The sequence below is a fragment of the Rhinolophus ferrumequinum genome, chromosome 13 (assembly GCF_004115265.2).
Source record: "Rhinolophus ferrumequinum isolate MPI-CBG mRhiFer1 chromosome 13, mRhiFer1_v1.p, whole genome shotgun sequence".
Classification (NCBI taxonomy): domain Eukaryota; kingdom Metazoa; phylum Chordata; class Mammalia; order Chiroptera; family Rhinolophidae; genus Rhinolophus; species Rhinolophus ferrumequinum.
The window spans coordinates 54,555,979-54,788,208 of record NC_046296.1 but is presented as its reverse complement, the minus strand read 5'-3'; the positions used below and the strand labels follow the sequence as shown (position 1 = coordinate 54,788,208).

Here is a 232,230-nt window from a genome sequence, read left to right as displayed (position 1 = left end):
GTGTGAGTTTTTATACCTTTATAAGACGCCTCATAAATTTACACACCGGGAAAAATCCTTGGTTGGGCCTATTTATAATAAATACATCGTTTATTTGTAAGAGAGCTAAATAAGGTTTACGTCTACCACTCAGCCATACCTTCCTTGTTCATGTTTCCTTAGTCTTTGACTGTGGTATGTGTATTACCAATATAATTGTATCTGTGGGTGTATTTTCCTTGCACATTTGACAGCTGTTGAAGCTTCCACTTTCTGCCAGGCATTGGGCGGGGTTTGGCGGAGTCAATGGTGAGCCAAACAAACCTAGCTCTGCCCTCGAGGAGCTTACAGATGCGACTCAGCAATCACACACATCGAATTAAAAATTCCCTTGTGACAATAAATGAGAAGTGGCTTGCGCCTTGTGAGAAGAGCGGGGATTTGAGGAACTGCAGCACTGCGTACCGGGCAGCACAGCCACTTCCCCAAAGCGCACCATCCTGGTAAAATCCATCTCATTTCAGAAGACCTGTTGCGCTCCCCTGTGAAAGTTTGGAAGCTGTGGAGGCGTAATAGAAAATTTGAGGCGTTCTGGGGGAATACCCTGGGGCAACCCACATCGTCCTGTCTGGTCAGTGTGAAGGTAAGCACTGGAAAGCATATAATTTCCAGAATATTCTTCCTCCAGATAGAAAGCCATCTTCTGGGATTAGAAGATGGACTATCAGTTGTGTTAGAGGGACTGTACATTTTGTCACTGGAGAATATGGCCAAAGAAGGACTGGCAAAACAAACAAACAAAAACACAAATCTGTGAAACAAAGGCCTGGAGTCCAGAACACAGTGTGGACTATAGAGGAAAGGAGAAAAAAAAAGGGTGCCAGTCGGAGGCTGGACTAGCTGCTGGGAGAGTCTGGCCCAGGTGGCTGGCAGCTGTGGGACATGACCCAGAAGGTCGTAAACTGCTAGGGCAAAAAAGTTAGTCCTCGATTGGAGACTTACCAAGGGGAATTCCTGCTGCCTGGAATTTTTTCTTTGTTCACCTAAAAAGTTACTGAGCTAGTTACTGCTCAGTAGGGGCAGACACTGAAGAGCTCCCACGGCGCCCTCCCCTCCATGACTCACTCTCCAAACCTTCACAGGCTGTTTTTCCCCTGAGCATTTACCACACCCCCTGACACTGCACAATCTTGTCTGTCTCCTATGGTAAAATGCAAGCTTTCTGAGGGCGGGCACCTTGTCCTTTGCTGTATCTCCAGGACCTAGACTATGTCTGGTACCTAGTAGGTGCTCTATAAACATCTGATGAATGAATGGAGCAGATTCTTCTTGGTCTGTAGAGAAACCTCCTCAAGTCTAAACGCAGAGTGCACATAGCCGGGTATCTCTGGTGAAAGGTAAATTGTTCTGAGAGGGCTCTCTAGTCTAAGGTGAACCAGCCTCTTGGCCCTGAGAGAAGGTGGGGGCAAGGCCCTGGTGTTTCAGAGGCTTGAAAAATCTGCCTTACCCACCGAGGGGGCAGTTAATCCCCGAGGAGGGGTGTGCGTGTACTTGGTGGTCAGGGATGAGGTCTGTGAGGTGTCCCTCCCAATCCTGTCCTGGTCCTTACCTCGCACTCCTGGATCAGCCCCCACCCCAAGTAGTAGTTTTTCCTGTGATTTGAAGGCTACAGCAGGGGAAGAAGTTTGGCTCCAAATGCTGGACCCCACCCTCCAACCGCTGCAGGTGGCCCTTCACATGTCTGTGCAGGGGCGATGAATCAGTGTCCCAAGCCTGAGCAGCCCTTGCTGGCCCTGGGGAGACTCCAATGGGGTGACTGAGCCACCTGGCATCAGGTGTGGAGCTCACCCTGGCAGCATCAGATTCCTCTATTCCAGTCTCACTCGTGAGTCCAGGAAGGGCCTGGCCAGTTGGGCTCGGGAGCCCTTCCCCAAGTTAGTGGGGCCTAAATGGGCAGCACGTGTAGTGTCCAGTGGGTCGTGTACTTAGTGTCAGAGGAAGGAAAGTAATGGCTATCGATCATGTATTATGTGCTGAGTACTGTTTCAGGTATCTCACGGGTTTGAATATAATCCTTGTAACAACCATGAAGGTTAGAATTCTTTTCATTTTACAGGTGCAGAGAATAAGGCGTGACCTGTCTGAGGTCACACTCAGACAGAAGCAGCATCAGGATCCAAGTGTAGGTGAATCTGACTCCCCCTCCACTGCCCAGCCTGTGCTCAGTCCACTGTACCCATGGCTCCAAGAAGACAGGGTCAGGGGTGGGGAGCCCAGGGAAGCCCTCCCCAAGGAATAGGACCCCAGCCAAGCCTCTGGGAGAGGATGGAGCAATTTCAGAGAAGAGGGCAGGGCAAAGACAGAGGCAGAAGGAGGAGTCTTAGCAAGGGACTCGGAAGGTGCAGGCTCACAGGGAAAGGGATTCAAAAGAATAAACTGAGGCTTGAGGTGGTAGGTTTAGGCCAGGTTTGGGGAGGTCGTAGAAGCTTGGGGCAGCCTGAGGTGCCCCAGCAGGACTGGATGACTTGGGACCAACTTGGGGCAGAGGGCGAGTCACACATGCGAGTACCTTTCAGGAGGTAGGCCAATCACATCCATGGTAGGGTAAGCTGGAAGGCAGTGAACAGAGAGCAGAAGTGGAGGCATATAGGATGCTAGAACTGAGAGTTAGAGCAAGGGTCCGGGACCCCCAGACACCCAGCACGAGGCCCAGGACTTCAGGCCGCCCATCTTTTCTAGGCAGCCAAGAGAACGCCATTTGGGCAGCAGGGCCTGGGGTCAAGTGTTGACGCCTTTCTCACTTGAGACGTTATCCTTACCACCCCATTTAGCTTCTCTGCGTTTTTTCTGAAGACGGATAGCCCTCTGCATCATGTTAAACTACAAGTCCATTAGCAGTCTCTCACCCACATTTGTTAGGAACCGTCTACACAATGATTCGCTTCTAATCCAAGTTTCATCGTCTGGTCAGTGCACCTTCTGAGTCACCACATCTCAGCTGTTTGCTCACTCAGAATCAGTACCCACTATGCACCCGGCACTCTTTCTGTCTTCTAGCTCCTCCCGTTTCAAATTTGTGGGTATGTCTGGGAAGGTTTATGCCCCGTCTGAGCATTCCCAACTGGGGGTATGTTCAGTGGTCACTGCCACAGAGTAGAAAATTGCTTCATGTGGGCTGGAGTGATTGGACTGTCTGCCCCTTACTCGTAAGTGCCTGCAGGTGAAGAGGTGACAAGGATCCTTTGGATGAGAGCATCTGGCTGCGAAGCTTTAGTTTTGGGGCAGGGGTGGGGTGGGTGGGGTTATTTAGATCGGCAGGTTATGGTAAGTGAATATTTGTAAACTTTGTTCAGACACCATTCTAGAATTCCGTGAGTGTTGACTGATGGACAGAAATTGTATTATCTATGAGATCTATTTATATTTAATAAATCATTGCACTTTAGGCATTTGTCCATAAGCACTCATTTTAGTCATCAGGAATGTTGGAGAATACTATATGTTGTAAGGAGAACTAAAGAAATGTGTCACCATCCCTGCCCTCAGGGAGCTTACAGTCCATTCAGGAAGATGGGAAGAACGTGTGCTAAAAAGCTCCAAGGTGGGGGAGGGGGTTATCACTTTGTGAGGGGTGAAACGTCTAACTAGTACATTCTTTTGTACATCTGAAACTAATAATAAAAAACGAACTCCAAGGTTCAGAGTCCCGTGTGTTAACTGAAAGGAGACACAAAACATAAATGTTTCAGGGAAGGTGAGTGTCCCAACTGGGTTGACTTCATGACTGTGACCACATTGAAGGCTCTCTCCTCATACTCTTTCTCAGCTGCTTGTTTCTCTAACACTACCTTTCCTTTCCTGCTTATAGCTCAGGCCCATCCTGGGCAGTCACCACCACCCTACAACTGCCGTCACTATGAGGTGGCTGGCCCAAGGTCATGTCTGCCAGGAACATCACTATTTGGCATTTGCCTAGGCAAATTTTACATTGACCGCTGCTGAGCAAAACAGCAATCCACATATAGATTGGGGGTGTGGGGCTTTTGCCACTGGAGTTTCCCCCTATATTGTGATGGTGGTAGAAGTCACAGTGACAGCAGGCGCTAGGAGCAGCCGACTGTCCCATTCAGCATTGAGGCCCCTCTCTGGGCCTTCTGTCCCAGAACCTTCTGGCTCCACACAGAAGCAGCAAAGGGGGTGGAATACTGTGGGTGTGTGGATACTTTCCTACAAGTCTGTGCTCCCCAGAAATTCAGTTGTCTCAGCTCTTAGTAAAAGGGTTGGTTCTCCTCAGTCAGAGGGAGGCTGTGGGCTGCTGCTTGAGAACAGTCAGGGGAGGCATTCTCTAGCCGAGGCTTCCGAGAAGGCAAGGACACCCTTATGGAGCAGGAGAGCCTGACAGTTAGTTCCAGGCCCACAGTGGCCCCCAGAGCAGCTGCCCCAGGACACCCAGACCTGGTAGATGAGAGAGGAGGATGTCTGAGGGTCTTTAGCCGACTTGTTGCCATAGGGAAATGTGGGACCACTATAGCCAGATACTCGTAACTTTTCCAGAGAAGCTGTAAATCTGGATCTTTTCTGTGAAATTTTCTGATACTTTACCATTTGCAACCCATTAAATTGTTTTAACAACACCTCTGGGGCCACGGAAAATGATTGGGCCATTCTCTGCTATTCCCTCCAATTTAGACCCAAACCGCAAGCGGAGTGTCTGTCTCTTTAGTCCAAACAGTAAGGACCCGGCGGCTGTGGGGATGTGCTCCTCAAAGCACTCGTTCTCCAGAGAGCAAAGTTGGCAAATGAGACTGGGGCAAGGGCAAGGGCCCATGTCAGTGTGAGGTCACCAGCTAAACCCCACCCCGTGACGATGCAGCCTGGTGTGAGGCTGAGGAGTGAGTGTCGCCCTTCCAAGCCTCTGGTGCACACGACCTTTGGGGCTAGACACCCTTCCCAGCCTGGCGTCTGCAGGGGCAAGAAGGCAGGTGACAGAAGGTGAAGTGGAAGCTTTCTCATTATCCCGCCCCCATCCTGGGCTGGAGGAGGCAGGGAATCCCAGGCCTGAGCCATCTTAACCACCCTGAGGCCACAACACTGGTTTGTGCGGGGACCCTTGGTGGGCCCTTGTAATTTTTAAGGTAAATCTACAAATAGATGTCCTTATTTGCTTTGTATGGGTTTTAGGTTGAGTTGATTTTGTTTTGACCTGTTAGTCCAAAACAAGATTGATCCTTGGGAAAATCAGCTTGGTAGAGCCATTTGCTCAGCCTCAGTTTGAGGGGTGTAATTGAAAACAGCCCAGGCATACGGACACCCCATAGCCACCAGATGGAAAGACCTCAGAGGAGGCGTTGGCCTGGAGAAGGGGATGTGTGGCTTCCAAAGCAAGAGCCAGTGAAGGGAAGTTTTATCCCAGGAGGAAGGTTTTGCTTCAAAAATAGTTTTTAAAAAATGAAGACGCTAAAGAAGCTGACCAGGCATATTTAAGACCTTACAAGTATAGAAAACAGTAACAGAACTCACTGGAACTCTAAAAGCAGCCCGGGGCAGGCTGTGTGAGCAAATGAAGGAATGACCCATGTAATAAGACACAGTATGTTTCCTGTTATTTCATATTTTGACATCATTTTATTTACCGATGGTTGAACTCTTCTTCCTTCCCTGATTCCCAGCACTTTTCTGTACCATGTGTTTGGTAATTAACATGCATTATTTTGTATTAATTGTCTGTGGGCACTCCCCCACCCTGGGCTGTAGCCTCTTGAGGACAGTGACATTTTATACAGAGGACCAAGTGTGGATGGCAAATGAAGCATACTATTTCATTTTAATGCAATATATAGGTATTTGCTCCTCTAATTTTGCAAGGGACTTAAAAGAAGCCAAGAAGAGGGGGATCCCCTCTCTGGCCAGCGTAGTCCAGGTCAGTCACTTCCAGGCAGACCTCCTTCTGGCAGGGGGAATATTGTGAGCCGAGGGGACCCTCCATTCCCTGGGAGTAAAGTCTGGTGATTAGGTGTCAGTTACTGAGGGGGGTGGGGCAAATGCTCACATAGCCTTAGACCCGGATACAAAGGGAGGCATCGAGGAATCTGGTATGTTCTCCTGGAGGAATGTCCTAAAGTTCAGGAGGATACAAGGCAGCGGGACCCATTCCCTTGACGCACATTCACAGAAGGAAGTGTGGCAGGACCAGACAGGTCTCTCCAGCAGGAGTTCCTCTACCACCTCCCTGTGTGGCCCGGGACCACTGGATTTCCAGGGTGTCAGTTTCCTGGCTCATTCACACTCTAAAACTCTCTGATGTGCCCTAACCCTCCCCAGGGCTGAATTCTTGTTGGTGCCCTCTCTCCACCACATATCTAGAGGGGGATTCTGCCACCCCGGGCTGCTGGTGTAGCCCCTTGCAAATCCCTTTGGTGTGAGGCCTGGTCAGGGCTGAAAGTGACAGGTGGGATGGGGATCCTTCCAAACCTGCCCTGCAAAGTCAGGGTGGAGGCTGAGGAGCCCCAGATGTCAGTATTGGTCCGTGTGAATGAGGCGTCCAAAATGCAGAGTAGGCCTAGGGAAAGACCACCCGGCTTAACCTGAGGCTGAACCTCCACCTTTCCTTTCCTGTGTCAGGTAACACATGGGAAGAACACCACAGCACCAGGCCCAGAAATCTTGCTCAATGTTAGCTGCAGAGGCAGAATACGTCAGAGGTCAGGTGACGCCTCTGGAGACGGTTTGCCGGGTTTCAAGTCACTGCCACTGGCTGCCCCTCTGTCCCCGGGCAAAATACTTCTCTCCTCCTGTTGCCTTATCTGTCCACCAGACGACTGTGCTGGTAGTACCTTTTAGGGAAAGTTGTGGGGACTAAGTCAATGTGCTACAAGGGCTCACACTATTCCTACCTCCTCTTCTTGCTCGGCTTGGAGGGTAATCAATCTCTGGCAGGAACAGGTTGGTTTTGCATTGACTGGGGAGCATAGGAGAAAGGTATGCCCAGAGGCAGAGGTGGCATTAGGAATCAGAGACACTATCTTGGTTGTCTTTAAGATTAAAAAAAAAAAAAAAAATCAGGAAGTCAATTATTTTCCCGTGGTAGTTTCTGAAGTAGGCAAACCAGGTTCTAGTTGAGACGACTGACTCAACATTCTACTTCCCTCCCTGAGCTATCTCCCTCCCTCCCTCCCCCAAACTTGAAATAGTCTTCCTCTCCCTTGACATTTTGCTGAAGTTCTGCCACATCAGCCGTGTCACCTAGTGGGAAGGAGAGTTGCGTTCCAGTGAAGCCGATGGGCTTGTCACTTCCTAATTGGGCAAATACCTGACCTCTCTCAGAGCCTTGTTCCTGTGAACTGGTAACACCTACACTCCCACTTTGGCGAGCAGATGGCACTAAATAAGATCACTTATGTGAACACACCTGGCACACAGTAGGCACTTAACATATGCTTGTTCCCCTCCCTTTAGAACAAAGCCGTCTTGAAGAAGCCCACCTGTTCTCATCACCCAGCGATGTCAGCAACCCTGAGGTTCATGCATCTTACACAACAACTACAATTGATTGTGTGTAATCATCTTGCCGTTTTCTTCTGTTCTAGTATTTTTCCTTTATTTACTCCTAGATGTCTTTAGGCAGCTCTGTTGGCTGGTTTCTCAAGGTACACTGCCACTTCCTCCCTTTGTACCTCTCCAGTGTCTGCTCAATGCTCTCCAGACATGGGGGCTGGGGGCTGACTGTGGCTTCTGAGTTCCTCCAGGGCCCCGCTGGAAGTGAGTTCCTGTCTTGGGTGTGCCTGGGTGTGCTGAGTCGGAAGGCCTTTTGAGGGTAGCTGTGTGCACAATACAGTTAGACAGTGACCTTGTCCAAGGAGCCGTCTCCCTTGAAAGAATATGCAGGGGAAGAAAGACCCAATCTCCATCATAAAATGGGGGCAGGAATAGCCCGGTTACGAACCAGGTGAGGTGGGCTGTGGGCAGGTCAGGGTGGGGGCCTCAGTAAACAGAAATGTTAAACAAGGGCCTCTCCCAGCTCCACCCTAGCTTTACACCCCCCACTTTGTGAAGTTTGGCTACAGAGGCCTTCCATTGACCCCTATCTAATTCCCTTCCACTCTCCAGTAATGGCTAAAGGCAAGAAGATAAGCGACTCCGTGAACCAGACAACCTCAGGGGAAATTCCATCTACACTGTGTGAGGCTGCAGCTGAGCTCTAGAAACTGGGCTGGGGTCAGGGTGGGATGTGGAGGACAGGCGGGCGGGGTGGGGAAGATAAGGCCTCTGCCTTCTGGGGCCAAGGCCTGTGCCTGGGGCAGGGGCCACCACAGGAGTTAGGGGATCCCAGGGGAAGGCAAGGGCAGCCGGTGTCCACCCCAGTTAGGGATGGAAAGCCAGAGGGGATGAAATTAGGGTGAACCTGGGGCTTGTGAGCTGTGGCCACAACAGCACAAATAATGACATACCCTAAGCCTAGTACTGAGGAATGAGGCGAAGCCACCCAACCCTGCTTCCCGCCTTCCTCACCTTTCCTGTCTCCACCTGTACTCGTTTACTGGGTCCGTCTCAAACGTCCCTTCTTCAGCTTGCACTCTGCCTCTTCCTGTCCCTTTCTTCCTCTTCTATTCTATTCTCTCCCTGGTCTGTCAGCCCACACATCCTTTACTCACCCTACTGCTGCATATTCCTCGGTCCTTTGTTCCCCTCCTTTGAGTGGGCTCCCACAGTAGGTTGGGCGGCAAAAGGTGAACCTGGGATGTTTGCGTAGGCAATGAGGAAAGCAGGACAAACACCAACCAGAAGCCAAGGGAAGAGGCTTCCAGCCTGGAGGTCTCCTTCCTCCCACTCACCCGTTGTCCAGCCTGACTCCCATCTGGAGGAGCTGGCGCAGGACATGCAGGCTGACTTCCTCCCAGGCAACATCTGCAGGCTGCTGCCCACTCCCAGAGCTGCTCCTCTGCACCCAGCCTCCCCAGCTCTACTTCCTCTATGCATGGCTTCCTTCTCAGCAGCCCCAGGGGCATAGTCCTTCCAAAAGACCAACCCCATTAGGGGAGCCTCAAGAGGTAGTACCTCAAAGGTCAAGGGGCCACGGCAGTCCGGGCCAGTCACCCAGGCACATTTCCTTAGGCTATTTATGAGCTGGTGAACAAAAGACACACCACTCATCGCCACCCAGTGGCCACTTGGCCTTGTGGAGAAGGGAGGAGCCATAGGGCCTGCTTTCTCAGGATGTGTGGAGAAGGGGACCCTGGGATTTTAAGGAACTGTGAGGATGACTTCTAGAGACAATGGACCCAGGACCCAGGCTGAATTCTTGTTTGGAGATGGAGGCCTGGTGTACAAGGACACCATCTCTGATAGCGAGGCTAAGAGACTAAGTGAGAAAGGTCTTGGGACCCAGCTATGGTGGGTCCTGGGTGTGACCCAGGAACCGGGACCTGAATGAAAAGCCCACTGTACACAGGGGAGTTTGAGAACCACTGTTATTGTCTCTTCCCTGAGAGCCCCACGTATGAAGCCTCATGTAGTTTTCTGATCCACCCACAGATAATCTGTCCAGGTGCATGTGGCTTGCAGCTATGGTGTATCTTCCCCAGGGAATACAGGCTCCCTACCTCCCACACTTCCAGTCTGTAAGAATCATCGAATCCCTGGCAGAGGAGAGGCCAGGAAAGGCTAGATTTGGAATCCACCGAACGGCTTTTCACAAGCCCTTTTCTTCCAGAAGGTGCAGCAGGAATTCAGATGGCTCTAGGCATTGCCATAGCAACTGTACCTTTCCGAAGCTGCCATGGACTACAGGAGCAGGGTGTAAGCAATGCAGGAGAGGGCAGTGAATCTGCCAGTGTAGAAGGCACACCCAGCAGATGAGGCTGTGAAAATAAATGGCACCTCAGCATGGCTGGGATTTACCGACCTGAGCTTGGTGGGGTCACAACTTCCTCAAGACCCAGGATGCATCTGGGACCACTCTAGGGGTCTTCACAGCTACAAAATATCAGCAGCCCGGGGGGCCCCACGAGGCTAACAGTATATATCAATCCTCTCAAAAGAGCATCTACTTAGGTTAAATTAGGCTCCTAAATGGTCACAGCAATCAGGAAGGAAGTGCCCCATTATCGGATGACTACTTGTGTTCCCAGTCAGGATTGAGGAAAGGGACCCAACTAACTTGAAGCTTCTGATATAAATCAGATGCCAAGAAGTCAGGAGGCAGGTACCTCAGGGGCCTTAGGTAATAGTGGCTATCCCAGCTCTCCATGTAATCAACTGTCAAAAAGGATTTACGTAAAAACAGAACACCCTCTGCACCGCCATGCTGGCCTCTGAGCCACCCCTGTGACTCTCTCCAGTGACCCTTGTCTTTCAGGGCCTGGTATCGTGGGAGGCTCGCAGCTTGCAGCCTCTCCCGCGGTTGAAGACGTGCATGCTTCTCCTTTGCAAAGGCAAGCAGAGAGCAAGGAACCTGCTGCGTGCTGATCAGCCTGGGGGGCTCGGCAGAGTGGCGCAGACCTGGCCCAGGAGACACCGCCAGCCGCCACGTGCACCTCCGCTGACCTGAGCACCTGGCTGCTTTGGTGCTTTTAATCTGACTGTTCCTCTGGCTCTTTCTGCTCCAGAAGAAGCAAGCAGTTTATGTGAGGGACCAGGAGGTGGGATTCTGCCCTGTCCTCGGGGTACCAAGTGTGAGATGGCAGGGTTGTGGGGAAGCAGCCACCCACTAGTGTCACCTCCAAGACCTCACTGTAGCCCCGCCATACCTAAAATCACCATCCTTTGGCACTGAGTGTCCCTCAGAACTTCCCATACGTTACTCTCTCTTGCCCCTTCTGGCCCTCCAGACAGGCCTGGATGGATTCCCACGTCCTGATGTGTGGGAGCACCTTTACACCAATGTTTTTTGTTTTGTTTTCCCCCCCAGAGCCTCTGCTGGCTCTCCAGGGCCTCAGCTCACTACTGGCTGGTGGTCAGTGTGGGCTTAGGCAGCACTCAGAGCTGCTGTGGGGGGCAAGCCCTCCGTCAGGCCTGGGGTCTCCTCCTGAGGATGGGGGTGGGTGGAGAATGGGGCTACTTCTTTACACCGGAGGGGAAGCCAGCTCCCGGCTCCCATTTTCCTTCTTGCTCTCACTCAGCTGGAGCAATCCCGCTGCACCTGCCGCTCACGCCTCGTGCTTCCAAGTGAGAAGCCAGGCCGCACCAGGGCGCACTCCCACACGAGGCTTGCCGTCCTTTAGGAATGAGAGCCATCAAGGGAGAAGACACGCATGCGAGGGAAGGATGGGGCGTTTCCCCCGCCCCTGTCTTACCCTGGCTGCTCCCTCGGGTTTCCGTGTGACTCCGTGTGTGGCTGGGCTGAGCACACTGGCTCTGCACAGATCTCCTCACGCAGCGGGCAGGGGTCTGCAGAGGCGTGTGTATTGGGGAGGGGGAACGCCAGCTGTGGGGCCTCTCACTTCATTCCAGCCACTGCCCTTTATAAATATTTATAGCAGTTCTTCTACTAAAAATAACATCCTGGAGCCCAGGGAGGAGAAAAAAATAAATGCAAAGCACCGGGAATTGGGATCCACGATCATGTGTGCCCGAGCAGAATGGACCCCTGAGCAGGGGAGAGGCTGCGTGAGCGCCGCTCCTCAACAGTGCTCCCTCTGGCGGCCACTGGGCAGGGCTCGCTGGCGGCTGGCCCCCGGCGTTGCCGCGCGAACCCTCTCGCTGCTGGAGACGGAACCGTGCAGGGCAGCAACGCGGAGCTCTATTGCTCCCCCTTCTCGCCTAGGCTGCAGAGCAGCGAGCAGCGAGCGGCACCAACTGGTCTGGCCTGGCGGAAGCCTAACCAATGTGAGAAAGGAAGGAGGCTATTTTTAGCACTGTGGCCAGGGCGTGAATGTCTGTAAGAACTGAGCAAGGCCTGAAGCTCTCTTTGCACGCCAGAGGGAAGAAAACCTGTTTGTTTTAAAAGGTCAAAGGTAGGGAGGAAACTTGTACCCCCACCCTGGGGAGCACCCACGTGCTGGCAAGACGCCAGCAAGAACTCCATCAGGTCAGAGCAGAGTGGTGTTTCTTTTCTCTTTTCAGCTTCCCCATAGATTCCTGTGGCAGAGATGAGACCATGCCCCCAGGGGAGTGGTGAAGATGCTAGTTCATGCAGGACTATGCCGGGGGCTGCCCACCAGTGGGGCATCGGGTGGTCCCTCCCACTTCCCACCGGCTCAGGGCTCCCCTCTCCCTGGCAGGTGGTGATGTCTGGCAGCCTGCAAGCCTGATCCAGGTGTGCAGGGAAAGATGGACAGGAATGCGCCTCTGGGGGAGGACCTCGCCTTCCTCTGGTCGATGCCAGCTCGCTCCGCGTCCCCTGTGCCTGTGCAGGGCAGACACACTGTTACTGGAGGGTCTCTGAGCAAAGTCGCTAACATCTGCTGGGGAGGAGACAATGTGCAGGGATGGGCTGTTGAGATATTTCCTTTCTCCTTGGGAGATGAAAAGGGTTGACAACACACACCCCCTTGAGCAAAAGGCACACTAGTCTTTGGAGTCGTTGCCTAGGTCACGGGGTCAGGAAATGTTTCCAGAGAATAAAGAAAAAACTGGGTTCGAAGTGCAAGGTTTGGAATGCGGTGGTTTCTTGGGAAGAATTGCGACTGAGGAGAAGAGCAGAGAGGTTGGAGACATGTCTGTAAACACTGAGCTGGAGGGAGGAAAGCCTTTGCCTCATGCCAAAGAGAGCAGACTGTAAGGGTCCCTGAAACAGCCACCTGAGGTTTTCTGCTTTTCTTCTGACTCTCTACCACTGGTGAGTTTCTCCTAACTTCAGATAGGATTAGGGACAACGTTAGGAGAAGAAGACCCAGTGCCAATTCTAGTTCTGGCACCACGCTCCTGGGTCGTGTGCCTTAGTGTCCTCAGCTGCAGGAAGAGGTGGTAGGCCACATGGCTCCGACTTGCCTTTCCTTGTCCCCTGGTTCCTGTGCCCTGGGGAAAGGGGCTCTGGCAGGCTCCTGAAGGACAAGTCAGCTCCTGACTCCCTAGTGGATGAGGCAGCCTGGGGCTGCTGTCGGGAAGGGCCATGCATGAATGTGCAGTGAGTTTAGGTAAAAGCCTGTCCAAGCCCTGGAGGCTCCGTGATTTCCAGGGCAGCGGGAGAATTTGTGCAGCTTGGGTGCTGCCTACAGGATCCCTGACTCAGTGCAAGCTCAGAGACGGCAGGTCCCAGGGTGCCAGCAGAACAGAGCCCTTCAAGGACCTGGTGCAGATGGGGGCCGGGGGTGCCAGGAAAAGGCCCGGAAGCTGCTCCAGGATGAGATTACTTGGAAGGATCTGGTAAAGTTTCTTTTCTGGATCACGGACTGCAGCCCTGGCTTTTCTGCCTGGAAGATTTGTAACTAAGGAAGATGGCCAAACTTTTAAACACAAGAAGTGGGGAAGAGGAGGGAAGAAAAGATGGAAAACTAAAGAGAAATCTCAAGGCTGCACTATAGGCATCTTATCCTCGACAAAACTCTTCTCTGGAACAGATTGGTTGTCCAAATACTTTTGTCCCTTCCTTTAAGCGAGCATGCTCAGAAACTGCAATATCTTGGAAATGGAACTAGGTAAGAGTTAAGGTCCTGGGATAGAAGAATGTGCAAGACTAATTCCTAAAGGCAATGGGCAGTTGCCTGTGGGGAAACCTGTACTTTTTAAAATAGTTTTGGAAGAGAGAGGTGCAGCCTGGCTATGTGCCATGGCAAACGGCTTGGTTGGCATTATAGAGTCAGGGTGATCCTGCACGACAGAAATAGGTGTGTGGTGAAGAACTGCAGCAGGTTACAGCTCTGGGTGACGGAACCTCAGGGCCATACTGGCTGTGGTTTGGCTCCCCAGAGAGAAATGACCTGACCTTGGGAGAACAGCAGCCAGGAGGCAGAGGCAGCCCCAGGGTGCGGGCAGCTCTCAGCCCACCTCTGAGGGCTGATCCCAAGGCCTGTCCAGCCAGCAGGTTCTGGTCTGTCAACGGCGTCCCAGCACAGCTGACACCAAGCCCTGCCTGAGGCCCAGACCCAGGCTCAGCACAGGGCCCCAAGCCGGGTGGCTATGCTGGCGGGGCTGGGCAAAGGGAAGGGGTGCATTTGGGCTCTTTAAAGAAAACCCTAACTTGGGTCTCCACCTGTTAGGACGGCTCTGGCTTGGGAAGTATGACTGAAGAAAGGAGGGAAACAAAGGGAAGGGAACACGAAGGGAAAGGGCTGTGGGAAAGCAGAGAACGCTCTGTACTCACCGCTCTTCCTCTCTCTCCGGGCTCCTCCGCTAACCTGTGCAGCACAGACAAACAACACACTGAGTTCACACCCAGGGTCCTCTCACCACCCTGGATCTTCTCCCAGGGGCTTCCCTGACCACTACACCCGGGGGCTTCTGGACTTGCCTCTCCCCTTGTTCCTTGGAGGCCGACTTTCCTGACCAGGGATGAAAATGGGGGAGGGTCATACTACCTAGAACTGGCACCTGCATCCGACCTAAAACAGTCACGGAGACACGTGCCTCTCAGGAGAAGGCAATACTAACACTAAAAGGCACCAAAGCCACCTTAAAACGATTTACGTCAGGGGGCACAGGCCAGCTGGTCTTGAAAGTGAACAAGGTGAAAATGAATTAACCTTAGATAAGGGCAGTATTTCCTTCCTGCACACATATCTACTTGGGAATGCAAAATCATACTCTCGCTCACCCCGGAACCATGGACACTGCCTGGCCCCTCAAACACGTGTGTCTATTCTCACAGAGGGCCACTGCCACCGGTCTACTAGACATGCAGCAGTGTTAAGTGTGCAAACTCATGCACAGCTCCCACACTGTGAATGGCAGGTTCTGGGAGAAGCGATTCTGAAGAACACAAGAGCAAACAATGAGGCTTGGAGCAGCTGAGACACATTCAGGGCTCTGAGGTGATAGGAGTGAGGGAAAGTCTGTTCATCTGTTTCATCTGTGTAGTCTTGGGTACAAGTGCTCAGCACCCAAGGTACGGGGTGAGGGGATGCCAAATAGGAACGGTACCCCAGCAGAGCAAAAGCATTCCCCAGGATGCAGCCAGACAGACAGCCAAGGTGGGCAGGTAGAGGCCGGGGGGCGAATGTGGTTGGGAAGTCTGGCTCCGTCATGAATTCTTCAGAAGTGTCCATTTGGTTCTCAAGGTTTCTGCATTGAGCTCTGTTTGCCTGACAGGGTGCTGACCAAGTTGTGTTTATATGATGTCAGCATGATTTCAACCCCAAAGAAGCAAATCTTTTCTCTCTCTGGTTGATAGTCACTGCTCTCGAATGCCTATGTGACAGGAGCTACTGCAGTTGGTAGTAAAATCTCATGCCCAGATCATGGCAGAGATTCCAGTCAGTCCATTAAAAACTTGGTTTTAGAACTACACCCACATAACAGCTACATTTTAGCTATAGAGACATATCCTAGAACCTTTATAATGTTGAAAGTCAAACGTTTTTTAAAACACCCTATCCATCTCTCACCCCAACTCTTAACACTCTTCCCCTCGGGGATGACACCTAAAAGCCACAGAAATAGAAATTCAGGCATTCTCACAAAAAGATTTCACACAGACATACAGCAACTCTGGTTTATGCACTGAAAGAGACATGAGGAGATACTAAGAGCAAGAGGGACAGAAAGAAGAGATGCTGATAGGGCAACACAGGTGGAAAGAGAGGGGACACCAGGCAAAGGAAACCATCCCAGGCTGTATGTGGGAGGCAGCCTGCGTCCAGACGGGACCCAGGACTAAGGGCTGGCGTCTATGGTCAGGAAAAGGCTCCAGTGGTCAGGACAGAGCCCTCTGTGTGCTTTGGGGGAGAGGAGGGAGGCTGAGGAGAGGCCATGGGAAAAGCTATTGGGGAAGGGAGGGTATATGGGAAGACAGGCCAAAGCAGCAGCTGTTATGTCTTCAGCCAAGAACATTCCACACAGATGCCAGGATCTGGTTGGATTGTGTGTGTGCATGAGTGCTTGTGTTTGGAGCATGTGTTTACATAAGTGTAAATTTATCTCTGTGTATCTCCACTTCTCTTCACCTCTTGCACTACCACCCTCCTGCCTTCTTCCAGTCTCCTATGGGCACAGGGAAGTAGGCTTCCCTGTTTCTTTGTGGCATTTCTAGATGTTTCCCACACCACTGCCCTTGACTTCTGACCTTTTGACATCCATGCCAAATGTGTCCTCATCAACTCATCACAGCTCGGGTCCACTGTCTCCCAGGCCTTGGTCTGGCTCGCTAGATGATTTCAGACCTGAGGGATATTCTTCCTTCCCTCCCAGTTTCTTCCTTGGCAATTTCAGTGCCGTTGCTGACACTCCAAAGCCCTCCTGTTCTCCACACTAGCCCCGATGGGTGCAAACAATACTGTAGACCTCCCCGGCCCCCATTCCATGGTGCTTCCTCTTTCCCATCACAGATTCCCTGCCTGTACTGATATCTTTCCATCCTTCCTTTCTTCACCTCACTTAGTATTATAGTCTGCTCAGACTAAAGCATGGGCATTGGAGTTAGAGAAACCTGGGTTGAATCCAGGCTCTGCCACTTACTACCTGTGCAAGTTCTTTAACCGCCCTGAGCCTTGCTCGAATCTTTCCCTCACGGGGCTATGAAATCAAACAGGAGGGTGTGTGTTAAGTGCAGAGCAGCCAACAGGGAGCTTCCATGCCTTCAGTGCCTTGGGACAGCACTCCATTTCTCTCCCTGACAACGTGCTCTCTATAGAGCACATCACTCTGTTTATTTCTTTAGATTTGTTAATTTATTGACATCCCATTACGCGCCAGGCACGGTTTTAACATGAAATTTGGACTCAGAAAGACCCAGTTCAAACCCAATATCTGCTACTTAATAGCAACATGATCTAAATTTCTCTGAGCCTATTTCCTCATCGGTAAAATGGGAATATTATATATCTCACAGGGTTGTTAAGGGTTAAATGAGATTATACATGGAAATCATCTAGCACAGCTCTTCACATACAGCAAGTATTAAGTAGGTTTTATATACGGTAAGACTAGGAAGGCATTAGAGGCAGACCTCGTTTTATTGCACTTTGCTTTATTGTGCTTCACAGGTATGTGTTTTTTACAAATTGAAGTCAAGACCCTCCACCAGCAAAAGATTATGGTTTGCTTTATTGCAATACTTGCTTTATTGTGGTGGTCTGGAACCAAACCTGCAATATTTCCAAGGTCTGCCTGCACTCTCCTTTGCTGCCACCTCTCTGCATTGCTTTTCATTCTTCTTTGAAGCCACCAAACCATTCGGCTCTTCTGCCTACAATAATCTCTTCCTTTTCAGACTCCCTCCGTTCTTATATTTATAATCATATACTCAAAGTTTGATGACTAACTTTTCCTGCCATTCTATCTCCTGTTTATTTTGCGTATCTTAGTCTTGCTCTCCAAACTATATATTATAAACTCCTTGAGGCAACAGGTCATGTTTTGTTTTACTTGCATCTACTTCCTGTATCCCAACCATCTATCAGAGTATCAGAAATCAGGAAGCTTTGTTGATCCATTGACACTACCACCTCTATGGAAAAACTTGACTGTCCGTTGGGAAAAGTAGGTAGAAGGAACTGTGGGGATTTGAAAGCTTTGGGGAAGGTAGCAGCAGGAAGGAAAGCAGAAACAAAAGGGGGAAGGGGATTTCATCCAAAGGCTAGATGGCTCTGGCTCCCATTCAAACTAGGGGTCCTCTTGAGCTGCCTTTACCTCTGTCTTTCCCATTCTGCATCTTCTCTTCTTCTTCCTGTGCACCTTCCTCTGCTGTGAAAACAAGTCCAAGGAGGCCCGTGACCCTTCAGCACAGGACAAGCACAGAAGGGGGTGAAGGGAGGAACTCGGGAGGCGTGGGATGAACCCTAGCTAACGGCTCATGGCTACAGCCTCCAAGGCTGCCTCCATTCATCTGGTCTGCACCCTGGGAGGGCCACGCCCCGGCACTACCCAGAAGTCCTGAGCCCATAGAAGCAGAGCAGTCTGATGTCCCTGCTGCTGGCTTCCCTGGTGACTAGGGTGGGGTGGCTGCTGCTTCTCTATGCCTGTTTTCCCTAAAGTGATTACATTCACCTGGGATACATGTAATATCTTACATTCAGGTTAAAGGAGGCAACCATAAAGGTGCCTGGTGAGGAACACCTAGATTAACTGTCGTCTGTGAAAACCAACCAACCAACCAACCAACCAACCAACCAACCAACCAACCAACCAACCAAAAGGTTTTAGCTGATAACAACCTTAAAATGACTCAACAGTGCAATGTGGCTATGTCGGGGAACAAACAAATGCCATCTAAGGTTGCTTTCAAGGGGCCTGCTCAGGGAGGTCACAGTTCACTGTGCTCTGCAGGGAGAAGACCCCCCCCATGATAAGGAGAAGTGTATTCAGCCCTGGGAACTCACTTTGACTTGGGGCTTTGAAATACTCGGCTGCATCCCGGTGTGGGCAAGCAGGACGGTAAAGTGAAAACCCCGTCACATTAGGAATGGCTGAAGAAACTGCGAAGAGTTGCCTAAAGAGGAGAAGGCTTAGGGAGAGCCATGTTGTCTGCCATCAAATACTTGAAAGGCAACATAAAGAGGAGGATTGAACTTTGCGTAGCTTTAGAGGGTTGAATGACAATAAGTTGGTTACAAAAAGGCAGATTTCGGCTCCCCGATGAGGGAGACCTACCCAGTGAATGAGCTCACCAGACGCATTCAACCAGAGTACTTTTATCTTGGGAGGCAAGCTGGAGAAATGACTTTTAAGATCCTACCCAACTCTATGGCTCTATTATTTGTGAAAATATTTCAAAAAAGAGGAGGGCAAGCTAGAGTTATAAATGGCATGCCCTTACTGTATAGAATATATGTAAAGATAATCTGAATATCTAATCTCATCCTAGCAGAAACCTCCAGAGAGTAGAAATGTGTTGGTGTTGGGTGAGGCTCTTCCCTTCACTGAGAAACTGGCGGGCTCACGTGTATAGGGCGTTTATTTCTGCATTTTATAGCGATACTGTGCCCCGTGTGGGCTCAGTCCACATCGACGTGTGGACTTCAGCGCTTGAGAGAGTAGAGCCTGAGTGAAAGGGGCCCTCACGGGACTGCAGATTTGACATCTTGTCCTATGTGTGGATAAGTGGAAGAGCGTTGGCTTCACGTTCCTAAGACCTAAATCCTACGGCCAGCTTTGCCCCTTCGAGCTACACAGCTTTAGGCACATCCCTTTTCTGGGAATCACTCACTGCATTTCTAAAGTAAGGGGACTGGACACCGTGATCTCTAAGGTACCTTCCCGGTACATCACGTTGAGTTTTTAAAAGCCAGCCTTTCCCACTATGAGAGATGGCCAAGGATCTCCCTAAACTTTGGGTTTTTGTGAAGACGTTTGGTCTGCACTCTGTTAATGATGTCTAGTTACCTCTCATCCCAGTGCGATGAATTCATGAGCCACTTATTTTGCATAAACCCTAAGAAGTCGCCACGAGGCACAAGTGTGGTTAATTCTATGACCTGAAATCCCCTAAGAAATTCCCTCTAAATGTGGGGTTTCTGGCATCTGAAATGTGAGGAGCTATATTGGGGAAGGCACTTTCTAATCAGTTCAAAGGCAGTCAACTGTTCTATTTACATGCGTGTATGGAGTGGGCAGTGCTTCTGAAGGGGACTAAGAAATGGTACCAAAACGGGGACAGTGTCACCATAACGCTCCCTGCACAGGAGAATTGGCATCTTATCTTAAATATATTGGAAAAAACAATCTAGGCCCTCACACTTTTTCTCTTCTAAATGAAAATAGGCAGATTTGACAGCAAAGCCATGGGCCAGACCCTGGTCTGGTCCCGTAACACGAAAGCTGTGTGCTTTGTCCTATGGCGGTCCAAAGAACGACCCAGGCTTGCCTTCCCTAGGAACATGGACTGATGATTTGAATGTATGTGTTTGAATGGTTCATGGGAAACTTGTTTTATATGTTTATTTAATAATCTTGTTAAACTACTTCAAGGCATTTAAAAGCACTATATTAAGTGAAAAGAAACAAGGGGCCATCTGTATGAATGTAGGAAAAGAACCTATATCATGTAGGAAAGGAACCCACTTGTTTAATACATAACATGAGAATCAGACCACTGCAAAAAAAAAAAAAAATCAGTATATATCTGGCAGCTACAAAACTGATGGATTCATAGGGATTCTTCAAGATAGGATGCTATGGGAATGGCCTTTTTCCCCCCTCTCTTTCCTGGGTTTTATAGAAGGGGAAAAATGCCACGAGGTAAGGGTCTCTGGAAAAAATCACTGAAAGAACTACATGGAGGAGAGACTGAGAAAGAAGTCCTAGATGAGGCTGAACATGAGGAGGGAAGGAAGCAACAGACGCAGGTCATGAACTTCAAGTGAAATCAGAGCCTAGTCATGGACAAAAGGAGAGAATAGGGTTTCAAGACCAAATCAAATAGGAGGGAGCAGAAAGGCAGCTGGGAGAAAGTCCAGAAGCTTTTGTGGCTGATTCGGTTGCAGTCATGCAGGAAAGCTTCGGTCAGGCCTGGGGAAAGAGCAGCCTGGATGGGGCACAGGTGGAAGACACATTAAGTGAGGATGGGGCCTCGCTGTACTTAGAGATCTGAATCTCTTTAAATTCTGAGTGGTGTTTGCTCCACAAAGTGTACTCTTAAGAGAAACTGAAATGTGTAAGGATCTCTATGTGATCATGCGTGGGAGAGGACTCTCTGGGTGAAGACATCCCTTGTGTTCCTAGAAGGCAAAAAGACTGAGTGGTGAAATGAGGTGGTGTGTGTGCTCTGTGAGGACGTTTTACCACGTGGTGAGGAAGTGAGCAGGGCGTGGGTGGGAGCTCTGGGCTTCACCTGAGTGGAGCTCCTTCACCAGGGATGACATGGTGTTGGTGATGGAGTCAGCAGCCACCAGCAGGTCATTGCGGAGGTTTCTCCTCGTACCTGAGAAGAGTGAGAGCAGAGGGTGATGCCGGGTGGATGCGCGGGCGTGCGAAAGAGAGAGCGGAGCAAACGGCTCAGTCTGCCAGGCCTGGACACGGGGCGGAACACCGAAGGGGAGAAGGGGCTGCGGCAGCCCCACAGCTCCAGGCACATCAGGAGCACCAGGTACCCAATTCTATAGCTCTCCCCCCTCTTCTTCTCTCCCTGCAGAGCAGGACCCTGTCAACTCCACGCTTCTTAGCCACAATCCAAAGAAATGGGTTCCAGAGCAAGGATTGATCCAAGGGGCTCCTCGGCCTATGGCCGCCCTTCACTCTCCAGCATGACTGCCTCCCTGGCTTTTGTCTCCACCCCAACAACATATCCTTAACCGCGTTATCTTCCCCCAACTACGTATCACTGCTGGTCGCTCGCTCCCCAGACGGCTGTGGCAAGCCCATGCTGATGTGTCTTCAGCAAGGTCCTACTCAGAGAGCTACTCTTCCTGCTCGGGCTTCCTTTAAAGTGTTTCCAGGGCAAGCACATGATTCTGGGAATTATTCCATCCAATTCCTCTGGAGGAAGCAAAGCCCAAAGGACAAGGCACTTCTCACAACCTGGAAGAAAGAGCCCAGGAGCCCAGGAGGCCTGTTCTTTGCACACATACCAAGCCTGCAGACCTCCTGCTGGAGACCAGCCCACCTAATGAGAATGGGTCAGCACTTGACTTATTTATATCACATAAAAAAATCTGATCATTTAAAACGAAGCGCGCAGAATACCAGAAAGTAAGAATCTTGACTCTGTCTGCAAAGCCCTTCAGTTCTCCCAACTCTGCTCCCAAACTCACCTTGTGCGAAGGCCTCCTGCATGTCTCCTCCGACGCCGCTCAGCGCATCTTGTGGACAATGAGTAGGCGTGGAGCCAGCGGAAGTGGAGCGGACGGGCATGGGCATTGGGTGGCCGCCTCCATGAGTGGGTGATGTCTGTGGAGATCCTGTGGCCTGAGCCTGGGAGAATCAAAGAGACAAAATACGTTATCTCAGGTATCTTATATCTTTAAAGAAGGGGAGAGTCCTTTTTCTTGGTCAATCTGAGACAGCGACAGGGCTTCAGCTCCGTGGTGCAATGCACTGCACGATCACATTTGAAAGAAAGGAGTCAGGCTGCCTCCAGGACTGGAGAGAGGAAGAAAAAGAAAAAAGAACGGGAGAGGGGGAGAGGATAACAGGGGAGGAGGGAGAAGAGGGAGAGAGAATCCCGAAAGAACATACTCAAAGTGGGAGGGCAAGCAGAGGACATTCAGGTGGACAGACTGAGCAGAGCCGGGCCAAGGAGGTGAGGGGGTGGGGTGACACTGGGAAATAAGACACAAACATCTTCCATGTTTGTTTGCAAACACATTCACAGACATCATCTCATTTGATCCTCACAATACCTTGGGAGTATAAAGGGCATATATTTTTGTATACACTTTATAGGAGAAAAACAAGGATGCAAGAGTAAGAGCTTCGTGTCAGGCTACATAGCTCGTCAGTGGGAGATGCTGGAATAACCCCTTTCCCCTCAAGGGCGAAGTTGTGCTCTCTGCACCTCTGCAGCTCCAGACCGCCTGGCACATGCGCCTGCGTTTGTGTGTCAGGAGCTCAGCGGCAGGCTGTTTCTCAGGAGCTGGGACATCCGGACTGTCACACTGCACATGTCAAACACCCACAGCAAGGTCTTTTGTGGGCCATCCTGCAGGGACTAGGTGAGAATGGACACGTGTTTACTGGAAACTGATCTTTACTTGTGAAAGCTCTGGTGTAGTTTTGGAGAAAGCATGGAGCAATGAGATAACATTGAAAAACTAGTTAGAGGGAGCTCAGTGAGATTTGGGCTCTACTGCCTTTCAGAGCAAGAGCAGCTGAGCATGGCCGATACACTGGGTTTTCTGTGGCAGCAAAACTGGGAAAATAGAAGCCAAAGTGTGCAAATGAGTTCAAATGAAGATCATGATCTTTTTGGGATCTAGCTCAGAAACCCCACATACAAACAGAATCAGCCCGAACAGGCTGACAAGCTGCACGCACAAAGCCTCACCTCAACGCTGTGACCAGTGTGGGCGCTGGACTACACAGAAACGGTTTGTTCTCCATACGCAGTTCCTACTTTGATGTGTGTGTGAGTGTGTGTGTGTGTGTGTGTGTGTGTGAGTGTGTGTGTTTTAGTTTGAGAAATGAAAAAAATACAGAAAGTTAAAAAGTGTAACATAGCACCCGAATTGGTAATTGTTGATACTGTGTCCAATTTACTGCAGATAAACCTGAAGATCCCTTTCACCACCAATTCTTTCCAATCCCAGTCCCCTCACCGTATCCTTTCAGAGGCAACCATTATCAAAGACTTTGGTGTGGGACTCTTTACCTACGTATCATATGTAACTCTGAACAATATGGGATATTTCGTGCTTCTAAATTTTGCATGAATGGCATCATACTGCGCATATCACTTTGCAATTTGCTTTTATTACTTAGCATATTTTTTGACGTCTTCCCATGATACAAATAAATATGAACTTAGACCTTTATCTTACACATTATGTGTAAAAACTAACTCAAAATGGATCATACTAAATATAAGAACTAAAACTATAACACCGTTAGAAGAAAAGATTAGGCAAAAAGCATAGCTACAAAAGAAAAAAAATGGGTAATTGGACTTCATCAAAATTAAAAACTTTTCTTCAAAGGACATCTTTAAGAAAGTAATTGGGGCGGCCAGATGGCTCAGTTGGTTAGAGCGCAGTGCAAGCTCTCAACAACAAGGTCGCCGGTTCAATTCCCGCATGGGATGGTGGGCTGCGCCCCCTGCAACTAAGATTGAAAATGGCAACTGGACTTGGAGCTGAGCTGCGCCCTCCACAACTAGATTGAAGGACAACGACTTGGAGCTGATGGGCCCTGGAGAAGCACACTGTTCCCCAATATTCCCCAATAAATAAATAAAAAAAAAAGAAAGTAAAAGGACAACTCACAGAATGGAAGAAAGTTTTTACAAATCCTATATCTGATAAGGGATTTGTATCTAGACTATATAAAGAACTCTTACACTCAATAATAAAAGGACAAGTCACCTAATTTAAAGGTGGGCAAAGAACCTGAACAGACATCCTCCGAAGATAACACAAGTGCCCAATAAGCACAGGAAAACATGTTCAACATCATTAGCCGTCAGGGAGATGCAAGTCAAAACCACAATGAGATACCATTCCACACCCATTAGGAGGGCTATAATAAAAAAGACAGATGATAACAAGTGGTGACAAGGAAGTGGAACTCTCATAAGCTGCTGATAGGAATATAAAGTGGTGCAGCTGCTTTAGAAAATAATCTGGCAGTTCCTCAAAAGGTTAAATGTTGAGTACAATGTGACCCAGAAATTCTGCTCCTATGTGTATATACCCAAGAGAAATGAAAACATATGTCTACCCAAAAACTTGTACACAAGTGTTCATAGCATTATACGTAACAGCCAGAAAAGTGGAAACAATCCAAATATTCATCAACTGATGAATGATTTAAATGAAATGTGGTAGAGTCTTACAATGAAATGGGGTTCAGCAATAAAAACGAAGTAAGTACTGGTGCTACAACATAGATAAATCTTGAAAATACGCTAAGTAAGAGAAGCCAGTTACAAAAGACAACATATTGTTTGATTCCATTTATATGGAATGTCCAGAATAGAGACAAAAGGTAGATCAGTGGTTGTCTGGGGCTGGAGAACTTGTGAGGAATGAAGAGTGAGTGCTGACGGGTATGGGGTTCTTTTTGGGGTGCTAAAATGTTCTAAAATTGATTATGGTGATGGTTGCACAACACTGAATAAATTAATAATCACTGAATTGTACAATGTAAAAGGGTAAATTGTATAGTATGTAAATTATATCTCAATAAAACTATTATAAAAAGACACCACTGAGAAAAATAACAAGATAAGCCAGAGACTGGGAAAATTATTTGCAAATTATATCTGATAAAGAACTTGTGCAAAGATTTTTTTGGATTTGGCACCAGAAGCAAGGGTAACAAAAGCAAAAATAAACAAGTGGGACTCCATCAAACTAAAAAGTTTTCCACAGCAAAGGAAACCATCAACAAAATGAAAAGGCAACCTACCAAATGAGAGAAAATATTTGTAAATCACATATGTGATAAGGAGTTAATATCCAAAACATATAAAGAACACATAACAACTCAATAGCAAAATAACAAACAATCCAATTAAAAAATGGGCAGATGAACTGAGTAGACATTTCTCTAAAGAAGACATACAAATGGCCACCAGGTACATGAAAAAGGCTCAACATCACTAATCATCAGGAAAATGCAAATCAAAACCACAGTGAGATATCACCTCACACCTGTTAGGATGGTTATCATAAAAAAGACAAGAGATAGCAAGTGTTGGTAAGGACATAGAGGAAAGGAACCCTTGTGCACTATTGGTGGGAATGGAAATTAGTGCGGCCACGATGGAAAACATTATGGGGGTTCCTTTAAAAATTAAAAATAGAACTACCATATGAACCAGCAACCCCACTTCTGGGTAGATAGGCAAAGAAAATGAAAACAGGATCTTGAAGAGATACCTATACTCCCATGTTTACTGCACCATTACTCACAATAGCTAAGATAGGAAAACAACCTTGTAAACGTATATCAGTGGATGAATGAATAAAGATGTGGTGTGTATGTACAATATTGTTTTGCGAAATAATTTTAGAGAAAGGAAATCCTGTTGTGTATGATAATATAGATGGACGCTGAGTGCATTATTCTAAGTGAAATAAGGCAGACATAAAAAGACAAATACTGTATGGTGTCACTTACACGTGGAATCTAAAAAAAGTCAAACTCATAGAAACAGAAGGTAGAAATGTAATTGCGGGGGGGCTAGGAGGCGTGGAAATAGGAAGATGCTGGTTAAAGGACATAAACTATCAGCTATAAGATGCATAAGGTCTGAGGATCTAATGTATAACATGGTGAGTATAGTTGACAACACTGCATTATATAATTGAAATTTGTTGACAGTAAAACTTACATGTTCTTACACAAAAAAGATACACATGTGAGGAGACGGATTTGTTAACTAACCGGATGGGGGAATGCTTCCACCATATGTGTGTGTATCAAATCAACACAATGTACACGTTAAGTATATTACAGTTTTATATGGCAATTATAGTTACATAACGCAGAACTAAAACACAAACTAAAGAAAAAAAACTTGTGTCCAGAACATATAAAGAACAACTGAATAATAAGATAAACAACCCAATCACAAAACAAAGACTTGAACAGACATTTCACCAGAGAAGATGTACAAATGGGCTAATAATCCACATGAAAAAATACTCAACATGAGTAGTTACTAGGGAAACGAAAACTGAAATCACAATGAGCTACCACTTACTCACTGAAAAGCTACAATCAAGAAGAATACCAAGGATGTGGGAAAATGGAAACCTTTGTGCACCGCTGATGGACTGTAAGATGGTACAACCACTTTGGAAAACAGTTAGGCAGTTTCCTGAAATGTTAAATATAAACTTACCATATGATCCAGCAAATTTACTCCCGAGTATATACCCAAGGGAAATGAAAATGTGTGTCCTCTCAAAACTAGTACACAAATGTTCATTAGCAATAGTTTAATAGCCCCAAAGTGCACATAACCCAGAAGTCCACTGACTGGTGAATGGATGAACAAAATGTAGCGTATCCAAATAACAGAATACTACAAAATCTCTTTTTGCTTGTTGTTTTATTACTGCTTAACTTTTATAATAATTTTCCATTGACAATTAAACATGTTCTATCTTGTGAAATACTTTCTTCTATTTTTGTCAGTGGTTATAAAACATTTATTATTATTTACTTTTTCAGGGTATCTATCTTTTCTCCCCAACTAATTTATCAACACTTTAGGAATCCTGCTTTGGCTAGATAACATTAGCACATATTAATATTGCATTTTGGGGAACCACCTCTACCGTTTATCCTCTACTTACCATCACCCCTGCTTGTTGGCCTTTTTTATGGGAGAGTGAGGAAATAATAAAGCATACAATTCATTCTAGTTTGGAGAGTGCTCACGAACAGCCAGATCTAGCAGTTTAAGTCCAAATCCAAACTAGATATGGATGCTGGGAGAAAGGTGTGAGAAGCCACAAAAAAGGCAAGACAGTCTGATGCGGAGGCCTGGCTTTGCAGGGGGTCCTATGAGCCAGCACAGTTTGGGACGCAGGAAAGCACGGAACTGGTGGACATCGCCTCTCCTGGGCCTCTGAGGGCTGAGGGGACCAGAATAAAGGTCGTTGTCTGGGTTGCCTGCGCAGCCTCAAAGACAGATCATGCACCCCAACAGCTGATGGGTTTCCCACAGGCTGATACTGGGAGAGACAAAGAGCCTGACGCTGTCTCTCAATTATGTAAGAGTTAGAACCCCAGTGAGATCCACTGAGGATCCTGGATGCTGGGGGAACCTATGAATTCAGAAGCCTCAGCCACAGAACAGGGCTGCTGCCTGTGAGAACCAAGCCTGTCCACAAGCAAAGGACTGATCAAGCTAGAGCTGTGGACAATCCTCCCCTGACACCACAGACCCCGTGTAAGTCCCCAAGGCGTGGTACCAATCTCAGGCACAGGAAGGGACATGAGACCCTCTGAAGGGCCTGGCTTCAGAGTTTGCCTGGAAATGTCCAGCTCAGACAATGAGCATTCGAGAGAGAAATTAAGCCCAGTTAAGAAAAAAAAATTCTTTTGGTCTGAGTGTGTGGCCTGTGAAATTCACACTCCCGTCACTGTGGGACAGCCATCGGTCGTCCCAGGGGGCACACCCCACATTAAGCACATGGCAAATACTCAATACATGGCCCTCCGTGACATCTGGGCTGAGCACCACTGCTGACGGACTGGGCGTCAGAGCTGCAAGAACCGAGACGGCACACAGTTGCTTTTTAAGAACATGAAAGTGAACCTTTGCAAATATTTTAAAGGAAGATGATGATGGGGGATGAGGCCAGGGGGACGGGCAGGGCTGAAGAGCCACATGTGACTACACTCTAAGGTCAGGAAATGAAACTTACTGCCTACCACTGGCTTGAGAATAATCAGGCCCCCTTCCTAGGACTGTGGCCCAGGACATGCCTTCTGATGAAGACAGAAACCAGACTCCAGAAGTTGTCTTTGTTCAGAGCAGAAAGAGAAAAGCTAGGAGCACTGTGAAGGCACAATTTCCCCCATGGATCTCAAACTCCAGCCCTTGACTTTAGGGTCATGTTGGATTAAAACAATGCTAAGGGGAGCTGTCAGGAGCCCACTGAAGGCTGGTTCCAGCAGAGCACTAACATGCTGGCATCAGTAGGCCAGTAAATGCCAAAGGTCCTGGGACAGACACGAGTCACAGCCAATCGATGTGCACATGCTTTAGCCAGGCCTGAGGCTGAGGGTTCACGAAGGCCTGGAGACCGGGGCTGACCTTGGATGACGCATACAGTGGTGCAAGGGATGTCAACGGACCGCTCCCGGGTGGTGTAGACAGCAAAAGCAAAAGGACTGGCAACAGTTCTTTCAATCTATCGAAAGAACTGCACTGTCTGGCCTTCAGGCCCCTACTTGCTGTTCTCTCTAGCAGGAGCACTGCTCCCCCTGTGACATCTGACCAGCTCCTCCTGGTGGGTCCCCTAGGTGTCCGCTTCATTGTCACCTCCTCTAGGGTCAGAGATCAGGTCTTCCTGAGAGGCTCCCGCAGGAGCCTGACCAGCATTCATCTCACCTCTTCCTCACCTTTGCGCTTACCACATGGAAATGCTTAATAAATATTTGTTAAATGACAATGAGGTGTATCACGTTTCTAACCCTTTCTCCTCTGTAATGGAAAGTGGGAAACACAGCCAGAACAGGCAATAATCTCTAGGGAGTATTTATCAGTCATTGATAAAGCTGTGTATGAACTACTTTAACTAGATAACTAAAGTGTGGAGGGCAGACCTCTGAGATGGCATCCAATGACACACACCCCCGCCCTCCCGCCCCCCCTCCATAGTCACACTCTTGTGTCACCTCCTCCCCTTGAATGTGGGCTGGGAGCACTAACTGCTTCTAAGGAATCAGGTGGCTGGGATGTCACTTTTGAGATAAGGTCATGAGACAAACTTTGTCTTTTGCTTGCGCACTGATACAGCCAGCTGCCATCTCGTGAGCTGCCCTGTGGAAGGGCCCATGTGGCCAGGAACTGAGGGCGGCTTGCAGCCATGAGCCAGCATTAAACAGAGGCCTCAGTCCAACAGTCCATGAGGCATCTGCCAACAACCATGCACGCGGTTGAGCCTTAAGGTGACTTCAGCCTTGCGAAAGACCCTACCACCCCACGTGTAAGTAGCCGGCTAAACGGCGCCTGAATGCCAGGCCCATGCGAGCTGTGAAGTACTCTAAATCGATTTCCTTCTCAGCCAATCGCAGAGATGCTGCTCCTCTGGCCCGCATGCATGTGGAGGCTGTGAGGAGACACACCGGATGGCGCTATCTTACGACAGAGTTTGAAATGAGGTCCTTCTAATGACCCAGGCTCCCGGACCCAGTGCCCCTCCCACTGGACCGCACTGCCTCCTTGCAGGTACAAACTGAAGTGCAGGAGCACATACAGTTCGAGACAGTGTTTGCAGCCCTGAGCTGCACCCTCGGCATGTTGACAACCACATACGAACCTGGTGAGGTTTGTTCATTCTCTGCCCTCTTGACAGGTCTAGGCCAGACGCACACTCTAAGAATCAGGCTGGAGCACTGAGTTGTGCAATTGTACCTTGTTTCAAAAGCACAGGCGGGCTTTATGTTCAAAGAGGCAGGCCCTCCCCATGGAGACTGCCAAGCACTCCACACAACACAGATCTATCTAGAATGAGGGGCATGGAAGGAGGCTGCAGGGGGAGCATCACAGTGGGGACCTTAAGATTATGGGGAACCTGAGAATCACACAGAAGTCGGTAAAGGTGGAGGAACTAGTCAGGCGGCTCCGGGGGGGGGGTAAGCTGAATAATGAAGGAATAAAACAATCGTGAGTTTCAGCTGCCAGGAGAGGGGCAGTTAGCCTGGGAAGCAGGGACGCTTTGCAACATGCTCCTTGGTGTTGTAAGGTTTCCTCATGTAAGGACAGTTGGATCTTGTTGTAATACAACCGACAACAAAGGCCTGAAGACAGTACAGGCCAATCACGTGTCTAACCAATAACTAAACACAATAAATGCCCTGTAACTCAGGTTCTCTGAACACAGAGGGCCTTTGTAGTTGGGAACAATTCTGCTGGAAATAGAAAGCTAGAGAAATGTTATAATTTGAGAAGCTCTCTAGTCTGCTGGCTCTTCACTTCTTCTAAATCAGCAAAAACCCTGAGAACCTGAGAAAGCTATGTGTCACGTCCCAAGAAAATAGTTCGGAAATTATGCTTAAAATTTCAGAGGGATCGTGACTCTAGGCAAATAGCTTCTGTTTTAGTCCAACGTCCATTTTATATTTGAGGAGACTGAGGCCAACAGAGGTCACAAGGTCACAAATCAATGAGCAGAACGGCTGAGACTGGCACCTGGGTCTCCTAACTGCCTCAAACCGCTAGGAGAAACCAAGGCATACTGGGATCATAGCACCATGTGTCTGAGCCAGAAGGAATGGGGATCAGTCAAGACTTCTCACTACTGAAGTTCACCATGATTTTCCATAGGACAGTCAATTGTCAATCATTTTGATAAGGCGGCCAGTTTCCAATAAGAGTGAGACATGTGAGAAACAGGATTATGACTTGGTCTCTTGTCTAGAACACAAATCTAATACGGGAGCCCCAACAGGTACAGATAATGCCAGAGGTGACCCGAGGACACTGTGACCCCCACACCTGGCATCTGAGCAGAGATAGAGACTCACCTACTGCGGCACAGAGAGCCAGCACACAAGGGAAAGGCGCTGTCGCTAGCAGGAAGATGACATGACTCTTCTGGGCCGTGTGTAGGTATCCCCATCACCGAGCCCGACACACAGTAGGGACTCCATGAAACTACCGCCTTCTTTCTTCCCCTCATGGAACAGGTATACATTTTAAAAATCTCCTTACATGCACATTATAGTCAGTTAATCAAGTCCACAGAGGTTTGTGGCGGAAAGCCTGATTTTGCGAGTTCGTACCCTCTATGGATCATTGATAACTGCACACTCCCCTCCACCCCCCGCCACCAGCAAAAACTCTGAGCTAAGCTGTTATCATGGTAACAGAAGGAGACACTTTAGTCTCCATTTCTATCGTTCTGACTCATGGATACCTGCCAGGTAGCAGATGGCCTGTGTGGACAATTACCTTCATTTTGCTGCAGTGTATTTAAATTAAACAAACTGGCCTCTTTGCTGCTGATTTTCCGAGGCCCTCTCAGAAAAACCAAAAACGAAAAAACAACATTGGGAGAAAGGAGCTACAGGTCTGAAATTTAGGCAAGGCAACCATGAATGTATAGAGAACTGGAATGTATAAGGAATGGACCTTGTATTTTTTTCTTCTTCAAGAAAAGGTGAAAAACAAACAAACAGAAAATAACCAAAACCAAAACCTCACATACTATTTTGAGCTGGCGCTGGTAGTGGCCCTGCTCAGAAAAGCAGCTGTCTCATCAAGCATGGAAGTAAAAGGAGAGAGGATTACCTGACGCTGCAGTGTCTGTCCTGCTGCAAGATGAGAAAATAACTGCCTAACATGATAGCAGCTAAGATGGCTGGGAGGTAGGACCAGGGATGGAAACGAGCAGATGATGGAGAATAGGGGTGGAGGAGACGAGAAAGACAACCACATGGCAGTGAGCAAAGAAGCAGGTTGTGCTTCCCTCTGGGGTGAATTAGAAACAGGTAAAGAACAAGCCTAGAGACTTTCCTATCTTAGCAAAGGTGCCTACCTGCAAGCTTAGGTATGGTGTAGCTTTCAAAGATAAACCTGGCTTCTAAACACCAGTGAGAAGGGCTGAAGAGTTTTATGATGTCTCTCTTCTCTCATCACTGTTCATACACATTTATCTATCGTGTGTCTGTTGGAAGGGAAGGCCACCAAGAAGTCTGCCATGAGGTCTTTCCACAGACGGCTAACACTGGCTTGTTCCCACATCACTTCCGGAATCTCAGTGCTTACACATAACCTGTCACTCACTGTGGTGGCTTGGGGGGGTGTTGGGGGGAGGTAAGTGGCTCTAGACAGGAAACAACTATTATAAGACTGATGGATGTTTTGTGATCACAGCATTGGCTATAGGTAGAAAGTTACGGTTCTCAATCTTCTCAATCCCCTCAGAAGTGATTCTGTCTCTATTTAAGTCAAACTAAATTATATAGAAGACAAAGCTTACCCCAAGGCTTAAATGGGGTGGGCGCAAGGTGTCTAGTTATCTTTCTTAGTGGAAGAGGAAAGCATATTAAGTTCTCGAGACAAAGAACAACCTACTAAAACTCACCATAAATCCAAAGATCAAAGGGAAGTTGAAATTTAAACTTTGAGATAGGGACGCTCATAAATTCCAAGGCCAGAATTACCTTCTTTCTGTTTGTTTCTCCTAGTTTGCTCAGCTCTATTTGAAAATGGTATCCCATTTGTTCTCACTGCAGGATTTCAAAGCCAGTTCTCAGGAAAATGATCAGGGACCTCATTGAGGGAAAAATCCCTATAAAACCAATACCAAACACTCTGATTGCACATTAGAAACAAAAAAAGAGGACAGGCTCCCAGGATAGCGGGTCCTGACTCAGACAGCTGAATCAATGATCGGGCAGGCAGCCAGAACCTCCCAAGGATATTTTAAAATTCAATGAGACACATGTAAATGCTACCTACGGGGTGGCCAAACTTGCATATTAAGGTATGGCACCCGTCTTCAACACCTCCACTCTTTTTGCTGAGTCCCTATTACATATTATACAGTGGTTAGAGTCCAGGCTCTGCAGCTCAGTGATCTAGTTTGGGTTCCAGCTCTGCCATTGACTAGCTGTGTGATGTTGGGCAACTGACTTAACCTCTCTGCGCCTCAGGTTCTTTATACATAAAATGGAGATGAGAATCTCTTCACAGGTTGGAGAGGATGAACATACAATGCTTCATACACCAGCTCAATAGAATACTCCCTGCCTTACTGTACTTTGCAAGGTGCTGAGGTACTAGGAAGGGGCAATGTCTCCACTCCCCGGGCTCACAGACTCCTGGGGCAGTTGGGCGCATATGCTACTAGCATACAAAGGAGGATGAAACCAGCCCTAGGTACAGGTACAAAGGAAAAGAAGCAGAGCAGGGAAAGGGTTGAACTCTGACCCTTTGGAACAGAGTAAGGTTTCATAGAAGAGGTGGCATCTGAGAGTATCTTGAGGGGTACAATTTCAATAGACAGAAAAGGCTCCGGAAGGGCAATCCAGGTGAGGAAAGTGCGTGAACAAAGGCACTGGGCCTGCGTGAGGCTGTGTATGGAGGATAAGGAGCAGCGTGGGGAGCACGGAAGCTATGTCGTGGGAAAAAGCAGTGTGGGCCCTCATCCTTCAGAGCCATAAATAAATAGTCACCAAGTTCACTTACTAGGCCATAGATGGGCAAACTATAGCCCATGGCCAAATCCAGTTCACCACCTGTGTGTTTTGTGTTTTTTTTACAGTCCATGAGCTAAGAATGGTTTTTACATTTTGAAATGGTTATATTTTAAGTGGTTATATAAGTACTTACATAATACCTTCGGTTTGGCTTACAAAGCCTAAAATATTTACTATCTAACCCTTTAAGCAAAAGCCTGCTGACCTGCTATAGTCAGTGGCAGAGGGAGCTACTGACGGTTCCAAGGAGGGAACGATGTGGTCATGTGATCTGTCTTTAGGAATCTGGGACAATGTGAAGGAGGGACTAGAAAAGAAAGAGACAAGAGACAAGGAGACCTGTTAGGAGGCTTTTCCAGTAGCCCAGGTGACAGATGATGGAGGCCAGAATGAAGAACGGTAATAGGAATGGAAAGGAGGAGAGAGATATAAGTCAGCTTTTGGAGGTAAAAATGGACTGGACTGGACAACTAAGTAGGAAGAGCAGCAACTGGAAGAGAGCACGTGTGTAGGGAGTGCTTGGTATGACACTAACATAGCAGGAGAAATGCACAGAGGAGTGATTTGTGGGGGAAAGTGACTGGAAATTTCTTACCATCCATTCCATAGCTAAACCTCAGAGTAAGGGATTCGGAGAATTCCTGGGGACCCAGACTGGCATCACAGAGAAAGGTTCTCTGGGCTCAGGGCAGTGCTTCTTAATTGAGGGCAATTTTACTTGCTACGGACCTGGGATGGGAGGAACTACTACTGGAATTTAGTAGGTAGAGGTCAAGAATGCTGCTAAACATCTTGAAAAGCATAGAACAGTCCCGACCTCCCCACCCCCCCATCCCCCGCAAAAAAAGAGTTATCTGGCCCCATATGTCCACAGTATGAGGATAAGAAACCTGGCTGAGGGTGACTCGAAGTCACGAGGTTCTACACAGGCTGGCCTGCCCAGGGCTTCTTTTCCCAGGTGGTGAGCTGCTGTGGAGGGAAGGGCACATTAGAACCTTCAAGGGGCCCAAGAATAAACCCTGATAATCTTCTGCACAGTTGGGAGATGTCCCAGGGCCAACTATAGGCCCGAGAGTCTCCTAGATTCTCCCTTGGTTTCCTCAGGTCTGAGCTCATTACATATAGGAGCTGCAATTTGAACTGTGAAAGCAATGAATAAATAATGAATGTTATATGTTTTTAAGTTAATAAGAACACACAATAATAAAAGCACTGAAGGATTTACGGTTAGCTAGCTTGGTAAAACAGTGGTGAGTTGGTATGGATGCTTATTAAAGGTGAAACACTTCAGCTGCTGTAAACCGTCTCTGTGCATTGCCTCTAATTTTATAAAACATGCCCCTTCCTCCTGCCCTCCCTCCTTCTCTCTTTCTCTTTTTTAAGCATTGGGACATCTATACTACAGCTCCAAATGAGAGTAATTCTACTTGCCAAATTATGATTAGCAGCAAATGGAGACGAGTGTAAAAGAGTCTATCGCACCCTTTATAACACGCTTCTTTTAGCTGAAACTAAGCACAAGTTCATTTCAGCTCAGGACTCGAGGCCAGGCAGCTCCAGCTCCCTATGTTAGCCTTGTTGTTCGTCCGGGACATCAGAACCAGACTGAGGTCAGCCATAAAACACTGGTACAGCACCAGGATGTGAGGAAATGCCTATAGATGCTCTCAAAATGAAGAGTCACAGATTCAGTCTCACACCAAGAGGGGATGCCGGGGCGAGGCCCCCCAGAAAGAGGGCACTAGGAATCCCTGTTCTCCTGTGGGAGGCGTGGCCAAGAACCCCAGAGATACTAAAGGAGAGGGCTTCAGGAAGCAGGTGACACTCTTTTCTTAGAAAGGATGCTTTCTTTTGTCTGGAAAAGTGGGAGGTAGATGATTGTTATGAAGAAACCCTGGGGAAGGAGTTGGTTACTGAAAGAAAGCTCAAAGAAGTGAGGGCCAGAGGGTTTCAAGGTCACAAAAGGACACATCAGTCAAATGAACCCAACTGGATTTCTGTAGACCCTTCTTAGTTTATAGTCTTTCCCCAATATAATGACTGGTATCAGTAACAAAAGGACCAAAGAATTGTGACCTTGGAAGTTTATAGATGAGGAAACTGAGGTTTGTAAAGGTTAGATACATGTTCAGATAGAAATGACATTTTGACAGTAAGATGTTATGAGTCAGATAATCTAATAGGCAGATATTGAACGTTTAACTCCTTTCTTCATTGAAGTGAATTTATTAAATGTGGTGGAGGTGAAGGGGTTGGACAAGACAAAGCCTGTTTTTCAGACCTGTCTGCACTCTACTAGTCTCCTGGAAATTTCCTTTCCATGGTTGCTGATAACTGACTTATTGTCAAATCCAAAGGCTTCACTGTCTTATTGTCATTAACTTTCTCCTTCTTGAAACTTTCTGAGCTTTCATGAGAACCCACAATTCAACCCCTTCTACCTATTACTCCTACTCTTTCTTCTTTTTGTCTATCATGGGTTTTCCTAGGGCTCATGTTTATGGTTTCAACCCTAATTTTATGTTGAAGACTTCCAAATCTACAATGCTAGCCCCGTTTTCCCACTGAAATTCCAGTTGTATATCTCCAAGTATCTAGTAGACCAGACATAGGCTTTACTGTCCACCCTTCTTTGTAACTTAGTAGGTTCAAAATCAGATCCAAGTTCCCTTCTAACCCAGACAGTCTCCCCATTTTCACTTTTCCCGTCAATACACCCATTGCTTCCCCAGGTTCTCAGGCTCAAAACCTAGAAGTCATCTTTCCCTCGTTCTTTTCTGTTGACGCTCTGCTGAGTCTCTAACTATAGTACTCTAGGGGCAGATACTGTGGTCCTAGGAACTCCATATTCCTCCAATGGAAGAGGAATCTCTCCAGCTTGGTGTGTACACTTTTCCTAGAGGCCCTGGCAGATAGTCTTCCTATGTTGTATGCATTCTGGTCAGGAGATGAAAAGACAGAAATATAGTACAGGAGGGAAATTTAAAAAACAGGTAGACAAATCTCTCATCTTGTCATAGATGAGAGGGCTATGTATTGGGGGTGCTGCAAACACCCAAAGCTACCTTCCCCCCATATCCTCAGACTGTAAACTCCTGTTCAGTGAGTTTTAGGGGAGTTAAAGATAAATGACTATTTTTAATATTGTAATGATATTTCTTCTTTTTTGGGGAAAAAAATAAAATGAAAACTAAACCCGACAAGCTGCCAGGTCCCCATAGTGAGTACAGGAGCCGAGACTGATGAGTGAGCACAGACTTTCACGAGGCCATCCATGTGCAACGAGACTGGCAGAGAGTCCGTGCACGCGGCCAGGACTGGGACCAGGCTGAAGGATTGTGGCACAGTCACATAGTGCAGCACATTGAGCCTTGTTTACCAGAAGACATCTGTGGAGTTTGCAAACTTAGGAGGGCGGCAATGGTGCCTACGGCTCAGGATATCGCTGACCTGGCTTGTGTTTCTGTATTTAGGGCATCATGCCAACCATGAAATAACTTTCGCACTATTTGAGGGTGGAATGTGGGTAGGATTTCTCTTTTTATCTTCCAAAAGGCTACGCTCACTGCCTTGAACATGGGTAGTAAGACACAGCTGAATAAATAAATAAATGGCAATCCTTTGCCTTTCAGGAAGTAGACACAGGCTTCTATTTCAGAGTATGGGGGTGGGGGCAGAGAGTCCAGAAGATTTCAGAAGCATGTGAATCACTTCCCAATGTGACTGTGTCCAAAGGTTAAGTGAATCAAGAGGGGAAGTGACCCATGAGGCCATCAAGGGGTTCACCAATAATCTCTTTAATGGACAAAGTGGAGGACACTTTTTTTGTTGTTATGTAGGGTTTTTTTTTTTTTTTTTTTTTTTTATTAAGTACTTTCTCCTAAACCTGCAAAGTTAATACTCATGAAGTTTGTTGGAGCCCTCATGTGTCCACCATGGCTGACTAAATACTGGGTGCCCTTCGTTTAGGCATATTTGGTGGGAGTGTGGGCAGAGATGGGGGCTTCAAGGGCCAGCCCACATCATGCTTTCTTTGGTGTAGATGCAGTGGGTTATTTGGTTCTGGAAATCAGAAAGGTCAAGAGCCCATTTGATATCCCAAATGACTGAAGTAATGAAAGTGTGGCAATGTACTCTTAGTGGAATCCCCAAGATTCCTCTAACTCCGTAATTTTCAGAGTCCCACCCATAGAACTACCTGAACCACCACCCTGCTATGCGCTCACCTGGGTCAAGGCCTCCCCTGGGGGAGACCCCATCTTTGTACTTCACTGTCTAAAGTTAGTCTTTAAGCCTGATGTTGATCTGTATATAAAAGGTTCTATCTTCTAACAGGAGGGAATCAGAGACATGTTCAAGGAAACATATCCTTTATGAATAAATTGAACCCTTCGACTTGGATAACCCTTTTTGTGTGTGTGTGTGTGTATGTGTGTGTTAGTGATCCAGCAGTGGAATTTTTTTTTATGGTATACTGAGTCACTGGGGAGAATGAAACCCTGAGATGTCCCTAGAATGAACTGATACATCTGAAATCCCTCCAGATTAGGACTGGGGTATTGTTTGCCTTAGAATGAAGTAGCCCACAGCTCAAGGGCACCAATAGTAAGGAAATCCACTGCCAGCAGGGTCCTCGCCATTCTGCTGTTACCCCAGTGTGTGCCCCTTTGTAACATGTGAATAAATCCCACAATCACATTTCTGGCTGTGGGCATTGGGTTTTTACTGAGCAATGCTCAAAATATTTTCAAATGATACAAGTAACCACAGATATCCTGCATTTTATAGATTATCTGTGTTAAAAAAAAGAGAATGACTTTATTCCCCATCATCAGTGTCTGTTCTTTAGACATGGAAATAATAAGAGTTAATAATAATACTAATATATTACCTTAGTGTGCCTATTCATTTGGTAACACTGAAATACGTTTTTCTGATTCCTTTTTATAAAGGACATTTCTGAACCATCACGTAGTCTCCTGAATGAATCTACCTATTATCTGGGAGTACCTTGAGCAAAATTACTGCTGTAGGTATCTGAACCAGTTATGTCGCTTACAATGAACAAACTTATGAATTCACACTGTTTGATATCACAGTGTTGTAGATCTGGTTAATACCAGTTTTCATGCAGCAACTATGTATTGAGTACAGTACCTGCTGTGTGGCGGACACTGGGCCAGTGGCTGGGGATGCAGTAGGGAAAGGCAGACAAAGTCCTTTAATTACAGTCTGAGGACCATCGTGAGCCTGATTAACCCTGACTCAACTGACACAATCTAATTCCTGAGCCTGTTAAACTTAGGGTATGTCATGGGTTGAACAGTCACTCAGCGAAGTCTTATCTGGAATAGTCAGATAGTTGTTCCCTTAATTATAACCCTTGGATCTGAAAAAAGAGAAGGGAAGGAGAGAGGGAGGGAGAAAGGAACGAGAATTATCAGTTAAGGTACTAATGCCACTCAAAGCACTTGAAAAGTGGCTGAGGCCTAAGGTAGAACCACAGCACCAAAGCTTTTTTTTACTACCCATTTTCCTCAAATCCCCCCCAATCCAAAATAATTCCTAATCGGGAAAGAAGCAAGAAGGCAGACTACATGAAAAGTTCTCCATAACAGATTTATGAAGCCAGTTATGGGATCCATGTCCAGTAAATTCTTCATTCTGAAAGTCTTTTACCATTATTTTATTACCCACATCGGGTATTATATTTTGATAGGGAAGAAATTAAACTGTATCAGCGGGAATCCAGGAGGAAGAGAGGATTACAACTTAGCTCTGTGATAAACGCCTTTTGGTGTCTCCCTCAGTAATGGTACAGATTAAAACAGAAATGCTAGTTCTAAAGCTTTATAGTCTTTTCAGCTATATATGATAAAAATGTTGTTGAACTATATAAAGCCATTCAGTTCAAATTTGAGCCTCACAAGTGAGCCTCAGGTAGGTCCAGTTTAAACTTGTGATGTGCACAGAGGATGTTTCTCCCTCTTCACAGAGCAGAATGTGTTCCCTCATACTATAGGGGAGAAAGATGAGGAAGAAGAACAATTTGTACCCCTCATGCTATGGACCATCCTATGAGACTCAGGACCAGATCATGAACTTGGGACCTTGACTATGGAGAACTCCCAAGACATACACACGAGTGGCTTGTTAGTGGCAGGCTTCAGTGGTCTGGGTCTAGCTTCAAAGGGGTGATGATCTCACAAAGAATCAAAGGTCATTGAAATGAACATGTTATTTAATCCCTTGTCTATTCAAGCTCAGCTTTAAACTGACCTGAGAAATAATACATCACCAGTGGGAATTTCTTGGTCTTGGGTTCCATAATAATCCATAAAATTTTTTAAAAATGAAATGTCTGTTGGAGGTTCTACTGCTACCGCTAAAAAAGACATCCATAATGTCTTCCCCTGTCTGAAAAAGAGTTCTCAGGTAAGGTGTAGGGTGTTCCCGATTACGTGCTGCCTTCTGAGCTGGCACATTCAGAGAGGGATCAGGAGATGCTGGTTTGGGAAGATAATTGAAGTAAGTTCCCAGCAAGTGGTTTGAGCTACAAAGTGAATCTTTGGGGTGTAGACGGGTGAAGAGGAGGAGGGGAACACTGGTGGTCAGCAACTACAGGTGAAGGGTGCCCTGGATCAGCAGGTAGGGTACATACAGTCAATAGCAAGGGGATGAGACTGTCAGGGATGGAGTGGGAGAAGGGAGCGGGAAGCACAGATCCTCCTACTTGTCTGCCTAGCTTTACCAGCATCCTCTCCCCTGCTTCTAAGCAACTGGAGGCTAAGTGTGGTCATGTGACTCACTTTGGCCAATGGAATGGAGAAGTGATGTGTGTCACTTCCTGGTATAAGCATTTAAAGGCTGGGTTTGACTTTCCATCCTGGTCTTCTCCTGCTATGCCAATGTCAGTGTATCTAGTGATATGGAATTGCCATAAGATCAAAGCAATAAACTATGCATGAATGAGAAAAAAATAACAACAGACTTTTGTCACATTAAAGCCATTGAGATTTCTGGGTTGTTTGCCTCTCCTAACATCATATCTTCTAGACCCTTTCTGACAGTCTGTCTTTCACTCTTTCTTTCTTGCCTCCTCCCTTCACTACCTGTCCCTTCCTTTTCTCTCCCCTTTTCTGCTCCCCTAACTGGAAACAATAATAAACACAATGTTTTATATTCTTATTCTTAATCTAAAACATGGATAAATTTGTTTTTTGAAAAAGAAATGAGGAAATGTTTTGAATTAAACATTTCATATTTCTCTCTTAAAAAAAAAAGCCCTGAGGTAAATGAAAAATCATCTATGCTTTGAAAACCTTACTATGTTATATAAACATATGGTGTAACTATTGTGGAGAGGCCTTCAATTGATTTTCTTGTGTGGGTTAGTGGCTATCAGCATAAATAAAAACAAACATAAACCTTCCCTAAACACATGCAACAGCCATGCAGCTCAGAAAAACCAGAGCTCCCTCTGGAGTAGGCTCTGAATAGGAAATCACTTACAGCATAACTAATCACTTAGTTTTCACTGGTAACTTTGGTAAGAAGGCTACCAGAGCTGCAGCACCCAGAAGCCTGTTCAAGACGAAAAGACATCTGAAGCCATCCAGAGAACTACTCATTTTCATGCACCATCACTCATGACATATTTAGACCCAGGTCACCCTCACCACCCTGAAAGTTGTTTCAGGCAGTTCTAGTCCCTCTCGACGCGAAGCAGCAGAGAATGCAAGAGCCAGAAAATGCAATTGTGGCCTGGCTAAGCATGCATATTCAAATAAACACAACAGATGTGTACGTTGAAAACAAAATTTAACAGGTCCTGGTTTCAAATGAGAACATGCTCTACTAGGGGAACATGACGAGGACGTTAAGGCCATTTTACAGCACCAGGGCTTTACACAAACTCAATTCTGAGAGATGAACTTGTGCAGGGAGGCGAGGAGAAAGTATATACCAGTTTTACGAGGAAAAGAACATGCAAAAGGAGGAAGAATCAGATGGAGAATTCTGAAATTCACTTACTGCCTGCTTTTGCTCTTCCTCCTAGAGGTGGTAAGAACGGAAAAAAGGGCAGAGGGAAAAAGGAGAGAGATTAATGTCCGTCACCACAACTGTTTGGTAGCAATGACAGAAGAATAGGGCACACCAGGCCCGGCCCGTGGCTTCAGAGATCGAAGCCCAGCATCAGAGCATCATCCGCTGGACAGGGCAAACGGCAGGCCTCTGCCCCAGCCCGTCATTTAATGCTAACTTCTAGAGTTGCAAGGAAAGAACCTTAGAAACCATCTAGTTCAACTTCCTCATTTATGCACCAAAAAGGCATAGAGGGCTTGCCCAAAAACTATTTAGGGTAAGCGGAAAAGCAGCAGCTCAACCATGACTACAAAGCCCATTTCACCATTCATAATATTCGTAGGGGTTTAGGTCCATTTGTCCAGATAGTGACCCTCCAGGTGTGGAATACAGACCAGCAGCAGCGGCAGCATCATGGGAAAGCCTGTCAGAGATACGAATTTTGGGCCCCACCCCAGACCAACTGGATTGAAACTCTTGGCATAGGGCACAGCAGTGTGTTTACTGGGCCTTTCAGCTGACTCTGATGCTTGCTATTTGAGAGCTGCTGCTCTAAGAACTTCCCCAATTAGCAGTCCGCATGACCACAGATTCATCTCTTTAGTCCCCTCCCCTCCACTGTTTTGGGCTGCTTTGGTTTTTTTCAAACATGCACACACATCCCCATTCCCCCAGTAAGCTGGAAACTGCTTCAGGGCCCAGAGAGGCCTTTCAAAAAGAATTCGCGACCTCACTTTTTCATTAATTCAACACAGGTTCACTGAGTTGTACTTCTTATGCATAAAGCCCCGGGAACATAAGATGGTCTCTGTGTTTGAGACCTTCCAGTGTCAGGCCCACAGTAGGCACTTGCTAACTCTCAGCTATCAGAAGGCACCCCAAGGTGCTGCAGAAAGAAGCACAATGACGAGGAGATAAACACTCCCGAGTGTCTCTCTCCTCAGTCCGTTGCTCCTGTTACGCTGTGTTTTAACGGGTGTCTTTACTTTCCTTCTGTGCCTCATCACAGGTAACGATGGTCAGGGAGCTTCCGCTCATTGCCCCAGTATGTACATCCAAGAGCTGTTGCAATGGCTCTACTGAAATTGGGTCCATCCGACCGGGCAGTCTTTACTGAATATATGCGGAGGAAGCCTTAGGAGAGGATGACTGCTTCTCGGTCTGCAGATCTGGGTGCAGTGGCAAGAATGATTTCAGTAAAGCCAAGGAATTTCAAGAGGGAGGGAGAAAGGAAAAATTTGGAGAAAATAATTTTCTTCTTGCAAGGGAGAGACATGGACTAGAAATTAAATGGGTATCGAAAAATCTCTTGAGGAATTGACCTGGCAACCTTGTGGTTGAGAGCACACTGGCCCATGTGGGAATCGAACCGGCAGCCTTCGGAGTTAGGAGCACGGAGCTCCAACCACCTGAGCCACCGGGCTGGCCCTCTCAACCACAAGGTTGCCAGTTCGACTCCTGCAAGAGATGGTGGGCTGTGCCCCCTGCAACTAGCAACGGCAACTGGACCTGAAGCTGAGCTGCACCCTCCACAACTAAGACTGAAAGGACAACTTGAAGCTGAACGGCACCCTCCACAACTAAGATTTAAAGGACAACAATTTGACTTGGAAAAAAGTCCTGGAAGTACACACTGTTCCCCAATAAAATCCTGTTCCCCTTCCCCAATAAAATCTTAAAAAAAAAAAAATCTCTTGAGAAGACTCCAGTTCAGCACAGGAGATGTTCTCAGACTCAGTCAGCTGCCAGAGGCCTGGCCAAACCGAAACTCACAGGAGCCCAGGCAGTGAAGGCCCTGAGCATGAGCTGACGTAGCCCGAGGGTCTTCTAGCGTTTACATCTGACGTGCGTGCGTGGCTCCAGGCAGAAGGCGCTAGAGTTCTGCATTTGGGAAGCCATCTCCCTTCCTAGCCAGGCTTCCCTGTGGGGCAGAACACTTTTCTCCCACACACTAGGTTAAGGAGAACAGCCCAGGCAGAGTTATTGAACAATTAAAAAACGTGTTTTTACTGCTGACACTAGGCGTTGAAATGAAAATTGAGATGGTGGGGGACGGAGGGGGCCATCCTGACAGGCTGAAATTGCATCTGAGGTCAAAAGACCAGTATGTAATTCCCTAGAACTCTTCTTAAGACACCTCCCTATTCTCACTGTTTTCTCCAGGTTTGGTATTAGAGATAACATTGCTTTGGTTCAACAGAAGAGGGAAATTTCAGAAAGCAATGTTTCATGTTTGCACATTTGGTAGCTGGTACATACAGCTTGGCCAAAGACACGAAATCATTATACTCTGCAGCAGACATGTGTGTCAGGTCAGGACGGGGAGGTGGACAGGGCAGCATGGGCAGGACTTGGAGGGCACTCCTGAGCACTGGGATCGGCTTAGGGTGGACTTTGGCAAAGTGTGACTTTGGATGGTATTGTATAATTTCAACTCACAAAAGTCATTCAGATAAAGCCCTGAAGGCTCGGTCAACACAGAAAACAACACAGATATAAGCTCTTAGAACTTTTTGTTATCAATTAGTCAGTTAGGATCAGTAAACATTGACTGATGACAAGGCATAGGAGCCAACTGGATTTAAAGGGGTAATAATGCCTTAGTTCTGAAGTGCAAATCCAAAACTGCTTATTTCACCTAAAAACACCTGAGACTCTTCCACGTAGGTGATCTCTGGCTAGCTGACCAAAGTAATGCCATAGCCGCTGTAGTCATCTGAATACAATTTGTATTCAAACCTCATTTGCAAATGAGGTTGAAACTCAAAACTGCAGAATTCATCTGGCAAATGCGTTTTAAAGGCAATATTGGAAAAAATGGAAAATGAGACCAAAAAAATACTGGGAACATGATCCAGAAACTGAAACACCAACACGTAACCACTTCTAGATCAAATAAGAAGTTTGAGGCAGACGTTATCCATATACTCATTAATTAGGGAATAAAATGTAAGGAAAAGTTACATTCTGAAACACGGCACCTAAGTGTCAATCTACATTATGTCATTAAAAAAAAGAACCCCGGGGCGGCCAGTTAGCTCAGTTGGTTAGAACGCGTGCTCTTAACAAGGTTGCCGGTTCAATCCCCACATGGGCCACTGTGAGCTGCACCCTTCACAACTAGATTGAAACAACTACTTAACTTAGAGCTGATGGGTCCTGGAAAAACACACTTAAAATAAATAAAAAGTTAAAAAACAAACAAACAAAAAAAACACCCAAACAATAAGAATGTCCCCGATATTCCTGGGTGACAGGAATTGAGTCTTCACCAAATATCTAAAAACAACACTTAAGAGCTCAATACTTTTTATTAAATAAATGGATGACCCATTTTTACCTAGTCTTGTTCCAAAACAAAGGATTTGAGATTTTTGTTGAATAAATTCATAAATAATGGTGACACTTTGTATGTATGCGTCTTTAAATGCTCATTTTTCAGATAAATAGACAAAGTACACACTATTTCACTGATGGAGTGAAATGAAAGAACTCCCTGTGAAATGGGAACTTACTGTGTGGTGTATTTTAATTTATGAGTATGCCAGACCATGTGGCTTGATTGTCCATTTGACTAACTGCTTACAGCTGTTTTAGGAGAGAATTAAATGCTAGCAGACTGAACATCAATGAAAGCAAGGCAGCCCTTTGAAATTAAAATTAGGATTCTAAAGGGTACTTTTTAATAGTAGGAAAACATCTTTGAAATTTTAATGGAAGTCAGTGATTCCTATGTATGACCTTTTAGGCGTGTATATAATACACCAATTAAGACTGTAATCCTTTTAGGAAGCTGGACACTAAAGGCATGAGATTTCCACTGTGAATTCTAACCAAGGGATAAAAAGACAACATTCCAGGGATGTGTCTATAAATTCTTCCTCCCAGTCTGAATGGCCACAGCCTGTCAGGTGGGTAAATGAGAACGTGTTTAAGAACCTGGCAGGAGATCCTACAATATGGGGCAGCAGGGTCCTGCTTATTTTACTGAAATTGTAACTGTAAGACAACAGCTGGAAATACAAAGAAACCCAGGGTTTGGGATTAGAGTTCCAGGCCTCAGCTCATTCTGCTTGGCCCTTGAATACAAGCTTCGGAAGTGAACTACAAGGTCTTACATAGTAATGCCTGTGGGCTCTGAGCCAGGACCTCGAAGGACACTGAGGACAGCCAGCCGACGGGAAAGTGTACGGTGGCACTTAGAGGAAATGCATCCTGACTTCCCTCCAGTTTGCATAAACCTTGTGCCCTTTACAAAAATCCACCTGGGGTACCTTCCCACCTATGAATGGGGTAATCTTTGAGAGCATCTTTCTGAAAGGGAGGCTTGACCCAGAGAAGGGGTGCGTGGGTCCCCTGTTATCTCCTGTCCTCCTGGTGGACTAACCCCACAGTGGTGGGGCTTCCAAGGCCCCACCAGGCTGCAGGTGTTCCACAGTCCAGGTGAGTCTAAGGACATCTCTACCGTCTTGAGTGGGTGGTGGGCTGCCGACCTGGACACTCGCAGCTACTGGGGGGTCTGGGCTGGGAGTCATGCTGAGGTTTTCTTTGAAACAAAACCCATTTAACATAAAATATTTCTCAGGAGACTTCCTGTTAACAGGATTAATGTAGAAACACGTCCAGGCAAAACAACCCAAACATCCAGGACCAAAGCTAGAAACAAACTCAGCTCAAGACTAAAAGAAGTGATTGTCTTGAGCAAGTCGAAAGTCAGCTCAAACCATATTTATCCAAGTTGCTAATAGTACCACTAGCTTCACTGGTAAGGGACTGGTTTGGAGCGGAGACGCTGAAGAGGAGTTGATGTTTGCGTGGGCCAGCAGTCCTACTCGAGACCCTGTCACGCTGGGCCTGGACGGTTTCATCAGTCTCCCATCACCCTTTACTTTCTCCTCTTCCTGATCTGCTCAATATATTTTCCTAAACTATTTTTTTTACAACCTTCAGAGACTCCCCTTTATTACAGGATTAAATCCACCACCCTCAGCCTGGCTTTTGAGACACTCCACACCCTACTTCCACTCTGGCTAACTCTGTCACACCACGGAATGCGGTGGTTTCGGAGCACAGACCTGAAGAATTAACAGCACGGACAAATGTGCTGTGGTTCTGCTGCTACACAGCTGGGGGAATACTTCTGTTCTCGGCCAGAATTGTCCAGGGGAGGACATTTAAACGCTAGGCGTGCCTTTCTCTGCTCTGGGGTGTGGGGACTGTAATATATTTTTCAACAAAAATAGATGGTGAGACCTGAATTATTCCAGATTAATTCAAGTCCCAATACACCAAACCTAGAGCGAATAAGCTATTTTTTTTTTCCCCTCCTAATATAGTAAAGTCATTGATTAGAGTTGGTTTGGTAAGACTGGTATGCCTCTGTAACACATTAAAATAGGACACGATATTTGTAAGTGGAGTATTTGAATACTTGTCTTAAAAGAAACTTTGAATCGTTGGGAAACATTCATTTATACATAGCTAATAACCTATTTACAAACATTCATAAAAACAACCATTCAAGGTCATTACTCTAGCTCTGGCTACTAATTTTTTTTTATAACTAGGTTTTATACTAATTTAGATTACTGTCACACTGAAGTAGGCCACCTTTATGGAGGTTTACCTGAAAACAGGGTCTAGGCAGCGATACTTAAGCTTTTAGCCTCATCCTGTTCTGACGTCACAGGGGAAGCGGACGCTGAACTGGTGGTAGGAGATGGACAAGAAGAGCTGAGCGGAGGGGGGACACCTGAGAGCAGGCTCTTACCTTCAGCAGCTTCATTAGCCCTTCCAGCTGAACCATTAGCTCCCGTCTGCTCTCCTGCAGTGCCGACATTCTCTGCTCCAGTTCATCTTTCCTTTGCCTGCCCGAGAGGAAAAGCCCAGAAATGAAACTTGGAAGAGAAAGGGTCTAAGGCCAGGTGAAATGGGGTTTCGACCTGATTCTGTTACTCACCAGTGTATGAGGAGCTGAGCGAGTCATTTTACCTCTGAGACCTTATGAATCAAGTGGTCATGTATCTATTTTGCCCACTTGCCTTTACCGTTGTAAGAACAGCATGTAAGAATGCTTTGGAAAGTATACATGGCCACATAGAGAAAAAGTAATATTATTATTATTATTATTAAAGTGATTTTGAAAAATTTCATCAGGAAGTCAAATACCTCATTTAGAAAAATACATAAAGCCAGCCCAAATTTGAAATAATAGTGGAGAAAATGTATGAAAACTAGTCAGGGAAAACAGGCTTCAGTAGTCAGTACTCCCAGCCCTAGACATCGGGTTCTAGAAGTGTGACAAACATCAGGATGACTCTCTGTGTCCAAAGAATTCTCTTTGCTCTGAGAACAGATTTCATGCCAATTCTAGCTCAATATGTCCAAAATCAAACTTAACGACTTTCCTCCCCAAATGATTCTCTTTCCTAATTTCCTTGTCTCGGTCCCTTTTTATTCCAGTTGTCCTGGCTGAAAAACTCAGTCCTCTTTGATACTTTCCTGTTTATAGACTATACTCAGTAGGTCACCCCACTCAGATAATTCTTTCCTGGAAATTTATGTATCTATCTGTTCCCGCTTCTCTCACTTCATCCAAGTCTTCCTTACCTCACACATGCAAGGGTCTCCTAGCTTAATTAATCCAGATTTCATCTGTTATGGTGAGGAAAAAGGAGTGGAATATACATCAAGAGACCTGAGGCCCATCCCTGATTAAATATGCAACCTTGGGCGAGTCACTTACCCTGAGCCTCAATTTTGTATTCTGTAAAAATGGGACTAATAATAACAACTGCAATATTTTGAGGCTCAAATAAGAGAATGAATATAAAAGTGGTTTGTGACGTTTGTAATGCTGCTCAAAGGAAAGCTGTATTCATGTCATCGTCCTATGTAACAATCTCAATAGAATTTCTAGCATCGCTCATCCTCGCCCTGCAAATCTAAGCCTCTGCTGTCTGATATGGTCGCCAAGAGCCACATGTGCCTACTAAGCACGTGGCTAATCTGAATCGTGATGCACCGTAAGTGTAACATACACACTGGGTTTCAAAAATTTAGTGTGAACAAAAGAGAATAAAATTTCTCATTAGTCATTTTTTTTTAATGTTGATTAAATGTGGAAATGATAGTTTGGATACATCAGATTAAGTAAAAGATAGTATTAAAATTAATGACACCTATTTCCTTTTAGTTTTTCAACGTGGTTGTTAGAAAAGTTTTCATTACATACTCACATGTGGCTTGCCTTCTATTTCTATTGGAGAGCACAGCTCCAGATCTCACCTACACCCCTGTCCTCAGCTCCTCACCTCCCATTCCCTTCCCTGTCTGGACTCTAGATGCTTCACTTGTCCCTAAACAGACCCCATCAGCTCATAGCAATTCCCCCCCTTTTCCAAATGTTACTCACTCCTTCATGTCCATCCCAAACGGGCTGAGCCTTACTCACCTTTGCATGTATTGAATAATTAAGAGAATATCATGCATCCAGTATGTACTCCGTTAACATCTAGTGAACTTAATGAATTCATTATTTGAAACCTTCCAAGGATTTCCAGTGACCTATTACTTACAGCTTTCCAGAATCTGGTCTCAATTATCTAACTAATTTTATCTCCTACCACTGGCATTTTAAAGATTAATTCAACAGATGATTGAAAACAAATTCTTAGCTCCAAGAGTCTTTCCCCTCTCTGAAATGTGTCAGACTTATTTGGGGGACCATGCTCCACACTCCATCTAAATCATACCCACCTTTTCATGGTCTGGTTCTTTTTCACCACTTCCATAGCTCTAATTGCTTCTAGCCTACATAGATTTAGATTTCTTATAACATACTACTCAGATTTCCCCATTCAGATTTCTTATAATATCAATACTATTTACTAACATTGTATCATTTTAACTGACTAGCAACTTATTTTATATTTTGTATCCAAAACAAGATTATGGATTTTTAGGATGGAACCATTGTCTTCTACTCTTCATACTCCCTAAATTTCCAGCACAGGTATAAACTCAGAAAGGAGTAGCTGACTCCATTTTTCAGGAGGCCTTTCTTCCATGAACTCTTTGTGCTGTGCATGACCAAATAATTATAATACTGTGTGAAGACAAATGAACTACAATTACGTGCAACAACATGGAAGAATCCTAAAGAGTAATACTTTGAGGGGAAAAAATGTACCAGAAGACTGCATACAATAACATTTCTATAAAGTCCAGAAAACAAAAAGCAAAACTAACCACTTTATTACGTGGGAATACACATATATGTGATAATACTATTTAAAAAGCAAGGGAGTAAGAAACCAAATTCTGAATAGAGGTTCGCTCTATGGGGGAAGGTGGAAACAAGGCCGTGGGTTAGGGGGCGGGGGCGGCACTTACACAGATGACATGGTTTTGCAATATATGAGTTCTCTAGTAGAATGTGGGTTCATGGCTGTTCATTTTTACATTACACTTTATGTCTTAAACATTTGTCACATACATTATTGTAACAAATATACCATTAAAAATAATAAAGGGGGAAAAGACAACTCCAATGGTCAGGATTCATAACCACTAATCCGAAGGATGAAATGTTTTATCTTGGTTTATTATACCTGCTGGGTGTTGGCAGTTCCTGGATTCATAAATATTGACAGAAGCCAGAAGGATGTCAGATGCCTACAAATGAATCTTGTCCTTTATGTGTCTTTTAATGAACAGAAGTTCTTAATACAGATGAATTTACCAACTTCTTTCATACTTAGTAATTCTGAGAAATTATTTTCTATTCCAAAATCCTAAAGAAATTCTCCTACGTTTTCTTCTAGAAGTTTTAAAGTTTTGTCTCCATGTTTAATCCATCTAGTGGTGTTTTTGTATTTAGTGTGTGGTAGAGAGCCATTACTTTCACGTATGCATAACCAATTGATCCAGCGGCATACTTAGTAAACAGTCCCTCTTTTTTCAGTTATATAGAAGCTGATTTGGGGATTAAACTTTCTGATTTCTCAGGATTTAGACCCTCCTTAGACTTAGATAAAATTCCTGCTTCTTATTGTTTTATGTGACATTCCTGGATTCAGCCCTTTGCCTACTAACTCTGAAATTTTTAGATCCCTCCAGCTTCACTAAGCATTGTTAGTAATCCCAGATCCAGCAATAATTAGACTAAAGCATGACAGCTTCTTGCTTTTCTAGATACAGAATAGTCCCTTGGGCCTGAACTGTGGTGGGGGAAGAAACAGTTGTATATCATGCTGATAGCTTGGAGTCACACTCTGCCTGAGTCAGCTACATTTGTTTTCCCCTCCTTCCAACTGTGCTGATGGCCCACATGTGGGACAGAGGACTGCACAGTGACCAAAACCTCAGCCCAACTAAAGTTAGAGACTAAAATAAAATTTGAGGAGAATGGGAATCTCTACTCCTCTAATGATTTGCTCCTGCACTTTAAATTCTTTACGACTTATTCATTCACAATGCAAATCTAAATAGGAGCATAGTTGTAGAAAAATTCTCTCTGTTCCTTAGGAAAAGAAATCATTGTTGAGAAGCTAAATGACCGAAGCCAAAGGAAATATTCAAAAAGAATATTCAGCTATGCAGAATCCCAGAGGACGACATGTTAAAAATCAGCTGTGGACTGTCAGTTACAACCTCAACAGAAAATACCCCCTATTTGGAAATCCGGAGGTCTGGCGAGAATCAAGTCACTCACTGAGTTTCTACAATGTCTTTACTTGCACAAGAGTACACATACGTCTTTCTATGATTGATAGGAAATAAGAGCCTTTGGTCAGGTCGCTATCAGGGTTACTGTCCTGGAAGTCTTCCCTGTTCCCTCCACTCAGCATCGCGGTGGGAGCTGAGGTTGCCCTCTGCTCTTCTGATCCTGCATCCTTAGCCTCTCCATCCTAGAGACAGTTTAGACTTATGTTGCAGTGGGGAGGTGCCATAGCCATGGGACCAGGGGTTCGCACTTGGTTTCCTGCCTCAGCGTGTGCGAAGGAAGCATCCTTTTTCTCTACCAGAGTCCTGCTCTGGCAATGAAGTGCCAGGAGAATAGACCCATAGGTCAGGGAGCACGTTACTCTGGCCAAGAGTCTCTGAAGTCAGACTAATTAGTGAGCTAGGAAGACTGAGTGTAGCACCATGGTCTTCTTATAGCAATCACAAACGTATAAACACCGCTCGGCTTGTCATGGAGCTGGAGCCCACTGTGCACCTCGTTCTGCAGTGAAGGCAGAAGTTTTCAGAGTGATCCACAGAGGCGGTAACAACGAACGGGACACTTCAGTGTCTCTTCTAACTCTAGGTACACTGACAAACAGACTATCCCACTATCTGGTTTCCTGAGATATCAATTCCTACCGTAGCAGACTATTTTGGGGACAGGATGCAGTATCCCCACTTACCTGAGCAGCCGCAGCTCTGCCAGCAACGTGGGGTTCTGCTGGGCCTTCTCAGGGGTGGGCTGGGAGGCCTGCTCGTGCTCCAGGCGGAGACGCTGTATCTCCTGCAGGATCTCTCTAGAGAGGATGGAAGACAGATGGCATGGAGTGATTCACAGCCATCTCCTTTCCTGTTAGAAGGGCCGCCGTCACCAGTCTTGTTCTGATTGCTTGCAAATGACCAAGATGTGGAAACAGACACCTTCTTAATACTGCTGCACTTGACTTACTTAATGAAACAATCCTCTGTGGTAGAAGCAGCCATAAAAAGACTCTTCTGAAGAACTTGAAAAAAATCTACACAGAAGGAAAACGACTAGAATGCTGAGGGGAAGAAGATGAGAACTGCTTGTAAGCTCCTAATGCAGGTCCTGTGCTAACAGCCCCCAGGTCTCCTCTGTCTCTTCTTCCCCTGAGCCCCGAAGGACAGACAGCTGCTTCTGCCGATGCCTCCTGTTTTAGGTCCCATCTCCTGTCCTGGTTTCTACCTTTCAGTGCGCAAGGGTGTGCTGTCTGGGCTCCAAGCCTTTAAACGGCCTTTGAGTGAGAGACCAGACAGTCACATGCAGCATAAAGGGCCAAGACAAGATGACTGGGGGGAGCAAAAGGCTGCTGGGAATAGAGTGGAGAAAAGGATCGTGAGAGGGGAACAGTCTGATGGGGGGAAGAAGGCACTGGGAAAAAGAGTCTACCTGAAGGCAGGCGAGCAGGGTTTGGGACTAGCACAATGAACGGCATTGCAGATACATAATTTAGTGTCCAGGGCATTCACTGGACTGGGGCTGGTCTATATTCACACTGTGGCGGGATCTTCCTTTGTGGTCAAAAGCCACCTAGTCTGCAAGGAGAATGAGGGTCAGGTACTCAGGTGACAGTCTTGGACGTTAGAACCTGGCTCAACCTCCGCATTCTCACCTGTTTTTGTTTTCCAGTTCTGCAATAAGCTGCCTTTGTTGTTTGTTGGCGTCAAAGGTAAAGCTCAGGTCAGTGGGAGGACGGGCCTACAGTGAGGAGAAAGAAAGGTTTTCCGATTCAAATATATCCAGAGTCCTGGACAGACTGTTGATTTTTTAAAATAGAGTTTTTTGAAGTAAAAATTACCACCGTTAAATCCTCCATTTTTCGCTTTAAAATCCACCCATATTTACGTGGACAATTCAATGAGTCTCAGTAACTTTAAAGTCGTGCAACCAATCACCACAGTCCAGGTGGAGAGCATTTTCCATCCTCACAAACATCCTCTGCAAACATGCCAGTTTGCAGTCACTTACCACTCACTGCCATCCCCAAATGGAGGCAACCACTGATCCTGCTTTCTGTCTGCAGTTCTGCCTTTTTTAGAAACTTCATACAAATGGAATCACACATGTAGTCTTTGGTTTCTGGCTTCCACTTAGCATGATGTTTCTGAGGTCCGTCCGTGCTGCTCCATGAATCAGGAGCTCCCTTTTTACTGCTGCATAGTATTTCACTATTTCAGCTTTTGGCTATTACAGAGTAGCTATGAACTTTCGTTTACAAGTCTTTGTGTTGATATCTGTTCTCATTTCTCTTTGGTAAATACCTAGAAGTGGAATTCCTGAGTTATATGGTAACTCTGTTTATAAACATTTGGAGGAACTGTCACATTGTTTTCTAAAGTGACTGTACCATTTTACAATCCCCCGCAACAATGAACAAAGTTCCAATTTCTCCACAACCTGTTAACACTTGTCTTTTTGGTTTTAATCATCTTAGTGGGTGTGAAGTATCTACCTGTGGGTGTTTCTAAATGAGATATCATTTACATAAAACGCACCCTTTCGAAGTATACAGGTCAGTGGTTTTCACTATATTTATGAGATTCTGAAACCATCACTAATTCCAGAATATTTTTATCACCCTAAAAAGAACCCCACACCCATTAGCAGTCACCCTCCATTGTCCCCTCTCTTACCCCCTGACAACTGCTAATCTACTTTCTGTCTCTACGGATTTGCCTATTCTGAATATTTCATATAAATGGAATTATACAATATGTGATGTTTTATGTCTGGCTTCTTTCACTTAGCAAAATGTTTTCAAGGTTTATCGATGTGGTAGCACATATCAGTACTTCATTCTTTTTATGGCTGAATAATACTCCGTTATATGGAGAGATCACATTTTATTTGTTCACTCAATAGTTCGACATTTGGGTTGTTCCCAGTTTTTAGCTATTTTGAATAATGCTGCTATGGACAAGTTTTTGTGTAGAGATATGTTTTCATTTCTTTTGGGTATATATCTAGGAATGGAACTGCTGGGCATATGGTAACTAACTGTCTTGTGAGGAATGGCGAACTATTTTCCTAAGTGGCTGTACTATTTCACATTCTCACTATCAAGGTATTGATACCCACTATCAAGGTATCCACTTGTTATTGTCCATCTATTTGACCACAGTCATCCTCATTTTGGATTCAATGTATGTACATTTCTCTAATGACTAATATGTTGAGCATACTTTCATGTTTTTATTGGCCACGTGTGTATTTTCTTTGGAGACATCATTGGGGTGGTTTTGATTTGCAAGTCCACTGATGTTTCTGATCCTTGTTACTCCCTTTAAGTACATGGAAGCCAATCAACACAAACTAGAAAAATGGATGAATAAGTGACATTTCCCCTTTATTGATTAACCAGAACGTGAGCTCTCAATGAAGGCACTTTGTTGGCTACGCTGCACTGCACACATTCTTGGTTCTGCCCAGAACATGACCTACGATGAAGCAGAAACCTTGTTTCCTAGCTAGAGCTTGGAGACGCAATAAGTCATTCTTTTCATGTGGCATTTCCTAAATAAACAGGGGCAAAACAGCATAGCAAATCTGGGTGGGAGGCTTTTGACCAAATATTTTTCTTTCTAAGGTGATTTTTCTTCCTCCAGAAAAGAGTGGATGAGCAGCCAATTCAGCAATTTTTCTATATTCTATTAAGAGTCTTGTGACAGCCTGAGTTGAACCTCAGAAAAACAGCCTGCCTGAGACTGAACCTGCTATGAGTAACAGACTTACAGTTTCTGAAAACTGGATTTAAAACTGATGGCTCCTTATTAGAATGGGACCAGGGAAAATTATGGATGATGAAATGAACTCTGAAAGGAATTTGCTTCATAGGATAGAAAACAAACAAACAAAAAGCCCCTAGTATTTCAGTGGAAATTTCTAAAGAATCTTGTCAGTTAGTTCTGAGCATCTGACTGCACTACTGAGGCATCTTTCAAAGAGGAGGTTAACACAGCACTCAAATGTCATTGTCAGCAGTGATTCCTCACCAGGCAGAGTCTTTGGCACCAAGCAGCATTGTGAAATACAAAGACGTGGGGGATGGAGGAAGGTTCAACTCCTGAGGCAGCAGTACCCCCTGCAGTAACATGCACGAAGACATAGCCACAGGGAGAGTCCTAATGCTCAGTGTCCCATGTGGGCTTCTCAGCCAGTCAAATTTTAAACACAGTTAAATGTACATTACGTAGTAGAGAAACTTAGGATTTGATTTATTTACTATCTTAAATACCATGGTGCTCCTGATAAAAGAAAAGCCAGGTATCCTTTCCTAAAATGCCTACAGGACACTGAAGGGAATAAAGACGGGAAGGGAAATACTAGTTCATAAAGACATAGAATACTTCAACTAGAAGAGACCTAAGGATGATTTCTTTCAAAAATTCACTAGTTCATTCATTTATCCAACAAATATTTCCTGAGCGCCTACTATGTGCCTGAGCCTGTTCTAAGAACTAGGGATGCATTAGTGGCTAAGATATAGTCCCCACCCTCATGTAGCTTATATCCATTACACCAGGAGAGAAATAAGAAACTAGAAGTGTGTGTATATACACACATTGTCAGTTGTGATAAACGTGATGAAGTAATGAAACAGAGTGAACTGAGAAGGGACTCTTTAAATGAGGTGTTATGAAAGGGCTCTCCAAGACTCAGTGAAGTGAGGAAACGAACGAGGGCAAGTTATGAGGGACCAGAGAGCTGGGCAGAAAGAGGGGGGCAGCCAAAGGGCCTGTTGTGTGCTCAGGGTAGTACTGATGGAGTGAGTGAGCGGTGCTGAGAGGGGTAGGAATGAACGGGGAGATGACGCCAGGGCGCGGATCGTGCGGGGCCCTGAACACCAGTTTCCGTTCTGTTCTGGATATGTGTGCAGCCACCGTAGGATTCTGAACAGGGACACGTAATATCAAGTCCAAATAATGTGTGTACATACTCCACCCACACGAAGGGGCCTAACTCCCCATTCCTTTAGTAGAGTTTGTCCACAGTGACTTCCTTCCAAGGAGGACAGGTGGAAAGCGGGGAGGGGAAGAGTGACTACGTTGGAACAACCTGACAGACACTTCCTCAGCCAGGTGAGCAAGGTCAGCGTCGACAGGGAAAAGTGACGGTAATACTCTGACGTGAGAAAAATGGCACTTGGATCTTCCTCCTCAAAAACCCAGGACCCCGGTCTAATCATGAGAAAAACATCAAGACTAATCCCAATTAAGGGACATTCTACAATATTTGGCAAGTATTCCTCAAAACCGTCAGGGACATCAAGAAGAAGGCAAGTCAGAGAAACCATCACAGCCAAGAAGAGTGTAAGGAGACAGGATGATGAAATGTAGTGTGGGATCCTAGATGGGATCCTGGAACAGAAAAAGGGTACTAGGTAAAAAATCTAAGGAAATCTGTGTAAAGTATAGATTTTAATTAATAATGATGTATCAATATTGGCTCATTAATTGCAACAAATATGCCATGTTGATATAAGACGTTAATAACAGGGGAACCTGAGTATGGGTTATAGGGAAACTCTGTACTAGCTTCACAATCTTTCTGTAAATCTAAAACTGTTCTATGATATAAAGTTTATTACAAACAACACTGCTTTGGCTACTAAGTGGAACATTTATGTAGTGGGATAAGAATGGAAGTAGGTGGGCTAGTTAGGAAGCCGAGGTTTTGCTAGAACTCACTATGTAAACCTGGAGCTATTTTATTTTACTATACATTTATTTTCTTGTCTGTAAAATGGGAATATTTACAAAAAGAGATGTGAAGAGGATCACTTCCTCTGTTACATTCGCATTCTCTTAGGTTTAGGTAATCTCACAGAGCTCTATCAGCATTAATGAGATGGAGCTACATAGGAAAAATACGGGATAAGGAACAAGACCCCCTTTGAGTAAACACAGGCAAATGTTATAAAACCAAAGCTGAGAGAGCCAGCAAACTGGAATCTGGCAGTATGGATTTTTGTAGCTTCCTGAAAATAGACTGGAGGCTTCCCATCTGTATGAACTGGCAAGGATGAGTTCCAAAGAGATGAGCCTGGTATCAGCTAGACTTCCTTTGATTCCTGGGGGTAGTCCTCCCACCGCCCCAATCTCAGACGAACCGGAGGGCGGTGGAGCAATCTCTCTCTTGTCTCTCAAAAACCCAATAATGTTTTTTAGGGTAGTAGTTCCAAAGCTAGCTATAAATCAGAAGACTGGACATTTTCTTTTTTTACCTAAAAATCAATAGACCTGATATCCAGAGATTCTGATTCAGCAGGACGGAGGCCAAGCCACGGATCTACGTATTTTTTAAATGCTTCACACATGATTATACTAGGTAGCTAAGTCTGACAATTACTATTTTATGGGCGTTTTGAGTTATTAAATGAGTCAAAACCCCACGTGGGGCCTGTTGATCTATAATTCTAAGAAGCCATAAGGTCATTTCTGGAATGGTGCGTGCCTGGAGCATGAGGCTGTGAAGGTTAAGACTGGTCTGAAAAAAAAAAAAAAGCTTTTCAAAACTGTGTAAATGTTAAATGGGATGACAATATGATGGTGGTTTCCCCTTCCCTTCATCTTCCTTTTTCCATATGAGTTGTTAATTTTTCATGAAGAAAAAAACTTTAAAAATAAACCCCAAACATCTGATTATATCTAAGGCTGGGGATGTTTGTGATGAAACTGAGAAGTTGCTGTTATTACTATGATTTACCTCACACTGTATTTTCGTTTTCTTTTTTCTTTTTTTTTAAAGAGGTTTAGGTACTCAGAAAAACAAATCAGCTCTCCTGGTTCATCTAAGCAACCTAGAATTTCCTTCATCAAGGGTCAGCTGGAAGAGGTGTCAGTGCCCACGTGAGCCACCTAGGGAGACGTGATGGCTCTGACGCCGGCTGCTAAAATGATTTCATGGTCTTTGTGGAATAAGAAGGTTTTGGGGAAAACAAAAAAGATCAATACAAAGCCTATCTGGCAGGCTATAAATAAATTCTTTTGAGCACTACACCCACTTTATACAAAGCACTTGTATCAGTGAGAGATTAGCGGATTAGAAGCTTTCTGGACAGAAATCTAGTGAAGAATCATCCTTCCTGACAGGTCCAATATTTATAAGATAACTACACTTCGGAATATAAACCGGAAGATGAAAGGGACCATATCAGTATTTAGTCTCAGGACCATTCTAACAATTATCATTTTCACACGAATAAGAGAATTGGCATCAAAAACTAGCAGGTGTAAACAGACTTATCTCGTTTGCAGTAAAGGAGTACTATGACCTCCTTTTCAGGGTCAAATGGCTTTGGAGCTTTTATTTACAGCGTCTTAAAAGTACTATGTAAAGTCAACAAGACTATATAACGACATTAAATATACTTAATTAAAAAAAATTCAACTACAATGCTGTCCATCTCAACAAATTTATTTATAAATTTTAATTTACAAAATAACTTAACAGTTGTGACTGATTGAGAGCATGTGCGAAGTTTAACAAATTAAATGGAACTTTTATTTTCCCCAGACTTTTTCCCCCTATTCTGTTCTATTTCACTAACCTTTAGAGTTACAATGTTAGAGTCAGATGTATGACCTACCATTAGATTTTTTCAAAGAAAAGATTCTTAAGTCTAAACAAATCTAAAGGAAGAAATTACTTTTGGGGGGGAAGAAACAAAGCAAGATTCCACTGTCAGCTTTCATAACTCCATTTCCCTATGAAAAAGTAAACATAAATCGGTACACATTTCTGTAATATACTGTGTTTGTAGAATATGGTCCTGAGATCTGGCCTGTCTGTCTAGCCTAATTTCACTCCAGCACTGTTCTCTGTACGCCAGCCACAGGAATGGTCTTTTAGGTCCTGAAACCTCCAACACCTCAGGGCCTTTACATATGTTGAAACTCCCCAGTGGGCACTCATTTCATTTTCTTTACCTGGTCAATGCTTACATGGTCTATTGTTTTGAGTTGAGATCATTCCTCCTTTCATGTTACTCTTTGCTTGCATTTGATGCTTTTTAATGTTCTAGGAAAATCATATTTTTCCTAAACTTAATTTTTTGATTGTTCACTGCTAGTATATAGAAATACAATCAATTATTGACTCTGTGTTCTATCTTGCAATACTGCTATAAAGTCATGAATCTGTTCTAGTGGTGTTTTTGTAGCTTCCATAGGTCTTTCTCTACACAATCATGTCATCTGCAAATAATGACAGATTTACGTCTTCCTTTCCAATATGTACACCCTTGTCTTCTTGCTATGTTGCACTGGTTCAGACCTCCAGTACAATTTTGAATAGGGGTGGTAAAAATGGACATCTTCATTTTGTTCTCAATATTAGGTTGGGAAAATATTCCAAAATTTAATCTTTAAGTGTAATATTAGCTGTAGGTTTTTTGTAGATGTTCTTTATCAGGTGAAGAAAGTTTCTTCTACTCCTAGCATATTGAGAAGTTTTATCATAAATGGGTATAGTATTTTGTCAAATGCTTTTTCTACATCTATTGAAATAATCTTATAATTTTCTTCTTTAAACTGCTAACATGGTGAATTATATCGGCTGATTTTTGTACATTAAAAACATTTGCATTCCTATAATAAATCTCACTTGATCTTGGAATATTCTTACATTTTGCCGGATTCAATTTGCTAATATATTGTTAAGGAGTTTTTCATCCATTTTCAGCAGAGAATTTGGCCATCAATTTTCTTTTCTTGTAACTTCCTTGTATTGTTTTGGTTATCAGGTTATAGTGGCCTGATAAAATGACTTGGAAAGTGTTCCTTCTTCCTCTCTTTTCTGATAGTTTATGTCAGATTGTTATAATTCCTTCCGTAAGCATATTACAGTGTTTAACAGTTAAGCCATCTGAGCTTAGAGTTTTCTTTGTGGAAAGTTAATTATGAATTCAATTTCTTTAACAGATATAGGACTATTTAGATTTTCTATTTATTCCTATGTCAGTTTTGTTAATTTGTGTCTTTTAAGGCATTTGTCTATTTCATCTAGGTTGTCAAATTCATTGGCAAAAAGTTGCTCATAATATTTCCTTATCATCCTTATAATATCTATAGGATCTGTAGCAATGTCCCTTCTTTCATTTGTGATATTGGTAATTTGTGTTTTCTTTATCTGTTCCTTGATCAGGATTTCTAGAGATTTATTAATTTTATTGATCTTTTTAAAGAACCTAATTGACTCTGATTTTCTTTTCTTGATTCATTTTTTTAAAGAAAGATGACATTATAGATAAAATTGACGGCCACTGTAATCCTTTCCCTAAACCTACTCCTCTCCAGTCCCTGAGGTACTTATTTTCCTAAGTTTCATGTTTACCGTTACCTTATCACTTGTATATTAAAGTAATGCTAATTTCTGCTACTCTCCTGGAATCGTCTATTTACTCACCATGTTTCCTGCCTCTGCAGCCAGGCGGGCAGCATAGCGAGCTATAAGCCGGTGTTCTTCATCCAGTCGGCTAGGACTGTCCAGGACGCTGCCAAGGAGATAAAAATTCAACAAGTGTCTATTAACACATCTCCTACTCTTGCTTCTCTCTTAGAAAGATGGGAGAAAAGCTTGTTAAAAAAAAAAAAAAGATGATGAAGAATGGTAACAAAGGAAATGGAGGGCTGGGTCATAAATACTAATGCTCTTCTGAGACAAAGAGGATTTGGAGAAATGATGAGGCCACATGTGTCATTTCTCTTCAGTAGTATATCCCCACTGCTCTTACACCATCAGAAGGGGGCACTTATTTTTGAATGCAAGGGCCGAGAAAAGACAGGGTATTTCCAAAATCTGAGAGAGGGATTTCTAATCAAATGTTTTTACAAACTCATGACTTTTAGACATAGGTCTTGAATTCAAAAAGATCAAGAGAAAACTAAAGCATCACGAAATACAGAGGGCTGAGAAAAAGTACAATTAACACTGGCTGGGCAAAACTGTGGAATCCAGGCTTAGACAGGTCCAATACATAGTAGAACTGGAGAAGATGACCTGGTATCAAACATCCCCTTTCAATGCCTATTTCTTTTCTTTTACCAGGCTTGTTCTACAACTATAGCCCATCCTGGAGTGAAGTAACGGAGTCCATTACTTTTTAACAAGAGTACCAGCGCTCTAAAAATTTAAAGACTCACCTAGGTGGATATCAAATAATACCACACCTAGATGAAAGAAGTGTTCTTGAGTAGCAGGCCAGTTCTGCGTCGATGTGATGCAATGAACTTTTTACTGATTACGAAATAATTGGCTCCTTTAATGTAGCATGTTACATCAACTGTCATTTATTCATATTAGGGCACTCCTTGATTAATAAGGACCACAGCTATATAATTCTCTTTTTTTAAGCCTGGCAGATGCTTTAAAATAACAGTGATGATAACGACTGACCAGAGATGGCTGCTTTGGCTTGCTTCTACTTTGGCCATAGGTTCTTGGAGTTCTAAAAGCCCTTGATTACAATTTACCAACATCATAAGTAATATGAAAAAATTTCAAAACATGAGTTCAATATTCATCAAATCTTGTTATAATTATTTAAGGGAATCTGGGAATGGTAAAGTTACATCAATAGAGATCCATTTGATGTTCTCATGTATAGAATCAACTGCATTTTTCCTAGATTATTTTCACCTTCTGTATTTCTATCTCTGGCTAATTCTTTACTCTTAGTCTTTCCTCTCGGATGGATTTTTTTAAAAATGTGCTTTAAGTTTTCTGCCTATGACACCTGTGAATATTATAATTTTAGATGTGCAAACATCAGTCCCCAGCATGTATGATTACCCTCTCAAAAGATAATGTTGTAGTAAGAACATGCTACCATCAGTTGCCTTTTAATACCTTCAGGTTAAGATCCCAAAGGTCAGGGCCAAACTATATTTGTGCCTTAAAGGTGTTTGTCTGATATACGAGAACTATCTTTACCTTTTAATAAACAACAATAAAAATGAACATTTAACAATACAAGTACATGCTATTATAGGAGGACTGGCAGCCTAAGAAGTGGGCCACAAGTGGTTGATCTTTGTTTTTGACAAGGGATACAGTCGGTTACTCTGTGCAAGAGTTCCTCCTTCTCCATCATATTCCATCTCCCTTCGAAGGTTAATAGTGTTTTTCATTTATACCTGAGTGTAGACGACATGGTTGTTTCAATTGGCTATGCTTTCCAGCCAGAAACTGGAACTTTATGTTGAAGAGAGGTTTTAAGGTCAATGAAAATTAGGAGCAAAATGAGAAAGGTTTCTTATTGTTCTGCTTGAGCTGACTTTCATTTTCAGAATTAGCCAGGAAATTTCTGACTTCTTGGAGGAAGTATGAAGCTATGTTCTGTAGCCTATAAATCCAGAAGAGATGCAGTACTCACCCAATCCTCATGTTCTCCCAGGGTTTCCGGCCACCAATTCTTGCTCAGGGAGCCTAATCCCTAAGCTAAAGACCTGAGAACTTGGGCTAAACCTGCCATAAATCTCCTTGGGCTGAAATATTAGGTAGCAGTCTCTGTTCAACATTCTGCTGCTCCTTTCACCATGGAAACTTTTAATCACCCAGACAATTGCCCTTTCTGATAATAAGTAAGCTGTCCTGCCAAGGATGGGACAATGCTATTCCTAGAGACTAAGGGGCAAGGACAGCATGCATAGAACTCATCTGTTGGAGGAGACACTCACTCCTTGTGATACAATGCATGATGACCAGGCCCTTTCTTCCCTCCCACAGGATAAGCTACCAAACAAATTTGGGAAGGAAGAGAACCCCACTGTCTCTCTAAGGCTTTCGAGACAGGTAAATGCCTAAAAATTATCATGCTATTTAGTCATACTGGGAATACTATGGGAAACGGTATGAAGTATAATATTAAAGAGTCCTCAAATATATATTTTTTCTCATTGATTATTCATTTATTCTTCTGTTATGAGAAATAAGAATGACCTTCCCATGAAAGCATGACATGTTATGGGCAAAACTAAGACCAAAATTTAAGGCTGCAGCCTCTCTTATGCGCTTAGTTTATAAATTATGGTGTGTTTTTTCGCTGAGAATAAGAATCTCAGGTTGTTTGGCATAGTGGCTCTTCTTTGCTGCCATGTAGATCGGTTGGGAGGGCTTTAGATTATTTAAACTCTACCTGCCATTCTCCTTGCAGAATGGTGGTGGGTGCTGGCAGGGAGTGGGCAGGTGGCTTTGGATCTTCCCGACTACAAGGGCACTTTGTTTGGTATTAACTCTTTTAAAAGGTTAATGTTGTAGTTAGTGGTTATCAAATGTTTTTCCATCTGAACCCACTGACGGATCAGTCATATTCCCATATTAACAGTGGTTTTCAGGGAAAGGGGTACGTGGGGCTATCACAATACATGTGATTGTTATAATGTGATGAGGTATACAGTACTTGGCAAAAGTCCCTTAGGGGATCCAATACCACTGCTGAAAACCACTGGTTTAAATAATCAACAATGATAGATTTGTGGGAAGAGATGAAGATAAAACACAGAAAGGTGTAACAGGGTGATGGTATCAAAGATTAGACAAAGTGAGCTATCTGTGGTTTGATAGACCCTAAGCTTTGAATGTCAATCGAAACATTTCATTATTTAGGCAAAAATGAACAGTAAGAGGTTGCATCGAACACCTCTGCGAATGTACATCTTTGGGGCTGCATCTCTGTCTGTGGTTTACACACTCTAAGTAGAACTTGAAGGAAGTGAGCTCCACTTTAAAGGACCATTTCTGACTATACGTTTAGCTAAGTGCCTGGGCTTGTCGAGGCTCCTTCTCCTTTAGAAGCGAATGTTCTAGCCATTATCTAAACTCTGCCAAACATAGCTGGTAGCTTCTCAAGAAAATCCCCCATGTGCAGAGCTTTTTCCAGCTGGCAACACCAGGGAGCACAGTCTCCCTCCCTCTGCTCAGCCCTTGGCGGGCCGCCCGCTGCTGCGGCTCCTCCTCCACTGACCGTGCACAGTGCTGCAGACGGGCCACATAGGAGGCAATCAGTGCATGCTCATCGGCCAAGGGACTGCGCATGTCCTGGCTATACTGCAACCTAGGAACAGCGGAGGCAAAGACAGCAAGCACGACACACACATGCAGAGCGAGAAATGAACACGAATTAAAAGGGGCCAATTCCAAAGACATACAGGAAAATAATAATAAATCATAATAAGGAAAACAAAAGACCACAATGCATAATGGAACAGTGTTAGGCTATCGGGGGAATACATCTCAAATCCTTTGCACAAAAGCAGTCCCTCAAGAGACAACTTTAGCCGCCTCACACTACAGCCCTTGAGAAGAGAAACCAAGGTAGGTGGCCAGGGAGCCTTGCCCACCAGTCTTGTCCGGGTTCCGGGGCTCTGGGATGGATATATCTTTTAAGGAATGCCCTCTGGCATGAAAACAGGCAGAGAGGGCCTACTTAGGCCCCCTAATGCTTTTATAGCTTTTGTCTACACATAAGAATTTTCAGTGTTACCTCATGATACCAGTTAAACCTTTTTATTTCTATAAGGATATCGCCTTTAGCATCATTCTATTGTCTCGTATACAATTGGTACTTAAACCAAACTTGTTAGAATTGCATCTCATTGAAAGACAACACTGTACATTGAGTGAGGTGCTCTCACAGATATATGGAATGTCCTGGAGCACTCGATCTGTTTTTTTAAACTTTTTATCACAGAAGTGTTAAAATATGCACAAAATAGAGACTGATCTAATGATTACTCTTCATGTACCATCACCAAACTTCAACAAAAATCAACATTTTTCTACTTTATTCTTTCTTTCCCCAGCATTTTGTTCAGTAAGGGGTGGTTAGAGCAAATCCCAGACAATTTATTATTTCACTAGGGGAATACTTAATTTACATATAATCTCAATGCCATTATCACACCTAAAAAAATTAATTAAAAATTTAATAACTCAGTCAATCTGAAAATCTCCTCAGTCTTTAAAAAAAAAAAGAAAATCCTTTTACAGTTAAATATCAAGATCCAAACGAGGTCCACAAACCTGTATTTGGTTGATGTTTCTGTTTTTAATCTATAATAATTCTTCCTTTTCCCTGTTTCTTTCATGTCATTTATTTGTGAAGAAAACAGGTTATTTTGTAGGATACTCTACACTCTGGATTTAACTGTTTATTGTGGTGTCATTTAATTTGTTTCTTTATTTCTCATGGTTAGATCTAGGTGCTTGATTAAAGTCTTTGCTTTCGTTTTGTTTTTGAGAAGGGGCAAGAACCAATCATAGGTAACATTACGTACTTATAAATCAAAAAGGAGGCAAACAATAGAATATAAATATTGATCGGTGGATTCAGATGTTATCGGTTACACCTCTCCATTATAAAGTCCCCCATCAACTTTTCACTTTATGTTTTAGCATTTACTGATGATTTTTGACTAGATTCATTATTTCATTAGGGGCTGCACAATGTTGATTTTTCCAATTTTATCATCTTTCCTGTATTTATCACTTTCCTCTATTTATCTTGAAATATTGCTCATTCAGAAAAGGTAAAACAAATGGTTGATATTTCTCATGATTTAACAAAATTCAGAACAGTGAATTAGTACCCTAACAAACTCCAACGGTTACCAAGGATTTTTCTTTTATGAACTCATAGATTTTTATGCACCTGATGTGCCTCAATCCATTACAATCACCTTTTTGGTGCTCAGACTGTCCTATCTTTGGCCAACGGGAGCCCCTGCAAGTAGGCTCCAATGTTCTTCTGACATAGCCATTAGACCTTATTGGCTTCCTTGCTTGGCACAATAAGATGCCCAGTCTCATCTTGTGTAAATCCTGCCTCATACTTGAAATCCACTATTCTTCCAGGATTTCAGGTTCCTTTTACTGGGAAAGAGTGTTTACAGACCAGTCAGGATTCGATGGTGCTCATTGTACCCGGGTTGTCAATGCCTCTAGACATTTTCAGTGGATAAAGCTAGTAAATTTATATATTTTAGAAAGAAGAAAAGTAAATTCTCTCAGCACTTTCAGATGGTATCCCATTTTCTTCCAGTTTGCCTTGTTTTTAATGAGAAGTCATTGAAAAATCTTATCTTTGTTCCCCTGTAAGTAACGTCTTTTTTTTCTCTAGCTGCTTTTAATATGTTCTCTTTATCGCTGGTTTTCAGCAATTTGATTGTAATGTGCCTTGGCATAGTGTTTTCTGTTTATCCTGCCTACAGTTTGTTGAACTTCTTTTATCTGTGGGCTTACGGTTTTTGCCAAATTTGTAAAAATTTATTTGAAAATATTAATTTTTTGATTAAAAAAATATTTTTTTTCTCCCTCTCTGTTAAGACTGTTTGACATTGTCCCACAGGTCACTGAGGTTCTGTTCATTTTTCAGCCTTTTTTCTCTCTGTGATTCATTTTGGATAGTTTGTATGGCTCTGTCTTTAAGTTCAGTGGACTTTCCTTCTGCAATTTCTGATCTGTTAAGTCTATCCATTGAATTTTTCATATCAGGCAGTATCTCTTTCTACTCTAAAAATTTTGTTTATTTAAATTCTTTTATTAAAGTAAAATATATATGAGAAAGTTACAATTATATTTACACTTTTTTATTTCTTCCATTTTTCTCTTCATTGTGTTCATATTTTCCTTTATATTTTTTATATTTATCAATGTTGTTTTAAAGTCCATATTTGCTAATTGCATGTCTGTTATTTCCAGCTCTGTTTATATCGACTAATTTTCTCCTTATTATAGGTCATACTTCCCTGCTTCTTCCAATGCCTTTTAATTTTTTTACTGGATGATGGAAATTTTGAATATGATGTTGTTGAATGTCTGGATTTTGATGTTTTCCTCCAAAGAATCTGGTAGTCAGTTAATTTACTTGAGGGCAGCTTGATCGTTTTGAGGCTTATTTTCAAGCTTCATTAGTGCAAATCTAAAGTAGCCTTTATCTAGGGCTATTTTTGTCCTGCTCCTAAGGCATGGCCTTTCTGGGGTCTTGACTGCATGCCCCAAGCATTCAACAATGTCTCTCTACTCTGGTTGGTTGAAACTCAAGCAACTATGTGAGCTCAGGTAGCTGTTCCACTTTCAAATTCCCCCAGAGCTGTTCTTCCCCAAGTAGTTCTTTGCTGGTCTTGTGAAAACTCATTCTATGCAAAGACAACTGAGTTTTCAGCCTCAAGGGTCCTCTATGCAGATTTATGGAGCTCTTTCTCAGCACACTTCCTCCTTTCTGGTAATCTGCTCAGGAAACTCCAGCTTCCCTGAACTCCAATCTCTGTGTTCTTATTCTCAGCAATATTGCCTTGCTCTGCTGGTATCCTGCCTGGAGTTGGCAAATGCCTCTCGGCAGAAAGCCTGGACAATCATAGCACTTTGCTCATTTGTTTCTCATCCCTCAGAGATCAATCTTGCCCTACTTACTGTCTAATTTCTGAAAGTAGTTGTTATATTCAGACCAGTTTTCTAGTAGTTTAGAGGTAACATGATGCCAGTTACTTCTTCATAACCAGAGTGGAAGTTCTCTTTGTAGTAACTCATTTTTGTCCTATTTCTGTAAAATATCTGTCTACTTCAAACTAGAAATTAGAACAAAACTGCTTCTTTGTGACAGACAGAGAAGTACTGCTATGTAACCTTGTAGCCCATTGTAAGGGCTTTAGCTTTTACTCTAATATGAGAAGTTATTGGAGGGTTTTGAGCAGAGGTGAGGTATGATATAACTTATATTTTAATAGGATCATTTGCTCTATGGAAGATAAAGTACCAGAGAGCAGGGGAAGAAGCATCTACTTAGAAGGCATTCCAGAGGAGAGATAAGAGATGCTAGGAAAATAGTAGTAACAGTAGAAGTGGTAAGAAATAGCAAGACCTCAGACAGACTTTGATGGTGTTTTTGGATAAAGCTGATCTAATAATCTGACAGTTTAGATGGGAGAAGAATCATGGATTCTGACTGAGCAACTAGGAGAATGGGATTGCCCTTAACCGAGATGGTGAAAACTATGGGAGAAGAAGGCTTGGTGGGGAAAGATATAGAACTTGGTTTGGAACACGCTAATTGTGTGTATTAAATATCCAGGTGAAGGTACTGATTATGAAGAGGATATGAGGTTAGAGCTCAGGGAAAAAGGCTGGGCCAGAAAAGTAAGTTTGGAAGTCATCAGTATGTAGATAGTATTAAAAGCGATGAGTTTTGATGGGATCACCTACAGTGAGTGAGTACAGATAGAACAGGGAAGTGGTCCCTCTGGTATACTAACATTTAGAGTTCAAAGAAGTATGGAACAATTAGAAGGAATAGGAGGAAAACCAGAAGAGCACAATACCTGGAGGCAAGTGCAGAAGTGCTTCACGTAGAAGACAGTGATCCTCTATGTCAAATGCCCCTGACAGATCAGGCAAGGTAAGTCCTGAGAATTCCACATTGGATTAGCCCTGAGGAAGCATGGTCTCCTGGACAGAAATTGTTTTGGCAGAGTAACAGGAAGTGAAAGTCTGACCAGGGTGTGTTCCAAAGCGAATGGCAGAACAGAAATTGGAGACATTTACTACAGAAGCATCAGTTCATTAAACACCATTTTAGCCTTATATGAAGACTGCTATTCAGAACTAGTGTTGCTTGCCAGATAATCAGGGATCTAAACCAAAATGAAGAGCATTACCATAGCAGCCTAGAGTAGATAAGCAACTTAGGTGTCCAACAATTTTCTCACAATTTTGTTTGGAGTGAGGGTGTTATGTCGTTCTACTCACTTCAAAGTTGAACCTGTTTTTCTAGATTCCCTTTTTGATTTAAACTCTTTTTGTGATACAATAAAACATATATATTACTGTATATGTAAAATATAAATATATATGTATAATGTTTTTGTTTATACTAACTGAGTGAGCATTGCTGAAGGGTTTACCTTAAATGCTTGAATGGAAATGGAATTGAATCCCAACCCAGAAGCAGTTAAAAATTGGAGGCCTGCCCAGGCTATCAGATGGACTTTGGAAATCTGCCAGCCCTGAGGACCCTGCAGTCCTGTAAGATTATGTGTTAATTTTCAATTACTCTGCTTTTTTGTCTTTCAAAAAAAGATTGGGGAAAAAAGATAATTCTGGTGTTGCCTTGGAGAGATTCTCATGAATTCATACAAGCTAGCTGTTTCATGACCATGCTGAACTCCTCATTAATTTGGGCTTTTCAACCAAGCTCTGTTTTTCTCATTTCACAGGAAGGGAGGGAATTATGGCCTGAGTCCACAAATGGATCGTTTCTGGCTTGACCAATTTCACTTTGCCTCCTTTCTCAACATCTCTGTTGTTCTCAGTGTAAAAACAGCAGATAGGGGCTTCTGTTATTCTACTATCTTCTGTAGATAACAAGATAACTCTTTACCTTGGCACTATTAAAAAGCCACTTTAATACTATTATAGTGCAACTAATCTCTTTACTTGGCCATGTTTTTTCAGCTCAGAAATAATATTTTTACTGTGAGATCGTCTGGCCTTTAAAAACTGCTTTTCCGTCTTGTGAAGTACGTGTTAAAGTGAAAAAGTTCTAACTGATAATATTTTGCCTTTTCTTAGTATTCCTAGCAACTAGTAAGTATTCAGAAGTAGTGGCTTTTGGGTGTTACCACCCAAAGATGGTGTTATGATCTCACACAATACATCTTCATAAACTGAACAGAACAGAAAGCATTATTTAACCCTTGAGAGAAATGAAAATGAGGTGGCAGGGAGAAAAAGGGTCTCCTGAAACAAAGCTAGGTAAATGGAGACACAATGTAATGTATTTACACACACAATTTTTTTTTTAGAAACCACCCCAAAAAATAAGCCTATAGCTATGTATCTCCTTAGTACTCTACCTCTCCAGAGACTGAAGACCCAATTTTGTTGAATTGACCCTCACCCATTCTAGCTGGGGCCACCAAACAGAAAATACCCTTGGGTGGATAACAGGATCCAAGATGGACCAAACAGAACTTTCATTGGGAGTTTCAAATTGGAACTAAGAGAAGGGCAATCCTTGTAGGGTAGTGAGGTTATGAAATATGAACACGTGGGTCTTGGGGCTATATTCTCTGCTGTGTGAAAAAGGTAGAGAAGAAGCTGACATGTAATTGAGAGGATCAAGCATGTAGGGGAGCTCAGGGAAGGAGAAGGGAGGGAAAGTGGCAGGAAAACACCTAAATGAGTTAGAGTTCCCCTTGCTCTGGTCATCCCTGAGGCCCAGCCACGTACAACCTTGCTCTTCCCAGTTTGGTGACAAAAACAAAAGTCTTGTTTTCTCTAAGCTAATTCAAACTGAGTTTCTGTCATTTACTGCCAAGAGTTCTGACTAAAATATAAACTGGTACCAGAAGTTGGGTATACCATGAACAGAACTGAGTCAAGTTGAGGTGTGGGTGGTAAGAAAACTCTCCATCCCAGGGAGGGGGAAATACATCAGTCTTCTATATGGCTAAGGAGCACAGCAACTGGTAAAACTCTTAATTTCTGGGATCCTGGGACTTAGGTCTTGTGCCCCTTATGACTAGAGTTCCGGACACATTGAAGAATAACAGGATGTACCGTAAGAGTGATCTCTAAGTCGTAAGTATAATGTTGCAAGGGCAAGAGATGGGTTGTCTGAAAGCGAGTTGCCTCAGCCCACCCAGGGTGAGACAATGAAGGCAACTAGGGTTTTATGGGGGTTACACCATTCCAGAAACTCCAAACATAACCCTCAACTCTTTGGCAGAGTGAGGTAGGAGCAGCTGCCCAGTTATGTTGACAATCTGAGGCTCTAAGTGCTTCTCATACAGAAGATCAGCCAGCTATTCTGTACCCCACTTTTAGGAGCCTTCTGATTCCTGGGTTGGGCTTTCTTCTGGGCTTCTCACACTGTCAGCTTAGGTTTTTGCTTTCGCCAGTTTGTAAAATCAGTTACCTCTCATCCATCTGCTTTGTTGGTTCCAAATTGTTGTTGCTGGTGTCTCCTGTTCCATTTTTCTTTGTTCTTGTGGGTTTTTACTTTACAAAAAAGTCTTTAGTGTTATTTTAGTGGCGTTCCAGGAGGAAACATAGGCAAATCTGGCTTAACATGCTATGTTTTCTGTTACTTTCCTTTCTCCCTTCTCTAAATTATAATTATCCTATTTTTAGATCTCTACTTTTGTATACTGGGTGTTTGAGTGCTTAAAATATATCATTCGGTCCATGGTAGAATGGGTTAATGAACCACAGAAAACCATACCTAGACCTGATCTGGACAAATGGATATAACCTAGATATCTTGGACCCCATGCTGTCTCTAGGAGGTGGACAGGACTGGGAAAGATGTGTGTGCATTTGCAGTTGTATATGGAGAGCTGAATGATATACACAAGGAAAACTCTGGAAATGGAACTGTGTCTGGAAGTGTGTGGGCACGTGCACACTTATGCACACATCTGTGCTGGGTAGCAAAACAGCGTCTGCCAACGACCTCTGTTGTTATCCTGTCCCAGGATCTTTCTCTTCTGTTCCTGGCGGTATAACCTATTACATACACACAAGGATGAGCAGTAATAGAATCCTGGGAGTTTTCTCATCCAGAGGAGGAGGAGTACAGTCTCTTGAGTGGCGAGGCTGTGGGCGTGTGCCTGAAGCCAATGGCAGTATGGAGAAGTAGCTGTTCTGCAATAGGAGGGAAGGAAGACGGCACACTGAGAGAAGCCAAGAGATGGAACGCATCCTGGCGGCATTTCAGATGCTTTTGTGATCCAAGGACACTTCTGCTCTTCCCTTTCTGCTTTTGCCTTTGCAGATTTATGCCATTTTTTTCTTTTCATTAATTTTTTTCCTGGAGTAAGTACACATAATGTAAGCTCTATCCTCTTAAATTTTTAAGGGCACAATATAGTATTGTTATCTACAAGCACGATGACAGATAGATCATTGGAAATTTTTCATCTTGCTTAACTGGGTTTGTGCTTTTTAAAGTTAAATGTTAATACCTGAAATTAAGAGTTGATCTTCATATGCCAACGACATGCACAAAGCAAAAAGTTTCATACTACAGGTTTTTCATACTGCCACAATGATATGAAATGCCCACAGAATTATAGAAGTTTAAATATTCATAAAGATAAAGCTTGAGAAGACTTTCAAAAAATATTAGCTTCAGTTTCCCCAGTGGTCTGAATAGATGGTATGACTTAAAACAGTGCAACAGAAGAGTATCATATCCCAGTTCACTCTGAGCCTGGGGGAAGAAGAGGGACAGAAGCAAACCTCAGGGGAAATCAGACAGGGGACGGGGAACTTGAGCCTCTGCTGTCAAGTTGTAGAAAGGTTTTTGTTGTTCGTTTTCAGGTGTATTATTCTGATTCCTTTAAAAGAAAGCAATTTAATATTTTTCCAAATTTTAGTTTCAGTAACATTTCTAGAAACTATTTAGCCTAAGGTAAAGACAAAATTCCTTTTTAATTATAGAAATATCAATATGGGAATATTAGAAGAATATTACGCAGGGCAAATCCCTAGAGTGGAACTTCTCAGGAACATAATTCATAGTATCTCACACGACAACCAGCATCGTTGCCATTAGAAGGTTTTCTTCTGTAAGAAGGAACCCTTACATTTGAGACCATCTTCTATTTGGACTCATAGGTAATACAGTATTATTCTTGACAACTGTGGCTATCACTGTTGTTTTCTATGCACTCCCTACTGAAAAGGTAACCTGGGGCTCTTAAATTTTTCCTGCATCTTTATTACTCTGCATGTTCTTGTCTAATTCAGTGATTTATATCTTACATTGAGTGCTAAACGAATCCTCCTATTTCTGGAGAGCAGCTTTATCCCCCGTGAGGATTCTCTGCCCCAGCAGAGGAAGGCTCTGGGCCTGGGATGACATGCTGGCTTTCCTGAGACTCCAGAGACACAGGTCTGACGACATTCAGAGGAGGAGAGAAAAACTGGTGAGTCCTTGAGGAAGTAAATAGATTACTAGCTGGAAATTTATACCCTTTGGTAACTGGGGCCATGAAGAGCCAAATCTATGAATTATGCTATTAATGTCCATACGTCCTGTCATAATGTCTTCCAGAATATAAATGAATTCTCCTAAAATTCCAAGGCCTATATTTTTAGGCCGGGCATCTTGTTCCTGGGTAGCCTCTCCTCCCACAGTTCTTCTTGGTAAGTTAGTGTTGTTTTCCCCTATGGTCTGCTGAGAGCTTTGGCCGCCTTCGGTCTGCTGCTCAGCCTCCTGACAGCCTGTGATAACCACCTCCAGGAGTGACTGAGTCTGCCTACAAAGAGGTGCTGGCTGAAATGCTAACTTGAAAAGTTAGCATTTCATCCAGGCTGCGCTATATTTCCTGAAACCAGTTTCAAAGAATGATAGCGATTTCGTGACTGATAATTGCAGCTGGCCACTTACTATTAAACCTGGGGCTTAATAGTAAGGAGGCGGCTGTGGTCATTATTGCTCCCGAGTCCCTTCTTTCGGTCTTCTCAAGCAATAAACCACTGTTCAGAAAGATGCACTCCCTCCAACAGCTTCTAGCAGCTACATTCAGCTGTGCTCACTGAAGGTCTGCTGCCCTTGGTCACCAGGCACTTAGGGCCCTTGGGGACGCAGGTGACTCAAGTGACAAATCAATGAAGTAACTTAGATGAAATGAAACCCTAGTAGGTCACATTGCTAAAACTAACATACAACCTACAAGTTGACTTCTTTCAATGATCTACCTTGTCTTCCTAGTTTTGAAATGGAAACATTCCTGAGTTGATATTTAGATTCTGGGTCTGGATCTGAATGCTACGGGTGTTTACCATAAAAAAACTAAGAACTAAGGCCAGCAAGGGTCGTTGTCATATCTAGGTGGATGGGAGAGGTTTAATTATTCTGTATTGTTCTGGAAGCTTTCTGTTCCTCCTTGAGAAGTATTATTTGTAAATTATTCTATTTCTTCCCCTCCTGTTCTCTCACTACAGTTTACTTCTTAAATAATGAAAACAGTATCTTAAGTTCTCACATAAACCCCACAAAGTAGACACTATTATTGTTCCCATTTTATAGGAAAAAAATGGAGGATACAAATCTTGTTCAAGGTCAGGCAAGAGCTGGGATTCAAATGCAGACAGTCTGGGTCAAAAGTCTATGCATGCTCTGGCACATGGTACCACTCAACTCTGCCCCAAAGTGGTGGCTTGGCTCTTCCTCTGCTCGTAATGTTTGAACAAGGTGGTGGGCAAGGACTCTTACCTGGTCAGGGTCTGGAGTTTCCATGGGGATAACACTGTATTATCAGGTCACTCTGACAATATCAAGGGACTTGCAGTATCAAGTCCCTAACTACTCTACTCCATGGTAGCCCTACAGTTTACTGCTTAGCTTCCTTCTAAGGCTACTTTTCCAAACTTGCTTAATAAGAAGAATCATCTGGAATACTTGTTAAATGTGTAGCTTCTCAGTATCTCAAGATCCAGTGGGTCTAGTGTGGTCCCAGGTAGTTGTATTTTTAATAAGTGACCCAAGTGATTCTTCTCATCAGTCAAATTTGGGAAACACTGCTCCAGGAGTTTTAGCCAATGGGAACAAACACAGTTGATTTTAAGTATTATACCGTAAGTCCTCACTTAACGTCGTAGATAGGTTGTTGGACCTGTGGAGAAACCCCTATAACGAAACCAATTTTACCATAGGTTAATCGATGTTAATAAACAAGAGTCAAGTTCCTATGGCATCTCATACATGTTATAATGAAACGACACTGAATTAAATGATGTTATTTGAGGACCTGCTGTATATTATATATTAAGTTAAAGTATTATTAAGCAAATGACATTTCTATAGCTGAATTAATTCAAAGCAATTCAAAGCAATACACAGGACACAAAGTGGTTTACTTCAGGAAGGACTTGGGGAGTGGGTTGGAATTTCTTTGTGGTTTTTTTTTTTTTTTTTCCTTTTTGAGCAATGACTGTTAGAATTCTTTAATAGTTATGCCCCTGAGGGAGTTTCTGCATTGCTCTGTTCAGGGAACAGCTTAAATCAAATAGAAAGGAAGCCATTTTATATAGTTTTCTTAAGTCCTGCCTAAGGGAATTTTGGAGAAAAGTAAATTAAATAAAGGGGAGAAAGGAGGACACAGTTCTAGTTCGTTGAAGGACCCTAAAGGAAACTCCTTGTATAACTAAGAGAGAGACTCAGGCTTTTCAACTTAAATGTTGAATCCCACACAGAATGATTTAGGAGAATATAAGGGATTAACTCAATTTACATGGTCTAATCAGGACACAGAATCCATCTTTGACACAGAAAGAGCTCAAATGCAAAACTGGTGAATTTCATGATCATCAAAATGTAAATGTTAAAAAAACACACACACAAAAAGATCTCAAACATGCCCAATCTGCTTTGACACTATGTTTACTGCTTGTCACAAATGCAGAGTTTCCACCTCAGGCACCACTCAAAAGCAGAGTCCTTTAGTTGCTACACGTATGAGTGAGGAAGTAAAAGAAAAGACTAAGAGTAGAAAATAATATTAAAATACAGTTCAAGGAGGAGAAAGAAAGCCAGTCCTTTCTGCCAGAGGTCTGTCCCCAACTCTGAGTGGCGACTGTGGCACAAGCCACACGTACCTCTTGGTGGGAGTGGGCACTCCGGAGCACATGTGGCTCACCATGCTGTCATTCATGTTAGTCAGAGGGCGAGGAGGGCTGGAAGAAAAGACATTTACATTATATTAATAATTACCAATGTGATAGGGGAAACCAATGAAAGAGTGATAAGGGCAAAAGAACCAACTATCACTCCTGATAAGCACAGTGGGACCCACGAAGAGTGGGGCAGAAATCGATACTTCCAGACTAAGCAAATTCAACAAGAAGGGAGGGGCCTCTGGAGCAAAGCCGAAGGACCAGAGCTGTGCTGTACTAGGAGGAACAACGAGTCACACACTCGCTGCTACAGGGATGTACCTTTGGTGCCTTTTGTTTTGTAGTTTTCATACACAAGAATCGGAGTTCTGCCACTTGGTTAATTTCTCTGTATTTTAGGTGTTTACAGGCTCACTGGGTGTGTGGCGTTTGTGGCGTTATCACAAAGTTCACAGCAGCAAAGTGCACACTTTTCCTGACACTCAGATTTAGCTTGCATACTTTTTATCAAAACAAATTGTTAAGCACTAAATTCTTTTATTCATCCTTTACTAGAATCTGAACAATGAACCACATTTTATACTTATACTCTAGCTAGAATGCTTTCCTTTGTAACCTAATCCAGATTGAAATTTGAAGGTAAGCTTTTTTGATAATTTGTCTTTAGCTGCCGGTTTTCTGGACTCAAGGTCTATTTCTCCCTCTTGTGAGTATCTTGAACGAATGAACCCAAACTCATCAGAAGGAATCTATCATTTTTAGCCTTTCAGCCATTCTTCAACCTATCTCCCTCCCCACCAGGTTCAGCTACAAAGGGTTTTTGTCTTGCATTTGAAGCCACATGACTATTGCTAAGTATTCCTCCTGGGAAATCTCTTACTTCCTCTCCTAAATTAAAAGAAGTACTTTTCAGAGAAATATGTCCATCAAAATCAGAAAAGTAAAACAGAAAAATCCTTCTCTCATATATGTTTTGGGAACCACTTCCTGGTCTCTCCTCATCTTTAAGAGCTGAGTTAATTATGCAAAATGTTTTGTAGAGGTTATATTTAGCAAGTCTTAGTAAATATTAAGGGACGAGAGCCTTAATTATTTTGCAGGTTTCATAGTACATTCAAATAAAGGTTCAAGGGAAATCTTTCAGGTAGAGCCAAAGAACCTAGAGAAAAGATTAAGAGGGATGGATGGAGGATCTATGTATCTCTACATCTGTTTGTCTATACAATTTTTTTCTAAAGCCAATTTCATTTCTGGATGGGGAAATCTTTAATGGTTTCCCATTTAATGGGGAGGATCTAAGATGGAAAGTAATTTGCAGGGAACACATTTAAGTCTCTTGATTTTTAAGCCATGCACTACGCTTACTGTTACACATTCCTCCCTATGTGTGACAAGTGTCCCTCTCTAAGTAAGACATTCAGAACTGAATAACGCCTTTCTAGGCTAGAATTCAATTCCACATTATTTATCTTACCACCTATCTTCCAGACAGATATCCAATTTTGCCCCAAACTTTCAAGCCTGCTAACACTAGTGGCTGCGGCTGAGTTATATAATCAGTTAACGAATGGGTTAGGTTGATTAATAATGGAAGTGAACACAGAGATTAGCTTAATTTTAGTCTTAAATTTACATTTTTGACACCGGTTCTTTTAAATCAATTGTCCAAATGCAACAAGGAGACAATTCCTATGAAAGAAACAAAGTCAGCATCATAGCTTTTCATGCTTGAGGGCACCAGAAACATTCTGGTCCCAGAAATGGAATGGACTTTGCTTCTTTAATATATTATTATTAGCAACCCACTTTCAAAACAAGATAAGGACATGTTCATGTTGCTTTCAAAACTAATGCAGTTACCTAGTATACTTCAATATTGAAGCTACTACTGTATTCAATTTCCTTCCTGACATTATCAGAGGGAAAATGACAACAGAAAAGTATCTCTTTAATTCCTTAAACATGGATCCATGTGATAAAATTTCATGATTTGTAGCATTGTGTTTGACCTGATGTCACAAAAGTCTTTAATACTCATCTTTATCTCTTGACAAATATCACGCTCAATTATTATCTTATAGCACACATATGAAAGCCTCTTTTCTAATATTCAAAGCCAGACAGTAATGATTATATTGTAAACTATAAACTAATTATAACTGTGCCAAATTTCACACCCCTTCTGAACTTCTAACATGTTTTAATAGGGAAATAGGTATGTGTTTGCTGTCGAAGACATACGAGTAAAAGGCATTTAAAAACATAAAGGGCGTCTTTACTACAGAATTTACCACTAGACTCATAATTCACTGTTAAAGTTAACAGCTCAGATGTCGTTTTAGGAGATGTAAATACAGCAAAAATGACTTCTGGCTTGGAAAAAAAAAAGCTTCATAGTTCCTGTAAGAATAGCTGGAAAGAATGCATCCAGGTATGAAGTTAAACAGAAACTTACAAAGCAGTAGAATAGACACAACTCATCAAATCAGTTTTGTTGATCTTGTTGAAGATTCAAACCCTGTTGTACACCTTGAACACATTACCAGATGTTCTGTATCTCCCTTTGGTGAAGATCTCAGCAAGGTATCTTTAGACACTAGTGAGTTTCGTGACACCCTCATGACCCCCAACCATCATTTGGTACAGAGATTTCGTGGGGTTCCTTCTGTGTTAATAAGACATGTCAATTGTTTTGATGAAGAAACAGAAGCAGGTGGATGATATGGATACATCACTTAAATCGTAACTGTTCGTTTGAGTATTCTTATCTCTAAAAAGGTACATTTCTAGGTGGAGCAGGATAGGTTTGGGGAAATATCTAGTAAGAAGGTGGCTTAGATAATAGGTACAGAACTTCTGGTTACTGGTTACATACAATTCCTACTATAAACTGAAAATTTAACTTACTGGCACAAGTCATTTTCATATTACTTCTCTTACGACTAGACCACTCCAGTTCATTATGGTGGACGCTCTGGAATGTAAACTAACTTGAAATTAAAATAACTATAGAATCTCTCTTAAGGTATTGAAAGCTAGGAATAGATGATGAATAACACCATGTCTCAAAAATCTTCCAGCCACAGTCGGTTGGAGTGCATCCTCTCAACCACAAGGTTGCCAGTTCGATTCCTCAACTCCCACAAGGGATGGTGGGCTCCGTCCCCTGCAACTAAAATTGAACACGGCACCTTGAGCTGAGCTGCCTCTGAGCTGCCAGATGGCTCAGTTGGTTGGAGCGCGTCCTCTCAACCATGAGGTTGCCGGTTCGACTCCTGCAAGGGATGGTGGGCTGCACCCCCTGCAACTAGCAACGGCAACTGGACCTGGAGCTGAGCTGCGCCCTCCACAACTAAGACTGAAAGGACAACAACTTGAAGCTGAACGGCACCCTCCACAACTAAGATTGAAAGGACAACAACCTGACTTGGAAAAAAGTCCTGGAAATACACACTGTTCCCCAATAAAGTCCTGTTCACCTTCCCCAATAAAAAAATCTTAAAAAAAAAAAAAAAATCTTCCAGCCAAATTATATACACACACACACACACACACACACACACACACACACACACATATAACTGTGTATTTCTTTCTTTCATTTAGCAAATATTTGTTGAGTCTCTGCAAAGTGGTAGGTACCATGCTAGCTGCTGGGAATAAAAATTAAAAAGATGAAAATTTAAGTCTTATGAAGAAGACAAATTCAGAAAATTTTACAATATAATGTAATAAATATTTAATAGAAGTAAGAAAAACCACTATGTGCTATGGGAAAATACTGAGATCACTTCACCCCATGAAGAAAAATATATTTCCAGGGTATTAAAGGGCTAACAGTAAATGTTTAATTATATAAACTAGGGAAGAAAATATGTGTCTACGGATAGAGAGGATGTTCTACACTCAAAAGCAATAGACAAATTAGGAGAAAAAGACCAATTAATTTGAATTATTAAAAAATCAGAAAAAGGAAAAGAAATACAAATTTGGGGAACTATTCCAACAAACATGACAAAGCAAGAATGAATAGCCTTCGGGTGGCCGGTTAGCTCAGTTGGTTAGAGCGTGGTGCTTATAACACCAAGACTGCCAGTTCGATCCTGGCATGGGCCACTGAGCTACGCCATCCATAAAAAAAAAAAAAAAAAAAAAGAGAAAGAGAAAGAAAAAAAAAGAATGAATAGTCTTAATATATATGGGATTCACACAAATTCATAAGAAAGTTACTAAGATTTCAATTAGATAAATGAGCAAAGTGAAAATATACCTTTAAAAAGAATATAAATAACATGTTTTAAATATGAAAAAACCACAGAAATTTGTTAAAATTGTTAACCATTTTCCCTTAAAAAGTAATAATAATTCTTTTAAAGGTAATCCTTAAGGCTAAAGAGGATTTTCTGACATAGGCACTTAATTTACTATTGGGCAAGAGTGAAAGTATAAAGTTAAGCAAAATTTCTAGAAAGCATTTTGGCAATGTGTCCATCAAAGATCTTTAAAAATGTTCAAACATTTGGACTCACTAATTCCCTTTCTATTCCAAGGAAGTAATCAGAAATGCAAAGATAGTGATCAGAAATGCAAAGGTTTATATTTTAAAATAATTAAGGAAACATTATTTATAGTAGGGTAATTTTAGAAGAAACATAAATGTTCAAGTATAAAGGGAAGGAAAAGTAAACTATGGTATATCCATAATTATAGAATACTTTGTTGTCATTAAAAAACAATGCTTATGAGGACTTTCTAATATGGGAAAATGCTTAGCATGTGAGAGGTAAAGAAGGGCAAGATAACTCTAACAGCTACCAATTACTGAATGGTTATATAAGTCTACCAGACACTGTGTTTTGAGCTTAAATACATTATTTTATCTTCACAATAACCCTATAAAATAAGATGAAATTATTTACACACATCACACAGCATGGTCTCAGCTAAATAATACAGTAAGCACAAAACAAATATCTGAAGAAAATATACCAAAATGTTAAGAAAAGTGTAATTAGGGGTAACTTTTTATACTTTTCTGTACTTCTCCAATTTTTGCATTTTAATTTTTTTGTTTGTTTGTTTCAGGTATATTCTTTCTTTAAAAAAATTAGTTGCACTTGTACAAAACAATGTAATAGTTAGACAGTTATCATTTATATCCCTCACAAAGTGATAACCCCCATCCCCCAATCTACTACCCCTCTGACATCGCACAAAGCCATTACATTTCCACTGTCTCTATTCCCAATGCTGTACTCCGCTTCTTATAAATATATATATACATATATATGTATATAAACTTGTAGTTGACATTCATTATTCTTCATCTTCAGCTTCAGGTGTACAGTGCAGTGTTCAGGCATCTACATCATCCCTGAGGTGGTCTCCTTAATAAGACAAGTGTCCATCGGATACCCTACAAAATCTTTACTACATTATCGATTACATCCCCCAAATTGACTTTCGTATCCCCATGGCAGTATTGTGGTTACCGACTGTGCTTTCTAATCCCCTCACCTTCCCCCTTATCCCCACCCTCCTCCCATCTAGCAGCCGTCAGTTTTTCCTCTCTGTCTCTGACAGTTTCTGGTTAGTTCATTCATTTATTCTTTCCTTTAGATTCCACATATAAGTGAGATCATGTGGTATTTGTCTTTATCATTTTAATTTTTCTTGATTTTCAAAGATAAAGATGCTTAATGAAATATATATATATAAAGTAGAAAAAAATTAAAACAGAAAAATTTGGCTTATGATACCACGGAGTCAAATTTTCTAAAGTGAGTCTGTAGTATTTTCACTATCATTAAGAAAAGGAAAATGTTTTACAAACCTAGAGAGAACTCTGAGACTGTTAGAAGAAAGACCTGTTAAATGGTTTGAGATTTGAAGTTCCACAATCCCTCAACACTCCTGCCACCACCTTTCCAAAAAAGAAAGAAAACATTTTAAGTCGCTCTGTTACCTCCTCTACTAGACTATAAGAAATTTGCGTGATTTTTATCATTGTATTTCGAGTACCTGGCATAGGTAAGACATGGAGTAGGCTTTCAGGAACTACATGGTGACTGTGAGTCAGCACCATGCCGTTTAAAACACACAAGTGCAGACTGTGTAAGAAGTAATCTTTTGTTATATTTAGCTTTGGTTGAGACTATTCTCCAAGAATGGAATATGGACATACTTAGTTGTTATATTTGGTAGGTATGTTTGTAGTGTTTGCAGCCATAGCAAGTTTTCATCTGTGACTTAGTAATGGAATCAGCAGAGTAGAGAGTGTCTCTAGTTAGAATAGCAATCCTCATTGAGTGCTTAATACATGTTAGACTCAGTTTGAACATTTCCCATGGATTCACTCCATGAGGCAGACACTGTTATCTTTATTTTCCAGGTGCAGACACTAAGGCATAGAGAGAACAACCAAATCATGGCGGCAGCAGGATTGGAACCAAAGATGGCTCTTGATCATTATGCTGTGATGTCTCTGCTACCTTTGATTGCTGTACTATTTTAGAAAAACTGACTTAAGACTGTTCAGTCTATAAACTAAAACCAATAGCATGCTGTCAGATTACAGTTCTTGTAAAGTTGTTTCTATAGGAAGGTAAAACAATAATTACCCCAGACTATAGTTTTTGGGTGATTTCTTCTTTCCCCTATCACATCATCAGAACTGTATGGTAAATGCCTATCTGAACCCAAAACTTTTGGTTGCAGAACTCCCATCCTTAACAACCTCTAGACTGCCTCAAGGAAAACTAGATAACTTAGTATGAATTGTTTCCTTCAAAAACATCTCCCTAATTTATTAGAATGGCTTTACAATCTAATCTTAATTTCAAAGATCTTTTGTATTCCTCATCTCAGCCTAACAAAATTCATACTTTTAATGAGCAAATTATCTGTTATAACAGCCAGAAGTTTGACACTAGGCTCAGAACCAACACTGAGTGTCATTCCTTGTTGTGTTTCTAAGTTGACTTAGATCCAGGAATAAACACTTTCCGGACAGGTCTCTCTGGGTAATCAAGGATGTGAACGTATAATACTGTCGTTGTGTAAGCAAAATTTCTACTTAAAAGTTGTGAGTGAATAAAGGGGTACATGAACGAAGCCAACCTAACGCCTGAGAGGACGAGTGAGACCTTGGACACCTGTAAGGACCGGCACTTCTGAGCCCTCTGACAGAACCTCTTCTGTAGGAAGTCATCCAGAATGGCAGATAGTCACCCCCACCCTGTACTTTTAAGAGTTTTTGCTCATTATCTTGCTCTTCTTCCCAGATTGTTTTTCAGTTGTAGAGGTGAAGGTTACAGTCCTGCAGCTCTGTCTTACCTGGACAGCTACCTGCCAATCACGCACTTAGGGACTCTACCAGATGTTTTCGGTCTGTTTATTACCATTAGTGTGAAACGGGAAAAGACTGTATTGTGCCCTAGGCTTTCATTTACTTGGTTAGTTTTTTTGGATTCGCCACAACAATGCTTTACATATGAGGTACGTAAGCATTTTAGCTAAATACATTTTAATCACTTAAGATTTTTGCAGCCAGCTATTTTGCTTTCGAGATATCTGTATTGCTTCTGAAATCATCTTCCCTACTCACTTTGATGATACTTTTCTCATCTTTAAGGTTACGCAGCAGATTTCACCATGCTTTAAGACAAATTCAAAACCCACACTGTAAATTATTACATTCTTTTATCTATCAAACTACTAAGGCTTTTCACATCTTTCAAGCAAGTTGTTCTTTTGCTTCTTCTAAGCCCCTGCTTTCAAATCTTCTCCTAGGTATGTATCCTGGAATGTTTTTCTTCATAGGTTTGCCAAGGTGACACTCTTTCTCCCATCTTTCATCAGAGAAATGGCTCCTGAAATTTCAGTGTCTCCATAAAGCCCTTCTGAGTACTACACATTTCACTTAAATAAACAAGGGCCTTAGCAGTATATAAACAAACAAATACCCATGGCTTCTTCATACCTAGCACTGTTAAAGGCTTTGAGGAAAAAAATGACAAAAACAAGGTGAAGATTACCCTTTCCCATAAGAAGTTTATAATCCAATTAGTCCTTAAAATCGTCAGTCATCTCAACAGTAGGCATTTAAGCTGTAGTTTAACATATTAAAATTTCTTAGGTCAATCTGATTTGACAATTACCATTTACAACCAAAACTGTGTATAATCATTTATAACAAAGACCATATACAATTTAACTATTTCAAATAATTGACCAAAACCAGTACAACAAAATATGAAAAACCCTATGAAGTTAACACCTACAAGCAGACCTCATTTTATTGTGCTTCACAGATGCTCATTTTTTTACATATCATAGGCAAGACCATCCACCAGCAAAAAGACTACGACTTGTTTCGTTGCTATACTTGCTTTATTGTGATGATCTGGAACCAAACCCATGATATCTGCAAGGTTCTGCCTATACAAGATTTGCTGTGTATTGTGCATGTATTTCTTTACTTTGAAAACCCCAGAAAGGGTTGGGAGAGAAGAGGTAATGCATTAACATTTTTTGAGTACGAGCACTGCATCAGCATGGAGCTAGGTACTCAGATACGTTATCTGAATTCTTGCTACTACCCATGAGGGTATTCCTATTTTATAAATAAAGAAATAAAGGTCAAAGAGGATAATTAACATGTTCAAGGTCACAAAACTAGTAAATGGCAGAGCCAGTATCGGAACCCACTTTTATCTGGTTCTAAAGCTACTGAATAGATCACGTCCACAGACTCATCAGCCTAACCCAGGGATCTCTGTATTATTCAAATGAATTTTTCAGATTAGAGTTCTCAGGGGAGAATACATTCTCAGGTTTGAGAAACACTGCCCTAGTTTAAGACCATTGGCTTCGAGTCTAACTGGAGCTGAGAAAAAAAGAGGAATTTATTCAGTATCATAACTAAATTCCTAACCAAGCTGCATGACAGGTGAGGGTAGAGCTGGCTTCCAGGACCCTGAAATGTCATTAGGACACTGGTTGTTATCTTTGCTGAGATCTCATTTTGGGTCAGAGTCTATACAGATCTCACAGCTTCGTACATTCAACAAGAAACCAGCTCCTGTCTAACACACTGTAGCTTCACCACTGGAGAACTAAACCTCTTCCTCATTCCCATCTTAAATTCCCAGAAAACACTCAAGATGATCCTTGTTGAGGCATCTGCCCACTCTGGCAGACAGAGGATCCGCTACTTTGATTGGCAGTCCTCTTAGAACCACATGGTTAGGGTGGAGGGAGAACCAAGTCTCCAAAGAAGAGGATATTGGTCCCAATTGCAGAGCAAATCAATGAAAAATATTCACTTACTTAAAGATTAACTTTCTTCAAAAAAAAAAAAAAAAAGTGGCAAATGGCAGTGTCCAGGATCCAGGCACTTCTGGAGCTCCGCAGGGGTGGACACTGCTTTAGGACAAAGGTGCTTCTCCCTTCAACACCGTTTCCCTCTTCTTAGTCATTACCCTCCAAAATTTATTAGCCTATTCACAGATCCTTACATTGAAACAATACATCATCCAATAAGAAAGCCAGCTTATCTAATTTATTCCATTATGACAAAGAGGATATATGGGATTTACACTGACCTATAATAATGACACCCTGTAGTTCTGGGGAAATATTAAGGAGGGCAGATTCTAAGATCCCTTTCATTGCTATGATTCATTATATTAGTCTCTCAAAAAGCACCCTGCCTCTAGGCAACAGTTGACAACTGTAGATCATTTTTATCCTCCTTGAGTGGTGTGATGTTTTGCTCTTTATTTATTTCTACGTACCAGACCAACCATCTCTTGTTATTTCACTAGGTTCTGTGGTTATCTGCCCAAGCAAAGAAGTTAAACAAAGAAACAAAACTGCCTTTTGGAAAACCATAATGCTAAAAATTAACCATATGGTACCGTAAATGTAGTATAAATATCACATTTTGACAATGAGGTTTTTCTGACTTCTAAGTAAAATACTGAACTTTATTATATACAATCAATTAACCAACAGAAAAGATTAAAAATTTCCAAAAACTACGAATCTGAATATGTTGCAACTAATTCATTAATGTAAAAACGCCTATCAACAGCCAGACATCCCTCAATTTCTATTTCTTGCAGTTCAACAGAGCCATTTGTAGTATAAGACTTATGATGAAATACTTCTCAGGAAGTATTTCACATCCTTATACAGAACTTTCACCAACTAGAGAACATCTAGAGACACTCAGAGGAACCCAGGTATCTTGCTCTAGCTCTGGAAAAGAAGAGAATTATAAAATAAGGCAATAATTAGCAAATTATGTAATAATATTGCTGTTTAATATTATATTGAAAAAGCAGGCAAAGGGTCTTACAAAACAGGTAACAAAATCAACAGAAATGTACTATTTTAAAAACCTTTCCGTGATGAATCCCTCCTTTGTTCTTCTTGTTCATTAAACTTAGAAAGGAAGCTGTCAATAGTTTACAGGCTGTTGACTCCTGTATTTCTAGAAAGATGAGAAAAGATGATAACTTAAATACTTCAACAGGTTACTGCTCAGAGAGGTCCATAAAATGCATGATGCGATGTCATTTCCTGACCTGTTCATATGGTCATTACTGAAATCAGCTTCCAGAAATGGAAACAGATACATTATTACAGAAGATAGGCTGTCGTGTTTTTTTACAATTAGCCAGACAAAAAAAGATACGGTCCCTTTTTCAAAATAACTGCCTGGGAAGTTCCAGAGGCTCTAGCACCCTGCCCAAAATAAACCCAATTATCAACAGCCCAGCAGCTCAAGAAGCAAAAACATAACGACAAGGGAAAAAACTATCAAACCTTCACATTCTGTAGCAAATGCTTCTTCTTTCTCTATGGATCTGGCATCTAATGCATTACACTGCTGCTGTCTCTAAGGAAACAGAACAATCACATGACGAAGAATCTTCTCTACAAGGTAGTTTATCCCACAGAGCATTGTGGGAAAGAGCAGGTACAAGAGAACAATTCATCAGAAGGCAAACACACACCTGCCCTCCGTCAGCAAGTCCATCAAGCAGCCGAATGCAGCCAATGGCAGGAAGGCAGGTGCAGTCCGCAGAGCAGGTACCACACCTCACAAGTTTTAACATGAAACATACCCTCTTGCAACAGAATACAGTGGCCCAATTAACCTAGTCAGCCATTCCATTCTGATGGGGACATGAAAAAGCATTCCTCCACCTCTTCTCCCAGTGCCTCTCTAACTGCCAACTGCTTCATAAGAAAGCAGCCTGCAATACAGTGTCTGCCAATCTAGGCAGGTAGCGACTGGGAGGTAGGGGGAACTACTAAAGCCTGATTCTTGTTTTGTGGAAGAAGAGTTAACAGAAACGCAAGTAGAGCGAAAAAACTAGGGCAGCGGTGTCTGTCTACCCCTTTATTGCAAAGAGCTCCTGAAGGCAGATCATAGAGGGCAGCTGAAACAGACGGGCTGTACTGGGCAAGCTGCTGAATGGGCTTCCAGTGACTTCGCTAGCAGGACATTCACATGATGAGAATGTCCCTGACACTCAGTCATCCTATGGCCTCTTATCTATTTCACCTACTCAGCAGCTCTTAAATCTGTGTGCTTCTGGTCCCCATCTCCACTGCCATCATCACATGTCAGCCCACACTGGGCTGGTGTAAGTTAAATATTGGAATGGTTCCTGTTAGTCCGCGGGGGTCCAGAGAACCTTTCCATTGTTACTCCTCTGATTTCTCATGGCTACAATTACTTCCCCAAGCACAACTCTCACATCACCAGTCTCCCTAGATGGTCAATTCTCTACCAGTCTCCCAAATTAGGACAAACATCTTCCTCTCTATGGTCACTGCCTAGACACTACAGACTCAGTCTCTATGGTCACTGCCTAGACACTACAGACTCAATCTTCCAGTCTGTCTTAATCTTCACCAGTGCCTTACACTTCCTAAATGTTCTGAGCAGATATGGTACAAATGTTCTGGGCCCTGGACTTTTCTGCTGCTACAGTAAAACAAAAGCAAAACAAAGGTGGCAAAAGATATAAATATTTACACTAAAAATAGGGGAAGTCAAAATGAAACCCAGACTAACAACCTAAGTGCCTGCAAAAGAATTCTACCATTTGTTTAGATAACTGAAGAGGTGAAAAAAAGACAACCCAACAAATCAGACAGCTAACTAGTTAATATAAACACTTTGACATCAATAATAAAATCCCAAAGAATAAAATGGATGCAGGTGTTAGAATGCTTGGCAGAAAATGAAAGAGCTGATTTATTAATATATGACATATCAGAAATACAATAAAACAAAACGGGTGGGAAAACATCTTTCAAGGCTAGAAACTCTAGGGATATAAGAGGAAGTAGAGCACAGAATGTGAAGGGCAATGTGAACAATAATGGGTAAAATTAATATCAGGGGAGAAAACCTACAAAACACTTGAGATTGCAATACCTTAGTTTTGTAACAAAAGCATATCAAAGGGGAAGAAGAAGCAGTGAAGTGTGGAAAGAACACCAGTTTGGGAGAATCGGGTTCTTGTTCCAATTTGGGTACTGAGTAGTTTACGTGACCTGGACAATGAAGCTCTTTGTGCCTCAGTTAAACTGATCTGTGACATGAAGGGGGCTGGTTCTAGAACAGTGATTTTCACATGTTGTTTCTGGGGCATCAAAGGATTCCACGAGTTGCTTCAATAACCACAGACGAAAGCAAGGGGATCAGGCCTCAACCTCATTTCAATAAGAGCAGCTCTACTTCTCCTGCACATAAGACTTCAGAAAGCAATATGTTCCACTGCTGTTTTAAAAAGTTTGAAAACCCCTTTCCTTACTACAAAATTTAAATTAGAAGCCTCTGCTATACTCACTCATTGTATCCCGTTCTTTTCTTTTATGATCCCGATCCCAGTTTGTAATTACATATAATTAGCATTTACTTTTTGATTGGTCTCACTCAAGAGGCTGTAAGCTTCATGAGAGCAGAACCCACAGGATTTATTTATTCTACCAGTGTGTTCACACTGCCTACCTAACATCATAACTGGCACACAGTGGGTAATCAACAAGTATTTATTCAATAATGAAATTTTATGGTTTTATTGTCCATTCCAACGTACTTAAAAGTGCAAACTGGTGAAGGACTCACCTGAAGTGAATTTTAAGTGGAAAAGATGTCCTGACAAGGAATTCAAAGAAGGATAGCTAACAGGCGTTTGGGATGGCCAAAATGCTCATATGGGAGGAGGAATGATGGCTGAATACTAGTCTCTGGAATATACCTGAACACAAGGAAGGAGCAGCACTTCTTGTATGTACTAAATGCATCAGACCAACTATGACTTTTGAATCAGTCTTGATATTTAATCTCTGGGCCAAAAGAATCTAAAAGTAATTTTAAATGCCCTAATACATTAGGACGTTTGCCAAGGGAATAAAGAACCACACACCACTTCATTGAATGTGTATCAGTCTCTGCTAAAAAAGGCCACAGAGAGACATTGGGACAATGCTATGACAGTAAATTCCAAATCAGATGAAAAAAAGTAGTCGAGGGACTTCTGGTTCATGGTGGTGGGTTGAGTACATGCTGAGATCTCACCCTCCTATACCAAAGAGAAATGATTTAAAGATATAAAAATAAACTGATGCACGCATAGCTAGAATTAAAAAAAGAAAGAATAAAACTCTCTTTAAGGCTAAAACAAAATAAAGAAGTACCCCACCCCCAAGGAAGAAAACAAACAAGAAGCCCTGTACTGAGCTGCCATGAGCCAAACACAAGGACTCCAGGCCATTTTTGGGGAAGTTAGAAGAACTTAAATACCCCTACCCCCCGCCAAAAAAAAAAAAAAAAAAAAAAACAGAGAAAAGAGAAAATCTAAAACAGTCTCTAAAATGAGTATACTTAATATCCTCAGACCTAAAGAACAGTATAGCATCCATAAAATGTTATAAAAAATAACTAATCCGGGATTTAAAAAATTAAAATCATAATTGTTGAGATAAAAAATAATCTCCACAGATAGGCAGAATATAATACTGAATATAGCTAAAGACCAATGGTATATATTTTTTAAAAAGTTAAGAAACACGAGAGTTAAATCCTGTTTTAAAGTTCGTATCGCAAGGTTCCAGAGAGACCAAAGGGAATGGAGCAAAAGCAATAGTATGTGAAACAGATAATGGCTGAGAATTTTTCACAACTGATAAAATAAAAGACATAAGCCTATAGAGAATAAGAATCCTGAGTATTAAAACAAATAAACTAACAACAACAAAAACGCTCATATCTGGACAGATTATAGCAAAACTTCAGATTGCCAACATTATAAAAAAAACCCTAAGAGTTACTAGTGAAATATGAAAAATTCAACAGAATCCAATTATTATCAGCAAAATTGGTTACAAGGTAATAGAGGAATAATATCTTCGAAGAATAAAAGGAAAACAACTTTTGCTAGATTCTAAATCCAGCCAAATTATCATTCAGTAGTGAGGGCTTACAACAATGAAGCAAGAAAGAGAAATAAAAGATATCCAAATTGTAAAGCAAGAAGTAAAACTGTGTTTATTTGCAGGTGACACGCTCTCATATATAGAAAACCCTGGAGTTAATAAACAAGTTGAACAAAGCTGCAGGATACAAGGTTAATATAAAAAAATCAGTTGGGTATCTACATACTAGCAATGAATAATCTGAAAATGAAATTAAGAAAAGAATTTCATTTACAACAGCATCAAAAAGAATAAAATACTGAGAAATAAATTCAATAAAGGAAATGCAAGACCTGTACACTGGAAACTACAAAACACCACGGAGAGAAAATAAAGAAGGTGTAAATTGGAAAGACATTCCATGTTCATGGACTGGAAGCCTTAATATTGTTGAGATAGTGATAATTCCCCAAATTGATCTACAGATTCCATGCAATCCCTATAAAATCACAGCTGCCTTATTGTGCAGAACTTAACAGGTGGATCCTAAATTCATATGGAAATGCAAGAAACAAAAAATAGCCAAAACAATCTTCCAAAGTTGGAGGATATATGAGTACACTTCCTGATTTCAAACTCACTACAAACCTTTCAAAGTAGGTGAGTTTGCTTAGTGTTCCAAGGTTCAGAGATATTCATCAATTATCCGTTATTATTCCTAGTTACACAGAAGTCTCTAATTAATATCTGAAATTAGTGGCTTTAAAAAGGTTTCTAAGTCCAAACACTATGTAAGAATTGAGCAGCAGGCATTTTAAGCAGCTATCTAACTGATGTTTCCGTCACTGCCATGCGCTCCAATCACAGCTCACGCAGCTTTCATTGTATCTGGGATGCCCACAGCGGAAGTACAGCTGACCATGGTACTCTCCCAGCTTCTCCACCCTAGGTCTTCACTATTTCTCCTCTGTCTCCATGTAAAGGTTGGAGAAAATGACAGCTGGACAGTCACAGAAAGCTAAACAACGCTGCTGTGAGTTGAGAGTGACTTCGATGATGTGTTGGAAAGGGTCTAGGGGATTTTTTATTACAAAGATGTTAAATTGTTGGATGCACCAGTCCTTTTTCATTTGTAACTGACTCCACATCAACAAGACATTGGACTTGCTTCAGTTAAAGGTGTGCATGTTCAAGTTAGTTTTTGGAGATCCTTTCTTGGGAAAAGTCACTTTATATTTGGGGTTTCTCCCCCTATTTTTAAAAGAAAAAATATATTAAAAGCATACTGCCAGTTGTACTTCTACATATCCTATTTCTCTCCTTCCGTCCACTGCTACTTATGACATAAATTAGAAATATAAGTTTTATTCACTTTCATGACTCAATTTCATCCAAACTCTTTAACTGCATCTTTGACATGAGAGTCTTTGTCATTACTGAAGGTTCTCTGCGTCATCCTCACCCAGTTCTCCAGCGTCCGTACTGTGGTCATTCTGTCCAAATTGCTTAGGAACAATTCCTCTGAATCTAATGCTCTCCATGCAAAACTTACCACAAGCTTCTCCCATGATATTAAGCCAGCTGGCATTTTCATCTATAATCACTTAATGCATTTTTATTTTTAAAATTAAATGTAATCGTTTTCACACACATAATTATAAGCTTGACCTAATGGGAATACAGGGAACACTGCTCTCGGTGATCTGAGAATCTTTTTAAGCATACAGAGGATGTTTAGGAAAACTGTTCAGATACTTGGCCCTAAAATAAATCTCAACTCTATCAAAGAATCAGTATTTTTAAGACTACCACCTCTGACCAAAATTCAAGAATATCAGAAAACATCAAAGAAAACCCCCCAAAAATGTTTCATGTGTTTGGAAATTTAAAAAATCACCTTAACTGTGAACATTAGGAAAAATTTTTAATAAAATAACTCAATAATCATCTAAAGAAGTAAGAAACTAAATAACAGGGTTTAATCCTTACATGTTTTCTCTATCTAAACATCATCTCTAAATTGCCAATTCTCAAATTTATGTTTTCAAGCCACACATGTCCCGTGAATGCCCTCCACACTTGTATAATGCCTATCAGACATTTCTTTTTCAGTATCAAACAAAACAAAACAAAAAACTCAACAGGTCCAAAATGGAGCTCTCATGCTACCCAAACTTGCTTCACCTGTAGGTATCCCCATCTCTAGCCTTCCAACTGTTTAGGCCAAACTAACTTTTTCTCTCATATTTCACATCCTATCTGCCAGCAAGATTTTTTATCCTTCCGTATTATACCAGTTTTATATTTTTAAGCTTTTAAAAGGGTTGAGCTCACACAAATAACATCAATGGCAGTTTAATCAAATTCTTAAAATGAAGACATTAAATATTCATCTCAATAAACTTTATGGAGAAGCTCTAAAATAATGTTTTTCTTGTGATAAACTGGATGCTGGAAATGAGTGAACGATAATAGTTGGTCTTTCACAGAATCAAACATGAGGTGGTGACAGCTTGGAAGAAATGACTAGAGACAATAAAGAAGTCACTTAAATTCCAAAAAGAATTCTACAAGAAAAAGTGAAAAACCAAGATGGAAGATTAGTCAATACAATTTAACAGACTATTTCCTTCGTTTCATGCTTGGAGGCAAGTATCCAGTTTTACTCTTAAGATGACCCCATTAATATGATCGAAAAGGGAAAAACTAAGTAAGACAAAAGAGAAAGGTCACTTTACCAAAGGAAAAGATGCCTTATTTAGACCTCATCTTGTCCTCTAGGATTATTTCGAGTAGTAAAAATAAGAATTTCGCCCCTAAAACTCATAAAAAAATACAGATTTTCACCATGTGAGTAACCTCTCTTTGAGTGCCATCCAAAGCTTCAGTGAAATCAGCAAAGTCAAGTCAAATAAACAAGCAAGGTCCTATAATGTGACCTTGAAGAGAGGGACTACAAGAAAATTGCGACATTTAACCTATTTCAATTATTAGGGTGGTACAAAAATAATTGAGGTTTTTGCAAATTTTTTAACCTTTTAAACCGCAATTACTTTTGCACCAACCTAAGAGAATTTACAACTGAGCTACATACTCTGGAAGCAGGACAAGTCAGTCGAGTTTCGTCCCACAAACACCTGGAATGTGCCAGGCACTAGACCTTAAGAAGTTGACAGTGCAAATGAGGTGTTTACATCTTCAAGACGTCCAGGTCCAATACATACTCAAGAAGTCCTTAAAGAGGGAGACAGCCTTTTATTGGGTGTCCAAATGACTGATAAACCAACCAGAGCTAAAGCAATTTAGGGAAGGAAAGAAGAGATCCATATGAGGTACCTGCTTCTAGGCTTCAAAGGTTTTATGGCTGGAGCAGAATTTAAGCTTGGCGCATGCATATACAAAACGTGAAAAGTCTGAAAGGGCCAAGAAGGGCATTCAGGAAAGGGGATGGTTGAGCTAGGACATCATGAGCCAGCTCAGAGGCGCAGAAAGGGGTATAAAGTTTTAAAGGGAGAAAGGAGGCAGTTCTAACCAAAGCAGAGGCTTTGTACTGCATAAATTTAGCAGCAGAAGATAAGATTCAAAAAGTAAGGTGGGTCCCGATTACACAGGACTTTGAATTCCAGCACGAGGAGTGCCTCCTTAATTCTATAGCAATGGAGTTTTTTAAACAGGGAAGTAATATGACAAAGGCAGTGATTCAAGAAGATTAATTTCGTTGAAATATGTCAACAGATTTGAGGTTTAAGAAGAATGAAAAGGGCTAATTTATTAGGTGCTAAACTTAGGCATTAGTCAAAACTGGGCAATATAAAGACCTGTAAAGGTGCTAAGAAATATTCAGATTATTCTGAATTGCAACCAAATCACAGGATATACATCCTATTAAGAAATGTCACTCAATGAATATAATTCTGAGGCTCAATGTCTGCATGAAATTACGTTATAGGTATACCCTAGGTTTGGCTAGGTAAGAAATAAAGCTCAAAGAAAATCAGATTTCTCCAATATTAAGAATAAATACTTTTCAAGGACTTTTTAAAAAAAGTAATCATAATGAAGTACATGATCATGGCTTCCAACCTAATTTTTCACCCTTTTTAAAAATTATTGAGGTAAAATTGATATATAATATATAAGTTTCAGGTATACAACATTATAATTTAACATCTGTATACACTACAAAGGGATCACCCCAAAAGTCTACTTTCTATCCTTTATCATACAATTGACCCCCTTTACCCATTTTTGCCCCACCTCCCAACTCTCTTCCCTCTGGTAACCACCAATCTGTTCTCTGTATCTATGCATTTATTTTTGCTTTGTTTTGTTGTTCATTTGTTTTGGTTTTCTTCAGATTCCACGTATAAGAAAAATTATACAGTATTTGTCTTTCTCCATCTGACTTATTTCACTTAGCATAATACTAATAATACCGCAATAAAGTATGGAGCTCAGTTAGTAATAATATCAAAATCAGTTAATTTGTAAAATGTTAACAACAGAGGAAACAGTTCAGGGCACATGGGAACTCTCTGTCCTATCTTTGTAACATTTCTATAAATCCAATAAAACTATTCTAAAATAAAAAGATTATTTAAGTGTTTTCTTAAATGAACAAAAGATCTAAATAGACAATTATACCAAAGAAGATACATGAATGGCTTATAAGTACATGAAAAGAACACCATTTGTCATTGGAGAAATGAAAATTAAAACCACAGTAAGATACCATTACTCACTAAGATGGTTATAATTAAAAAGAATAACAATATACCAAATGCTGGCGAGAATGTGAATAAACCGGAGCTCTCATGCATTGCTGGTGGGAATGTAACATGGTACAGTCACTTCCAAAAACACTTTGGCAGTTTCTGAAAAAGTTAAACATACACTTACCGTGCATGACCCAGCAATTCTACTCCTAGGTATCCACCCAAGAGAAATGAAAACATATATCCACACAAAGACACAAATGTTCACAGCAGTGTTTTTCATCATAGTTAAAAACTGGATATGAGCCAAATGTCCATTAACTGGTGAGGGGATAAATAAAATGTGGTTTAATCATACAATGGCGTATTTTCGGCACTGAAAATAAATGAACGATTAATACTTGCTACAACATTGATAAGCCTCAAAAATATTGTTAAATCAAAGAGCTAGAAACAAAAGACTACATATTATATTATTCTGTTTATATGAAATTTCTAGAAAAGGCCAAACTATAGACACAGGAAATACATCAGTCGTTGCGTTGGGGCTACAGGTGAGAGCTGGGGTTGACTACAAATGGGTATGGGGGAACTTTTTTGGTTGACAGAAATGTTATAAACTGAATGATGGTGATGGCTGCAAAACTACATAAATTTACTAAAAATCATTTAACTGTCAGAGTGGGTGAATCTTATGGTACGTAAATTACATCTCAAGGACACTGTTTAAAAAAAGAAAAGACAAATCAAAACCACAATGAGATATTGTGTCACATCCATTGGGGTGACTTCTATAAAATAAAAACAAAAATGCAGTGTCTCAAAGAGATATCTACATACCTATCTTCATAGCAGTATTACTCAGAACAGTGAAAAGGTGGAAGTGACCCAAATGTCCACTGACAAAAGAATGGACAAACAAAATGTGGTGTATATATACAGTGTAATATTATTCAGCCTTAAAACAGGAAGTAAATCGTGACACACGTTATAACACGGATGAACCTTACGGACATTACGCTAAGTGAAATAACACAGTCAAGAAAAGACAAAAAAATATAATTCTACTTGTATGAGGTATCTAAAGTATTCAAATTCATAAAAACAGAGAGTAGAAAGGTAGTGACCAGGGACTTGTGGTGAAAAGGGAGCTGATGTTTAATGGATATGTTGTTTGAGATTTGCAAGTTGGAAAAGTTCTGGAGATCTATTTCACAACAATGTAAATATACTTAACATTACTAAGCTGTATACCTGAAAATGGTTAAAATGATAAATTTTACCACAATAAAGAAAGAAAAGAAAACTAGGGGATGGCATTTGGGCCATGTTAAATTTGGAGTTTAAAAGCAGTGCTTTATGGTAGTAGGGTGGTAAATAGAATGAGAAAAATCCCAAGGGGTGGGTGAAACTCAGCAGAACAAAGTCACCTTCCTGAGTTTTCTTGATTAAACAATGCTGTTTCTCCTTACTCCATCATAATCAATCACTACATTTGCTGGTCACTTGGCTATCCCTCTCTTTCACACGTAGACACACACAGGTACCACGTATATACGAGTATACACACGTGTCGGTTCATGCGTGTATGCAAGCCCTCCCCTCCCCAACACACACGTACATATGAAGTTCTGGCGAAAACCATATCCTATTTCTACGACTATCTTACATGTCACATAACCCTTGGTATCAGTTCTCTCTGTGCTCCATCTTTCTCTTTATTTATTTAATTTTGGGGGAGAGATATACTTCCAAGTAACCTTAAGTCCAGAAGAGAATGATTATCTGCAACCTTCAGTCTGAAATGGAGCTAACCAGACAACACCCAAACTGGGACGGGGTAAAGCTCACGGTTCTCAGAGAATCTTGTATTCCTCAGCTGCTGGGCTCTCAATATCATCCAGCAAAATACAAGGCAGAATTAGTATCAGATGAGTTGTGACCTAGGAGCTGTAAGAGCCTTCACATCCCAGGCTAGAGGAATAGGAGAATAAAACACAGCTTTTCTTTTCTCAAAAGGTCAAATTAGATAAACCGGAGAGTTTAGGGTTCTGATGGCTCACAGGTGAGCAAATTATGTCACCATGTCTAGGTATTTCAAAAATTTTACAGCAAAATGCCAGACAGAATTAACAGCAGATGAGCCATGAAGTAAGAATCAAAGCATAATACCTGCCTGTTGGACATAGCCCAAATTATAACCTTCCAAAATAGTTATAACCTTCTAGTCTCTGGAGACCAAGACACCCAGAATGAATCTGATATTCCTTTCAGGTGACTAGAACATCAGATTCACCTCGTGATTTAGAGAAAAGTGTCATCTTGTCAGCTTCCTCCAACGAGACGACCTCAGCACCAAGCAGCACAGGCACAACACACATTCAGTAAAATACTTGTGGAAGACGGTAATTTCAATCCAAACCAATTTATCAATATTATAAATTCTGTAACATCCCACAATTTATTTGGAAATACAGTAAAGCCAGTTAATAACTCTCTTGGAAAAAAACCCCACAAATTTGGCTTATTACAAAAAAGTTGCAAACAATGAGGCAGTCAGTTTGGCACAGACAATTAGCCAGAACCACCCTTGTCACAAAAGACATTTCCAATTCCAGAATCATCCATCATTTTAAAAGAAGTGTCATAAAAATGTGCTGTATTAAACTAAACCATGTAAGTTGCCAGGCTAGCTCAGTCAGGCATGAGACTCTTAAACTAAACCATATAAACAATAAGTTACAGCTTTTGATAGGGTTTTTTGATAGGGTTAAAATGGTCTTACATTATTACTGGTCTGGTGAATTTCTATTGATCTACCTAATGTCATTATGAATAAGAACGAAACAGGCAGAATTTTCATGTTATATGACTAAAAAAAAGTTCGCAAACATTGAAAGCATCAGATGTTTCAAGTATAGCTGTTTAAGGTTCAAACAAAAAGCTATGAAGTTGGAATAGGAGTAATACAAGAGGACAAATATGTTTTGATCAAATCAAATGCATATAATGCATATAAAGAGTGTAAGTAAGCATCAAACAGAAGAGCAGTTACAATAGACAAGAGCCATATGAAAGTATTATTTTAATTATAATTTTATAATTATAGTATAATTTAAATAACAGTATTCATTTATTATCTAGCTTAATTCTGTTCTGATGCAATGTGTGAAAGAAACTGGTTGGGTTAGCTGTTCAAACATGCTACATACTCATATTTTCATATGTGGAGATGGTGAGAAACAAGAAAAAGACAGTCTAGTTTCTAAGTAACAAACTTTATCCAAATGCTTTAACAGAAGTTTCCCATTGACCTTCACCCTTGGGTGAAAAAAGCAAACTGGACCATCAAAGAAGATGAACATTCAGAAAAAGGAATATCAGGAAGCACAAAGTGCCCTAAACATGCAGTTTTTAATCAATCCTTCCCTAAGAATGGGGGTTGGCAAACGTTTTCTATAAAGAACGAGATAGTAAATACATGTTACCATGTTTCCCAGAAAATAGGACCTAGCCGGACCATCAGCTATAATGCGTCTTTTGAAACAAAAATTAATATAAGACCTGGTCTTATTTTACTATAAGACCGGGTATAATATAATATAATATAATATAATATAATATAATATAATACCGGGTCTTATATTCATTTTTGCTCCAAAAGACGCATTAGAGCTGATGGTCCAGCAAGGTCTTATTTTCAGGGAAACATGGTAGGTTTCGAGGGTCATATAATATCAGTCACAAAGACTCAATTTTGCCATTGTAGCCTGAAAGCAGACACAGACAGTATGTAAATGAAGCAGTGTGGCTGTGTCCCAATAAAATTTTATTTATGGACATTAAAATTTGAATTTCATACAATTTTCACAAAATATTATTCTTTTTGACTTCACGACATACTCTTTCTCTCTTCAACCATTTAAAATATAAAAATCATTCCTAGATCCTGGGCTATACAAAAACAGGAGACAGGCTATCGTATGCCGAGCCCTGTCTAAGGGACTAGATCAATCACAGGCGTGTCCAGTGGGACTCTGGTCATTCCCTTCCTTGCTGGAATTCATACAAATAAATACACTAAGCTGACGTCAGGAAGTTTTGCTTTCTAGCAAAAATAATAACACAAATTGAAATGTAATGGTGATTAACCACTAAAGAAATTAGGGATAAGGACTATGTGGTTAGATAATTAGATCCTAAGTAACAAAAAATTGCTTGAAATCAGGCTAGCAGAAAGGCTATTGGAGACATCAAGAGCTGGAAGTTTTATAAAAATGTTTTGACGAAAAGAAACAACTAATTTGTCTCAGAGACTTAGAAGTAAGAAAAGTTGCTAGCGTGCTGATGATAAATGAACTGGTTTTGTCTGAGATTTATTTGAAAACCTTGTTTACTCAATATTCTCAACTCACCAGTAAAGGAACACCATGAACCAATCAAGGAAATGTGCCTGACATCTAGTGGACACTTTAGGTACTGTACCTATTATTTTCTGAAGCAAAAAACAAACACACAAATGAGTGGGCTACATACGTCTGTTTACATAAATCATGTTTAGCGTCATTCATTCATGCAACGTATTTTAAGTGCCTACCATGCATGAGGCACGATTTCAGGCACTGGGAACTTGGTGAAGAACAAGACAGAGAGCCCCAGCCTTTGTGGAGCTGACATTTTTGGGATATGATTTACTTTACTCTGAGGGAAAGACTTTAAAAGTTTACAATACAGTACTTATGGCATCCTAACCTCTTAGAAGCACTTTCAGATGCATTATCCTTAAACAAGATCCTGAGATAATTATGATAAGTTTTATTATCACCATTTTTGCAGAAAAGCAAACTGATATGTCTTGATTTTTAATCTAGTTTTTATCATTTCACATCGTCCCCCTTCTATTTTTTAACTACCCAAGTTACTGCCATTCATTGTTTTCTCTTGATTCTAAAACTAACCACAGGATTCAAACAATGGTTCCATTATTGTGTGTTTCTATAACAACAATTTTTACTGAGTCAGCATGTTAGGCAACCGAGGTGCAATGGAAAGAAGGCTGGGCATGGAGTCAGGAGCCCGTGACTCTCGTCCCAACTGCACCATACTACAGCTCTGTGACCTTGGGCAGGTCATCCAACCTCACCAATACTGTTTCCTCATCTGCTACAGGTTAATGATATTTATACTGCAAAGGGTGCTGGGAGGGTTAAGGAGAATGTGAGTAAAAGGCTTGAACACTATGAGTGCTCAATACCGTGTTTCCCCGAAAATAAGACCGAGCTGGACAATCAGCTCTAATGCATCTTTTGGAGCAAAAATTAATATAAGACCTGGTCTTATTTTACTATAAGACTGGCTATATAATATAATATAATATAATACAATACAATACAATACAAGACTCGGTCCTATATATGACCGGGTCTTATATAATAGAATATAAGACCAGGTCTTACATTAATTTTTGCTCCAAATGACGCACTAGAGCTGATTGTCCAGCTAGGTCTTATTTTGGGGGAAACACAGTAGATATCAACAATTGAATCTCAAATTTGTGAAGATCTGAATAATTTCTATGTCAATAATGAAATGCAAGCAATCAACATTACAATATACTTTATCTCAAACTTAGTTTCAATTCCTGTTCCAAATTTCCACTGGAGTTTTCATTTCATTTCTGGGTATGCGACAATGGTGAAACCTAAGATTTTTTATATTTACAAACTCTTTTCCATCTCCATTACCACCATGATAAGTTCAAAGCACCATCATCTCTCCCCTGGGCAATGGGAAAAAAACTCGAGCTGGCCCCTTTGGTTTCATCCTTGTACCACTCCCTATTTCCACACAGTGGCAGTGATTTTGTTGTTGTTTAAATTCAAAATTCAACATGTCCCTCTCCTATCTAAAACCCTCCAGGTTTGGGATAACGTCCAAAACCCGAGGCGGCCTTTGCCTACGTCTGCCGGCTTCCCCGGGCCCTCTGGGAATGCTCCTCCCACCGTTCTCTGCCGGCCTAAACCCTAATCATCCGTTAGGCTTCACTGTACATGTTATTCTTCGCAGAAGCCTTGCTTAACCTTCCAAGAAGATCAAGACAGAGGTAAAGATATTTTGTTAGAGAATTACTTTACATATAGAGGACAAGTAGGTGATTTATATTATTTCTCAGAGCTTCAAAGTGAGTATCAATTGCTAAAAGGAAGGCAAAAGTAAACCAGGGATAACATCAGCAGGAAAATTATGGAGTTGGGACAAATGGCTACCAATTGGAAAAATAAACTTAAATTCTTATTGCATACCACACACGCACACACACACGCACACACACTACATAAATAACAGATTGTTTTATAGACAATGGTATTTTTATAATATTGGGGTGAGAACAGTATTTTTAAATATGAAAGGAAAGCCAGAAACCATGAAGAAAAAAATTTAACAAATATAACCTTTAACCTAAAACCTTTAGTAAAAAAAAAAAATAAAGTTGAGACATTTACAAATTCAGAAAAATTTTGCAGCATGTTTGACAAAAGGTACTTATTCCAATAAGGAAAAGAAAACTCAGATTAATTTAGTAAGAAGACAACTGACCAAAAAAGGTGGAAAGAACAAATGTAAATGGCTAAGAAATACATGAAAAAATAAGTAGCTTTATTTGTAATGAAAGAAACGCAAATAAAAATAACAATGAGAAGCTATTCTCACCTATCAGGTTACAAAAGACTAAAAAGTTTGAAAATACCCCCAATAGGTGAAGGTATAAAAAAGCTGCTGCTCTAATCTGGTAATCTTTCTGCAGGTCAATTTGGTTACATGAATTAAAACCCTTAGAAAGCACAACTCTTTGACTAAGCAAATTCAGCTTCTGGGAATTTATACCAACTAGCTAGACACAAGTGTAGGTCAGAACAGGAAGTGCAAAAATGTTTTCTGCAGCACTGTTTAATAGCAAAAAAACTGGAAACCGCCTAAATGCTATATAAGAGATATTACATATATGAATAACACATGCATGCAATAGAAAAATAAGCACTATTTAAAATGATAATTTACATCTATGTTAACTGACACAGAAAGATATGAAAATACGCTGCTTAGTTAAAAGAATGATTTACAAACAGCAATATCCCACATAAAAATACACAAGCGTGGGAAAAGACTGGAGGTAAGTGTACATGCTAAAAAGTTAATGTAGTGGTTTCTGGATAGTAGGGTTATACACTTGTATTTTTCTGAATGCTTTTACAATGGATATGTATTATTTTTAACATACAAAAATACTGAAAAACTACTCAACACAAAATATGTGCTTATAAGAAGTGTTACTAGGCACAAAGAGATAGAAATCAGCTTTTTTCTTTACTCTTCTTCACTATGATGTTTCCATGTGAAACAGCAACATTTCTGCTAAAAGGGAGAATCTCTCAGAATACAAGTGTGCTTTGGTGACAGACTTTTTATTATGTAAAGGGGGAATGTCCACTTTATTCTATACTCAGAGAAAGATCCAGGTTCTAATTCTTAGCTGTTAGTCCTAGATTGAACTCTCACATAAATTTCTAACAGAAACTAGATATGGGGAGGGTTTTTTTAATAAATAGGGGAGAAGAGACCTGAGGTTGAATTTGTCCTGAGACAAGGGAAGTAGAGCCACAGAAGGAATGCTCAGAAATTAGAGATGTCTGGTACCTCTTAAAGAGAGGGAGGGGCTACATTAAAAATTAGAAAATTGGAGGAAAAGTCTGCCTAAGAAGCAGAGAACCTCTCACCTCTTCCACCCCACGGCCCAACACCACACAGCCATTAGACTGCTCTTTTCTAGGCCCAGGAGGAAACTAGAGGTTACTCTGTAGTGAAACTGACCAGACAGTCCTTGAACTCAGGCACACCAGGCAGAGGTGGGGGAATGAGGCCTGATGTAAAATGGAGAGACTAACTGAAAGTCTACACTAAACCACTGGATTCCCCAACACACTTCTCTGAACAGGACAGACATAACCTTTGATCCAACAGCTGCATCCTAGGTATAAAGAAATTCTTAACCAGTTCCATTCGAGAAACATCTGAGGTATTTACTGCATGCAGCATTACATGTGGAGGCAGAGATCGAATGCACCCTAGGTTTCCATTATAGGGAGAATGGATACGTCAAATGTTGTTCATAATACCACCTAGGTAAATTTTCAAAAAGGACAATACCTAATTTTCAAGAACATATATTAGTAAAAAGGTACACAAGAAGCACATGAGAATGGTTACCAATGGGTGGAAAGGTAACTAGAGTGGGATACATGAATAAAGGTGAATTTCAAAACATACGGCAAAGAGCACAAAATAAAATGGTTGAAAAAGTCCAAATATCGCAGTAATCATAATTTTTAAACTATCATAATATAAATCAATTTGAATTGTAAGTGACTAATTATAATAATGACAATAGTATGATAATACATTTAAATGGACCAAACTTGCCAGCTAAGGGAGGTTGTCAGGTCAGATTTTAAAAATCCAGCATACAATTTCCAAGAAACATAATGAAAACCTAAAGACACAGTTCGAAAGTAAAAGGACGGGAAAAGTAATACCTGGCACATATATTAAAAGATAGCAAAAGATATTAAAAGATGTTACTAGCAGATAAAATAGACTTGAGAACAAACAGAATTATTAGGAATAGTCGTTACATAAGAATATATTTCCAATTTCCTAGTGAAATGTATACACGTAATTCTGAACAAGTAAGGCTCACTACAGAAGATTTGAGCAACATAATTAACAAACTTGACCTAATGGACATACAGTCATTCACTATAAACTCTGCACCCAACAAGCATAGAATAAGTTATGTTTCCAAGTTTATTTGGACCAAATTGATCACATGCTAGATAATAAGTATATCTCAACAAATTTGAAAGAACAGAATAATTCAGACCACTTTCAGACCAAAGTGAAATTACACCAGAAATAACAAAAAAGCAACTAGAAAATTGGAAATTAAGGAAGTACACTTCTCAAAGAAATCAGAACAGAAAATATTTAGGACTCAACAATAAAAAAAAAAATTGCATTACAAAACTTAGACCCTACTCAGGTAGTGCTCAGAGAAATTAACAGCCTTAGATGCTCATAATAAGAGGGGAAAAATGAGCAAGCTCATCATATCTTTAAAGAAGTTAGAAAAAGAGTAGCAAAATAAACCCAAAGAAACTATAACAAAAGAAATAATAAAGGTAACGGTGGAAATAAGTGAAATTGAAAAATACAATACATACAATAAGAGAATCATCAAAACCAAAAGTTGGTCCTCTGAAAGTCCAACAGATTAGACAAAACTATGGCAAGATTTTTCAAATAAAAAAAACAGAAAAACATAAATACTTGAAAGTAGGAATGAAAAAAGTACATTAGTACACATACTGTAGATAAAACATTACAGCTTTGTGCCAATAACAATTTCCTACAAATATAAAATGTTCCAAAGTGACTCAAAAAATAATAATAATAAATGAAAATAGTCTTACAATTGTTTTTAAAAATGGAATTAAATATTAAAGATTGTTCAACAAAGAAGGCTTTAGGCACATATAGCTTCATTGGTGAGTTTTCTAAAAATTTAAGGAGCAAATAATTCCTATCTTAGACAAGTTCTTCTCAAAAATATGAAAGGAGAGAATGCTCCTCAACTTTTTGAAGACAGAAAAATTGGACATACTTTGTCCTAAAAATAAGACCAAAAAAACAAAAACAAAAAGAAACAAGGGAAATTACAGAACAATTTAACTTATAAACATAGGCAAAACCTAAACAAAATATTAGCAAATGAAATCTAGCAGTGTATTAAAAGGAGAGTCAATTTATGTTTATTCCAGGAATGTAGGGTTGTTTTAAAAAACACAATGTAATTCACTAGATTAATAAAATAAACTCATACGATCATCTCAATTAAAGCAGAAAATGTTTGATGAAATTTGACATCCACTCATGACAAAAAGAAAGCACTCTTAGCAAACTAGTAATAAAAGAAAGCCTCTTTTAGCTGATTAACAGTTCTACCAAGACTACGTCAAACACCATACATTGTCTTTGGGATTGGTGATAACACAAGAATGCCTACTAAACCATTTCTATTCAATATTGCACTGGAGGTTCTAGCCAGCATAATAAGACCAAAAGAAAAAATAAAGTATGATTAATGCTTAAAAGTGTAAGGAGCGGGAAGGAGGAAACAAAGCTATCACTATTTGCAGGTGATATAATTATTTAGAGACAATCCAAAAGACTCTGAGTACAATTACTAGAATTAATGAGCAAGTTAAGCAAGATGACTAGATAGTGGATTAAAATACAAAACTGATTTGCATTTCCATATACCAGCAACAAACTGTTCAGACACATAATTCAAAAAAGATACCATTTGCACGACTATATACATTTGCCAAAACTCATAGAATTGTACACTTAAAGTGGGTGTATTTTATTGCATGTAAATTATACCTCAAAAAGAACTGTAGGAAAAAAGGCACCATTTGAAACAGCAACAACAAATGTTAAGTACACAGGAATTAATCTAACATACATAAGACCTTTCTGGGGAAAACTATAAAGCTTTATTGAAAGGCGTAAAAGGATATTTAAATAAATGGGAAGACATAATACATTCACAGAATGAAAGACTTAATATTGTAAAGACGTCAACTGTCCCAATTTGAGCTTTAGATTAAATGAATCACCAATCAAAATCCAACAAAATTTTATGAGGAACTCAGAAAGCTGATTCTAAAATTTATATGAAAGATCAAAGAATAGACCACATACCTTTAAAACAGATTATTTAATCCCTTAATCAAGCCAGTGTGATATTGGCATAGAGATAGACAATTTAACCAAAGGAACAGAATAAAGAGCCCTGAAATCAGACCATGTATAGTTGGAAACTTATTTATGACAATGGTGGCATTGTAGATCAGTGGGGAAATGATGGATTATCTAATAAATGGCTCCGAGACAAGTTATTAGTCAAATGCAAAGGGAGAGAGAAAGAGAATTACATATTCTATATCATACCACACACAGAAATCCGTTCCAGATTAATTAAAGACATATGTGACAGGGACATCTTTAAAATTTAAAAAGAAAGAGAGAGAGAGAACCATTATAATGTTGGAGCAGAGAAGGACAGTTTTTAAAAATAAAAAATGCAACATAAGAAACACTAACCAAAAAGGGAAAAGGTTAACAAATTTAACCAAAAAAATGGATTTACAAGCAATAGGTAAAATTCATTATGGAACATAGCAGGGAAAAAAGCGTATTTTTTTCCCCCAGCAAGAAGGAAGCAATGGGAAACAAGGAAAAACAACAATCAGAAGTCAATCCAGTTATAAAGTTAAAGGCATGATTTTGAGCAATTGTGGTGTGTGAGAGAGAAGTTCCCAGGGAGCTCTGACGAGAGAAGTACACAGGGGTCACGACACTGGAACTACACAAAGTAATACTCAGCGTGCTGCTTGACTTAGCAATGAGTCGTACTAACCGTAAACGCTGTTATTTGGTTTTCAACTTTTAGATTCAATCCGTAAGAAATCTCAGAAGACTCAGTTATGATCATAGAAAGAACAGAAATATTATCAACTTTTGACAATATAAAGTAATGGCACAGATGACAAAAGTCAGGAGGCAAAAGGAGAAGGGAGAAGTAGACAGAACGTACTAATTTTTTCTTTTAACATAGTGGAAGTTGAAAGAAATCACAAGAAATAGAGGTTTAAGAATAATTATTTAAAATTACAAAGTTAACTTAAAAAATGGTGATATAATTATGAAAAACTGGGATGGGTTGAAATATACAGTTAAAAATAAGGTTGGTTCCTTAAACCACAAAAGGAATTTAATAATGTCCCAAACTGATAGGTCAAAAAATGGTGTTCTAAATACCAGGGGTGCCAAAAATATATATACAAGGGGACACTTTGGTCAACGTTGCTCAAGCAGCAGTTCGCCATAATCAGAAGTGTCTGGACACTGATGGAAACCACTTTGAGCATCTCTTGTAATTGCAGAAGTCAAACGTGACTTGTAGTCATCTTTTGTTATTGGTTCATGTTGAGCATTACAATTTTAATACAGTTTTCTTTTCTTAAAATGTGTATACATTTTTTTGGCACCCTTTTCTTAGCACCCTCTGTATATTATTCAGAGATATTCGGAGGTAACCACTACTAGATCTAAAACCCAGACAAAACACAATGAAGTGCGAAAGGATATGTTTGTTGTGTTTCCTTTTAAGCTCTTCTGTATCACTGCATTTTTAATCCACATGCTTGTAGAATTTTAATAAATATGAAAGTTTGAAAAATTATGGAATATAAAAAAAGACCAAGAACCCTAAGAGATCATTTAGTCAAACTACCTACCACCAGGTAGATAAAAGAAAAGGAATGTCTACTCCAACAGAAAAACTTCTAAACACCTGATAAAACCTTATGATCCAAAAATCTACCAACTTCACCCAGCAGAGTAAACTTATTGTCATCATTTAAGTCAGTGAACAGATCAGAACAGAGGCCGAATCCCACCTTCCCTGTCCCTCCTCCTCACTTTTCCTCTTTCTGTGACTTTTTTGGTCCCTCTAGCTTTCTAGCATGAATATTCAACATATATATGTTTTGTTTATAAAACATAACTTTATGTTTCCTAATTTCCTCTCAATACAAAGAGCAAATCAGGTTGATTTTCATTTTCGTGTTGTTTGAACTGATTTTTAAAATCTCTACGGGCATGACTATAGAGAAGAAATCATCACTACCATAGATTTAAGGGAAGAACACACAAACAACAAAAGGCAACCTTGCTGAAACCCAGCAATGTGTTACTGTTTCTGTTGGAGACTGCTATGTATTAAGTTAGACTTCAGGGCTCACAAGCTAGGTTTCCATGTAGACATTTACGGCGATTTAAAGAGATGAAAGCCTGTAGTCCCGAAAAGTAAAATAAAAACCAGAAGGTTAAATGTTCCTGTTAGGTGATACTTGGTTTTGACCCAAGACAATTTAGCAAGGTGTCCATCTCAGCCTAATCCACATCCACATGCAGGTGTATACTTACACTATATTTGCAAGGTCAAGTGGTTTCTCTGGTTGCTCAGGGAAAACAGGATGCGGGGGTTCTCTGGTGGGTACACACCCCAAAGATTTACTAATTGCATGGCTCAGCTTCTTTGCAGGGGATTTCTGTGTCAAAGTAGAAAATAAGGAAATAAAGAATTAAATCTTCAAAGGAATGAAAAAGAATTGCAACAGAACTTGGTAACAAGAGCTGCAGAAACATATTTTCAAACACAAGTTTCGTTATAATCAACATGAATGGGTCCTGCAGAAAGGAATCTACAGTAGTTCCAACGTCATTGTGGTCCCCTTCTTTTCTGTGCTTCCTCTCTCACCTCTCTATGCAGTCGCATTATCAAGTTAATGTTAAGTGCTTTTGAACATCTCTATGCTCCCTTTGCATAAACTCCCTCTTTTGATACTTCTGGATCATTTTTGGTAAGATGTTATAGTGAATCAGGAGTCGGAAATTTTTGTTGGGCTAAAATACTATAAAGTTAAGATAATGTTGAGAGTTCATGGCTTTGAATGCAAATTAGCTAAGGCACATGACAAAATGTGCATATTAAAAGAATATTCCCAAAATAAACATGCGGCAGAACATTGGGTGTTAAGGGTCTGGCTATGTACACAGATCTAGATGAATGCAGTCAAGTACACAGGCAGTCTGTATCAGACCTGAGACTCTAAATTACAATATGCTGAAGGTACGAAAATAAGTTGGCATACTAGCACATTTCTCTGGAAGGTAGAATAATTACACATCAAACCGATCAAGTCTAAAATTCAATAGTAAATATGCACCGAGGTAAACACTATAACACAACTAAGTTATGTAGAACATTCACAATTTAAAGGAGGCTGTTTATAGGATGCTGATTTTGTTGTCCATCCAATTCCCTTTAAATAACACGGCTGTCTGAGATTTCCTTGGCAGGATATTAATGGCAGAAAAGATTAAGTATTTTATTGTACTGCTGCTGCAGTGTAGCACTTTAATTGGAAAACAGAACTTGTTTGCAGCGGTGTATCTCATCAGTACCCTGTCTCCACTTACTTTTATATGCTGCTGCCATATTATTTTAACACAAAATAAGCGCAAACCTGTCTGCCTTTAAGACTCTATAGGCAACTTAGTTAATACCTTGTTATAATACCTTGTTATAATAAAGACTGAATAAAACCAGTTTCTTCAGAAATGTTATATATTGGTTCCAAATCACCTACCACTATCCCCTACAACACATTAAATTCTGGGAAAAGTCTAAATGTAATTGAATTTCCTGAAAGTCATATGAAGCTGGGGCGGCCAGTTGGCTCAGTTGGTCAAAGTGTGAGCTGTTAGCAATGGGGTTGCCAGTTCGATCCCCACATGGGCCAGTGAGCTCAGCCCTCCACAACTAGATTGAAACGACTACTTGATTTGGAGTTGATGGGTCCTGAAAAAAAATGAAAGGAATGAAGGAAAGAAGGAAGGGAGGGAGGGAGGGAGGGAGGGATAGAGGGAGGGAGGGAGGGAGGGAGGGAGGGAGGGAGGGAGGGAGGGAGGGAGGGAGGAAGGAAGAAAGCTCAGTGGGAGTCTGAGCTTTAAAAAGAAAAGAAAAAAAATTCAGATGAAGCTAAGCAAAGCAGAAATTCTGAACTTCCCCCAACTTCTCCCCAGTGTCCCATTGCCCAACTGTAATATGACTCTGCTTCTTCCCCTGCTAATCCATCGCCTACACTGCCCCCAGACATGTGAGTCTTCTGCTTAAAAATTTTCAAAGGCTGACAGTCATTTACAGAGTAAGATCTAAATGAAGGCCGTCATATTCCATAGGTGCCATATCTGGCTCCCTCCTGGGCCACCTTTCACCTCACTAGCATAAATGACAAGCTGCTCAGGTAACACACCATGTTCTCGTAGCTCTGTATCTTGGCACATGCCGTTATGAGGTCTCCCTTTCCCAGACTATTTCTTTGTACGTTTTATGCTCATCTCTCAAGACTGCTTACAAGTTTCCCTTCCTCTGTGAAGACTTTCCTCACTACTACACACACCAGTGCCCGCCTTTGCAAGCTACCCATTTACCACGTACATATTTCCACTGGTACACTTTCCATGCTGTATTGCACTTTTTAATTTACATGCCTATCTGTTAGACTGGTGTTCTTGAAGGGGAGCATCTATATTTTATTCATCTGTATTTTTCCAGAACCTGTCCTACAACAGAATATATTATTTGAACAAATTATTTGCCTAGATGAATCTTCTAGATTGCTTTCTCCTGGGCCAAACCACATACTTTATATTTTGAGTTATGATACAAACAGAAGACAATTGGAGGACATCAGAGAATACCTTAATTCACCTTTACAACTAAACGTGATATCTGTAATCAGTGTATTAACTTCATAGTTTTTTTTGCTATATCTGATAACCACGAGGACCATTAATTCATGAATCTATGTGAGATGGATTATCATATAGACTACTGTAGCTGCATCCTCAGTGATACCAGCCATGAAATCACAGGTCCCATATGTATATTTTATAATAAACATTAAAATAACTACATAACTATTAAAATAAAAAATGTTTCCCTTTGCACCACCTAATATTCTCTAGCAGCATGCCTGCTGTGCCTTTGAAAACAACTGCTTTAAGTCAAGGTGTAAGATTAGATCCAATTTCAGGTCTCAAAATTATAGCTAGAAAGGTAAAATCAATACATCAGTCAATTCCGAATTAATAATTAGAGTACATCAAAAGAAGCTTCATATGTATGGGAAGGAAAAAATTAAAAATAAATTAAAAAAATATATATTTTAATCTAATCCATATATATATGGATTAGAATATTAACTAAGGGCCTGGACCAAACCAAAAAGGATATTATCCTGAAAACTTTAGAGTCATATTCAATTAGGTTGCTTAAATAAGTAAATAAATGATTTCCGTAAAGAGATCTCAAAGAGTGGATTATGATACAGACCTGAAGTGAACCTTACTGTGGAGTCAGTTTAGGAGGTTACAAAGCCTGTAAACAAGAGTTTGAAAACTGCTGTAAATGCCAAGATGGGGACACATTGCCTCTTCTGGCTCCTTGGCCCCTGGGACAATGCCAGGGACGTGGTAATCAGTCCCTAAATATTTATGGACGTGAAGGGAGTGAGGGCAAAAAGCAGTCACGTCAAGGTACTGGTGTCTCCCACACTTCATTTAGGCTACTATGCCAGAGAGATTGCTCAGGTCTCTGCACCTCTTCTCTCACTCAAACTCTAAAACTGATATCTGGAGGGGCCTTACCCTAGAGAAGTAAATCTCCTCCAAACACGCTTAAGCGATGCTTTTCAATCTTTGTGCATTTTCAATATGCTCATCTACTTCACCCAATTTCAAAACATTTCCTACCATCTCTTAAAAATATTACAAGTTACAATTTTTAAAAAATGTATCAGAGTGTATGAAACGTTATGTGTACAGTTTAAAAAATTATAAAACATATACCCATCTACCCATGATTCTGCCTGAGAACCAGAACATCGTAGTCACCGAAACCTCGGTGTGGGCCCTTACCTAACAGAACCTACTCCCATCACACCTGCTCCTCTCCTGGTAATCAGTGTCCTGGATTTTGTAAGGATCATTTCCTGGATTTTATTATTTTAGCAATTATGCATAAATACAATTCACTTAATACATGTTTAAAACCTATACAGACTTACATATTTTTTCCTGCAACTTGCTTCTTTCACTCAAAATCATATTACAATTGATCCATGTTGATGCACATAACTGTAATTACTTAATTTTTCACTGCTTGATTGTATGTCATTACTTAATTACATCGTAATTTATATATCCGCTGCACTGCCGATGAACCTCTGGGTTGTTCCCATTTTTCCCCTCATTCACAAAGCTGCTGTAAACTTTCTTGTGCATGTCTCCTGGTGGCCATGTGTAAGAATTTCCTATGAGTGGAATTACTGGGTCCTAAGTAAGTTATGCACAATTTTACTCAGCACAGTCAATTTTACTCGGCACTGCCAACTTGCTTCCACTCAGCTGTGTGAGACTTCCTGACGATCCAAATTCTGGCCAACCCTTCTTGTCAGACATTTTAACATTTGCCAATCTGGTGGGTGACAAATAATACTCTGGTTTTAATTTACAATTCCCTGATTACTAAAAAGATTGAGCATCTTTTCCTAGGTTTATGGGCCATTTGTGTTTTTTCGTCTGTGAAATACCTTTTCCTATCTTTGGAGTAGTGTTTCGCTGGGTTGTCTTTCTCTTATTTATTTGTAAGAGTTCTTTATATATTTTTTTGTATTTTAACCCTATGGAAGTTATGACTTGCAAACAACTCCTACTTTAAGGTTTGTTTTTCACTCTGTCGTTTCTGAGGAAAAGTCATCTTTAAATATAATATCAGTCCCAATTTATCAATCTTTTTTTTTTTATATTTTGTGGGGTTTTTTTGTACCTTAAGAAATATTTTCCTCTCTGAGCTATTCTCCCACGTTGCTTCTACAGTTTTATAGTTTTTAAAATTCAATATACTGGGCCGGCCCGGTGGCTCAGGCAGTTAGAGCTCCATGCTTCTAACTCCAAAGGCTGCCGGTTTGATTCCCACATGGGCCAGTGGGCTCTCAACCACAAGGTTGCCGGTTCAACTCCTGGAGTCCCACAAGGGATGGTGGCCTCTGCCCCCTGCAACTAAGATTGAACACGGCACCTTGAGCTGAGCTGCCTCCCGGATGGCTCAGTTGGTTGGAGGGCGTCCTCTCAACCACAAGGTTGCTGGTTCGACTCCCGCAAGGGATGGTGGGCTGCACCCCCTGCAACTAGCAACGGCAACTGGACCTGGAGCTGAGCTGCGCCCTCCACAACTAAGACTGAAAGGACAACTTGAAGCTGAACGGCATCCTCCACAACTAAGATTGAAAGGACAACAGCTTGACTTGAAAAAAAGTCCTGGAAGTACACACTGTTCCCCAATAAAGTCTTGTTCCCCTTCCCCAATAAAATCTATAAAAAAAAAACAACCACCACTACCACCACCACCAAAATTTCGATCTACTTAGCACTGATTTGTTTGGTAGGTATGAGGAAAGAATCCAATTTTATTCCATATGGATAACCAATTGCCTCAGGATCACTTAATAAATAGTCTATTCTTCTCCTATTAGATATTCTATTACTACCCTTGTGCCAGTGTCACATGATTTAATTGCTGTAGCTTCCTCTTATCTTTGAAGGAAGTACTAGTGCCCCAAACTTACCTTCTTCTTCAGGAGAGTTCTCATTATTCTTGACTCTTTGCACTTCCACTTAAATTTTAAAAGCAGTTTGTTGTTTACCACAAACAATCCTGCTGGGATTTTGATGGGAACTGATCAAATCTATAAGTAGTTTTGGAGAGAAACGACATCTTTATAAACTGAATATTCCTTTCACACGTGTTCCTCTTTTCATGTATTTAAGCCTTCTTTAATGTCTTTCAATAAAGTTATAAATTCTTGTCCATAAAGAATCCATGCATCTCTCTTATTTATTTCTAGTTATTTTATGGATTTTGTAATCAGCAACGCTGCTTTCCTTTTACTTTCTTTTTTTTCTTTCAGTTGTGGTAAAATATACATAACATGACATTTACCATCTTAACCATTTTAACGTGTACAGTGCAATAGTGTTAAGTATATTCATATTGTTGTGTGACTAATATCCAGAACGCGGCATCTTGTAAATCTGAAACTCTCTACCCATTAAACAACTCATTTCTTTCCCGAGTCCCTGTCCACTTTTTGTTTCTATAAAATTTACTACTCTAGATACCTCATATAAGCAGAATCATACAGTATTTGCCTTTTTGTGACTGGCTTCTCTTACTCAGCATCATGTCCTCAAAATTCATCCATGTTGTAGCATATGTCAGAACTTTTCCTTTTCAAGGCTGAATAATATTCCATTGTAAATATAAAACACGATTTGTTTATCCATTCATCTATCAATGGACACTTGGGTTGCTTCCAAGTTTTAGCTATTGTGAATAATGGTGCTATGAACATGGGTGTACAAATATCTCGAGACTCTGCTTTCAATTCTTTTGGAAAAACCCCAGAAGTGGAATTGTTGGATCATATGATAATTCTATTTCTAATGTTTTGAGGAACCTCCATACTGCTGTCCTAACGGTGGCACCATTTTACATTCCACCAACAGTGCGTCCCAATTTCTCCACATCCTTGTCAACACTTGTTACTTTCTATTTTCTTCCATAGTCATCATCTTAACAGGTATGAAGTGGTATCTCATTGTGGTTTGGACTTTCATTTTCTTAATGATTAGTGATGTCAAGTATGTTTTCATATGCTTATTAGCCATTTGTATATCATCTTTAGAGAAATATCTATTCAAGTGCTTTGCCCATTTTTTCAGTGTTTTGTTTTTTGTTGTTGTTGTAGTGCTTTATACATTCTAGATATGCACCCTTAATCAGATGTATGGTATGCAAATATTTTCTCCAATTCCATACTTTGCCTTTTCACTATGTTGATTGCGCCCTTTGATGCAAAGAAGTTTTTAATTTTGATGTAATCCGATTTATCTATTTTTTACTTTTATGGTCCCTGGCCTGTTTTAATTCTAATGATTTATGTGGAGAGTCTTTCAGATATCCTAAATTTACAGTCATTGTCATACAATGACAATTTTGTTTCTTTTCAATAAAAACACCTTTTATTTTTTTTCCCTTGTTTACTATGCTGATTAGGACTGACAATAAAATATGAAATAGATGTGGTGATAGCAAGCATCAATATTAAAACATACTTTTCAGTATATGTTATATATAAGACATTTCACCATTAAATATAATGCTTTAACAAATATCCTATATTATGTTAAGGAAGTTCCTTCAACTCCCAGAATTCCAAGGTTTGGTGGGGTTTTTTTTGTTTGTTTTGCGTGTGTGTATGTTTAAATGATCAATAATGATCACTGGATATTGGGTTATATTAAATGTTTATATGAGTCTCTTGAGATGATATGGATTTAATCCATCCATCTATGAATATGGTTAAGTTATAATAATCTTGAATTGCTGGAATAAAACCAGTGTGGTCATGATGTATTATCTTTTGTTTACATAGCTGGATTCAGTTTCATAATATTCTGTTTAGGTTTTCATTTATATTCATGAGAATGGCTTGTAATTTTCCTTTCTTACTGTCCTCGTAAGGTTTTGGTATCAAGGTTATTCTAGCCTCAAAAGTGAAATTGAAATGCTTATTTTTTCTAAAAGCTGGGAAATTTTACATAGTATTGGAATTTGACTTTTCTTTGAATGTTTGATGAAACTCATGTAAAGTCATTCAGGTATGATTACTTCCTTTGTGTAAAGATTATAAGTTACTAATTCAAATTCTTTAATGATAATACTAATTGGATTTTTTATTCCATCTTGAACCAGTTTTGGTAAGCAAGGTTGTTTTAAGAATCTGTTTGTTTCAATTAAGCTTTCAATAACCAATGTATTGGCTGTTTTCTTATCTTTTTGTTATTAATTCCTAACTCAAATGCACTATAGTCAGAGAATATGGTCTATATGATACTAATTCTCTTTGGAGGTTTTCTTTATGTGGTCAATTTTTGTACGTTTGAAAAGAATGCAATCATTAATTGTTGGGTACAAATCTTTTACAGTCTTTGTTTTTTTGTCTAATAATTCTAACAATTGTTGAGAGAAGTGTGATAAAATTACCCATTTTAATAATGTATTTTCAATTTATTATTGTGCCCTTAATTTTTATTTATATATTTTACAGCAACATTATTAAAGGTGTATCTGTGTATAATTGTTAATATCACCTTTTTGTCTTTGGTAAACTTTACTTTTGGTTAAAAATTTTTTTTGTGATAAAATATACATAACATAAAATATATCATTTTACCCTCTCTGGTAAAGATTTTTGTCCTGAAATCTATTTTCTGAGATTAATATAGTTTCACCAAATTTCTTTTGGTTAGTACTTTGCAAGGTATGTCTTTTTTTATCCCCAACTTTCAACTCTTCTGTTTGTTTGTTTGTTTGTTTTTTAACTCTTCTGTTTTGTTTGTTTGTTTTGGTTTTTTGCTGTCTCTTATAAATAGCATAGAACCCAATTTTTAAAAAAATACCCATGTGATAACTGTTGTTTTTTCCCCTGGAAAATGTAATTTACTGATTAGTAATATATTATTTCTTTTTATAGCTTATTATATCATTATTTGTTTTAGTCTTTCCTTTTTTCTTTTATGTTTGCCTTTTCTTATCTGCTTTTTAGGTTTTGTTTTTTCTCATTTTATGTTGTTTTCCCTTTTTGGCAATTATACTCTTTGAGTCGACTCTTCTAGTGGTTTCTTTTTTTTCCCCTGAAATGGATGTAATATTTATTAAGAAATTAGTGTCAGGCACGTGATAGGTGCTTTGCACACATACATAGGCTCATTTAACCCTCCAAAGTCTTATGAATTAGATGTTAACAGACTCAGTTTTATAAGATGTGAAAACTAAAGCTCATATATTATTAACTAGGCTTGTCTTACTCTGTTCCTGGTACAACATAGCCCTTCAACAGGTAAAATTACTCAGAGAAAGAACATACATACTGGGGCAGTGAGACATTTTTGCAAGGAGTCAGTGAAAAACAGACTGGGGATGTCAAGTACCATATGAAGGTCATGAAGGGGAAGCCTGGTGGGGACACAGTTTCCAGTGGAGGGCAGACTCCAAGGCAGGGAGCACGAGGTGACTTGCGCTGCAACCACTGCACTGTGTGTCCCTGTGCTGGAGCCAAAACTGTTTTCCTCAGGTCACTGTGGACCAGGAACTAAGACACGCTGAAAAATACCTTTTTTTTGGACTCAGATGACTGTATTTTCAATCGCCTTGAGCTAATTCCTTGAACAGCACAGCCTTCAGCTCAGGGTACCTGCTGACAGGCCCTGACATTGGGAGCACAACAGCCTAATGGAAAAAGCTCAGGACTGGTGCCTCGCAGGCCATTCCTGTCATATTCACTTCAAATTATTCTGAGTACATCATCCTGAGCATCAAGCTACCAACTGAGCGGATCCAAGCAGAAACATAAGCCTATTAAATCCCTGGACAAGTCAGGAATCTCCTCTATTTTAACATGAACACTCACCACACTCTTAGTCAGCATCTCTGCTCTCATCGTGCAACTTAAAATCCTATAGTTCTAATCATGTCTCAACTATCTCCATGTCAAAGTTGATCCGTACTTTAGCCGCGTCTTATTTTAAGCCTACCACAATTAGTCATTATTATTTTACACGATGCTTATTTACATTTACCCACATTTACCAATTGCACCGTGTACCATTTCTTCTTATATCCCATTTCTTCCTCACTTCTTCAATTATTTTTCCCCCACAGTATATTCTTTATTAGTTCCTTCAACAATGGTCTATTGGTGACAAACCCACTGAGACCTTTTCTGAAAATATATCTTCATTTCTTCTTTGCTCTTGAATAGATCAGCGAGGTACAGAATTCTAGGTTGATCTTTTAGTTCTACAAATCCTTTCATTGCTTTTCACATGTTCCATTTCCCTATATCTGTGTTTTAATATTCGGTATCCTGGTTAATTTCTTCAGCTCTATTTTCCATTCCCTAATTTTTGCTGTGGCTGTCTCTAATTTGCTGTTTAACCCCTCCATTGAGCTTAACCTTAGTATTTTTTTTTATTTCTAAAAGTTCAATTTGGTCCTTTCTCCACATTGGATTGTTCCTTTTTAAAATGTCACTCTTCCTAAATTTATTTCTAGTCAATATTGCACTAGAGGTTCTAGCCAGCATAATAAGACCAAAAGAAAAAATAAAGTATGATTAATGCTTAAAAGCTTAAGGAGTGGGAGGGCGAAAACAAAGTTATCACTATTTGCAGGTGACATAATTTACAGAAATTAAGCAAGATGACTAGATAGTGGATTAAAATACAAAACCACTTTGTGTTTCCATATACCAGCAAAAAACTGTTCAGACGCATAATTCAAAAGAGATACCATTTGTACAATTGTACACATTTGCCAAAACTCATGGAATTGTACACTTAAAGTTGGATGCATTTTATTGCATGTAAATTATTATATCTCACAAAAAAATGTAGGAAAAAAGGCACCATTTGCAGCAGCAACAACAAATGTAAAGGACACAAGAATTAATCTAACATATATAAGACCTTTCTGGGGAAAAAAACATATAGCTTTCCTGAAAGACTTAGGGGAATCAGGAAAAGAGGCAATAGCTGAGCTGAACCTTCGAGGCTATAGAGAAATTGGCAGGGGAAAGTTGGGAGGGTGGGGAGAAGAGGAGATAAAGGCAGCTAGAACAACAGATTCAAAAACATATAGATAAGAAAATAGGGTGGAAGAAGCAACTACAAATAGTTCACTTCTGTCACAGTGCTGCCTGTGAGCAAAAGATATAAATAAAAGTCCCAGACCAAAGGCATAACTGTAAAAGCTTTCAAAACATTATCCATCAGATTAAACTTCAGTGTGCTATACATCATCTCTGGTTTAGAAACTGCTTCTAGCATACACTGAGCAGATAGTTCTCTGGGTCAAATGAAGGAACAGACTGCATGGCAGGACAGCATGAGGAAGGAAAAGTGTGACCAATACTTCAGGTACTGGCAAACAAAGGGGCTAATTAGCTACAAAAAAAAGCAGAGCCTAGGAGCACTAGGAAGTAGATTCCCAGGCAGCCAGAGTCTCTGGAAAGGCTGGAGGTTAGAGAGGGCATGAGGGCTGGGAGCCACGAAGACTGGCCATGTGCTTCTTTGTACAGCAGCACTCGGCGGGGCCTGGAACATAACAGGCACTAGACATGTTTACCGAAGGAATACCAGGGCAGAAAGCTCTCTGCTTGGTGTAGAAGGACCACTGTATGACTCCCCCCTGGGCATACGGGAACTCCAAAGCCTGTTACAAATACTGCCATGGTCAAGGCAGGAACAGAGCCAGCAGTCAATCAACTTCATACACGACTCGGGTACACCAGTCAGGAACCAGAGACGGCCATCACTATTCTTCTAGCACTGCTCCGCAACAGCGTTTTCTAAACTTGTCCGCAGATTAAAAAAAATTCCTGCAGTACTTGTTTAAAAAACAAAACAAAGCAGATTCCTCTGCCTCAACCCAAACCTACTAAATTAAAATTCCCAGGAGAAGAGGCCTGGTACTTTATATATTTAAGAAGCAACCCATATGATTCTTCTCCATAATGTTTAGAAGCACGGCTCTAGAAGTTGTTGCCAATACAGAGGTTAAAAAAAAAGAGGTATAACAACTAGAAAATGACCAAGTTGTGTCCTATAGACAATACAGCTATCTACTTAGAAGTCCAGGAAATTTGACTGAAAAATTATTAGAACAGTGTATTGACAGAAAAGCCAGTGAGACTTTCAGAAGGAAACGTCCATTAAGACCACTGAATGTAAGAGTCTTATCCTAGACAAAAAGCCTGGGCTGGAATTAAAATTTGTAGAAATTTATCATTGTCCAGGGGGTCAACTAACTGTGTGAAAACATTCAGAGAGAGGGCATTGCAAGAGAAGAGCTCAGGAGGGCCGGGGAACATAACATCTGGTTTATCGTAAGTAAGCAAAAAGTTTAGTGAATAAAACGACATATGAATGTATCATAAGTGGGCATTGTGTGGTCACTAAATGGAGATAAAATGCAATGAATATACAATATACATGTATTAAACTTATTTAGAGAAACAATTCTACCCTCAACATGTTCTATAGATGTCAGAAAGTACTAGATAAAAAGTCAATAATCACTGATGTATTTACGTTAATGTAGGAATGGACAAGCAATTCACACTGCTGGGTCACAGAAAACCCAAGTCCTCCCACACATGGAGGAGGACACACATTCTCCAGTTCAGTTCTGGTGGCCACCTGTAAGAATCGGAAAAGATCTAAAGCTGGAGAGAGGGCTGTGGCTAAGTGACGACTGCTAGAGGAAATTGCTCATTTGAAGAACTGCTCGGTTTGGGTGAAGTCATACATTTCTCTGCAATGGAAAACCCTCCTGTCATCTCTCTGCTCTAAGAATAATCAGGCTAGAGTGGAAAAAGATGCCTTATTGTTTCATAAACTGTACACCACTACTGTTGTTGGTAAGCGCCCATCTTTTTAAACAGCTGGTCCATTTCAAATGGTCTGCCTTCAAACTCAGCACTTTTGCAGCTGTAAATGGGTGTAGGAACCATTAATGCACGCAAATACCACAGTCAAACGGGGGCAACATTCAGATGCTAAAAAGAGCAATATTGAAAACATCCCAGGCAACCACTGAAAATGCTGATGCATGCTGTCAGGACACCCCTAGCCTGGCCCGTCTAGCTCTCGGATGGCCCTGGAAAGTCCGTAACTTCAGAGGGAAGGCTTTGGTCAGTGAAGCAGTCAGATTAGCTGGGGGTCGGGAGAACTTCAGGGCACTTCTCCCCAGGCCTTCATACCACCACCAATAGGAGTAAAGAGAAGAACCCAGAGCTTTGCGTGCTCCTGGCAAGACCCTCTCCCAACTAATCCTCACGGCGGCGGCACCGGGATCTGCCTTGGAGACGATCTGGGGCCAATTCCAGCACAACTTTTATCAGAAGTTTTGCTTGTTTCGTAGGAAATCCCAGACTCCCACTGGTGGATTCTCATTCCCAAAAGGCTCTGTACATCCCCTCACATGACTCCATCTCTCACTAGTCCTCAACTCTCAAAACCCTTCTACTTCTTCATGGTACACCTTCCGCAAAATCCCTTCTCTACCTGAGACCGTTTTCTCTGAATGTTGCTTTCACCTTGCACTGGCTTTCCCTGAAGGCTGGGCTTCCCCTGAAGCCATTCAAGTGGCAGCTGCTTTCTCTCTCACACCCCTCAAACCTCTGGGTCTCCAGGTGGGGGAGAGGTCCTCCTAGAACCTCACTGCCATTTTCAGATCCTTTTCCCTTTCCCTTAAAACCCCAGTTTTGAGTGACGTGTCATCAGACCCAAACCTTAAATATCCCTTCACAGCAGAGTCCAGCATGACTACTGCCACAATCCTTACTGATTTCAACATCCACATAGTTGACCTTTCCAATACACAAGCTGCAGTGGGTTGAACGGTGCCCCCTTCCAAATATGTCCACATCCTAATCTCTGGAACCTAAGACTATTACCCTTTATGGCAAGAGAGTGAATATTACTTTTAATGGCAAAATATGTAAGTTAAGGATCTTGAGAGGAAAAATTCATCCTGGATTTTCTAAGTGGACCCAAAACTCAATCACATATATCCTTAGAGGACAGACACACAGAGAAGAAGAGAGAGAGGAGGAAGAGGCAGTGTGACCAAGCAGGCAGAGATTGGAGTTACACAACAAGTCAAAGAATGCCAACAGCCACTAGAAGCTGGGAAAGGCCAAGAATGGTGTGATGGTTAATTTGATGTGTCAATTCTCCTGGGCTACAGGGTACCCAGATATTTGGTTAAACATTATTTTGAGTGTCCCTATGAGGATGTTTTTGGATGAGATTAATATAAATTGGTAGACTGAGTAATACAGATTTCCTTCCTTAACATGGCTGGACCTCATCCCATCAGTTCAAAGTCTGAATAGAACAAAAAAGGCTGACCCTCCCCTGCGTAACGGGGAATTCCTCCTGCCTGACTGCCTTTGAACTGGGGCTTTGGCTTTTTCCTGCCTCAGCCTTGAATTGATACAGTGTCTTCCTGGGTCTCAAGCCTGCTGGTCCTGAGACCAAAACTACTGGTCTAAAGGCCGCAGACTTGGCCTAGTACGATCCATCAGCTCCCCTGGGTCTCCAGCTTGCCCGCTCCAGCTGCAGCTCTTGAGATCTGACAGCCTCCATAATCACGTGAGCCAACTCCTTATAATAAATGTCTTCATAGTTATGTATCTCCTCTGGGTTCTATTTCTCTGGAGAAACTGATGAATACAAACAGATACGACCCTAAAGCCTCCAAAGGGAGTATGGCCCTGCTGACATTTTGATTTCAAACTTGTGGTATCCAGAACGATGAGAAAATAGATTTGTTTTAAGCCATCCAGTTTGTGGTAATTTCTTATGGGCCACCTAGGAACTTACACACCGGTCACTCTGACCTCCCTCCTTCAACAATCCATCCCCCATTCTATACTGGCCACCAGTTTCGCAGTCACATCCTAGAACATTTTATTGTCAATCAATGTACATCATCTAAAGCAGGGGTGACCAAACTTTTTTCAACGTTTTTCACCAAGCGCCATATGTGGTAAAATATACAAACAGCCGGGCCACTTACTCGAGGTGAAGTACGTATTGCCTCACCTAGTTTATTTAGGTAAACTAAATATATTTTTGAAATTTGCTGCGAGCCAATTAAAAATGGATTGCGGGCCGCAGTTGGCCCACAGGCCGCAGTTTGGACACCCATGATCTAAAGGCTCAATTTCGAGCACCCCACTCTCCTACCAACTTCTTTCTTTCTAGCTCACTCATTCTAGTACCTGCCTTAACAGTACTTCAACCCCAGCGGGACCTACACTCCACTGAGCCTACCACCTTCAGTTATCCCTTATCTCCTTCATGGCCTCATCTCTCTCTTTAAACAACCTACATTCCATGGTCCATTATCATGAGGTGTGATCATAAAATACAGTGAATGTTTAAATAAAAAAAATTATTACAGTAAAAGACACGTTGCCATTTATCCCTCTCAAAATATCCCCCTCGCTTTGAACACACTTATCCCATCACTCCTGCCACTTTCTGAAGCCGTTCTGGAAGTCCTCTTTCGTGAGTGTCTTTAGTTGTGCTGTGGTCGCTGCCTTGATGTCCTGAATCGATTCAAAACGTTTTCCTTTCATGGTCATTCTGACTTTTGGGAAGAGCCAGCATTCGCAAGGTGCCAGATCCATTGAATAAGGTGGATGAGGCCACACCATAATGTTTGTATTTGACAGAAATTGCTGCACCAGAAGCGATGTGTGACATGCAGCCTTTCCATTGTGATCACAAAATACAGTGAATGCTGCTGCCAAGTGCCATCCAACGGAAAGGCAGGGATCTTCAATACAGGAAGCGGCAGATCGAACCTTAGTAACAGTGTACGACAAGTTTCTACTTGTTTGGTACAGTCAGTCGGGTGTGAGCTACGGTTGAGAGAAGGTGTGTTTTAAAGTGGGCGGCAAATCATCCTCCATTATGACAACGCTCCGTGTCACACATAACTTCTGGTATATGGCAATTTCTGTCAAAAACATTATGGTGTGTCCTCATCCACCCTAGTCACCGGGTCTGGCACCGTGCGACTGCTGGCTCTTCTCCAAAGTCAAAATAACTCAGCATATTGAGGCAGCCACGACAATGCAACTAAAGACACTCCCGAAATAGGACTTCCAGAACTGCTTCAGAAAGTGGCAAGAACGACAGATAAGTATGTTCGAAGTGAGGCGGAGTATTTGAGGGAGATGAATGGCAATGCCTCTTTCACTGTAATAAATTTTTTTACTTAAACATTCTCTGTATTGTTTGATCACACATCATATATTCATTTCTTTGCATTTTACATTCCCACCAGCAGTGTATTCGGATTCCTGTTTCTTTACATGCTCACCAGCACTTGTCATTATCAGTCTTTTTTCATTTTAGTTACCCTTGTGGGTGTGAAGTAGCATCTCATTGTGGTTTTGATTAGACATTTCCTGAATGACTATGTCGAGTATCCTCACGTGCTTATTGGCCATTTGTATACCTTCTTTGGAGAAATGTCTGTTCAAATCCTTTGCCCATTTTCTCCCAAAGCTAATTTATCTTTCTCTTTTTATTGTAGTAAAAAATATGTGACATAAAATTTACCATCTTAACCATTTTTAAATGTACAATTCAGTAGTGTGACGTATATTCACAGTTGTAAGACACATATCCTGAACTTTTTCATCTTGCAAATCTGAAACTCTATACCAATTAAACTACACCCTTTCTTTTCTCCCTTATACAAGCTCCTAGTAACCACCATTCTACTTTCCCTTTACCCATATTTAAATTAAGTTATTTGGTGGGGTTTTTTTGTTGTTTTTTGGGGGGGTTTTTGTTGTTGTTTGTTTGTTTTTTTGCTAAATTGTAAGAGTTGTTTATAATTCTGGATATACGACCCTTATCAGACATATCATTTGCAAATATTTTCTCCTTTTCAGTTGATTGTCTTTTTTACTTTCTTGATGGTATCTTTTGAAGCACCCGAGTTTTTAATTTTGATGAAGTCCAATTTATCTGTTTTTCTTTTGTTGCTTGCACTTTTAGTATCATATCTAAGAAGGTGCTGTACACCCCAAGGTCACAAAGATGTATACATGTGTTTTGTTCTAAGAGTTTTCTGACAAAAAAGTAAGTCAACAATCTTAATTGGTCCAGGTCCATAATGTAATTTACTCTGACTCCTTAAAGGAAATGGTTTCATATCACTAATGCCCAAACAACTACACTGGACATATATAAGATGCCCATTAACATTTATGAAGAGGAAGAAGATGAAGGAGAAGAAAAAGGAGAAGGACAAGAAGAAGAAGAAAAGAAATAATATTAACAGAGATTGTTAAACAAATTCTAATACTTTCTCATTTATAAAGTAACTGTTCAGAGGTGGAGCCTGCCATCTGCTGGGAAGAAAGGTGAAATTTTCACAGCATCAACTGCGTTATATAACTACCTCTAATGAGACACTCGACCAACAAACTGCATCTGTGTGTTTCATATAAATAAACACATACCCACACACACTTCCTGCCAGAGAGTAACCAAGTGGGAATTGGTCAAAGTTCTCTTGGTAAAGTGAAGACCAAGATAAGCAGAGATCTGAATGTAAGACACTGGTGTCAGAAAGTGCGGGTAGGCTTATTTATTCCAGCCTCTTTGTAGTCTATGAAGAAAGGGCTAAGAGTTATATATTTTACCATAATTAACAGAAAGGAAGGAAGGAAGCGGGATTAATTGGGCCACCAGGACGCTCTCTGCCCTCACTCACTCCCCTCCCTCCCAGACTGGTTTGGTTTAGAGAAGGAATGCACATGCCTGGCTCGGCTTCTTCCCTTTCCTGATTTCCTGGGATCTGCAAACTCCACAGAGCACCTATGCCCCCTGCTCCGAGAGCCACAAGCTTCAAGGCTCTACTCCCCGCTGGAAAGGCCCACACTGGGTGGGGGTATATTCAATTCAGGGGTTACTAGCAAGTCCATTTTTTCCTCACAGTCAAAACCACTGTCTCAAACAGACTGCCATCTTCCTAACTCCTGGCTGCAATCATGGGTGGGGAAAAGTGAAGTAGGATCAATTGGGTTTCCTAAAATCTCAGCAAGAACTACTATTAGAAAAAGCTGTTAGCAATAGATATTCATTGACAGAGTTGTCTATACTTGCTGTCTCCATCTCTCTGTTCTTTCCCTCTTGAACCGACTATATCAGGTTTTTGTCCCCACCACTGTTTTCATCACGATGATCCTCACATTGTCAAAGGGTCAGTTCTTGGTCTTCTTCCGTGAGCATCAGCAGCACTGGACACAGTCAATCGCTTCCTCCTCCTCAAAATACTCTCTTCACTGTTTTCCACACACCACACTCTCTTGGTTTTCACCCCCCTCACAGATTGCAGGCTCTTCTTCTCCCAGGTAACTCAGTGTTGGAAAACTCCAGGGGTCAGTTCTTTTCTGCTTTCTTCTCTGTTTTCACTCACTCACTTAGTGGTATTGTCCAGTCTCGTGGCTTTAAATATCACCTATATGCCAATAACTCCTGAGTTGATATTTCTATCTCAGACATCTCTCTTGAAGTCTAGACTCATATACAATGGCCTACTCAACAGCTCCATGTAGACATTTAATAAGCAACTTAATTTTAACATCTCAAAAAATGAGCCTTTGATCCTAACATCTAAATATGCTCCATTCATAACCTTCCCCATCTCAGCTGACGACATTTCCATCCTTCTCATTGCTTAGGACAAAATCTTAGAGCTTCTCTTGACTCCTTGCCTCTCACAAGCCACATTCACCCCATTAGGCTGATTTATAAATATATCTTAATTCAACCCTTTTTACTACCTCTACTGCTACCATCCTATCTTGTTTTAATTTATTGAATCATTTCCCCTAAATGGTCTCTTGGCTTCTATTTTTTCCTTCCAGTTTACTCTTTACATGGCATCCAGACTGATCATTTTAAAATATACATCAAGTCATGTTATTCTTCTACTGAAAATCCTATAAAGACTCCTCATTTCATTCCGAGGAAAAGCCAGAGTCCTCACAATGGCCAACAGGCTGTCATTTAACTCTGCGACTTCCTCTCCTACACTGCTCCCCTGCTCATTCCGCTCTGGCTTCTCTGCTGTTCCCTGAATTCACGGGCATACTCCTGCCCTCGGGCCTTCACACCAAACATTCCTGCTCTTGTCCAGACATCTGCCCTGCCAGAAGACACCTAAAACTTGACTCAAATTTCACTTTCTCAACAAGACCTATGTGACTCTCCCTACTCCTGACTCCTCTTTCTGAATTCTTCCTCACATGAGAGTCCAGTGTAAATTGACAGGGAGGCTCTGATCCATCCATTCAGTTACCCAGCCTCCTGTCATCTAAGAGCTTCCTCCTTTACTAGTTGCTTTGGAGACATTTCCATTTGGCCAATGTATACTGGGAATGGGAAGGGTTAAGAGAGAGAAGATGGAGAAGGCACACCTGTTTTCAACTACCTTGACCCAGAAGTAACATAGATCACTTCCAAACAAATGCCATCAGTGACAATTAATCATTTGGTTCCATCTGGCTGCAAGGAGGATGGGCTATATAATCTAGTTCCACATCCAGGAAGAAAAGGAAAAATTGAATATTGGTGAGTACCTCTAATCATTAAACATCTTTTTGCTCCCTTTTGGGTTTAAAACATAAACCCACTCAAACCCCTCCTTGCCCACCCAAGGAAAACCTGAAGTCCCATTCAGTCAGTGCCTCTAACTGCAAGTGCAAGATCTCTGGGTATGGCACTGTCTTCTTCATCAAGACCACGTGCAGCTCCTTATGATGCAATCTATGAACTAAAAAGGCAAATCACCTGCACCCTCCCTCCCCAGCCCCAACATACAACGGTGGAACAGGATCAGGAGGGTCTTCCTTATCCAATAGGTTGGCCAACCAGGTACTGGCATGCCCTCCTCAGGGCCCATGCAAGCTTCACAACCCATCTCCTGCCAGAGCAAGTTCTGGGTCTTTAAAAAGGGGCTATTCAGCTCAAATAGTCAATGGCTTATTCACTTCAGGCTCATGGTTCTTGCCTACATAATTCCCCCCACAACTTAGTAGACCTCTGATATACCAGGGGTGCCAAAAAATGTATACACATTTTAAGAGATGTTATCTATGCTCAAGCAGTAGTTTGCTGTAATCAGAAGTGTCTGGACACTGACGGTAACCACTTTGAGCACCTCTTGTAACTGCAGAAGTCAAATGTCGCTTGTATTCATCTTTTGTTATTGGTATATATTGAGTATTACAATTAATAGTTTTTTCCTTTCTTAGAATGTGTACACATTTTTTGGCACCCTCTGTATTTGTTCCCAGTCAGCTCCATGTGCCAGTAATGACACAGAAAGTTCTTCCCTAGACATAATTCTCAAGCCTGATTTATGTCTTTGCCTCCATGCTGCTTGCTTTTAACTTTAGCTGCAATAGAATCACCAGGGGGAACTTTTAAAAACTGAGAAATTGTAGTCTAGATGTGTGTCCAGCAAGCACAGGAAACAGTGACCCTGGTGAGCCCCAGCAGTCTCTCAGACCCCTTAAAATTTAAGCTCCACAGGGCAGGACGCTTTGTATGGTTTGCTCATAGATGTATCCCTCACGCCCGTTAACAGTGTCTGACACAAAGCAGTTGCTCAAAAAAAAATGTCTTCTGAATGAATAATGAATGAACAGAATAAATTACGCATATGATACCATATGGCCTTTTTTTTGTAATAAAGGCAAATGGATGAATTGATGACTGAAAGAATAATGAATTAGACTGCACAGATACTTGGATTAAACATTAAACAGCACCTTTTGGAAAAATCAAAATAAACTTCTAAATACCAACACTCCATATAAAGCTACAACGCAAATTCATATATGAGCTGGTTAAATACACACTAAATTCACCTACTGTGAACACAAAGAAACATTTATTCAAAACATTAGTACAGACCCAGTGGACAATCTTCAAAGGACTTACTATTAAACTGATCACACACCTTTTTGCTAGGTGGAAACTACCCACATCAGTCTCAAAAGTCACCCACATCTTGCTTTTTCTGCCATCTTGGGGCCAGTGGAGGCCTGCTGGGAACAGGCTTTCTAAAACGACAAACTTGTCTGGAAGGCTGTGGTCCACAGCCATTTTTGCTGGCTACAAGCGGGGTCTCTGGAACCAGAGAGAGCACGCAGCTCTTCTTAAAATTGAAGATGCTTATGCTCGAGATGAAACTGAATTCTGTCTGGGCAGGAGCTATGCTGATGTGTGCAAGGCCAAGAACAACACAGCGACTCCTCGTGGCAAACCGAACAAAACCAGAGTTATCTGGGGAAAGGGAACTCGTGCGCATGGAAACAGTGGCGTGGCTTGTGCCAAATTCTGAAGCAGCCTTCCTGCTATGGCCACAGGACACAGAATCCGTGTAATGCTGTACCACTCAAGGATTTAAACTAACTGAAGAGTAAATAAAGTGGATTTGTTCTCTTGTAAAAAAAAAACAAACAAAAAAAACCCCAACTCACCCACATCTTTCTCAAACAGCAAGGAGACTGCACATACAAAGTCCGAATCTTGAAAACAAGTCTCACACACACACACACACACACACACACACACACACACTCTCTCTCTCTCTCTCTCTCTCTCTCTCTCTCTCTCTACTAAAAGACCTTACCAGTATGCATCTACCATATAATGCACACAATCATCAAAGTTCAGAATTGATACATTTGTGACACCCACTTCAAAATTATGCATGCTGATCACACTTGAATTTTCTTCAAATCTTAGGTCATTATAACAAAAATGAATGAAATAGAAAAAGCTGCAATAAAAATAACTACAAATGGGGCCAACACTCACGTCACAAGAGTGTTGTCAGGATGAAATTGAAATAAAAGAATTCACTTGTGATTTCCGTACTTTCTGTTACGTATGTTATAGCTCAACGAAAAAATTCAAGAGAGGGTATGAAAAACTGCTTTGTAAGTCATAAAGCAATATTCAAACAGTCACTTATCTTTAAATAAATGTAAAATTCCCATTTCTAAAATGGTTATAAATTAGTTAAATGAGCAAATCCAAACTAAGGTGAATAAGTTCCTCTTTCTCCTAGTCCCAACATCTACAATGAGAATTTTCAGTAGAAACATCCCAGCGCAAAGAGCTATCTCAGTGTAAACACAGACTCTAAACAAAAAAAAAAAAATGGAAGAAACATTAACAAATCAATGAACACAGTGGTATACTTGTACTTTAGGAAAGAGAAAAGTAACAATTTCAAAATCTGCAAACTCTTTCTATTCAATGAAAAAGAGAAGAAACTACTAGGTTTCATTTCTTTCCTTTGCTTGTTTAAAAAAAATATTGGACTTTACAACACAACAGACCCAGGATAAGATATCTAATAAAGTTTCATTGTTAACTGTAACTGAAAATCTATCTAATTAAAAAAAAAATATCTTTAACACATTGTCAGAGGTATAGTAAGCAAAGGGTTGAAGTTTGTTGTTGTTTTTAAAAGAACTAATCCCTGATATGAACTTATTTGCTTTTTTTCTTGGTTGAATTTTAAGTGGGCTAACTAGAAAAAAAATCCGCAAAACCAAAAACCTGGTTATTGAAGTTTTCTAATACTAAAGTCCAGTAGAATGACCAGGCTTACGAACCCAGATCCTGAATTACACTTATAACCCTATATATTTTCTACCCTTTAGCAAACCAACCAACCAACCAACCAATGAAAACTAGAGGAAAGGTTTTAAATAAGGATATAACAACTTATTGGAAATAAAAGTATGGCATTTTTAAAAACTATGGAAATAAATTGCAAGAAGGGAAGAAAAATGATTTCTGCTAAGCTTGCTGCATGATTTATAAACACCACACAAAAAGCAGACATGGATCCACCTAAATATTGTTATTTAAAAGACTTTGAAAGTAAAGACACCAATGTGGCAATTATAAAATACAGTATTTTCCCCAACCTTAGAGAGGCAAAAATTTAACTCTTTTATTTCATATGGCTTTCTTTGCAACATTTAAACCTTATAAACATGAGGAAAATTTACTTGAAAAAAAGAACTTTAAATCTTACTTAACATCCTTATTTAGGATTTGGAGGGATACCTTGTACAATTGTAAAATAAAAAGAAATTTAGGTTTCACTTTGGAAAGGGAGCATTGGAACATTCCATTTTACTAAATAAAGAAGGACCATGACAAATGGAGTAATAGCTCCATCTCCCGGAACTTTAAAAATTCTGCTTTTAAAATCAAGTGATGAAGCACAACATATGTGCAACCCGAAATGTTAGTATTAAGATTTTATTATACCACATCCTTATTTGTAGGCCTCTACCCGGAAACAGGCCCAAGCGCTGTTAACAGTTGGGGACACAGACTGAAACACAAAGCAGTTACCCAAGACGAATGCTCCTTCATCTGATGTTGGTTGCTGTGAGGGCCACTGGCATGGCCGCGCCAAAAGCAATTTTGGCAGAGCTGGTAGTTGTGGCACTGCTGGCATCGGTACCGGAAACCCATCATGCTCTCACACCGGCAATAGGAACACTCCACAGGATGGAAGACTTGGAGAAGGAACAGAAAACAGGGCAGAGTGAAGGGCAGGGAAGAAGAGGAAGGACAACAAGGAGGAAAAAAATCATTTTCATTTGCTAATATATCCATACAGTGGAAAACCAAATCTAATATTAAAAAGCCATGGTAAAAGCAAAATTAGAACTAGGTTCTAAATTGTCTCCTACTTAGTTAATTTAACCAGCCACTTACTACAATAAAAGGGAAAGAAAATAAATTAGAATAACATATTGTCAACTTAGAATACTACACTCCAAGCCACCTTAGAAAACAGTTAATTTCTTTTCTTTAAAATGAAACTCATGTTTATCAATATTTAGGTAAAGACACAAGTAAGGAGGCGAGAAAAGACTTCCCTCCAAAATTTCTTTTCGAAACTTACTGCTTACTGCTTTTTAAAGAGCTGTATCAGTGTTAGTTGTACGTATATTTGTTTACTTGACTAACATAAAATCTGTGAGAGCCAGGACGATGAACTCTGCATCTCTGTTACCTACAAATGGTATTTTACACAGTACCTTGGCCTGCATACGTTTGCTGAATTAAATACTACCACATACCTGAACATAACGGTAACTGGTAAAATATAAGTTAGATATATTAAAATAGCAGTTTTAGGTAAGAGCTCTAAGTAACAGCATAAAATAAAGTACTTCAGACCAATGAAGGGACAATGATTTGGAGGAAGGGAAACTCAGAGACCTGCCTCTCCAAAGCTATGTGCGACCTCACACAGCTTCTTACCTTATAAAAAACTGCCAGCTGACAATCAGGATTCATAGAGATTACTGGAATTCTCTAATAGCCTGAAAGTCTAGTTCACCGAGTAAGAAGAGGGCAATGCACACCTGAGTATTGTAGATTGTTATTTATACTTTTAAGTGTTGGTAGCGCAGTTGTTCCCTCTGGCAATTCAATTATGAACACAAGAAATGGAAGTCAACAGGAACAGTATTCAAATCTTCATCTAAAGGACTCTTTCTAGCACTGTGTATACAAAGCTAGTCTTACTTCAATTAAGAAGATTTTTAGTCCTGCTTCCAAAAATGTATATTAACTAGAGAATCAAGACTCAAAAAAACAAACAAATAAAATTGAGCACTAGGTGAGGAAAATAATATTATAACAAGATCACTACAGACTAAAAGAAAAGTAAAATAGAAATGGGAAATCAAAAGGACATACTTCCTCTATGAAATTCAAGCTTTTGTCATCAAAAAATTCCTAAGGACTCATGAAAGTGCTAATAAGAGTCTGTGCTCCAAATTAAAACTACACAACCTCACAGACTTCCATCACAGAACATACTCCCAAATCACTCTGGAACTAACAATGCAGCCAACCATTATAATTTTTCATAATAAGTTGGCATTAATATTTAATACATGTACATTAATATAATTAAATAATTCTGATAATTCTAGTTGAACATGTGTGTTATGTGATTTTTCTTCTCTTCTAAATCAGCAACGAGCCAGGGCTTACATTAGTCAGTGGAACGTGTGACCAGGTGGAAAATGCGGAGAAACAAAGAGGAAAGGATCAACAAGTGTGCTGGCTCAATTATAAACAAGATCAGGTTTTGGTAAAAGTTATTTTCTTTTTTTTGGAAGAGTACATAATGTGGTAGTTATCTTCTTATATACCATACACTTCAATTAATAACCAGTATAAAAAGTACAACTTTTGCTTAAGCAAATGAATATTTGCCCTTATAAATAGTAACATCAATACAATTCAAGTAATGAATTTCATAGAAAGGGTCCAAAAAATAACAAAAGAAACCTAGAAATACCATACAGAATTTGTTTCCTGCCATAAAAATTAAGATATATAGATAAATGTTAGTATGACAGGTAACATATTTTATTTCTAGATGTTTCAACGATTTCATAATATTTCTCTGCCTCTGAGAAAAATGATATCACTAACCACATAAGAATGTAATCAGTAACTAACACACCACATACAAGGTCACGAAAATGTTCATCTGAACAATACATCCTGACAAACAAGATTTTCTCTACTTGGTAGAGCAGATTCAAAATGATTTTATGAAAATGAATTAGATATGAAACTACTAAAACATTTAAGACTATAAAAGTTGCCCTCATTAGAACTAACAGTACTATAATAATTTAACAATATATATCTCTGTCCAAAACTCCTGTTAAAAGATTTAGCTGTTTTGGTCTAGGCAAGAGATTCTGAACCTTTAAGAAAATAATCTTGATTTTAAGGTACTTGTGAACTAAAGCCAGAGTTGGGCAAAAGACTGAGAAGTTTGAAAAGTATGGATAGGAGGAGGAAAAAATAAAAAGAGTACGGGAGTGTATTTTGCTCTTACAAAGGAAAGAGGGAAGAGGACTGCTCTTCAATGCCTCTCAGCCACTGCTGGTTCTCTTGTGTGCAGTGAGGAGCGACAGACAAGAGCCTTGAGAGACGGGAGATTACATAGAAAAACCACAGCCTTTCCTTTCATAAACTCAAACAACCTGAACAAGGAGATAAACCGATAGTAACAGCAGAAAAAATTAAGAAGATACTAAGAGGTAAGTACCATTTCAATTCCAAGTGAAACAAAGATTTAAGTGAAATTACTGAAAAGGATAGTCAAATACTGAGAGTAATTCAAGGTTAAATAGTCAAGGAAAAAACTGAAGAAATGTGAAAAACAGGACTAAATTCTATCTTAGCTATTTTCCTTTAAACGATTCCAAAATACAGTTTTAGTGATGGACATTGCATATAGCCAAGTGTTTAGATCTATGATTTCTATAAATTAAAGGAAAAAAGGAAGCTATGGCTAAGTCAGGTGGGCTTGAGCTGGAAACAACCACCGGGAACCTCAGGGCACGGGGTGGGGCGGGGAGCCAAGAGTATGAACCACAAAGTTTTATGACCCTACATTATTACTTCTTGGTAAAAAGCACCCCCCCACACACACCCCTTTTTTTTTTTTTGAGAAATATTCTTTTGAAGGCTAAAATCACAAATTCAAATGACCGAGTGTCAACAAATGTCAATTATAACTGTCAATGACAATAGCTAAGGGCGTTACAAATACCATTAGTTCTATACTTCCTATGGCATAAGTTCTGCTTACCATTCTCAACATGGGCAAGCCTGTGCATGAGAGGTAGCCAGACAAGGCACTGAGGAGGAGGATCGGCCATCATCGTGTCTAAAAACGTATTTAGCATTATCTTTTTCTGTAAAGAGAAGAAAAACAAATACATTTCATACTTTTCAAGTATCTCTGAACTCTAAGATTACGTTAATTTAGGATTCTCCCAAACAAGTTATAATGAATTAGGTGTGGAATTTTATAGCAAAATAAAATGCTTTACATTATGACAGACACCACTACACTATACTACTACACACTACCACTCTTTTCAAATGCATTTCCACTTACATTATTTTATGTGAGCTTTTAAATTACTGCATAAGGTAAGTAGGTTAGGTAGTACTACCTTCATTTTGCAGATGAGGAAATAAAGGAACAAATCATTTAAATGACTTGTCATGGTTTTGTCCAAATCAGACACAGGTCAGGACTAGAACTCAGGTGTCCTTCAAATTACTGTTCCTGCTATCCAGTGGGGGAGCACCCATCCACACCTAATCATAAAACAACATCAACGAGAACAGGAACTACGGCTGTCTGGTTGTCTACCATATTTCCAGCATTCATTCATAACAGTGCAGGGCACACAGCAGGCATTTAATAAGTAGTTGTTGAATAAATACTAACGTGAGAGAGAAACACTCTTAGAAATCATTTAACAACTTTCTCATTTACAGAAGACAAAACTGAAGCTCAGAGTGGCAAAATAATTTGCCCAAGTCACAGAGATAGTTATAAGGATGAGATTAGAACCTAAATATCCAAAAGTCTATCACGGTACTCCTTCCATTTTACCATCTCCCTAGCAGGACTGCATTTTTCTGTTCTATCTTTAAAACAAAATATATTAAATAAATATATGGTAAACTTCCACTGTATGGGAAACATGAATATACTTCCATCCCATGTGGACACAGAAAATTAGAAAACAGTCTAGAGAAAACAGTCATATGATGTGCATAGAACAGATTCTCAACAATATTCCAAACTAATGAATTTTCTTTTTATTTCTTCTAACCCACAAAACACCTTTCCAGATACAAAAGAAAGGAGGAGGAAAAGGCAGTGCCATACAACTAGATGTAAGAGTTCTATAACTGTAACCTGGCTATCTAGGTCCCCACCTCGAACTTTATTCCAAAAGAAGAACAAACAGAAAGGCAAACACAGGAGAATAGAAAATGCACTGCACAATAAGTAGGCCTCTTCCAAGCCCTGGTCCCACCATTCAAAGTGTGGGGTGGGGGAGACACTGAGTATTGGGGATAGGGTGAAGCTCAAAGGCACCCGGAATTTCAACTCACTCTCTCCCAAGCACCTGTGTTCTCAAGCCCACCATTTTACTTGAAGTGAAAAACAAGGGCATAAAAAAATGTGTTTCCCCATAAAAACTTAAAAATATTTTATTTCAGGGGGGAAAAAGTAGAAAAGGTAAAATTGGTTAGAGTTGACCTAAAGATTTTGCCAGTCGATTATAAAATAACTTCCATTTTACCACAAACATATTCAACACAAATTGGAAGCAAGGCAGTGTGGTGTTTCACCAGGAGCATGGCAGCCTCCAGGATTTCCATGTGATCCACCACGATACCTTCCAACAATGGTCCCACCGTGCAAACATGAGACCACACGACACAGACTAACTTCTGTGTATCTTTTTGGCAACTGTGAGACTCCTGATTCCAGGATATATAAACAGGAAGTCATTCTCATTGAGAATAATCTTTAAAAGGAGAAACTGGTAAATAGAGAAGAAAAAAGGGAGGTAAAACAGATGGCAGAGCAAGAAAGAGGCTTTTTGCAATAAAAACCTGAAAAAGATGAAGAAATATGAAGGAAAGTCTCAGGTCCAGGACAGACACTGTAGGCCAGCACGAACTGGCCAGATGGGGAGAGGCAAAAAGGTTCTGAGATATATGCAAGAGAGTGATAACAGTATGACGTCATCATCCGAAGGCCCTTTGTATACTGCTGTGCATTTGTGATGACCCTTGAGAAATGGCTACTCAAAGAGGCTCAAGTTTTCCAAAGTGTTTTCCATCTCAGACATCTAAGTCACTAATGTTTCTGAAACCTCAGTGGAATCTGGGAGGAATAAATGAACAATATTAAAAACAAAGCCAGAAAGTCACTGAACTTTTGAATGGAAGTACAGACAGGGAAACTGCCTCTTATGATAGATAGATAGGTAAATAACTGTAACAAATCAAAATGAAATTAGGAGTATCTACTTCAAATTACTGACAAAGAAGATGCCAGGAAGCTCTATCTAGTAAGAGGTAGTAAACAAAAATTAGATGTATCATATTATTTATTATAAATTTAGTGTTCAATATTTTGTATATCTTCTATTTGTTAAAAACTACTTTTTTACAAATCCACTTATGATCCTAATGCTACTTTCTCTAAAAAGTTTTGATTCTCCCATCATGGAGGTATTTTTCTTTGTTTAATATTCAAGATGAAAAGGAACAATTATATTTGATACCTCAGAAGACCCTCATAAATTCATTCAGGATCAGTATCCAAAAGTTGTCCTCAGGTCATACTGTAATTTGAAGTTTTCCAAAAGCATGAGAAATGAAACCAGAACTGTGTCCCAGTGCTCTGTTTTCCATTAGCCATGTGATTCGGGGAAAATCACTTAACATTCTGGTTTCAGTTTTCTCATCTTTTAAGGGCTAGAGCAATGGTTCTGGAACTGTAGTCAGAGGCCCCCCTGGTAGGTCCCTAAAACAATTTTAGGGAGTCCATGAGGCCAAAACTATTTTTCAGAATAATACTAAGACATTACTGACTTTTGCAATCTCATTCTCTCATGAGTGTACAGTGGGGTATTCCAGAGGCAACATGGAATATCCACAATTCTCTGAAAAAGTTATTAAAATACTCCCTCTCTTTTCCAACTATATAGCTGGGTGAGGCTGGATATTCTTCCTATACTTTAATCAAAACAAAATATCACAACAGAATGAACAGATAAGTAGATATGAGAATCTAGCTGTCTTTGACTGAACCAAATCTTAGAGATTTGCAAAAATATAAAACAATGGCATTCTCATTTTTTTGTTTTACAATAGTTATTTTCATTAAAATATAGTATGTTAACATGTAATCGGTTTATCATTATTTTTAATGATTTAAAAATAAATTTTAATTTATCAATTTTAATTTTTAATATGGAATTACTGATAGATATAATCCACACAAACAAAGCCTCTTTGGGGTCCTCAATACTTTTTATTGTAATGAGGTCCTAAGACCAAAAAGTTTAAGAACTGTGGCCAGCTCACAAAATTCTGTGCCTTATTAAATAACTGTGAATGATAGGTTGGCTCTTTTTTCTCCCTTTTTATTTTATTTTTGCTCGAATTGAACACATTCTTTGCATTTCTCCTTATTTTTATAACACAGTATTTATAACAAAACTGTAATAAAATTGCAAATAATGTAAATTCCCACAATTCTCATTTTTCTGTATTTCCCTCTAAACGTATATATGTTTCCATGTAATTACGTGCATATGGTAGATAAAAATACATAATCTGTTTTTTCACTTAACATTTTATTAAATCTTTTACTGTTTTGCTATAAGGTCTTCATTTCTAATCATTTTAACAGCTGCCTGATCCACTGAGCAAAAACGCCATTTATGCCTTCCTCAAACACTGAAGCTGTTTCTATATTTGTATGTATGCACTCTCACATTTTTTTCTTAGAAAAGTGTTTGTTTGTTACCTACCTACCCACCCTTTGTCATTCTAATCCTCAGTATTGACAATTTATTACTCTAGATGCCATTCTCACTTCCCTCTTTCCAACGTTGGCTATATCTTTCCTGTTTTAAAAGAGAGGAGGAACCATCTCTCAAAAATGAGAAATCAAGTATCACTAAACTAACATGAGAACACAAATAAAGTAATTTAACATTAGATCATCATAGCTGCAATTTCCAATCTCATTATTTCCATTAGAAACTCCAATTCCCGGGTCCGGCCCGGTGGCTCAGGTGGTTGGAGCTCCATGCTCCTAACTCCGAAGGCTGCCGGTTCGATTCCCACATGAGCCAGTGGGCTCTCAACCACAGGTTCCCAGTTTGATTCCTCGAGTCCCGCAGGGGATGGTGGGCAGCGCCCCCTGCAACTAAAGATTGAACATGACCCCTTGAGCTGAGCTGCCGCTGAGCTCCCGGATGGTTCAGTTGGCTGGAGTGCGGGCCCTCAACCACAAGGTTGCCAGTTCGACTCCTGCAAGGGGTGCTGGCCTGCGCCCCCTGCAACTAGCAACGGCAACTGGACCTGGAGCTGAGCTGCGCCCTCCACAACTAAGACTGAAAGGACAACAACTTGACTTGGAAAAAAAGTCCTGGAAGTACACACTGTTCCCCAATAAAGTCCTGTTCCCCTTCCCCAAAAATCTTTAAAAAACAAAATTATTAAAAAAAAAAAATAACTCCAATTCCCTTGTGGGCAAGAGGTAAATATTTCTTATCCATTGCCCTATCACTTACTTGGTAATCAGTTAAACAATATATGACATTTAGCTAACAGAATGGAAAACAACATTTTTAAAAACTTTTGGGGGATCAAATGTATGGTGATGGAAAGGGAGCTGACTCTGGGTGATGAACACACAGTGTGATTTATGGATGATGTGATACAGAATTGCACACCTGAAATCTATGTAATTTTACTAACAATTGTCACCCCAATAAATTAAAAAAATAAAATTAAAGTATAAAAAAAAAATTCCTAACCCACAGAAACTATGAGATAATAAATATTTGTTGTTTATAAAAAAAAAAACTTTCAAATAAAAATGTTTTCATGCAAACTTTTTGTATAGTTATAGAAATATTTTACCTGACCAGGGCAAAACTACATTAACTCTTTATAGGACCAGTACCATGGGTCAGCCTTTAAATTATTATTAGATGCTGAATTTGTCCACATCAAAGATTTATTTTGGACTTTGAAAATTAGAGTACTTTTAAATGAAAAAATAATATGTTTCTGTGCTTTTTACCAGAGGTATTTTTATTTATTATAGCTAAAAGAAAGATTGGAAAAACTCCTCAAAAATTCTGAAATACTTCATTTTCCTCATTGGAAAGATCGTTTCATTTGAGAAAATCATGGAATAATATCAATGAAAACAACAACTTGCAAGCACATGCATAAGCTTTCCATCAGAATTAAAGTCAAAGACACTTTCTCATGCCTATTTGATTTAAAATCATTGTTCAATTAATCCAACAAATACCTAGTCAGCATCAATCATTTTCCAGACACAACTATCAAGGGGACATAAAGCTGAAGGAGACCAAGGTGCATCCCTCCAGGGCATAAGTGGAACTGCAGAAGAGGGAACAAATTAATCCTACATTGAATGAGTCAAAGCATCAAAGAAGAGCATCAAAGAGATTTTAGCTGGGATTTTAAATATGAAGCCTGTTGGAGGAGAGAGAGATAGTCAGGGGTTAGGTGCATTTCAGTGAGAGCTAACTGCATAAACAAAGAAGTATGCTACTTTTGCTCACTCAAAATGCACACTACTCAACACAAAAGAAATGCAAATCAAAACTATACTGAGATAACATTCCTCATCTATCAGATTGGCAAAAATTCATAAATGTAAGAACATATGCTGTTGGCAAGACTGTGGAGAAATAGATGCCCTTATGTATCATTGGTGGGAATGTAAAATGGTCCAGCTCCTGTGGCACTGTGGTAGTATCAATCGGGAATGCAGGGGAATAGCTCGGCTGGGGTTAGATGGATAAGCACCAGGTGTCATGCTAGAAGCACTATCCAGTAGGCAACAGGAATCAGGAAACGTTTTTTTAAGCAAAACAGGGACATCAACAGAGCTGTATTTTAAAATGATGGCAACCCAAATTTGCATATGATTAAAAGGAATAATAAAACAAAAGCAGTATCTGAGCAGGCATCCTCCTCTCCTGAAGGCTGCCATTAGGCTACTAAGTGACTAGGAGAACAAGGTCTTCAGTTTTTTGGCGAAGAATTTTGCTGCTTTACCTGAAGACTAGTAAACTATAAGGCTCTAGGGCAGGCAGGGTAGCAGACATCCAGAATGGGAGTGCCACCAGTGAGAACCAGAGGAGCTGGGCCAATAGTCCCTAACACTCCGTGTCCAGCAGGATTCAGCCTTGCCCACGGGACGGGGAACCAGGACTGGACACATCAGAATGTGTTTTCAGCTCATGAGTAATAACTGAGGGGGGAGGGTACTTTTCCTATAGCATGTATACAGTAAGCATTGCTACCTCACAAAAACCTTTTTTAAAAAAAGAAAACAATATTGGAGCCACTCGTCATTACTATCTAAGGAATCATTTGCTAAGACACTCTCCTCCAGAGGCCCAATAAGAACAAAATCTCACTTCCAGGTCTCTACAGTTTTGTTCCATCTAATTAATGCCAGTGATACAGGCCTCATTATTATATATCTGATCATTACAAAATCCATTTTATATGCTGTATTTCATCCAATCTAAGATACCATCACTTGTAAGATGTGCCATTATTTTTTCTACCACTAAGAAAGAAAAATACTCAGCCAATTAAACTAACTCAAGGACTTAATTAACTGTAATCCTTCATGACATGTAAATCAGTCACACCAACCTCTCGATGAACTGAAATATCTTTCACCTATTCAGAAGGATTTGGCAACTTTGTCAACCTTCATTTCTGACAAGAAATTATTTTGGTCATATCTCAGTAATAAAAAGATAATACAGCACCATCTATTTATGGATATCTTTCTTCAAAAAAGAAAACATTTAGTAAAGCACCTGGTTGTTGCTTTGTATGAAAGTAAGCAATTCCTCCAATGAAGAATATTGATCTCACTGATATCAAATTTAGTCCCTTCTGCTGTGTGTGTCCATGGCTTTCTGTGCTTACAATAACTTTTTGTTCAACGCCGAATCAGAATGTACTCTGAGGACATTTGAAATAACACATGCAGTACCAAAAGTGGACATGATTTAGCTGAAGTGATAAGAACAGCTATGACCAAGTTTATACATCCACAGGAAATGACAACACATCATAAACACTGCCTGGACAACTGCAATTGTAAGATGCCATGGGCTATATGAGGTATCTTGGTATCAGAGATGTTAAGGTGTGAAAAAAGTCTCTAAATCAATGAAACATGGTAATCACCCTCGTTAGACAGATTAGACTGGTAATGAAGGGTTGCTACCGAGGACTATAAAATCTGCTTCATTAGAATACTATGACGTACACATACACACATATTTATGTGCCAGGCAATTCTTGCCAAACTTTAGTCAATGCCCAGGAAAACAGTCAAAACATTCAGAAAATGTCTCATTTCAAAGATACAGTGGGGGGAGTGGTGGGGGAAGGAATTCTGGCACAGAATGGAAAAGGATATACTGGTCAAAGTATAATCAAAGGCCATCTCCAGGCATGAAATATTCTTGCTCTTGTGAAAATCCACCAACAATAATGTAATCTCATCTCTACCCACTTCCACCTCCCCTATGAATCAAGGAGAGTGTGGCACAGTGTCCAATGACATGCCAGCAACAGTATCTCCTGCAACATTCATTGCAAGACTGCATCTACTTTTTTATCTCACTCTCTCTTCTCTCACTCTGTGCTCTACTTATTCAGGCTTCCCTTCCATAATGATCGGATCAAATTTAAAGTCCTCTGCAGGGTGGACTGAACTCTTCAAACTAAAGTCAATATGAACCTAAAAAATAAATAATAAAACAAAGAGCAATCATCTTTCTAAGGAGAAATACAACATACCCCCAAACTCTGAAGTTTGGAAAAACTGGGGAGAAATTTAAATATATTCACTGCTTGTTTTTAATAATGTTTATGTCTCTCAAGTCAGTTTATTAGTTTATAAACACTAAAGACTCTTATTATTTCTGGACTACCCACCAAAAGATTCAGCTTGAGGTGCTTTATTCAGATAATAATCACAACCACAAATTTACAACTATAATTTTTCTATCATTAAATTCTAGTTTTATTATTATGGACACCTCGGATGCTTCTGAGGCCGATAAAAGCATTCTTGTAAGAGTCTTTCTGTGGACGTAAGTTTTTATTTCGCATGTGAAAAAACTTAGTAGAATAGCTAGGTCAAGGGCAGGTGTCTGTTTAGATTTAAAATGAACCACCAGGGCTTCTTCCAAAGTGGCTTGTATGAGTTCTGGTTGTTCCAAATCTTCGCCAATATCTGGTGAGAGTAATTGAATTTTAGCTATTCTAGTAATGTGTTCTGTTGAATTCACTTATGCTTTTAAATTTTGTTGTTTTTAAAACTACTAAGCTACATAAATCCACATCCCTTATTTTGGGTTAGTTTGTAATTAATAAATATTTTACGAGGAGATACATTCAGACTATGTCAATGGCCTATTTCCATTAATCCTCCACCCATTAGTTTGAACACATTTTTTTGTTTTTTAATTCCTTGCTTTCCAGAACTTCTTCCAAGTGTGGCATCTCATCTCTACTGAAAAAAAATGGATGCTACAGCCTGTGTCCACTCTGCTGTGAGTCCTTTGAGGCACAGTTAAGATCTTAGGAATACACTCACAGCAACCTATAGGGAAGGGCCACAAAAAGACACCCACATATAATGAGGAGACCAAATCTATCTTTCTTTGATATGAAAATGGTAATGTACCCTCGAGGGATTTGGGGCTGGCAGTTAGGAGCTGTACAATATTGCTTGTGTTCAGTGCTCAGGAAATAATGATCCAGTACCATACAGAGCTTTATATCAAAATTCCTGTATTTCATGGTTTAAAGATCTCAGGGACAGTCATAATACAACTGGTACAACAACACAAACACTTCATCTTGAAAATTTTTCTTTACATTTTTAGTAATTTAAAATAGTTCAAATGTTACCATTTTTTCAGAAAAGACTCCCTTCCACCCCCTCAAAAGAAGAGTTCTCAGGTGAATTTTTTTATCCCCCCTCTTTTAACCCCCTCCCACCTCTACCCCAGACTTAAAGCTCTGTTTGCTCCCCTACTCAGGATCTGTACCTCTAGTCTGAAGCAATTTGGTGAAATTTGACAAAAGGTGGAGAGGTGGATGAGTGCTCTTCTAGTCCTAGATTCTGTAACACTGTCCTTACCTGCTGTGGAAAACAGGTGCGGACTGAGTGCTCTGTGTAACCAAAAGATGGCCCTTCAAAGACAGCTGTTGGGAGCTTCAGAACTTCCTTCAGAAACTGGTCAAACTTGCTAAATATCATTAAGCCATTGGAATCTGACATCTGGGAGAAAACATCTATGAGAACAAAACCAAATAAAGTCAAACTACAAAGAAATATCAACTCTTTATAAATGGCTCTATGTCATTTGCATACCAGTCAAAAAGTATCATTAAAAAGTACCATAAAGTTACCATGATTTCTAGTTAACATATATTCTCATTCTTAGTATTAACATTGTGAGGTTACTTCATTGATGCGGCCCCTCTCCCCCACCCACTTAATATTCTACCTAAACATCAAATCAAATAACCACTCATGTATGTCTACCTGCCTACTCTTTTTGAGTGTACATACTGGATGATGTATAACTTTTTATTTATTTATATCTCAGTTTGTTCCAAGAAGAATTTGTAGCAGCATATCTTTATCTCTTTATATATATATATGTGTATATATATATATATGGTGTGTGTGTGTTTATATAAGACACATGCATGTTTGAGTGTATGAATATATTAGCATATTGGTGATGGGGTATGAAAGAAATTGTATTATATTTGTATATTCATGTACTAACAATGTTAATATAATCCCATGAAGCAATCAACTGGGAGAAAGCACACAATATGTTTAAAATACTCCATCTAGTGAGTCCAAGCAGAATAAAAAGAACTCATATAAATTCTTCTATCACAAGATATTCTGACACCGTAAGACCTGATTTTTACATAAAATCTGACCCAAGCAGATGGGAAAAAAAGTCTCCAATAATACTACTATTTCTTTATCTAAATGGAGAAAGTTTCCTGTCTCCAGTTACTTATTCCTCTTTTCTCATCCATAGTTGGAGAGAAAAAAAACTAGGAGCTCAAAAACAACTTGACAAAGAAACATGACTTAAACTTCTTTTCAAACTACTGAGCTTCCTTACAAACAAATTGGTGAGTTAAATATGCACATACAAAAAAATCATTTCCTGAGGCCTTTCCAAACAGCATTTTGAAAAGTCATATTCTATATATTCGTAATAAATAGGTATATTAAGAGGTACATATGTAATAGATTTATGTAATGTACATTACATAAATGTACATAAATATGCATTACTCTTTAGGTTCAGTTTGGAGAAGCTATCCAAAGGCACTAGGTGTAGGAAAAAGAACATTCAAAATACATTAATCAAAGAAAGATAAAATGTTAGATTACTGACTCCACAGGGTAACTTTTAAGGCATCAGAAAACAGGAGATTATCAACAGAATAAAAATCATCAGTATATCCTCTCGTGTCAGCTGCTAGTTTGTAGCTACAGGAAAAGTATTAAATACCCATATGGGTGGGAAATATTCCACAAAAGGCTAACAGACGTATGGTACTAGCGGAAAGTAAAAGCAATTAATTAACCAATACTGTGCATCCCAAATTCTTGTTATGAGATCCAAGTACCAAGCACTCTGCTAGGTGTTTTGAAACATAACAAAGAAGTATGATACATGGTTCTGGTTCTTATCCCCCAAGAAACTTTCAATGTAGCTGGAAAAATAAGTTAAATATGAAACAAGAAGAATTAAGTGCTAAGCTGACTTTCAACAGAACAGAAAGAAGAGAGGCATAAAGATATATTTGTCAAGCCTCAACATTTGCCAGGTATCACAATAGGTAACTATGGCTGAGTCTGACTGTAGCCACCCAATATTCTTATCTCCTTCTTCTTTAGTAATAGAACAATTAATTTTATTTTGTGCAGTGATGTACTCAACCAAGAGATTAAACTTCACCACCTCCTTGTAGTAAGTTGTGGTCAAGTGACTAAGTGCTGGCCAATGAGACTATAAGCACAAGGGTTGTGAGGGACTTCCTGGAAACCTGGTTAAAGAAAGCTGACTAAGCTAGAAAGTAGACCCTTTTTTCCTTCCTCCTTTTGCTGTCTGGAATACAGCTATGATGGCTGGAGCTCCGGCAGCCATATTGCACCACATGGTAGTCTAAATTTTGACGTACAAATCATTCACTACAATCGCAGAAAAGGCCTGGGTCCCAGATGAACATGAAGCTACCATATCAGCCCTAAACTACCTACTCCTGGACTTCTTTTACATAAGAGAAAAATAAACTTCAACACTGTTTAAGATACTATAATTTTAAGTTTCCGTCTTCACGCAACAATCCCTAAATACTAAGTGCTACTATACTTTATTAAACATTACCCCATGTTACTTTCACAAAAAGATGTGTATGTGTCTGTGCACACGTGTATGCACATAATTTTTAAAAATTTATAGCTAAGGAAACTCACTTACTAAGGTTAACTTGTTTAAGGTCAAAAAGTTAGTAAGTGTCTAAATCAAATTTTAAACCCACACTTATCTGGGTTTAGAATTCCATCACATCACACTTCTTCAAAATACAGTTTAGAATAGATACCAAAACACATAGGCAGCGTTGTCAAAAAAGGAATTTAGAGGATAGGCCTTGAAAGATAGGATTTGGAATGATGAGGTCAACAGAGAGTGGGAATGGGTGTTTGGGGACCAATTGGCAAAGAGACAGAGAAAAGTCTTTAAGACAGAGTGTATCTGTTACTGATCATAATAAGCAGGAAACAGCACATTGAAGAGAACCTTCTAGGATAAACTATTTATATTGAGAAATAAAGGTAAATAAAGATTAAATAAGAAAAGCAAGTTATGAACGAAAGCTTTAAATGAGGAAAACAATTTGGATTCGTTTACAAGCCGTTAAGTAGGGAAGAAATACTTAGAAAGCTAGGTTTCAAGAAAATTAGACTGGAAGGAAAAAAAGAAAATTAGACTGTTAATGACTGGCAGAACGAACAGGAGAGGCATAGGATTGGAGACATCAGCTAGAAAAACTTGTAAATAATAAATAAATGAAGAAGTGAAAGTCTGGATTACAGTAGTGACAGTACTGGAGCACGGTCAAGTCCAAGACATTTCAATGCAGGAAACTGCAGTTGATGGTAAACTAGATTAGGGAATACAGGAATTTAAAAAGTTAGGATTCAGGGCAGCCAGATGGCTCAGTTGGTTAGGGTGTGGGCTCTTGACAACAGGGTTGTCGGTTCGATTCCCATGTGAGATGGTGGGCTGCACCCCCTGTAACTAGGATTGGGAACGGCGACTGGACTTGGAGCTGGGTTACACCCTCCCGGGCTAGATTGAAGGACAACGACTTGGAGCTGATGGGCCCTGGAAAAGCACACTTGCCCAATTAAAAAAAAAAGTTAGGATTCTTCTAAGTTTCTAGCTTGGGAAAACGCAGACAACCTTGAGTGAAATAAATATACTGAAGATAATGATACTTAGCTTTGAACATAACTGTATTTGAACTAATCAGCAAATTTCCAAGTGGAACTATCCTGCAAGCAGTTAGAATATTGGGCCACGGTTTGAAACTGCAGATACAGAGCTTTGAAGATATTACCAATTATGTGAATAACAGGCCCTCTGAAGGAGGGAAGAGCATAGTGACTTAATTTTTAAATAGCTGGCTGATATTTTTATAATGAGGGAAATAATCATCTATTAAATCTGAATGGAAACAAAGGGTCCACACGGGATGTGACAGACACTGCAAGGTGCCTCTGCTCAGCATCTACTTTCCTATTCTCACTCACCAGCGGAACCCCGATTGTGTTTACAATGGCAATGTGCTTCACCTAAAAAATGACTTCACAGCCTCTTTCACACATTGTAACTCTGGAGTGGATTTCTGAAAAAGCTTTTGCTTTCCTGATAGGGGCATCGCTTTCTTCCTTCTGCTTGGAATGAGGACACAAGGCTCAGCGTAGAGCAGTCACTTCTGATCCTAAGGAGAAAAGCCATATGGCAGAGTAGGAAGACCAGAGGAAACCAAGTCTTTGATGACGTCCCTGAGTCATGGTACCAACTTTCAACTTTCCAGCGTGTGGACTTATTTTGACATGAGAAAAACAAATCCCAATAGTTTTAAGCCACTGTTAGTCAAGTTTTCTGTTGCCACTCAATGTATTCCTGAAAAATCAGCAAGTTATTAACTTATGGCCATTAATGGTAGAAACATCCAAGACCAGAGACTTGAGCTACGAACTCTATAAATACGCACATATACAACTTCACAATCACAAAAACATGTGAATACACCCACAGCAACAAATCTACACCTCACTCAGAGCAATAAAAGGAAGTGATTGGGTAGTGAAATGACTAAACTTCCCCACTCAATAAAGTATTATTTTCAGTTACATTTAGTTACTATGTCATATGATAGATGCAAAGTAGTAAAAAACATTTTTTTTTTAATTCAAGGGAAAAAAACCTTAATAGGCCCACATTACAATAGTAAAAGAATAAGCAGCAACATGTTGGTTGGATGGTTGGTTAGTTGCTTTTAACACGAGAAATACTGCTAGACCCCCAAATTGAAGACAGAGTTAAATAATTACTTAACTTAGAAGTCATTACTTCTTGTGTTTCCAGATTAAGAAAGTATTTTTTTTTAGATCAGGCTTCTCTTATCTATAACAAAAATACTGAAAAATGACTACTAATTTTTTTTATCTTAAATGCAGTATAACAATGAATCTAAGTTAGTGTGACTTACCATATACCTAGGTAAACATATCTTACCAAAGAAATAAGAGACAATAAATATATAGTCAATAATGTTGTAAAAACTAGGTATGGTGTCAGGTGGACACTAGATTTATGGGGGATCACTTCATAAATTATATAAATGCCTAACCACTGCCCTGTGTATCTGAAACCAATATAAAATAATATTGAATGTCAAAAACAAAAAAGAAACGAGACAATAAAATTTGACAAAAATATCCAAAAAATTAAGCACATCCTCTAATTAAAGCCCTAAACCCTTCTGTCATTAGGGACTAAATTATTTCCCAGATCACTGGTTAATGTTCCCAGTAATTCTCTATTTATATACCTCTGCAAGAAAGTATGCTAATTCCCCATCAGTTGTTTCCAGATAAAAATATAGGCTTTCTTCCTTGTGAAAAACCCACAATCAAGCCCTTAAATGCAAATGTGTACAGGCTTTTAAAAACATTCTGTCCTCTGTGTAGTGGCAAAATAATGCTACTATTATGCCATCCCCACGTGCATTTCGATTTTTTTTTTCTGGTGGTAATAACTCTGGTTTTACTCATTGCTTCTGTCCATCTGTCCACTCCCTTTGCCCCACCCCCCACACGACCAACCATACACTTTTGAAGATGACAGGCTGGTAACAATAAAGACTCAAGTCTACAAAGGGAAAACTATTTTCCTTTATATGTTAGCTTTCCCTGGCAAACGACTCTTATTCCTTGTCACCTTTCTATCAACTGAACAACCTAACCCACAGGAACATGTATACACATCTCCATGTTAGTAAATACCTACATGTAACTAAATCCAAGCACATATTTTCTTCTTAAACTCATGAATATCCCGACATCATTCATTCAGTCAGAGTGAGGCGGGAGGATGGCAATGAGCCAGCTTGGGCTTCTGGGGCTGACTCAGCCACAACTACCTTCCACAAGGCTCCAGGTCTCCCTTAGTTTTTGTTTGTTTTACTTTTTCTTATTCATAAAATGCAGATTCAGGACTTAGCTCTTATCTGCTTCCATTTCTAAAACATTTTGATTATATGAGAAACGTAAACATGGGCATCACTCATTCAAATTAAACAGTCACTTCCATCTAATCAAGAGAAGGAATGGTTAACAGACAGCAGCCAGAATAAATATGCACTGACAGGTGGTTAAAAGGCTAGAGCACAGGAGGCTAAATTTTGAACAGGTAAAACTGCTTATTTATAACTTTAAAGGTTGGCCTCCTACAGTCTGTTAATGAAACATCAAGGAAGCAAACAGTTGAAATGTCAGAACTATTAGTTCTGGGTAAAAACAGAAAGAACCACAAGTCATAGTTTCTCTAGCTACTCAAAAGTGTTGTCTGTCAAAAACATGCGAAAACATAAGTGATGCAAATGATTATTATTATAAAACCATGTTTATGCTACAACCAAGAGAAAATACCTGTTATCATTTTGGTATATTTCTTTCTTTTTCTATGTGCATAATAAATTTTTGTTTAAAACTGTCTTACATTTATTTTGACCTGAAACATATTTTTAAAGGCATTATATTCAATTATGCGGGTATCCCAAAATTAAACTGAGCTCTCACTTTTGGACACTAAAGCTGTTTCAAGTTTTCATATATTGTAACAATTGTTGCAATAAATGTACATAAAACTTGGGATATACCTCTGATTAATTCATCAGGATAAATGCAAAATGGATTTGAATATTTTTACAATATACTGTCAGACTGCCTTTCAAAATGGTAGCACTGGGTTTTTAAAGAATTTAAGAATAAACTGCATGAATCATCTGCTCTTATCTTTTAGCAGATGGGGTTTGAATAAGAGGAGATTAAGTTGCTTAGAAAACAAATAGCAGAATTACACAAAGTAGAGAAATCACATAGAATTAAGTATGATTTAATAGATAACGGGCTTCACAGTCTGTAAATTTTGTTCTCCGAATTATTCTTTGGGTTTCTGACATTATTGAGTTCTGATCATGCTTATAATTGAAGTCTGTATTCTGATTCTAAATCTTTGGTACTATATTTAGAATCTTACCCTAAGTTACCTTTGAATCTAGGATACAGTCCCAAATGGCCACCCACAACAGTGAACCATTTCTATAAATGAATAATATCTGGGGACAGAAACTCTCTTAAAAGAGATCTGGAATATCTAATTAAGAAATATTTCAAACTGAAAGCACAAATATTGGTTAAATCATTTCAAATGTTATCTTGACACTAAAACAAGAAAATAAACAAAAAATATGTATCAAAATTTAAAAAGGAGAATGGAGAAAATCATAGGAAAATAATTAAAAGATAAAAAGCAGAAAGATCAAAATAAGAAGAAGAAAAGTAGAAACACTAAGGCATATTCTATAAATTAGAAAACCTCAGTTAAAAGAAACATTAACAGAGGTAACGACAGAGACTAGACACAGTCATTGGCAGGAAGGTGGAGAAACTAAGAACAACATAAACAATGAAATAAATAGATAGAAGAAAGTGAATAAACGGTCAAATATCATTTGATGTTACAACACAGTGTTACATCTCACTTCCAGCTACACAATTATTCAGCCACTTCAACTAAGCAGGACCTGAGAACTAGAAAGCCATGGAAAAAGGGATTCTCACACCAGCCAAAACGGCGAGTCATACTACAAAAGCTCCTGTGCTTCTCTCATGGTATGTGAGTAATCACTTATGTCCTTACTTTAAATAAAATGCTAAGAAGCTTGGTATGGTTCCTCTGTCAGTAGCCTATCAAAAGTAAATCAGAAGCAAAGAGATTTGTAGAGACTGGTACACTGATAATACCATCATATCTACCAGTGATAAAGGATGGACACACACACACACACCCCAACACTATCACGGTCACCACCACCACAACCAACTACAACAACAAAAACATAAGAAAAAGCACAACAGTTTAAAAACATGAGATGGGACAAACAACCCAGAGCCTCACATTTAGCCCTAAGTCATCAGACAATGACATCTGTAAGAGATGAGAAAAAACGTTTCAGTTATGATCAGTGAGCTCTGTTTAAGACGGGAGGTACAGACCACATTTAAAGTGGTCTCGACCCTGAATGATTAAAATTTAAAAGTGGAGACAGGCTTCAATACCTAAAAATTTCATTATCTTAAACATCTCATCCTCTAGCCAAGGAAATTATGGTACAAAAATAATGAAACAGAGTTACAGATGGTAAAGAAACTGCAACTTTGAATATGAAGAAGATAAATAAACCATGTTTTAAATCTCTCTGAATAATATAAACATGGTAATGAGTGACCTAGCGTGGCTTGTATCTCATCAATCCATACACAGTGTGCAATGACCTGGCATTCCGAGCACACTGACATGTCACATTTGACTGGACATGTGTACTTTTGTGCCACTTGAATACTGGTCACTTGTGTTCCTCCACGAAGTTCAAAACCCACATCAAAAAAAACAAAAAAAGGGGCTGGCCCGGTGGCTCAGGCGGTTAGAGCTCCATGCTCCTAACTCCGAAGGCTGCTGGTTCGATTCCCACATGGGCCAGTGGGCTCTCAACCACAAGGTTGCCAGTTCAATTCCTCGAGTCCCGCAAGGGATGGTGGGCTCTGCCCCCTGCAACTAAGATTGAACACGGCACCTTGAACTGAGCTGCCGCTGAGCTCCCGGATGGCTCAGTTGGTTGGAGCGCATCCTCTCAACCACAAGGTTGCCGGTTCAACTCCCACAAAGGATGATGGGCTGTGCCCCCTGCAACTAGAAAACGGCAACTGGACCTGGAGCTGGGCTGCGCCCTCCACAACTAAGACTGAAAGGATAACAACTTGACTTGGAAAAAAGGCCTGGAAGTACACACTGTTCCCCAATAAAGTCCTGTAACCCTTCCCCAATAAAAAAAAAAAAAAAAAAAAAAAAAAAAAAAAAAAAAAACCCTGCTATTATCTGGACCCCTTCCATATTTCACGTAGCACTAAAAGTTGTATTTTTCCACTAACAGAACAGAGAATGGCAGTAATTTTAGTACTCAGTCAACAATTTATATGTGGCAAAATTTTGGCACTATGTGCCAGGTACCAGCTCTATGTAAATGTAACAAATTTAAACATAGAAACTTAAGGACTCCAGGGTCATCTAGAATGTGCATTTATATAATCGATTTTCTATTTTTATACTAGTTTCCCCAGTACTAATAAAGATGCAATGCATATTCTTTATCTCTTATTATCATCATTAAAAAACAAAATCCCAACTTTTTTCTTTGTGTTTGAATGAAATATAATTGCATTTGTATTATATTATCTTCCTCAGAAAAACACCATGCTAGAATTTTTAAAAATTACGAAATTTCAGCCCAAAAGAGTAATATTACCATATGAAAAAAACTCAGAACTGAGTATTTAAGTAAAACTATGATTTTTTTCACTACAAAAATTTGTTTTACTTAGCAGCTGATTTTGAAATGAAGACAAACCGGATAACAGTTTAACCAAACATATTATCTAAGATCTTTCTTTAGAATATCGAAATCTGTATCTAGTGAGCCATCTAGCTTTCCAACTTTCAATGTCATGGTAACATGTTAAAAAAAGCACAGAAAGCAAATGCACCTCTGAAGTAACGTGGCCCAAAAGCTTGTATTTGAATCTGATCAAGCCTCCGTATCTTTCAATTAAACCAAAAAATGTAGGGCACAGAGGAACATCATGGGGACGCAATCATCAAAATCCAGCCTATGAGAAATGTTACAGGACAGATGACCCAGTTTCTTCAACAAATCAATTCAGAGGGTATCTCAACACTTCAATAACACCCACAGCTTCAATCTTACCTTCCTGAAACCTGCCAGTTTCCTACTCCATGGCACTTGTATTATGGTACTTTGATCACTGTACTGTATCATATGTGTCTCTCCCATTACAGGACGAGCACAGCGGAGTACGACAAAGGAGCTTAGTACAGGGCTCTGAAGCTAGACAGCCTGAGCTGAAATCCCAGCTTCATCCCTCAGTTAACTCATCTATAAAATGGAGAAAAGACCACCTGCTATGCAAAGAAATTGTAAGGATTCAAGTGACAAAATATATGTAAAGCACCTAGCACAATGCCTGGCATATCTTAGGCAGTTAGTAACTATCTATTGAGTGAATAAATGAAAACCATAAGCAGAAAAATTAAGTAATTGTGAATTTCACCTCTGATTTCATCTAATCTCCTTTTTATAGTATCTACTAAATAGTAAAATGCCAAAATGGCCAATAGTCAGAAAAAAATTAAGAAAGATAACTGAAAAAACAGGGTGTCAACTTCTAAATAACTGTGCTTGGCTCTATGGTTTTAAGAAATAGTTTAATCACAGCAAATACCACTTGACAAAGAATGGAGTTATTATATTACGAAAAAGGCTATTCTTGACGAAACCTGGTAAGAGTAATCAAGTTCATTTTCTAACCAAAAATAGTCAACCTAATCATCTTCAAGCATAATTTCTAATAATATGGAAAACATTTTTTAAAGGATTTTTAAAATGTCAACATTACTGTTCTGAAGCTCCTCAATTTTCTTGCTTTAAAAAAGTAACACCAAACAAATTAATTCACCCAACTTTTCCATCTGAACAGTAGGTGGCATAACTTAACATACTTTGAGCCAGGTGAGTGATACAGCGGTAGTAAAAAACAAAAAAGGTTCAATATAGCATCATCCAAAATTCTGATAACATTCATTTATAACTCTTTCAAAGTCCTAATTTGAAAACAAAATCTTTCAAATAATACGAAAATACTTACATCTCAATTTGTCCAGCATTTTTCCACCACACATGGTTGCTAACATAGCTTTAACTGAAAATACCGTCAACTTGCCTCGGCCCTCACTGCAAAATAAATTATATTAGAAACAATTGCTATCTGGAACCACAAAAGGAATCAAATGTATCACTAAATGTCAAGCAACCAGTAAAGTGGCCCCCACCCTCATTGCCACTATATTACCTTGGATTTTTAGAAACCTTGGATTTTTCCTTTTTTTTCCTCAGGAGAATTAAGGCTTCATCTGTGCTTAGGTGAATAGTGCTAAAACTTAACTTGAATTGTTTGGAAATGACATTTATAAACATTCTGTAAAGCAATTTCTGCTGGCTGTGTAGGCAGAGGCCAAATGGATGGACCAGAAGTAAATTTCCTATAGACTTAGCCCATTAAATCCACAGCTCAGGCATTTTTAAGTATTCAAACTGAGGCTGTTTTGAATAATAATTACAAAATGTGTCCTTCCATCACGCTATTATATAATAACAACACTTGATTGTTATGTACTAAACCAACAGGGTGCACGCACACGGCTATAAAGATTTTATAGGACATTCATCTTTGTTTTTACTGTGACAACATTTATGTTACCATGTGTTTATTCTAAGAAGCTCAATCACATCTGCCTCAGAGCTTTCCATACCACAATTGTGAGAAAAGTGAAGGGTGAGGGATGGCACTATGAATTTTTTTCTAGGAATTTGGAGAGATGAACTGTAGAAGAACATCAGCGAATTACCCAAAGTAAAGCTGCACACCCCCTGCAGATCCAAGACAGTATCAGCAAGGCCCCTGTCCCACAAGCCCACTGCTCCATCCACTCAATGCTGCCCTGGCTTCACAGAGAATGAAAACGTCACTAGCTGGTTTTTAAAGTCGTTGTATATACATTAACAAGGGGCCTTTGTGCTAATTTTACACAGTTTGTACTTACAAAGTTTCATAGCAACTTAGTAAACTACCTTTACAATAATAAGAACTATTATTATCTTCATTTTGAAAAGCAAGTGTCATCCTATTTATATTTACTAATGGTCCTACGAGAGTGTCTCCCATTTTTCCAAAGCTTCTTTGTATATACAGTAACATCACACCTGAAAAAAAGGAAATGGCCTATAAGCCAGGAGGTTCTCAATGAAAACATCGCCAGGAAATGCCAATGTTTTTTACAGTCCAAGTTTTAACTATAACATCCATTGAGTTTATTCATAAGGTAAAATAGGAATCCCTAGGGCCGCCCAGTGGCTCAGGTGGTTGGATTGACAACTGGCGCTGATGCCTGGGGGGGGGGGGGGAGCGCAAGGCTCATAATACCAGCATGGGCCAGGGAGCTGTGTCCTACACAACTAGACTGAGAAACAACGGCTTGAACCGGAGTGGGGCTGGGAGGCGGAAGAAGGGGGAAAAAATAGGAATCCCCAAAGTTAGTTAAAATTAGGATGGGGGATTTTAAAAATATACAGCTCTTCAGAAATACAGATACTGACCCCATCTTATACAGTACCTGAAAGTATGGCACCTGGAAATAATAAGGAATATTCCTATGTCAAATATCCAAATATCCTTTGCATTATGCTGACATGAGCAACATCGGTGGCTATAGAGTGCATCGATTGTATTCAAAGGAATAGATTGATACAGAAGATACGACTGATATAGAAATTTTACAATGAACATTTCTTTTTGGTCACCAACCATCCAAATGCTGAGTCTACATTTTAAACAGACCAAAGAATGAAGAATGAAGGGAAAAAAACCATCCAGATATCTGCTTTCCCATCTTTCTTCGAAACTAAGACATGGGCACGTGCGTGCACAAGCTCCACCCATAAGATGCACCCCTACAGACTTCCAATAGAAAAGGATTAACTTTTAGAAGTTGGAACTCCAAAGACTCCCCTGGCAAGGACGGCAGCAGTTACATCCAGTGTCCTGAGGCGACGGAGACAGAGTCCTGTGGTAGCGCCCACAGCCCAGTATCAGAAGCGTCTTTGCACATAAGCAGCAATAGATTCGTGGCAGACGTGCTTCGTGAGACCATTTGGTGTGACTCTGAGCTTTGTTCTTGGCACTGGGGTCTTCAAGCCTCAACTTTCCCAACCCTCTCAGAGCATCTTTAATAAGACCCACATCCTTTTAACAAATTAGCCAGAGAGAGTTTCTCCTGCTCATAACCAAGAACTCTGAGGGATGCAGCTTCTACCCTGAAGTAAAGTGGCCCAGAAAGATGAAGCGACCAAAGAAAACATTGCCGACATCCAGAGTGAGAAGAAACATGCCCAAAACCAACAGAGCAAGAATGAAGTATTCACCAACAGAAGAGTCAAGCTTTGCTGTACAGCTAATGACATTTTTAAAGGTAAATGTGCTCAAAACCTGTTTTGCAGACACAGATTTCATGTTGCAAGAATATCCAGGAAATTCCACAGGGAAAAGTAAAAATCAATCTTAAGAGAGATTCCCATAAAAATCATGACCCGGATTACATGTGGGAAAAGAGAAGGCCGGAACACAGAAAGGAGCTTCTGGGGTGCTGACAGCATTCTTTCTTGGCTTCTGTAGTCCTCACACGGATATTTGCTTCATAGTAATTCATTTTAAACTGCGTTTCATTTTCTGTATTTTTCTGCAGTTGTTTTCTATTTCTCAATAAAACTTTTTTTTTAATTAAGATTTATTGGGAGTGACAATGGTCAACAAAACTACATAGGTTTCAAGTGTACACTTCCATAATACATCATCTGTTTATTGCATTATGTGTTCATGATAAAAACTGTTTTAAAAAATGAATCTTGGGGTCGGCCAGATGGCTCAGTTGGTTAGAGCGCGAACAGGGTTGCCAGTTCGATTCCCACATGGGCCAGTGAGCTGCGCCCTCCACAACTAGATTGAAGGACAACGACTTAGAGCTGATGGGCCCTGGAAAAACACACTGTTCCCCAACATTCCCCAATAAAAAAATTTAAAAAAGGAATCCTGGGAAAATGAAGGTTACCATTACTGAACAAAGCTAATAGTTTAAGGGGAAAAATGATGAAGGGGAAACCTACAGGTTAAAAGGCACTTCAGATATATAAACAAAACGCATAAAATTTTCCATAATAAAAGTTTCCATAACAAAAATGTACAAAAAGAATAAAAACATTAAAAATACCAAGGCCCCCCACCTTAAATGTCTACTAGTAGAAGACTGGCTATTCATGCTATCATAAAAAATAATGAAAAATAATATATGAAAGATAGAAAATATATTTGAGCTAATTTACTACGTTAAAAAAGAAAAAGCCAGGCATGGAACAAAATAATTGCTAGAATGCAGTCTAGCAATTATGGTAAAAAGAAGAGAGTAAAAATATTATCACATACAGACACTCCCCGATTTACAATGGTTCGACTTACAATTTTTCAACTTTATGATGGTGCAAAAGCAAATATTCATTCAGTAGAAATCATATGTGGAATTTTGAATTTTGGTCTTTTCTCAGGCTAGTGACACGTGGCATGATACTCTCCCATGATGCTGGACAGCAGCGGTGAGCCGCAGCTCCCAGTCAAGCTTACGATCACAAGGCTACACAACTGGTACTCTACAGAGTAGTAGGAAATGCACCTTGACCTACAATATTTTCAACTTAGGAAGGGTTTATTGGGACATAATGCCATAAGTCAAGAAGTATCTGTATTTGTTTGTATATGTGTAAAAACTATCTGTGAAAGGATATTGAATAAATAACATTGGTTGTCTCCGGAACAGAAAATAGGCAGTCAACGGAAAGCAATGAAAAGGCAAGCACTTTTCACTTTATAAACATTAAACATGCTTATACTAGAAAAGAAGGTTCTCAAGTCATAATCTAAGCTTCCAATTAAGACACTAGAAAAATAACAGCAAATTAAACCCAAAACAAACAGAAGGGGGAAAAATAATGAGTAAGAGCAGAAATCAATAAAATTGAAAACAGAAAAAAATTAATGTAACCAAAAGCTGCTTCTTCAAATAAATAAATAATATTGATAAAGTTCTACCCAGACTAAGAAAAAAACAGAGAAAATATAAATTATCGATATTAAGAATGAAAAATAGAATATCACCAAGTTCTACACACATTACAGAAAAAATAAGAAAACATTACAAAAATCTTCAGGTCCATAAATTGAAACAACTTAGATGAACCGGAAAGACACAAACTACTCCTTGAAAAACACGAACTACTAAAGCTCACTCAAGAAGAAACAGATAACTTGAATAGGCCCATATCCATTATAGAAACTGAATCTGTGTTTTTAAGCCTTCCAGAAAAGAAAGCTATGCATTTAGCAGGCTATACTGGGGAATTATAAAGCAGAAATAATTACATTTCTACACTGACTCTTTCAGGGAATAAACAAGCATTATTTTGATATCAAAAACACATAAAGACATTATAACAAAAGAAAAGTCAGTATCCCTCATGAATTTAGACACAAAAATCTTCAACAAAATGTGAGCAAATCAAACATAACAATATATAAAAAGGGTAAAAATCACAACCGAGAGGGCTTTATCCCAGGAGTATTAACACTTATTTAACATTTGAAAATCAATCAATATAATTTACCATTGTTAACAGACTAAACAAGAAAAGCCATATGATCATCTGAATAGATGCAGATGACAAAATTCAACATTTATTCCTGATAAATACTCTCAGAAAACTAGAAAAGGAAGGGAACTTCCTCAATCTGATAATGGGCACCTTAAAAAAACAATAAGCTAACATCATGCTTAATAATGAAAGACTAAGTTCATTTCCCCTAAGGTCAAGTCAAGGATGACTGCTTTCACCACCAGTAATTCGCATCACACTGGAGAACCCAGCTGGTGCAATAAGACAAGGAAAATAAATAAGACATACAGACTGAAAATGAAAAAAAATAAAATTATGTGTAGTCCAGACAATATGACGTTCTATGTAGAAAATCCCAAAGAATCTACAGAAAAATCTATAGACCCTACCAAAAAACACTATAATAAAGGATTTTAGCAAGGTTGCAAAACACTAAGTCAACATACAAATTCAATTTTATTTTACAAACTAGCAAAAGATAATAGGGAATACAATAGCACCAAAAATATGAAAAGCATTGATACAAAAAAAAATGTTCAAGACCTATAGAATGAAAATTACGAAATACTGATAAAAAAAATCAAAGATGTAAATAGAGATACACCATGCTCATGAAATGAAAGACTCAATATAGTTAAAATGTCAATTTTCCCTAAGCTGATCAGAATCCTGTTGTGATTCAATGCAATCCCAAACAAATTCACAATAGGATATTTAGTAGAAATCAACAAGATGATTCTTTGCATATCCTTAGAGTTGTAAATCCATACAAATCTCAGTGAGATATTAGAATAGAATAGATGCCTAAAGTTTTAGTATTTTTTTAAAAGTTCCTCATGTTATTTTAATATACATCAAGAGTTGAGAACTACCAACGTGGAACTTTGAATGCAATGCTAAGACTGGAGTTTCTATTTTTCAGGCAATGAAAAATAAAAGGCCATAAAAAATTAAAGAGAATTAATCATATTGTGTTTGTATAACTCTTTCTGGCTCCGAATCTCACATTCTTCTTTCAAAGAGAAAAAATAACATCTATTCCATACTGCAAAGGAGAAACTGGTACCATCTATGGAAAGGGACAGGAGAGTGTGGCAGAGTCCAGCATACCGGCAGAAGAGCCAGGTCAAATTTTCCACTGTCCTGGAGGAAAGATTTAACCTATGGTACCCATCAATAAACACCATACAATAGGTCTTAATGGGGACTATGACATCTTTATTTCTAAAAATTAGTATAATAGCACTTAAGACTTTTTCTGAATTTTTCAAAATGCTTTAGAAACTAATATTTACAATAGCATCATCCCTTATTCAAAATATTCTTTAACTCACCTCTGTTGTAAATAATAGCCCTAGATTCAGAAAGTCTTACATCCAAATGCAGAATAACAGATACACTTGTCAATCAACCTGGATCAGCACTAAAACACCTGTATCCTTGTCCACTCCTTAGGATTATTACTAATCTCAATGGCTAGTCTCAGGTCAAGTAGTCTGTAGGTGCATGAACAGAATAAGGCAACCAATTATTCAACCAATTATTATCAGTAATGTGTGGTCCCATAACTCATCATCTCTCATATCATTTTTCCTATTCTCAACAGTGACAGAGCAATCTCCACACACAATCTCCCACCGAACAAACCAGAGATCTTCTCTCCTCTCTGCCTGTATGCAATTTGGGGTGTGCAAATGTATTTATGCTTAACACTGCATGCGTATTGAGGGTAAGGGGATACACCTCTAAGAATCAGTGTGTAACTCAACAGGATAAAGGGAATACGGAAGTAAGGTTGAGGGTGTTTTAAGTAGGGGGAAAGGAGAGGTATCTGAGATTAAGCATCACAGTAAATGTGAGGGGAATGAATGTGCAGACGGGAGAGATTTGGGAATGCTGCTCGGTGAGCCTTTATGTCTAAGAGCCTGTTTATAAGTACGTAACCGTGCATCCTGAGCAGGGGGAGTGGGCTCGGTTCTTCTTTATGAACAAATCTTCCCCACTTACAATGCTTACCATCATTTACAACTTTAGGCTCACAGTTTCAACTATCAAAAAGTTTATTCACCCTTCCAAAGAGAATATTAATATAAGCAAATTAAAAATGGATATTTAAATATACTTATAAGTACTTATTAAAGATACTTATATAAAAAGCTAAGTATAACTTAGCATAAAGAAATAATTATGCAATAAAATTATTGAAGGGATAGTTTCACAATTCTCACCTCCTCAAATAATGTTACATTTTTTGCTTCAAAAAGAAAACCAGTTGGCTCCCTCCTCTCAACTATTTGCTCTCAGCATTTACTCCTTTGCTCTGAATGCTTTTCTTGGCTTTGAAATCTTTCGGTCTAGCTTAAGCCTAACAACTTCCTATAACTGCCCCCAAACAAAGCAAAGGGAAAGTGTCCGTTTTACTTTTCTAATGTTTCATTAGAGCTCCTGCATTCTTCCTCTCCAATTAGAGGCAGCAGAGAGAAACTACTAATACCCTGTGATTATGTCCTTTATCTAATTGATTCTTTTTCCTTGGAAAAACTCATTCTTGATCCTTCCCATCAGACAGACATTTGAATTTAATCCATACAGGAGTACACTCACTGGTAAAGCTATATTTAAAACTGAATAGTTAGCTGCCCCTGGCCATGGCACATCTAACTTAACCCACGTCCATGATTTCAGTAACTCCAAGGTAAAGTCCAGGCTCGTACCAGAATCAAATCTCTTCAAACAAGATTTGGGGAAAATATTTCACCTCGTGTCATCACACACACACACACACACACACACACGCACACACACACACACACAGTGACTCACTTAAAATCTGGCCTGAGATAGCAGCAGAGTTGATTAGTACGTCAATATTTAAGATATAACACAATGAACCGTGAAGCTGAACCCCCACATACAGACGCTTAAATGAAAGGATAAACAGGTAATGAGTGTTGAGGGTGACAGGAGAGAGAACTTGTTAGTTTAACCCCGCCCAAACAGAATCTCTCCAAGGAGCAGCCTCCCTCAATCATGAAGAGCATGATGGTCCTCTTTCTCAGACATCTCTGCATGATTCATTTCCATAGACGTATCATTTTACAGTCTGACAATAAACTATGCACATGGCTTCGAAAAAGAGCTCTTATTATCCAACACTGAGAAAACACCATGATTAGCTCTGGGCCACGCTAAGCAGACAGTGAGTCACCTTGAATAAACACCTATGTTTGGACATGCAGGTAGGTACCTTCAGAAACCTCTGCAGTCCTCACCTCTGCCCTTTGGATGACGGGAACTGCTCATTTCAGTTCCGTAAAGTCTCAAATTCTGCCTATCTTTTGATATTGAAATTCACCTATCTGCATGATGTTTATTTATACCTTTGCACTATATCGTAAGTGCTATTCAAATTAATATATTTGAAAACAAGACTACCAGGAGCATTTTTTACTTAATAAAACAAGCTATTTCTACACCTTTAGCAAATAATTGTGGATGCTGCCAATCATAAATCAGTACTTTTTACATGAAAATAGACTACAACTTTAAAAACACTATTACCAGTGCAATTATCAAATATAGTTAAGAGTAATAAGAGCATTTCTCTTTGATTTTCAAAAACTCTTATTTTTCCAATTACGGTAGTCTTAATTTATAAAACTTCATCATGAATGGATTATTCAACAATCAACTGCAAATCAAGACTCCATTTGGCAAATGTCAAATAGCATAATCAAATAAAATCAACGTAGAATATTATTCAATTTTATCATAATCAAAATGCCTAATTTTCATTGCTACCTTACAAATGTTATTAAGAATCCAGTCGTGTGCTTATTGAGAATTCTAGAATCTCTGCTCTCAAGCACTTTGTCTTGTTTATACCCTTATGAAGCAGTTCAGAGCATTACGTAATTCAAAGTCAAAATAATGATACAAACGAGTACTATAAGTCATTAAAGGGATGAAAATGGGGTTGATGATAATAAGGAAGGCTACAATGGAGGTGAAAACTTTACTGCAGGGTTGGGGAGCAGGAAGGGCAGACAGGAGACCAACCAAAATGTATGGAGGGAACAACAAGCATGTCATATTGGAAAAACTGAAAAGTACCTCAAATCGTTTAATTAGCGCTTGGTGTGAGCAGGGAATTCAGGACAGATATCGTTAGACCTAACTTCATCCAACACTCACAAAGTTTCTGAGGTAGGAAGTTACATGATGAAAATAGTGCCTTAATGAGATTAATTTGGAGGTGCGTATTGAATGGACTCTGTGACTGCCTCTCTTTACTTTCACAGAAAAACAAAGGCAAGGAAAAAGCAACAACTCAGAAAAAGTACTCCGCTTACCCTTCCTTTAAAAAAAAAAAAAAAAGTTATAAAAAGGAAATAATAAGGCCAAAATAGTAAGGAAAAACCAAATTTTCTGAAATATTACCTAATTGTCAAACTCTTTGTAGGACTGCATATCCTGAAATCAAGAAGATTCCTCTTTGAAAATTAGCACAAATGCGTGACTTCTCTTTTGGAAGAAAAGCAAAGCTATAAAGAGGAAGTGATGGGAAGAGTAATAGGTGAACTTCAAGTTCACAAACTTCTGCTCCCTGAACAATTCTGCCACTAAGCGCTTAGACTGGGGCTCAGAGAATTGGTTTTGGTGGTGTCACATCACACACCACACCATGATACCCACAGTAGGGCAGGGGATGCAGGCCCCCTCCTCTACCAGAGCAGCTGTTTTTCTCAATTGTGCACCAGGTTTTCCCTTAGTAGGATTTCACCTTTTTAAAATATTCAAAACCCCTAGCTCATCCTCCACCATCCCATGGAAACTTCCTAAAAGAGCTACAATCAGATCCTTGTAAGAGATCCTTATAAAAATGTGCTACTATTGAGGGCATCAAAAACTTCCCATTCAGCACTAGTTCTCTCCTATTTTCATTTCGCTGACTTTTCCTTGTCACCTGGAATCCATCTAAGAACAGGCAGGAATATGAGTAAATACTGTCCGTAAATACAAGAAATGTTTCTGCCTCCCAGGAAATTCTAGTGTTTGTTTAAAAATCACTAAAGGGTAAGACTATAACTTAATTATTATCTTTTTTCAGCAATGTCCATTCCATAATATGCTAGTTGGCCATATTCAAGATTTAAGAACTATATTTGCTTTTATTTAAAATGAACTAGTATCCTTTTGCTTTGTTTTTTATATTGTTTTGTTTTGGCATTCAGTAGTAAGAGGGGACTTTTAAATATATCCAAATTAAACTGCTAGAACAAGATTTAAAAATAGTTCATAGCCACATTTCCAAACTACACAGGAATTTTTTCATATAAATCCATCATAAATTAGGTGTATAAAAGTCTTTACCCTAAAGAAATCTTTAGCTTTCTGTGAATGTGTCCAGGAGACCTCTGTACCTTCTACTCTATTAAAGTTTGGTTTTTCTCCCTTTTGCTATCTCTTTACTCTTCCTTCTCCTCTCTTCTATAGCCATAATATTTAACTTATTTGATATAATTATGGAATCAAAATTTATAATCTCTGCTTTATCATTTCAGTAAGATGATTTTTATTTCCAACTTAAAAATGTTGTTAGTTGAATTAATTTGTGCTGTGCGACCCTGAATTGATTTACTCAGTGAGTCAGTGTCATGATAAGATGCTGATTGCTCACCACAGAATAACAGCTTTCATTAAGGTTTTTAGATTAAGAGTCATTCCATGGACAGTATTAAAATTAACCTTATGGATTCACTAATCTAAATTGCTGGGGTGAAAAAGCATCAGAATTCTGGAATTTATGTCTCATGCACACTCTTGTTTTAAAAATTCAAATTTCTAAAACTTTTTTCTATTGAATGGATAGGGTATCTAATTTGATAGCATCTTATAAAAATATGGATTTATTGAGTGCCTATGTTGTAGCTTAGCTTTAACACTTGTATGGTTTTACCATTAATTCACAGAATCCTCAATATTATAAATTATAACGAATAGCATCCTACAAATGTATGAACTCAAAGTAGATATACAGAGAGAATAACAAAGCGGAGAGAATTAACCCAAACAAATCAGATGGCTGAGAGTATGCAGGGGTCAGAAATCTGAACTCCTGGTTCCTGGAATACAACCGTCAACCTTTGTGCCTACATCATTTGTGATTTCTTTTTTGTTTTTTTTCTAATACCAACTTAAATACAAATAGAGCAATGCATTTCTGTTTTAATTCAGAGTACATTTAAATAGTTTTCTTCTGTTGTTTTGAGGTTTATAAGACAATGTTCTGCATTGAAAAAAATTAAAATAGGATCCTAAACATGAAGAGAAAACAAGGTACTATATAGTTCAGGGTCATTTGCTGCTATATAATAAAGACAAGCTAGAAACCCTCATAATCCAATTCATCACTTGGCTCTATTTCACTGGCAATAGAGGCACCTATACTTTTTACCCAGCACTATGCCTAAAGCGTGTGCTTCTCCATATTACATAGCTTGTGCTTCTCCATATTACATTACATATTACATATTACAGAGCTTAATATGTGACATGCACCAGGACAGTACATCACCATGGCATTTAACCAGTCTTTAGAAGGGACTTACACAGAATAATGTCCCCTCTAACTGTGATTCTAAGTAAATTTCCATACTTAACAAGGAAGTATGGAAGAAGGATGACTAAGGGACAAACGTTCTGACAATGAAGTAAGCGTGTAAGGTACTGACCCTTCATAAGCAGCAATCATAAAGTTAAGGAGGAGACTGATGGACTGTTCCACACTGATCTGGTGAGTAGAAGGAAGGCGCTTGTTCAGCTGGTAGTAAATGGATGAGATGACAGTTTCGAGGCGGGACACGCTGATCTCAGTGCTATGGTCCAGTGTATTAAGGCCATTGTCTCTGAAGGCTTCAATCATGTTCCAGATATCAACAAGATGGACTAAAACACAAAGAAAATAAACTGTCAACAATTTAAAAGTTTTAATTCATCAGAAAGCCATAAGAACTTTACATTTATTTACATTTGATAGAAGAGTGAAGGGTGGCAGAATGAATATTCCACCCCAAAATAAGTCAGTTTGGCATAAGGGTTGTTTTGAGCTAAAGACACCTGAAAAACAGCAGGTGCCAACAAAGCTCTCTGACCTTCCCTTTGCTTCCTGAAAGCAGAAAATAAAACTCTCATGTGAGAGATGCCTTCCCCGGTCCAGGAGGAAAGTAACATTCTTATCATCAGAGACAGTGAAATGAGGTCGAGATTAATCTGTAAAGACTTGTAAAAATAACTCTTATCTTCCTCTGGTCTCCCTATATATATATATTTAATTACTCTTCCACAATTGCTACTCTTTGTTCAACCTAGTATATAAGCACTGAGACCTTCATTTGGGTCATTTTCCTATGGGGGCTCCCATGTACATGTAAAAATTTGTATGCTTTTGTCTTGGTAATCTATGTCAATTTAATTCTCAGGGCCAACCAGAGACCCTAAGAGAGCACAGGTACAGTTTTGCCTCCCCTACAATAGACTGAAAAATATATAATGCAAAATTTAACAGAATGTCAGAGAGACAAATTCACAAATTTTGGGGAAGACATTAACACAACTCTCTTAGTAAATGACAGAGCAAACATAAAAAATTAGTATGGTACGGACAATTAAACCTTATGACTAACAAAAATAGGCATAATGGATACTATATGATATGCTATCAAAAGATACGGTGGATGTTTAAATAAAAAAAATTTATTCCAGTAAAAGACACATTACCATTAATCTCCCTCAAAATACTCGCCCTCGCTTCGAACACATGTTCATCCTTGCCACTTTCTGAAGCAGTTCTGGAAGTCCTCTTTCATGAATGTCTTTACTTCACCCTCTATCATGACAACACTCCATGTCACACATCGCTTCTGGTGCAGCAATTTCTGTCAAATACAAATATTACAGTGTGTCCTCATCCACCTTATTCATGGATCTGGCACCGGATCTGGTGACTTCTGGCTCTTCCCCGTAGTCAAAATAACCATGAAAGGTAAACATTTTGAATTGATTCAGGACTGAAGGCAACCACTGACAGCGCAACTAAAGACACTCACGAAAGAGGACTTCCAGAATGGCTTCAGAAAGTGGCAAGAACGATGGGATATGTGTTGCTTGAAGCGAGGGGGAGTATTTTGAGGGGGATTAATGGCAATGTGTCTTTTTACTGCAATAATTTTTTTATTTAAACATTCACCATATTTTTTGACCACACCTCACACACACCTCAACTTATGACAGAGAAAAGTACAATAACTCTGTCATAAGTTAGTTAATCTTCATGAAAATTAAGACAAGAAAGATTTTATATGCTTGTGTGTGTGTGTGTGTGTATTTTATTTACTTATTTTATAAGTAGCAATTGTGGTAGCAATTCATTTTATATTAAGTTTAATCAAGAAAGTTAATTATTATTATACTTTATCAAAATATTAATGCTTTTTTTCTTTTCCTCCAAAGGCTGAAAAATTGCATTACGTCTGTATAAAACTTTTCATTAAAAAAAGTGACCAAGAAAAACACTTAAGGAACATTAATACGATGCGAGTTTCAAAACTACTTACATTATTGAGTTTGTTCAATATTTTGAAGGATACACAGAATAAAATACCAAGTTCTTTCCATCATAAAACTTATATTCTGACAATTAAGACAAAATAATTCAAATAATAGTACAATATGACTAAAGAATATTAAAATCCTTTATATTATCAAGAGCTCTATCCAGTTATCACAGAAATGACTTACGGTTGCATCGTTTTTGTACAAATCGTAATTTGCAAGCTGTTCTGTAAGTTGATAGTCGTATGACATCAAAATTCTGAGCACCTGAGAAAAGGGTAAATAAAAAATGTACAAGTGGATTTACTGTTTAATTTCTAAATGCTCCGAAGTGACTCTCTTCCGTTGTGTGCGCACAGTCTCTATATAACATGTCAACCAGGCCTTGTGGTAAGACACAAAGGCAGGAGGAAGGTGAGGGACTTTTCTGCATGCCCACTCCATGCCAGGCTCCATGCCAGCAGTTTTGCTACTAGCCTAAGAAAGCTCTGAGGCCAGGAACACTCATGACATCAGGGAATTACGGTACCTATCAGGGAGCGGGGATGAAGCGGTACAGTAGGAAAGACCCTCGCCTGGAGTCAGAGAGCTAAATTCCAGCCCAGCCTGACCACCAAGCACAGAACACAACCGGGGTCACGTGACAAACCTCTTCTCCACCTCAGTGTCCTGATCTGGAAAAGGAGGGAAACGGACCAGCTATTGTCTAATGTCCCCTTCCAGGTCTGTGGCAGCCTGTATTTTTCAAAAAATGGCCACTATGGAATTTCCAGACCAGTAGTTACGTGCTTCTAGTACACGGTCCCTCCCCATCAAGGGCTAACGATTATTTCCCTCTACTTGCATCTGAGCAGGACACTGTGACTGCATTAATGAAGGGAATGTGGCAGAAGTGACGACACTGCACGACTTCTGAAGAGCGGTGATGACAGGTGGTACAGCTTGCCCCTGCTCTCACTCTCTTGGGATGCTTACCCCTGGAACCCAAACTGGTTTCCACTCTGTAGACAGACGTCAGGGGCCTACCCAGGCTAGACTCCTGCCTCCCCTGTCCAGCTTCAACTGAGCAGCACCGATTTTATAATCATCGTATATTGAGGGTCCTTGTAAGATCTCATTTGAAAAAGAGTACATACTTTTAATGCTTTTAAAAGAGTAAATGCTTTTAAAAGGTTTCACAATCACTGGTCCAGACCAATACCCCTATTTCATGGCAGAGGAATTTGAGGTCCAGCCAGTATGAGTGCAGCAGTCAAGGCCACAGGTCAAGGTCACATAAACAAGTAGTCACAAAGCAAAACAATCCTTCAAATACTGGGAATCACCCCACTCCTCTCAGCCACCTCTTTTTCTTTATTCAAGTTTTATACAATGACGCAATTCTGAACAGAAGTTTTAAAACTGTAAAGTAATACACCAAATTTGTGCTTTTAATTTCTCCTATGGCTCTAAGTGTTGTCCTAACATTAGTCACCCCTACGTGCCTGTGAGGTAATTTATATGATGTAGTAATTATTTATCAGCACCTACAAGCTCATAGCAACAAAGGAGTTACAGCAAGAGGTCTAAATTGACTGCCACACCTTGATCTTAAATATTTTAGGTAACATTCCTGCCTCGTTATTTAAGACCTTGCTTTAAAAAGCAATTCAAGTAAATTCAATTAAAATATATACTCCAGCTTGCGGTCCTCCAACTTCAAGATCCTTTAATGCCCATTCTTCCCTTTCTAAAGCTTATAACATAAAACTTCTGATTAAAGCTATGACGTGATGAGAAAAAAAAGCCATCCCCACACATGCAAACAAGGGCTCCAGAAGCACTCAAGACTCACGCATTTCTACGAACAGCTGCCTCTTCTCTGCCATGGTCTTCCGCTTGTTCCCACTTTCCTCAATCATCCTAGAGACAAAGGAAAATACAAGAAACCACTATAACTGGACAATTTAACCAAGTGCTTCTCATTCTATTGTGAAGAGAGAGAAGTATAGGAAACCAAGTTGCATATGCACATACTGAGAGAGTATCCCTAAAAAGAAAGTAGAAGAAAAAGATAAACTACTATCCCTTTGTTTGACAGCTTTTAAAATATTAAAAGTCAGTACTTAAATGAGCGTATACTCTTGCTTCCTGTGCTGAAAATATGGGGCTATGCCTTATTTCTAACTGTGATTAGTTCCTCTGCAGAGTCCTACATTAGTTGAGACACAGCTTCCCATATCCCTAATGTTTTACAAACATAAACATGTTACTAAATATAATGTAGAAAAGAACTATAAGGCTGCCATAAATAAGAACAGTTAGCTTATACATAAAAGACATAAGTAAAATACTCCACTTTTATTTTAAACAATATTAAACACAACAAGCTATTCATCCCCACACTCAAAGAACTCCTAAATGTAACTTTTTATCACACGGTAATAGTAGTTTTACATTGACAGACTTAGATTATGCCAGTCACTTTGTTAAAACTCTTTCCACGCATTACTTCATTAAATACTCCCAACAATGCTAGGTGCTGGTATTATTATCCCCATTTTACAGGTTAGGAAACAGATGCCTAGAAAACGGCACACAACTCAGAAGTGAGAGAGTGAATCTCAACCCTTTCATTAAACTTCTTACATAATTGTTGCTTTTAGATGCATATTTTCAAATATCTAGAACACAAATAGCCCATTGCATGGACCCTAGTGATGCAAAATTTATGACAATCTCAGCTGAACTTTGCCTTATTGTATGAAGAAAAAAATATCTAGACAAATAGCCTGAGCCAAATAACTTCACCAAGCAGAATAAACTGTAGTAAATCATTCTCAAATACATTAGAATCACAAATTAAATGATGACTACACAAACTACATATCCATTAAAAGAAGGTAACTGGCGAAAGTTTAGTTATAAATATGTCCTAAAGAAATTTAAAATGTAAATATATTCCTTAATATTCTGCAATTAATACTTTGATATTAAGACTGGTCCCTTGCTAGATCATTGAAATGTTAAGCTTCAACACACATGATGGTTACTTAACAATTTGCACCCAAGAGGAAAGAATTTTAAACAGAAAGAAAGTAAGCCAAAGAAAAAGCAACCGAAACAGCAAAAAACTAATGAAATTTAGGTCCTAAAGAAAAAAATAGGAGTACCAGTTGCCTATAATTACAGAGAAAAAAAAGATACTCAGAAAATTGGTTCCCTCCTTACTAATCTTGGTCTCTCACAAATTTTAAATGCTCAACACAGATTAAGACAGAGAATATCATAATGTCCTTTATAATATATCTCATTTATTACATCCTTTTTCTACTTTTGCTATTTCTTTACACCTCTTTTTCTCAAAGGAGGGTCTAAGAATTCCAGCAGATTCCTAAATTCTTCATGACAATTTTTAAAATTTTGCCTTTACTTCCAGATTAATTTTGAAAAAAACAAAAGCAATATAAACATACTCTGGATCGTCTGGATGACTACAAGTATGACCAAATACAAGTATTGCCATGCCATTTCAGGGCACATATCTGACCGTGTGATTAGTGTGGCACTGAGAACAAGAGGCCACCTTTTTTTTTTTTTTTTTTTTGGCAGGGTGAGCAAATTAGAGAAACTATACTACCCTACGCCAGATCCCATCTGCCACCTGTTTTTGCAAATAAAGTTTTACTGGAACCCAGCCACACATATTCGTTAATGTACGCCGATGGATGCTTTCATGCAGCAGTGGCAGAGCTGAGTAGCTGTGAGCATCTGGCCTGCAAAGTCTAAAACTGTTACTATCTGGTCCTAAAGTACGCCAACCTGACTGAAAGCAATAGTCATTAATATTGCATTACTACGCATGTCTGGCTGCAATTAGATTAGCACGTCCCCACTGTCAAGATGACAATGATCACCCCACCTGGGCTTGAGTTCCACCAGTTCCAGTTCTGGAAGTCTATACTTGGGCAAGAGCTTTCATCACACTCAGATTCATTTCTCATTGCTGAAATGGCATAAGAATTATAGATACTTCACTGACCATTCACTTGACAAATATTTATTGAGCAGCTCTTATTGGCAGGCACGTCTAGAAGTACTAGGAAAGATTGCAGCAAATAAAAGAGACAAAGTTCTCACCTTAATGTAGCTTATATTCTTGTGAGAGGATTAAATGCAGCAATTCATTTAGACAGTGCCTGGCCCCGGGTAAGAGGACAAACAGAAGCTGCTATTCTTATGAGTACAATTATTGTTATTATTAGTATTACTACTACTACTTCTATAACACAGTTTATAAATCTGGTGGAGACTCTCATTTGTAATTAACCATACCATGATAGACATTATTTAATGTAACGTACTTTCTTTTAAGAAAGTCCTTGGGCTTTTGGAAACTAATGACGTACAAAGTAAACACTTTAGAAATGTAACGATCTAAACTGACACAAAATGATGGTGTCTTCAAGTCACACCAACTTGCATCAAACAGCACATAAAAACACACATCAGAGCAATCTGAGATACCAGCGATAAGCCAATAATGCACAAATCGACTTTTTAAGACACCTGTTTTATAAATTGGGTCTTAATTTTGTGTTCTTGCTATTTAGACTACCCAATTTTTAAAAAACTTACAGTGGAGTTGTAGTTGTTATTTTACATTCAACTAATACCAATTCAACTACATGAAAGAGAGAAAGAGAATGATTTAACTAACGAGCAAAATTCCACACCAGGATCACGTCCCAGGAGAGTGTCAGAAAGAAGGGGACCCACAGCGCCCTGCGGTCTCAGTTCCCTCTGGCCTCTGACAGTAAGCACCCCTTTTCCTTCTTTCTCTCTCTCTTTTTTTTTTCAGTTTACCTTATCTTTTTTTCAAAAACAGTTTAACTAAAGGAAAAGTAACCAGTTCCAACATGAAGAAAAAACCAGCTGTGCTAGATTTAGAACTACTGTGTACGTTGGTCTCCACCATGGTGTCGCTCCTGAGGAAATGTCAAAAGGAAGTTTCATCTATGTCAGATGTGCCCTGTCAGTGATTTCAGAAACTGACTCCCAAGTAAGAATTGACTACAGTATAAGAAAAATAATTAAGATATGCTCAACTACCAGGATTTGATGCTAAAGCTTCAGAGACAATGTTTCTAAAGTTACGATTGCTTTAGGAGATCCTATTCATGTAGCCATTTTCTTGAAAGTTTGGAAAATTGTCCATAGTACAGAAAAATCCTCAAAATTCAGAGCTATAGCAGAAGGCTAACCATAATCAGTTCTTTTTAAAGTAATCATGAAATATAAGCAACATGCCAACCTGCATACAATGTCAACAAAGTTAAGTTGTGTTCATGCTGCCGTAACAATTGTTTAATCATCATACATGTACATGAATAAAAATTAGAAGTAAATTTGAAGGTGAAAATACATATATAAGGTATGGGGTTTTATTCCCTCAAGTTTTAATTTGTCGCTGTGCTGTTTGGCAATTTTTAGAAAGTTGAATAAGTTTGATGCTTATACTTAAAAGAGTTTTAAAATGTCCGAATATGTTTCCTTAGAACCAACGGGGAAGCAGACACGCTCATAGACTGTCAGTGAATGCATACGTACTGAAACAGTATTTGGGAGGGCAATTTGGCAATATCTACCAAAATTTTAAATGTATACCACCTTTGGCCCAGTAAATAGGTTGTATTTATTTGTTTAAAAAGGAAAAGAGAAGAGAGGGGAGGAGAAAGGAAGGGAAGGGGGGAGGAAGGCAGAGGAGGAGGCAGGAAAGAGGGAAAAATCCAGTATGAAACTGCTTAAATAACTAATAGCACAGCCATACAATGGTACAGTGTAGCTGACGGGTATTAAAAAGAACGAGGCAGTTTGTGTAACTTATGAAAAGATGCTCAAAACATGTAAGCCCAAAGGCAAGTAAGGAAACAGCACCACAATGTAGTCAGTGCTGGCTGTGCCCAGCCCGACACCCTTACCGGGCTGCTCATTTCTCCCGGCGGCACTCTTCTCTGAAGAGTGGCCTTCAGTTGACTGAACCCTCCTTAATGCAGAACCGCCTGGGAAGCAACTCACTCACCCTAGGGGGCCACGGGCCACTGCTGCAGACGACTGACGGGTGACGGGTACAGGTGGAAAGCCCAGGCGGAGTTCTGGGTCCTGGGAGGGTGCAGAGAGCACAGCACCAGCCTTCCTCTCCCACTGAAGACAACTATTATCCTACACAGAATGTGTGCTGGAGCTACCTGAGGTCTGTGAAAAGTAAATATCAGCAGCTGGATCGGGGAATACAGAATTCAAAGTACCACTGAACAGATGGTGAGTTCACCATTTTTTCCCTCTTCTATCAGCTGGCTTGAACTCAACACAGTGCGAAACCCCGAACCTGGCACCGTGGTACACGCATACAGAAATCCTCAGAACTCTCTAGTTCTGGCTCAGAGTAAATAATAACTAAAGCCCAGACAGAGTGGAAGAAATTCCCCAGGTCTTTTTCTCTCTCTGCCTTCTTCTTCCTTCTCTCCCACCCCAGCCAGCAGGCAACCAGTGATGGAGGAGGAGGCAGTAGCAGCAAAAGCAGCTGACCTGGGAAACTAAAGGAGTCAGAAATGTGGAGAAAAGGACCCCTCCAGTCTGTTCAGTTAGCTGCGGCTCCAAGAAGGACCCCATTCATATTTTCTCCCCCCTCTATCTTTCTGCCACAGTGGCGCAACTGCAGAAGTGGACGGTTTCTGGCCAGAGGAAAGAAAAGGGGTGTCCAGAGTAGCCAGAAAATATCAGGGCGCTAGCTGAGCAGAAGCTCAGGAAAGCAACCCCACGTAGCCAGCCGTTTATGAAATACTGGGATATTCTCCAACTTACACATTCAGGAATCTGATCTTAATTAGCATACCAACGACTCTGAAAACTAAGCTTACAGAAAGACCTCTACCTGGTTCCAGACTAACCAGTGGGTGGCATACACGTGGCATAGATCTGAACACCACTGAAAAAATTTGAAAACTGAACTGACATTAGAACAACAGCCAACAGAAACTCGTGGACTAAACCTAACCAGGTCAAGTGCCCGCTGAAATAAAAATTAACAACATTCTCCATAAGATTTAAATAAGGCCCAAAGTATTATAACGTAATGCTCAAAATGTCCAGGAAACAATACAAACTTATTTGGCAAACAAAGAACCATGAAAATCTTAATTCACAAGGGAAAACACAATCAACAGGTGCCAATGACAAGATGACACAGGTGTGGAGTAACGTGACAGAAAGTTTAAAGCAGCTATTATAAAAATGCTCAAATGAGCGATCACACACTCTCGAAACAAAAGTTAAAATGTAAAATGTCAGCAGAGAAACAAAAGATAGAAAGAAGAAACAAATAAGAATGTTATAATGAAATACACAGTAACCTAGGGGATAAAATTCACTGGATGGACTCAACAGCAGAATGGAAATAACAGAGGAAAGAATCAGGAAACTTTAAGAAAGATCAAACAGAAATTATCCAATCTGAACAACAGAAAAAGATTGAAAGAAAACGGAATAAGCCTCAGAGAGGTAGGCAAAAATGAAAGGTTTAACATTCATTACTCCATCAAAATCCCAGAAGGAGAAATGAAACAGTGTGGTGACATGGTGTGAAAACAATACATGAAGATGTAACGGCTGAAAACTTACCAAGTTCGGTGAAATACAGATTCAAGAAAGTAAGCAAACCATAAACAAGTTAAAGCCAAAGAAATCCATCAAAATGAAAGCATCATAATCAAATTGCTGAGAACTAAAGACAAACTCTTAAAAGAAACAACACATACACACACAAAAACACATAAAAGGGATCAGCAAATTTTTTCTTAAAGGACCAAATAGTAAACATTTTTGTTTTGCAGGCTATCTGGTCTCTGTCACAGCTACTCAACGCTGCCATTTTAGCATAAAAGCAGCCAAACATAATATGTAGACAAATGGGTGTGGCGTTGTTAAAATTTAATTAGAAAACAGGCAGCCAGCCCACACACCATAGTTTGCCAGCTCCTGCTAAGGGGAAATAATGATACGAATTACTGTGGATATCTCATCGAAGCTATCTAGGCCAGAAGACAGTAGAGAAACACTTTGAACTGCTGAAAGAAAAGACTCTCCACCAAGAACTCTGTATCGAGAGACTATATCCTTCAGAAATTAAAGAGAGCTAAGAGAATTTGTGGCCAGCATACATGTTCTAAAAGAATTGCTGGGGGCAGCCGGATGGCTCAGTTGGTTAGAGCACGAGCTGTGAACAACAGGGTTGCCGGTTCGATTCCCGCAATGGGCCAGTGAGCTGCGCCCTCCACAACTAGATTTAAGACAAAGACTTGGAGCTGATGGGCCCTGGAGAAACACACTGTTCCCCCACATTCCCCAATTAAAAAAAAAAAAATGTTTTTAAATTAAAAAAAAAAAGAAAAGAACTGCTAAAGGAAGTTCTTCAGAAAGAAGGGAAATAGTTCCAGAAGGAAACCTGAAACATTACAAATGAAGGAATAGCCATAGAAAAGATGTTGGGAGAAGTAACACCAGTGCTACACAATCTCTTCCAGAAAATACAAAAGAACACCATTCAATTCATTTTAAAAGGCCAGTAATAAACCGATACCAAACTACTCGTAGACAAAGACAGCACAAAAACAAACAATATCCCTCATGAACAGACACAACAATCCTTAGTAACAAACAAAATCCTCAAGAAAATACTATAAACTGAATCCAGCAATATATAAAAACACCAAAAGAAACTGGGGTTTATCACTGGAATGCAAGGCAAGTCAACATATGAAAATTAATCAATATAATCCAACATATTAACAATCTAAAACAAAAACACATGATCATATCAGATTGAGAAAGAGCATCTGACAAAATACAATGTCTGTTCGTAATGATAAACTCTCAGCAAACTAGAAATAAAAACTTTCTCCACCTAATAAAGGGCATCTACAAATAAAAACCTACAACTAATGTCATGCTTAATAGTGAAAGACTGAATGTTTTGCCCCAAAACTGTTCACTCTTACCACTTCTATTCAACATTATATGGGATGTCTATGAAATAAGACAGTGAAATAAGACAGGAAATAAAAGGCAAACATTGGAAAGAAAGAAATAAAACTATCCTTATCTGCAGACATGATTATCTTTGTAAAAAATCCAAAAGAATATACAAAAGAGCTCCTAGAAATAAAAAATAAGTTTAACAAGTGTCGCAGGACACAAGGTCTAAACACAAAATTCAACCACGGCTCTATATACTAGCATTGCACAATTGGAAACTGAGTATTTAAAAATTAGCATTTATAATATCTCTAACAAAAATAAGATACTTAGGTATATACACTAAGAAAATCTGTACAGGATCTGTATAATGACACTACAAAACACGGGTAAAATAAAGTTTTTAAAAGACCTAAACAAAAACATACCTATCTAATCAGAAACAAACTTATCTAATCAGACAGTATAATCAAAATCCCAGTTGATTATTTTTTGTTGTTGTTAACGTAGATGACTTAAAATTTTATATGGCTGATAAAAGGAGCAGAATAAGACAATTCTGAAAGGGAAGAGTACAGTTGTTGGATCACACCACGACAGCTGCTGGACCTGAGGATATGCACTGGCAGGAACTGGGAGAACGGACCTGGCCACGGATCTGGAGAGTGCTGAACTTGGGAGCCAAGAATAAGGTTAGTAAGGAAAAGTCTGTTGCTGTGGGAGCACTCACCCATGACCCAGGACTTAACGTTCCACAAAGGGCACCTGCGGCCAGCCCAAAAGTGCCGCTGGATTGGGGTGGAGGGAACTGATGGTCTATAGAAAATGAATTGGAGATGCTGGACCTGCACCGCAGGGTATTAAGGAGAGAGCCAGTATCTCACGCCTTTACCAATGCTGTCTATTCTGGACTAACAACATCTGCTTAGTTTTTTAAACTGAGGGCTTTCTCTTACCTCTGAAGTCCATTTTGTTCCCTGCATAGCAGGCCCGAACTACTGAAGTACTATAGATTTACCAGTGATGGATGGAGCTGGTATATAAACACTCCACCTACTCACCCCCTCCAGGGGTATAACTCTAAGGACATGATTTACACTGACTCCTCGAGCTCCCCACTCCCCAGCAGAAATAAGCTCCAGTTACCCACAGTGATAACTTGCTTGATAACAAGGGCTTTATTTGCTAACTTCCCTTCCCTATCTCACTTCCCGGGCCCCTCCTGGTATTTCCTGGGATGACCTCCAAAATGAAATAGTGTACTCAACCCTTGTCTAAGAGTCTGCTTCTGGGGGAACTCAGAGTAAAACATAAAGTCTTTTCATTTCAACCAAGCTTCTAATTCAGATTACATAAAACCCAAATTGATGGGGTATGCATAAAGTAAGATCACTATAAATGACTTCCCTAGTTGCGAAGTGACTCCCTCCCAGTGCTCTGTGGATACTAAGACCTGCGTCTTTGTAAGTATGATTTTAACAGTTTCACTCAACAAAGATCTAATCATCCTGCCACACCTGATTAGCTGTCCTTGTTTTCCTGCATAACCTTAAAAATCAACACTGACATGAATGGAAGTACTCTCTCTACTTCCTTCCACTTGGACTCCTGGCACTTTGCCTTTTCTTGGCCTCAAAAGCTGGAGATAACCAAACCTCCTACCAGTCCCTTCAGAGAGTAACTCTGATTTCAAACCCTGCCATTTCCTTCCTCATAATCACTCTCATATCCACCCTTTTTTCCCATCTCAACTGCCAAAATCTTTGTCCACATGCATGCACAAATAAAATTCTATGACGCCACGATCTCAGGACTCCGCGCCCCTTCTTCCTGTCATTCATCCTGTGGGGACACAGAGAAATCCACTAGGTCCAGTTATTCAAACATGTTCGATCTCCAGTGGATCCTAATCACTCTGTTCAGGAGCTTTACTCCACCCAATTAAAAAAAAAATCAGAACACAAAGTGAAACAAGCCAGATAGAGAAAGACAAATACTGTATGATCCCACTCATATGTGGAATCTAATAACACACATACACAAAAAAGTCAAACTCATCACAGCAGAGCAGAATCGTGGTTACCACGATAACTAGGGAGTATCTAGATAACTAGGTAACCCTAGTGGTTACCAGGGACTAGGGAGTAGGAGAAACAGAGAGATGTTGGTCAAAGGATACAAACTTTTAGTTGTAAGATGGGGACTGAATATACAGCATGGCGACTCTTCTTGACAATATTGTACTGTATACATGAAATTTGCTAAGAGAGTAGATCTTAAATACACACACCAAAAAGGTAACTATGTGAAGTGATGGATAGGTTAATTAACTTAATTGTGGTAACCATTTAACAATGTATATGTATATCATGTTGTATACTTTACATATATACAATTTTATTTGTCAATTATACTTCAATAAAGCTGGGGGGAAACTTAACAATATATTTGAACACCTTTCCATGTCATTGAGTATTCTTCAAAAACATAATTTTGAATGGGAGAATGGAATTTTATCACATTCATCCAACCCTTGATTATTGGCAATTATTTATGATTATTTACTACTATGAACAATGCAACAATAAACATCTTTGACGCAAAATTAAAAAAAAAAAGAACCAGAGCACAGCCTCAGTCTACAAAATGTAAAGAAAACCAGAGCTCTAGCTATGAGAATGTAAGTAAAGTATCTCCCATATAAAGGGAACTGAAACTAGAAGTTTCCAGAAGAGGCTGTTTTAATGTCCTAAGCCCAAAGTCAAACTGAATGAATAAATTTTTAGATACACCACCAAAAACACAATCCATAAAAGGGAAAAAAACAATCGATTAAGTTGGATCTTATCAAAATTAACTGCTCTGCAAAAGACACTGTTAAGAGAATGAAAAGACAAGCCTCAGAGTGAAAGATTCCAAAATACATACCTGATGAAGGACTTGTGTTTAAATTATAAAAAGAATTCTTAAAACTCAACATTAAGAAAACAGCCCAGTTAAAAAATGATCCAAAGATCTGAACGGATACCTCTCCAAAGAAGATACATAGATGGTATGTTAAGTATATGAAAAGATGTTCAGTATAATTTATCGTTACTAAATTACAAATTAAAACAATGAGATATTTAGAGAACCATATGATTTCACTGATATATGGTATATAAAACTGAACACGACAAAGGAACAAGACAAACAAATGAAGAAACAAAAACTCATAGACATAGACAATAGTTTAGTGGTTACCAGAGGGTAAGGGGGGAGGGGGGCTGGTAGGTGAGGGTAAAAGGGATCAAATATATGGTATAGAAAGAGATCTGACTCTGGGAGAGGTGAACACACAATGTGATCTACAGATGATGTATTACAGAATTGTACCCTGAAACCTATGTAACTTTATTAACAATTGTCACCCCCGATAAACTTCAATTTAAAAAAAAAATGAAATACCACTACACGCCTATCAGAATAGATAAAATCCAACCCAATTGTGTTGAAAACTTACATTCACACAAAACCTGCACACAGATGTTTGTACCACCTTTATTCACAGTTTCCACATACTGGAAGCAACCAGGATGCCCTTCAGTAGGTTAATGGATAAATAAATCGTGGTACTTTCATACATGGAATATTGATCAGCAATAATAAATCAGCTATCAAGCCATAAAAAGACATGCAGGAAGCTTAAATGCATATTCCTTAGTGAAAAAAGCCAGTCTGAAAAGGCTGCATACTGTGCAATTCCAATTTTATGATCTTCTAGAAAAAAACAAAACTAAAGATATAGTAGAATGATCAGTGGGTGCCAGAGATTTGGGGGGCAGGGGACAGGGGTGAATAAGTGAAGCACAGGGGATTTTTAGGATGCTTATTTCCATATGGGTCTGTAATGGTGGATACTTGAAGCCATGTATTTGTCAAAACTGAAAGAAAAACAGAGTGAACGTTAATAAATGTAAATTTTTAAAAATCCTTTAGTACATCAGAGGATCCAAATATGAAATGCAGAATATAACAAAACAATCTAACTACATCACAAATGTATGCAACAACCTCACTGAAGGGTGGCGGGGGGAAGACAGGGCGGGTAACCTAAGTAACTTTGGAAATGGTATCTGTGAGATTAAGGCAAAACAAAATATATATAAGTACTATACTCTTGTTTCCCACAGCCTGTAAGTTAACAATTCTAATACTGCTATGCATACTAGAACTGAACAATTAAGTAAGTGGACGGCTGATGGAGTGTGAGGTTACCACAGATAAGCAAGGGAAGAAGCTAGAATGATCCATGTGGTAATGGATTACAGTTGGAGACATCAGTATAAGATCATGTTTAGCTTAATATAAAAGCATAGTAGTTACATATAGAAGTATTTAGACATATGTGTATACGCATTGGTTAGTATACACATATGTCCTTACTCTGTCAACTGAGAGGGAGTAGAAACAATGATATCCCAATAGCAATGAGCACACCTAGTGACCAAAATTTGGTTTATTAATACCATTCTCCAATAAACGGAGCCAGGGATCCTTGGAGAAACGATTGAGGCAGGAAATATATAAGATGAGCCTGGAGTATAGAAAGTAGAGACGTTCTGGGAGAAAAATATCATATGATTGGGATATACGAGTATCAAAGGAACACAGCCAATTGAAAGCTCCCAACAGCCAAAGTTGGAACAAGTTCAGCAACAAAATAAAGTAGTATTAAATATCAGTCAATACTAATATAAATGAGTGACGAAATTAATAAAGGAAGAATGACAAATATCCTGTGGAGAAGAATTCCAAATAAGTTAGGTAGATACTCAGTCTTGAAGAAAGTGAAGCATAACTCCCACTCCGTAAGTATGGCTGCACACAGAGACTTCCTTACAAAGACAGTCGGATGGAAGAAAGGGAGGGGAAAACAGCTTACAGTGGAGAAATCTGATACACACTACCTCAGCCAAAGCAAGTTCAAAATCAGTAGTGATAAATCAGGTTGACAGTATGTATTCTTGACATGATGTGATGAAAATGGCATTTTACCTCTGTGGTCTTCCTCCCCCAAAACCCATAAACCTAGCTTGATCATGAGAAAAACATCAGGCAAATCTCAATTGAGGGATAATCTACAAATACTCCTCAAAACTCTCCAATTCATCAAAAACTTGATCAGAATAGTCTGAGAAACTGACAAAGCCAAGAGACATCTAAGGAGACAACTATTAATACCTGTAATGTGGCATCCTGGATGGGATTCTGGAACAGAAAACGGCCATTAGGTAGACACCAAGGAAATCTGAATAAAGTATGGATTTTAGTTAGTTATAATGTAGCATAATCGGTTCATTAACTGTAACAAACGTACCATACTATTGTGAGATGTTAACAACAGAGAGAACAGGGTATGGGATGCTATTATTGTTCTGTTTTTTGGTAAACCTAAAACTGTTCTAAAAAATAAAGCTTTTTTTTGTTTTGTTTTTATTTTTAATTAGGGAAGGGGGACTGGATTTTATTGGGGAACAGTGTGTACTTCCAGGATTTTTTCCAAGTCAAGTTGTTGTGCTTTCAATTGTAGTTGTGGAGGGCGCAGCTTAGCTCCAGGTCCAGTTGCCGTTGTTAGTTGCAGGGGGTGCAGCCCACCATCCCTTGCGGGACTTGAGGAGTTGAACTGGCAACCTTGTGGTTGAGAGCCCATTGGCCCATGTGGGAATCGAACCAGCAGCCTTCAGTGTTAGGAGTACAGAGCTCCAACCACCTGAGCCACTGGGCCGGCCCCATAAAGTTTATTTTTTAAAAAGACAGTACAATTACATATTCCTTTTTCTTTATTCTCTGAACTGATTTAAAAAGCAATTGTGTAAAACAATACCTATAAAATTGTATCATTGGGCCTGTATCATACAGAATTCCCTAAGAAGATGTAACAACCCTGAACGTTTACATACCTAACCTCAGTGCCTCAAAACACACTCAGCAAAACTTGATGGAACTGAAAGGAGAAGTAGACAAATCCACACTTTTACTTGGAGATTTCGACATTTCTCTATAATCACCATACGTAGAAAAATCAAGAAGGACATGGAAGGACTGAACACCACCAGTAGCCAACTAGATCTAATTGATATTTATGGAACACTCACCCAATAATGACAAAATACAAATGCTTTCCAACGTGCACATGAAACATGCATCGGCAAATTCAGAAAAGTATAATGTGACTGTAAAGGGATACCAACTCTATTAGCTATGATTTATTTATTAGGCTGGGTTCTGGGTACACTGTATTATTCTTTATACTATTGTATGTCCAATTTCACAATAAAAATTTAAGCCATTTCCTTTGAATATATTCTCTGGTACATTTTTTCTTTAGTGGTTTGGGCGGGGGAGAGAAGGCAAGTCTCCATATATTTGATTAATAAAATGGTGTATACCAAATACCATAAGCTCTGTACTTTTATCCAAATGTACAGAAACTCTCATAAATTCCATAATTTGGCATAATGTTTATTACTTCAAATCTTCAGCAATGTCTTCTATGAGTATCCCAACAATATTTGCTAACAAAGAATGTGTTTTAGTTTGTTAATTTGTCTATATGTCAGCCACTTTTACTAAAAGAGGAACAAAGGTGTGTGACACACTTTTTGCTTTTCACTCCTAAAGTAAGAAATCTACACAAAACTTCTAAAAATGTATGGTATGATTAATAAAATATTAAAGTACTAGATTAACTACCACATGACTGTAATCATCACTGAAAAAGCTCAGTAAGTTAGCCCTCATATTCTGAATGCTTAGTTTTAAAATACCTCAACTGAAAATATTAGCCTCACACTACCATTAGCAAGTATCTTAAGGCATAATATACTCAATGGTGTTTGTGAATCCATATACCAAATAGTGTTTTTAACAATTTTAAGGTTGTTTTTACTGATTCCCCTTTAATATGCTTAGATCATTATTGTTTTATAATTTACATTTGACAGACGACAAGCTTATAATTATAAACAGAAGGGTCAGCTGTGCTTTTTTCTTGCTGTTCATGGGTCCTGGTATTATTACTTCAATCTTCAGTTGAATCCGAAATGTCAATCTGCAGTTTCTTTGCAGGAATCTTTTTAAACCTTTTGCCTATTTAGCAAGGTTCATTTCATTCAAGTCAGGTAATAGAATCAGAGAGACCAGTAAACCAGGCAGAGGTGAACTTTAATGTATCTGAACAGAATGTAAACAAATAAACAAGGAGACTCCTGTTATCGGCCCCTGCAGGTTGAGGTGCCCCCACTATCCTCTCAGGTTACCTTGCTTACCATACCTGATGTGGATCATCAGACATACAAATGGAGTAAAGTGTCAACGTATGGAGTAAATATTAGTAAAAGTTAATTGCCCATATTTTCTTGTTATACCCTGCCTCAAAGGTCATTTTGGATGCCTACGGTACCACTTTATAACCATCACTCTTAAAAACAAAACAAAAAGAAAACTAGAATGAGAAGATGGGATTGTGCTAGCCTGGAGGAGCAAATGAGAAACATGGATAGTAGAATTAGATGAGGAAATTTAAAGCCTAAGTGGTTAGTTAACTTGGCCTAAGGTTACAAAGCTAGTAATTTGTGGAGTAAGGGAACCCATTTGACTCCAAAGCCACTCTCTGTCAGCTATGCCACATCGCCCCCTTCAGGGCAAACACCAGGACTCCAGGAGTGAGCAAAGAATACAGGTACCTAAATTGCGGTGCTAGATCAGAACTTAATTCACACTTAAATGGGGTCTGGAGGCTAGAGCAGCAAAACGTCTGGCCCCTCGTTAGTGTTATCTAAAAAGCAATATGTTCCAGAGTTGGACTAAGTCTGCAAAAGGTAAGTAACTTCCACAGTAAAGACTAAAGGAGAGAGGACAGGTTCTAGAAATGTTTCTATGCCCCTGTACTACACCTAAATGTTAAATATTCTTCATTTCCCTTGAAGCTTTTTGTTAATGTCTTAACCCTTCCAGCTTTGAAGGATGTTACTTCAAAGCATCCAGGTATCAAAACTTCTTGTGCAAGTTCACTTTCTCCCGCAAAATTCCTGTCAGTTTTTCTCTGGATTCCATTTAATTAAGAAGTCAGAGATGACCGAGATTGTCACTGATAAGTACTTAGCTGTAACTACTCAAAATTCCCTGAAAGAGAACTAACTTCCTTGCTCATTTCAGGAAAATTCTCAACTGTCCTTCCTCTAATACTACTTCCTTTCTCTTCTCTTTCAGATAGGAAAAAAAAAAAAAAAAAAAAAGCCAGGAAAAGTAAATGTTTGTAAATCCTAGAGATTTCCTATTTTACAAATCTGAAAAAGTTCTCTAGGTTCCAATAAAAGAACATTCAATAACTGCACTCCACTACTACACAGAGTTCTGAATAGCAAATATAACTTCATATAACTGTGGAAACAAATTATGTAACACATTTAGCACAATTTCTTGTGCAAAATAACAGCCTAATAAATGTTAGTTGCTATTACTACTACTACTACTACTACTACTACTACTACTGGTGTTACTATGTAACTACCTTTTTGGATGATACCTAGACTAGAATTCTAAAGGCAAGGCTACTTTGTCTTTAATTTACAGTTCTCCTGATTTATTTAAAAGTATAAAAATAGGGGCCGGCCCAGTGGCTCAGGTGGTTAGAGCTCCATGCTCCTAACTCCGAAAGCTGCGGGTTCGATTCCCACATGGGCCAGTGGGCTCTCAACCACAAGGTTGCCGGTTCAACTCCTCGAGTCCCGCAAGGGATGGTGGGCTGCACCCCCTGCAACTAGCAACTGCAACTGGACCTGGAGCTGAGCTGCGCCCTCCACAACTAAGACTGAATGAAAGGACAACAACTTGAAGCTGAATGGCATCCTCCACAACTAAGACTGAAAGGACAACTTGACTTGGAAAAAGTCCTGGAAGTACACACTGTTCCCCAATAAAGTCCTGTTCCCCATCCCCAATAAAATATTTTTTTAAAAAGTATAAAAATATGGGCTTGGAAAAAGACTAAATACTTTGTTATCAATCATTTGCAACATTTGATATCTGGAATAGAGAAAAGGTTTTTAACAAAAGTGACAGGAGGTAAAAGAGGTGGAAATGCAATGTACCCAAGGAATCACAGAAGAGAACACATGAAAATAGGGGAAATAATATTGAATGTCAACTGTAACTGGAAAAACTAAATTATTAAAATAAAAAAGAAAAGAAGGGGACAGTAAGTCACAAAAAGGGGAAACGGGAGCCTCTAGTGTACCAAAAACAAACCTCATCATTTCTCCTAAAACCTGCCATGGACAGCTTAGTTCATAAGAAATCTCAGTTCTAAGCAAAGATATTAAACCACGTATCTAAAAAGGAAATATTAAAAGCATATGAACAATAAAGAAAAAGGTACACTCTTGAAATGACTCACAGAGCTCTAGTTTTCATAGTCATAGTTTAGAAAAAGTATCCTTGTTAGTTATTTCTATAGTTAGGCTTGTCCCTCGAGAGAATTATTTTAGAAAGATAAACAAGAATTACGTCCTTGAATGATCTGGGAATTAATGGAAATAAAATAAGACCAATTAAGTATGTTCCAACCTAAATCAAATTATTTGTATTTCTTTTTTACCATAATAGCAGTGCTCAGCCTTCACATCTAAATCCTGGATGTTAACAACAATTTCTTTTCTGAGTTCTCATTATCTTTAATTTCAATTAACACACTGAGAGTGAGGATTAAAAACCACAAGCAAAGCAGGAGAACCAGAATGTGAGGGCTTAGAAATAATCCAACCCAGACCCTGTATTTTGCACATCCAAATAAATAAAACATCTTGTCCCAGCATGTAGCTATACTTCACAAAAAAGAAATGGAAACAGAAATCCAGAATACTACCTTTCTACATGTGAAGATTAAGATAATATTTCTGTGTCTGTGATCTGTAGGGAAGATTTCATACACAATAAATTAAAACCACACATTTAAAACTATGGTACATCAAAAGATTCTATTTTTTAAAAATTTTAAAAGTATAAAAATATAGACTTCAAAGAAGAGTAAATACTTTGTTATCAATCATTTGCAAAATTGGAAATCTGGAATAGAGAAAAGGTTTTTAACAAAAGTGAAAGATTCACTTTTGAAGAAGATATTTAAAGTCATCTAAGTGAAATATTAGTATCCAAAATGTAATAAGAATTACAAATCAATATGAAAAAGTCAAACAACAATAGAAAAACAGGTAAACAATGAAAACTAGCAAATCACAGAAGAGGAAACCTTAAGAGCCAATAAAAACACGGAGCAATGTTCAAACTCACTAGTAATCAAAAAACATATATTGAAGGGTGGCTGGTTAGCTCAGTTGGTTAGAGTGCCATCCTCGTAACACCAGGGTTGCTGGTTCAATCCTCACAGGGGCCACTGTGAGCTGCACCCTCCACAACTAGATTGAAACAACTACTTGACTTGGAGCTGATGGGTCCTGGAAAAACACACGTAAAATAAATAAAAGTTAAAGAAAAAAATATATATACTGAAAACCAAAATAAGATTACATTGTACATCAAGCACATTTGCAAAAACGATAAAGCCTAACAACATCAACGGCTGACAAGGCTGGGGAGCAATAGAAGCCACCCACCACTGGCATGCACGGTAACTGGTGAAACCACTTCAGAGAGGAATTTAGCAATTCCACTGACGCTGAAGATGTGCATGGCACACAAGCCAATGTGGTTCTTCCTAGGTACCCACTCTAAAAAACAAGCATGTGTGAACAAGAATGTTCATAGCAGCATTCTTTGTAATCGCAAAAAAAAAAAAAAAAAATCAGAACAAACTAATTGCCAATCCTCAGGAAAATATACAAGTAAACTGTGATGTAGTCACACAACAGACTCCTATTCAGCCAATACAATCAATGCATGAGAGCTGCATATGTCCGTGGAAATGAGTCTCACAATATTGAGATAAAATGTTACAAAAAGATATATTAATACTGTTATTAGAAAGTCTTTTAAATGCAAAACAATATTCTACATTGTAGGGCTATTTATATGCATTAGAACAGTATGAAAATATATACGTACAGGGATGAAAAGCATCAAATTCAGAATAGTGGTTCTCTCGGAGGGGAGGAGACTACAATTGGGAGGGAGTAACATGGGGGTTCAACTTTAAAAGGAGCCTAGTTTCTTAAGTGGTGTGTACACAGGTGTTCACTATTTATATTCTCTATACCTCCTTGAGGGCCAATATTTCATAACGTTTAGAGAGTTAAAGGAAAATAAACTCAAGGTCCAACCAAAATAGTTTACTACAGAGCCCACGTGCTCCACCATGACGCTACTGAGTCTATGTTTGTTTGTGCAGTTAAGAAAGGTTTAGTCGTTGTAAGAACTCTCTCCAGAAGATACAATAAATCAGATTGGTAAAAATCAATGAAGTACCTGTGTAAAGAAAAAAAAAATCTCTCAAGGGAATCATATTGGAGACACAAAGTGGTCACATCACCATGCTCAGCAATCATGTGAGTGAGCCAAAAGCCAAACCCAAGTGGAACTTGGACCATAAAATAGTCTTGTTTAGAGGCAGCATGTAGAAAGAACATTGGCTTTGAAAGTCAAGCTGTCACTGATTAGCTATGTGGCCCCAAACAAGTTTTAACTTCTCTGAGCTCAATTTCCTCACCCATACACTGGAGGTACCATACCTGGCTTCCAGAGTTGTAAAGATTGAGGAGGAGCAGTTATCTGTGAAAGTCCCTGACACACAGCAGCATCACAATAAATAACAGTCATTATTACTTATACAAGAAAGTCTCTCTCTGGCAAGAGGAGACAGAGCAGGGAGAGGTAAAGTTTAAAAGGAGGGAGTTAAGAGTCTAGAAAAAGAAGCCAGGGAAAAGCTGAAATGGTTAGAGGTTGAAAAAGTCCTTGTAGTGTCCCAGAAGTTACGAAAAAAAATTTTTTGAGTACTATTTCATGATAGTGAAGCTTAGTTACAAGAATATTTAGTCCAAACCTAATTATTACAGCATTTCAGTCCTATTTACACACACACACACACACACACAAGCACACACACACACACAAGCACACACACACATACACACACACACACACATACTCGTATATACCAGGGGTGCCAAAAAAATATATACAAGGGGACACTTTGGTCAGCGTTGCTCAAGCAGTAGTTCGCCATAACCAGAAGTATCTGGACGCTGATGGTAACCACTTTGAGCACCTCTTGTAATCGCAGACAGCAAACGTGACTTGTATTCATCTCTTGTTATTGGTATATGTTGAGAATTACAATTTTAATACAGTTTTCCTTTCTTAAAATGCGTGTACTTTTTTTGGCACCCTCTGTATATAATGTTGTTGGTATACAAACATTTAAGATCAAAACGTGTTTTCTTTAAAGATTCTTTTTTTTTTTTTTTTTTTTTAAAGATTTTATTGGGGAAGGGGAACAGGACTTTATTGGGGAATAGTGTGTACTTCCAGGACTTTTTTCCAAGTCAAGTTGTTGTCCTTTCAATCTTAGTTGTGGAGGGTGCAGCTCAGCTTCAAGTTGTTGTCCTTTCAGTTTTAGTTGTGGAGGGCGCAGCTCAGCTCCAGGTCCCGTTGCTGTTTTCTAGTTGCAGGGGGCACAGCCCACCATCCCTTGCGGGAGTTGAGGAATCGAACTGGCAACCTTGTGGTTGAGAGCCCACTGGCCCATGTGGGAATCGAACCGGCAGCCTTCCGAGTTAGAAGCATGGAGCTCTAACTGCCTGAGCCACCAGGCCGGCCCTAAAGATTCATTTTTTTAATGTATTAACAAGTAAATATTATGTAATGTATGTTTCTCTGTTATTTACAACTCAGTAAGGTGTGTCCTACTCTTAACATATTAAAGAGAAAATGATGATAATTTCAATAAATGCCCCCCCAAAAAAAGCCCTTGATAAAATTCAACACCCAATAAAAATACAAACCAAGAACGGAAGAAAACTTCCTTAAGCTGACAAAAGACATCTACCAGAAACCTTCACTGAGTATGGTATCTAACAGTGAAACACTGGAAGCATTCCCATTCAGGAAAAAGATAAAAGTACCCATTATCATCATTGCTATTCAACTTTTGTCCTGGAGGGTTTAGGCATTGCAGTGACACAGAAAACAGAGTACGTGGTATAAAGTTTAGAAAGAAGCCTGGCCAGTTGAGTCTTCTAGTCAAAGCAGCTCAGTAAGTAGACACGTTGATGCACCCCTTCCACTTCAAGTAATAAGAAAATATCTTAAAAATATATTTTAAAAATGACTCAGGAATGTTCAAAACAAGACGAACCTCCATTTGGATTAGAAACAGTACAGCTACACAAAACTGTGAGCAGGACTGAGGCTGCAGGCTTACTGGACACTGAGTCCAGAAGCAGGTGTATACCTCCTGCAGGGCAGTGGTGACAGAAAGCAAAGGACCTGGAGAAACAGGGGACATCTGAGCCAGACTCACTTCTTAAAGCCACGGATGAGGCTGGAGCTGAAAGGAAGCGAAAAAATACTATTGCCAGTCTCTGCCTAGAACTAAGGTTTACACAATGCTCTGCGTTTGAAAAAGTGGGAAGATAAAAACACAGACTCATGACCAGGAACTGAAGCAAGACATTCGCATACTTCTGTGAGCAGATCTAAAATAGCCCTAATCACCTCAAAGAGCAGGACCCCAGACCCACCATTATCATATCTGACTCTTGATTAGGGTCCAGTAGGTCAATGAAAGCACCTGAAATATCACCACACAGAGAAGGATGAGCACAGAGAAAAACAAAATCAAAAGCACTCACACTCAGAAGAGTCTGTAAACCAACACTTCGAAACACAAGGAAATAGAATGCTAAGAAAGACAGCCAACAAAAGCAACAATTAGAATATCAATTCATTCCGATGAAGTTTAATTTTACAGAACAACTTGACAAATACTTATTTTTTGAAGTACATTTAGGGTGCTAGGATGTAAAGTTTTTTAATTATTGGGAATGCAAAATTGTACAGCCAGCCTCTTTGGAAGACAGCAGTTTCTTACAAAGCTAAATATACTCTAACCATACGATCCAGCAGTCACGCTCCTAGGTATTTACCCAAAGGAGCTGAAAACTTATGCCCACACAAAAACATGCACGTGAATATTTTTAGGAGCTTTATTCATAATTACCAAAAACTGGAAATAACTAAGATATCCTTCACTAGGTGAATGGATAAACAAACTGAGACACAGAGGAACCTTAAGTACATAATCCTAAATGAAAAAGACCAATCTGAAAGACTACAATATTGTCTGATCCCAGCTATATAACCTTCTGGAAAAGGCAAAACTATAGACACAGTAAAATAATCAGTGGTTGCCAGGAGCTCAGCAGGAGGGAGGGAAGAATGAATAGATGAAATATGGAGGATTTTTAGAGCAATTAAATTATTCTGTGATATTGCAACGACATTACATGTAATGACATTAATGATGCACATTATACATTTGTCAAAACCCACAGAACTGTGGGACACGAAGAGTGAAACCTAATATAAACTATGGGGCCAGCCCAGTGGCTCAAGTGGTTGGAGCTCCATGCTCCTAATGCCGAAGACTGGAGGTTCAATTCCCACATGGGCCAGTGGGCTCTCAACCACAAGGTTGCTGGTTCAACTCCTCGAGTCCCGCAAGGGACGGTGGGCTCTGTCCCCTGCAACTAAGATTGAACACGGCACCTTGAGCTGAGCTGCCGCTGAGCTCCTGGATGGAGCGGCCCTCTCAACCACAAGGTTGCCGGTTCGACTCCCGCAAGGGATGGTGGGCAGCGCCCCCTGCAACTAGCAATGGCGACTGGACCTGGAGCGGGGCTGAGACAACAACTTGACTTGAAAAAAGTCCTGGAAGTACACACTGTTCCCCAATAAAAATCCTATTCCCCTTCCCCAATAAAAAAAAAAAATCTTAAAAAAGAAAAAAAACTATGAACTTAATAATAATGTATCGATATTGATTCATCAGTTCTAACAAATGTACCGCAATGATGCAATATGTTAATGAAGGGAAACTGCACATGAGGAAGACGGGGTATATAGGAACACTTTACACTATCCATCCATTTGGGTCATGTTCAGTTACGTATAGAATTTTTTAAATTATAACACACAGCTCCACTTCTGGGTATGTACACAAAAGAATCAAAAGCAGGGACTTGAACAGGTATTTGCACGCCCATGTTCACAGCAACATTACTCACAACAACCCAAGGGTCCACTGATGGATGAACGGATAAACAAATGTGATATATACATACAATGGAACAGTGGTCAGCCTTAAAAAGGAAGAAAATCCTGACGCATGCGACAATACAGATGAACTCTGAAGACATTATGCTAAGTGAAATAAGCCTGACACAAAAGGATAAATGTTGTATGATTCCACTTACATGAGGTACCATAGTTGTCAAATTCATAGAAACAGAAAGTAGAATGGCGGCTGCCGGGAGGGGCTAGAGGGAGAAGAGGATTGGGAATTAGTGTTTAATGGGTAGAGGCTCAGTTTGGGAAGATGAAAAACTTCTGACGATAGACGGTGGTGAGAGCTGCACAACAATGTGAATGTATTTCATGCCACAAAACTCTACTCTTAAAAATGGTTAAAATAGTAAAATCTATGTTATGTATATTTTACAACAATAAAAATGATGGAAAAAAGTGCTGAAAAACTGGTTATCCAAATATTTTTTAAAAATTAATTCTCTTCAATTATAACATAAAGAAATTCCACACGGGGCGAGCCTGGTGGCTCAGGCGGTTGGAGCTCCATGCTCCTAACTCCGAAGGCTGCAGGTTCGATTCCCACATGGGCCAGTGGGTTCTCAACCACAAGGTTGCCGGTTCAATTCCTCGAGTCCCGCAAGGGATGGTGGGCTCCGTCCCCTGCAACTAAGATTGAACACCTTGAGCTGAGCTGCCTCCCGGATGGCTCAGTTGGTTGGAGTGCGTCCTCTCAACCACAAGGTTGCCTGGTTCGACTCCCACAAGGGATGGTGGGCTGTGCCCCCAGCAACTAGCAACGGCAACTGGACCTGGAGCTGAGCTGCGCCCTCCACAACTAAGACTGAAAGGACAACAACTTGACTTGGAAAAAAGTCCTGGAAGTAAACACTGTTCCCCAATAAAGTCCTGTTCCCCTTCTCCAGTAAAATCTTAAAAAAAAAAAAAAAGAAAAAAGAAATGCCACACAAAAAGCAAAATTTTGTTTTAATTTTAGAAGAAAATACAGAAATATATAATTCATACCCTGAGACAGAGAAAATTACTTAACCAGACACACACACACACACCTTTTTTTTAATTTAAGGGAATTTTTTTCATAACACAACATTAAAGTTTATAACTTGTAAACAACCAAAGACACTGTTAACAAAGGGAAAAGGCAAGTGTCAGGCTGGCAGGATGCATTTATAACACATATGTCCATCAAACAACTAGCATCCAGAGTAACCTGACTGTCCCTCGGTGAGTGAAGTCATTTCAGGCTACAGCTGAACACTACTCAGCAGTTAACAATAAATGAACCAGATCCACAAGTAGCAACATGGTTAAATCTCCGTCAATTAAAATTTTAAATGTACACCCCCATGACCCAGCAAGTCTACTTTTCATTCACTGCAGCAATGTCTGAAATTACAGTACAAGAATACTACATATGAGACTGTGTAGTGGTCAAGAAGAATCCGGCAGATCCCTATGCTGTCACATGGAAAGACCTCAAACATTCTGTTAGAAAACAAGTTGCAGAACAATATGTATAGTACCATGTCATCAGCATGGGGGGTGGGGGGAATTCTTTATTACCTATATATAGATGAAACTGCAAAGAGATGGGTCAGGAGGATGACAACAAACTGACAAGTGCAGTTTTGGTGGAGAAGGGAGCGGGCCAAGGTGCTTTTATTCTGTCTGTACTGCCTGAGTGTTTCAGAAGAGTGTGCACTCATGAGCCATTTGCAGAGCTGCACTGCCCAGCCACACTGACTGCACAGGACAACTCCAGGAGCTGCCATTCACAGGGACTGTCTAAGGCCGAGCGGTACACGTCCTGCACAACGAGACGACACAGCCCTGATGCCTGTGTCAATTAGAAATAAAATCAGCACTGGGGAAGTTTCTGAGGTGATGTAAGTTACTACATCCTGATTGGGATAGTGGTTACAAAACATATACATTTTCAAAACTCATCGGAATGTACACAGACATCTACGCATTTTATTATATGTAAACTATCCATTAATAAAGTTGATTTTAAAATAAATAAAATATATAAGTAAAATACAATATCATTGGGAGAACTTGGAACAAGGCTCCCAAAATTACAGGACCAAAACAAGCCCTGGTAGACGCCTACTGGTTGCACTCTGAAGTACAGTTGTAAACTAAAGAGAAATTAACTTCATTCTTCAAGGCTTACCAAATTTGGATTAATATTACTCTTATTTTCTATATGAGGAAAAAAGGCTCTGAGACACTTCTAGTACAGACATAAAATAAAGGGTAACTTGGCATTCTATTGGCTCTAAGTCTAATTTTCTAACTAAGTAGAAATTTTGTCTCACCCACAGTGGACATTCAAAACCTTGCCAGCACTGCTTTGACTACATAACCCCCTTCAAAAGTAATTCCACTTACATATGATAAAAATTCTCATAGAACTCATAAAAGGTCAAGTTTTAATTTGGCAGACAAAGTAACCTAACAGGCACTGCAACCCGGGGAACTGAAACAGCAGCCTGGAGCTAGAGTCCAGAAATCCAACCAAGACAGAGAACAGGCAGAATTCCAGCCTTTACAAAAGAGCAGCAATAGATTCTTACTACAGACCTAAGATCCAAGGAAAAGGATAAAAGTGAAAATAAAAAAAATGTTCTCTGGGCAAAAGTACTCCGTTCTCAAGTGATAGAAAAATAGAAGGACCAAATGGGATGATTTGAAACAATGTCGCAACGTGAAATAAAGACATGAAAGTGGCAACATGATAACAAGAAACTGTGACTCCATCACCTTAGCCATTGTCTTAAATGCCCAGAGCAAAGAACCTGGTTTACCCTATGTGGGGGAGAGAGAGAGAGAGAGAGAGAGAGAGAGAGAGAGAGAGAGAGAGAGGGAGGGGGAGGGAGGGAGGGAGGGAGGGGGAGAGAGAGAGAGAGAGAGAGAGAGAGAGAGAGAGAGAGAGAGAACAAACAAACTTTAGGAACAAAGGAAGTCCATCAGCCACCCCTAACACCAGAGTAATTAATACTGCTCCAATGTAAAATAAGGCACAACCTTGCTTGGTTCATTCATTCATTCAATAAATATTTCCTGCATGACTGTTACGGGCCAGGCACTGTTCTTGTCACTGAGGATCTGGCAGGGAACACTCATGGAGCCTAATTCTAATTGGGAAGGAAGGGAACTTATTTTCTCTTTTCAAATTTCTTTTCCCTTGCTCTCCTTCCCTATAAATGTTCCGCAGAAGAGCCTTCAAAACTCTCCTGTTTCTCCCACAAGCTTCTTTGACCTTCCTGCTTTATCCCCAAACCAAGCCATTTAGGGCTCCCAATTCCCCATACTGGGGGGAAAAATGAAAGGGACATAAAGTGAATAAGGTATGACACAAAATTCAATGCTGCTCTGTATTGTATACGCGTAGCCTCACAACCAAATCGTCAGCACCTAAAGAGCAAATTATGGCTGTGTTTTATACCATTGTGTGGCCCCAGTGCCGACCACGGTTCTCTAGCCAGGTAGCTAATCAATGAAGGTTTGCTAAGAATGCTGGAAGGTCTTCCGAATCCCAAGGCCTGGCACAGGAATTGAACAAGCATTCGTTAGCTGCATCCTCCCTGCTCTTAGTACACTTTCCTTTCAAGGGTGACCCAGTGCACAGGTTCACAGTTAGGGGTCTCGGGAAATAGTATTTTGGGGTGACCTGAAATAAATTCCCTTCCCTCTGCCAGGGCCTGCCTGCTTCACCTGCCCTCTGCCAGGACCTGCCTCCTTTGCCCCCTTCAGCACCTAACGCAGAGCCTCCTCCCAGCGAGCGGGGCTCCAGCAGCATCAGCCCAGCGGCCGCAACCCGGCTCCGCGCCCGGCGACCACAGCGCGCTCGGGACCCCGGAGACCCCTCCGCTGCCCGGGGCTCAGAGCCCGGCGGCGCTGGCCCTGGACTCCGCTCCATCCCCTCAGCTCGCCCCTCCAGGGCCGGGCGCGCGGCGCCGTCCCCCTCTTAGCGCGCGCGGTGCAGCGGCCCCGGCTCGCCGCGCGCGGTCCCCGCCACTCCCGGCCCTGCACCCCTGCAGGCTCCGAGGTCCGGGCGCTGCGCCGTCTCCCTCCCGCTCCTCGCGGGCGTGAGGCTCCAGCAACGCGCACCTCTCCCGCAGCCTGCGGCCGCCGCCGCACACCCCCACCTTACTCACTTCCCGGCCGGAGCGGGGGGCTTCGAGGAGGTCCACGGCGGGCGCAGCCCTCCGCCTCCTCCGGCCAGGCACTCGCGGCTGAGGCGGCAGCAGCGCACGCTCAGGCCCTGGAGCCGCCCCCGGGGCGAACGTTCTCAGCGACCGGCTTGCGCCGCTTCCCCGCCCGGCACGCGCAGCGAGCCCGCCCCCGGAGCGAGGGCGCGAGGGCGCGAGGGCTCAGGGCCGGAGACGGGCACGCGCCCCCGGCGTGAGCGCGCGGCTGGGGGCGGGGTTCCGCCGCGCCGGGGAGGGGGCGGGCAAGCGGGCCGAGTTCGCTTCGAGCCCCGCCCCCCGCGGCCCGGCGGGACCCGCCCCCCAGCTCGCCGGCCGTGTTCCCGGAGGACGGGGGAAACTTGCACCCTGTGGTCGTATCCCGCACCCCAACCGCGGGTGGCGGAGGTGCGTTTCAACTTCGCAGGTATTTGCCAGGCCAGCTGGATGCTCCGCCCGACGTGACTACTAGGTAAAGAATGCAAAGAACCACCCCATGAATCATTCATCCGCGCCTCCACCGCGAAATCCTGCCCTGAGTGACTTTTCCAAATTAACTCAACGCAGCAAGCGTTTACTGAGCACTGACTCCGTGCCTAGCGCTGTCCCAGAGGCTGTGTAGGTACACCGTCACGGTCATGGTCCCTGGTTTCGAGGAGCGCATAACTTAGTGGAAAAGCAGCCGTGTAAACAACCCCGTCTGCTGACCCGTGCAAAGCCACACCACAGTGAGATGCTGTGGAGCGCAGAGGAGGAAGAGATTACTTCCGCTTGGACCATGTGGAAAGGTTCCTGGAAGAGGTGGCATTTGTGTTTAGCCTTGAAGGAAGGAAAAGAAAGAAGTCTTAGGAGAAAAGGGGGAGAGCATCAAAGGCTAGGGGTTACCACCTCATCATGAGCTTTTTTTGTTTTAATATTATCCGTATTTGATGGAATCATTTCCAAACCGTTGAAACAGAGGAGATGGTTCCAAATTAGGAATCAAAGAATCATTTTTTTTTCCCAATGGCTCAAAGAATCATTTTTCTCAACAGTATTTAAGGCTCAAAACAGCAGTGTCCTTGCAAGACTGTTGGTATGAGTGAAGGATGTTAAATCCCTACGCGAAGAGCCCGAAAGGCGGTATGCTTTGAGTCTGGTGTTTCATTGCCTTTTGGCACCTTATGCTAAAGCAGATCGTGCCACCTCCTGCTGCTGTCTGCCTGCCTGTAGAACATCCTCTTCCTCCTCCTCTCCTCTTCCTATTTTTAACCTCCTATGGTGAAGGAAATGCTGGTAACAGCTTTGTTAGGTAAGAGTGAACAGGGTTCTCAGAAAAAGGCATCACCTTTCACACGTGAGCTTCACGACTATTTTGCACGCTTAGAAGACTTTTTTACTTGTAGGCAGAGTTTTGACTATGTTCTAAATATGTTAAGATACTCAGAATATAGGTAAGAGACATCTTGTTTATTCATTTGCCACTTTTTGAGCACCAACCATGGAGGAGGCATTGAAAGGGTAAAACATTGATCCTGTCCTTTGGAGGAAGGATGTGTAAATGATGTAAATAAATATGTAAATATTGCTTGCTTATTTGCCCTATTGACTGAAACCAAATTAATTTCAACATGTGGGCGAGACTGTTACAAGCCATTCTGGGAACTAACTACTTGAGATACTCACATTAGCATCTCTCCTTCTCAGTTCTGTATTTCATCACCTCCCACGTCCTCAGTAAACTTCTTTCAATCATTTCCCCCGTCTCACTCCCAAAATCATCACTCCTTTTACCTACTTATCCTTTTCCTTCACCATCTACTCATATTCAAGCCTTTCCTGTCCTAAAGAAACAGAAAGAAACCCCTCTGTCATTCCAGATTGGGCTCTAGTTACTGCTCCCTCTGTAAATTTCTTCACAAACATCATCAAAGTAGCTTATCTCTGCCACCTCAGCAGCTTCGCATTCTTCACCCCGTGGTCTGGAGCGTCTGTCTCCACTACAACACTGCACTTCTCTCAGTCACTGAGGGTTGTTTAATCCTAAATGCCATGGGCCATTTTTGAGTCCTCCTATTACTAGAACTCCCCATGGGATTTGATAACACAGAGTACTCCACTCTTTTTGAAACCCACTTCGTCTTCACAACATAACTCATCTCTAACCCCTCTGACCAGGACTAGTCTCCAGGATTCTGTCCTCCGCTTTCATCTCACCCCACACGTTCTCCAGAGCCATTTCATGCACTCCCTGTCTTCATGTGCCACATATATCAACAACTCCCAAATGCATTATCGAGCTCAGACCACCCATTTGAGTTCCATATACACAAAAGCCTACTAGACTTCTCCACTGGGGTGTCCTAGAGATACATCAGGCTCTACACGTCTAAAACTGCTTAGCATTACTGTCCATTCACACACCCAGTTCAGAAACTGGGGTCATCCTTGATTCCTTCCTCCCCTTCCCACCACACTCAACAATCCTGTTGATCGGCCTCATAACCAACTTGAGAATCTGTCTGTCTTAGTCCCTCACCTAGACTAATGCAGTAGCCTTTCATCTTGTCTCCCTCCTAGTCCTGTTCCTTCCAATTCACATTCCATACTGCGTGTCAGAAGAAAGTTTCAAAAATCTGCTGCCCGTGAGTCACTGCTCAGCATGGCACACAGCACGTTCCATTTATCTAGCCCTTTCCTGTCTTTCTACTCCATCTCTTGTTGCTTCCTACACACACTCTCTGCAAACTCCTGGAATGTTCCTCCTTTTCTTTCCCTCCCTACCTTTGTGCTTGTTTCTCTCTCTGGGATGGCATTTGAACACAAGTAAAGAATATCCAAAATAAGTTCCGTATCTCATGAATCTATAACCCAGGAAACTTTCTGGAAATAAGAACATGTAAACCTACATAACGCAAGGGCCTGCACATACTTGGGGAAGTGACCACAGTATGATCAATTCTGACAGCTAGCCTCTTAAAACTATTAGACAAAAATAATAAGAATCTTCAAAACTTCCATGCAAAAAGTTCAAATTGCTTAAAAGGGTAAGAAAATTAGGCAGCAATACGTTAAAATTGGCTGTAAATTCCTTATCACTTCTTTTGATCCAGGCTGGCCTGAGGTGAATTGCTTGACCAAGAGAATGTGGGAAGTTATTTTTGCCTGACCAAGAGAATGTGGGACTTCCAAACCCTGTCATAAGAAGTCTTGAAGAGTCCAGCTGGGTCTTTAGGAACACTTGCTGTTGAAGCCCTGAGCCACTGTGTAAAAGATCTAACTCCACAAAGAGGTTCTGAGCCTACGCAGAAGAGAGGGGCCTAACTGATCCCAGCTGATAGGAGTGAACCCCTTCTATCAGTCTGACCATCAGCTGAATACCACTTAGTGGGCCCAGTTGAAGTCATGTGGAGCAGAAGAATCATCCAGCCCAACCCCTACCCAAATTCCTGACCCCAAAGATTATGAAATTATAATCAAAACATTAAGCCATTACTTTTCAGGGTAGCTAATTTGTTATGGTAACCAAAACATTTGGCATCAAATTCCTCAAGAGCAAAGCAAGGCAATAGTGATGTAACATTTTCAGCATTGTCTAAAAACTCAAGGCAAGAAGACGCAAGTAAGAATTTTATATCCATCCATCATGCTGTTTTTCAAGCAGCAAAGGCTATAGGAAAAAACCTGTTTTAAAATGCAAGAACTCAAAGATTATGAGCCCATCCTAACTATCTAGTAGAGGAGAAATCAGCAAATTTGTTCTAATGCACCAGATTGTACACATTTTTGGTTTGTAGGCCTAGCTATTCAACTCTGCCATTGTTGCACAAAAGCAATCATAGATGATATGCAAATAAATACGTGTGGCTATGTTTGCATTTACAAAAATAGGCAGCAGGCTAGATTTGTCACATGAGTTGCAGTTTGGCATACCTATACTAGAAGCAAAGAAATAAAGTTATTTCTCTCAAAAAAAAACACAAAAACACACACACACAAAGCCCATATGATTTAAGAAAATAACATACCATGACCAAGTGGGGTTTATGTATTAGTCTGCTAAAACTACCATAGCAAAGTACCACAGACTGGCCTAAAGAAGAGAAATTTATTTCCTCACACTTCTGGAGGTTAGAAGTCCAAGATCAAGGTGTCAGCAGGGTTGGTTTCTTCTGAGGACTCTTAGCTTGTTGATGGCATCTCCTCCCTGCGTCTTCACATGGTCTTCCCTTTGTACTATGAAGGTCTGTGTCCTAATCTCCTCTTCTTATAAGGACACCAGTTATATTGGAGTAGGGCCCACCCTAATGACCTCATTTTAACTTAATTATCTCTTTAAAGACCCTATCTTCATACAGTCACATTCTGCGGTACTGGGTAGGCCTTCAATTACCTAAATGTAAAAGCTAAAACTATAAAATTCTTAGAAGAAAACATAGGTATAAATCTTCATTACCTTTGGTTTAGCAAAGCCTTCTCAGATAACCACCACATGCACAAATGACAAAAGAAAAAAGACAAATTGGACTTTGTCAAAATTTAAAATTTTTGTGCATCAAAAGGCACCATAAAAAAGGTGCAAAGACAGCCAACAGAATGGGAGTAAATATTTCCAAGTAATATATCGGATATGAAAGTTCTATCCAGAATATATAAACAACATTATAATACAAATAGCTCGATTGAAAATGGGAAAAGGATGTGAGCAGACAGTTCTTCAAAGAAGATTTATAGATGGCCAATAAGCACATGAAAAGATGCTCAACATGATCAGCTATTAGTGGAATGTAAAAAAAAAACAAAAAAAAACACAATGAGATACCACTTCACCCACACTTGGGATGGCTATAACCAAAATCACAGACAATAATGTGTTGGTGAGAATGTGGAGAAATTAGAACATTGATACCTTGCTGGTATAAATGTAAAATTGTGCAGCTGCTCCAGAAAATGGCTTGGCAGTTCCTCAAAATGTTAAAAATGAAGTTATCATATGACCCAGCAATTCTACTTCTAGATGTATACCCAAGACACTTGAAAATATACGCCCATACAAAACCCTATGCACAAATGTTCAGAGTCTTATTCATAAGAGCCAAAAAGTGTAAACAACCCAAACTCTATCAACTGATGAATGGATAAACAAAATGTGGTAAATCCATTCATACAATGGAATATAATTCAGCAATAAAAAAGAATAAAGTATATGCTATAACATCGATGAAACTTGAAAACATTATTCCAAGTGAAAGAAGCCAGTCACAGAAGACCACATATTATATGAGTCTATGTAATACACGAAATGTCCAGAATATGCAAGAGATAGAAAGTAGATTAGTGGTTGCCAGGGGCTGGGGGCGTTGGAAGGATTGAGAAAGGACTGTTAAAAAGTACGAGGTTACTTTTTGAGCTGATGAAAATGTTCTAAAGTTGATTGTGGTGATGGTTACACAACTCGATGAATATACCAAAAGCCACTGAATTGTACACTTTAAATAGATCAATTAAAAGGTATGTAAATGGCATCTTAATAAATCTGGTTCTTTATAAAAAGAAAACTATAAAACAATCCTGAAAAACACAAAAGTATACTTGAACAATACATCCTTTGGTTTGGTTAAAATATCTCAACATCGTTAAGATGACAGTTCTCAGTGGTCGGTCCGGTGGCTCAGGTGGTTGGAGCTCCATGCTGCTAACTCCGAAGGCTGCCGGTTCGATTCCCACATGGGCCAGTGGGCTCTCAACCACAGGTTGCCAGTTCGATTCCTCGAGTCCCGCAAGGGAGCTGAACGGCACCCTCCACAACTAAGATTGACAGGACAACAACTTGACTTGGAAAAAAGTCCTGAAGTACACCCTGTTCCCCAATAATAAAGTCCTGTTCCCCTTCCCCAATAAAATAAATAAATGAATAAAAATGACAGTTCTCCTTAATTTATAAATTCAATCTGATTCCCCAAAAAAATAGAAACAAGTTTTTTTTCCTGTAGCTAGACAAATTGATACCGAAGTTCATATGGAAAAAACAAACACTCAAGAATAGCAAGTAAACTGCTGTAAAGGAAGAGGTATGAGAAGTGACTAGCCCTAGCAAATGTTAAAACACACCACACAGAGCTCTTGAATAAAAACGAGGTGGTTCTGGCACATGAATAGGCAGACCAACAAAACCAAATGGAAACAACAGAAGTCAATCTAACTACATATGAAAATCCAGTATATGATAAGCAGTCAAATGGATGAGGCAAAGAAAGACTTTTTAATAAATGGTGTTGGGGGCAACTGGACAGCCATACACAGCCTCATGGTGTTGGTGAGGATATGGGGAGACAAAAATTACTGGAGGGAATGAAAAATAGTACAACTCCTATGGAGGGTAATTTGGAAATACCTAATGAAAAGATTTGTACATTTACCTCTTGAGGTAGCAGTCCCACCTATGGGAATTTACCCTCAAGACACCTCCAAAAATAATATGTACTCTTACATATCTAAGCTTTTGCATTGTACCAGTAGTTGTATTTGCAGAATATTGGAAACTACCTAAGTACCCAAACATAGAAGACTGGTTGAATAAACTTTGGTTCTTACAACATAATCGACTGCTAGGAAGCAATAAAAAAGAATGAAGAATATCTTTCTGAACTGATATATAGTAATTTCCAGGGTTATAAAAGTTGTAAAAGCAAAATACAAAAACAAATATATAGTATGTTACCTTTTGTGTAATAAAGACAAGAAGCGAGAAAACATAATGGATTTGCTTATTTTAGTAAAAAGAATCACAAGAACAAAAAACCAGAAAACAACAAAATTGGTTGCCTATAAGGAACTGAGTGAGGGGAACAGGGTGAAAAGCATAGGAGAGGGAGGGATAATTTTGATATACATTTTGGTATAGTTTTGGCTTTTGGAAGATGTTAATGTTTCACACATTCAAAAAATAAAATTAAATCACAAGCATAGGGAAAAATTTAAAACCTGTAACTGAATGCAAACAGAAACAAGTGAACCCAATTATATGTCAAATGAATGACATAACCACCACAAGAAGAAGAAGTAAACCAAGTAATTTTGAATATGGTACTTAGATATACCTTCAGTCTAATGCAAATAATAAAGTGGGGGAGGTGCGGGGAAGAATCAATACCAGGAAAAGAGGAAACACAAGGACCAATAAACATATTTCTAAATGTTGATTATCTTCATTGCTAGTATTTACAAATTAAATTAGCAAAACGTTTGAAATGTAATATCCAGTGTTAAAGAGGTTTTTTGAAGAAATGTAAATTATACCATTTTTCTGGAAAGTAATTTGGAAACACATATCAAAATCTTTTAAAATGTTGCTGTCATGTGACCCAGAAATCCAAATTCTTGCAACTTATTTTATGAAAACTTTCAGTGATGTGTGATTAAATTTATGCATTAGGGTTTCTTACCAGAATTCCTTCCAAAACTAAAATTGAAAACATTTACAGGCTTTGATTAATTAAATTACAAGATATCCATGAGAGAGAAGATGCCACAAGCATTAAAAGCACAGTGTAAAAGAATGTTTTATGTCATGGAAAAGTGTAAAACAGTGTGCGTAGTACGATTCAAATTTTGCTGAAAACATGTGTGAGAGACAAGCAACCCAATAGAAAAAGGGGCAAAAGTATAAACAGGCATTTTATAGAAGAGCAAACACATACGGCAAGGAAACACATGAAAAGATCCTCCAATTTCATTAGTGTGTGTATTCAGGAAAATATAAATTAATACCACAATGCTATACACCTGCTAGAAAGGCAAAAGTTTTAAAGTCTGACAGTTTCAAATGTTGGAAAGGGCGTCAATCAGTCAGGACTCTCCATGCACGGAGGCTGGGAATGGAAATTGCAGCAGCCATTTTGGCAATGCCTCATAAAGTTGAAATTGTGCATATTTTATATCCAACGATTTCACCCGAAACGTACTCTTGACATGTGCACCAAGAGGTATGGAGAAGCACTGCTTATAATGGCAAAGTACTAGGAACAGACCAAATGTCCAGCAACAGAAGAAGGAATACAGAAGTTGTGTCTATGGAAATACTAAACTGCAGCGGAAATGAAAGAACTATCTCTACATAACAGAACATGGATAAAGAGAACCAATGTATTCTTTTGAGTGAAAAAAGCAAGAGACACATGATTAGAGAATGGTACTATTTTTATAAAGCTTAAAATCAAGTCAGCCCCAAACCATTTGTAAAATGACATTTATAAAGCCAGGGAATAATAAACCCAAATTTCAAGAAAATAGTTACCCCCTAGGAGGAAGTGGTAGGCTGGAAGAGCACTTCGGTAAATGACAATTAACACCAATTATTAAATGCTCTATTTCTTACTGTGTGTATGTACATTACTGGGGACAGAGTCCCAGAGAGCAGTTTCCAGGCTCTCGGCTTCGTGGGAGGTGCTGGCTCTGGTGGTGAATAACCATCAACGGTGATTGGTTGGCCATCAGCTGTAACCAGTTAGCCAATTGGCTACTGATGTAACTGCGGGGCTGCGTTGATTGGTTGGTTGGTTGGCAGAAAAGAGGACAGTAGGTCGCCCGTTGTGTGAATCCAGCCTCCAGTGAGAAGATAGTGGTATGACTCCCCTCTATGGCTCCATGGGTGTTCCTTTTTTGGCCTAGCCACATCCTGCATTCTTATGTGGGGAGCGGGAGCTGAGACCCTGCAGGCCACCCCGCATGACAAATGGTGCAGCGAGCAGGGTCTCCCGCATGACAGTTACATATATTCTTTTATATCAAATATCATATTTATTTATTTTTAATTTTTTTAACTACAGTTGACATTTGATATTACATTAGTTTCAGGTGTACGGCACATTGAACATCAAATATCATATTTTAAAAAGATAAAAGGAGTTTCTGTGTGTGTGTGTGTGTGTGTGTGTGTGTGTGTGTGTTTGTGCTCCCTGAATAAAAGACTGGAAGAATATAAACAAAAATGTTAACAGAGATTATGTCTGGGTGGTAGGATTAGGAACGATTTTAATTATTTGTATCTGCTTATATTTTCAAAATGTCTTACATGAACATGTACTTTTTTAAAAACAGGAAAAAGTATTTTAAAAACTCTGTGCTAGAACCTGTCCCATTTTTGTTCTGCAGTCTGAACATCCAAGGCTTACTTTCCATGGTAATAAACAATCCAGGGAAGAGGGACACAGTGGAATCTCCAAGGTCATTTGTGACATCACGTTTGGCCAGGTAGTGAGCTGACAGTGGTGGGAATAAAGCTACAGAAAGATGTACAGAACGCGGAGGAGGGCAGACACCTGCCAGCTGGCATCAGTGTCAGTGTGGGCAACAACAGGAAGGTGAGGACATCTCAAGGAAAATAATTTAATGAAGCTGAAAACCATTCCTTGAAATCATAAATCCACTGCGCTGTCCTTGTCCCCCACTCAAAACTCTAATAACATGCGGATGAGAATACCGGAAACAAAATGTCACAATCCCATCCTTATATCAAATTATGGTAAATTGGCACCATAATGTGTGTCATTCTGTTCTCTGGCACTTACGATGACATAACAGGCCTGGAAAGGATCCAATAGAGAGTAATTAAAATGACAAGCAGAAAGAGTGTTCTTTATCCGATGACAAGCAAAAGCCAAACTCTGGTCTTCAGAGAAAGATGAGAGCTGAGACGTGATATGCCAAACGTGTGCACAATTGGAACACAATTCTGGAAAGTCACCCCATCTTGTAATACCAGCAGTAAGGGGCAGTGCTGGTGGTTGAAAGATGCAGATTTGGAAGAAATAAGTAGGAACTGCTAATTTGCACGGTGAGTAGCAATGTGGAAATCCTTTCCCCCCAGCGGCCGAATCATTGGTTCTCAGTCTTCTCCAAACATGGGATAAAGATGGCACAGAAAGAACCCAGGAGGCTCTGGATGGGGACGAGATGGCCAGGAAGACAGGTGGTGCTGTTACTCTCTGTAACATCTTGTGGATTCTTAGAGACTTTGACGAGTGCAGGGAAAATCCTTATGAATGCAACTTTCTAAGATTTACCACGTGGACATCAGTCGTGTTCTTCAACAAAACTGTCCTTGGATGTCATGGAGATTGGACTGGATGGGACCGACAGCTACACTGACCCACTACAGTGGTTTCTGTGTGATCACAGGGCCTGTTACCACATTCCCATACTGTGGAAAGGTCAGGAGGCCAGAAGCTAAATGGCTCCCCAGTAGGCAACCAAGAGGCCACAGTGTCCATGGAAGGACATTGCCTCGGGTTCGCTAGCTTACCAAAGGCTAATCCTCATTTATGTGGTATTTTCAGACACTTGAAAAGATTAACAAATTCTGTGTTGACTAAACTTTCTAAACTGGCCCAAGACTAGTAATTCCAGCTGTTCTCAATCTGACTACCTACCAACCACCTGGTATGCTTTTGAAAAAATATTAATAGCTACCTCTGGAGCCCACCCTAAATGAACTGAAATTTCTAAATGTGTCCCCAAGTCATATAACGTGTAGCCAAAATAGAGAACCACTGAGCTTCTCCATTTGTTAAATTATTCAGAGAGCTTCTCATTGTAGTGCAAAGGGCATTGGCAAACAAGCTAGGGTGGAAGAAAGAAAACAGTTCTGCCAGCTCACTAGTGCCCACATGTGCTTGCACCCCGTCCAGGCTGTTCCTGCAGGGTGATGGGGGGAGGGAGGAAGCAGGGGGCTGAGCTGCTCTACATTCCAGAATGTTACCAGGTAGCCTTGGACATTGGAAATATAAGTCTCTCAGGTGTTCCCTCCCCCACCCCACCCCACCCCAATCCCCCTGCCACGCCCGTATGAGGAAGGCAAGAGAAAAGAGTTATGCGTTACCCTCCCTCTTCTGGGCTCCTTGTAGAAATGGAGAAGGACGCATGAGGCCAGCAGGCCCCGGGAACAGGAAAGTGCTTTCTTGTCACCAATGCTGAGCTGTTCCTTTTTTTTTTTTTTTTTGCTTCTCAACACTTGCTAATTTCCTTGTCTTGGGGTTAGCCCCTTTTGCTCAGTGTCTCAGCACACTGGCTTCTCCTGTCTCAGCACTTCAGAGCTTACCCTGTAACATCTGGCACCTTTTCTTGTTCCCCATCACAAATTCTTCTAAGGCCCAGGCCACCCCTGTTAAGCACCTCTCTGGGCCTACTCAGGGGCCTCTGACTTCATTTCATGTTATATTAAAGGTGCTTCCAATATGGCTTACAACCACTGTCTGTCTAGAAAAGTTGCTCCTTTTCCTCACATTGAGATGTTTCCATCTTGTGCAAAGAAGCAAAGAGCCCAAACTGCAAAAAGGAAAAAAGTCACCCCGTTGGCACTGGAGAGGCTACCACAGCTATACAAACCATGTGGGACTCGGGGAAACCCAAGCCCCACACTTCCTGCTGGCGACTTCCCAGTCCTGCTGCACAGAGCTCTAGGCTCCTCCTGGACATATGTGTAACACTAGCTCTCCAATTGCTTCCAATGCAAAACCACAGCACTGTAGGGGAAGGAACTCTCCAGAAACAAACCTCATCCACAGAGGCAATCTCGAGTACCCAGATGACCCACTGGGCACAGTATGATTTGATTTGCTGAGGCTTCTAAACGCATATCTATCACCTCCCTTTATTTCCTCCACCTTTTTTGTGTCCTGTCTCCACAATCTGCCCTGTGACCACATGTAAGTCCACCAATCTAGCCTAGTGGAAAATGAGAGGCCGTGAGAAGGAAAACGGAGGCATCTTAGCTGTTGGTCATCACCTCCTGCTCGGCTCTGAGGGAGGCTACCTTGGACAGTCCAGTCCAAATGGAATTAGCATTTCAGTGCAGCCCCGTGAGTGGGTCCTCGTGACATCAGCAGAGGAGCCTCCCAGCTGACCTGCAAAACTGAGAGAAATAATAATATTGTGGGGTTTTTTTAATAATATTGTTTTAAGACTCAAAGTTTTGGAGTGATTTGTTATGCAGCAATCGATAGTGTAAGAAACTGGCACCTGGAAGGAAGTAGGGCCATAAGGAAAATACAAGACATGTAGTGTTGGCTTTGGATTCCGTGGCAAATGGTGGCTGGAGGGTGAAAGGAGACACTGAGTGCGGCTTGGGAGTTCCAGCGGGAAACACCACTGGAGGCTGCAAAGATAGTCGCCTGGGTCTTACAGGAGTGACAGGGTTATAGCAGTGAAAGTAGAAGTGCCACTGTCACCTGCAGTAAGTGGGAAGACAGAAAACATACCTAGTGAATCTGGCTCAGGAAATGTCCAGGCAGAATGGTGAAAGTATAAATTGTCTCTTTTAGCAGCTTGAACCATAAGGCACGGGCAGGAGGAGCTGGCTGTTCAGTGTGCAAGCACAAGTTAGAAGGAACATGGGAGGTCGGCTATGTGCTGGGTTCCAAAATAAATATTTCATATTTCCAGTCTCTCTAACCCACAAAAGAGTCACAACGGGAACCATGGCTTCAGGGTGAAGATCCAATTAGTGTGAGGCCGTGACAACAACCTCAGAGGATGGCTGGCGTTGCCCAGGAGCCCCTCCCAATTAGGAAAAGGAGCTTCTAAGAATCTTAAGGTCATCATCCCATGGCTCTTCAACATGCTGCCCAAAGGGGAGGAAGGACCACCTCTAAAATAATAGTGGGTGTAGCTTTTGTCTAATCAAGTAGATTAATCGCTGAACATAAAAAGCTGACATTTTTAGGGAGTTGTGGGACAGGGACAGTTCAAAGTGAAAGTTCTCCAGGTTCCAAAGTTTCTAGAGGCAGAAAACAAGTGAGAAACCAACTCAGCCACATACACACAGGCCAGTTCTTACTGACAAGGAAAGTGTCTCAGAAGGTAGAGCCAAAAGCCCAGAGGGCAAAGCGAAGAGCCAAGAGAACAATGATTGAAGAATCACTCCCAGCAAGCTAAGAGGGCCCTAATACAGGAGCACCCCTTACCTCCAAACTGGGGGTGAAGGTTTTTCTAATTCTCATATGTTGCCCTCATCATAAAGCTTTTTTTGAAAGAACTCTATTTTCTCTTTCTCTGCTCTTCATTCTTGTGACTAATCAGGTGCTCCTGCGGGAGCAGAACAGGAAAGCCCAGCACACGTGGTCTGCGGGTGGCCTGGAGCCCTTCAAGCTGCAGGAACCCTGACACTGGCACTAGCACCTCCTGGTAGCATGCAGCAAGCCCACCAGGGACCCAGAGGGGCTCATCAGGAGTCCCTAAGCTATGAGAGGGCCATTTAGGCTACGTGTAACTCCCTCAAAGAGGGTGACTCAGGAAGATGGTACCAAGGCGATTCTGACAGACCCTGAGGTGCCCTGCCTTTTGCCCAGGATGGTTCTGGCAGGAGACCTGAAAACAAGGGACTGTGCTGCCTGAGAGGTGAGCTGACCAAGGTATTTTTGTTGCTGGAAACCAGAGACACACTGAGAGAAGAGATATCACCTCATCCCCACAACTGAAGTTAAATCATCTTGTCCATTCAAACCATGCAGCGTTTGTAAGCATCTGGTTTGCATAAGACACTGAAGAGGATATAGAGATGATTAAAAGGGTTGTTGCTCTAAGAAGTTTGCATTCCAGCATGGGGTGAAGGTGGGAGTGGGGTCTCAGGAGAAAGAGACAGAGGATTATGCTATAAAGCAGAACATTTAAAAGTCAGGAAACTAGTGCTACCAGTCAGGAAGTGAAGAGCTCCTGTCCAGCTGGAAGAATGGCTTGCTCCGGGTCTTGAAGGATGAATTTTGTCAGAGATGATGACTGGGGGAAAAGCTTTTCAGGTTGAGTGGTCAGTGGAAGCAAAAATGCAACAGTGGGGAAGCCCATGGTGCACTTGGGCAGCGGTGAGTGGTCCCATTAAGCTGAGTCAGAGAACACACAGTGAGGACAGTAACAGATTAGGAAGGAAGGGAGATTGGAGCCAGGAGGGTCACACCTTGAATGGTCGGCCTGGCTGTGCTTTAAAATAACACCCAGTGACAGGAGCCTGGAGACGCAGAGCAGGGAAGACAGGAAGGAAGCAGCTGAATGAAAGGGGAAGACAGGTGTGAGGGAACTGCAGGGGCAGGACTGACAGGACGCAGGGACTGACTTGTGTCTGGTGGGAGGAAGATGGTTGCTAACTCCAGGGCGTGCACCTGGGGAAGAGGGCTGGCGATGCCGACAAGGGGCTTGGAAACCAGGAGGGATGGGCTGGAGCAGGGAGTGAAAGGAAGGGTCGAGCTCAGGCCGCAGTAGGTCAAACGCAAGTGGCCCACATCCAACAAGCAGTTGAACATTAGGTGCGCTTAATACGGCAGTCGGGGTTTGATTTTAAAGCAATCCATTAAAAGGCTGAGGCTGGAGAGGTAGAAGAGTCTGAGAAGAGAGCTGAAAGCAGAAACTTAGAGAATACTTAGGTATCGGAGGAGGAGAAGCAAATGACAGAGAGAATGGCAGAGCAGCGGGGAAAGAGGCGATGCGGGGTCCTGATGGCTTAGATGAAGAGTGTTGACTTGATGGACCAGGGAGGGCAGATGAGGAAGGCAGCTGGGGTCTCAAACTAAGAGTTTAAGGTGGGGCAGAAGCCAGACCATAAGGAGCGAAGAACACAGTGACAAAGTGGGGACAAACTTTGATAACTTTTTCATGAAGTTTGGTGGTAAGGAGAAGAGCATTGGGATGGCCAGCTGAGTGGGTTAGCAGGGTCAAGGGGAAGTGTTTTTGGGTGTGCACCCTGGGGGAGCACGTTTGTAGGTAAGAAGGCGATGGATGAAAGGACAATCGAGCATCAGTGCCCAGGAGAAGAGGGGACTGGGGCACGGGTGACGTCATCTCTATCAGAAGAGAAATAACTTAATTATCCAAGGCAATGCTGTTTAAAAACTTTTTTTTTAACAATAGAAACTTTCCTTCAGGTGAACCTTAATCAGAAACCCAATATGTAAACTCATTGATGCTGAGTTGAAACAGGGAACAGAGAGGACCATGGAAAGAAAACCCTCGTGGCCCTTGGACGGAGCAGCTCAAAGCAAAACGAAGAGTGGGTGGAGACAAGATGGAAAAGAATGCAATGGAGTTAGTGAAACAGAAAGGGAGATATTTTGCTGTGGGCATGACGATGATGTTGGAAGTTTAAAGACAGCAGAAAGAGTTTGGAAGAGTCACAGTGAAAAATGAGCTCCTTATTCAACTTGGGCTGGAAAACATGGGATTTCCAAGCAACACAGAGGTCCCTGTTGAGTTAGAGAGCGTGAATCCGGAGGGCAGCCAGCTGGCACGCTGCATTTCTCCAGAAAGGTTGGCAGCCTCCAGCAGAAGCAGCATCTGATGGTGATTATCCAGGTTGGGGGCTGACACAGGTCTAATGGAAGGTGGGGACGTGAGAGGATTTCAGGAGATTTCAAGGACATGCTAGAGAGAGCCAACCGTTTCTGGGGTCCCTATTTGCCAAGTTAGACAGCCGGGCTTTTCGTTGTGCCCAGGGATACGCTTCTTTGGCTGCTCTCAGTGGGAGACAAAGCTGCTTTAAAGGACAGGAAACTAACAACTTTGGACTGAGATGTTCAGTGAAATATTAATTTTTTTTTAAATTGTGGTAAATTGTACATAACATAAAATGTTTTCACTATTTTAAAATGTACAGTTCTGTGGTGTTAAACACATTCAGTCTGTTCTGCAACCGTCACCATCGTCCATCTCTAAAACTTTTCCATCATCCCCAACTGAAACTCTGTCCCCATTAAACACTAATTCTCCATTTCTCCCTCCTCCTGCCCCACCCTTGGTAATCACTGTTGTACTTTCTATCTCTATGAATTTGATTATTCTAGGTATTTCATATAAGTGAAACCATACGTTTGTCTTTTTGTGATCGGTTTATCTCACTTAGCATAATGTCTTCAAAATTCATCCATGTTGTAGCATGTGTCAGGATTTCTTTCCTTTTTAAGGCTGGATAATATTCCATTGTATATATACACATTTTGTTTATCTATTCATCAGTGAATAGATGTTTGGGTTGCTTCCACCTTCTGGCTATTCTGAATAATGCTGCTATGAACATTGATATATAAATACCTATTCAATCCCTGCTTTCAATTCTTTTGTGCATTCACCCAGAAGTGCAATTGTCCATGATATATTTGTTAAAATGATATACATAACTGAATAAAAATAGACCAATACAACTTTGACCAAAAATGGTGGTGCTGGACATGTGAAAGGAGACCTGGGTACCAGCGCCCCTGTCTGGGCAGAGCTGGTGGCATGGCAGCCACTCATACCCATTTCTAGAACCCTAGGCTGGGATGTCTGGTCAGTCATTTAGGATTCGAGGCCTGATCTTAAAGGGGCACTTGGCTACGTCAATTTCAGGAAAGAATGTAGTCATGCAGACTCCCGAAGCCCATTCTGCAGGCAAAAGCACACACGTAGCCGTGTGAAGCGAAATACACAAACAGCTATGGTTAGGATACAGATAACAACAGAGCTGGCCATTGGTAAAAATAAAGCCAAGTTTTAGCGAGGCACCCTAGGCTTCCCTTTATGTGTCAAAGCACAGGCTTTAGCATCAAGACAGCCTTCTGTTAAAATCTGTTCTCCACTGGCCTTAGCTCTATTATTTTAGGCAGCTCATCTATAAATTGGATAACTAGAAGGATTAAATAACATATGCACGTGTAAGTATTTAACACATAATCTGGCACAGAACAGAATATCAGTAAATTTCGCTTTCCTTCTTTTCCCATTTCAGTGCCCCCCACCCTCTTTTGGACTTTGGGAGCTTAAGACCCTCTGCTCTCTGGCACCTTCCCAGGCAGCTTTAAGCTACCAGAAAAAGAAAAAGGTAGAAACACTGTACCTTTGCCTTCTAGTGGTGAAAGAAGCCCCATGCAGGTGCATACAATAAATTACATGTTCATACTTTATTGGTTGATAAATCAGAGGTCAGGTCTAATTTACAAATACATACCTGAGTCATCAGCAATATATCACACAGAGTTTACTGTGTACTATTATTCATGATTAAATACTGTCTAGCAGAATAATTATAAGACATCATTAAATATACCCTATGAGTCCTAGGCCCTGTCCCAGACCTACTCTTCTGGGGGTGGGGACTAAGAATCTCTGCATTCAGTTCTCCTCCCCAAGGTGATTCCGATTCCTAGTCCTAAGGCCAGTTAACGCTCCCCTGAGCAGTGGCAGGATGATCCCAGGTGCTTGGATTGGGCCAAGTGGCTGGAGCTATGGAATAAAGGGCTGGGGGAGCAGTAAGTCTGAACACTACTCACGCGACGTGATCCCAAGCCAAAATGCCAGCTGCAGCCTAGCTGGTCCTGAGACCCAACAGAAGTTTTACCCTGTGTGGACCAGTGGGCTCTGGCTCTGGGACCCTGAGAGGCCACCATCTGATTCATGCAGGACTAAAAATAGTACATGCCTCAGCACCTTTTTCTTTACATAAGTTTTTCTTTCTTTTTTTTTTTTTTTTTAAAGATAAAGCATGAGTTGAAGTACTTAGTACCAGGATTAGTCTCGAATCAAATAGGTGAGTAGTTTGCTTTTGGCATCCTGTTACAAACCCATCCCAAAGGTACTCATTGCCCTCACATAGCAGTGGGACCCTTCTGTGGGCCCCCTTACCGCCTCCTTAAGGAACACTACATTCTCTGGCACCTTCTTCAACTAAATGACTTCTCCTGTAAAAATCTAAATATGCAACAGGCAAGGAAATGGTATGGCATCTGTGATACTCGTCAATGCAATGAATTAGGCAGTCATTAAAATTATCATAAAGATTGTATAGAAACTTAGGGAAATATTAATAAAAGAATATTAAATAATATGCATTATTAAGTGTAGAAAATATCGACATCATTATGGCTATACAAATATGAAAAACTAAACAATATGCCAAAAAATGAAACTTGTAAGAGTGGTGACCACCTTTGTTTCTTTGAAATTTTTAAAAATGTGTTATAGTGTGACAGTTATTAAAAACTACTCTTCTACTGTCCCTTTTCTTCTCTGAATTATAAGATAATAAGCAATACTCAGGACTGCAACCTTCAGTAACAGAACTGTATATAACTGCTGAGTATTCACTAACCTTGAAAGGTCAAAAAACATTCCCAGTGAAGTCCCCGATAGACCGGCTGGCTGGCAGCTCCAAGCGCAGCCTGTTCTGTTATTGTTTAAACAGCTTGTTAATGGCCTGACACAGAGGCCAGTGAAGATGAGCAGCCCCTGAGCAGCTGCTTAAGCAGCAGGTTGGGAGATGCTCTACTGACAGCAAGAGAAGATGCACTCTGGGCTAAGTGGTGTGAAGGGCTAAAAATCTGGCTTTTTATTGGGACCATTTCTGGTTCAGTTATACTGTGAGTGGCTTCATGCCTCATCCCATACTTCATTCCAGAGCGATAGATTTTCAGCCTCTGCCTGTATGTGGATGGAGGGAGAAGTAAGGCTGAAAGTGCCAATTTCCTTTCACAGCCTGTAAGGTGACGGGAGCTGTGATAACAGCCTATAAACACCCCAGGAGAGAAATGCCAGGGGCCGGCCACTTCTGGGTAGAATTACATAAACAAGTGGTGTTGTTATGCAAGGAAACACAGTCTGAAAAAAAAATATTCTCCTTAATGTCAAGTTTTCCTACAGTGAACTCAGTGAAACAACAGAATCATCTTTCCTTGGGGAAAGAGGGCAGTAGGAGAAAATACCGGTTCTTGAGACTCATAAGAGATTTGGAGGACTCTGTTGGACAGAGAAAGCCAACAAGACATACGCAGGGGAATGCCTGCATACTGGAAGAGGCTTAATACCACAGTGATGTTGGATGCTCTGGGGAAGAGAGTTGCGTGGAGGTGAGACAAGCATCTTTGTCAGAGGGAAACTGTCTGACAAAGATGTAGTCTCATTGTAATGCTTCCCTTTCAGCCTATATCTCCTCCAGCCTCTAGGAATCCTAAGAATATAAATACTCCATCATTGAATGAATTCCACCCATCGGTCTTAAAAATGGTTCCGTAAGGACCCCACTCCTGCCTCAACTTCCCCAGTATTATCCTGACTTGCAGTGGGCCAAATCCACTTCACTAACTATTCCGAGTGGTCGAAGGTCCCTGGGTAACTGAATTGCGGTTATTCATCTCTGCGGGGATCGACCCCTCACTGACACCTCACTTCTGAGGATCTTTGGCCTTGGTTCTGGAGAGACTCGCGCTGTGTCCCTTGGCCATCGCACCATTCCCAGCGCCATGGACAGAGGCAGCTCCTTGGCAAAGAGCCACAGAGAGGATGCCCAGAAATCACAGGAGAAATATGAGGCCTTTGATGATATTTCCAAAAACTTTTCTAAGAAAGAATGGGCAAAGCTGGGAGACTTACAGAAAAGAACCTATGTGTACATGAAGAGAAACTACGACTACATGACTCTTCTAGGTCTCAATACCAACTGCCCATACTTCATGCATTCTCCAAATCAGTCTACAAATGCTCTTGAGAGTGATTCTGACGAAGATCAGAGCCCCAGGAATCAGGATGAAAATCCGCAAGAGGCTTCCGATGTGCAATGGATAGAAGATGAGAAGGAGAAGCCCATGGAGCCGGCAAGGGAAGAAAATGATATGATGCCACTACCAGTAACGCCTGCCTCGGAGCCGGCTCCGAAAAAGCTGTGTACCCAGGAGAAGTGAGTTCCTCTGGTCAGGAGACTGAGAAGATGTCAGGACCCAGCAAAGTGAAGTCTAGTGTCTGGGCCCACAGGCTGCGGGAAAGAAAGAACCGAGTTGTTTGTGAAGAGGTTAGTGACCCCAAGGAAGATGACTAAATCCGGATGTGACACGAGCCCATCACATGAAGAAGAATCTGGTGGCCTTTCATGAACATATGCAAAGCTGTGAACCTCTGGCCATCAGGCCTCAAGCAAGTGAAAGAAAAGTTCACCACCGTGAAACGCTAAGCACGATGCTTCTTACAGTGCGTCTAACATTCCGTCAGGTGTTCGTGTTTCATGGATGACTAACACATATCCCTAAGGTCTATTTCTGCCTATGTGTCCAGGCACTTACCTCAGGAACCAGGTATGTTCAGGTGTCTCTGCACAGAAGAGCACTACTTTCCATCTCCCCCGTGTGACTCCACAGGGCAGTTGTGGGAGACTGATTCCAGACATTTTTTTCTCTGCACTTACGAGCGCACTTCTCTCTCTCTCTCTGTCTCTCTGTCTCTCTCTCTCTGTCTCTCTCCTTCTCTCTCATTCACATACACACACACACACACCCACATCCCGCAAAAACAAACATAAACACAAAGACAGACACTCAGAGACGGTACAACTTTGAACATATCCAACCTGCATTCAGCGTGTAATGGACATGTACCCCTCGTCCTGCTCCTTGTTCGGCAGCTGCTCCGTGGCACAATCCCCTATTGTGATGCTCTGTCTCAGTCGCTGGCAGTTAATAAACACAATTTTTGCCAGAAAAAAAAAAAATGGTTCCGTAAAATGGAGGCGATTAACTAAACAAAAAGTTGCTGGCTCACAGATAAAACTTGAAACAGGGATACACTGAAATGAAAATTTCACATGTAGTCTTAAGATTATAAAGTCTGTTAAGGCTTCTTCCTCCTACACACAGCATCTGTGATTTAGTAACTGACAGGAGATATGCAATGGAATCAAGCTTTGCCCTGTTAGCACCATGGTAAGACACAACCTAGGCATGAACAACTAACAGAAAAGAAAGGAAGTTAATACACAGCGTACACTCTCTTTAAAAATACCATCATCCTTAATTCATGGCTGCTAGTTTATTAAATTTTTCAGTAAATTACCCTTACTCATTAAAGGTGAGGAACCTATTTTATACATTCTTTTTATCTTCAAAACTTCAGTAACTAATACCTACATAGCAAATTCAAGTCAAGCCTTAACATAAAATAATTTTTAAAGAAAATTTAGCACAACATACCAAAATTTATGGGATGCAGCTAATGCAGTGCATAGAGGGCAACTTATAGTTGCTTATAGGTCAGAAAAATAGGCAAGAAAATGAAAGATAAGACTTGCAGATTGGAAAAGAACTAAAGAGAATTTAAATTTTAATTAAATATAAGTGTTACAGGTTGAATTGTGTCCTCCAAAAAGATATTTTGAAGTCCTAACCTCCAGACCTAAGAATGTGACCTTATTTGGAAATAGGGAAGTTGTAGATGTAATTAGTTAAGATGAGGTCATACTGGAGTAGGATAGGTCCTTAATTCAATATGGCTATGTCCTTAGAAGAAGAGAAAACAGAGACAAACAGGGAGGAGACCATGTGACAATGGAGTTGAGACTGGAGTGACACTCTTCTAAGCCAAGGAAGGCCAAGCATTGGTGAGACAGAAGCTAAGAGAAAGGCATGGAACATATTTTCACCTATAGCCTTGGGAGAGTATGGCTCTGCCAACACCTTGATTTCTAGACTTCTAGCTTCTAGAACTGTGAGAGAATAAATATCTGTTGTTTCAAGCCCCTAGTTTGTTGTAATTTGTTACAGTACCCCTAGGATACTAATACAATAAGTAAATACCTTCTTCCATTAAGCTGAAATAAAGGGACTGTTAAGACAGGGGATTGTAATGGTGGCACTAAATCTTCTATTTTGAGATTTGGATCTCTGGTATAATTTGATTTAACAACTGTAATGTAGCTTAGGACTTTCTGAAAGCTTTCTTTTCTTTGCCTCTTAATGATTCCTGCTTCCTGTACATTTACTATGCAGTGTCAATGTTTCTATTCAGCCCAGTGCTGGCCCAGTGACTTGGGAGAGGTTTTGCATCTGTATGGGATCCCCTCTCCTGGCTCCAATTTAAATCTACATAACTTATGCAAAGGTTGCAATAATCAGCTTAACTGAATCTTCTCCCACCCCAATGGACAAAGCAGACATCAACAGAAAATTCCAGTATAGGCCAAAGCAATTTACATCCTGGTTAGAAAATATAAAACTTGAGATCAAAGACTCGATGCAGTAGTTTGCAGTAGTTTCCAGCAGACTCTGCCCAGTCGACTTTTCTCTTACTTTAATAAATCTTCCTTCTATATTTCTACCTGACTCGTGAATTCCTTCACGGCCTGCAAGCAAGCAGACACAACAGAGGTCCCAAGAAAGAAAGGTGGGAATCTCCTGGTTGGCAGAAAGACACCCAAGCTACGTGCCACAACCCTATCCCTTCTTTGGTCAGGTAGACCTCGTCTTTGTATATGGCCAAGGCCTGTGGCTACAGGGCCACTGACACCAAGTTAAGAAAAGTAATTGGACTCTTATGGACTCTCTGACCTACCACATCATGGCAGACTCTGTTTGGGTGTTCCCCCATTTCTTCCTCAACAAACAGAGGCTCAGTTGTCAGAGAAGATAACCCTATTTCCAACTCAGGGAGAAGCCTGATTAGTCTTCTCCAGTAATCCTATTGTTTTCACCAGTGACTGGTTTAGAGATGGGCAAGTGAGAGGAACTCTGCTGGAGAGCTTTCTGCAAATGGTCTTCTCACTCTTATTGGAGGATTCCTCTTTTCCTCTGCACATTGTTATAGCTCACCATGAAGTTGGGACTATAGCAAGCTTCGCATGACCAGGAGGAAGGCCAAGGTCAAAGGTGAAATGTTGAGGATGGACAAGCATACAAGTAACGTATTTCCCCGAAAATAAGACCGGGTCTTATATTAATCTTTGCTCCAAAAGACACATTAGGATGTATTTTCAGGGGATGTCTTATTTTTTCATGTATAACAATCTACATTTATTCAAATACAATCACGTCATCTTCTTCTGGAACATTGTCATAACGTACTAAATGTGTCCATCTGGCTGACGATCTTAACTGGGGCTTATTTTCGCGGTAGGTCTTATCACCAGGGAAACATGGTAGGAAGACCGGTTAGAAGATTTTGCAGGTGAGAGATGAGGGTGTCGTGGCCAGAGTGGTGACTGTGGAGGTGGGGAGAACTTGCTGGATTCGGGGTGTATTTTGAAGATAGTGCCCAGAGGACTTGGAGACTGGCTGTAGAGTATGAAAGAAAAAGATGAGTCAGGGAAGACTCAAACATTTTTAGCTTGAGTACATGGAAGGGTGGTGTTGCCATTTTCTGAGATGGGAAAGGCAATGGAAGGAACAGCTTTCGGCAGGAGCAGGAGTTCAGCTTTAAGCTAAGTTTAAGTTAAGTTCGAGGTGCCACATCCAAGCGGAGAAGTTGAATAGGCAGCTAGATATGTTTGGAGTACAGGAGAGAGGTCCACGCTGGAGCTCTGAATATGAGTTGCCAGCATACAGATAGTTATAAAGACTCGAGACTAAATGAAATCACTTACAGAGCGAGTAGAGAAAAGAGACTTGAGGCCTCAGCCCTGAGGCAACACATAGGCTGAGAAGGAGAGACCCAGTGGATAAAAAGAGAAATAACCCCCAACAAATACATAAGAAAAAACACAAACACACCAACATGTAAGGTCAACATTCAATTTTTGACTCAATCACTGTTAATCATAATAATAGCTTACTATATGCCAGGCTCTTTGCTAGGGTCTATGTTATCTAATTTAACCTCGTAAAATTGTATTCGCAATTGAAAAATACCAAGGAAACTCCCAGGTATCCTTACACAAACCAAAATAAATAAAAATGGAACTCTTTAGATGGGGCTATGGGAAAATCGATGCCCTGAAGTGTGGCTGGCGGCACTTAAGCTGGAGTGGAAGCTGGCAGCAATGTAACAAGGGCTCTGAACTCAGCACAGCTTTTGACCTTATATAAGGAGGAAAAAAGTCACTATCAATAAGCATAAAACTCTGGAAATGACCCAAGTCATTGTGAAACAGGCTATGATACATTACCATGAAAGAATGGCCATTTAAGCACCAAAAATGACAAGTATGTGGGTTGTGTTCATACAGGTAAAGTGATTTGTCTTAGTGATGGCTTCCTTTTGAGAACAGAATTCCAGCCAATTAGCTTAAATACAGGAAATTTTATTATGAGAATACAGAGGTATCTGAGGGCTCCCAAGAGCAACAGACAGACTCGAGGCTCTCGAAGGACTGGGACGTGGGCCTGGAAAGTCACGAGGGACCAGGAAACGCATCTGGAGGGTAACAATAATCGTCTCCTTCACCAAACTCTAGTCCGGCTCCTCTGAGCCCTTCCTCAACTAGGCCTCAATCCTGGCCTAGCAAGACTTGAACAAACACTGACATAGTTTCTAAGGGCTCAAGGCCACCTCCTTGGGATGACCCTATAAAGCCCCTGCCTGAGAAAGCTCAAGGCTGCCCAAGGAATCTACTGTTTGCTCCAGCAAACACCTGAAGGATCCCTGGTTCCCCGTCTCTGTGGGAGGGTAGGAGACCAACTTTGATAAGTTAGTTTTCTAACTTTGTGAGTTAGTTTTACACTTTGATAAGTTTTCGGACAAAAGCCAGGAAAGTTGAAGTGATACATACAAGAGACATTTATCAAATTCCTTTTGTTTTCCTGTAAAATTTCTTGTACCATAATTTTAAAAATACATTTCTGAAGAGTTAGATAGTGGTATAAAGGGAGAAATGTTAAACTATCATTGGCCTGTATGTGAACAGGAATTAAACCCAAATGGTAGAGTTGGAATAGTCAGAAGAACTCAAAGACGGCTGGTTGGCAGCTAATTTCAGGCTAGTAATTCTATATTTAGAGGGAAATTGTCCCTTATCACACATTACCAATTTTTGGTTCCCACAGTCCTTTGTGAAGGACTCCTAGCTAGCTTTCTCCATGAAGCTCAGTGTTTGTTATTTTCTTAATGGAACCACAGGAGGGCCAAGACTCCTGTAAGGTAATAAACAGGAATGGGGATGAGGGAGTGCAGGCCCCTAAACAAGGCATTTTCACGCATTTCCTCCTCTGCCTGGAACATGTATTCCTTCTTCTCCGTGAAATTCCTGTACATCCTTCAAAGCCCAGATCAGATGATATTTCCTATATGGAGCCACCTCTAAACTGCTAGTCAGATTTAATACCTGCCCTGAGTTCCTATGGTCCATTTGATCCTGCTATTAGAGAATTTATCTATTGTTTTATAATTAATTGTGTGCACATCTGTCTTTCTTCAAGGTGAGGGAATATGCTTAGCTATCTTTGGCTCTTAAGTATCAATACAGTGCTTGGCAAATTGTAGGTGCTCAATAAATGCTTGATGACTAAATGAACCCCGTGTGTATTCATTCATTCATTCATTCATTCATTCATTCATTCATTCCTTAATCGGTAGGTAGGGAATAAATATCAGGACTCATTTAGTCTGGTCTTTCCTGCCCAATGCCGCACCTCTCCACTTGGAGCACAGAGAGAAAAGCAAACAGGGTTCTCTTTTATATTTCCTGAGGAGAGACTTAAAAATAAGGCAGGAGGCAGAGAATAGAATGTGGGCAGCTAAAGGAGAAAACGGAGGTCAGATTCCTGCTCTTCCATGAGCTTCTTTCTCTAGACAATCCTATCATTCTTCCTGGCTTCCCAAATTGAGTCCTGCGCTGCAACCAGATGGCTAGAAGAGATGGAACCAGAAGGAGAAGGATTCATACATTTTTCTGTTGTGGGGTCTAGATAAAAATACACACGTACTGGTGTCCTATTGATGCTGTAACAAGTTACCAAACCTTAGTGGCTTACAACAACAAGAAATGATTTTCGTAGAGTTCTAGATGTCAGATATCCAAAATGAGTTGTACATCAAGGTTGTACCTCAAAGTTGTACAACCTAAGATCAATGTTTGCCAGGCTGTCTCCTTCTGGGGGCTGCAGGGTTGAATTCATTGTCTTTCCAGCTTTTAGAAACCATCCCATTCCTTCGCTCGGGACCCACATCGCATCGTCTTTTTTCCTCTGCTTCCGTCATCCATTCCAATCCCTGCCTCCCTCTTATGACTCTGGAGACGACATCTGGGCCCACCCAGATAATCCAGGGTCATTTCCCCAGCTCAAGATCCTTAACTTAATCACACTTGCAAAGTCCTCTTTCCCTTTTGTTATTTCAGGTAAGACTCACACGTGCCTAGGACGAGGATGTAGACATCTCAGGGGGACCCTTATTCAGCGGATTACAACATGCTACAGATGACAGTCTTCGGCACCGGCACCACCACCACCACCACCACCACAGAAAGCCTGCCTCTCCCAAGAGTTCTTACCTGGTCTGTCAAGCCTCCTTAATAACTGTAGCAAATCAATGACATAACTGACTCATTGATCATGTATATAATTTAACATTGCTAGAGAAAAAATGGTATGACCAAAAACCAGCCCACTGAAAACATAATAGCTAAGAGTCAAGTGCCACCGCTGAAAAGAGGAATACGTCCACTTACGGTTCATGCTCTATCAAGGGAGACTATCATTTATCATGGGCTTGAGAATATTGAATAGAACAATAAATGTAATAATTCAGGAAATTCTAATGCATGGTGGTAATTTCAGAGATATGAGTCTCCCTACCTGGAATTATCTTACTTGTTTACACATGTTTGTTTCCCACTGTACTTCCACATCAGAATGCCACTGCCATGAGAGCAGGAACCTTATGTGTCCTATGTCACTAGGGTCTGGAACAAAGCTTAGAACATAGTATTAATAAATGTCTGAATATATATGTATATATATATACACACATATATATATACATATATATATATTTTTTTAACCTTTATTTATTTTATGTATGTTTTCCCAGGACCCATCAGCTCCAAGTCAAGTAGTCTTTTTCAATCTACTTGTGGAGGGCACAGCTCACAGTGGCCCCAGTGGGGATCGAACCAGCAACCTTGTTGTTAAGAGCACCGCACTCTAACCAGCTGAGCTAACGAGCCGCCCTTGAATATATTTTTAAAAATATATACTACTAACTTTCCATGCATTAAAAAAATAAATGGGGGCCGGCCTGGTGGCTCAGGCGGTTAGAGCTCCATGCTCCTAACTCCGAAGGCTGCCAGTTCGATTCCCACATGGGCCTGTGGGCTCTCAACCACAAGGTTGCCGGTTCAACTCCTCGAGTCCCACAAGGGATGGTGGGCTCTGCCCCCTGCAACTAAGATTGAACACGGCGCCTTGAGCTGAGCTGCCTCCTGGATGGCTCAGTTGGTTGGAGTGCGTCCTCTCAACCACAAGGTTGCCAGTTCGATTCCTCGAGTCCCGCAAGGGATGCTGGGCTGCGCCCCCTGTAACCAGTAACGGCAACTGGACCTGGAGCTGAGCTGTGCCCCCCACAACTAAGACTGAAAGGACAACAACTTGAAGCTGAATGGCACCTTCCACAACTAAGATTGAAAGGACAACATGACTTGGAACAAAGGCCTGGAAGTACACACTGTTCCCCAATAAAGTCCTGTCCCCCTTCCCCAATAAAATCTTAAAAATAAATAAATAAATAAATAAATAAATAAATAAATAAATAAATAAGAAATAAGAATGAAGGACATAGCATTTGAGTTCCTCGGCACCAACAGAATTTGATTAGTGAAAGAATAAGAAATAAGTTTAATATGTAATGGGACTCGAGTTCACATTATGAAGGGAAGGGATGTAATAGGAACAACTGTTCATATGTTATTGTCCCTGAACAATTAAGAGAGCATAGCTTGATGTGAAGGTTATGAACACATACAGTGATGTCCTATCAGGCTGGTGTGTCCCCTCGGTGAGACATAGCCCCTCTGGCTGTGTGGAGGGGGTGGGGCACTGCATCCCATGCCATTGCCCCGTCTGCCACCCTCACCCCTTCACATCAAGTGATCTCCTGTCCAGGAAGAACACACCCCCTTGGCTCACATCTGGGGATGGGGTGGGGAGGAGCTGACACCACTTACTCACTTGGACGGTGTTTCTGTTCTATTTCCTTTAGTTCAGTTTCCATCTCCGAAAGCAGACCTGGCTTCCTCCCTGCAGCGGGGTTCCCAGTTCAGGAAGATGGAGTCACTGTGCCCGATGGCTTCTCCCTGAATTAAAGCATCTTGGCTTCAACCATCTCTGCTAGAAATGATTATATGTTCGGCTTCTCTCACCAGCTGGACTCCTGGTCCGTGCTGTCTGGCACCACTCGCTGAAACACATCAGCAACCAGACTGGTAACCACACAACTGCCCAAAGCATAACGCTTTTTAAAAAATGAGAGAGCTCTGAAATGAAAAAAGAAAAGGGGGTGATATGTATAAGGAGCACCCTCCTGTACCCAGCTAGCTTTCTTCCCTGCGAACATTTGTGTACACATGTAATTAAACACGCATGCTCCCCGCATGGCTGGCTGCCAAGCCTCCTGGCTTATCTGATACCGGGCATCCTGCTCCGGCCTCTTTAGGAGACAGCGATCCACTCATGGTCCTGATCTGGGTTCTGCCTCACCTTGTTCAACTGTGCAATAGATGCTGCAGTGTTTGCCTCTGCCTGTTCTTGCCAGGCCAGTCCAGTCCTGCCTGCTCATCCTGGCATGCCTGCTGCACTCCAGCTTGGCACAGCTTAGAGACTGTTGGCTCCAAACCAGGTCCTGTTCATCTGCCCCTCCCAAGCCCACACAAGAGAAAACCCCCAGCCATTGGGGGATTGTAACACGGGGAATGTGGGCACGGCGGTCACTGGCTCTGCTCTGGGCGAGTATGTGGGCACTGGTCCGTACTGGCTGGCCGAGCATGGAGTCGGCCCGGCCTTGCATGGTTCGAACCGCAAGTTACCACAAAGCAGCTTTATGATGTCAAGAAGTCATGCAACCTCTTTGGGCCTCATTTTCCTCATTTATACCACGGAGATGATACCATAAAGCCTCACCATAAGGCGATGGGTGGGGGAAAAAGAGGTCAATCTTGTAAAATGCAAGGGCGCCTGGTTGAGAAGTTAATGAAATGACTTGGATTCCCAGGCTTCTGCTGTGTGAGCCAAATCTTTGTGGTCTCAGCTGTGGTTTGCTGCCCCCTGTGCAGCGTTTACTCTGGTTTAAATATTGACAGGGACAAGCATGGGTCCTGCAGCTGCCTCAAGTTTTCAGAACAGCAGCAGTAATTCCAGGGATCTCCTCGTTACCTGGCACCCATGGTGTCTTTGGGATCCCAGGAAATTTGGCTGAAAGAATACTGAGGACATAAGGACTCACACTCTGCCTGCCCACTTTCCCAGGGGGCTGCAGCCCTTCCTACTGGACTTCGTAAGAACTTTAGCTCATCCCATTTGAGAGCAGAGGCTGGGGGAAGGACAGGAACTAGAAGGCAAATCACACTATGTGACAACTGAATTTGCCTGACTGAAAAGTTTTACTTTAAAGCCTATTCTCTGAGTGTCGTTGTGAGGATCAGGGTTAATACAGGAACATGCGATAGTGCTTGGCCTGGAGTATTTGCTCATGAAAGGATGCATTCGTTCCACAAAGGTTCATTAAGCCCCTGCTATGTATTCTGGGTCCTAGGGCTACAGCAGTAAGTACGATCCATGTTGTTCCTGCCCATAGGAAGCTTATAGTTGAACAAAAATAACAGCTTGGAGCAGCACTTTAGAAGCACTGCTGTCATCATACTTTTCCTAAAACACCATCTTTTCCCAAAGACTTTAAAACACTTAAGATCTTATATGTATATTTTGGGACAGAATATTTTATCCCCTTCTCTAAAGAAGTGGTTCTCAACAGGGGTCAGTTTTGCTGCCCAGGGGACACTTGGCAATGTCTGAAGACATTTTGTTGTTGTTGGAACCTGGAGGCCGGGGGCCATGCTACTGGGATCTGGTGGGTGGGGGCCAGGGACGCTGCTAAACATCCTGTAACGCACAGGACCAGCCCACAGGACACACTCACCTGGCCTAAGGTTTCAATATGTCAAGGTGAGAAACCATGGTCCAGAGGGGACCTACTTGGTCCACACTCAGCTATTCTGGGGCAGCAAAGGGAGAAACATACCTCACCAGGACGAGTCTTAGAAACACTGCACCATCTGTGCTCTGCTCCATGACACTTGCCCGTGTTAGAGGACGGGGCGCTGAGGGGCGCTCAGGGCAGAGAGAATCCACCTGGGAGTCTGTTTTCAGAGGATTCAGCATTATAACCGCACTTGGTGAGTGTTATATTTGACTGATTCTCTTATAGAAATAAGTTTTCAAACAAAAACCTCCTGGAAAAGACCTTCCTTTTTTTACCCTTGGGAAACCCTACCAAGACATGCAAATGAACCAAATTATATCAAGGCCGTTGAACCCAAATTTTCAGTTCATTTGGTTTTCTTTCTTTCTTTTTAAAGTATTTTAAAAGGTTGTCTGGGCATAATTAATCCAATTTAATCTTTAGGGCAGCCCAGACTTCCACAGTGGCTGGGTTTTGATCTGATGGTTTTCTCTCATATATGTGCGGCGAAGCAATACAATTTTGGACAAACCAGAGGATGAGGAAGAGTAAGGCAAAATAAAAGGAAGCCAGAAGAGATAAAGGGAGGGAGAGAATAAGGAAGAGAAGGGGAAGAGGGAGAAAAAGGAGGGCGGGGAGAGACAGGGAGAGAGAGAGAGAGAGAGAGAGAGAGAGAGAGAGAGAGAGAGAGAGAGAGAGAGAGAGAGAGAGAATGAGAGAGAACACCAAAGGAATGTGTGTGGGGGGGCTGGGTAACAAGCACAGAGTGGAAACAGCCAGTCTTAAGTCTCTCAGCTTCAAGAGCCCTGGTTTCTCGCCTCCACTTACCTCGTTGCCTTCCAGGCTGTGTTCGTTCCCAAGCATCGACTTGGATTCTGGCCTTCTCTTTCCTCCAGCCTCTGGGAGAGGTGGGAACTCCGGTCTCCCAGGTGGGCTCTGAAGCAGAATCCTATGTGAAAACAGCATATGTCTCTGAAGGGAAGCTAGGATGTGTGTGTGAAATTCAAGACTGTTTTGCCATTCCCACTCACCTTATCATAGTGGATTATGAGTAAATACATACCGTTGTTGTTGATAAAACTTGAATATCCATTAGAAAGTACCCGACACAGGATGACTGAATCATGTCCCCATTCATATGGGTTGGATGATGATTCAAACTATGACGTGAATCCTTTGAACTCCGTATTTCATGTCCCATTGGCTGAACAAGCTACATATTCCTTTTCTTAGAAATGAGATTTGATATTGAAACTTGTAAACATCTGATCTGAAATGTGCAAACCATCTTTCCTAACACAGTATTTTACTTGGAACTTGCTGCAGGCATTAAATGTGCTGTTGCAGATTCTTTGACATAACCATGTCTGAGCCCACCTGCAGATGTCATGCGTCTCTCATAGTCATGCATGACAGAAGGTAACAACTTAATCAGAATCACTTGTAAACTTGTGGTTGACAGCACTTTGTGTTATATGAAGCATAATTCTTCACTCTTTTAAGAATTTTTGTTACTGGCTGATGCCAAGTGTTCTATAGCATTTCCCTAATATACGTGTAAATATACGTGTAAATTTCCTAATATATGTGTAAATTTCCGTAATATACGTGTAAATAAGAATTTCATAAAAGCTTCCTGAGATGATATTTCATTGTTCACACTTGCCCAATATTGACATATTGGCCTTCAGTGATGAAACTCTTCTTTACCTCAGAACTTCCTGGTATAAGCTCATGTCTTGACCAATGTATCTTTCCTTCTCTTGAATTTCCCCAACTTTGGTTTTGAGTTCAACTCTTAGAAATTCAGTGAAAGTTTCTTTTGGTTTCCCTGCAGCATATTTAATAAACTCTCCATATGCCTGGCACACAGCATGTGCTCAGTAAGCGTTCGTTAGATGGGAGAACAAGGAGGCCTTTGCAAAATGGGTTGCCAATACATTATGCAACTGTCAGGCTGCAGTGTCTACTGAGGACTTTCCCTTGTTCTCTGTCTCTCATCTGGGCCTTTCCAGGACTGGGGGCTCTCTCACCAGGCCAGTTCTAAATAGAGTCATTGTGCTGGAGGAGGAAGCAGTATGGTCATCACCAGAAGCTTCCTGGGCAGCCCAGACATTCCTCAATCAGCCAGCACGTCTGCTCTGTTAGTGTTTGTCTCCAGGCCTGCAGGTCAGGCCGAGTACAAGGAAGCCCAAGCTAGTGAGAGGAATGGAAATGATGGAGTCTGAAAATTCTTCACTCTTTGTTCTTCTGATGGGTGACAGGATAATTAGTCCAAATGAGATGCAGTCTCTTCCAGACTATATTTATAGTCTAATTGCCGAGCTTTCTTTCCCCTGAAGGAGCCTGGGATTCCTCCCTAGTCCATGGTCGTGCCAGAAGGGGAACAGAATCAAGCAGCCGCCGCAGCCATGGCAGGACACGCTCAGCCCTTCTCGGAAGCTGGCATTGGTGTACCTGTGTCCAGGAGTCAAGAAATGGGGCTCCACCCAACGAGCTGTGTGACTGCAGAGGACCCTGATCCTGTCTGAATTTTGATGTTAAATAGGACAATAATCTCTATCTCAAGGGAGAGTGATGCGGATGAAATGTGATAAATTGTGTAAAGCACGTGGAATTGTAAATGTGTGATACGAAAGTGTGTGTGGTGCCATAAACAACAGAAGTGCCCAGATTTCCCCCTTTACCAAGGGCCGATGCCCACTTGACCTCGACATGGCAGGCTCTATCATACTTATGAAGTAAGTTTGTCATCATGGTCCCTCCTTTCCTCCTCTCTGGGACCGCTGTTTCCCAAACCTCAAGCTCATGGTTAATGCTCAATTAATATTTAATTGCTAATACTATTATTTGCAATTAAAATAGAGAAGTACTAATTCTGCAAACAGAAGAGATACACTGTATATTTGTCTAAATCCACATATTTGCAAATAAATTGAAGAGGAGTGATACTTAGAACATTTTTTTCATTCCCAAGTACACTTAAAAGTACATCATGTTGATATGCCTTTGTCTATCCTTTCAATTATATATTTTTGAATTTAATAACTTTTATATAATTTGCAATTAGAGCATTTAATTAACTCTTCTCTCTTTCTGATTGGATTTTTTTAAAAACTTCCCTCCCCTTCTTGTCTTTGGTCCCATTTCCCTACCTCTTACATGGAAAGAAAAGAATTTTAAAATGCAAATGAAGAATTGTATTTAATCAAACATATATTTACTGGATACCCACTATACAGAACTGAAAAAGACTGAAATCTATGAGGTTTTCTTCTCCAATTCACCCCATTATAACACTCATTACAATATGCACACGGACTTGCCATTCGATACCCTGGGTCTCAGTGTTTTTAACTTCTTCTTCAACCTATTTATCACCTGCAATCCACAGTTACTGGATAATCATGTACTTTCCCTGCTTAGTAATGCATCCTTTCCCACCCTTCAATCCCTGCCAAGTTCTTTGCCTTGCAAAAGAGGATGGGCACTGACTTAAAATAATGAAGTTAAGGCTCAGCTTTGCGCTTCAAACTAAACTTTTAAAAAGTTCATAGTGAAACAACAGTCTTGAAAGCCAGGGTTTTTTGAGAAAGAAAGGGGTATTTCTCAGAAATAAGAAAACACACACACAAAAAAAACATATCTATGTCTGCATATCTATTTCTATCTATCTTAGTATTCTGGATTTTTCAGAAGTCTTGAAGGATTTGGAAGCTGTCAAGCTCATGGTGGCAGATACACCTTTTCCAAAATTCTTTCACTTGAAAGCTCAAATTTTACCACTGTTAATACTGTCAATTGTTTTTCTAAAGTGACAGGCTCACTTTGTTCAAGAAAATTCCCAAATCTGAATAACCAGTTTGTCTGTCAGTTGTACTCTTAAATGGTTTTCCTCTTTTTTTTTTTTTTTTAACCTTTTAACCACCTTCACCCATTTCTTAAACACAAAAAAGGGCAGCTGGTTCAGGTCAAATAACTACACAATGCTTTTTCTCAAAATAACTACTATACTTCTGTATGCAGAAGTGTTTTATGTGTGAACTCCTCACTTTGCCACACATACTAAAAGGAAAGATACCCAGGGATCAAGATTGAAAATGAATCATAGGCCTAAATGTAAAACACAAAACTTCTATAAAATAACAGGAGAAAATCTAGACGACTGGGCATGATAATGACTTTTTAGATACAACACCAAAGGCACAATCCATGAAAGAAATAAATGATTAACTGGACTTCATTAAAATTTTAAAAACCTGTTCTGAAAAAGACACTGTCAAGAGAATGAGATAAGCCACAAACTGGGAGAAAATATTTGCAAAAGACATATCTGACAAAGGATTGTTCTCCAAAATATACAAAGAATCTTAACTCAGTAATAAAAAAAGAACACCTGATTAAAAAATGGGCAAATAACTTAACAGCCACCTTACCATATATAAGTGGCAAATTAGTATATGAAAAATGTTCAACATCACGTCATTGGGGAAATGCCAATTAAAACATTGAGATACCACTAAATATCTGTTAGAATGGCGAAAATCCAAACACACTAACACCCCAAATGCTGGCAAGGATGTGAAGAAATCGGAACTCTCATTCATTGCTAGTGGGAATGCAAAATGAAACAGCCTCTTTGGAAGACAGTTTGACAGTTTATACAAAACTAACCATACTCTTACCATACAATCCAGCAGTCACACTCCTTACTGTTTACCCAAATAAGGTGAAAATTTATGCCCACACGAAAACCTGCACATTGATGTTTATAGCAGTTTTATTCATAATTTCCCAAATTTGGAAGCAACCAAGATGCCTTTTAGTAGGTGAATGGATAAAGCAAATTGTGGTACATCCAGACAATGGAATATTATGCAGCACCAGAAAACATGGGCTGTCAAGCCATGAAAAGATATGAGGACACTTAACTGTATATTACTGAAAAAAGGCAATCTAAACAGGCTACACACTGTATGATTCCAATTACCAGATATTCTGGAAAAGGCAAAACTATGGAGACAATAAAAAGAACAGTTTTTGCCAGGGGTTAGGGTGGGGTGTCAGGGATGAATACGTGGAGCACAGAGAATTCTGGGGACAGTGAAACCATCTATATGACACTATAATGGTGAATACATGTCATTATACATTTGTCAGAACCCATAGAAGGTACAACACCAACGTAAATATGCATTTTGGGTGATAACAATGTCAATGTAGATTGATTTTAACAAATATACCATCTGGTGTGGGATGTTGATAGTGGGGAAGGTTATGAATACGTGGGGGCAGAGGATATATGTTATCTTTTCATACTTTCCCTTCAATTTTGCTGTGAATCTAAAACTGCTCTAAAAATCTATTTAAAAAGACACATGCATCGAAAACTGACAGAATTGCAAGGCGAGAAAATCTCCCCTCGGAGTTGAAGATTTCAATATTTCTCTCTCAATTAATTCCTAGAGCAAGTGGAAAAATCAGTAAAAATACGGAAGACACAAACAACTATCAACAAAGTTGACCTAATTGACATTTATGGCACACTACCCCAACAGCAGCAGAATACATGTTTTTCTTCTCAAAAGCACCCAATCATGGACTATCAAATCTTAAAACATTTAGAAGGATTCAAGTCATGCAAAATATGTTCTCTGACTACAATGGAATTAAAATAGAAATCTATTCATGCAAAATATGTTCTCTGACTACAATGGAATTAAAATAGAAATCTATTTCATATACCTAAGATATCTGATAAGTCTTCAAATATTTAGAAACTAGATAACATACCTCTAAATTACACATGGTTCAAAAGAAATCAAAATTGAAATTAGAAAGTATTTTGAACTGAAGATAAATGAAACAACATATCAGAATTGTTGGGATGCTACTAAACCAGTACATATGGGGGAATTTATAGTACAAAATATTTATATTAAAAAATAAAGATGTCAAATTAATGACATCAGCCTCCACATTAAGACATTAGACAAAGAACAAATTAAACCTAAAATAAGCAAAACAAGAGAAACAGTAATACATATTAGAGTGGAAATCAATGAATTAGAAAACAGGAAACCAATAGAGAAAATCAAAGCCTCTAAAGCTAGTTTCATATTCTGAAGTCAATCAATGTAATTCATTATATTAACAAACCGAAAATTCCAATTCCTGATTTAAAAAACAAAAAAACAACTCTCAGAGAATCATAGTAGTAGGGAACTTCTTCAGCCTGATAAAGGGCATCTAGGACAAACCTTTAGTTAACATCAGACTGAATATGAAATACTAAATGCTTTCTTTGTAAGATCAGGAACAACAATGTCCACTCTCACCACCTCTATTCAACATTGTACTGGAGTTCTAGCCAGTGCAGGTGAGAGAAATTATCCAGAATAAAATTACCTGGCTTTGGAGAAAACACTGTCTTCTATATAGAAGATCCAGTGGAATGTATAAAGAAGCCACTAAAACTAAAAAGTGAGTTTAATAAGTGATTTTAGCAAAATCAGTATAAAAATATAAATTGAATGTTTATACCCATCAACTATCACTCAGAAATTGAGTGAATTTAAAAATTTTTTTTAAATTGTTACATTGTCATTTTTTAAAAATTAAATGTAGGTTAAATCTGACAAAGATG

At 40.5% G+C, this 232,230-nt stretch overlaps 2 protein-coding genes, 1 non-coding gene and 1 pseudogene across 11 annotated transcripts; 3 read left to right on the top strand and 1 right to left on the bottom strand.

Moving 5' to 3' along the window:
• Window positions 1-12,095: 12,095 nt before the first annotated feature.
• Window positions 12,096-216,076, bottom strand: DTNB (dystrobrevin beta). 9 transcript variants are annotated; one of them, XM_033124921.1, is made up of 22 exons: window positions 195,699-195,942; window positions 173,264-173,436; window positions 169,037-169,104; window positions 167,389-167,469; window positions 165,324-165,537; window positions 153,962-154,047; window positions 143,486-143,640; window positions 134,300-134,405; window positions 131,017-131,183; window positions 108,271-108,395; window positions 75,986-76,063; window positions 64,350-64,439; window positions 60,791-60,878; window positions 52,998-53,083; window positions 52,047-52,160; window positions 47,405-47,501; window positions 41,584-41,604; window positions 21,759-21,918; window positions 20,840-20,929; window positions 17,701-17,754; window positions 14,219-14,252; window positions 12,096-12,322 (listed from the first exon to the last, which is right to left on the bottom strand). In XM_033124921.1, exons 3-21 carry the CDS (start codon window positions 169,101-169,103, stop codon window positions 14,248-14,250), a joined length of 1,884 nt encoding a protein of 627 aa, XP_032980812.1. In that variant the 5' UTR covers window position 169,104; window positions 173,264-173,436; window positions 195,699-195,942; the 3' UTR covers window positions 12,096-12,322; window positions 14,219-14,247. The 9 variants fall into 9 exon arrangements, with proteins under 9 accessions (XP_032980812.1, XP_032980814.1, XP_032980811.1 ...); XM_033124923.1 differs by lacking the exons at window positions 173,264-173,436; window positions 195,699-195,942 and adding an exon at window positions 216,058-216,076; XM_033124920.1 differs by lacking the exon at window positions 173,264-173,436.
• Window positions 80,046-80,119, top strand: TRNAI-UAU (transfer RNA isoleucine (anticodon UAU)). The gene has a single exon. It is a non-coding gene; the product is annotated as a tRNA-Ile (tRNA).
• LOC117033284 (60S ribosomal protein L35a-like) lies at window positions 128,081-129,043 on the top strand (annotated as a pseudogene).
• LOC117032812 (protein SSXA1-like) lies at window positions 214,961-215,532 on the top strand. The gene is made up of 2 exons (XM_033124440.1): window positions 214,961-215,253; window positions 215,346-215,532. Exons 1-2 carry the CDS (start codon window positions 214,961-214,963, stop codon window positions 215,530-215,532), a joined length of 480 nt encoding a protein of 159 aa, XP_032980331.1.
• Window positions 216,077-232,230: the final 16,154 nt, after the last annotated feature.

Coding starts and splice junctions, on each gene's coding strand:
- DTNB (XM_033124923.1), bottom strand. CDS start 169,103: ATGATTGAGGAAAGTGGGAACAAGCGGAAGACCATGGCAGAGAAGAGG. Junction 154,048..165,323: donor ATGATTGCTGCTTATGAAGG/GTCAGTACCTTA, acceptor TTTATTTTGCAG/TGAGGGCCGAGGCAAGTTGA. Junction 52,161..52,997: donor GAACTGGAAAACAAAAACAG/GTGAGAATGCGG, acceptor CATCCTCTCTAG/AGAGATCCTGCAGGAGATAC.
- LOC117032812 (XM_033124440.1), top strand. CDS start 214,961: ATGGACAGAGGCAGCTCCTTGGCAAAGAGCCACAGAGAGGATGCCCAG. Junction 215,254..215,345: donor AGGAATCAGGATGAAAATCC/GCAAGAGGCTTC, acceptor TGCCACTACCAG/TAACGCCTGCCTCGGAGCCG.